Below are 288,358 nucleotides of genomic sequence, written 5' to 3' on the forward strand. Positions count from 1 at the left end.
TCCATACATGTATTTTGTATGTGTGAAATGTTAAATTATGATTTTTTTTTGTGTATAATAATTGCAGATTTTATCAACTTATTGTATTGTAACCAGTCATCTTAAATTACAGATGTACATTGAAAGTATTTATACGTGTGACTTCAGAGAAAAATGTTACATTGATTTTTTTTTAAATAATATGGTGTTGGTTAAAGCCTTGTCATTTGTGCTGTCTGTTCTTTGAAGAAAATTGTGGGAAGTGTTTGGACAAACACCATGAAAAGAAGCAGTGCCTGGTTTGTTTTACCTGTGAAGAAAACCCTTTACAGCTTTAATTGTCAGCGTCCTGTGGCAAGACTGCTTGGATCTCTCTATTTAACATTAAAACGCAATAGCGTTACAAAACACCAAGGGAGAAGCACATTCGCAAAGGTTCAACAATTAACCTCTGACTAAACTTTGATTCATATCTTCCATTTGCATTGTTCCATGTGAGACTATGTTTTTTTTCTTAAATTTTAACCTTCACCTTGTGAGTTTGAATCAAAAGTGATGCATAAACGTTTGATCTTTGTGCTTTTGCGAATGACCATCTTCTGGAGGCAGTTGCTACAGTTTTGATGCAGGTCTCCTTCGTAGAGTGCCCGAAATATTACCTGAGGGGTTATCTACGGGCAGTAGAACCTAAAACAGATGAAAATATGACATTAGAATTTTAATTAGTTGATTGAATGTAAATGCCAGAGAGTTTCATGCACTGGAGAAGTTTTTTTTTAATAATATGAATTAACTACAATCAAATCTCAATATCTGTACCAGCTACACTTTGCAAAATAGTAAATATAATATATTGCAGTGGCTTTTTACATGTGACTATAAATCTTTTGAGGTGCTACTCATGGTATGTTAGATAATGCAGTGTCTTAAAATAGCTTACACCAGTGTTATACTAGATAGCAATTGATGCACTATCCTGTTGAAACTGTTTCATCTAGCCTGTCATTTCAATGCCAAAAAATTACCTTCAGGGGCAAGATACCCTGGTTGGTTATAGGGTAATTACTGTTGCTGAGTGGTTTGCTAGGTGCTTCAGAGCAGAAGAAACCAACCTGAAATATTTTTTGGTACTTTGAAGTCTCATAGACCTGCACCAACACTATATTCTTGTAAACATATCATGCCCAGCTTACCTCATTATTTTCATGTATTCCAAATTTTGTCAAATCAATTGTGAAGTAATGCTTATTTGGCATAATCATTTCAATCTCTTCCATCTAAAATACACAAATATAAAGATACACATGATAGACTGACAGTCCATCATCAAGATTCAATACACATGAAGGTATACCTTTTAATTACAGATCCATAGACATTTTGAAAAATTATTGCAATCTTGAGAGCATGTATACATTTTTTTTAAAACTATGCCTTGTTTGAAAACCTTTTTGGTTTTCAATACAAATGCACCAATAAATTCTTTTTATCACTTGCTGATAGCCTTTCCTAACTACATTTTGGTTTAGGATTCTGTGTTCATAACATCAACCAAAACTATTTGTGCATCATCAGTGGCATGGTGGACAGCACCCTGAGTAACAAGGTTGTTGGTTCATGTCCCACTCAAGGATGCAATGATCAGGGCTGACACTCCAGTCCCGTAGTGAGGGAGTGTTGCATTGTTGGAGGTGCCATCTTTCAGATTAGATGTTAAACTGAAGCCCCATCTGCCCTCTTGGGTGGAAATAAGAGACCCCTATGATCATGAGCCCAGGACATCACTGCAGGAGTTCCTCAGGGTAGTGTCTTCAGCCCAACCATCTTCAGCTGCTTCATCAATGACCTTCCTTCCATCATAAGGTCAGAAGTGGGGATGTTCGCTGATGATTGTACAATGTCAGCACCATTAGCGACGACTCAGATGCTGAAGCAGTCCATGTCCAAATGCAGCAAGACCTGGACAATAGGCTGACAAGCAGTAAGCAACATTCAGGCCACACAAGTGCCAAAAACTGACCATCTCCAACAAAAGAGAATCTAACCATCGCCCTGTGACATTCAATGGCATTGCCATCACTGAATCCTCCACTATCATTGAGCAGAAACTGAACTGAACTGAACAGTTATATAAATATGGTGGCTACAAGGGCAGGTCAGAGGCTAGGAATCCTGCAGCAAGTAGCTCATCACCTGACTCCCCAAAGCCTGTCCACCATCTACAAGGCACAAGTCAGGAGTGTGATGGAATACTCCCCACTTGCCTGGATGAGTGCAGCTCCCACAACACCCAAGAAGCTTGACACCATCCAGGACAAAGCAGCCCTGGATGGGTTCTTGAAACCCCAGCTAAGATCGACCTGAGCACTAGCTTCTGGTCAGCATGGTGTAGTGATACAGCAAGCAATTCGGCCATCAGCTAAGCTTATTTAGGGCTATGTGAAAGGTAGTTGTATCTGCAACTCCAGATCCCTTAAGATGCAAAGAGGGAGTTCAAAGTGAGCGTGTTGAGCCCTAAAAAGGACTTGCATTTAAAACGTGCCTTATACCACCTCAGGACTCTCCAGAGCAGTTCACGGTTGATAAGTACTTTTGAAGGGTGGTCACTGGTGTAATGTAGGGAAACATCGCAGTGTTCAATTCTCATCTTTGCATTTGCTTTGAGGAAGTTGTGCATTCATCTGTTCATTGGAACTCTGCAATTTTTCATGACTTTCTCATTTCTAAAGGGCTTCCTTCTGTCAGGGCTCAGAAAGTTCAACTCTTGATTCAGATTCAACACTGCTTATGTTGAGATTTTGACTTTGTTTCCTGCATATGTGTGCTGGGGAAAATCTGAACAATGCCATATATTTACCTGTTACCCAAGTAAGTTAACTTTTTCATCACGGAATCCTATTGTATTTTAAATGACCCTAATGTTTCTACCTGTGAGTTCCAAAGAAGTCATATTGGACTCGAAAGGTTAACTCTGTTTCTCTATCCGCAGCTGCTGCCAGTCCTGCTGAGTTTTTCCAGCATTTTCTGTTTTTATTTCCAATTTCCAGCATCTGCTGTAGTTTGCTTTTATTTTTTTCCTTTGTTACCTTGTTCGGTCAATTATTGTTTAATTGTAAACTTGATGTAAAACATAAAGGTAATTTGCTTGATATCTGTCCTGTCAAGTCATAAGCTTTTCAATACGGTTTCCTGCTTAAAAGACTTGTGGGAATTTGGCACTCCCACCAACGCCCCCCCCCCCCCCCCTCCGCCCAAAAAAAAAGTTGAGAGGCTGGGAGTCAATAGAAAATTTCAAAACTAAAATAGATAGACTTTGGTAAAGGTATTAACTAAGGTGGGTAGATGAAATAGAAGATACAGGTCAACCATGATCTAATTGAATGGTGGAACATTCTCAAGGGTCTGATGGGTCTCCTGTTGTTCTGATATTTCTCCTTCTTTTGGTCTCCTGTTGTTGGCCTTGTTCCCTGCAGTATAGAATCATCCAAGGTAGAGGATCATCCTGATGAAGGGGCTTCATGACACAAAGATAGGTAGGAAAGTAAGTTGTGAAGAGGATGTAAGGAGGCTGCAAACAGATACAGATAGATTAAGTAATTGGGCAAAGATCTGGCAGATGGAGTATAATGTGGGAAATTGTCCATTTTGGCAGGAAGAATAAAAGAGAAGCATATTAGAAGCTCTGAGGTGCAGAGGGATCTGGGTGTCCTAGTGCATGAATCACAAAATGCTAGCATGCAAATAATTAGGAAAGCCAATAAAAGGTTATCATTTATTGCGAGGGGAATTGATTACAAAAGTATGGAGGTTATGCTTCAGTTATACAGGACGCTGGTGAGACCACATCGGGAGTACTGTGTACAGTATTGGTCTCCTTATTTAAGGAAGATGTAAATGTGTTGGAAGCAGTTCAGAGAAGGTTTACCAGACTAATACCTGGAATGGACGGGTTGTCTTATGAGGAAAGGTTGGGCAGGCTCAGCTTGTATCCACTGGAATTTAGAAGAGTAAGAGGCGACTTAACTGAAACATATAAGATCCTGAGGAGCCTTGGCAAGTTAGATGTGGAGAAGATGTTGCCTCTTGCAGGAGAATCTAAAACTAGGGGTCATTGTTTAAAAATAAGGGATTGCCCTTTTAAGACAGAGATGAGGCGAAATTTTTTTCCTCAGAGAGTTGTGAGTCTTTGGAACTCTCATCCTGAAAAGGTGGTGGAAGCAGAGTCTTTGAATGTTTTTAAGGCAGAGGTGGATAGATTCTTGGTAAGCAAGGGGGTGATAGGTTATCGGGGGGCAGGTGGGATGCAGATTTCAGGTTATTATCAAATCAGCCGTGATCTTATTAAATGGCGGAGCAGGCTCAAGAGGCTGAATGGCCTACTCCTGATCCATGTTCGTATGCTTGTCTTTGGTTTCTGAACCCAATGACTGGGCAACCTGTGACTGTCGCCTGGGTCCATTCCGCTGTGAAGAGCAAGTGACTGGCTCCTGTTTGGCACCTCCCTGCATTAGCGTGGCAGTCAGTAGAAACTCAGTCCCTTGTAGTTCTGGCAACCTCAGCTCCTTCACCATCCGTATGGTTAGAGTGGGACCCGGCTGCTAAATTGTATTAAACTAACGAAAATAAACTCTAAGCTACGTTGTGCAATAATCACTTTCAGCCTCTGTTATAAGACTGAAGAATGTTGTGGGGTTAGATCAAGGCCATCGAGATTTGAGGCTTTGGCAATCTAAGGTCAGTCAAAGAGAGGGACATAGTGCAGGACATCAGTGATGAGGTTAATTTTTTATCCTTTATTCTTTCATGGGATGTGGGGGCTTCGCTGGCAAGACCAGGAAGACCCATCCCTAATTGTCCTTGAACTGAGTGGCTTGCTCGGCCATTTCAGAGAGCAGTTAAGAGTCAACCACATTGCTGTGGGTCTGGAGTCACATGTAGGCCCGACCGGGTAAGGGTGGCAGATTTCCTCCTCTAAAGAGTATTGTGAACCAGATGGGTTTTTACAACAATAGTTCTCATGGTCACCATTACTGAGACTAGCTTTATATTCCAGATTTATTAATTGAATTTTAATTCCCCAGCTGCCGTATTGGGATTTGAATCCATGACCTCAGAGCATTAGCCTGGGCCTCTGGATTTTTAGTCCAATAACAATACCTTGATGCCACAATCTTCCCCCAAATATTACAGCTTCCATTATGTAATGTCCTTACATTGAAGAACATCTCCCAGCATTAGGCAGAGGCAAGGTAAAGACTCCAATTACAGGAGGACACTGAAGACACAATCACAAGGATTGGCCTGCAAGATCATTTTAAGAGGAAGGAGTGAGGGGAGATGGTAACCCAAAGTGCAGGAAGATTAATAACTGGGAGACTGGTGTCTTATGGTGAAATGATGGGAGTACAGGATGAGTAGGAACTTAGAGCAGGAGAAATGAATGATGAAGCTGGGAATATGGGATGTAACTACTTAAAATAAGCACTGACCTCTGGAACTCTGCTCAAACTGAGGCACTGAGCATCATAGAGTGTGTTCTGGACGGAGGGGGAATATATTCCAGAGTCAAGGGGACCGGCAAATGTTTCAATGATAGAATCCTTCACGGTATTCCTAGGGGAAAAAGAGAAACTTGGTTAGACCTACTTTTCCACCAGTTTTCTCCTACAATCCCTCAGCCCTCTGAAGGTGTTAATTCCTAGTGTCAGGCTGCACTCAGTGCCAGGCAGCATTCCTCATGTTTGAGCCTACTAATAGGCATAGAATTTCCTCGATCCCATTTACACCAATCATACTGACGGGAACTTTGCCCACAAACTTCTTGTGGGCCCATCTGCTGATGCAGTTGCGTTGAAACTGGTGTGGAACAAACACAGTGGCTGCGTCAGCAATAGCGGTAACAGTGATTGGGCTGCTGTCCCCTGCTGATTGGAGGGTGTGAGGGATAGCGGGCAGGATCTGAAAAAATCTTCGCTTCATTGAGACCGACAGCACTTTGGTCAATTATCATGCACGTCTCTGTAAGAGCTCTATAACAGATAAAATGAGTATTAAACTAGCGATCTCAGCTGGACAAATATCAGATGGCTTTGGGACTGCACTACACCTAAGCTTTTTGTATGACGTACTACTCCGTAAAGGCAGGAAGGCCATGAGTTGGTTATTTGGCACAAGGAGGTGGAGAGGATCTATGTTATTCGGTGGCAGAGGGTCTCAGCAGACACATCTCACAACCGATCGAGAAGGTTGGAGCACACCCCAACACAAATCTGGCAACACAGCCAAATTCCTTCACCAAAAAAATGGAACAACTGAAGACCAGGCAACCCCAGACCTAAGGGTCAGTGTCTTTTCTTGCAGAAGGATTAGTACAGCAAAGCTTGGTGTCGCCCTCAGTGAGGCAACTGCTCACAAATACTTCCAGGATGTGGATAGATTATACAAACGTACGAGATCATAGCAGAAGTAAGCCGCTTGGCCCCTTGAGTCTGCTCTGCCATTCGATATCATGGCTGATCAGTTTGTGTTTCAAATTCCACATTCCCACCTACACCCGATAACCTTAGATTCTTGTTTGGCCAGGGAATCAATCTACCCCTACCTTAGAAATATTCAGTGACCCCCCACCCCCCCAACCCCCCCCCTCCCCACCCCCCATCTCGACCGCCTTCTGAGGCAAAGAGTTCCAAAGTCGCTCAAGCCTCAGAAAAAATTTCTCCTCATCTCCATCCTAAAAGACAGACCCTTAATTTTAAAACAGTGCCTGCTAGTTCTGGACTCACCCACATCCTTTCCCTGTCCGCCTAGTCAAGACCTTTCAGGATCTTATATACTCCAATCAAATCGCCCCTCACTCTTCTAAACAAGCCCAGTCTGTCCGACCTTTCCTCATAAGACAACCCCGCCCCCCCCCCATTCCAAATATCAATCTAGTGATCCTCCTTCTGCATCGTAACAATTTTGTGAAACCTCCTCTGCACCACCTCCAATGCATTTACAATCTTAAATAAGGAGTCTGAAACTGCACACAGTACTCAAGATATGGTCTCACCAATGCCCTGTGTATAACTGAAGCATAACATTACTTCTATATTCAATCCCTCCCGTAACAAAGGATATCATTCCATTGGCCCTCTTAATTACTTGCTGTACCTGCATACTAACGTTTTGTGACTCGTGCACAAGAACACCTGGATCCTTCAGCATCTTGAAATTCTGCAGTTGTTCTCCATTTAAGTAATACTCTGCTTTTGTATTCTTCCTGCCAAAGTGAACAACTTCACATTTTTCCAAATTATACTCCATCTGCCAGATCTTTGCCCGTTCACTCAACCGATCTATATCCGTCTGCAACCTCCTTTTGTTCTCTTCACAACATATTTTCCTTCCTAGCTTTGTGTCATCTGCAAATTTACCTATCATGCCTTCACTCCCCTCATCTAAGTCATTGATGCAAATTGTAAAAAGTTGAGGCCCCAGCACAGACCCCTTTGGGACTCCATTCGTCACATCCTGTCAATCAGAAAAAGACCCATTTATGCAAACTCTCTGCTTTCTGCCAGCCAGCCAATCTTCTACCATGCTAATATGTTACCCACTACACTGTGAGCTTTTATTTTTCACAATAATATTTGATGTGGTTCCTTATCAAATGCCTTCTGGAAATCCAAATACAGCACATCTACAGGCTCCCCTTTATCCACAGCATATGTTACTTCTTCAAAGAACTCTAATAAATTGTTTAAACATGATTTCCCTTTCACAAAACCATGCTGACTCTTCCCGAATACTTTGAGTTTTTCTAAGTGCCCAGAAATAATCTCTAATTATTGATTCTCACACCTTCCCTATGACAGACATCAATCTAAATGGCCTATAGTTTCCTGATTTCTGCCTCCTTCCCTTCTTGAATAGAGGGGTTATAGTTGCTACTTTCCAGTCTGATAGAAACTTTGGAAAATTAACATCAATGCATCTAACTACCTCATTAGCCACCTCTTAAGACCCTAGGATGGAGTCTATCTGGACCTGAAGACTTCTCAGCCATCAGTTGATCCATCAGTGTGCTCAGTACCACTTCCCTAGTGATTGTAATTTCACCAAGTTCCCCTCGGCTTTCCACCTACGGATTTACAGCTAATACTGGAATGATTTTTGTGTCCTCTATAGTGAAGACAGAAGCAAAATATTTGTTCATTTCATCTGCCATTTCCTTATTATCTACGATTAATTCCCCATTGGACCTCTAGAGAATGACAACACTCAATTTACTTACTCCTTTCTTTTTTAAATACCTGTAGAAACTTGTAGGATCCTAGATGCCAGTTTGTTGGATCTTGTTTGATGCTTGTTGTAAGGGGTGGGCCGAATTGGTACTAATGATAGAGTTGAGTAGCAGACACTTCATAGATAGAAACTCTTAGTTTATTTACAAAGGTATTCAGCAGCAACTAGACATGTGCTAACACTTCAAACTCTGTCACTACACTACTGCTGCTACTAACTACAGACTACTAAGTCCAGAGGTATCCCATGCTACTCTACTATTGGATACTAAGATCATGTGATCTTCCATTATAACATTCTTCTTAAAGGTATATCATACATCAGATTACCATAAACCTCTTGCTATCTGTTTTCACGTTTCTATCTAGCTTCCTCTCGTATTCTAATTTATTTCTTCTAATTAACCTTTTAATCATTCTCTTCCATTCTTTATATACTGACCAATCATCTGACTTGCCACTCACCTTTGTGCAGTTATATGCTTTTTCTTTAAGTTTGATGCTTTCACCAACTTCTTTAGTTAACCACAGATGGTGGGTCCTCCCCTTGGAAGTTTTCTTTATTCTGAGTGATTATTCTGAGTATTCTGAAATATCCCCTTAAACGTCTGCCACTGCTTCTCTATTGATTTATCCCCTAACCTAGTATCCCAGTTCACTTCAGCTAGCTCAGCTTTCATCCCCGCATAGATAAAAGCAAAAAACTGCAGATGCTGGAAATCCAAAACAAAAACAAAAACACCTGGAAAAACTCAGCAGGTCTGGCAGCATCTGCGGAGAGGAACACAGTTAACGTTTCGAGTCTGAGTGACTCTTCAACAGAACTAAGGCAAAATAGAAAAGTGGTGAAATATAAGCTGGTTTAAGGGGTGGGGGGGTGGACAGGTAGAGCTGGATAGAGGGCCAGTGATAGGTGGAGATAACCAAAAGATGTCACAGACAAAAGGACAAAGAGGTGTTGAAGCTGGTGATGTTATCTAAGGAATGTGATAATAAAGGTACAGATAGCCCTAGTGGGGGTGGGGTGGGGGGAAGGGATCGAAATAGGCTAAAAGGCAGAGATAAAAGAATGGATGGAAATAAATTTAAAAATAATGGAAATAGGTGGGAAAAGAAAAATCTATATAAATATTTGGAAAAAAGGGGGATCGGAAAGGGGGTGGGGATGGAGGAGAGAGTTCATGATCTAAAATTGTTGAACTCAATATTCAGTCCAGAAGGCTGTAAAGTGCCTAGTTGGAAGATGAGGTGCTGTTCCTGCAGTGAAGCTCAACGCAAGCGCCCCCATATTCCACAGCTGCAACATAACACCTGTCCTGCCATTATTACTTATATTATTTAGTTAAATTAAGTTAATTACTTCCTTAATTAACTTAGAATATTTCTTACGTATACCACACCTCTTTCCCTGTGCACCGAATTCCCTCGTGAACTTAATTCACTACTCACTCAGTCTCCATCTCACTCAGGCATGGTCTCCTGTCTCCTCATGCACACCTTACTGATCAGATGTACTGGTGAGTACAGGCCTGTCACTGCACCACAATGGGTTACAGTATTGGTTGAACGATACAACACAGAATGAGGCCATTTGGCCTATCATGCCCTTTGACAAAGCTATACAATTAGTCTCATTGCCCTGCTTTTCTCCATTACCATACTTTTTTCCCTTCAAATATTTATCCAATTCCGTTTTGCAGGTTATTATTTAATCTCAGGCAGCTCTTTCCAGATCACAACTCGATACATTAAAGAAATAGTTCTCCTCATCTCGAGCTCTTTTGCCTGTTATCATAAATCTGTTTCCTCTCATTGCCACTGGAAACAGTTCCTCCTTATTCTATAAAAGCCTTTCATAATTCTGAGCATCTCTGTTAAAATTCCCCTTAACCTCCTCTGCTCTGAAGGAGAACAATCCCAGCTTCATTATCCTCCCCACGTAATTGGAGTCCTCCATCCCTGGTACCATTCTGAGAAATCTCCCCTTCACCTTCTCTGTCCTAAGAGGGACAATCCCTACTGGTAACATCGATTCCCATGCTCATTGGCAAGTGGCAGGCTATAAGAGACACAAGGGGAGTTGGGAAAAGTAAATCGAGAAGGTTATCCTCAAATTGAGAATTGGATAATTGTATATATTACAATAACACACCGATGCATGAACCTACCAGGCAGCGTCAAAGTTGACATATCTGGGTGTTCTGTAACGCCACTTCGCATACACAATGGTAGAAAACACTCTGTCCCTCACTTCAGGCAATGTAGTGAATCGATCTTTTAGGAATCCCTCAAAGCCAGACTGCGTTGTTTTTAATATTCTCATGTCCTTTAATCCAGACTGAAGCCTGGGAGGTTCTGCAAAGCAACCAGGAGCGCACAGGTGAGAATATGTTTCCATAATAATTTGTAAGCTCCAGTCTCAGCTTAATGGTACAAGCCCCACTCCAGAGACTTGAGCAGGTCATCTGGGCTGACAATCCGAGTGTACTACTGAGGGAAAGCCGCATTACTGCATGTGCTGTTAGAACCAGGGACCTGTCAGGAGGACATAAAGGAATCCTATGCTGCAATTGCTTCCCCCCCAACGCACCCCCACCGAGTCCCTAAACAAAAGCAGATGGTACTAGTCAGTCAACAACAACTTGCATTTATTTAGCATCTTGAATGTAAAGCATGTCTATGGTATTTTACAGGACAAGCTTATGGAACATGAACATTGAGCCATGGAAGGAGTGGTAACCAAGGCTTGGCTGAAGAGACAGGTTTTGATGAGTTGTATATCACAGGAGAGGCAGAGGGGTTTAAGGAGGAATTTCCAAAAAGTAGAACTGAGCCAGTTAAAGCCCCTTCCACCAACGTGTAGGGAGGCTGAAATCAGAGGAACAGAGTATTTTTGGGCGGAGGTATATAAAACTGGAGATGCAGTGGGCATGGTCATGGAGAGGAATTAAATTGAGACATTGGAGGATGAGGGATCAATGTAGGTTAGGGGTGATGGACAAGCTGGACTTAATGTAAGTTTCAAAAGGGGAGATTGTGGCAGTGCCACTGGGCTAGTTATTCAGAGACCCGGGTTCGTGTTATTGGGACTGGGGCCCAAATCCCACCTTGGCAGCTGGTGGAATTTAAATCCAGTAAAATCTGGAATTGAAAGCTAGGTCGGGATTTTCCGGCCCCGTGAGCGTCATGGTGGGGGTGGGGGAATCGATTTGGTGAGAAGGCCAAAAATAGGCACCACTTTGCGATTGTCCGCACCAGCCTCCAGTAGTGGGCTACCTTTCCCATTGCCGCACATCGGAAGCTTTAATTAAATACTTTAGCATCTCATTATAAGCCCTATTCATCGGACTCATCCCCCCCCCACCCCCCCCCCCACCATTGGATCATCAGGACATGTCGGTGTGATTGCACACCCACGTGTTTCACAACTATACGTGAGTGAGGTGCATCTGGCAGGTTGCACTTTGCTCAGGACTTTGAGGTTTGTTTGCCTACCTTGCTTTGGGCAGTCATCAGTGCCAGGCTTCACAGACAGCACCACATCACTGTTTGGGGGAGCTCATAGGCAGGTCTCTACCTACCAGACCAGCCATAAGGGGTGGCTTTTTAATGGCTGCAGGGCTAGGGCTTGCTTGGCAAAGGGGGAGAAGTGGTCTTAGGCAAGGGAAGAGACAGCAGGGTGATGGCTGTATTGAGGAAGGGGGGTACTCCAAGGTATGTGTGGGGGCACATGTTGATCTGTGCAAATGGCCTCAAGATGGTGAGGGCTGAGGAGGCAGCCTCCAGAGGAGATGAGGCCAGATGGACATGTGAATGTGTATATGAGAGAGTGAGTGGTGATGCCCCTTGAGCTGGCAGTGAGTGAGATGCCAGTGAGTGTGTGATGGGCTTGTGAGTGTGCAAGTTTAGGGTGATAAGATGGTTGCCTTACCCTGGCATCACAGGTGAGATCGTTCATCCGTTTTCTGCACTGGATGGCCAACTTCTTGTGTGCAGCATTGGCACTGACCACCGCTGTCACTGCCTCCCAAGCTAGAGTGGCGAGAATGATGGGCCTCCTGCAGCGGGAGCGGAGGTAGACGACATCACGGTGGACCTCCTCGGTGTCCAGAAGACATCCCAGGGATGCGTCACTGAATCGGGCAGCCTCACTGTTCTTGGCTTTTGGGGCCATGTCTTCACTGGAGCAACCCTGGGCTGCGAGCATTGAGAAGAGTGCACACAGCGGCAGTTTAAATATGGCGCCCGGCGTGAGGAAGCAGTGAGGTAACGTCGTCATAGGCAAATCGGAGGCTGTCGGCTAGCAAGGCGGTGTGTTCCTTGTGGCTGCATAATTAATGAGGCGGGAATGGGGCGATAGAGTGTGAAAACCCACCACTGCGGCCGGCGGTAAAACTACTTTTTTCCCACCCGCTACTACACTTTGTGCAAATCTGAGACGATTCCACCCAAAATCTCAGTAACGGTGACCATGAAGCTTTCATTGATTGTCATATGTTAAAAACATCCCACCTGGTTCACTAATGTCCTTTAGAGAAGGAAATCTGCAGTCCTTACTCGATCTGGCCTACATGTGACTCCACGTCCACAGCAATGTGGTTGACTCTTAACTTCCCTCTGAAATGGTCTAGCAAGCCACTCTGTTGAAGGACAATTAGGGATGGGCAACAAACGCTAGGCTTCCCAGCGATGTCCACACCCCATAAAAGAATAAAGAGAAAAAGGATAGGTTCAGCAGAATTTTGGATAGTTTGGAGGTTATGGAAGGTAGCGAATAAAGGCAGCAGGATGGGGGTGGTAATGACATGGACGAGGATTTCAGCAGCAGAAGATTTTACATTTTGAGAAGAACAACATTACCTACGAAGCAACAGCTCCAACTGTGCTGCACTCCTCAGTAGCTGATGAAGTGTCAGTACAGATTCTGTGCTGAAGTCTCTGGAGTGAAACGAGGATTCATAACCTTCCAAGTCAGAGATTAGAGCACGATCTAATCAGCGAATATTGAATGATGAGGGAAAAATATTTAAATTTCTATTTAAACACCTCACCGCTAGTTTACAAATCCCAGCTTATAGACTCACTTATTCTTCAGTTAGGATCTAATCAGCTGTTGACTAACCAATGCAAAAATCCTGAAAGAAACATTTCTAGATCGTAATTGTTGTGTTCGTCTGTTTAGTACAAACGTACCAATCGTACAACAAGGTTTGCTAGAACAATAACGTGGGTTCTTTATTTGAATATAAGACTTTACAGCCATGGTAACTGGGAGACTAGGTAGAACACATCTGACCTGTAGGACTGCTGCTCTGTTGTGTCTACAGATTGCCGGGATTGTATATCACATCCTGTCTCACAGTGGGCAGCAATAGACACCAGTTTATGATATGCCCCTTAAAGGTACACCACAACTGGTAGTATACAAACATGATAACAGGGAAGGTGGAAAAAGACCAACTTTTCCATGAAATCTGCCCCATCCGGACATGAAGTTTCTTGAAACATCCACCACCATTCTGGTGGGCAGCTGCTATATTTCGAATACAATAAAAGGGCCATTACATTGTGGGAGCTTTTAATGGATACAGAGAAAAGTTAAGCTTACAATTACTATTTAACATTATTTCTCAGGCTAACATAGGCTAACTTCTGCAAATGAGTTAACAGAGAATCTTTATGCCGTGTTCATGGTTTTGTGCTAAAACCAGGAAGGTGACTTGTTATGGCCAGGCAACAATTGCTTTTTCCCCAGTTTGTGACCTTTTTGACTACAAATATCTCGTTGGAAAGGTGGATGAGATATCAGGTGAGAAACTGATGGATATGATAAATGCCACAAGGCTCTTCTCGTCTACATCTGGGCCTTTGGAACCTTCATCATTTGATTCCTTAAGGCAGTCAAGAAAGCACCAGGAGGCTGCATTATCTTCATGGCTTCTCATGGAGATGTTCAAAACTCATAAATATAAGACAGGAGGAGCTTCTTTACCCAGAGAATGGCTAGTTCATAGAACTTGCTAACACAGGGTAGAGTTGAGGTGAATAGCATTGATGCATTTAAGAGAAAGTTGGATAGCCACAGAAGGAGAAAGGAATAGAAAGTTATATGGTAGAGGGAGATGAAGGGACATGGGAAAAGTCTTGTGTGAAGTGTAAGCAATAGTATAGACCTGTTGCATCAAATGACCCGGTATTGTCCTGTAAATTCGATGTACTTTTCAGTTACCACAAAACCTAAGTTTTAATCACTCAAGATGTCCTCTTCTCTCAGGATTTTGTCCCAATCCCTTCTAAAGTACGTCAGTGGATCCATACTCACTGTTTATTCCTGTACTATGCTCCTGAGGGTGATTCTGTGAAAACAAATACTTTCTGACCTCTAGTTTTACTTATATTGTTCTCATGCCTCCAGTCCTCCCAGCTCATTCACCTCAAATACACTGCCTAAGTGGGCAATGACCTTTTAAAATGATGGAAGCTATAGCTGTGACCTTAAACAGAAGAGCTATGAGTGCAGTATTGCAAAGACTTGCACCTCATTATCTCTGAAGAGACATTAACAACCTGTGTGGACTGCAGAGACCAAACTCAAAGGGAATTATACAAAGGCCATCTCCATTTCATAAGACAAGCCTGACCAAGTCAGAGCTAGGTCCTCTGCTAGGACAAAGGACCTTCAACCTTCCTTTCAAATTCTTAATGGTTAAAACATTAACAATCTCAGGAACCCAGACCATGGAACCCAGACCCTTTGTCAAAGCCAAAGTGGACAGGTGGGAGTCATGTTACATGACCCCCCTAGCTGGGAGAACCAGTTATACTGCTTGGCTGTACTGCAAGTCAGGCTGCCATCTTCCATCTACTGAAGAACAGCAGCTCAGAAAAGGGGCTCTGTCTAGATTTGAATGTCTGCCCCCATCTATATTGTTTCTACTGAAATTTCTGAACTTGCTATGGCGTCACCTACAAAACTAATTCATCTCTATGTGCCTATCTGATCATGGAAATCATTTTTACTGGAAAAGTGAATTATCCAGCATCAGTTTGAGGCCTGCTGACCTCCGTGAAGGATTACATCATTAGGCTTCGAATCTGGACACTGGACTCATGTGGAAGAGTAATTCTTTATTTTGTGATCTTTGCCCAGTAAATCTTTCTTTCTCTATCCCTTGTTTATTGTATGTGAATGCACAGGGGCTACACAAGGACACCCCGCCTGATTTTTGAGCATGTGTAAATAAACTAGCCCTCTGAGTTCACCCTATCTCGAGTTTGCTGTGGGGTTATTAGTAGAAAATTGGACGACAGAAAAACTGAAAGGTTGGGAAATACACCACCACTTATAAAGGGGGAGAACAAAATCAAATTGAAATCACCTTCCTGTTTACAGACAGGAGGTCAGAGGGGAAATCAGGGCTGTTTACACTAAACTCCTTCACGTCCATAACACTAACCACCTGGATCCAGTTTATTCCCTTCATCATTTTAAAACTGCCAATCACATCTGTAAACCTGCGTTTTTCTAACAAAAATAGTCCCAAACCCTGGAGCCTATCTCAAGCTAAGTTCAAACAAATCAATATCATTTTGGTCATAGTCGTCTGCACCTTCTCCAGGGTCGTGACAAACCGTGTAACTAAATACTTTAATCTAATATATCCATATAGAAAGAAACATAGAAACAGAAAAAAATAGGAGTAGGTCATTTGGCCCTTTGAGCCTGCCCTGCCATTCAATATGATCACGGCTGATCCTCTATCTTAACACCATAATCCCGCTCTCTCCCCATACTCCTCGACACCTTTAGAGTCTAGAAATCCATTTCCTTCTTAAATATATTCAGTGATTTGGCCTCCACAGCCAGAACTCCACAGGTTCACCACCCTCTGAGTGAAGAGGCTTCTCCTCATCTCAGTCCTAAATGGCTACTGCGTATCCTGAGATTGTGACCCCTTGTTCAAGAGCCCCAGCCAGAGGAAACATCATCCTGGCATCCAACCTGTCCAGCCCTGTTACAATTTTATATGTTCCAATGAGATGCCCCTTCACTCTTCTAAATTCCAGTGAATACAGGCCTAGTTGGCCTAATCTCCTCATACGACAATCCGGCCATCCCAGGAATCAGTCTGGTGAACCTTTGCTGCACTCCCTCTATGGCAAGTATATTCTTAAGTAAGGAGACCAAAATTGCACACAATACTCCAGGTGTGGTCTCACCAAGGTCCTGTCCAACTGCAGTAAGAGTAAGACATCCTTGCTCCTGTACTCAAGTCCTCTCACAACGAAGACCAACATACCATTTGCCTTCTTAACTGCTTTACTGCACCTGCATGCTTACTTTCAGTGATTGGTGTACAAGGACACCCAGGTCCCTTTGTACATCAACATTTCCCAATCTATCACCATTTAAGTAATACTCTGCCATTCTGTTTTTCCTACCAAAGTGGATAACTTGGCACTTATCCACGTTATACTGCATCTGCCATGTATTTGCCCACTCAATCAACTTGTCTAAATCACCTAGAATCCTCTTAACATACTCCTCAGCACTCACTCATTAAACCATTACCTGAGCACTACAACCTGTTTGCAAAAGCTGTCCAGAAAACAGCCAGAAGGAAGATCCCGAGGTTGTAGAGCACACTACATCTCTGGTCTCACCAAGGAGAATACTGAACTCTACTGGGAGTATGTCTCAATGTTTGAATCTTAACCCTTCTCAGTGGAAACAATATCTACCGGTAAGAGGGTGATGCTAAGTATCTCTCAAGAGCGTCAAAACACCTGGGACACCTTGATAGAGACAACAGATCTTACAAAACACAGGAAGAAGACATGGTCTCTCATATGCAAACTTGGAGGCGATCCCAAGAAAGCTGCCCAACATCCAAATGTGTCTGCTAACCAAGTTGCACACCAGTTGCTCCTAAATGGAAAAATCAACAGAAACAACCAAGAGCACAACTAGATAGGAAGAAGTACAGCGATGACCCTGGCTTCATTGGACCATGCACCATGGAAGAGCTGGAAACTGGTATATCTAGTCTAAAACACAGGAAAGCAATTGTTCTTGACAACATAGCAATAGAGCAGATAAAGCATTTTGGACAGCAAGCAAAGTAATGGCTCCTACAATTGTTCAACCATTGTCTGGCAACACACAAGCTACCTAATATTTGGCAGAAGGCACATGTAATAGCACTATTAAAGCCCAGAAAAGATCCCTCAGATCCTAAGAGTTTTCGGCCAATTTCACTGCTCTGCCGCACCAATAAGCTGTTTGAACGCCTGATACTCAATAGGATAGCACCAACAGTAGATGAGAAGATCATTCCAGAGCAAGCAGGTTTCTGCCCTGGCAAATCAACAACAAACCAACTTCTCAACCTCACACAACATTTCGAAGATGGTTTTGAGCAAGGAATGACAACAGGTGCTGTTTTTGTAGACCTGTCAGCAGCATACGATACAGTGAACCATAGACGTCTCCTCTGCAAGATCCTAGAGATGACAAAAGATATTCACTTAACAGAGCTGTTAGAAAGCATGCTTTAGAATCACTGGTTCTATGTTGAACTAGGTGGGAAGCGCAGCAGGTGGTGTATTCAGAAGAATGGTCTTCCTCAGGGAAGTGTGCTACACAAATGACCAACCTATAGATGGTGTCACACGCTGTTTTATATATGCTGATGACTTATGTGTCACTGCCCAAAGCACTGATTTTAACACCATGGAGAAAAGGCTTTCTGATGCCTTGGAGGGACTAACATCCTACTATGAAGAAAAGCACCTTCACGCAAACCCATCAAAGACACAAGTTTGTGCATTCCACCACAGAAACCATGAAGCCAAACGCTGGCTTAAAGTAACCTGGTGTGGAGCAGCACTGACGCATTGCGAGCACCCTATCTACTTAGGAGTCACCCTTGACTGATGCCTCACCTTCAAGAACCACATCGAAAAGACAAAGGCAAAAGTGAGCACACGAAACAACATCCTGAATAAGCTCACTAACACAAAATGGGGAGCAAGCTCGAAAACATTGCAAACCAGTGCACTTGCTCTTTGCTATTCCACTGCCGAATACGCCTGCCCTGCATGGGAAAGATCTACTCATGCTAAGAAGATGGATGCCGTTCTGAATGCAAGCTGCCGACTTATCACAGGTTGTTTAAAACCAATAAACACCAAAAGCCTATATATCCTGGCGGGTATCACTCCCCCTGATATAAGAAGAACGGTAGCCAGCAAGAAAGAGTGACTCCGTCAAACATCAGATGAGAGGCACCCTCTACATGGTCATACACCTACACCCAGCTGCCTAAAGTCAAGGAAGAGCTTCATGAACAGTGTTGTTCCATTACAATCAACCCCATCTGAAGCCTGCATCGCCTTGTGGAAAGACCAGCTTGCCAGTCTCGAACAACCCCTGGCAATGGAAATTCTACCGGATGAAAGCATTCCCCCAGGAGTTAATTGCAACTGGGCAACCTGGAAGTGCCTTAACAGACTTAGGACTGGTGAAGGTTGTTCAAAGGTGTCACTGAGCAAATGGGGATATACAACCTGCCCGACAACTTGTGAATGTGAAACTGAGCCACAGACTATGCAACATCTCCTGCAATGCCTATCGCTAGAGGAACCCTGCACTGTTGCAGATCTTGCTGAATTCAACAACAAGGCACAAAAATGTGTCCAGTTCTGGCTGGGCCATGTATAGACTGTCCGTGGACACGATAAGAATAAGAAGCACTCACTTTCCCATATAGTTTTGTGTTGTCAGCAAATTTGGGAATATTACATTTGGCCCCCTCTTCCAAATCATTGATGTATATTGTGAATAGCTGGGGCCCAAGCACAGATCCCTGTGTTACCACCTGCCATTCTAAAAAAGACTAATTTATTCCTACTGTCTGTTTCCTGTCTGCTAACCAATTCTCAATCCAAGCCAATCCCATGTGCTTTAATTTTGCACACTAACCTCTTATGTGGAACTTTATCAAAAGCTTTCTGAAAATCCAAATACACCACACCCACTGGTTCTCCCTTATCTACTCTGCTAGTTGCATCCTCAAAAAACTCCAGTAGGTCTATCAAACAGGATTTTCATTTCATAAATCCATGTTGACTTTGTCTAATCCCATTGATATTTTTGAAGTGTGCTGATATCAGATCCTTTATAATATACTCTAGTATTTTCCCTACCACTGACGCTAGGCTAATTGTTTATTCTCCTCCCTCCTTTTTTAAATAGTTGGGTTACATTTGCCACCCTCCAATCTGCTGGGACTGTTCCAGAATCTACAGAAATTTGGAAGATGACAACCAACACATCCACTATTTCCATGGCCACCGCCTTTAGTACCCTGGGATGTAGATTATTAGGCCCTGGGGATTTATTGGCTTTTAGTCCCATTAATTTCTCCAGCATTGTTTTTTTTAGTAATACTAATTTCCTTCAATTCCTCCTTCTCACTGGACCTTTGGTTCCCTACTATTTCAGGGAAGTTATTTGTGTCTTCCTTCGTCAAGACAGAACTAAAGTAGTTGTTTAATTGCCCTGCCATATTCTTGTTCTCTATTATAAATTCTCCCGTTTCAGATTGTAGAGGACCTACATTTATCTTCACTAATCTTTTTCTTCTTATAAACTTATAGAAGCTTATACTTAGTCCACTTTTATGTTCCTTGCAAGTTTACTCTCATACTCTATTTTTCCCTTCTTAATCAATCTCTTGGTCCTCCTCTGCTGAATTCTAAAGTGCTCCCAATCCTCAGGCCTGCTACCTTTTCTAGCAATTTTATATGGCTCCTCTTTGGATCTAATACTATCCTTAATTTCTTTTATTGGTCATAGTTGGGCCACTTTTCCTCTTGTGCTTCTGTGCCAGAAAGGGATATGTAACTTGCAATGCATACATTTGTTTCTTAAATATTAGCCATTGTCTATCCACTGTCATGCCTTTTAATGAAGTTCCCCAATCTATCTTATCCGACTCACACCTCATACCTTCCTAGTTTCCTTTGTTTAGATTTAGGACCCCAGTTTCAGATTAGACTACTTCACTTTTCAACCTAAGGAAGAATTCTATCATGTTATAAGCAAAAAGCAAAAGACTGCAGATGCTGGATGCTGAGTTTTTCCAGCATTTTCTGTTTTTGTCTTCTACGTGTTATGGTCACTGTTCCCTAAAGGACTCCACACAACAAGATTATTAATTAACCCCTTCTCATTCACAAAACCAAATCTGGAATAGCCTGTTTCCTAGTTGGTTCCACAATGTACAGGTCTAAAAAAACATTTCGTACACACTCCAGGAATTCATCCATCACAGTATTATTGATAATTTGGTTTGCCCAGTCTATATGTAGATTAAAGTCACCCATGATTACTGTAGCACCCTTGTTATGTGCATTACTAATTTCCTGTTTCTTTCCATCTCCTACCTTACCACCACAGATTGGAGGTCTATAGACAGATCCCACTAATGTTTTCCATTCCTGTTGCTTCTTAGCTCCACCAGGACTGATTCTACATCTAGATTTTCTGAGCACAATATCCTCTGTCACTATCACACTGATTTCATCCTTAACTAACAACGCTACCTCACCTCCTTTTCCTTTTTGCCTGTCCTTCCTAAATATCAAATACCCTTGGATATTTAATTCCCAGCTTTGGTCATTCAGCAGCTGCGTCTCTGTAATCGCAAGCATTTCATACCCATTTACATCTATTTGCATTGTTAATTTGTCTACCTTATTGCAAATGCTTCATGCATTCAGATACAGTGCCTTTAGACTTGTCTCTTTATACAATTTTTTTTTTGTACTATGGCCCTATTTGCTGCTAGCCCTGTTTCTTCTGCTTTCTACTTTTTGTTTCAGATTTCCAGCTTCTGCAGTATTTTGCTTTTATCTTAGTGTTTAATTTGCTGCCACTTCTCTCTCAGGAATTCCTAACTTTGAAGAAGTACTGCTCTTCTCTCTGACATGATTTCTGTTTGTGCTTCTCTGTATCTCTGAAGTGGAGTCATATGGACTCAAAACATCAATTCTGTTTCTCTCTCCACAGATGCTGTCAGAACTGTTGAGTTTTTCTAGCATTTTCTGTTTATGTAAGTGACAGCCATTCACTGACTCCTTCCTCAGGGCAATACCTTGACCAATCAGGGTCAAGCTACCTGGTTTAAAATCCAAAATACTTGCCAGTTAACTATCAGTCACCATTGCTGGTGCATTCTCCATGGCAACACCTCTGCCAATCAGAGTTCACTTGCCAACCAATCAGTGCTCCCTTATACAGTGTAAATTGTTGTTTTTCCTTGATACAGGTGTTCTTGAAGTGTCCTGATGAGTGCAAGATGATAAACTTCAACAGGTCTCTTTTTTCACCAGTACTCAAGTTCTGTACTACCAAACGTCTAAAAAGAAAAAAATTCTTGACAGCACTGGGTAAGCATTGCGTAAGTATTTATCATGCATTCACAGAAGCTGAGGGCATTGATCCACATCATGGGAACTGAAATTGCAGGCTCATCAGACCAAGTGAGACTGATAGATTCCCTTCCTTGAAGATTCTTAGTGAACCAGTTTGTTAAGTAGCTCCTGGGATAATTGGATCAATTTCGCAACAGAAACAACAAGAGTTGGAACCAATGACTTACCATGTTGCATTTGCTCAACTTCACAAAAGCGTGTTGCTTCAAGGTTATGAATGAAGGCATGTATATGCCCTATACCATCCTGTAATGGAAATAAATTCAGATAGATTCCTTATTTTTCTCGATCAGTAGGTTTCCTGCAAGAGCAGTTAAGTACAGTACAATCAGTTAAAGGTAATTAAAAAATAACGATCTGGAATACACTGCCTGAAATGGCGATAGAGTCAGATTCAATAGTGGGCAGAATCATTCCAGACTTGCACTAAGTGCGATAGTGGGTGAGTAAAACTATGTTTTACCTGCCGGCCACAATGGCAGCTCCTCACATCGTATTGTACCAAACCCGCAGCATTAATTATGCATTCCCGGGAAACACACCATTTCAATGGTGAGCTGGTCCATGAGATCATTCATTCTCCATCTGCAACCATCTCATCACTCTAAACTCACACACTCAAACCCATCACACATTCACTGGCATCTCACTCACTGCCAGATCAAGGGACATCTTCACCCATTCTCACATACACATGCTCACATCTCCATCTGGCCTCATCTCCTCAGCCCTCACCATCTTGAAGGCTACTTGCACAGATCAACGTGTGGCCCTACGCACAAACCCTGGGATACCCCCTTCCCCAGCACAGCCCCTCACCCTGCCTGAGGCCTCTTCTCCCCCTTCCCCAAGTAAGCCCTAGCCCTGCAGCCGTACAAAGTCACCCCTGCCTTATGGCTTGGTCTGGTAGGTAGACACCTGCCCGTGAGCCCCCCATAAAAGTGACGTGGTGCCGTTTGCGATGCCTGGCGCTGATGACTGAGAGTGCTGCCCGAAGCAAGGTCGGTAAACAAACTCAAATCCCAAGCGAAGTGCAGCTCACCAGGGGCACGTCACTTAAGTGCAGTTGTGAAACACGTCAGCATGCAACCATGCTGACGTGGGTGGAGGATCCAGCTTGAGAGGGTGTCGGGGGTGGGGGGAGGGGTAGGGGATGAGTCCGTCGGGCTAGTCTCATGATAGAATGCAGATGTACTACAATGACGTCCAATGGCGGGAAATGTGGCCTGTCAGTGATGGGCTGGGCAGGCGATCACAAACTGGTTTCGTCACACCGTCAAACCGATCTTTGACCTTCTCGCCGTATTGTCTGCTCAGGTCCCCTGAGCACGCCAGCAAGCATGGAAAATTCCACCCAGTAACTTTCAACAGTTAGATTAGGTATATACTTAAGGAATGAAAAAAGGAGGACCAAGAGGAAAGAACAGGAGACTCAGGTTTATTGGGTAAGTTTCAAAGAATTTCACAAGCACGGTGTGCTCGGTGACCTGCCCCTGTGCTGTATCACTCTATTGGTCCACTCATGTAGCCAGGCTGCCTGACACTTGCTTACCGAAGCAAATCTTCCATGGAGCACTTGAGTCTGGGGTGTGCTCTCCAGGCAGTCAAGAGAGCCGCTACAAGGACTCTTTAATGGCATCACTTTGGAGTTTTGATCTTGACTTCAAACTCTGGGAGAAACTGGCCCAGGATCGCTGCACCTGGTGCAGCCAAATAAGACATGGTGCAGCCTCCTTCGAAAGCAGGTGGATATCAAAGGGAGAGAGAAAACACAAGCGGGGGAAATCCCACGTGAGCAACCCATGCAAAATTCTGCAGTATCCTGCCCTGCTTGCAGCAGAAACTTCCAGGTACAGATCAACCTGAACAGTCACCTACACATCCCCTGTACCCTACCAAATACCCGAGGTAATGAACATGATCATCTTGGACTTGAAGGGCATAAGAACATAGGATGTAGAAGCAGGAAGAGGCCATTTCAGCCCTTTGAGTCTGTTCCATCATCCAATAAAATCATGGCTGATTTGGTCGTGGTCTCAACTCTACTTTCTTGTCTGCCCTCCTCCCCCACCCCATACACTTGACTCCCTTGTCAATCAAAAATCTGTCTAACTCAGCCTTGAATAAATTGAATGACCCAGGATCCATTGTCCTCTGGAGGAAAAAGAATTCCACAGACTAATGGCCCTCAGAGAGGAAATGGTTTCTCATCTCTCATTCTTAAACAGCACCCCCTAGAAACATCCTCCCTATCAAGTGCCCTCAGGATCTTATACATTTCAATAAGATCACACCTCGTTCTTTTTTTTTATATTTGATCATGGGATGTGGGCATTAGCAGCTAGGCCAACATTTACTGCCCAGCCCTAATTTATTTTTGTTTTAAGAATCAACCACATTGCTGTAGCTCTGGAGTACAGCATGAAGGACAGCAGATTTCCTTCCCTAAAGGGCATTAGTGAACCAGATGGGTTTTTACAGCAATCATTTCATGGTCACCATTAGACTTTTAATTCCAGATTTTTATTGAATTCAAATTCCACCATTTGCCGTGTTGAGATTCGAACCCAGGTCCCCAGAGCATTACCCTGGGTTTCTGGATTACTAGTCCAGCGACAGTACCACCAGCGGCTCCTCCTTCTAAAGGTGAAAAAGTTGATCACTCTATGATTCCATGGTGATGGACTGGCGGATAGAAATGATTTTCTTTGCGTCATATGTATTTTGGAACAATAAGCGTATTTATAAATAAACAGGTGGTTATCCACTTGGAAAGGAACACTTGCACCAATGCTCTGAATCCTGATAACATCCACAGTTACCAATCTTCCTTAGATGAACATCTCTGGTCTGTGGTTAGTTGGAGTGCTGGGGTGTACAGTTTTTGCCATCGCATGAGTTGAGATTAGCAAAAACTGATCAAGCTCCCACAGAGATACAAATTGGTTGTGGTATAGTCTTGGCTTAGATCCACACCAGCAACCTGCTTTCAGCTGGAAGCGAGATGGGAAAGGGCTATGTTGAAAAAAAAAATCGAGATCGTGAAAATATTGAATCAAGTTTTGCTCGAGCACAGCACTTCACAGTGTCTCCCGTTAGTTAGACTTGACCCTGCGCCCTTCAACTCTAAACCTTTCCTGGCCCAAAATTGCTAAAAGTGTGATCAGGGATCCAAGGAAACAGGACATCAAACTGCACACCTTCATTACCAAAGGGATTTAAGGGTTGGGGAATAAACAGCAGGAACACCGGGATGAGAATCAATTAAGTGGGGTGAATTCAACATCAAGGCAGGTATGGGACAAGAGATAAAATTGAGCAAAGAAGATTTAAGAAGGAGAAAAAGAAAAACCAAAAATATACAAAAGTAAGAAAAAAAATTAAAATGTAAAATTTGCTGTCTTACCCACACTAATGGCTAATTCTCAGTGCCAGAGAGTTGATTTAGAATAATTAACAATTAGTGCGTTGTTTAAAGGATACTGATGCAACTAATTCCCAGCACTAAACATATGCTATAGGTTTAGTTTGTATCTGTCATGCAAATGTAGCAATTTCATGGCATTCAGAACATTTTAATGGCGAGAGGTGGTGGGTTATAGTTCACTCAAGGAGTCCAAGTTGCTGTGGCAACATGCAAGTTTACATGCACATTGTAGCCTGGAGCTATGGAGAATGATGGTAGAGGATCCAATTCTCCTTCCATCATTTGGCTGACATGAATCTCTCTCACACTTACCACCTGGTATTGGAGTGTACTGGAAGGACTTGCAGATTGATATGCTACCCGTTTGGCCACATTATAAACACACCTTCCGTGGCCATTAAGGCCTGGGGTGGGGCTCAAACTTGGTGCGTGAGGCACGGGCGCTACCCATTGCACTACAAGACCTTCCTTAAAGGTGAGGCTGACATTTAAATGCTGTTTTCACTGAGCTAACAGCAGAAGGGTACAACTCAGACAATAACCATCAAGGACAAAGCAGCAACTTGATCAGTACCCCAGCCACCACCTTAAACATTCACTCCCTCCACCACTGGTACACTTTATGTACATCTACAAGATGATGAACTACAGCAACTCACCAAGGCTCCTTCAACAGCACCTTCCAAACCGGGGGCCACTACCATTTAGAAGGACAAGGGCAGCAGATAGATGGGAACACCACCACCAGGAAGTTCCCCTCCAAGTCATTCATCATCCTGACTTGGAAATATATCGCTGTTCCTTCACTGTCGCTAAGTGAAAATCTTGGAACTCCCAACAGCACCGCAGGTGTTCTTTCACCACATGGACTGCATCAGTTCAAGGTGGTGGCTCACCACCACCTTCTCAAGGGCAATTAGGATGGGTAATAAATGCTACTCTAGCCAGCGACATCCACATCCCATGAAAGAATAAAAAATGTTACTGAAGCTTTTTGTCTTGCACTCATCAGGACAAATGCAAGAGTGCCAAATTTCAAAAAAATCACAACAATTCATACCACAGAAGAAAAGGGCGTTGATTGGTTGGCAAGTCGACTGTGATTGGCCGAGGCATTGTCATGGAGAAAGCAATGGGAACGATAGGCTCTCTAAGCTCCCAGGTAACTCAAAAAAGATGTAAGGCTTGAATATATTCCTTTTTTTTGCAGACAGCGGGTCCCTGTTTATGAATGTATGTTTCTTCTGGCAAGTGTAAATGAGCCATACTAAGAGCTTGACTAATTATCTTAAATTAGTTGTTAGTGTAGCTATTAGCACACTTAGGATTGTTCAGTGAGTGCTGTAAAAGCTTCACCAACATGTCCCTCTTTTCAGCAATATTCACGTTCTGTTCTACCAAGCGGTCGGTTGATAATTAGGAATCGTAGATAACTGGCTCTCTCAGCAGCTTGGCTGGATAAGGCAGTGAGTAGTTGAACTCCGCAGCCAAGGCAAGTTGAAGTTCTCAACCAAGGTGATGACAAAGGCACAACAATTGTCCTCTGCACCTAAAGCTCCTGCCAAGATTGTCTCTTATAATCACTGTTCAGCACCTCCTACTGGAGAATGCATTCACGTGAATGGCAGATGGACTGGTCCTGGCTCAGCTGTAATGCTGTAAAGAACTGACTACTATAGCAACAACAGCTTGCATTAATGTAGCACCTTTAATATAATAAAATATCCCAAGGTGCTTCACAGGAGCCAATATCAAGTGAAATTTGATCCCGAGTCACACGAGGAGATATCACGGCCAAAAACTTGAACTGAGATAGATTTTACGAAGCTTCTTAAAGGAGGAGCAGAGAAGTAGAAAAGTGGTGAAATTTAAAGGACCGAATTCTGGAGCTTAGGACTTTGACAGCTGAAGAAGCTTCTGTCAATGGTGGAGTGGTTAAAGTAGGGAATGTACTAGACTTCAGAATTGGAGGGGCGTAGATATCATGGAGGGTTGTAGACTGGGGAGTAGGTTACAGAGATATGGAGGGGTGATGCCAGCAAGGGTTTTGTAAACAAGGATGAGAATAGCTTAGCGTATGAGAAGCAGTAATTCAGATGGGGTAAGAATGGGCAACAAGTGCCCATGCAATTAAAACCCAGTAAGACATCAATACTTCTCAATAACATTTGTTTAAATTTCTTACTTTCTCTAAACGTTTCCAGGGTGCCTCTTGCACGTAGACCATGGCCCGTCTAACATGTTGAAAGGAAGTCAAAAAGTGGTCACAAATATCCAGTGCAAATTCTTCAATAGTTCGAATCTGACAAGATATAATGTTTCAATGTATGCAGAGGTCATCACTCATTTTCTTTACATTCCATTCACCTATTCTTGGTTAGCTGTACAGACCTTGAATATTACTGAAAAGAGAGACAACTCTTTTCAACAACATTCTTGATTAAGAGTTGGTGTGAATAAAATTGTACATTCCTTCACAGTTCCAATAAAAGCCTCACCTCTGAAGCTGATGATCAGAGCCTGAACAGAAAGTTCAAGGGTAGCGTTGGCAATAGAAGGGGATCTGTTGGTGTAGTGGTACTGTCACTACACTAATAATCTAGAGACCCAAGCTAAGGCTCTGGGGGACACGGGTTTAATCCGAGCATGGCAGCTGGTGGAATTTAAATTCAATTAATAAAATCTTGCTTTGAAAGATAGTTATTGATTGTCACAGAAATTCTCTTACTGAGAATTAAATTCCACTAGTTGCCATGGTGGGATTTTAACCTGTGCCCCCAGACAGAATTAGTCTATATCACTGGATTACCAGTCCAGTGACATTAACACTTCACCACCATGTCCCCCTTAACAGTGGGATTGGCAACCTTCCAGGAATGACCTGATGATTCCAGGAATTGAAGGACACAAACAACCCTGGAGAAAAATCACAGGAGCTTCAAAAAGATATGGCATTTGCCAATACCGCTGAAAACTTCTGGTTAAGAGTTACAAAAATACTGGAGATGGGAAAGAAGGTGACTGGTTGACTGAAAGTCATTGAATTGGCTGATAAAGAAGCTTTGCAAATTCCAATTGGTGGGGGAAGGTGGAGCACTGCGAGGATGGACATGTTGGCTGGCCAAGGCAGGAGCGTGGGGGTGGAGCAGCTGGGAGTAGGAGGTCACATGATGAGACTGTAATGTTCAATTGTTCGGTTATGAGTCCGGTAATTGATCTGTGCTCGATTGGTTAAGCCTGGGTGTGGCTCTGGATAACAGGAAGCTATAAGAAGCTGTGAGCTGAAGCATGGTGTAGGCATTTAAAGCATTGTATAAGACTCTGTGAATAAAGATCCTGCACACTTAGACACTCGTGTCATCTCTGCATTGCCCTGAGGAAACTCAAATATCTAATATATACAACAGAACCCTCCAGCAACGCATTCAGCCGGAGTTGAAAACCCTAATCTATGTGTGTAGAAGGAGGAATGGGTTACAGTAACAATATCTGAACTAAACATACTCCTTTGAGCTTTGCCAAGGCGTGAATGGTATTTTTCATAGTGTCAGTCGGAATAATATCAGAACTGTCTCCATGCAGGTAATCCTTTACTGTCTTCAGTGTAAGTTGGACATTTGCTTCAATCTCTTTGATGTAATGATGCTTTCCCTCTCTCCTGATGGTTAGGACCTTCACCGCATCTTTCCCATATCCTGTATGGACAAATTCCACATCTCCCTGTGTTGCAAAGGGAACACAATCAGATCAAACCCAACAGACAAAAAAATGCTGGGACAACACAGTTAAGCCAGTTATCATCTGTGAAGAGAGAAAGGCAAGGTTACCAAATCAGCTCTTATGCTCCTTTCATAGGAGCTTTGTCAGGGTTCTGACGATAGATACCGTCCTATAAAACTAGCCTTATGGCTCTCTCTCCACAGATGCTGCCTGACCAGAGTACTTCTGGAATATTCCCCTTTTTTGTCCAGATATCCAACACTGACAATATTTTGCTGTTTTATGCATTAATTATAACATTGTTTCGTAAAATCGTCGATAAAAATATAATTTAAAAAGGAAAAGCATTGCGGCGAAAAGCTACGAACTATACGTAAAGATAAATGCTCAACTTTAGAACACCCTATTGTAGTTTCACCTGCTGGGAACACACACTGAGAATTTAGGAATGAAACACAACCCCGTAGATAAATAATGGATGGAGAACTGTGGAACCCACTAACGTGATGCACATCCAGGTTAAGAACATTAAATCTTAAGAAATAGTGGATATAGACCCTTCGGCCCATAGAACCTGCTCCGCCATTCAATATGACCATGGGCTTCAACTCCACTTCCCCGCCCATTTCCCCAGATCCCTTGGTTCCCTGAGAGACCAAAAATCTGTCTATCCCAGCCTTTGAATACACTCAATAACAGAGCATCCAGAACTCTGTGGGGTGGAGGATTCCAAAGACTCACAACTCTTTGAGTGAAGAAATTTCTCCTCACCGCAGGATCGACCCCTTATCCTGAGACTGTGCTAAATTCACCCTCAAAAATGTCTATCCTGTCAAGCCCCTTCAGAATCTTGTATGTTTCAATGAGATTTCTTCTCATTCTGCTAAACTCCAGAGAGTATAAGCCCAATTTATGCAGCCTCTCATCATAGGACATCTCAGTACACAATACATGTTCCAGCATGCAAAGCTCTACGCCAAGAGCTCTGTAAACTACAATTTAACCTCTAGATTCATGAAAATGTGCCTCTTTGGAAGGAAACAATACAGTCCATCCACAAAACCTTGAGGTTTGAAGGTAAGGGACAGGAGGTTTCGAGGGGATGTGAGGAAGAATTTTTTTCACCCAGAGGGTGGTGGGAATCTGGAACTCACTGCCTGAAAGGGTGGTAGAGGCAGAAACCCTCGTAACATTTAAGAAGTATTTGGATGTGCACTTGTGATGCCATGGCGTACAAGGCCATGGGCCTAGTCCTGGAAAATGGGATTAGAATAGTTGGGTACTTGTTTGACCAGCACAGGCTCGATGGGCCGAAGGGCCTTTTTCTGTGCTGTAGACCTCTATGACTCTATAATCATCCATTAGTCTAGCTCATACCCTTTCTCTGCAAAATATTTCTGCATTTCCTCACTCACTTTGCCTCTGCTTCTCCCTCAATGGTCTGTTCTATACATTCACCAGCCTGTAAGTAGTTAAATTTGAGCTTCTTTGTTGACGTTTGCTCATCAGCCTCGAGTCCATTCACCCCCATTTACTATTAAGCCACATGGAGCCACAGCTCAGACTTCAAAGGCCAAACTCTACAGTTTGTTTCTGGCCCTCAAGGTTACTCGAAAGAACATGGCAGAATATAAGTTCAAGCTGTGATGGCCAGAAATCTTCTGTAACAGAGCTCTGACATTTTAAACATTGAACTTTTAATTCAGAATTGTGGCTGTTTTCTTGTATCTTGTTGTCAGATGTTACATTGCATAATGGTTAATGATCAACCAGACACTGCTAGAAAGTGATTTGTTTTGTCCAGCCATTTGGTTTTCGTAAGGCTGTGTTTCCTTATCATAATGGGTCATCTACCTGAATTGGTGATCACATCTGACCTACATGGGGCAAAGAGGATAGCTACAATTGAACAGTGACAACACAAACACAGAACGGGGAAGGTCATTCAGCTCTTCGAACCTGCTCTGCCATTCAATACAATCATGGCTGATCCTCTATCCCAACGCCGTACTCCTGCTCCCCCCAAACCCATTGATTCTTTTAGTGTCTAGGGATCTATTTTTTTCTTAAATATACTCAGTGACTTGACCTCCACAGCCTTCAGTGGCAGAGAATTCCACAGGTTCACCATCATCTGAGTGAAGAAATTTCACCTCCTCTCAGTCCCAATTGGCCTACCCTGTACCTGAGACTGTGACGCAATGTTCTAGATACCCCAGCCAGAGGAAACATCATCCCTGAATCCAGTCTGTCCATCCCTGTCAAAATTTTGTTTCAATGAGATCCCCTCTCATTCTTCAAAACTCCAGTGTCATGAAAATAATATGTTTTTCATTATATTATTGTGATTTGTTGTAAAATAGGTTTATAGAAGTGAGTGTGGATGAATCTGTCTGTGTGTAATTTAATTGAATTGGAGTCAGCTAGATTGCAAGCTTGAAATTATCAAAAGGAGTTGGGTTGAAATGCTAAAGAGTAAACATGGATGAGATCTTAGCATATAAAGTGTGAAGGAAATTTGCATTTTTAGATAAGTAAAGGAGTTGTTTGGATTTCAAAGGGATGGTAGGATATTTACAACTGGCAAGATAAGCAAGGCCAAGCAGTGTGTTTATTTTTCCCAAAAGGAAAGAGGTCATATTGGCAACATGAAAGATTTTTATATTATGGGAAAAGGAAATTTGCAAAGATATATGGAACAATGGAATTTATAGATTAAAGAGAGAGAAACGTATATAAAGGAATGAAAGGCTATGTTGGGGGGCCATGTAAGATCTAACGGAAGTGAGAAACAGCCTTGAAGAAATTTCCAGCCAATTTTGTAAATGTCTGCTGTGTCCAGTAACTGAAGTTGGAGAAAAGCTTTTGGAATTCCACTGTTGAGTGGATGCTGTAGTAAGCTACTGGCTTGCTTTTAAATTTGAAACTTATTTTAGGCTGTTGCCTTAGAGGGTGTGTGTAGTTGGGAGTTAGGTTAATTAAGAATTTTAGGATTTATTATAATATTAAATAACTGTAATCTTATGTATGTGCTTGAACTCATTTTTGTTAATGTTTTAATTTTAATTTTTAAAATCTCTAAAGGGACTTGTTTCTTCTGGATTCAGTGCACAAATCTTCTCGTAATAAATACAAATTGCAAAACCGTTGTGAGAGCGTGGCCAAGCTTCCCTTGTGGATTTGGTCTACCTGGCACACATCACCTGCCATATCATAACACTAGTGAATGGAGACCCGGTCAAACCAATATCTCCCCTTTGACAATCCTGCCATCCGAGGAATCAGTATGGTCGACCAGCGCTGCAATCCTTCTATAGCAAGTATATCCTTTCTTAGGTAAGGGGACCAAAACTGCACAGGTGTGATCTCACTGTACAGCTACAGTAAGACATCCTTGCTCCTGTACTCAAGTCCTCTTGCAATAAAGGCCAACATACCATTTGCCTTCCTAATTGCTTGCTGCACCTGCCTGTTTACTTTCACTGACTGGTGTACAAGGACACCCAGATCCCTTTGTACATCCACATTTCTCAATATATCACCATTTAATTAATACTCTGCCTTTCTGTTTTTCACACCGAAGCGTATAACTTCACCTTTATCCACGTTATACTGCGTCTGCCATGTGTTTGCCCACACACATAACTTGTCTAAATTGCCCTGAAGCTTCTTGCATCCTGCTCACAAACCCACCCAGTTTTGTGTCATCAACAAACTTGGAATTATTGCATTTGGTTTCCTCATCCAAGTCATTTATATGTATGGTGAATAGCTGGGGCACAAGCGCTGATCCCTGCGGTACACCACTAGTCACCGCCTGCCATCCAGAAAAAGACCCATTTATTCCCACTCTCTGTTTCCCGTCCGTCAACCAATTCTCAATCCATGCCAGTATATTATATTATTTCAAATGTAATTCATTAGCTGTAAAGTGCTTTGAGGTGTTCTAAGGTCATGAAAGGTGTTATATAAATATAAGGTTTTCAAGTCATTTAGCAGAAACCACTAGCTGATAAGTGGAGGGAAAGATCAGACCTAATTATCACAGTCAGTAACTCCAACTCTTTAATGTCTGTATTGACTCAATGCTGCCATATTGTAGTTTTACTTGGCAATCTCCAGGCAGCTATACAACTCTAGTCCCTCGACACATGACATCATTGAACAAAGATAAACTAGTCCATCCTTGAGGCTGTTGCTACAGGAACAGTGACTCACAAGTCCCTAACAAGAATGTTGACCAGCGCAGCACCACACAGGTTATGAGTATACATATGGTGGGAGCACACGTTGCTGAGAAGGGTTCAAATGCAGCAATTTGAAGGTTTATCATGTCACATCTCTTGCCTGCAGCACTCACTCACATGCAGAGTCATCACCAGTGGCTCTTCCTCCAGCTTATACATTCTGCTCCATTCCATCTCCCTGTCCTCATCAACCCACTTTGATTCCCATTCAACCAAGTCCATCAATGGTAGTGGCCCACCCTACCCCTGTAATCCCTTGAATTTGACTCTGTCCTTCAATCTTATGAATTCGGACTCGGCGAGAGGACATCTCAGTCCAACTCTCTGCAGCTGCTTCCTAAACCCCTTTTAAGAACATAAGAAATAGGATCAGTTGTCGACCATTCATCCCCTCGAGCCTGCTCCGCCATTCAATAAGATCATGGCTGATTTTCTTGTGCTTTGATTTCCACATACCCATCTAACCCCGATAACCTTTGCTTCCCTTGCCTAACAAGAATCGATCTACCTCTGCCTTAAAAATATTCAATGACCCGGCTTCTATCACTTTCTGAGACAGAGTGTTCCAAAGTCACACAACCCTCTGAGAGAAAAAAATTCTCCTCATCTCTGTCCTAAAAGGGCGACCCCTAATCTTAAACTGCCCCCTAGTTCTGGACTCGCCATAGAGGAAACATCCTTTCAGCATCCACCTTGTCAAGGCCGTTCAGTATCTTGTATACTTCAATCAAATCACCCCTCACTCTTCTAAACTCCTGTGGAAACCAGTCCAGTCTGTCCAACCTTTCCTCATAAGACAACCCACTCATTCCAGCTATAAATCTAGTAAACTTCCTTTGGACAGCCTCCAATGCATTTACATCCTTTCTTAAAGAAAATCCTTCCTTAAATAAGGAGACCAAAACTGCACACAGTATTAGAGGTGCAGTCTCACCAATGCCCTGTATAACTGAAGCATAACATCCTCACTTTAATAACAAAAACAAAAACAGAATTACCTGGAAAAACTCAGCAGAACTTGAGTTCTGTCGAAGGGTCATGAGGACTCGAAACGTCAACTCTTTTCTTCTCCGCCGATGCTGCCAGACCTGCTGAGTTTTTCCAGGTAATTCTGTTTTTGTTTTTGTTTTGGATTTCCAGCATCCGCAGTTTTTTTGTTTTTATCCTCACATTAATGTTCAATCCTTCCCATAACAAAAGATAGAATTCCATTAGCCTTCTTAATTACCTGCTGTACCTGCACACTAACGTTTTGTGACTCATGTACTAAAACACCTAGATCCCTCTGCACCTCAGAATTCTGCAGTCATTCTCCATTTAAGTTATACTCTGCTTTTTTGTTCTTCCTGCCAAAGTGCCTTGTTCAAGGCCTTGTCAAGTACCTTTTGCTTTGTTAAATCTCCTAATCTCTAAAAGCCTCAATCAAAACTTATCATTTCAACCATATTTCTGGTCATCTCTCCCAACTCCACTTCTGCCCAGTGTCCATTTCTCCTCTGAAAGTTCCTTTTGACATTGTGGATGGTGACATGGAACTGAAGGCTACTGGGTTAATCACCCTACACAGGTTTGTTGGTTACTGGCTGCTCTCATGGTTATGATTCTGGGGCTAACTCAAATTGCAAAATTACTTTGCTATAGAGGAAAAAGAAAAAAAGGACTTGAGCATGGCTGAAGAAAGGGACATGTCGAAGCTTTTCGTCTTGTACTCATCAGGATATCTCACAAGAATACCAATACAAAGGAGAAAATAACAATTTATACTGTATGTGAAGAGAGTGCTGATTGGTTGGCAAGTGGACTCTGAATGGTAGAGGTGTTGCCGTGGAGAATGCACCAGTTGATGGTGACTGACAGTTAACTGCTAGCATGTAACCAATCAAAATAGTGCCATGGGATCTTTTACATCCATCCAAGCAGGCAGAGGATCAGGGCTTCAGCTTAATGTCTCATCCAAAAGGCAGCACCTCCGACAGTGCAACACTCCTGCAGAACTGCTCTGGAGTGCCAGCCATGAATTTTTTTGTGCTCAAGTCCTGGAGTGGGATTTGAACCCACAGCCTTTTGACTTAGAAGTGCTCCTATTTGAGCTATGAGCAAGATTGGGACCCCTAAGCTCAGAGTAACAAGACCAGCCTCATAACTGCAGGGTTATTGTAGTCAGAACTGTTGTACAGGACACTGCAAAGGCTTCTTCTTGCATTTTTGAATTGTACCATAAAGCAGATTTAACATGTCTTTCAAAGAATAGCACCTCCAGCAATGCAACAGATCTTCCTGATGTGCCAACTTAGATTATATGCCCAAAGCCTGCAGTGGAGCTTAAATCACAATCATTTTACATTGTGTACAGATACACGTGTACACCAAGAGACAGATACTGGAAACTGAATCAAACCTTTTTATTTACTTGTTCAGGAGATGTGGGCACTGCTGGAAAGGCCAGCATTTATTGCCCATCCCTAATTGCCCTTCAGAAGGTGGTCATTGATGAAGCAGCTGAAGATGGTTGAGCCTGGGACACTGCCTTGAGGAACTTCTGTAGTGATGCCCTTTGACTGAGATAATTGACCTCCAATAACCGCAACCACCTCTCTTCGTGCCAGGTATGACTCCAGCCAGTGGAGAGTTTTCCCCCGATTCCAATTGCCTCCAGTTTTGCTAGGGCTCCTTGATGCCACACTCAGTCAAATGTGGCCTTGATGTCAAAGGGCAGTCACTCTCACCTCACCTCTGGAGTTCAGCTCTTTTGTCCATGTTTGGACCAAGGCTGTAATGAGGTACAGACACACATACAATACAGACTAGAAGTTTTAGAAAGATACAGTGACAGATACCATTCACCCAGCAAATAGTTTTGAGATCTTAAATGCATCAATTATTTTAACCGCTTATCTTCTAAATCATATACAAAATTAAGATCACAGCTGCATTCATTTGGCAAGAAATGTTGACAAATAAATAATACTGTACATGTTCCATAACTTACCTTGTTATAACCCGTATAGTATGAGCTGGACATTTTCCTTAAATCCGGAGGGATTTTTCTCTCCGATGAGATAGGGATTCCTGATAACTGTTGGCTTGTGTGTGTTTTACAGTCACCCTGTCCCTGTAGTTAATAATTAAAAGTTGCGGCAGTTTTCATTTTGACATAAGAAATGAATCTCAGGTTGGAATTCTTTGTGTCTCACGCTGGTATTATTCAAGATAGAAACATGGAAAAATAAAAAAACAAATTAATGGCACGGAAGGAGTCCACTTGGCCCATTGTGTTTGTGCCGGCCGGAAAAGAGTTATCCAGCCTTATCCCACCTTCCAGCCCTTGGTCCGGAGGTTACGACACCTCAAATGCATATCCAAGTGTCTTATAAAGGCAGTGAGGGCTTCTGTGCTACCAACGTTTCAAACAATAGCCTCGATTTCCATCTCCAAGGCAGGCAGGGGAAGTCGGGAAAATTCCTGGCTCAGCCCACCTGCCTCAGGAGAAAGAGCTCACAAAGGTGGGATATCTTCGTTGCTGTGGGGGTGGGGGGGTGGGTGGCGGGTGAGGTGGGGGGGGGGGTGAGGGTGCGAGTTGGAGTCAGGCCAGCTGACCTGGGAAGAAGTGCAGAGGCAGCCACAGGGCTGTTCAAAAGGCCTGCCTCGGTTGCCATGGGACATTGTCCCAGTGAAATGAAAATGTAAAGACCCTCCAGTCCTCACCCCCTCACACACCCTTCACCCTCCAAACACCCCCCCCATGTCCCATCCGTGCCACCTCACGGCTGCCCTCCCCACCACTCCCTCTGGCCCCTGGGCCATAAATCCGTCAGAATAACAGAACCGCTACTCCCCAGAGGAAACATTGTTTGATTGACAGCTCAGGCTCTCTGGTCTCTGCAGTAAATTTCACAATGTTTGTTGACACAAGTTAAGCCGTTTCAAGGGTTTGTGGTTTTATGAAGCTTCAAAGGACCTGGATGATTGACACTTTTATTAGCTTGCAGCCCAGACATTTTTTTTCAAGCAAAAGAGAAAGTGATTAAAGGATCACATTTTTCAAAGCTGTTTTTTTACACATGCCATTAAACGCTATGATGTTCATTGGTTTTAGAAAGTGCACAGTGGGTCAATAGCATGGACGTGACAGAGCTTCACATAGGGGACATGAAGGGACATAGTAGGAATGAGAGGGACCTTTTGAACTTACCTTTTTAAAGGACCCCTCCTGCACACTGGGTTCATGACTCCTCTAAAGAGCCATGAATCAGGACTCTTTAAAAACTTGCCTGATTCCATGAAAATGATGGAGCAGTAGAACGTGCCTTTCTCCGTAATGGAGCCAGCCTAGTTGGGAGCGCTGCTTGGGGGTTTCTGACAGGATGCAGCCGCACCCCTTAAAGGCGGTCCTGAAAACCGCATAGCTCGGGAATGGGATCAGGAATCCTGGAATCCCTACCCACCTGCCAGTTTTAAAGGGCTCCCCAGTCAACCTAACTCAGTGAAAATCCAGGCCAATGAGTTCTAAACCCCCACCTACCTGCGGGTAAAAGAAAATCTTCAAACCTCCTCTAAGTTTTCTACCAATTATATTAAACCTATGCCGCCTGGTTATTGACCTCTCTACTGAAGGAAATAGAACCTTCCAATGCACTGTACCTGGAATCATAGAATTGTTATAGCACAGGAGGCCATTCACCTGTTGTGTTCATGCTGGCTCGCTATAAGAATTACACAACTATTCGGCTCACTGCCCTACCTTTTCACTGTAGCCCTGCAGAGTTTTTCTCTTTGGATAATTACCAATTCCACTTTGAAAGCTATGATTAAATCTGCCTTGACTCCACTCTTAGGCAGTGCCAGATCCTAACCACTTGCTGCGTAAAGTGTGATTTTCCCCCATGTGCCTGTGATTCTTTTGCCAATCACCTTAAATAGGTGTTTTCTGGCTTTTCACACTTTAGCAGGCGACAGGTGGTGATGGAACAACCCACTCGATCTCGTCCTCACCAATCTACCTATTGCAGATGTATCCGTCAATGACAGTATCGGTAGGAGTGACCACCGCACAGTCCTTACCGAGACAAAGTCCCACCTTCACCCTGAGGATACCCTCCATTGTGTTCTTGGCACCAACACTGTACTAAATGGGTTTAAGACCATAAGACCATAAGGCAGAGGAGCAGAAATTAGGCCATTCAGCCCATCGAGTTTGCTCCGCCATTCAATCATGGTTTGATACAGAACAGATTTAGTAGCTCAAAATTGGGCATCTATGCGGCGCTGTGGGCCATCAGCTGCAGCAGAATTGTATTATACCACAATCTGTAACCTCATGGCATGGCATATCCCCCACTCTACCAACACAGGGCTACTTGTGTGCCAAACAGCAGAAGCTGCATGCCATAGATAGAGCTAAGCAATCCCAGAACCAACAGATCCGACCAAAGCTCTGCAGTCCTGCAACATCCAGTTGTGAATGGTGGTGGACAATTGAAAGACTAACTGGAGGAGGAGGTTCCACAAATATCCCCATCCTCAATAATGGGGGAGTCCAGCACATCAGTGCAAAAGACAAAACATTTACAACCATCTTCAACCAAAAGTGCCAAGTGGATGGTCCAACTCGACCTCCTTCTGAGATCCCCTACCTCAGTATTTAGCTAATGCAATTCACTCGCTGTGGTATTAAGAAATGGCTGCACCTATTGACACTGCAACAACAGGAAAATCATCTTCTGCACATGCTATTATTTCCCCATCATCTTGCAAATAAACACTGTCCTGTGGACAAAAAGACCCTGTGGCATGATTTCAAAGAAGAGTAGGAGTGTTATCCTGGGGTTCTGGTATTTAATACTTAATAAACAACACAAATGTAGATTTACAACAGTGACCATACTTCAAAAAAGTACTGCATTGGCTGTAAAGCACTTTCAGACGTACGGTGGTTGTGAAAGGTGTATATAAACGCAATTTAATTCCCAAAAAAACTCCAGTCTAGAAAGATAGGTACACAAGTTGTGCACGAGTCTCACCAAAGACCTTAGAGGGATGGTTGTGGAAATCTGTAACTAGTGCTGAAATTGCATGTACTGCAGGTCGTACTTAGCTAAAGCTCATTGAGTCCAGGACAATCGCCAGAAATACGAGCTAAAATGTCAAGGATTGAAGCATAAAAACAAAAAAACTGCGGATGCTGGAAATCCAAAACAAAAACAGAATTACCTGGAAAAACTCAGCAGGTCTGGCAGCATCGGCGGAGAAGAAAAGTGTTGACGTTTCGAGTCCTCATGACCCTTCAACAGAACAGAAGGATTGAAGCATACCTGGGTCAGGTAGTCAAACACGTAAACCTGGGAGCATGTGCAAATCTAAATAGTGCGAGGACACTTAAAAAAGTCATGACATTTGACTACACCCAAACCCACGAATAGCAATGGGACATTTCTTTAGCATGACTTACAGACTATTACCAAATCATAATCCATGTTTAATATGCTTATGGCAACAAGCAGTTATTTAGAACCATAGGAATATTACGGTGCAGAAAGAGGCCATTCAACTCATCGTGCCTGCAGTGGCCAAAAAAATAGAGAAACTAGGTGTTCATTTTTAATTCACCTTCCAGCACCTGGTCCATAGCTTTGCAGATTACAGCAATTCAGGTCCAGATCCAGGTACCTTTTAAATGAGTTGAGAATTTCAGCCTCAGCCACCAATTTAGACAGTGAATTCCAGATGCCCACCACCCTCTGGGTGAAAAGGTTTTTCCGTCTAATCCTTCTACCAATCACTTAAATCTATGCCCCCTGGTAATTGACCCCTCAGCTAGGGGAAACAAGTCTTTCCTGTCTACCCTATCTAGGCCCCTCATAATTTTGTACATCTCAATTAGGTCACCCCTCAGCCTCCTCTGTTGTAAGGAAAACAACGCTAGTCTATCCAATCTCTCCACATTACTGTCATTTTCAAACCCTGGCAACATTCTTGTAAATCTCTTTTGCACTCTCTCCAGAGCAATTATGTCCTTCCTGTAATGTAGTGACCAGGACTGTACACGAAATTCCAGCTGTGGCCTAACCAGTGTTTTATACAGTTCCAGCATTACATCTCTGCTTTTGTATTCAATACCTTGTCCAATAAAGGAAAGCATTCTATATGCTTTCATGACCACCTTGTCCACCTGTCCTGCCATCTCCAAGGACCTGTGGACATGCACTCCAATGTCTCTCACTTCCTCACAATAACTTTCCGTTTATTGAGTATTCCCTTGCTTTATTTGCCCTCCTCAAATGCATTACCTTTATTTGCCCTCCTCAATTCCATTTGCCACTTCTCCACCCACTCAACCAGACTATTCATATCATTCTGTAGTTGACAGCTATCCTGTTGACTATCAACTACATGGCCAGTTTTCATGTTATCTGCAAATTTCCCAATCATGCCTCCCACACTTAAGTCTAAATTATTAATATATACAACAAACAGCAAGGGCCCCAACACGGAGCCCTGTGGAACACCACTGGAAACCCTTTCCCAATCGCAAAAACATCCATCGACCATTACTCTTTGTTCCCTGTCACTGAACCAATTTTGGATCCAACCTGCTACCTTCCCCTGTATCCCATGAGATCTCACTTTCCTGATTAGTCTGTCATGTGGGACCTTGTCAAATGCCTTATTGAAATCCATGTAGACAACATCCACTGCACTACCCTCATAAATCCTCTTTGTTACTTCTTCAATGAATTCTATTAAGCTTGTAAGGCACGGTCTTCCCTTAACTAAACCATGTTGACTGTCCCTGATTAGTCCATGCCTTTCCGAATGACAGCTTATCCTGTCCCTCAGAATTGTTTCCAATAATTTTCCCACCACCGAAGTCAGACTGACCGGTCTATAATTTTCTGGCCTAACCCTTGTGCCCTTTTCAAATAATGGTACAACGTTCACAGACCTCCAATCCTCTGGGACCTCGCCTGTATTTAGTGAGGATTGGAAAATGATCCTCAGAGCATCTGTCATTTCTTCCCTGGTTTCCTTCAACAGCCTGGGATACAATCCATCCGGCCATGGTGACTTATCCACCTTCAACTTCTTCTCTCAATATGTTTATTGTATCTAATATTTCACACTCCTCCTCTTTAACTAGAATGTCTGCATCATCCCTCTTCTTAGTGAAGACAGAGACAAAGTACTCATTGAGAGCCCTGTCCAAATCTTCAGCATCAACCCACAGTTACCATGTACATCTCTGATAGGCCCTACCATTTCCTTAGTTATTCTCTTGCCCTTCATGTACTGGTAAAACATCTTAGGATTCTCTTTGATTTTACCTGCCAATATTTTTCATATCTGCTATTTGCTTTCCTAATTTCCATTTTTACTTCACTCTTGTTCTGTCTATACTCCTCTAGGCTTTCTATAGTATTAAATCTTTTGTGACTATCATAAGCTTTCTTTTTCTGCTTTATCTTGGCCTGTATGCTTCTGGATAACCAGGGGGCTCTAGATTTGGCAGTGCCACCCCTTTTCTTTGTGGGGACATGTCTACACTGTGCCTGCAGAATCTCGCCTTTGAATGTCTCCCACTGATTTGACACCATTTTTCCTTCTAACAGCTTTTTATCCAGTCCACTCTCACCAGCTCCCCTCTCAGCTTCGTAAAATTTGTCTTCCCCTAATTTAGAACTTTTACTCTTGTTCTATCTTTGTCCTTTTCCATAATGATGTTAAATCTAACTATATTATGGTCACTATCTCCAAAATGGTTCCCCACTGCTCCTTCATCCACTTGCCCAGCTTCATTTCCTAAGACTACATCTAGAATTGCGCCTCCTCTCATTGGGATTGTTATTTGCTGGCTAAAAAAGTTCTCTTGAATGCAGTTTGAGAATTTTGCACCCTCTGTGCCCTTCACAGTGTTAGTATCCCAATTGATATTAGGGTAGTTGAGTCCCCAGTGATTACTGCCCTATTGTTTTTGCACCCAGAAATTTGTCTACATATTTGCTCTTCTAACTCCCTTCCATTATTTGGGGGTCTATAGTACACTCCTAGCAATGTGGCTGCCCCTTTTATTTCTAAGCTCAACCCATATAGCCTCATTTGATGCTTCATTTAGTATATCATCCCTCCTCACAGCTGTAATTGATTCTTTAACCAATAATGCTACACCCCCACCCTTTTTTATCCTACTCCCTATCCTGCCTGAAAACTCTATATCCAGGGATGTTGAGCTACCATTTTTGCCCCTCTTTAAGCCAGGTTTCTATTATAATGAAGATATCATGTATCTATCAGTGCCCTCAGCTCAATAGCTTTATTTACTATGCTCCTTGTATTTACATATATCCCTTTAACATTGCCAAACTCCTGTGCTGTACAATTTTTAAACCTGTGCTGCTTCTGTCTTTCAGAGTCACTCACTAATTCACCATGTCCTGTTTACTGCTCTGAATTTGTCCTCAGGTTCCCATTCTCCTGCCAATCTAGTTTAAACTGCACCTCCCCCGCCCACTCCCACTATCACATCCCACAACAGCACTAGAAAATCTCCCTGTGAGGATATTTATCCCAGTCCTGTTCAGGTGTAGATTGTTCAGCTTGTACAGGTCTCACCTTCCCCAGAACCGGTCCCAATGCCTCAGAAAAATGATGCCCTCCCTCCTAAACCAGCTTTCCAGCCACGTATTTAATCGCTCAATTCTCTTATTTCTATACTCACTTGCATGTGGGACTGGGAGTAACCCTGAGATTACTGCTTTAGACGTCCTGCTTTTCAATCTCCTTCCTAGCTCCCTAAAGTCTGCTTTCAGGACCTCAACCCTTTACTGACCCAAGTCATGGGTACCAATGTGGACCACCACCTCTGACTGATCAACCTTCCCCAGAAGAATGCCCTGAAGCTGTTCCGTGACATCCTTGACCCTGGCACCAGGGAGGCAATATACCATCCTGGAGTCATGTCTATAGTCGGTTCCCCTAACTAACGAACCCCCTATTACTACTGCTCTTCCCCTCTTCTTTCTCCCCTCCAGTACAGCAGAGCTGCCTGTGGTGCCACAAATTTGGTTCTGACTGCACTCCTCTGAGGAACCAACGCCCTCACTGGTATCCAAACCTGAAAACCGATTGGTGAGTAGGATCCCAGGGGACTCCTGCACTTCCTGCCTAATTTTCTTGGCAGCCTGGTGGTCACCCATTCCCTTTCGGTCTCCAGGCTCCTAAGCTGTGGTGTGACCACCTCTCTGAACGTGCTATCCACATAGCTCTCAGCCTTGTGGATGCACCACAGTGACTCCAGCCACTGCCCAAGGTCCAAAACCCAAAGCTCAAGGTTCTGCAGCTGGTGACACGTCCTGCACATGTAGTCATCTAGGACACTAGTAGCATCCATGACATCCATGGCTTCCCACATATTACAAAACACGCATTCCACATAACCAAGCTGTCCTGCCATGGCTTCAATTTACATCCCTTGCATTAATTTTATTTTACTTTGATTTAATTATGCAACTTTATTTTACCTGGCCTCGACTTAACTTTATTTCCCTATTGCTTGTGTTTCTTACTTAAATGTAAGTAGCCCCTTCTTTTAAAAGGAGTGTGCTTTTATAATTCTCAGCTACTTGATGACACCCTGTCATGAAGATATTAATGTATATAATTTTATAGGAAATTATTTTAAATTGGACTTGTAGTAGGGTCTGTGTCTGTGGGTATTGAGTGTGTGTGTCTTAATTGGATTAAAGCCAGCTAGTCTGGGTGTTTTGATGTAAAGTAGCTTTAAGATGTTAAACAGTAAGGTAAAGGGTACATTTGCATTTTGTTGAATAAATCATTCAAAGACTAGGGGTGAAATCGTACACCTAGCTAGGAGACACCAAGCAATATGTTTTTATTGCTAATAAAATTGTTACTATGAAAGGGGTTTTATTGATAGAAGAGGTGGAGTTCAAAGGGCCTGGTAATACAATGAGAATTTACATTCAAAGGGAAGGCTGGGTATAAACAGAGAAGAGTTTTGTTTGTGTAGGTCAGAGGCATGTAAGATCTAATCAGCCTGGAAGCCCTGCAATTGACTGCAAAGGGAACAAATTGCAAGAGACCTCATTTTGAATTTGTAATAAAATGTGCTTTGCCTGGTGTCTGTTTAAGTCTTCGGGTTATTGTTGCCTTGGTGAAGATTTACCTGGGAGTGATTAATTTGGGGATTTGTTTCTAAGTTATTATGGCAGTAATTTGTAGATATGTATATGTGTTTAAATTTGTTGTTAAATTAATAAATGTTTAATTTAATTTATGTATAAAAACCTCTGGAGGCTTGATGGTTTTATTCCTGAATTCAGAGCTGCATCTCAAACATGCCAATTGAAAATATAGGTTATGACAGTTGTTTAAAGTTTCCCTCTGGGATTTTAAATAACTCAGCATTTACCAACTGCTGTGTCATAACAACTCCCTAACAGCAGTTTCCTCATCTGCCAAAGAACCTATGTTTCTCAAATCATGTTAGGTGCTACTAACTGCCTAGCTCAGGGTCCTCCTTTCACTCTTATATAGGTGCTACCAACTGCTTGTCCCAGGGTCCTCTCACACTCTCCACTTGGTAGTCCAGAAATTGATTATTGCTGAAAAGTGAGACATGTTGCTGAAGGTTTTTGTCTTGCACTCATCAGGACAAATGCACGAATGCCAAGTTTCACACCATCATCATCACAATTTTGCAAGTCAACTCTGATTGGCCAAGGTGTTGTCATGGAGAAAGCAACAGGGAATTATAGGTTTTCCAAGCTCCTGGATAATTCAAAGAAGGCACAAGGCTTAAGCATATCCCTTTTGTTTGGAGAGAATGGGTTCCTGTAAATGGATGTACGCTGCTTCTAGAAAGTGTAAATAAGCCATGTTACAAGCTTGACTGATTATCCTAAATTGTTAGTGTAGCTATTACAATGTAGCTGTTAGGAAATAGAGACAGGTTAAGCAAGTTATATTTGTATTTTTGAGTGCTAGGAATGAGTTTTAGCTTTAAAGTTTAAGTTTGATTTATATTTTTGTATCTGTGTGTTAAGAAGAGGTCAAATTGAGTTTTAATTTCACTTTAAAAAGGTGCCAGCATTTCTAATGAGGTCTTTTATGACTGTTGCAGCTAGGTTAAGCAAACCAGCGTAGAAGAATTGGGTTGTTGCCTAGCAACAGTGATCCAGAGAGGCAGCTCCTTCCCACAGAAATGAACACAGAAAAGCTAGAAACAGCAGTTTGTTTAAGAAGCTGTTGGCGTTCAGTTGGTTTGAAGACTGCTGCCAAACAGAAGTCACCTAGAAGGGACAGATAGCCAGTTCCAAGCTAAAATTGGGTGAAAGTAGCTGCCAAGAGAGACTGAAGCAAAGGGATCAGATAGCCAGTCCCAAGCTAAAGAAAATACCCCAAAATTCAGAAATTCAGTGGAGTGGAACAGGAGAAAGTCCCAAGCAGACTTTCTAATCAAAAGAAGGACAGGAACCTTAAGTGAAGTTAAGAGTGAGGGCCAGGGAAAGGTTCCAAGATTCAAGTTTAAAGCTTCAAGCTAAAGAAAGTAGATTTAAAATAAGAACAGCTTGCAAGAGGCAAGAAGGTCCAAAGAGATGGCTGAAGGTTTGTAACTCTTTGCTATGGGCATGTGAAGCAGTGGTACTGTTGACGGCTGTGTTGATGAGAGAGAGTGTGTGGAAGACAGCTTGAATGTACGTGGTGACCCAGGGGAAAGGAACATTGTAAGGAGAGTTCGAAACCTTGGAGGTGAAGCCTTGCGGAAGCGTCTGAGAGAAAGCGTCGGTTTGGGAGAACATTCCAAGGTGAGGTCTTGAAGAGTGGAGATCGGAAATCCTAGTGTGAAAGACAGACTGCAGTGAGACTGGTTGGTTCATGGTGTGACAAGCGTCTGGGGGAAGTTGAGGAGAGATCCATAACATCTGGTTGAGGTGGCATATGTCACTTGGTTTCGGGGTGTGATGTGTCTGACCACAGGGTGACTATTGGTACATGGACTGTGTACTTACTGTGGACATTAGAGTAAAAGATAGCTTTCGTAACTTGTGCTGTCCTTACAAACCTGTTTATATCTGTAAAGGTATTGTTATGGGTGAAGGATTATTGTTATATAGTTCATCTTTTCTTGTTTAATAAATGTTTTATTCTTCTGTTAAAAGTTCATCGGCTGACTTCTGTCACTCTGTTCAGAAGCTACTCTCCACATATCTACACAAACAAATAAAAGTTAGGATCTATCAAGCTGGATCAGGCTTGTCCGGGGTAAACTTAGCTGGGATCATAACAAGCACACTCAGGATTGTTCAGCTGGTGCTACCCAATTGTGGAATCACATCCAAAAGTGCATGTTTTGGGTTTCACAAGCACCGGCTGGTTGAGTACAGTCTACAGTCTGTCTATTCCAAATAACCGAAGGAACATGCTGTTTGATTTGATCAGCCAATCATTGGGAAGCATGGCCCACGTACCTTCTCTGCACTGGCTCTGAAATTCATACATGATATTGCTCAACTGTGTGGTAAGAAGAACATCTTTTTGGACTGACGCCAGCATCCTGTTAGTGGAAAATGTCACTCGTGTAGCCACTGCATAACAGCAACATGAAACGACTTGTTTAATCTGTTTATCAAATTTTTGAGTTACTTTGCCTTTCCAGGGTAATTTGAGATAGACCAGGCACATTTCAGGTCTGAACGTGGTGGCCTTTGGCCCATTTATGAGTTTACATGGTACACAGTGAATAATGGTCTGATCAGGATAGCCATTGTCCCACAGGATAGCTTTGATATGCCCTATACCAGAATGACAGCTGGATTCCAAGGGTTAATTTACCAGGAAAGATCTCACAAACTAGGGATGTACTTCCTGAAATTTAGAAGATTAAGGAGTGTTTCATCAAAGTTTTCAAGATATTAAGAGGAACTGAGTGGATAGGGAGAAACTGTTTCTGATGGTTGGGTAGCCTGGGACTAAGGGACATAGTCTAAAAATCAGAGCCAGAACTTGCGAGAGTGAAATTAAGAAACACTAATTTATAAAAAGTGTAGTTGAAGTTTGGAACTCTCTTCCATAAATGGTAATTGATGTCAGTTGAATTTGTAAAATGGAGATTGATAGATTTTTGCATCAAAGGTATTAAAGGATAAGGGACAAAGGCTGGTATATGGAGTTAGGTTGCAGATCAGCCATGATCTAATTACATGGTGGAACAGGCTCAGGGAGCTAAATGGTGTCCACCTGTTTGTGCCTAGATTCCTGAGTGTCTGAATTAGATAACTCCTGATTTTGGGCTTGACAATTGCGATGCACAATTACCCTGTGCCTGATCCAAGTGATGTTGGCAGTGGGCAAACTGCTGCATGCTCAGTTCCAAGAGGATGGCAGGCAGCCCTGTGCTGAATATGCTGCTGTGTCGCTAGATGTCTCAGCAGGGGGCCCAGATCTGTGCAAGTCTAGCAAAAGCTAAAGCTAGCCTGTACTATGAAAATCCGGACTGCACCTCTTGGGTTAAGGGGTGACATTGTGGTATTTCCACTGGAGTGGTATTCCAGAAACCTGGAGGTAATAGTCTGGGGACTTGGATTTGAATCTCACCACAACAGTTAGTAAAATTTGAATTAAAAGTCTGATGATAACTGAAGACTGTCTGATTCCACAACGACCACGTGAGACTCAGGCTACATTTAAATGGTTTACTTGAGCATATGCAAAGGAGCTGCTACCATTCTGTAAAATGGTCACCCAGCTCCCCGATCGATTACATTCCATTATTTTTGTGCTATTTTCTTATCATAATACATTTGAGTACATTTGAATACATCCAATCGGTAACCTACACACCGGTTCCATACCATCTCTATCCTATTGAGTACATAAACGTGATTTTGCTACCCAATTATTCTAAAGCATATATACATAATTATACTATCCAATTAGAATTAAGGCATGTATACATGGACCTTGATTCTTGCAACTCAAGACTACTTGTGCTTCATCAAAGCCGCCTTTTTGTCCATTGTTCATCTTCCCATATCTAAGCCAAAACCATTTGCCCCTTCCCTATCTGTCGAAGAGCACACTTAATCTATTCTTGATGTCTTGCTTTTTGTCTCCAGACTGACTCTCAAGGCTGTGCAAGGTTCATCTGGCAATCTTCAACTGCTAATATGCTTAGAAGCCATGTCTGCCTGGAGATTTTAAGTATTCCCAATGAGTTATTACTATATTCTCCTTTAAATAAATTTAAGGTATGAATAAAAGCAATGCTTCAGGAGGCTTTGGGGGGTGATACTGCTCTTTGATGATAAATCCTTAAATAAATCCCCCTAACAATAACTGCAAAACCATTGCCGATTGTTCCAAATGTCCCCTTAGGGAAGGAAATCTGCTGTTCTCACCCGGCCTGGCCTACATGTGACTCCAGACCCACAGCAATGTGGTTGACTCTTAAATGTTCTCTGAACAAAGGCAATTAGGGATGGGCAATAAATGCTGGCCTAGCCAGGGACACCCACATCCCATGAATGAATATATTTTTAAAAAGTCAAGGTGCAGCCTGAGCTGAAACTGCTTGGACACCATTCCTTCAACAAGGAAGCAGACTGGTCAAGCAGGCCAGGGAACACTGCCCCCAGGTGTTCCGGTATTGCTGGTTCAGGAAGTGGATAAGATAGGAGGAGAGAGCTTCTCTTCCCTCAGGAGGCCCAGGTTCTTCAGACCAGTCCTTAAAAGGCATTGGGAGCCATGGAGGTCAATGTCACCCACCAGATGCTGAAAACTTGGTTGCAGTGACGCAAGAATTTTAATGATCTTGCACGAGTGGTCAAGGCCAGTGAATGTATCAGGAGCCAGCCAGTGAGCTCCAAGCTGGCCAGTTAGGCAGCCACATACGGGAATATTTCTGAGCCCATCTCATTGCCGTCAAGTGCGAGCTCAGGACCCCCATTTGGTCCTGATGTCGAGGCCCCAAAGCCCATGGTAAAATCCAGCCCCAACGCCAGCAAAGGAGGGACTATTATGTGTTGGCATTATGGAGGACCTGAGTGTTCTTATACACGAACCATAGAAAGTTAACATGCAGGTACAGCCAGCAATTAGGAAGGCAAACAGCATGTTTGTCTTTATTGCAATGGAGTTGAAGTACAAGAGTGAGGAAGACTTGCTGCAATTGTACAGGGCTTTAATGAGAACACACCTTAAGTACTGTGCACAGTTTTGGTCTCTGTACTCTAAGGATACTTGCCTTAGAGGGAATACAATGAAAGCTCACTGGATTGATTCCTAATATGAGACAATTATCCTATGAGGAGAGATTGAATATTTGTTGATATTGTTGGATATTGTTGATATTTGCTGATATTTGTTGGAGTTCAGAAGATTGAGAGTTCATCTGATCAAAACATGTAAGATTCTGAGATGGCTTGACAGAATAGACGTTGAGAGGTTGTTTCCCTTGGCCGGGGAATCTAGAACACGGGGTCACAGTCTCAGGATAAAGGGTCAGCCATTTATGCCTGAGATGAGGAGAAATTCCACCATTCAGAAGTTTCCAAATCTTTGGAGGGAGTTCTTTACCCCGTGAATTGTCAATTCTCAGTCATTGAGAATATTCAAGACTGAGATTCATAGATTTTTGGACTCTTAAGGGAATCAAGAGGTATGGGGATTGGTGGGAAAGTAGAGTTGAGGTTTAGGATAACCCATGATATTAAATGGAAAGATTGATAAGCCAAAAAGCCCATTGCTACTATGTCTCTTCATGGGATGTGGGTATCTGGCTAGGCCAACATTTACTGCCCTTGTTCAAAGGGCATTTTAAGAGTCAACCACATTGCTGCAGGTCTGGAGTCCATGTAGGCCAGGCTGATTCAGGATGACAAAGTTCCTTCTTTAAAGGGCTTCGTGAACCAGATAGGGTTTTTATGACAATCGTTTCATGGCCATTTAATTCCAGATTTTTATTGAATTCAAATTTCATCTGCAGTGGTGAGATTCAAACCCAGTTCCCTGGAGCATTACCCTGGGTCTTTGGAATACCAGGCCAGTGCCAATACCACTATGCCACTGCCTCCCCTTATGTAACTACCATGGAGACATGAAGGAAACCCCCAAAGCTTGCCTTTTATGTTTTGATGAACGGTAGATGACCAACAACCCACTAGATTTATCTAGGCCATCACCCGTGACTGTGGTGCAAATATTAACAATTATAAACTTGGAGTGCAAGTATAAATAGAAGACCTAGTTATGTAAATGATCGTAACTCAACTTTAATCTGCCTTTTCCCAGGACGATTGATACTTTGGCTTTCTTGTGCCAACATAAGGCACCCTGAGGTAACATCACTGAGCGCATGGAGATTTTCAGAGACACAACACAGATTGGAAAAATATTGAAAAGGACAAACCTTGTTTTAACTCCAGGAGTGAAGCCAGGATTATATATTATGTACAAAACAAAAACAAAAAATACCTGGAAAAACTCAGCAGGTCTGACAACATCTACGGAGAGGAACACAGTTAACGTTTCGAGTCCGTATGACTCTTCAACAGAACTAAGGAAAAATAGAAAAGAGGCGAAATATAAGCTGGTTTTGGGGTGGGGTGGTGGTTAGGATGGGCCTGGTAGATCTGGATAGAGGGCCTGTGATAGGTGGAGATAACCAAATGATGTCACAGACAAAAGGACAAAGAGGTGTTGACGATGGTGATATTATCTAAGGAATGTGCTAATGGTGACATTAAGGGTAGAAAGCAGGACGAGCAAAGTACAGATAGCCCTAGTGGGGGTGGGGTGGGGGGAAGGGATCGAAATAGACTAAAAGGTAGAGATAAAACAATGGATGTAAATACATTTAAAAATAATGGAAATAGGTGGGAAAAGAAAAATCTATATAACTTATTGGAAAAAAGGGGGATCGGAAAGGGGGTGGGGATGGAGGAAAGAGTTCATGATCTAAAATTGTTGAACTCAATATTCAGTCCAGAAGGCTGTAAAGTGCCTAGTTGGAGGATGAGGTGCTGTTCCTCCAGTTTGCGTTGAGCTTCACTGGAACAATGCAGCAGGCCAAGGATGGACATGTGGGCATGAGAGCAGGGTGGAGTGTTGAAATAGCAAGAGACAAGGAGGTCTGGGTCATGCTGACGGACAGACCAAAGTTGTTCCGCAAAGTGGTCACCCAGTCTGCGTTTGGTCTCTCCAATGTAGAGGAAACTGCATTGGGAGCAGTGAATGCAATAGACTAAATTGAGGGAAGTGCAAGTGAAATGCTGCTTCACTTGGACGGTGAGGAGAGGGGAAGTAAAGGGGCAGGTGTTGCACCTTCTGCGGTTGCATGGGAAGGTGTCGTGGGAGGGGGTTGAAGTGTACGGGGTGATGGAGGAGTGGACCAGGGTGTCCCGGAGGGAACGATCCCTGCGGAATGCCGCCGGGGGGCGGGGTGAAGGGAAGATGTGTTTGGTGGTGGTATCATGCTGGAGCTGGCAGAAATGGCAGAGGATGATCCTTTGAATGCGGAGGCTGGTGAGGTGATAAGTGAGGACAAGGGGGCCCTATCATGGTTCTGGGAGGGAGCGAAGGTGTGAGGGCGGATGCGTGGGAGATGGGCCGGACACGATTGAGGGCCCGGTCAACTACCGTGGGTGGAAAACCTCGGTTAAGGAAGAAGGAGGACATGTCAGAGGAACTGTTTTTGAAGGTAGCATCATCAGAACAGGAGGCGAAGGAATTGAGAGAATGGGATGGAGTCCTTACAGGAAGCGGGGTGTGAGGACCTGTAGTTGAGGTAGCTGTGGGAGTCGGTAGGTTTGTAATGGATATTGGTGGACAGTATATCACCAGAAATTGAGAGAGAGATGTCAAGGAAGGGAAGGGAAGTGTCAGAGATGGACCATGTGAAAATGATGGAGGGGTGGAAATTGGAAGCAAAATTAATGAATTTTTCCAGGTTTTGCTATTATATATTATATATTTACCCAATTCTTGCTGAAAGGGGACAACTCTGGATTACACATTTTCTCCTCTGCTAGCTTCAGAACCAGGGGGGTAAGTTGAGGCATTCAAAACCCCAAGTGTGCCCAGCTGATTGGCACCCCATCCACAAACCTAAACATATACTCCCTCCACCACTGACCACGGTGGGTACTATGTACAAGATGCACTGCAGCAACTTGCTAGATTTCTTTGACAGCACCCTTCAAACCCTTGACAACTACCATCTAGAAGGACAAGGGCAGCAGATGCAGGGGAACACAACCTGCAAGTTCCCCGCTAAACCACTCACTATCTTGAACTACCTTGGAAATATATCATAGTTCCTTCATTTTCGCTGGATCAAAATCCTGGAACTCCCTTTCTAACAGTACTGTGGGTGTATCTAAACCAAATGACTTCAGAGGCTCAAGAAGGCACCTCACCACCACCTCCTCAAGAGTAATTAAGGCCTAGCCAGTGACACCCACATCCCCTGAAAGAATAAAACAATTCCTTTCAGTCCCTAGTCCCAAACTTCCCACACCAGCAGCAACTTTATCCTGATCTGGTATTTCATTGGGAATCAAATACTAGGTGATTCAGATAGTTTTTAGCTCTGTTAATGGTTCTACAACCTTTACCTGCCATCCCATGCCTCCCAACCCCCTCATCCTGGAAAAAATAAGCCTATTCCCTCAAACTTAATGCTAGCCTACCATCTCAACTAAAAGAGCTTTCTAAGTCCTAAAGGATAATAGTCTTGGACTGGGTCCTCAAATAGCAGTTCTCTCTTCCAGGAGTGTCAAAGCCAAAAAGTTATCTTAGGATTGGGCATACACTGAAGTATGTCTTTGTACATCAGGTTTTTTTGGTTTAGGGCTGGTATTGGTAAACTTTCAGAGTCTGAATCAGACCCCTAGAGTTGTGTGAATATGTGGATTCTCCAGAAAACATACATAAATTTGAGAGTACACCTCTTGTATGCTTCAAAAATACATGTCTTTTATTGAAGCCAATTATAGATAATGGCTTATACCTGAAGTTATAGATAGCAACTAAAGCTAATCATAGCATGTCAATAATGTAGTAAAGATAGATGCAATTTTGATTCCACCTTACCAGCAAAGCTTGAATAACTAAACAAATATATGAAATAAAATGATGCTCGCAAGTCCAATTTGGTTAGATTAGTATTTCTGTCTTTAGCCCAGGGAGACATCTAGAAGGAAATCAATCCCTTATGTGTCTCAAAGATGGCTGACTGCTATCTCAGCTAATAGTGTGTATTTTTAAAGTCAGTTTAGAATCATAGAGTCAGAGTTTTACAGAATTGAAGAGGCCCTTTGGCCCATCATGTCCGTGCTGGTCATCAAGCCCCAATCTACTCTAATCCCATTTTCCAGCACTTGGCCCGAAGCCCTGTATGCTACGGAGTTTCAAGAGTTCATCTAAATAATTCTTAGATATTGTGAGGGATCCCACTTCTACCACCCTTTCAGGCCGTGAGTTCCAGATACCCCCAACTCTCTGGGTAAAAACATTTTTCCTCAGCTCCTCTCTAAACCTCCTTCCCCTTATCTTAAATCTATGTTTCCTGGTTATTGACCCCTCCACAAGGGGAAAATTTCTTCCAATCTATCCTCATAATTTAGTATGCCTCAATCAGGTCTCCCCGCAGCCTTCTCTGCTCTAAGGAAAACAACCCCAGCCTGTCTAGTCTCTCTTCATAGCTGAAACGCTCCAGTCCAGGCAACATCCTGGTGAATCCCCTCTGCACCCTCCTCAGGGCAATCACATCCTTCTTATAGTGTGGTGACCAGAACTGCACACAGAACTCCAGACATGGCCTAACTAACGCTTTATATAGCTCCATCATAACCTCCCTGCTCTTGTATTCAATGTATCGGCTAATAAAGGCAAGTATCCCATATGCCTTCTTAATCATTTTATCTACTTGTCCTGCTGCCCTCAAGGATCTATGGATGTGCACACCAAGTTCCCTCTGATCTTCTGCACTTCCTAGGATCCTACCATTCATCATGCACTCCCCTGCCTTGTTAATCCTCCCAAAATGCATCACCTCACTTTTCAGGATTAAATTCCATTTGCCACTGTTCTGCCCATCATCCAGTAATCTAAGGCTTTCCTCCTCACTATTTACCACCACACTACCAACGTTCATATCATCTGCAAACTTACTGGTCATACCTGCTACATTTATGTCTAGATCATTAATGTGCACTACAAACAGCAAGGGACCTAGCACTAAACCCTGCAGTATGCCACAGGCTTCTGGTCACAAAAGCAACCTTCGACTGTCACCCTCTGCCTCTTGCCACTAAGCCAATTTTGGATTTAATTTGCCAAATTGCCCTTGACCCATAGGCTCTTAACTTTTTGACCAGTCTCCCATGTGGGACTTTGTCAAAAGCCTTACTGAAGTCCATGTAGACTACATCAACTGCACTACCCTCACCTGCACACCTAGTCACCTCCTTGGAAAATTCAATCAAATTTGTTAGACATGATCTATCCCTGACAAAGCCATGCTGACTGTCCTTGATTAATCCTTACCTCTCCAAGCGGAGATTAATGCTGTCCCTCAGAATTTTTTCCAAAATCTTCCCTGCAACTGATATTAGACTCACTGACCCATTTATCCCTACCACCCCCCTTGAATAATGGTACCACATTAGCATCCTCCAATCCCCTGGCACCTCTCCTGTGGCCAGAGAGGATTTGAAAATTAATGTCGCAGCCCCTGCTATCTCCTCCCTTGCCTCCCACAGTAGCCTGGGGTACCTCTCATCTGGGCCTGGGGATTTAAAGCTGAGATAAAAAGATGCCTGCTGACTTTGTCTAACATAGGCAGTCTTGACAAGTGTGATGCACAGAAGTCAGGACTTACCGTTAGGGCCTTGCTCACTGTGCGGTCATCTGAGGACCAGAGGAAGCTGGAGCCCGACAGCTACCGGACGCTGGAGGAACATGTGCACTGCATGCTGGCTGGCTTCTCATGGACTTGGCTCTGCTGCAAAGCAGCTCTCGGAAGGTGGAAGGTCTCCTTTGATGCTTTGTTTCTGCTTCGGGGCATCATGTTCTTGCCCATGGTCTGCTATGGATGATCGGTGAGGGGTGGGGAGAGGGAGAATAAGGTGCACAGCTGGGGTGAGGTTGGGTGGGAGCGAGTGAGCACGGGGAGGGGTGAAGGAGGGTGTAACAGGGGAGAATGGCAGCAACTGGGGAGGTATGTGTGAAGGGGGAGGAAGGTGTAAGGGAAGGAGTTCCGAGGGGCAGGATGGAGTTCAGAGCGGGGAAGAAGTTTGGAGAGGACCAGGACTTTGGGTGGAGGAAGGAGCTCGGAGTGGGGGAAGGAGTCCAGGCGGAGGAAGACATTCAGAGCGGGGAATGATTTCGGAGAGGGACAGGCCTCTTGGTGGGGGGGTGGGGAGGACGTCAGAGTGCGGGACGAAGGAGTTCGGAGGGCAGGTCTTCAGGGGGAGGATGGAGTCTGGGGGAGGGGTGAGTTTGACGGTCAGAAGGGGTCCAGGGGGAGGAAGGAGTCTGGGGCAAGGAAGGAATAAGAGTAGAAGGGGGAGTAAAGGTGGAGGAGGGGGTAAGGCAGGACGATGTCCCGGTGAAAATGCAAGGGAGGAGTTTGTGGAGTTGATGGCTGTCTCCTGAGAATGGTAGGAGGGAATGGTGAGTATGAGAGGGGGCAGAGTAAGCTGGAAGGGTGGGAGGGTGAGGGTTCGATGGTAGTAGTAGAAGGAATGGCCAGGGTAGTTGGTGGGGACTCGGAAGCAGGCACGGACCGTGGGGATGGGAAGGAGGAGGTCGGGGAGGTCAATGTGGATTGAGGTGGGATTCTCAGGATGATAGGGAACGTGCAAGTTCACCTGGACATCTGGGAAAGAAGAGGGTTCTGGTTGGTAGCTAATGGTGGGGAGGTAGAGGGTGATGCCGGGTGGTGGGGGGGGTGGTGCGGTGGGGCAACAGTGATGGGGGAAAGGATGTGGGTGACTGGGAGAGGGGAAAGGACTTGGGAGCTGGAAAGAAACCTTAGCACAAGCATGCTTTGGAATTTGAAAGTGGGCGGAGCCTCGTGTTGGACGGGCACAGGTGCTTCATGGGAGTGAGGTCAGTGGGTGAGCGGAGATGCGGGTCGGCTCAGATGGACAACTGGATGAGAACCCCAGCAGACAGCATTGGAAATACTTGGGACAATTACCTTCAGTGTAATACACGACCACAGCCATTTTGGAAATTGTTTGTCAAGGATATGCCGGCTTTCACATCATAAGATGGTGGCAAAATGTTGGCAGAACATGGCAGAGCAAGGTTGCTGCTGATCGGGAGCAGAAACATTTTTGACCTGAATCTGTTTGGCCTTTTTTAAACCCTTCGTTAAACTTCTTGAAAGTCCCACAAGGGACTGAAAGCGCAGCACAAAAATGATCGGATCTCGGCGATATCGGCGCGGGACAAAAGCTGGGTCAACTGATTCGGCTTACTGGCTCTCTAATCTTCACCAAAGCCTACCAATTATTTGAGTGATTCCAACATTTTCAGATTTTATTTCTTTCTCCTGGCACAGCCTGAGGTTGAGGTTTGGGCTGCAGCTTAATTGAAAGCTGTTATTTTGCTGCTGATTTTAATTCACCACAGTCACATGGCAGAGAAACAAACCCCAAGGCACCGAGGGGAATGTAAAGAGGGCCGGCGAAGGTTTGATGACTAATTTATCACAGTGCAACTTCTGCTTTCTCAATAACAGAACAGCAGATAAGTCCAATGAGAGTGGTTTCTTCATCAGCAGCTGGGGAGAACACACTAGGTGAATTAGTTTGCAACAGAGCCGCTCATGATATGGAAGCACCGTCTATCCTTGCTCCGTTCTTCCTGTTGATCGCTCACATCAGTTCCAGTGTCGCTGAAATCTCCTGCAGAGATGAAGCTGGTCAACCAGTGGATTGGTGAGTACAACGTGCCACACAACCAGTGGATTGGTGAGTACAACGTGCCACACAACCAGTGGATTGGTGAGTACAACGTGCCACACAACCAGTGGATTGGTGAGTACAACGTGCCACACACCCAGTGGATTGGTGAGTACAACGTGCCACACAACCAGTGGATTGGTGAGTACAACGTGCCACACAACCAGTGGATTGGTGGGTACAACGTGCAGCACAGCCAGTGGATTGGTGAGTACAATGTGCCACACAACCAGTGGATTGGTGGGTACAATGTGTCACACAACCAGTGGATTGGTGAGTACAATGTGCCACACAACCAGTGGATTGGTGGGTACAATGTGTCACACAACCAGTGGATTGGTGGGTACAACATGCAGCACAGCCAGTGGATTGATGGGTACAATGTGTCGCACAACTAGTGGATTGATGGGTACAATGTGCTGCACAACCAGTGGATTGGTGGGTACAATGTGTCACACAACCAGTGGATTGATGGGTACAATGTGCCACACAACCAGTGGATTGGTGAGTAGAGTGTGCCACACAATCAGTGGAAGGAGCTTGAGGCTGCGTGAGTCTAGATCCAAGTGGACCCACAGCTAAAAAGAGTCCCCCATTTCTTGGTAATTCAGAAAGAAAGCATTTGCATTTATGTAGCACCTTTCACAAACCCAGGATATCCCTAAGTGCTGTACAGCCAATGAAGTGCTTGTCACTGTTATAATGTAGGAATCCTGACAGCCAATTTGTACACAGAAAGGCTTCACAAACAGCAATGGGGTAGATGATCAGGTATTCTGTCTTAGCAATGTTAGTTGAGGGATAAATACTGGCCAGGAATCTGAGAAGGGCTCCCCTGCTCTTTTTTGCAATAATGCTGTAGGATCTTTTACATCCGTCTTATAAGGTTGAATACCTTATCCGGAAGATGGCACCTCGGACAGTGCAGCACTCCCTCAGTACTGCCCTGAAGTATCAACCTAGATGTTGGTTGAAGGATAGATATCGGCCAGGTCACCAGGTAGAACTCCCATACTCTTCTTCAAAATGGTGTGGTGGGGTCTTTTACATCAGCCTGCAAGGCAGATAGGGCTTCAGTTTAACATCTCATCTGAATGACGACACCTCCTACTGTGCAGCACTCCCTCAGTATGGCGCTGGAACGTCAGCCGGATTGTGCGCTCAAGGCCGGGATTTTGCGACCCCCGTCATGGGTGGGACCCACCACCCCGGGCGAGGTGGTGCCCCAGCCAGAAGCCCGTTGACTTGCGGCGGGGCTGGGAGATTGTGGCTGTGGAAAATCCTGCTGCAGGTCTCTGGAGCAGGACTGTGGATCCTCTGACTCAAGGCAGGAGCTCCAACTGAGCCACGGGTGATACCAGTATTCACAGAGTACACGGACTGGCTGGTGTGGGAATTGAAAGAAATTTCACGCTAAATCATAGGCTAAACATAGGCAAAGTAGCAGGTGCTCTCTCTGCACCTATTCATATAGTTGTTCGCCTGTGACAGCTCAGCGTTAAAACTGAATGGATGAATTGGAATGTATTCTAATCTTCACTGACGTTCTTCGCTGTAATGCATTCAAAAAGCTTCACACCCAGCTCAAATATGTTCATACTATTATGGCATGACTCATAGAGGTCTGCAGCACAGAAAAAGGCCCTTCAGCCCATCGAGTCTGCGCCTGTCAATCAAGTACCTAACTATTCTAATCCCATTTTCCTGCCCATACCCTTGTACGCCATGGCATCGCAAGTGCGCATCCAAATACTTATTAAGTGTTATGAGGGTTTCTGCCTCTACCATCCTTTCAGGCAGTGAGTTCCAGATTCCCACCACCCTCTGGGTGAAAAAATTCTTCCTCACATCCCCTCTAAACCTCCTGCTCCTTACCTTAAATCTACGCCCCCTGGTTATTGATCCCTCCACCAAGGGGAAAAGTTCCTTCCTGTCTACCCTATCCATGCCCCTCATAATTTTATACACCTCAATCATGTCCCCCCTCAATCTCCTCTGCTCCAGGGAAAGTAACCCCAGTCTATCCAATCTCTCCTCATAACTAAAACTCTCCAGCCCAGGCAAATCCTGGTAAATCTCCTCTGCACTCTCTCTAGTGCAATCACATCCTTCCTATAACGTGGATTCTAGAACTGCACGCATATTGAATGGATAGTTTTTGTGAATGAGAGTGTTGGGTCCATCTTCATTCGGTAACTTCACGAGGTTTCATTTATATACAAGGTCAGAGCACTGAGTGTTACATTAGTACTGACTAGATAGTTTCACCCACAAGTCTATTTACTGTGCTATCATATACAGGTGCAAAAAATCAGGCGAAGCCTTCAGGTAAAGTAGGATTAGAGGCAGTGGCGATCCAGACCAAGAGGCGTCTTGGCAGTGAGGACAATGGTGGGGGTGGTGATGGCTGTAGTGGCAGTGGCAGCGTTGATGGTGGTGGGGGCAGTGGTGACGATGGTGATGGCAGTAATGGTGATGACAGCGGTGGTGGCTGTCATCGTGATGGTGGTTATGAAGGTGAAGGTGGTGATGGAGGTGGTGGCGGTGGTGATGGCAGTGGTGGTGGGTGGGTGTGGTGGTGGTGACAGTGGTGGAGGTGGTGGTGGCAATGGTGTTGATGGCAGTGATGGTGATGGCAGTGGTGGTGGCAGTCATGGTGATGGTGATGGTGGTGGTGGTGATGGCGGAGGTGGTGATGGCGGAGGTGGCTGTGGTAGTGATCGTGATGATGGTGGTGGTAGTGCTGTTGATGATGGTGATGGCAGTGGTGGCGGTGGTGCCAGTCGTGTTGCTGGTGGTGGTGATGGTTGTGATGACGGTGGTGGCAGTGGTGGTGGTGGTGATGGTGGAGAACAAAAACAGCGGAAGGTAAGGGGAGACCTTTAACAAAGTTACCCCGGTAGAAGAATTACCCCAGATTTGTTAAGGTAAGGCCGTGTTTTACAAATTTGATCGCATTTTTTGAGGTTGTAACCAGGAGTGTTGATGAGGGTAATGCATTTGATGTGGTCTACATGGACTTTAGCAAGGCTTTTGATGAGGTCCCTCATGGCAAACGGTTCAAGGAACTAAGAGTCCATGGTATCCAAGGCAAAGTGGCACATTGGATTCAAGATTGGCTGAGAGGCAGGAAGCAGAGGGTGATGGTAGAGGGATGTTTCTGTGACTGGAAGTCTGTTTCCAGTGGGATTTTGCAGGGCTCGGTGCCGGAGCCCTTGCTGTTTGTGGTGTAAATGAATGATTTTGACTTAAATGTAGTTTTCACCCAGAGGGTGGTGGGAATCTGGAACTCATTGCCTAAAAGGGTGGTAGAGGCAGAAACCCTCATAACATTTAAGAAGTATTTGGATGTGCGCTTGCGATGCCATGACATACAAGGCTATGGGCCTAGTGCTGGAAAATGGGATTAGAGTAGTTAGGTACTTGTTTGACCGGAGCAGACTCTGTGCTGTAGACCTCTCTGTCTCTATGATCCTAGGAAATATGATCAAGCGGTTCGTGGATGACACAGAAGTTGGTAGAGTTGTAAATAGTGATGACAATAGCTGTAAACGGCAGGAAGATATCAATGGACTGGTCAGGTGGGCAGAGCAGTGGCAAATGGAATTCAACCCAGAAAAGTGTGAGGTAATGCATTGGGAGGGCTAACAAGGCAAGAGATTACACTATGAATGGTAGGACCCTAGAAAGTACTGAAGATCAGAGGGACCTTAGTGTGCATATCCACAGAACCCTGAAGGTAGCACGGTAGGTAGATAAGGTGATTAAGAAGGCATATGGGATACTTGCCTTTATTAGCCGAGGCATAGGTTACAAGAGCAGGGAGGTTATACTGCAACTGTGTAAAACGCTGGTTAGGCCACAACTGGAGTACTGTGTGCAGTTCTGGTCACCACATTATAGGAAGGATGTGATTGCACTGGAGGGGGTGCAGAGGAGATTCACCAGGATGCTGTCTGGGCTGGAGGGTCTGAGCTATGAGGAAAGATTGGATAGGCTGGGGTTGTTTTCCTTGGAGCAGTGAAAGTTGAGAGGGGACCTGATAGAGATGTATAAGATTATGAGGGGCATTGATAGGGTAGATTAGTAGAGGGATCAATAACCAGGGGGCATAGATTTAAGATAAGAGGTAGAAGGCTAAGAGGGGAGCTGAGGAGAAATTTTTTCACCCCAGAGGGTGGTGAGAGCCTGGAACTCACTGCCTGAAAGGGCGGTTGAGTCAGAAACTCTTATAACCTTTAAGAAGTATTTAGATATTCACTTGTATTGCTATAGCCTCCAGGGCTATGGGCCAAGCGCTGGAAAATGAGATTAGTGTAGTCAGATCCTAGCTGACCAGGGCAGACACAATGGGCCGAATGGCCTCCTTCTGTGCTGTAAAGATCTATGAGTCTATAAGATATAATAGGGATTATATCTGTTAATTATATCCCTTAGAGATCATTTCTGTGAGGATTGGGATGAGATTAATAGGAAGGATGTGAATAGCATTGGAAGAATGGGTGGTATGGGATGGGTGGTATGGGAGGGGTGGATGAAACGACGGAATTGCTTAAGTGTGGCTAAATGACGGGGGCAATTACTTGATACAACTTATTCAAAAGATATTCTTTGTGGTAAAAATAAATATTCACTAGATTTGAATCAAAACATTTTAGAAAAGCCGTCTAATAAATTAAAAGAATACATCAGCAATGACCCTATAGATGAAGAAGATGCTAACTGTGCGTATGTTCCAGAGTTTCTACACAGTCTAACTCCAATACGCAGGCCAACACACAAACTTAGACCCAAGGAAGGAGCAGTTATAATGTTGCTACAAAACTTTAGAAGGACTTTGCCATGGAACAAGATGGTAATGAGGAAGTTGTTTTCTTCGATGATAGATGCTGGAATTATATCAGCAGATTTCAAGGAAATTTGAGTGTTTATTCATAAGAACCTAAGACGTAGAAGCAGGAGTAGGCCATTCGGTCCACTGAACCTACTCCCCCATTCACTGAGATCATGGTTGACCTGATGTGGCCTTAACTCCACATACCTGTCTGTCCCCCATAACCCTTGATTCCCTTGCCCATCCAGAATCTGCCTTGAATAAATTCAGTGACCCAGCCTCCACTGCTCTCCGGGGGACTGAATTCCAAACACTCACGATCCTTGGAGAGAAGAAATTCCTCCTCATCTCCGTCATGAATATGAGACCTTTTAATTTGAAGCTGTGCTCCCTAGTTCTAGATTCCCCCCACGAGGGGAAACATGCTCTCAGCATCCACCCTGTCAAGCCCCCTCAGAATCTTGTATGTTTCAGTAAGACCACCTCTCATCCTTCTAAACTCCAATGAGTATAGGCCCGACCTGCTCAACTTTTCCTCAACTTCCCCATCCCAGGGGATCAGGCTAGTGAATTTTCTCTGAACTGCCTCCAATACAAACATGTCCCACCTAAATTAAGGTGGCCAAAACTGCATACAGTACTCTAGGTGTGGTCTCACCAATGCCCAAACAATATTGAGCCCTTCAGATGTAAACCTGCCTTTTCAACTCTGGAGAAAACAGTTCCCAATTAGACTTTCGTCATTACAACTATAAACAAGTCGCAAGGTCAGATTCTTGACAATATTTGCATTTATATTCCTAGGTCTGTTTTTACACATAGACGGCTTTGTGTATCTTGTTCCAGAATGAAAAGTTTTGATTCTGTTTAAGTCTTTGATGAAAGAATTAACAGAAATCCAGTATTTTAAAAAGTACTATTGCAATAAAAGTACTATTGTGGTTTCTGCAAGCAGATTATTATTTTACATATAAACAAAAATTCAAATTTATATAGGGCAGAGTTGACATTTTACCCGCTGGCTCGGATGGAGGGTTTTCATGCCATATCGTCCCAAGCTTGTGCATTCCTGGGAAACAGGCCATTTCCATGGTGGGCGGACTCTCAATCGCCCGCGATGACATCACCTCACTGCTTCATCACGCCAGGCGCCATGTTTAAAGTTCAGCCGCGCTCACACATCTCAGTGCTTCCAGCCCACCACTACTGCAGGGAAGACATCCATGGAAAGCAAAAAGATTAAAGCCCCCAGGTTTAATGACGCACCACTGAAATGCCATTTGAATGCCGTGGAGGCCCACCTGTACCCCCGCTCTGCCCGCAGGACGGGCAACGGGTGTCACCAATCCAGCATGCCAAGCAGCAGCAGTGGTGGTCAGTGCCAACGCTGCACTGAAGAGGTTGCCCATCCAATGCAGATGGAGGACGAATGATCTTATCTATGCAGCCAGGGTATGGCAACCATCTCAGCACTCTGAACTCACACACTCAAGCCCATCACATATTCACTGGCATCTCACTCACTGCCAGCTCAAGGGGCATCGCCATCCATTCTCACACACATACCCTCACATCTCCATCTGGCCTCATCTCCTCCAGAGACTGCCTCCTCAGCCCTCACCATCTTGAGGCTGCTTGTACAGATCGATATGTGCCCCCCAACACACACCCTGGGATACAGCCCCTTCCCCAGTACAGCTCTCGCCCTGCAGCCTCTTCCCTTGCCTGAGGCCACTTCTCCCCCTTTCCCCAAGCAAGACCTTGCCCTGCATCCCATTGAAAAGCCACCCACGTATGGCTGACCTGGAAGGCAGAGACCTGTCTGTGAGGCCCCTCTAAAGTGATGTGTTGCTGTCTGTGAAGCCTGGCGCTGATGACTGCCCGAAGCAAGGTAGGCAAACAAGCCTTGAAGCCCCAAGCAAAGTGCAGTCTGCCAGGTGCACGTCGCTTATGTGCTGTTGTGAAACACATCGGTGTGTTTTCCCGCCAAAGTGGGCGGATGATCCAGAGGGGCAGGGGGGAGGGGGGAGGGGGGAATGAGTCCGGTGGGCTGGCCTTATAATGAAATGCTGCTGTATTACAATGAGGTTCCCGGCATCCGATGACAGGAAACACGGCCCACCATCGGCCGGCTGAGTGGATAATCGCAAACTGGTTTCACACCGTCTGTTCACACCATCGAACATAGGCAGACACAGGAAATCCCAGCCATAGAGTCCATATTGTAATAAAATATCCCAAAACGCTTCACAGAAGCATTATAAAACAAAATTGGACACCGAGCCACATAAGGGGATGTTAGGGCAGATGTCCAAATGTTTGATTAAAGAGGTAGCTTCTAAAATGTTTTGTAAAGAGGGAAAGCAAGATAGAGAGGTGAAGAAGTTTTGGGAGAGAATCCCAGAGCTTAAGCCCTCAGCAGCTGAAGACATGGCCAGCGATAGTGGAGCAATTAAAATCGAGGCGCACAAGAGGCCAAAATTATCTCAGAGGATTGTCAGGCTAGAGGAGGTTCTAGAGATAGGTAGGGGTGGTCATGGGGGGATTTGGAAACAAGGATGAGAATTCTAAAATCAAGGCATTGCTTGACTGGGAACCAAAGTAAGTCAGCAAACACAGGGGTGGTGGGTGAGTGGGACTTGGCGCGAATAAGGACATTTGCAACAGGACTTTGGATGATCAGATTCTCACAGAGGCCAGAGTGTGGGAGGCCAGTCAGGATGGTGTTGGAATAGTCAAGCATAGAGGTAACCAATGCATGGATGAGTGTTTCAGCAGCAGATAAGCTGAGACATAGCTTTATACATAAACATGGACATCTTGGACTAAACTGGCACTCTAGTGCAGCAATGAGAGACTATATTGTTGAAGGTGCAATGTTAAATTTTTACAGTTCTTAACAGATTAACATCCCAAATACTTCTAAGCGTTAGATGTTTTGGTATTTTATTCTGCCATTTTTCTACTCTTTTGCTCTTTGTTATTTCCTTACCTCACAGGTTTGCCATCTACAAGCTGCCCAAACATCAAGTTCATCAAACTGTCGGGATGGGATTAACATATATGTACTTGGATCCTTCAACTGTAGATTGGCAGCAGAGCAAATACCTTGTCAATATGACGGAGAGTGCCCTAGGGAGAACTCTGCATCAGCTTTACTCCACCTATAAATCAAAGGCAAGTGTAAATGCACAGTGTGACCAATCCACATGCACAGTAAAGCAATAGGGTCCCGGTGAGAATTCCCTGATCATTTCTTCCAGAATGTCACAAAGTGCTCCTTGAGTGAAGAAGTTGCAGTTCTGGGGATGAAATGCTTTGCACCATCAAATCCGGCACTGATACAATTGTCTGTTTAACTGCATGACTCATAGATCTACCCTCTACTCTACCAATGTCAGGGGCGTTCAATGTAAGAGTGTGTTCTCTTACAGCATTGTCATAGCTTTCCATTTCGCAAAACCTGTCATGAGTGTGAGATTACCAGTCAGTGCTGAGTTAGGGCAAATTTTGGAACAGCTTACCCCATTTCACTTGGGACCCTTGCAAAGCAAAACATTTGACCTATCATAAAAACAAAAATATCGCAGATGCTGGAAATCTGAAATAAAAACAGAAAATGCTGAAAAAACTCAGCAGGTCTGGCAGCATCTGCGGAGAGAGAAACAGACTTTTGTGCCCATATTATTCTTCTACACCTATCGTCCCAGTCTGGATTTAAGATGGCATCCCATAAATCAGGGCTTTGTGACGCATTAACTGTTGCAGAATGTACGCAGGTTAATGTGAGGAGGCAGAATTCTACCATAGCTGTGGTTGAGCGAGTCCTTCAGTGGTTGAGCAAGTCCTTCATGCTTCCATTCTATTTATGCGATTATAAATGCCCAACCTGGGACAAGAGTTGGGAAGATTGTGATTGCTTCTTTACCCTTACCCCTTGACATCCCAGGAGCAGTTTGGATCCTTTCCCAGGAATTTCACCTGGCTCTTCGCCCAAAAATTCCCATGCTCACTGAGAGGGAATAGGCTCCAGTGTGGATCTCTTGAGTGAGCTAACAATGAAGAGCGCAAAACTAACCCATCCCAGAAGTTCAATTGTTTTCATGATGTAGGTTCAAAATTCCTTCCTGTACTTAAAAACAGAAAACGCTGGAAAAACTCAGCAGGTCTGACAGCATCTGCGGAGGGAGAAACAGAGTTTTGAGTCTGTATGACTTTTCTTCTTCTTTGGGATGAAGTCATAGGGAGTCAAAGTCACCAGCAAAATCCCACCTCACCAAATTACACCGCCTGAAATTAAACAACATAGGAATTACAGTGTCAAAATTGGTCACTTGGGTCAACTGGTCTGTACCGGTGTTTAGGCTTCACAGGATTCTCCTCCCAATACTATTTCATCTCACCTTATCTGCAGATCATTTTCTTTTCACCCTCATCTGCCTATCTGCTTCCTCATAAATATATCTGTACTATTCATCTCAACCACAGCTTGCTGTTACTGAGATTCACATTTTCACCACTCTTGAAGTTTCTCCTGAATTCCTTGTTGGGTTTATAAGTGATTATCTTAAGTTTATGTCCTTCAGCTGTGCTCTCGATCTCCCACAGGTGGAAACACCTTTTCTGTGTCCAGTTTAACAAGGTCCTCCACCCCACCCATCCTTCTCTTTTCTAGAAAAAAGGGCCTCGCCTTTTCAATCTTTCCAGATAGTTACAATCTCTTTGTTCTGGTATCATCCTTGTTAATCAATTTGCAATTTTCTCCAATGTCCCTACGCTTTTTGAAATGTGGGGACCAGAACTGTGCAAAGAAATCTAAATATTGCCTAACCAAACTTCTTTATATGTTTAACCTCTTTGTTTCTCAATTCTATTCCTCTAGAAATGAGGTCTCATGCTTGGTTTGCTTTTTTTGTTGCCTTGTTATCCTGTGTTGCTACTTTTAGTGATTTGTGAATCTGTCTCCCTGGATCCCTTTGTTCCTCTGCTTCAATTAGACTCTCATTTCCCAAAGAGTATGAGACATAAGAAGAACATGAAAAGAAATGGGAGCAGGAGTAGGCTACTGGAGCCCTCAGGCCTACTCTGCCATTCAATAAGATCATGGCTGATCTGATTGTGGCCTTAACTCCACTCGGCTGTCTGCCCCTCATAACGCTTCACTCCCTCATCGATGAAAAATCTGTCCAACTCACCCTTGAATATATTCAATGACCCAGCTTCCACTGCTCGCTGGGGAAGAGAATTCCAATTCACTAACCATCCTCTGAGAGAAGAAATCCCTCATTTCTGACTTAAATTTGAGACTTCTTATTTCGATACCACCTTCTGCCACCCACCAAAATGCACCACCTCACACTTGTTTTTAGTGAGATCCATTTGCCATTGACTCACCCACCCTTCAAGTTTTGTAACCTCTCCTGTTTACCTTGTGTGACTTTATGGAATTTATATGTTTGGACTGGGAGCTATCATTGTTGTTCCCCTGGAAACAGGTCAAAGAAAGAGCATATTTTATCTACAATGATGCTGCACCATTAATGCCTTATGACGTGAAGCATGGACACACAAAAGGTAACTAAATGTTAAAAAAACAAAAAACTGCGGATGCTGGAAATCCAAAACAAAAACAGAATTACCTGGAAAAACTCAGCAGGTCTGGCAGCATCGGCGGAGAAGAAAAGAGTTGACGTTTCGAGTCCTCATGACCCTTCAACAGAACTGAAGGGTCCGTTCTGTGGAAGGGTCATGAGGACTCGAAACGTCAACTCTTTTCCTCTCCGCCGATGCTGCCAGACCTGCTGAGTTTTTCCAGGTAATTCTGTTTTTGAACTAAATGTTATATACTGTTGGCACAGAGTGTTGAATACATTGGGTGGTTAATCCGGATTGGATTTGAACTCAAGTATGTGGAGCCCAAAAATCCTGGAGTTGAACTCAGTCTGTTTATATTTATGAATTTGGAACTCTTTAGTAAATTTATGGGAACAAAATGTCTTAAAGTGGCTGCTGTATTATGGTTTTATTTTCCCTTCCCCTCACATTTGGGATTAATGGAGTCTCTCGATACCTGTGACAATGATATTGAGGGCGAAAGTGAAATGTCAAGGATTATCAATTTTCAGAGCAATATCGAAATAAGCTAGGTCACTTGTCAACATTGGATAGGTATTACATGACAGGACAAGCAGCTGGTTGCAGTTCACCATTGGTTAATAATTAGCCAATATATAATGGGCTCACCATTGGTCAATTCTTTGGGGAGGTAAAGGATAATGACCTTGGCAACAGTTAACCATGATTTTATACCTCAGTTCTGATTACCAACCCAATATCATCCACCACTTCTTCCCTTCCTATAGCAGGAGGGGAAATTGTCCTTTTCACATCAACATTTCACGCGTTTTGTGTCCAATTTTCTTTCCTCCTTTCATGTTGGTCTTCACTCATGGTTTTTGAGGACCAGACACACCATCAGGCTTCACATTCATGGTGAGCTTCACTAGTCCATAAGCGTTGGGCTTTGACAGGATTTTCTACCAGAGGGACTTTGAACCAAATTTGATCCACAGTTGACTTGTCCTCATCTCCATAATCAAGACAGGAAAAGGAAAAAAATGAGACTTGCATTTATATAATGCCTTTCGGTGATATCAGGATTTTCCAAAGCACTTTACAGCCAATGAAATACTGAAATACTTCTGCAAACACTAACCGTGGTAATGCAGGAAACATGCAGCCAATTTGTGTACAGCAAGCTCCCACAAGCTGCAAGGTGACAATGAGCAGATAATCTATCTTAGGCATTTGTTGAGGGATTGGCCAGGGCTCTACTACAAAGTAGTACTAAGGGATCTTCAATGTTCACCTGGCTGAGCAGATGGCACCTCAGCTTATTGCCTTTTCTGAAAGATGGCACCTGTGACACTGCTGCACTCCGCCCTGCACTAGAATGTCAAGCCTGTATTTCGCACTCAAATCCCTGCAGTGGGACCATGAACCCGCAACCCTTGTGACTCAGAGGCCCGAGTGTTACCAACTGAGCCACAGCCTTAAATAAACGCAGAAAATGCTGTGAATGTTCAGTCTGGCAGCATCTGTGGAGGGAGAAATGGGGTTAACTTTTCAGGTCGATGACCTTTTGTCTGAATGCCTAAGGAACTAATTCCTCCATGGCTGAGGTGAAGCAATTTGAACCAAGTGTTCCATCAGTCCCACAGAAAGAATATGGAGTGCGTCGGTACCTGTAAAGTGTCAATATTCCATCATGCAGAACTGGCAGATAAAGCTCTCAGCCAGCAGTGCCAATTTGAATAACTATCTATGAACCATTTGTAATGCTATCCTGCTTTACTTCACCCTTAAACCACTCTCCTCACCTTAACCCAGAAGCACGTTCTTGCCCACCTCACTAGAATATTTGATTTACTCACGTTGCAGCTTGCTTGAAGGTAGTTTGTTATTACAGAGTCAAAAACGTGAGTGAAATTCACACGTTAACAGCTCTAACAGATGCTTCATGGACCACAACTGAGAGTTACAGCTATTTTTAAATGAATTTTCATTTTGCATTCTTAAAGCAATGGTAGCCTAAATTAATTAATGAAGGTTATCAGCAATTTGTTCTTTTGTTGAGAGATTTATTTTGGCTTTTAAGAAGTCATTGTGAGTTGCACAGGGTTACACAGAAATGCACAAGGATTTTAGCAGCATCCAGTTGAGAGGGCCTTAATTTAACATCCCACTCCAAAGACGGCACCTCCAACACTGCAGCACTCCCTCATTACCTCATTGAAGTGTCAGCAGAACGGAGACTTGATGTTTTATCACCCAGGGTGGAGCATGAACTCACGGCCTTCTGACTCAGGTAAAAAGACAGACCTCACATTTCCATAGCATCTCTCGCGACCTCAGGATGTCCAGCTTTACAGCGATTGAAGTACGTTTTTAAAAGTGTAGTCACTTTGCAATGTAGGAAATGTGGTAGCCAATTTGTACACAGCAAGATCCCACAAGCAGTAAGACCAGATAATCTGTTTAAGTGGTGTTGTATGAAGGATAAAAATTAGCCAGGGCACCGAAGAGAGCGCCCCTGCTCTTCAGAGCCAGAGGCCTGTGATTTATTTACCAGCCACAATAGTGAGAGTCGGCAGACAACTTTCCCATATGAGAGCATCAGAGCCCAGCCCAGCCCTGTCTTTGTCCAGGGTTTTCACACACATGCCCACAAGAGCACACACACATGCACACAAAACACACACATAGAAAACACATACACATGCACAAAACACGCACGCCTACCAAACACACAGAAAACATACTCAAACATACAAAGCTTCCACACACGCCCACCCACACACGCCCACACAAAAGACAAACACACAGTCGTATGCATACACACGCACAAAAACACACACAAAGCACATGCACACATACATGCACACGCACACATAAATGACACAATAGACACACACAAAACACACGCACAAACACACGCTAGCCGCAGCAGCAGCAGGAGTTACTGGACGGTGGCCAGGAGCACGGGGCACTGACTAATTTTGTTTTCCTCCCCCTCATGTTGTTAGCACCATTTTTGGATAAACTCTGCTGAGATGGAGTAACTGACTCAGCACGAACTCAATCTGAGGCATTTCTGTCCTGGATCTGCTGAGACAGCTTTGCGATTTTCCCTTTTTAAATAAGTGAGTTTCAGTTTCTCAACTTTGAAATCATTAGGCATACGGGGATCAGCAAGTATCAGAAATCTGAACAAACGGATCAGCAAATATCAGGAGGTTGAGCAGAGAGGTCAGCACACTTGGGAATCTGTGAAGGAGTCTAAGTGTAGAGCGAGGGTATAGTATAATTATTCATTTTCTTTGATCAGCTGTTTATTAATTACAAAAAAAATTGGAGATGAGGAATAAGACTCTTCGGCTGATAGTTAAACATCATCCAATTGTGGAACGAGCAAACTTTCTGCTTTCCAATTAGCTTGGGAACACAGCATGTCGGTGTGTTGGGAAGTCATCAGTGAGAGCCAGGGTTGTCAATCATCTAGCTTCACCATCTTGCAGCACAAATCTGGAATTCAGGTTCAGAGCTGAGCAGGCCTCGCAAGAGTTTCTTGTTTTCCACGGTCCCACCAATCACCATACCTGCATTCCCAGTATTCATTCTTGCTGATAAATACCTGCACTGCTATCACAAACGTCTAAATTATATCCTATAGTGTCCTTCATGATGCTCATTAGTCATGTGTTTTGACGGTGTGTTACTCATTGTTATCTAATTCTAGGTGTGTTGCTGTTCGACAAAGCCCAAGGGTTCTGGCTGAGTCACAGCACCCCAAACTTCCCTCCCTTCCCTGAGAAGGGTTATTCATGGCCTTCCTCTGGAAGGAAATTTGGACAGACTCTCTTCTGTTTTACATATAATTACAGCCAGATGATGGAAATCGGTAAGGAATTCTTATTGTATGTTATGTATGTAAGGGGTGGGTGATGTTGTTGGGCACATGTCGGTGAGTTAACTTCTCAGGCATAAATAAAGGAATGAGCTTTGCAGCCCTCTGGAGATAGGCTGAAAGGAGGCAGGGGTGGTAAACTGATGGGGGAAGGTGTTGCGAGGTGAGCCCAACACCCTCCCAATGCCAAGGCTTGCAATCAACAGTGGGCACCTCAGTGGCAGGGCCGCCTGCTGGTGGCCAATTTTGCCAGTTGAGTGCATCCCCGATTTTAATTGGCCCCACCATTGGTAGCGGCACCTTCAGTTTCTTAGGCCCCAAGATCTGAAATACCTTCTCTACTCCACTCTGCCTCTCTACTTTGTTTTCATCCTCTAAGACACTCCTTAAAAGCTACACTTTGGCCAACTTTTTGGTCATGTGACCTAATAGCGCCTAATGTGACTCAGTATCATATTTTGTTTTATGTTGTTCCTCTGAAGCCTTGTGGAATGTCTTATTATGTTAAAGATGCTATATAAATACATATTGCTTTTGTTGCCACTACTACAATCCAGAGCATGCTGATCGCCTGCACAAAAAAATCAATGCGAGGAATGGTTTGCCTCGTGTGCTGAGAATAGTTGAGTTTTTGAAGCACAATAGATTTTAAGTTACAGTTTTTTTGTTTGGTACTGGGGGATAAAACCTTACGAAATTGTCACTGACAAACTAATAGCACAAAAATCTTTTTTTACAGGAAGGCAGCTTTTATATTATAACCCGCATGTCTACAATTGGTCTCTTCCTCAAATCTTCCTGCCTGAGCTTTCAGATCTCCGATTTGTTGCCCACGGTATCAGTGTTTCCAAGTCGCCATGGATACGTCACACCAAGCTTACATCCACAGGGGGAGTTCGGTTTCAGAGCTTTGCAAAATACAAGCATTTTGATGATGGTAAGAGCCCAAGCAGCTATGTAAAACAAGCCATTAGAAATGTCGCCCCCATTAAGGAATGGAGGTGACATTAAGGAATGGAAGGCCATTCAGTGAATGATACAGCACAGAAGGAGGCCATTCCGCCCATCGTGCCTGTGCCAGCTCTTTGAAAGAGCTATCCAATTGGTCCCATTCCCTCTGCCCTTCTCCCATGGCCCTGCAAATCATTCTTCTTCAAGTGTTTATCCTTTAGAAAGTTATTATTGAATCTGCTTCCATTGCCCTTTCAGGCAGCGCATTCCAGATCACAACGACCCGCTGTGTTAAAAAAATTTTCCTCATCTCCCCTCCTGTTCTTTTGCCAATTACCTTAAATCTGTACCTCTCCAGTTGCTGACCCTCCCATTTGCAGCTACTTCCTGTCTAATTTTCTCACTTTAAGCTCCTATGTCCACACGTTTAATAGAACCCGACAATAAACACCTGCCACTTTACGGTCTCCTCACTTCCCATGAAGGCCCTGAGAGGGGATAGAAGGACAACTTTGCACAGTCTCCCATTCTAAATGCTGCTGCTGCTTCCTCTGCTTGTCTCCTACCAGGAGATCTGCTGTCACGGTATGTCACAGCTCGTCAGTCTTACTCGATCTTCACACCGCTCTGTGACATCCATCACTCAACTACCCCTAGGCCGAATCCTCTTCCTGCTGCTCTTCACCTTGCCCTCTAGACAAGGACTCTGTAGCTCTGCAGCCAAAATTTATGGACAAAGTACGGCATTTTCTTTTTTGGTTGTCACTCTTTTAAGAGTTCTTTTTGCTCTTTGCAATTTCAGGCACCTCTCCGTCGGTCTTATGTGCATATATGGAAATTTTAACTGTGGGCCGGGATTTTAAGGCCCTGCCTTGGCGTGATCCATCCCTGGTGGATGCTGTGAGCCATTTAAATCGCCATGTGGTTTGGCGGGACCGTAACATCCCGCCGGGAGGGAGGGGCCATAAAACCCTGGCCCATGTGTCTTGCCATCAGCATTTCAAAGACCTCTATTTTCCGCCACAGATCTTTACTGATTGTCCTCTGTAAATGGGGACACAGGGATTTACAATGGCACTGGAGAGGGCGAATGGCCTAATTTTGTTCTTATGTTTCTATGTTCCTAAAAATACGATAAAAGTGCGACAAAAACATAACAACAGGAAGTAAGTTTTTGTGGTCAGGAAATAGATGCAGGTGTAAGATTTTTAATATACTCTTGTATATGTAGCATCTTAGTGCTCACAGATATTTTTAACCATCAGCCACATTCGTCGCTGTTTTTCAGACATTTATGCGGGTTGGGTTGCCCAAGCCTTGAAGACAGATTTGCTGGCGAAAACTTGGAATAGCAGCAAATACGAGCTCCCTTCGAACTGCTCCCTTCCGTATCACGTCTACAACGTGGCAAGGGTCAAACTGCCGGCGCCTGCCCTCTTTGACTCGCACAACGACCACTCCAAGTGGTGCGCTTCTCTGCATTACTACGAACAGTGGATCTGCATTGGGGACCTGAATCGGACATTCGGCCAGATGCAGAGAAGCGGGGGGCTTCTCTGTACACGGCACCCAAATATTTACAAAGCTTTCCGAAGGTCCGTATCCTGGTACAAGAACTGTACGGACACCCAGTAGTGGATCCAGGAGGGACATTGATCTCAAGGTTTAACTCGTTGCTGTAACGTAATAGCCCTTGGATAATAGTTCTTTGACTGGCCTTTGCCCCTACATGCTTGTGTGCTGCCCTGTTAATATGCAAATAGCAGATGAGCCAGGCAACAGAGATTGTCAGCACAGTTCCCTGCTCAGCTTGATCATGCCCGTCACTTGGAAGCTCGTCTAATTTAGAAAACTCAACCAGTTCCTTTTTTTCAAAAAATTTAAATTCTTTTGCCATTTGTGGTTTTGTGATTTTTTTCCCCCCTTTACCTACCCCTGACAAACTGAACTGGTGCTATTAAAGTTTACCTAATATCTTGTCTAAGAATATGTATTACATAGCCCCCTTTAAGTCTATCCAAGATATACAACCTCAATATAATTGGTATTGTTTTCGGCTTTCTGTGAAAAATGCAAGGATTTTGCTCTGTTAGATTTGTACATCTGCTTAAGAGTTGTAGTCATCCACATCTGAGGTGAATGCCACAATCTAAAATGGCTGCTGAGTGAGGGCATTATTTTTATTGAGCTGTGATAGATCAGGCATACCTCAGCAACTGTCATAACTCTTCGACTGAGGCATTAAGGTGTTAAGCCAGTTAGAATTCGAGACAATTGTTTTATCAGCTTATTTGCAGTCCATTGGGTGTCCTTCATGATATTTTGGTTTGGAAGAAGTACTGAAGAGGGTTGCGTGTTGGTCATGGGTCAAGATAGTATTACTTGGCCTCACTTTCAAAGTGGATACCGTATGTTTCCGTTCTGGGAATCCATTTTGAGCTTCTAAAAGGCTGTTCAGACAAACAAAACTGAACAAAGAAATTAGTTCTGATGAAAGGTCATGGACATGAAACATTTTTACGAGGGTGCAATATCTGGCTACACTTGCAATGTAGAAGCTGGTCATTGGTTGACACTCAGACCTGCTTATTGGTTGACACTCACTCTCTCGGAGTAAATCATTGATCAACATCCATTACTGTAAGAGTTGGCTTTTGGTTAGCATTCACACTTTATGAGCTGATTATTGGTGAAAATTCAGACTTGACATTGGCTGACACTCACTCTCTCGGAAGTGACTCTTGGTTGATACTCACTCCTTCGGAACAGATCATTGGTCACAGAATCACAGAATGATTACAATGCAGAGGGAGGCCATTCGGCCCTTCATGCCTGTACTAACTCTCCGAAAAAGCAATTCGTTATTGCCATTCCCCCATCTTCTCCCTGTAACCCTGAAAGTTCTCACTTTTCAGAAAGCAGTCTAATTCCATTGGAATGCCCCGATTGGTCAACAATCATAACCATTGGTTGGCAGTCAATCTCATTGATCTGGTCATTGGTAGTCATGGTCTCTGGAGCTGGTCATTGGCCAACACTCAGTCTCTGGGAGCTAGTCATTGGCCAACACTTAGTTTCTGGGAGCTGGTCATTGGCCAACACTCAGGCCAGAATTTTCTGCTCTTGTTGATGTTGGGCATCATGGTGGGCAGGGGGGAATGGAACAACATGACGAGAAGTCCAAGAAGCGGTTTCATGTGATGTGAAATCACAGCGGGATCATCCCACGGTGTCTGCCACGGCGGAACGCCAATCCCGCTGGAGGCCGGCGTGAACCCGCTTTGTATCCTGATAATGGGATGCAAAGTAAGGCCCGACGGGATTCGTGCCCCCACACCAGATTTACTGGCAGGAAAACAAGGTCATGTCTGGACAAGTGTGACATGCAGGAGTCAGGACTTATCATTAGAGCCTTGGTCAGATCGCAGACATCCAAGGAGCAGAAGATGCTGGAACCCTACAGCTACCAGATGCTGGAGGAACACATGCATCACCTACTGGGTGGATCCTCATGGACACGGCTCCACCACGAAGCAGTTTGTGAAAGGTGGGAGTTTTCCGTTGAAGTCTGTGGTCTGCTTCGGGACATCAAGGTCTTGGCCATGAGTTGCTATGGGTGATCGGCAAGGGGGGTGGGGAGAAATGAAGGTCCAGCTGCGAGTGGAGAGGAAGGTGTACCAGAGAGGCAGGGGCGGCATGTGGAAGAGGAAGGTCTAGGGTTGACTGGGAGAGGAAGGTGTACTGGGAGGAAGCGGTGAGGTTAGGATAGGGGAGGAGTGAAGGTGTCGGCGGGGGTGAGGTTGAGAGGGGGAAGGAGGGAGTACGAGAGAGGTGGGTGTAACAGGGGAGAATACAGCAGCTGGGGAGGTAGGTGTAGGGGGAAATGGTGTAAGGAAATGAGTTTGGAGTGGGGAAGGAGTTCAGAGGGGTAAAGAGCCTATGGGGAGGAAGGAGTTCAGAGGGGGGAGGGAGTAAGGGTGAAGGAGGGAGTAAGTGAGGGGGAATGTCCAGGTGAATGTGCAAGGGAGGGATGTGTGGAGTCAATGACTGCTTCCTGGGGAGCAAACTGAGAGTGGGTGTGGTCGGAGGGAGCAGTGAGTATGAGAGGAGGCAGAGTGAGCAGAAAGGGTGGGAGGGTGAGGGTACAATGGTAGCGGTAGAAGGGATGGCGAGGGTGTTTGGTGGGGACTTGGAGGCAGACACGAATCCTGGGGGGCGGGGAGTTCAATGTGGATTCGAAGGATGGGGACGTGCACATTCACCTGGACATCCCGGAAAAGAAAGGGTCCTAGTTGGTAGGTGACGGTGGGGAGATGGAAGGTGATACTAGGAGGGGGGGAGGAGGTCAACAATGATTGGGCAAAGGACATGGGTGACTGGAGAAAGGGAAAGGATGGGGGAGCTGAGCAGAAACTTGACTATGACTGTGTTTTTCAAATCCGTGTGCGTGGGAGAATGTTTGCACAAGGCTCTGAAAGACCCTGCCACACACTGCCCCCTCCAGAATCACTCATGGGCGCTACATGCAGCTGAACTGCTGGTGGCAGGGTGGGTGGGGGGAGTTGGTAGGATGCCTTGTGAAGCCTGTAAATGAAGGTGAAAGGCACCATCACACATTATTCAGTGAAAATGAATATATTTTAAAATTATAAAGTGACAAAATGAGTTCATCCGTGCAACCACTTTTCTCGGCGCTTCTTCTAGGTGCTACCCTGACATCCACAGAAGGGGTGGAGACAGCCTGTGCAATGATTGGCCCTGTTGCCTCTGATGACTTTGGTGTGTGTGTGTGTCCTTTGGAGAGCTGAGGCCCTTAGGGCCCTGGCTTACTTTGGCTGTTCTCCTGTGGGCCAGCTGCTCCCTCTGCGGTGACAGTGGACTAGGCTGAGGGGTAACAGGCAAAGGGGATTCAGAGGGAGAGGATAGTCTCTGAGATTCATGAGTGGGTGACCCAGGGGAGTCAGCTACCGCCCCTCCTCCCTTCTGGTGCCCGAGGACCCCGGCCTGACTCCTTGAAGGAAAGGAGCACCTGGAGGGATGTCAAGGTGCCCCATTTCCCTCTCCCATTGCCAGTGCAGGAACTCACCCATTGCTACTGCTATGGAGTGCAAGTCTGCATGCATCTCCATGTTCTGCTAGCCTAGGGTCTCTATTGCGCCCACCATCTTTCCCGTGGAGACCACCATACATGTGGGCACCACTTCATCAGAGAGCAGGCAGATGCACTCCTCTGTCTCGTGTGCCACTCTGTTGAGGGCTTCCAAAAGCTCTGCATGATGTTCCCCCAACTTCTGCTGACTCCATGATGAGTTGGAAGGCTGAATCCAGAGGATTGTCATCTGACTCGGACCTCACAGATGCCCCTCCCCCAGCAGCCCTCCAAGTGCCAGGGAGCACGGCTGAACCTGCCTCCTCCTGCTGTGGACGCATGTCCATGCGGTGACCACCAGATTGTGAACCTGAGCCTGCTCTACATCTAGGTCCCACTGAGGTGTGTGTCTCTGCGCTGGTGGAGGGTGTGGGTAAGCGCTGTGACGGGTCTTCCAGGCTGCTTATTTCCAGCTCTTCAATGAGGTGTCCACTTGGCTGGAGGTGAGGATGTGGATGGAGCTGAGGGACTGGCTGGCTGAGGGTGACGGTTGCTTTGCAGAGCTCCCTGTGAACCGAAGTAGAGATAATTAGTGCATTGCAGCAGAGTCAAAAACAGGAGAGAGGCACTCACAGTTGCATTGAGAGAGGGATGATGTGGTGCAAGATCCTCATGTGTTTGTTTGCCACTAACCTCACCGTCATCACATGTACGGTCCATGTCCCCATCAGTCAGCACGATGGCACACTCCTCAAAGTGAGTGAAGGGCCTAATGTGACCCACTCCACCCCCGGTCTGGGATCTCTCCCTGCTGATGTGTGCCAGCTTCTCCTGCATGAAAACGGATAGAAGGGTTTGAGCGGGACAAATGGCACTGCGTGGAATGTTTGTGTGCTGAGCGGAGCCATGGGTGGGATGAGGACACAAGCTCCAGAGGGTATGAGGCTTATGGAGGTACGAGAGTTAATGATGTTGTCCCTTTAAGTGCGAGATCCCTGTGGATGTGTGATGGGTTTGGGAGTATGTGAGCTGAGAGTGATGAGGTGGTTGACTTACCCTGGCAGAACAGAGGAGAGTATTCATCCTCTTGCTGCACTGGATGGTTGACCTCCTCTGTGCTCCAGTGGCACTGACTGCTGCTGCCATCACCTCCCAAAAGGGGACAGAGGCAGAAAACAGGAAACTATAGGCCAGTTAGCTTGATATCTGACGAGGGGAAGTTGTTAGAATCGATCATTAAGGAGGTTATAGCTGAACACTTAGAAGAGCTCAAGGCAATCGGCAAGAGTCAGCATGGTTTTGTGAAAGGACAATCATGGTTAACCAATTTATTAAAGTTTTTTGAAGAAGTAACATGTGCAGTGAATAAAGGGGAGCCTGTAGATGTTCTGTACTTGAATTTCCAGAAGACATTTGATAAGGTGTTGCATCAAAGGTTATTATGGAAAATAAAAGCGCATGGTGTAGGGGGTAACATATTAGCATGGGTAGATGATTGGCTGGCTGTCAGAAAGCAGAGAGTATGAATAAATGGGCCTTTTTCTGATTGGCAGGATGTGATGAGTGGAATCCCACAGGGGTCTGTACTGGGGCCTCAACTTTTTACAATTTACATCAATGACTTAGATGAAGGAAGTGAAGACATGGTAGCTGAATTTGCAGATGACACAAAGATAGGTAGGAAAGTATGTTGTGAAGAGGACATGAGGAGCGTACAGATGGATATAGATAGGTTGAGTGAGTAGGCAAAGATCTGGCAAATGTCCACAGTTTTTTGTTTTTATCTTTGGATTTCCAGCATCCACAGTTTTTTGTTTTTAGCTCTGGCAAATGGAGTTTAACGTGGGAAAATTTGAAGTTGTTCACTTTGGCAGGAAGAGCAAAAAAGCAGAGTATTACTTAAATGGAGAATGGCTGCATAATTCTGAGGTGCAGAGGGATCTAGGTGTTCTAGTACGTGAGTCAAAAAAAGTTAGTATACAGGTACAGCAAGTAATTAAGAAGGCTAATGGAATGCTATCATTTATTACGAGAAGGAGTGAACATAAAAGTAAGGATGTTATGCTTCAGTTATACAGGACATTGGTGAGACCACACCTCGAATACTGTGTGCAGGTTTGGTCTCCTTATTTAAGGAAAGATGTAAATGCGTTGGGGGTGGTTCAGAGGAGGTTTACTAGATTGATACCTGGAATGAGTGGGTTGTCTTATGAGGAAAGGTTGGACAGACTGGGCTTGTTTCCACTGGAGTTTAGAAGAGTGAGGGGTGATTTGATTGATGTATGTAAGATCCTGAACGGCCTTGACAAGGTGGATGTGGAAAGGATGTTTGCATTGTGGGTGAGTCCAGAACTAGGGGTCACTGATTTAAAATTAGGGATCACCCTTTTAGGACAGAGATGAGAAGAAATTTTATTCTCTCAGACGGTTGTGTGACTTTGGAATTCTTTGCCTCAGAAGGTGGTGGAGATGGGGTCATGGGATATTTTTAAGGCCATAAGACCATAAGACATAGGAGCAGAAATTAGGCCATTTGGCCCATCAAGTCTGCTCTGCCATGGCTGATAAGTTTCTCAACCCCATTCTCCCGCCTTCTCCCTGTAACCTTTGATCCCCTTACCAATCAAGAATCTATCTATCTCGGTCTTAAATACACTCAATGACCTGGCCTCCACAGCCTTCAGTGGTAATGAATTCCATAGATTCACCACTCTCTGGCAGAGGTAGATAGATTCTTCTTAGGCAAGGGAATCAAAGGTTATCGGAGTTAGATGGGAATGTGGAAATTGAAACACAAGAAGATCAGCCATGATCTTACTGAATGGTGGAGCAGGCTCGAGGGGCTGAATGGTCTACTCCTGTTCCGATTTCTAATGTTCTTATTGGTGACTCTGGTGGACCGCCTACAGCCAGAGCAGGGGTAGAGGGAGATTGTGGTAGCCTTCTACTGCGTCCAACAGGTGCCCCAGAGAGGCATCGCTAAATTTGGGAGCAGCCGTCTTCTTTGCTGTCAGGGCCCTCTGTCGGCTGGAGCAGCCCTGGTCGGAAGACATAAGTAGGCATGCGCTCTGATGGACTTTAAATGTGGCGCTGGAGCGAGGAAGTGTCAAGATCATGGCATGGCCGGCAAATGCGAGCCCCCCTGCCAGGGATCTGGCGTGTTCCCCTTGAGCGTATAATGAACAATGCAGGACGTGCTGGTAATGGGACGATCTGGTGCAAAAACCCACCATCGTGACTGGCGGGTGAAAAGTCATCTTTTCCAGTTCGCTGCCGCACTTTGTGTGAATCTGGGACTATTCCGCCTCAGTCTCTGGGAGCTGATTATTAGGCTGTAGCATTGACCCTAGGTTATGTGGCAATCTTTTCAGGAAAGAAAAGAAAGACGTGCAGCACCGTTCATGACCACTGGGTGTCCCAATGTGGTTGTCAGCCAGTAAAGCAATGCTAAATAGTCGTTTGGTGGTACAGAACTTGAGAGTATTGCGGAAAAAAGAGACATGTCAAAGCTTTTCGTATCGCACTCATCAGGACTTCGCAAGACTATCAAATTAAGGGGAAAACAACAATTTATACTGTATGTTTATATTTCAAACAATGCTTGCCAGTTAACTGTCAGTCACCATCACTGGTGCAATCTCCATGGCAACATCTCCACCAATCAGATTCCACTGGCCAACAAATCATCACTCTCTTCACATACAGTATAAATTTCCTTATGTTGGTATTCCCCTTATATTGGTATTCCTGCAAAGTGTCCTGATGAGTGCAAGATGAAAATATTCGACATGTCTATTTTTTCAGCAATACTCAAAGCAATTTTAAATTGTAGTCACAGTTGTAATGTAGTCATTGGCTCCTCTCTCACTGGGGAAGGATATCCGGGAATATCCTCCCGTCCTAAGTAACTTCGACGGAAAGATCTGTGTAAACCCTGGAAGGAACAGTGAAGTTATGGTGGACAAGCTGGAAAAGTTCTTTGGAAATTCCCCACTAATGAATCTCTATGTTGGGTAACATTGGATAAGCACTTGAAAGGGAATAAAATCACAGGGCCATGGGGTATAGGCCAGGAGAGTGGGATTGGCCAAATTGCTCGCTCAGAGAGCTGGCAGGGACTCTGCCATTCAGACGGAATGGCCTCCTTTTGTGCTGTAACAGTTTTATGACTCAATGTTCTTCTCTCTCTAGTTTTCTTCAGTTTTTCATTTTGTTCATGGGATGTTAGGGCCGCTGGCTAGGTCAGCATTTATTACCTGTCCTTAACTGCCCCTTGAGAAGGTGGTGGTGAGCTGCCTTCTTGAACCGCTGCAGCCCATGTGGTGTAGGTACATGAACAGTGCTGTTAGGAAGGGAATTCCAGGATTTTGACACAGCGACAGTGAAGGAACGGTGATATATTTCCAGGAAGGTGAGTGGCTTGGAGGGCAAATTGAAGCTAGTGGCGTTGCATGCACCTGCTACCATTGTCCTTCTAGAGGGCAGTGGTGGTGGGTTTGGACACTAATAACATACCAGAAATGTTGGGGAACACAGGGTTTAGTGAGAGGGAGGAACTGCAAGAAATCAGTATTAGTAGGGAAATGGTGTTGGGGGAATTGATAGGATTGAAGGCTGATAAATCCCCAGGGCCTGATAATCTACATCCCAGAGTATTTAAGGAAGTGGATGCATTGGTGGTCATCTTCCGAGATTCTATAGACTCTGGAACGGTTTCTACAGATTGGAGGGTAGCTAGTGTAACCCCGCTATTTAAAAAGAGAGGTAGAGAGAAAACAGGGAATTATAGACCAGTGAGCCTGACGTCGGTAGTGGGGAAAATTCTAGAGTCCATTATAAAAGATTTAATAGCTGAGCTCTTGGAAAATAGTGGCAGAATTGGACAGTCAGCATGGATTTACAAAAGGGAAATCATGCTTGACAAATCTACTGGAATTTTTCGAGGATGTAACGAGTAGAGTTGATGAGGGGGTGTCAGTGGATGTGGTTTATTTGGACTTTCAGAAGGCTTTCGACAAAGTCCCACATAAGAGATTGGTGCGTAAAATTAAAGCGCATGGGATCAGGGGTAGAGTATTGAGAAGGATAGAAAACTGGTTGGCAGACAGGAAATAAAGAGTAGGAATAAACGGGTCATTTTCTGAATGGCAGACAGTGACTAGTGGGGTACCACAGGGATCGGTGCTGGGACCCCAGTTATTCACAATGTATATTAATGATTTAGTTGAGGGAATTAAATGTAATATCTCCAAATTTGCAGATGACACAAAGCTGGGTGGGAGGGTGAGCTGTGAGGAGGATGCAGAGATGCTTCAATGTGATTTGGACAAGCTGAGTGAGTGGGCAAATGCATAGCAGATGCAGTATAATGTGGATAAATGTGAGGTTATCCACTTTGGCAGCAAAAACAGGAAGGCAGATTATTATCTGAATGGTTATAAATTGAGAGAGGGGAATGTGCAACAAGACCTGGGTGTCCTTGTACACCAGTCACTGAAGGTAAGCATGCAGAAGCAGCAGGCGGTAAAGAAGGCAAATGGTATGTTGGCCTTCATAGCCAGAGGATTCGAGTACAGGAACAGGGATGTCTTGCTGTAATTGTACAGGGCCTTGGTGACACCACACCTGGAATATTGTGTGCAGTTTTGGTATCCTTATCTGGGGAAAGATGTTCTTGCTATAGAGGGAGTGCAGTGAAGGTTTACCAGACTGATTCCTGAGGTGATGGGACTGACATATGAGGAGAGATTGGGTCGATTAGGATTATATTCGCTGGAGTTCAGAAGAAAGGGGGGGATCTCATAGAAACCTATAAAATTCTAACAGCACTAGACAGGGTAGATGCAGGAAGGATGTTCCCTATAGTGGGGGGGTCCAGAACCAGGGGTCACAGTCTGAGGATATGGGATAGACCATTTAGGCCTGAGATGAGGAGAAATTTCTTCACCCAGAGATTGATGAGCCTGTGGAATTCGCTTCCACTGTAAGTAGTTGAGACCAAAACATTGTAAGCTTTCAAGAAGGAGTTAGATATAGCTCTTGGGGTGAAAGGGATCAAAGGATATGGGGAGAAAGCAGGAGCAGGCTATTGAGTTGGATGATCAGCCATGATCATAATGAATGGTGGAGCAGGCTCGAAGGGCCGAATGACCTACTCCTGCTCCTAGTTTCTATGTTTATAAGTTTCTATGGAAGGTGCTATCAAAGAAACCCTGGTGAGTTCCTGTGCTGCATCTTGTAGATGGTACAGATGGTACTGTGCATCAGTGGTGGAGGGAGTTAATGTTTAAGGTGGTGGATGGGGTGCTAATCAAGTGGGCTGCTTTGTCCTGGATGGTGTCAAGCTTCTTGAGTGTTGTTGGAGCTGCACTCATCCAGGCAGGTGGAGAGTATTTCATTACATCCTGACTTGTGCCTTGTAGATGGTGGACAGGCTTTGGGGAGTCAGGAGGTGAGTTACTCGCCACAGGACTCCTAGCCTCTGACCCGCTCTTGTGGCCACAGTATTTACATGGCTGGTCCAGTTCAGTTTCTGGCCAATGGTAACACCCAGGGTGTTGATAATGGGGGATTCAGCGATAATAAAAGTGGTATTGTCACTGGACTAGTAAACCAGAAACCCAGGGGACCTGGGTTCGAACCAGATGGTGAAATTTGAATTCAGTAAAAATCTGGAATTAAAAGTCTGATGATGACCACAAAACCATTGCCGATTGTCGTAAAAACCCATCTGGTTCACTAATGTCCTAACCTGGCCTGGCCTATATGTGTCTCCAAATCCACAGCAATGTGGTTGACTCTTAAATGCCCTCTGAACAAGAGCAATTAGGGATGGGCAATAAATGCTGGCCTAGCCAGCGACACCCACATCCCATGAACAAATATAAAACAAAAAATGCCATTGAATGTCAGGGGGAGATGGTTAGATTCTCTTTTGGTGGAAACAGTCATGAACTGGCACCTGTGTTGCCCAAATGTTATCTGCCACTTGGCAGCCAAAGCCTGGATATTGTCCAAGTCTTGCTGCATTTGGACATGGACTGTTTCAGTATCTGAGGAGTTGTGAATGGTGCTGAACATTGTGCAGTCATCAGCGAACATCCCCACTTCTGATCTTATGATGGAAGGAAGGTCATTGATGAAGCAGCTAAAGATGGTTGGGCCTAGGACACTACCCTGAGGAACTCCTGCAGTGATGTCCTGGAGCTGAGATGACTGACCACAACCACGTTCCTTTGTGCTAGGTATGACTCCAACCAGTGGAGAGTTTACCCCCAATTCCCATTGACTCCAGTTTTGTTAGGACTCCTTGATGCCACATTCTGTCAAATGTTGTCTTGATGTCAGGGGCACTCACTCTCACCATACCTTGGGAGTTCAACTCTTTTGTTCATGTTTGGATCAAGGTTGTAATGAAGTCAGGAGCTGAGTGACCCTGGCAGAACCCAAACTGGGCGTCAGTGAGCAGGTTAATGCTCTCTTGGCCGTCTCTCATTCCCACCCTGCTTAATCTTAGTCTCATTCAAATTCTGCTTCCCATATCCTAACTTGCATCAATCCCTCTATCAGCCCTGTGCTCGCTGAACTACACTGACTTCCACTCAGGCAGAGCATAAATTTACTTTTCAAATTGCTCTATGGCCTCTCCCCTCCCTATCTCTGTAATCTCTCCCAGCCGCACACCCTCTGAGATATCTGCATTCTTCTAATTCTGGCCTCTTGAGCATCCCCTGTTTTAATTGTTAATGGCTCCACCATTAGCGGCCGTGCCTTCAGTCCCCTTAGCCCAAAACTCAAGGATTCAGTCCCCACGCCTCTCCACCTCGCTACCTCACTTTCCTCCTTTAAGACATTCCTTGAAATCTACCTATTTGACCTAATATCTCCTTATGTGGCTCGGTATTGAATTTTGTTTGATAATCCTCCTGTGGAACGTCTTGGGATGTTTGGGTTATAGGTAATATAAAAATGCAAGGTTTTGTTGTTGTATTGGGTGATCTAAGCCCCGACTTAATTTTCCCTCCTGGAAATCATTCTTTTGATACCTGATAAAAATCCCACCTAACAAAATGTTTAATTGAACTGCGGGAACAAATTGCATTTGTTCCCTTTGTTAGATTATAACTATTATGATAAATTTAATTCCAAAACGGTTGTGAAAGTTGTAAGGTTGCTTCCACCTAGTGGCAGTTGTGTACATTGATTCCCCCATTGAGTAATCGGGGAGAAGATTTTTCCTATAGTTGCTCCTGTTAATGATGAAGATTCTCAATAAAGAATTCCTTCACGTGTCTTTTTTAAAACCTTTGATGAGGCTATAAGCCTGGTCAGTTCCCCGCGGTGTCCTGGGCCAATGTTTATCTCTCAGACAACAGCAAAATAAAAATAAAAACAGAACATGCTGGAAAAGATCAGCCGGCCTGGCATCATTTGCGGAGAGAGAAACCGAGTTAACGTTTCGAGTGATTATGGTCTCGAAGCATTAACTCTGTTTGTCTCTCCGCAGATGCTGTCAGACCTGCTGACTTTTTCCGGCATTTTTTTGTTTTTATTTCAGATTTCAAGCATCCGCAATATTTTGCTTTTACTCCAAAAAAAAAATTATTCAATCGTGATCATCTTGCTGTTTGTGGGATCTTGTTGACTGCAAATTGTCTTCCGCATTTTCCTACATTGTAACAGTGGCTTCACGTCAAGAAATTTTTTTCATTGGATGTAAAGAGCTTTGGAAGTCCTGACATTGTACAAGGCGCCACAGAGACCATAAGACCATAAGACATAGGAGCAGAAATTAGGCCATTCGGCCCATTGAGTCTGCTCCGCCATTCAATCATGGCTGGTAAGTTTCTCAACATCATTCTCCCGCCTTCTCCCCGTAACCTTTGATCCCTTTACCAATCAAGAACCTATCCGTCTCGGTCTTAAATACACTCAATGACCTGGCCTCCACAGCCTTCTTTGGCAATGAATTCCATAGATTCACCACTCTCTGGCTAAAGAAGTTTCTCCTCATCTCTGTTCTAAAAGGTCTTCCCTTTACTCTGAGACGTAGATTCTTTCTTTTCTTTCTTTGTCTTCCTCTGAAATCCCGGGATAGATTTGCCCTCTGCCCCTGACAGCTCTGCTGCCGGTGTGGGCCAAGCCTAATTGTACTGACAAGCGGTGGCCAAAAATGATAAGAGCACAAAAATTAGGAGCAGGAGTAGGCCATTCAGCCCATCAAGCCTGCTCCACCATTCAACAAGACTGTGGCTGATCTGCTTGTGGCCTCAGCTCCACTTTCCTGTCCCGTCCCCCATGAGCCATGACTCCCTCGTCGATAAAAGAAAATCTGTCCAGCTCAGCCTTAAATGTGTTCAATAACCAACCCCTCCCTGCGGAAGAGAATTTGAAACATTAATGACCCATGAGAGGCAAAATTTCTCCTCGTCCCCATTTTAAATGAGAGACCCTTTATTATTGAAATTGTGCCGCTAGTCCTAGGTTCACAAGTTGAGTTCCCTTCGGGCTGCTGGTGTGGCCCCCATATAAACCTCGGGGCTGGAAGAGGGTGGGGTCCTGGGGGCAGATGTTGGTGGTTGCCTAATCTCTGAACAGGACACACAGCAGTATTCCTGCTCCTCCCAGCCCCTAATAAAATGCTCTACCTAACTCAGTCCAAAAGTTAGCATTGGACACCCCTCCCATCATAACAGCCCCTCCCCCCCACCCGATTTGTGCAACTCAGTCAACTGGGGGGGGTCCTTTTCAGGGGTCCACCGGAGCTTGTGCGCTGGTGAAGTGACAGAAACTGTCCATTTTTTATTCCAATCTTCCACATTGAGAGTTTTTTCTGTTGTTAAGAAGAGTGAACAAGCTTGGACAATGTCAATGGCCCAGGTATGTTTCTTGAACAAAATATTCATTAATCACCAATTTGCAGGGCATTGTTTTGGTGCATTGACATTCCGGTGGAGAGACTTCATTGCTCAATTTCTCCTTGTTTCTTTGTTGGCAATGACAGGAAACAGCACCATAGTGGCTATGTTATGGAACTAGTAATCCAGAGGCCTCAATTAATGATCCAGGGTCGTGAGTTCAAATCCCACCTTAGCAGCTGGGAAATGTAAATAATTAATAAATCTGGATTAATTAGTACTATTAATGATGACCTGGATTCTTATGAAGAGCCACCTGGTTCACTCATGCCCTTAATGGAAGGAAAGCTGCCATCAGAAAGCTGCCATCCTTACCTTGTCTGGACTATATGTGACTTCAGTCACACACCTATGTGGTTAACTCATAGCTGCTGCCTGATAATGGTTGGACATGCCCCTCAGTTAGGGGCATCTAGGATGGGCAATAAGGCCATAAGACATAGGAGCATAAATAGGCCATTCAGCCCATTGAGCCTGCTCCGCCATTCAATGAGATCATGACTGATCTGATAATACTCAATTCCACTTTCTTGCCTTTTCCCCATAACCCTTGGTTCCCTTACTGATTAAAAACAAACTACTACCCTCTGAGAGAAGAAATTCCTCATTTCTATCTTAAATGGGCGACCCCTTACTCAGATTATGCCCTCTGGTCCTAGACTCTCCTACAAGGGAAAACAACCTCTCAGCATCTACCCTGTCAAGCACCCTAAGAATCTTATATGTTTCAATAAGGTCATCTCTCATTCTTCTAAACTCCAATGATTACAGGCCCAACCTGCTCAACCTCTCCTCATAAGAAAATCCCTCCATACCCGGGGTCAACCTAATGAACCTTCTCTGGACTGTCTCCAATGCCAATATATCTTTCCTTAGATAAGGGGACCAAAACTGTTCATAGTATTCTAGGTGTGGTCTGGCTAGTGCCTTGTATAGTTTTAGCAAGACTTCCCTATTTGATACTCCATTCCCTTTGAAATAAAGGCCAACATTCCATTTGCCTCCTCTACATTGGAGAGACCAAACGTAAACTGGGCGACCGCTTTACAGAACACCTGCGGTCTGTCAGCAAGAATGACCCAAACCTCCCTGTCGCTTGCCATTTTAACACTCCACCCTGCTCTCTTGCCCACATGTCTGTCCTTGGCTTGCTGCATTGTTCCAGTGAAGCCCAACGCAAACTGGAGGAACAACACCTCATCTTCCGACTAGGCACTTTACAGCCTTCCGGACTGAATATTGAATTCAACAACTTTAGGTCGTGAGCTCCCTCCCCCATCCCCACCCCCTTTCTGTTTCCCCCTTCCTTTTTTTTCCAATAAATTATAAAGATTTTCCTTTTCCCACCTATTTCCATTATATAAAAAAAAACACCCCCACTAGAGCTATACCTTGAGTGCCCTACCATCCATTCTTAATTAGCACATTCGTTTAGATAATATCACCAACTTTAACTTTAACACCTATGTGTTCTATTGTACTATTGCCGTTGACATCTTTTGATGATCTGCTTCTATCACTGCTTGTTTGTCCCTACAACCACACCCCCCCCACCACCTCTCTCTCTCTCTATCTCTCCGCCCCCCACACACACACCTTAAACCAGCTTATATTTCAACTCTTTCTTGGACTCGAACTCAAGTTCTGTCGAAGGGTCATGAGGACTCGAAACGTCAACTCTTTTCTTCTCCGCCGATGCTGCCAGACCTGCTGAGTTTTTCCAGGTAATTCTGTTTTTGTTTTGGATTTCCAGCATCCGCAGTTTTTTTGTTTTTATCTCTGTGTTCCATTTGCCTTCCCTATTACCTGCTGAACCTGTATGTTAGCTTTTTGTGATTCATGCAAGAGTGCCCCCAAATCCCTCTGTGCTACAGCTTTCTTCAGTCCTTCTACGTAAGAACATGAGAACTAGGAGCTGGAGTAGGCAATTCAGCCCCTCGAGCCTGCCCCGCCATTCAATATGATCATGGCTGATCACATTTTGGCCTCAACTCCAATTTCCAACCCTCTCCCCATTTCAACCCATTACTAATTAAAAATCTGTCTATCTCCTCCTTAAATTTATTCAGTGTCCCGGCATCCACTGCACTCTGAGGTAATGAATTCCACAGATTCATGACCCTTTGAGAAAAGTAATTCCTCCTCATCTCTGATTTAAATCTAGCACTCCTTAGCCTAAAACTATGGCCTCTCATTCTAGAATGTCCCACAAGGGGAAACATCTGCTCCACATATGCTTTGTCTATCCCCTTTAGCATCTTATATAGCTCAATTAGATCTCCTCTCATCCTTCTAAACTCTAGTGAGTAAAGGTCTAAATTGCTCAATCTCTCCTCATAAGACAAGCCCTGCATCTCTGGAATCAATCTAGTGAACCTCCTCTGAACTGCCTCCAATGCAATTACATCCTTCCTCAAGTAAGGGGACCAAAACTCTGCACAGTACTTCAGATGGGGTCTCACCAATGCCTTGTGCAGTTGCAACAACACTTCACTATTTTGATATTCTATTCCTTTAGCAATAAATGCCAAAATTCCATTTGCCTTCCTTATTACCTGCTGTATCTGCATACTAGCTTTCAGCGATTCACACACAAGGACACCCAGATCCCTCTGCGCTGAAGCATTCTGAAGTTTCTCTCCATTTAAATAATAAGTCGTCTTTTTATTCTTCCGACCAAAATGGATAACCTCAGACTTATCCACGTTAAACTCCATCTGCCAAATTTTGGCCCATTCATCTAACCTGTCCATATCCATTTGTAAATTTCTTATTTCTTCATTGCAACTTACTTTCCCACCTATTTTAGTGTCATCTGAAAATTTAGCTATAGTACCTTCTATCCCTGAATCCAAGTCATTAACATAGATTGTAAATAGTGGGGGCCCAAGGACTGAACCCTGTGGCACCACTAGTTACAGCTTGCCATCCAGAAAAAGACCCACTTATCCCAACTCTCTGTTTTCTGTTGGTTAGCCAATCCTCTATCCAAGCTAATATATTACCCCTAACTCTGTGTGATCTTATCTTGTGTATTAATCTTTTGTGTGGCACCTTATCAAAGGCCTTCTGGAAGTCCAGACATACTACATCTACAGGATCCCCATTATCCACTTTGCTTGTCACATCTTCAAAGAACTCTAGAAAATTAGTCAAACATGATTTACTCTTCATAAAACCATGCTGACTCTGATGGATTGCATTTTGACTTTCCAGATGCCCCATTACTACTTCCTTAATAATGGATTCCAATAATTTCCCAATGACAGACGTTAAACTAACTGGTCTATAGTTTCCTACTTCCTGCCTTCCCCCTTTTTGAATAAGGGTGTTATATTAGCATTTTTCCAATCCACCGGAACATTTCCAGAATCCAGGGAATTTTGGAATATTATGGCCAATGCATCCACTATCTCCACTGCCACTTCCTTTAAGACCCTGGGATGTAGGTCATCAGGTCCTGGGGACTTGTCACTCTTTAATCCTAATATTTTGCTCAGTACTTTTTCTCTAGTGATGGTGATTGTTCTAAGTTCCTCCTTCTCTATATCCTCTGCACTACCTGTTACTATTGGGCAGGTACTAGTGTCCTCCACTGTGAAATATTGATTAAGCGTCTCTGCCATTTCTGCATTCCCCCTATTAACTCCCCAGTCTCATCCTCCAAGGGACCAACATTCACTTTCGCTACTCTCTTTCCTTTTATATATTTGTAGAAGCTTTTGCTATCAGTTTTTACATTTCACACTAGTTTTCTTTCATAATTTACCTTTGCTCTCTATTTAAATAATATTCAGCTCCTCTATTCTTCCTGCCAAAGTGTATAACCTTTCATTTTCCCACATTATATTCCATCTGCCAAGTTTTTGCCTGGTCACTTAACCTGTCTATACCCTCTGTAGACTCTTTGTGTCATGCTCACCACTTGCCTTCCCACCTATTTTTGTGTCATCCACAAACTTGGCAATAGTACATTCACTTCCCTCATCTAAGTCATTAATATATATTGTAAATAATTGTGGCCCCAGCACTAATTCCTGTGGCTCCACTAGTTACAGGATGCCATCCCAAAAATGCCCCTTTTATCCCAACTCTCCGTCTTCTATTAGTTAGCCAATCCTCTATCCATGCTAATATACTACCCCCAATGCCATGACTCTTACCTTATTAAGTAGCCTTATGTGTGGTACCTTATCAAACGCCTTTTGGAAATACAAATATATTACATCTACTGATTCCCCTTCATCTATCCTGCTTGTTGCCTCGTCAAAGAATTCTAATAAATTTGTCCCTTCATGAAGCCATGCTGACTCTACCTGATTATATTATGCTCTAATATTACATCCTTTATAATAGTCTCTAACATTTTCCCAATGACAGATGTTAAGTTAACTGGCCTATAGTTACCAGTTTTTTGTCTCCCTCCCTTTTTGAATAATGGTGTTATATTGGCAGTTTTCCAACCCTCTGGGACTTTACCAGGATCTAAGGATTCTTGGAAGATTACCACCAGTGCATCCACTATCTGTGTAGCTACTTCCTTTCATATCCTAATAAACTCTGCCCTTGCCAGTGATGCCCACATCCCATATATTAATAAGAATGTGTTGGGGGTCTAGAGAAGTGAGTGGTCCACTACTCTGGAAGTCACTTTATTTAAACTTTGGAAAACCAGGATTTAAGAAATGCCACAGTTTCTTCGTCACTCTCTGACTGTGGCTCCAACAACCCCAGCATTCACAATACTGCTCTCAGAATTGCATTATGAGCAGGGAACATATCAAGAGGAAGGAAGGACAATCATGAGCCCAACACAATTTATGTGCATTGATCATTCACTTCATCCAGTTAGGGGGAGGTGGAGGTGTAGTAGTAATGTCACTGGGCTAGTAATCTAGAATCACAGGCACATACCTCAGGGTATGGGTTCAAATAGCAGCTGGTGGAATTTAACTTCAGTTAATAAAATCTGCAATATAAAGCATGTCTCAGTAATGAAACTATCATCAATTGTCATTTTAAAAAAGAGACTATCTGTTCATTCAGGGAAGGAAATCTACTATCCTTACTCAGTCTGGACAGCATGTGACTCCAGACCCATAGAATATTTTGTTGACTCTAAACTGCCCTCAAGAGTGATTAGGGATGGCCAACAAATACAGGCCTTGCCAGGGATACCCACATCCTGTGAATGAATAAAAAAAATTCTGGCTAAATTTCCAAACTGCCACTTATGTTATTATCAAGCATTGGTCTGGGCAAGGAACCCATTTCATTTTTGAATTATTATAAATGATGTGTTCAGTTTATATGGGCAAGGTCATTCTGATGCTGCCCTCTTGGCTGGAACAAATCCAGATGTTGTGAAGTGTAGTATGTGATGTGTCAATGGAAATGTGGCCTTGTCTCCTCAGCCTTTGGGTTCGGTGATTTGTTCCAACCAGCTGCGGCTATTTATGCTCATTCACAGTGGGGCATTAGCTGTGGTTCTGAGTCTGAGTCAGGAGGTCATAGGTTCACAGTGGCACTCTAGGGTCTAGAGCCCATTATCCAGGCTGACAGTCCCAGTGCAGAACATCTGGAGCGCTGCACTCTTAAAGGTGCCATTAAACTGTGGCTTTGTCTGCTCTCTCAGCCGAGGAGAGACAGTAACTAAACAGTGCAGTTCTAACGTGGGTGCAGAGAGACCTGGGGGGTTCTGCATACAAATTGCTGAAGGCATCAGGGCATTTTGAGAAAGCAGTTAATCAGGCATTTAAGAACCTGGGCTTTATATATAGAGGCATAGAGGACAAAAGCAAGGAAGTTGTGATAAATCTTTACGAAACACTGGTTCAGCCTCAACTGGAGTATTGTGTTCATTTCTGAGCACCACATTTTAGGAAGGATGTGAAGGTATTAGAGAGAGTGCAGAAAAGATTCATGAGAATGATTCCAGGGATGGGGAACTTCAGTTACGAAAATAGATCGGAGAAGCTGGGGCTGTTCTAATTCGATAAAGTTGAGAGGAGATTTGATAAAGATGTCCCAAAATCATGTGGGGTGGGGAGAGTGAAGATAGAGGGAATCTAATACCGTCAGCAGAAGGACTGAGAACCAAAAGACATCGATTTAAGGTGAATGGCAAAAGAAACAGCAGAGACATGAAGAAAGATTTTTTATGCAGTGAGTGCTTTGGATTGAAATGCACTGTCTGAGAGCATGGTGGAGACAGATTGTGGCTTTCAAAAGAAAATTGGATAAGCAGCCAAAGAGAACAAAACCATAGGGCTACAGGGAAAGGGCAGAGGAACGGGACTAGTTGAGTTGTTATTGCACAAGAGCTGCCATAGACAAAATGGGCAGAATTACCTCCTACTATGTTGTAATAATTTTAAGGCTCTATTCGATGGTTGCTCATCCTCTTTATAATTTACAGGATCTTACTGTGCATGCATTGGTTGTTGAGCTTGGCTAATAATAACTTAAGTTTATGGAGTTCGGAGGAAGTCGTTTGGTAGTAGAGGACTTCAGTATTGCTGAAAAAGAGACATGTCTAAGCTTTTCGTCTTGCACTCATCAGGACACCTCACAAGAATACCAAAATGAGGGGAAAACAACAATTTATACTGTATGTGAAGAGAGTGCTGATTGGTTGGCAAGTGGTGTTGCCATGGAGAATGCACCAGTTCTGGTGACTAACAGTTAACTGCCAAGCATTGTTTGAAATTTAAACAAGGTAGCTTGACCCTGATTGGTCAAGGCACAGGCCTGAGAAATGGGTCAAAGGCTGTCACTTATTTTGTTTAGCTGAAACAGGCAAAATGTGTGCACATGTTCTTTCTGTCTACAAAGAACAGGGCCTTGTTTATTAATATATGTAGCTTCCAGTCCATGCAAATGCGCCACACTGAGCCCGACTGACAATCTTAAATTGGTTGTCAGTGTAATTCTTAGCACACTGAGGATTATTTAGTAAATGTTGTCCAATCGCGGAATCACATCTAATGTTGGACACTGTGTTTTGAGTTTTGCAAACACGGGCTGGTTGGGTATGGTCTGTACCCTGCCCATTGCGAACAGCAGCTGGGACATGCTGTTTGATACAACCTGCCAGTCTTTGGCAGCCTACATACCTAACATCACATTGGCACTGAAATTCATACACCACATTACTCGTTTGTATGATAGGCAGATGTCGTTTCAGCTTGATGGCAGCATCCTTATTCTTGCATATTTCCAAGATGTGGATGATATGTTTGCTTATTTAAATTCGCGGCTGCATATAACAATTTCCTTACATGTCTTAATGGGCTCCATCCTGTGCTCAAATTCACCTTTGAAATGGAACAATCAAATGAACTCCCCTTCCTTGGCGATTCCACCCTCAGTGCCAGTGTGATTCTAGGTGTGTAGGCTGTCCATCCCAAAGACAGGCCCAGCCTGCTCAGCCTTTCCTCATAAGGTAAAGCCCTTCATCCCAGGAATCAGCCAAGTGAGCCTTCTCTGAACTGCTTCCAATGCATGTACATCCCTCCTTCCTCCTCTTCCTCCTCCTCCTTCTGGTACCAGGCCCTGAGAGGGTGTCGATGACCGTTGACATCCACTGGATTGGCAATGCTTGGCTTGATTGATTATGCTTGGCAAAGGAGTGCATCGGTTTGCGTTGCCTTCTGCAGAATGGAAACCCTTCTGCTCTCGCCATCTGCCACCAGGCGTGTTGGAAGGATTTGCAGGCTGATAGTCAAGCTCTTTGGTCATGTTTTGCACACACTTTCCCTGGCCATCGAGTCCTGAAGTGGGGCTTGAACGTGGAGTTCCGGTCCAGAAAGCAGGGACGCTATCGCTGCAGCACAAGAGCTCCTTAAGTCCCTCCTTAAGGGGAATGAAGTACTGGAGGTATGGTTGCACCAGAGTGAGTAACGCCTGGTGAAAATTGAAGGGACATTTTGGCATCGACGCAAACTTGTAACAGTGGGTGCTGGCTGGGGGTGGGGGGGCAGGGGGGGGGGTGGTTGTGGGGATGGTGGGGGGGGGGTGTGATGGGCGGAATGCTACCATAACTGTGACAAAACTCCAACATCATCAATGCAGCAAAGAAGCTGATTTACCGGATAATGCAATAAAGTTTGGGGTGGTATGTCACCCTGGTGGAACCAAGGCACCCTACAGCTGCAGCAAGACTGCTCTACTTTTATATTCCATTCCCCTTGCAATAGGTTGAGCCTCTGATGGTGCAAAACAACAATTGGAAAAAAATGCACTTTCTCCCTTTCCTGAAACACTCAAGGTTGGCCCCAAGGGGTTTGAGTGGCAGCTGGCGCTGCGCATGCGCGCCGGGCTCAGCGGCCGTTCCCTTGCGCCAGCAGGTGGCGCGACGGGCGGGTGCTGACGTCACCCCGGAAGCGGAAGTGAGGTGCGGGCTGGGTGAAAGGTCGCGGGAGGGAGAACGCGCGCGCGCGTGCGCGTGCGAGTGACAGTGACGGGAAGATGGAGCTCGAGGGGAAGCGGAAGAAACGGCGAGAGCCGGGCGGAGAGGCCGAGGCCGAGGCCGGGGCCGGGGCCGGGGCCGGGGCCGGGGCCGAGTCCCAGGCCCAGTTCCCGCCCGTGTTCAGTGTGTCCGAGATTAAAAACAAACAGCGGCGGCAGTTCATGTTCCAGCGGTGGAAGCGGGCCCGGCGGCAGGTGAGGGGATGGGAGAGAGGGGGAGGGGAGGGGAGGGGAGTGGGGGGAGGGGGGATGGAGAGGCAAGGGGGGAGGGGGGAGGGGGGATGGAGAGGCAAGGGGGGAGGGGGGGGAGGGGGGATGGAGAGGCAAGGGGGGAGGGGGGGAGGGGGGATGGAGAGGCAAGGGAGGAGGGGGGATGGAGAGGCAAGGGGGGAGGGGGGGGAGGGGCGGGGGGGATGGAGAGGCAAGGGGGGAGGGGGGGAGGGGCAGGGGGGAGGGGGGGGGGAGACAGGGGGAGGGGAGGGGAGGGGAGTGGGGGGAGGGGGGATGGAGAGGGAAAGGGGGGAGGGGATGGAGATGGAAGGGGGGAGGGGGAGATGGAGGGTAGGAGGGGGAGCGGGGATGGGGGTGATGGTGAGAGGGGGTGATGCGATGGTGAAGAGAGGGGCAGAGGAGCCAGGGAGAGAGGGGTAAATGAGCGTGGGGGCAGGGGGGAGGTGAAGAGCGGGGGGGTGGCGAAGGGTGTGCGATGAGCTGGGGGGAGAGGTAGGAGAGTGGAGGGGAGAGGGTGAAGAGAGGGGTAGAAGAGCCAGGGGGAGGGGGTTGATGAGCGGGGGAGAGTGAAAAGTGTGGGCGTTGAGGGGAGAGTGTAGAGGGGTTGAGGGGGAGAGTGGATGGGGGGAGGGGGAGTGAAGAGTGGAGGTGAGGCGGGGCGAGTGGGGAGTGGAGGGGCGAGTGAAGAGTGGGTGAGTGGAGGGGCGAGTGAAGTGTGGAGGGCGAGGTGAAGAGGGCTGGGGATGGGAGAACGCGGAGGGGGAGGGACGTGGTCAAGAGTACGGAGGGAACGAGTGAAAAGTGGATGAGGGAGCAGATCAAGTGCAGAGTAGAGGGAGAGGGCGAGTGCAGAGTGAGGGGAGGGCGCGGGTGAAGATTGGAGCAGGCGAGTGAAGATTGGGAGGAAGAGGGCGAGTGAAGAGTGGGGGAGGAGGGCGAGTGAAGAGTGGGGGAGGGAGCAGGTGAAGATTGGAGCAGGCGAGTGAAGAGTGGGGTGGAGGGGGCAGGGGGAGAGTGGCGGGGGGACGGTAGTGTGTGCAGAGGGGGCAGGGCCGGGAGTGAAGATGAGGGAGAGTGACGACTGTGGCGGTCGGGGGGAAAGTGAAGATTGGGGGGGTCAAGGGGAGAGTGAAGAGTGGGGGGTGGAGGGGAGAGTGAAGAGTGGGGGGTGGAGGGGAGAGTGAAGAGTGGGGGGTGGAGGGGAGAGTGAAGAGTGGGGGGTGGAGGGGAGAGTGAAGAGTGGGGGGTGGAGGGGAGAGTGAAGAGTGGGGGGTGGAGGGGAGAGTGAAGAGTGGGGGGTGGAGGGGAGAGTGAAGAGTGGGGGGTGGAGGGGAGAGTGAAGAGTGGGGGGTGGAGGGGAGAGTGAAGAGTGGGGGGTGGAGGGGAGAGTGAAGAGTGGGGGGTGGAGGGGAGAGTGAAGAGTGGGGGGTGGAGGGGAGAGTGAAGAGTGGGGAGTGGAGGGCAGCGTGAAGAGTGGGGGGTGGAGGGGAGCGTGAAGAGTGGGGGGTGGAGGGGAGCGTGAAGAGTGGGGGGTGAAGGGGAGAGTGGGGGGGGAGAGTGAAGAGTGGTGGGTGGGGGGGGAGAGTGAAGAGTGGTGGGGGGGGGGAGAGTGAAGAGTGGTGGGGGGGGAGAGTGAAGAGTGGTGGGGGGGGAGAGTGAGGAGTGGTGGGGGGGAGAGGGGAGAGTGGTGGGGGGTGGAGCGGAGAGTGAAGAGTGGTGGGGGGAGGAGGGGAGAGTGGGGGTTGGAGGGGAGAGGGGAGAGTGGGGCGTCGAGGGGGGTGAGTGGAGGGGGAGCGGGGAGTGAAGAGTGGGAGGAAGGAGGGTGGGTGAAGAGTGGAAGGCGAGGGAAGGGGGGCGGGTGAAGAGGCCGGGGGTGGGAGAGTGTGGAGAGGGACGTGGTCAAGAGTGCGGAGGGAGGAGAGCGAGTGAAGAGTGGAGGGAAGTTGGCGAGTGAAGAGTGGGGGAGGAGGACATTTCTGTAGTGTCTTTCCTGGTTTCAGGGCATTCTCAAGCACTTTTTATTTGATCATGGGATGTGTAGGTCTCTGGCTAGCCCAGTGTTTATTGCCCTTTCCTAATTGCCCTTAAGAAGGTGGTGAGGAGCTGCCGCCTTGAACTGCTGCAGTCCATGTTGTGTAGGTACACCCACAGTGCTGTTAGGGAGGGAGTTCCAGGATTTTGACACAGCAACAGTAAAGGAACCGAGATGTATTTCCAAGTCAGGATGGTGAGTGGCTTGGAGGTGGACAATGAGTGGTGGTGTTCCTATGCATCTCCTGTCCTTGCCCTTCTAACTGGTAGAGGTTGCATGTTTTGAAAGTGCTTTCGAAGGAGCCTTGGCAAGTCATTGCAGTGCATCTTGTAAATGACACACATTCCGCTGCTGTGCATCGGTGGTGGAAGAAGTGAATGTTTAAGGTGATGGATGGGGTGTCGAACTTATCCTGGATGGTGTCAAACTTCTAGTGTTGTGGGAGCTGCACTCATCCAGGCAAGTGGGAAGTATTCCATCAAGTTCCTGGCTTGTACCTTGGACAGGGTTTGGGGAATCAGGAGGTGAGTTAGCTCTCCACGGAATTCCCAGCCTCTGACCTGTTCTTGTGGCCACAGTATTTATATGGCTGGTCGATGGTAAACCCCAGGATGTTGATGATGTTGGGTTCAGAAATGCTAATGTTGTTCAGTGTCAAGGGTGGGGTGGTTAGAATCAAAGTAATGAAGTACTTTTGAAGTGTAGTTACTTCTGAAATATGAGGGAAATGTGAGAGGCTAGGGAAGAGTGAGTGGGATCAAGCAGGGGCTGTTAATGTGGGTGTTGGTCGTGGGAGAGGCAAGTCTGAATTAGGCTGAGATGTTTCTTTGTCTCTTACCTGTTGTTATCGCTGTGGTGAGTCTACCATCTGGTTCCCATCTGTCATTTTCCCGTCTTCTGCTAATTTTCCTTATTTTCTCCTCTGTCTTGGAAATCGTGCAAGTTTTTCCTAACCTATAATTTTGCTTTGGCAAGACTATATATATATATATATATATATATATAAAATTGTAGTTAAGCAGCTAAAAACCAAGCCTTTTATTTGATTTCTCCTTTTGTCTGATGCTGCTAGTTGCTCATTGTAAACCAAGTGGTTTGAGGGATAAAATTAGAGACAAATGAAATCTGTCTCTTGTTCGCAAGCCTTAGCACAATGTGTAATCAGTTTGCTTTAGGGTTCTTGTCTACGTGGATCCAAGATAGCATATTACATAAAACGTCATAGTCTACAGCACCAAGAGGCCACTCTACCTAAATGAGTCCATGCTGGTATTTATGCTCCACATACACCATTTCCAACTGTACTTTCTCTCACCCTATCAGTATGTCCTTCTATCCCTTTCTCCCATGTGTGAGCACAAGAAATAGGAGCAGGGGTAGACAGTATGGTCCATCGAGCCTACTCTGCCATATAATACAATCAAGACTGACCTTGGCCTGCAACTTCATTTTCCTGCCCACTCACCATATCCCTTAATTCCCAGAGAGATCAAAAATCTGCCTATCTCAGCCTTAAATATGTTCAACGATGGTGTATCCACAACCCTCTAGGGCGGAGAATTCCAAAGATTCACAACCATTTGAGTGAAGTAATTTCCCCTCACCTCAGTCCTAAATGACAGCCCCTTACCCTGAGACTGTGCCTCCCTGTTTTAGATTCCCCAACCAGCGGAAACAATGTCTCAGCATCTACCCTATCAAACCCCTTCAGAACCTGTATGTTTCAATGAGATCACTTCTCATTGTTCTAAACTCCAGAGAATATAGTCCCAGTTTACTCAGCCTCTCATCATAGGACAACCCCCTCATCCTTGAGACCAATCTAGTGAACATACACTAAAGGGGAAGCAGTACAGTGAACCTATTCTAGTTGACTGAACTATTCCCTATGGTAGTGAATTCCATATTCCTTGTGAATCATCTTTTCCCACATTTCCCAGTTCCTCTATATCTTTTCTACAATATAAAATCCAGAACTGTAAATGGAAGAGGTTTGTGATGGTGAATAGGAGCATTTTGTTTTTGTGCAGTGTATAGTGAGGCTGAGGAACACATTAGTGGAACTAACATTTGTAACAAAAATCATGTCAACATTTTATGAATTGATTAGAACGAGAACAGGGAACAAAGGGATATAGGATTTTTGGGATTCACCTAGTTCTGTTGAAGGGTCATGAGGACTCGAAACGTCAACTCTTCTCCGCCGATGCTGCCAGACCTGAGTTTTTCCAGGTAATTCTGTTTTTGAAAGGGATATAGGAACTAGGCGTGCACAATAGATTAAGATTGCAGCTTGTATAGAGGAAAAGCGCAAAGTTGGTTGAACAGTTCTATTTTCTTTCTTACAGGCGCAAGTTAGAAAGGAAAATGGTTCACAGTGTTACATTTTCATGATTTTACGCATTTATTTATTTGAGTTATTTTTGGTAGCTGGTTCTGGTTATTCTCAATGCTTTATGTTGATAAGGGTTGTAAAAGCATTGCTGTTTCATCTGTCAGGACAGGTTTGAAGTTACTTCACAGTGATGGTGAACTCTTTAATCAGTATTGAGGGGCAGAAAAATAGTTTTCATTTCCAGGAAGAGAAGGATTCCTGTCAAAATTCCCTCTCATAAAATAAAGATTCATTAGTAGACTTGGCCACCTGACTTCTGTTCAAGTCACATTGAGTTGTTTTGGTTGGAATCTAAAACTGGGAACCTTATCTACAGGCAGTGAGACTTACCTTGCAAATATTCTGCAGGATTTAAATGCTTCACAGTCTGATAGATATATGTATGCAAACGTTCTCCCGGCTTATTGAGATACATTGCCGCATTTCTGTAAGGCAGTATCGATATGTGGTTCCAATTTCTGTTAAACTGGTTTAGTCAGTCATCTGATACACATACACATTTGATTATTGGGAGGACAGTTATGCTATAACAGGTTTGCTGACATTTTCCAGTGAGCTATGGTGGCGGTTGAGTGAAATTTTGATCCCGTGTCAACTTGAGCTATGAATAAATATCCAGCAGTACAATAGTTTTTTCCTGTGCCTCCAAAGTGTGACTGGGGAGAATATTTTGAGCTGCATGGCTTTAGATAAAGTTCGAGGGCGAGCAGTTCTGTCATGGATAGTGGGAGCAATTTAAAAGTGATGAATTAAAACTGCCATAAGAAGCCTGTCTACCATCCAGAGGACTATAAGTGTTGGAATTCTCATCGCTTTCTTAAATTGTTCTGATCATGAAAATAGTCTAGAAGCTCGACACATCCAGGACAGGGTACTTGCTTTATTGCTGCTGCCTACTTTTGTGCACTCCAGGAACTTGTCTAGATTACTTCAGTAGCACTTTGTAACCTCCGCTATCTGTCAGGGCAAACAGTAATGCAGTGCGAATGCCATTAGTTCCCAAGTGACACACCACCCTGACTTGGATGCACAATGCCCATTCCTTCTAGTATTGCTGAATTTTCGAACTCCCGTCATTGTGGGAGCAAGAGCTGCAGCAACTGAAGAAGGGTGAACATCGTTACCAACTCAAGGCAGCTAGAGGTGGGCATCAGTTGTGACCTTGCCAGCGCTGCCCAAATCCTGGATTAGTGTGCAGATTTGACAGCTGCAGCGATGACCCTCTGTAAAAATTGTCATTGACATCCTTCTCCAGAACACGAGTATGTAATCCAGGCTGAAGTAGCATTGACGAAGTGCTGCATTGTTGGAGGTGTCCCAGGTGAGATGGTAACGTGGTTCTATCTGTCTGTTGGGCTGCTGCAAAAATAAAAATCCCCTTGCGCTATTTGAAGAAGGCAAGAGAGTTCTCCTGGCATCCCACCCAATCTCTCTGTCAACACCACCAGATATTTTTAATTATTCCTTATTTCCGATTCATGCAACCTTGCTATGTGTAAATTGGCTGCCTTTTTTATCCATGCCTCAAAAAAAAAGATTTAATTGAAGAGGAGATGAGGCACTTTTTAAAATGCAGATTTTTTTTTGCCAATATGGTAAGCAATCATTGTGACAGTATGGTAAAAACAAGCAAGGCCTAACTTATTTTCTTCAAAATTGCCATTGCTGTGGTAATGATACAAGGAAGCTGACAATGTTTATGTGGATAAGTCGTTCATAGTCCTTTATTGTGGGAAGAAATACTTGAAAAGGAGCTAGACAGATATTAGTGGTTTAGCGTTACTGTGCAGGATTGACTTTAGATCATTCCTTTTTTGCTCCCTAGGGTGGTATTTTCTTGATTTTTAAAAATCTTGCCGCTGTACAATACAGTACATTAATTACAGAATGCCTTCAGAGAAAGCTTGTATGTCTGTCTAACCGCAATAACAATGGGACCTTTCTAATATCATGAAATTGCTTTGAAAGGAAAATTATTCTCATTATTTGCTGAATTTCCCACATTTATGCTGTGGGTATGTTCATAAACAGCAGGAAAAGCTGTTTATGTAAAATTTTCATTTGGGTCAGACATTCCTCTGTACAGCTGAGCTGATAGTCGAGCCCTTTGCCGACCTCTTGTCCTGGTTACCTTTGGCCTCAGGGGCAATCACAAATAGGAGGGATTCAGTGCTTCTGCTGCTGAGTTATTTATATCCAGGCTGGCACTCCAGGGCACTGAGGGAACACGGCACTGTCAAGAGATACTACTTCCTGAATGAGGCGTTAAACCAAATGGACGTAAAAGATTCTGCAGCACAGTCTCGAAGAAGAGCGGGGAAGTTCTCCCTGATGCCCTGGCCAATATTTATCCTTTAACCAACATCGCTAAGTCCGGTTATCTGACCATTCTTAGTGTTTGTGGAAACATGGCAAATTGGTTGCCACGTTTCCTGTATTACAACAGTGACTACACTTAACCCTTACAGCCAGTGAAATAACTTTTTGGGATGTTCTGGATTATGAAAGATACTACATATTTGCAAGTCTTTTCTTTCTAAGGGCATGTTTGCTGGCATGGAAGACCCTATGTGGTGAAGTCAAGCCTGAATTCCATTGAACTTTTATTTTATGGCACAGCAGATGGTAAATGCTGAGCTGCTCAAATCCGAGAGAGAAACTTGAAACAGCTGCCACAAGTGCTTTGCAATTTGTATTTTATTTAGAGACATGTGCCTTGAATTCAGTAGTAATAAGTCCACCGAATCTTAGAGGTTTTTTACAAAACTAAATTGAACATCTTATTAATAGAAGAAGAGATTTTAAGTACATAGGCCTACAAATTGCTACTATAATAACTCCTAAATCCCCTCATTAATCTGACTCCCGGTTACACATTCGTTAAGGTAATGGTAAAAAGAAATACATTTCAACAGACCCAAGCAAAGCACACAATACCCTGGACCATGATATTCACAGTGAGTTTTCTTAACTTCGCTTCCTGTAGACAGCAACTTGATGCATAGAAGCTGGAGGCTTTTCACACTTGTGTTAGATCTTAGAATGCCTTCCCTCTTACACACAACGTCATCTCCTTTATAGATGTTTCTCCCTTTTTAATGTAAATTCCATTGTTCCAATTTGTTTTTGCAACTTTACTTTTCTCATAATATGAGTACTATGAAAAATTTATATTATCAGTAATCTTTGGGGAAAATAAACACTGTTTGGCTTAGCTTCTTATGTCTAGGTGTAGCATCTTACCATCTCTTTGAAATTCAAACTAACCTAATTTATCTAAAAATGCAAATATTCCTCACATATCACATTTTAAAACTTCAGCTATGTTTATGTATTTAGCATTTCAAGCCTAGCTTCCCGTTTGATAACTCAAAAACTCCAGACCAGCTTCCTCCAATTCAATTACATCCCCCCCCCCGCAATGCACACATCCACACAGAGAAACTAATCCAAACCCCACTATTAACCACCCTTTACAAAAGTCACGATATTATGAAAATTATAATATTTTCATGACATTTTCTACTCTTAATTTTCACATTGGCTTTCAAGTTAATGCCAAACCGCGAACTTTAGTGCTGACCATAACTACAGCCTCAGCAAGCTTCTCCCGCCATTGTTCTTCTATTCTTCTACATTATTCTTGAGAAGGACTGAAGTAATTGCAGATCAACGGATAATATTTGTACTTGTGGTTCAGCCTAAGTTTTGAGATGTGACGGGTTTTCTGATGGAGACCAGATTTTATGTACCTTCTGATTCTGAATGATACAAATTCATTTTACCCATTGTTGTTATTCAGGAGCAATTGGCAGCCAAAAAGAAACGGCAGAAAGAGAGGGATGCACTTGGAGACAAGGTAACCTGTTTAATGTACAAGTTCAAAATGTTTTTATTCTTTGAGATGTGGGGGTCGCTGGCAATTTGGCCATTCGGCTATCATTGTTCCTCCAGTCTTGAAGATGCTAAAACCCTGCTGTAATATGGTTTCACAGTCTAGCACAATCTTATATTTAAGTCTTCCAGAACAAGGGGGAATAATCTTAAAATTAGAGCTAAGCCGTTCAGAGCTGATGCCAGAAAACACTTCTCAGAAAGGAGCGTGTAAATCTGGAACACTCCTCTCAAGAAGCTACAGAGGCGGTGGGGGGTTAGTTGACAGTTTCAAACTGTGGTTGATAGATGTTTATTAGGCCAAGAGCATTGAGGGTTACTGAAGCAAGGGGCACAGAGGGAGCTGATTTTCCCCCTCTGCAGTCTGAGAACAGTAGGGCCAGTTGTAGCACCTCATAACTAATGCCCCAAGTCAACCTGGTATTGTTTTAGTCTGGTTGGCTTTTGTGCACATTATAGTACAGTTTTGGGGGATGAGAGTGGAATTTATCCTTTTCCAGGAAGGCAGTGCTATAGCGTAGATAATTGGTTTCCATATTTAAGTAGAATAATCTGCAGATATACATTGTGTTTTAAGTCATTCCCCATGTAATGTAGGGGAGCTTGCTTTTTGATTTTGACAAGATGAGTGGCTGCTCGCTTCTGAAAGATTGGTGCTGACGTTGCCAACTTGGCAAAAATGGACTTGGGATTTGTGGGTTCATGTCAAAAAGCTAAATGAAAAAGTCACTTGCCTTTAAGTGAATGTAACTTTGCTCTCCCTAATTACACTTTTCTGTCTCCAAGGCACCACCAAAACCAGTTCCGAAGACGATTGAAAACCAGCGCGTATATGATGAAACAACTGTGGACCCGAATGACGAAGAGGTAATTTTGCAGGTTTTGTCAAACTCCTTGTCAATCACTGTAAATGGCCCCTTCTGATTTGTTGTCCATGCTGCATTTTATTTGGATGACCGCTAATGTTAATTCATATTATGTGGAGTTAAATACCAGTAATTTTCAACTTTGGATCTTAGGTGAAAGGATTTAATTTTTATTTGGCAGAGTGTGGGGCTTTCTTTATGATGAGATGAGAGAGCAGTGGCAATGTTTTGGTGCTCTTGCCTCCATATTGAGTTAGCTACATGGGAAATTCTTGTACATAAAAAAATATCCTTTCAAAGTGCTTTAAATTGGAGCTAGGTGGGATTGAAGCCAGGCAGACGTAATCCTCACTTGAGTAACTATGTAAACTTTTAGTCAAGAGAATGTACACATCAATTGTTTATTTAAAACTGAAATCAATCTCCCACAGGTGGCTTTCGATGAAGCAACAGATGAGTTTTCTTCCTACTTCAACCGAGAAACGAGTCCGAAGATCCTCATTACCACATCTGACAGGCCTCGAGGGGTGTGTGAAAGTAAATACTAATGGGGCAGGAGATGTGTGTAATTGTAATGGGGAGGTTTGTGCTGGTTTTTCTCACCTGAAGGTGCTCACTCCTGCTTGGAGTATAATTCCATGGGTGCACGGTCCTGACACTCCACATCACTGGTCACTCTTCGTGTGTAAGACTAGATCCTGGTTTTTTATATATCTCTCCTCTCTTTACCCACATTGAGTGTTAGAGACTTGGTTCCACTCTGGAACTCTGTTCCTAAACCCTTCTCCCTTTCCAATCCCTTCTCCTTTTAAAATCTTCCTAAAATCCATAATTTCCGATTCAGCCTCCTCTATGTTTCCACTTCTGCGACTTGGTGCCTTTTCCTCTCTGTCTCGATTCAGAAGCACCAAGGAATGTTTTATCCATTGTAAAAGTGCTATGGACATGTATTTTATTTGATCTTGAGGTGTGCACGTCACTGGCTAGGCCAGTATTTATTGCCCATCCCTAGTTACCCTTGAGAAGGTGGTGGTGAGCTGCCGCCTTGAGCCGCTGCAGTCCATGTGGAGTAGGTACACCCACAGTGCTGTTAGGGAGGGAATTCCAGGATTTTGACCCAGCGACAGTGAAGGAACGGCGATGTATTTCCAAGTCAGGATGGTGTGTGGCTTGGATGGGTACTTGTTGTTGGCGGTGTTCCCATGCACCTGCTGCTCTTCTCCTTCTAGGTGGTAGAGGTCGCTGGTTTAGAAGGTGCTGTCAAAGGAGCCTTGGTGAGCCTTGTACATGGTCCACACTGCTACCATTGTGCGTCGGTGGTGGAGGGAGTGAATGTTTAAGGTGGTAGAAGGGGTGCGAATCAAGCCGGCTGCTTTGTCCTGGATGGTCTCAAGCTTCTTGAGCGTTGTTGGTGCTGCAATCACCGAGGCAAGTGGAGAGTATTCCATCACACTCCTGACTTGTGCCTTATAGATGGTAGACACGCTTTGCAGAGTTATGAGGTGAGTTTCTCACCGCAGAATTCCCAGCCTCTGACCTGCTCTTGTTAGCCACAGTATGGCTGTGTTTTTGTTTGGTTTGTTGTAGTCTGTTATTTGACCTCTGTAGTAATCAGCCTAGCCCAGATGGAATTTCCAGTGGCAAATAATCAGGTGCAGGTTTTTACCTCTTCCCCTAAGCCCAGGATTCCAGCATCCAATCACGGTGCCTTAATCACTGCCCCTTAGCTGCTGCGTAGTTTTAAATCTCTAATGGGTGGTTTTGTTTTTCAGAGAACAGTAAGGCTATGTGAGCAGCTGGCAAAGATAGTCCCAAACTCGCACGTCTACTACAGGAGAGGATTGGCTCTGAAAAAGATCATACCCCAGTGTGTTGCTAGAGATTTTACAGACTTGCTCGTCATCAATGAAGATCGGAAAGTCCCAAGTATCCTTTACATTTGTAAGCTTGTTTGAAAATGTAGTTGATTTTCTTCGGTGTTTTCATTTAAACTTGGACTTGTCACAGTGTTTTGTGTTACTCTAATCCTCTACACATTTCAGATATTGCCAGTGCTATATTTATTTGGTTCCTTTTTGAATGTTACTTTTGTAGCAAGACGCTTTGGGGGCATCCTGAGTTTGTGAATAGCATTGTAAAAATGCAGCTCCTTTCTTTCTTTCTGTAGTGCATTTCAGCAGTGTTGTTTTAATAAAATGTAATCGGGAGTATTTGGCAGTCTTCTAAACTTGCATTAACTAGCTGTGATGCCTACTAATTGTGTTATTGTAGGAGGAACTTGGGTCCCCTGAGTTTTGAAGATAGCAGGTAAGAGGGGACCTTGGAGAAGTGGAGATATGTGGTATTGAACAGCATGGAGGTGGTAAATCCACAGCACTGCTTCACTGTAAATAAAGGACCCGGCAGCCTTGTGGTTCAAGTACCACTCTGGAAGGATGTAAAATTGAATTCAATATTTTCATGGCCATGAAAACTGTCCAGTTGTTTTAAAAGCAACTAGGTCACTAATTTCCTTGTGTGAGCCCCTCCCTTGCCTGACACATATGTGACTCCGTTCGCAGACTCCACATCTGACATTTAGTGCCCTTTGCAGCAACTAAAACTGGGCAGGTTAAATGCTAGCTTTTTTTATAGTTGACTGAGCCAGAGTGAGCTAAACTAGCATCCTTATCAGTACTTGTGATCAAGAATTGTACATTGCTGATAACTAAACATTTGCACCATCTAATTATCTTCTGTAAAATGTTATATTGAACGACGGTTTTAGTTTTGCTACAGCTATTCACAGAACATTTAGCAAACTTGGAAACTGGGTGAGACTTTCATGATAACTATGTTAAAAAGAATTCAGAAGCAGGAAGACCAAAACCTAGTGGGTGTTTGCACTGATATAGATCAGGTAAGAATAGCTGAATACTATATATTATGCACAGTACATTAGTGCTTGAGTGCACATGGCATTGCTTGTGCAGCATTTCTAAACCTCAACCTCACTGATTTCCCACAGTATATCTATATCTCATTTTCTTAAAACATTCTCTTTATATGCCACAGCTTATTCAGCAGCCTGTTATGATTTTGTTCAATGTTTAACACTGAAACTGTCTTAAGTAAACATTTAGAATAGGCGTGTGATTGTGTCACTGGGGTTAGTAATCCAGAGGCTCAGGCTAATGCTCCAGGGACACGGGTTCAAATCCCACCATAGCAGCAGGTAGAATTTAAATTCAATTAATAAACCTGGAATTGAAGATTGGTCTCAGTAATGGTGACCATGATAATGGTGATCGATTGTCGTAAAAACCCATCTGGTTCACTAATGTCTTTGAGGGGAGGAAATCTGCTGTCCGTACCCCATGTGGCATATATGTGACTCCAGACCCACAGCAATGTGGCTGACTCTTAAGTGCCCTCTGAAATGGCTGCTCGGTTTTAAGAAGGTAGCTCAGCACCACCTTCAAGGATAATTAGGGATAGACAAACGCCCACGTCTCATCCTATATGGTAACCACAGTTGTGGGTAACAATGTAGGGCAGCGGGTAACACAATAGGGAGTTCAAGTCTCCCAACTCCATCACCATCTCTCATTTAAATAGAAACTTGTCTTCCAGCTGATCATTTTGTGAAGTTTCATGGAAACACAACTTCTTTTACCTTAACCAAAACTACAGATGGATTAATTGTTAGTCATCTCCCCAATGGACCAACAGCACATTTCAAGATGTCTAGTGTGCGTTTAGCAAAAGAACTTAAGGTGAAATGTTAAGGAACTTTGTTTAGTGTGTACTGGAAAACATAGAAAGTTATAGAATGGCTTTGCTATGTATGTTTTAGTTCCTTAAATGAAGTAATGTCCCATATTGAATCTTGATGGATTTTTTAAAAGTTGACATCACTGGCTGGTTTAATAAATACGAATAATTCCTAGTGAATTATATAATTCACTGCTTGCTAGGTAATGCAGAACTTGAATATTGCTTGAACAAAGAGACATGCTGCTGAAGCTTTTCGTCTTGCACCAATCAGGACAAATGCAAGATTGCCAAATTTCAAAGGATCACAACAATTTATCCTACAGGGGAAAAGAGTGCTGACTGGTTTGCAAGTCGAGTCTTATTGACCAAGAGAAATGTGCCCCTGCATGAATGTATGTTGCTTTTAGCAATCGTTAATGAGCATGTTACAAGCTCAACTGATCATCTTAAATTGGTTGTTAGTGTAGGTATTAGCACACCCTAGATTGTTCAGCAAGTGCTGCCCAAGTGTCAAATCACACCTAATAGATGTTTTGTTTTGGGATTTGCAAGTACAGTCCATACTCAAATGTAATAAGAGTGCAAACAAAAGGAATTTGTTCAAGCCTTGTCTTTTTTGAATTACCAGGAGCTTGGGGAGCCTATAGTTCCCTGCTACTTTCTCCATGGCAATGCCAATCAGAGTTGACTTGCCAACCAATCAGCACCCTTTTCTCCTGTAGTATAAATTGTTGTGACTGTTTGAAACTTTGCATTCTTGCGTTTGGCCTGATGAGTGCAAGGCAAAAAGCTTTGGCAATATATCTGTCTTTTCAGTAATATTTTATTTGGTTTCTATTCCATTTAAACTTCAAATAATACCACAAAAAAATGGACAATGTGGAGCATTGTGCTAGATGAAAGATTGCTGTCTGTTTATAGACCATTTCTAAAGTAAAAAAGCTTGTAAAAGAACTAGGCATAAAGTTACCTTACACATGACAGTAGAGATCTTACCCCAAAACCCCACTGACCTTGTCCAGACAGTGATGTTTGCAATGACTTTTTTGTCTGTTCAGATGCTTTAATGTATTGAGCAATGATAATGTAAACCAGTGACTGAAATTTGTTTATGTTGCTAGATAGATTTTTCTTGTCATTGAAACCTTTCTCGGGAATGAATGATGCATGATATATTGCTGCAGATCTTGGTCAAGAGCACTTTAGGGAAAAAATACTATATAACACAGATCTGTGAACTTTTCTTGCAGAGGAGAGGGAAGGATCCAACAAAGCACGCACCAGAAGTGATTCTTAATAATTTCTCTACCCGGCTGGGACACACCATTGGGAGAATGTTTGCTTCTCTCTTCCCTTACAGTCCACAATTTGTGGGACGCCAAGTGGCAACTTTTCATAACCAGCGTGATTATATATTTTTCAGATTTCACAGGTGCACTTTTAAAATTGTATTTTAAACTATATTGATATTTCTACAAGTCCTTGTTGGAATATATATTTTTTCGATTTGGTGACTTTATTAGATGCAAGGCAAGGTCTGCTTATGTAAGAATTGGATAAATGTAACAGTATAGAGGTCTATAGCACAGAAAAAGGCCCTTCGGTCCATCGAGTCTGCACCGGTCAAACAAGTGCCTAACTATTCTAATCCCATTTTCCAGCACTAGGCCCATAGCCTTGTACGCCATGGCATCGCAAGTGCAGTTCAGTGTGAGTTCTGTGGCATTCTCAAATCCTTGACCCAGGGGCAAAAAAAGCTTTAAATTTAACAAACAGGAAGCAGAAGTTTTTCACTTTGCACACAAACAGGAGACGTGCAATCAAATTTAGTGAAACTACTATCTATACCTTTTCAAATAATGATATAGTATGTTGGTGAGGTCCGAGCTCTCTCATCATTTGTGTGCAGCAATCTATTCAATAATCCCAAGGGGCTAAAGAACCAGGGTGGACATGGGGGAGAAAGAAAATTATACAGCAAGTTGTTAGAACCTGGGAGGCACTGCTGAAAAGCTTTTATTTGTGCATGGGATGTGAGCATCACTGGCAAGGCCAGTAGTTATTGCCTATCCCAAATTTCCCTTGAGATGGTAAACCGGCTCTTGTAGCCTGAGTATTTATGCGGCCGGTCCATTTCCGTTTCTGGTCAGTGGTGACCCACAGAATGTTGATAGTGGGGAATTCAACATTGATGCCATTCACTGTCAAGTGGAGGAGATGGTTGGATTCTCTGTTGTTGGAGATGATCGTTGTCTGGCACTGGAGTGGCGTGAATGTCACTTGCCACTTATGATTACCTGATTGTCCATTGTCCACGCCTTGCTATGTAAGGGCACTGACTGCTTCAGTATCAGAGGAGTTGCAAATGGTGCTGAACATTATGCAATCAACATTTGTGACTTTATGATGGAGAGAAAGTCATTGATGAAGCAGCTGAAGATGGTTGGGCCTAGGAGAATGGGCTTGGCCTAAGTCCCTTGGAGTTTAGAAGAATCAGAGGTAATTTAATTGAAACACAAAATTCGTAAGGAGCTTGACAGAGTAGAAGTTGATAAAACATCTCCCTGGCTGATGAATTGGGAACACGGTTAGGGTATCAGGATAAGGGGTTGACCATTTATGGCTGAGATGAGAAGAAATTTCAAAGTGAATCTTTAAATTCCACATTCAAATTTGAATGTGGATAATCAGTCGTTGAGAATATTCAAGACAGAAGTTGGTAGATTATATGGTGCTAAGGGAATTAACGGATATCCGTACAGTGTGGGAAGGTGGAGTTGAGGTGGAAGGCCAGCTGTGATCTGTTTAAAGGGTGGAGTGGTCCCAAAGGGCCAAATAGCCCACTTTTCTTATGTATAAAAATTCACATGAGCTTAATTAGGCACTACAATAACAGTTAACAAAATCTACCAGACCTGTTTTCATGCAAGCTAACAGCTGCCGACTGCATACTAATGTTGGAACACTCAGCTGGGTTCAGATGCTTTGCTTCTCCAAATTTTGAGTTTATCCCCCATTTTTTAATTTCCAGTTCAGTGGTTATGTTTGTGACTTTGAAAATTCACTTCATAGAATGGTACAGCACAGAAAGAGGACCTTCAGTCCATTGTGTCTGTGACCACACTTTGGAAGAATGATCCAATTAGTCACACACCCCCAATCTTTCCGTATAGCCTTGGTTTTCCCCTTCATGTATTTGTCCAAATTCCCTTCTGAAATCTGCTAAAGCTCCTTCGACAGCAGCTTCCAAACCCATGACCTCCACCTAGAAGGACAAGGGCAGCAAATGCAAAGGAACGCCACCACCTGTAAGTTCCCCTCCACCTATACCGTCGTTCCTTCACTGTCACTGGGTCAAAATCCTGGAACTCCCTCCCTAACAGCACTGTGGATGTACCTACACCACATGGACTGTAACAGTTCAAGGTGGTGTCACATCACCATCTTGTCCAGGGCAATTAGGGGTGGGCAATAAATGCTGGCCTAGCCAGTGACATCCACATCCCATGAACGAATATATATATTAAAAAAACACACCCCTCAAACGACAATTCCCTCCTCCCAGGAACCAGTCTAGTGAATTCATGTTAATTCAAAGGAATATGTTAAACTGATGTCTCCACTGAATTAGAACCAGATGCTCACAGAGCTTGTGTTTTAAAGGTACATATTTAGAAATGAAAAGAAAGTCGGCCTTCAGGAACTTGGGCCACGTTTCACCCTGAAACTGAGATCACTGCAGAAAGGGTCATTTGATTCGAAGTATGGAGAATATGAATGGATCCACAAGGTCAGTTTTTGGGATGTGTTTTGTTATCTTGGGGCTACATATAACATGCCCTAGTCTATTGAAAGACATCAACAGAGGTGATTTAGATTTAATTTTTGTAACTGTAATCAAATTAATCTTTTTTGCGATTCTGGCTACCATGTCAAATCAGAATGTCAGTAATATGCTGTAATTGTAACTTAAAATTAAACAAAATAAATATGTTGACTGAGTGAGAATATGTATGTCAGGGTTATAGTATGTTCTATCATGTAAATCATTATGTTGCTTTTATCTAATTGCAGGGAGGGTTATGGGTAAGGGATATGCAAGTGTTGTTACTAGCAACACAATTTTGTAGATTCTCCTGAATTATGGTCATGTATAGAGCATAGAATAATTTGTTGGTCATTTGAAATATCTAATGCATGGCATTAAAGATAGAATTAAGGCCTTTGACAAAATTTTAAATTTTAGCATTGTCTTAGTGCCACCTCAGTTTCCCCTAAGTTGGCACGTGGCCCATATGATTGAGAACAGATAAAGAAAATTTGCTTCAACTGTTCCTAAATGTGGCTCAAGTCCCCTGACCGTTGGATGCAGTGCAAAAATGTAGAGTGTATAAATTTGCTCAGCAGAGGTGTTTAATACCTTTCTAATAGAGGAATGAATCCCTGCCATGAACTGGGGTTAGGAGATTAACCTGTCACATACTGAGTGTATGTAGGGTATCTTATTGTATTTCCTTACTGATCTGCATTGCTTTCTTTTCCTTCAGCGTCATGAAATGGATACAAGCCGAAGGAAGTTCCACTTGTAAAGTCGATCTTTCACTGGGACTGGTCGAAGCCATGACGCAGGCTCCTTGGCAGCACTGCCTTTACACATTGATGTATTTTGGATATCCTGAAGGCAATCTAAACAGTCCTCGATTTTTATCCAAAACTGACGTCAACTGGAATCTTTGAACATAAATTCTGGAAGAGCAGATGCCTGGTTGCTGAATTCTACAGCGATGTTTCTGTTAAGAAGTATTATACCCTCAAATTTGGAAGTTCTGCACCAGAACCAACTCAAAGGACTCCTTGTAAATGTACTTTGTAACAGGATTACATTTTGGATCAATTAAATTATTCGTTTCCATTTATCCGACCAGGATTCATTCTTTTGAATTTTCAAGTTGGGTAAATACGAATTTGTTTAATATCACTCATTTTAACCCTGTAAATGTAAAGGTACAACCACATTTAGAATATCATTTAATTCTAAGGACCCCATCTTTTAAAGAGAAATTTCAGCAGTATCTTATAATTTTGAGGATGTTAAACTAGGCATTGACTTGCAGTATTGAATTATTCTTTTGAAAAAAAGTGAGATTAGGATATTTGAAGTGATATTGCGTGGGTGATTTGGAAGTACATAAGACCATGACTGACGTATCACCTAGCAAATGGCAGAGTAGGCTCAAGGGGCCAAATAGCCTACTCCTTCTTCCAACTTGTATGTTCATATCGTCATTGAATATTTTTAAGGCTGAGTTAGATTCTTGATTGACAAGGGAGCCAAAGGGTAGAAAGGAAAGTAAAGTTGAGGCCACAGTCAAATCAGCCCATGATCTTATCAAATGGCAGAGCAGGCTCAAGGGGCCAAATGACCTACTCCAGCTCCTAATTCATATGTTCGCATTTAAGTAGACGTGCATTTGGAGGGCAAGATTAAGATTTCAGTGTAAATTGGTGAATATGAAATTGACTCCCAAAAAGGTTATATGTAATCCCATTTTTAACCAGATGTTTATGTACATCTGACATTGATACTGATGCTTACATGCTACACACAGCTTGAATTATACTAGAATCAGCAACCAGTTTGGTTTAGGTGGTGGTGATTTGGTCTATTGAGCCTGCGCTGACTCCTTTTTTGCAGAGCAATCCATTGGTTCCATTCAACTGCTCTTTGCCTCACAAATCTCCAAACAACCCATCTACTCAACCCTTTAAGCACCACCTGCCCCACACATGTGGCAGAGTCTGCAGATCATACATTGGAGTTGTCAACCATCTCAACCCATCGAACTGGAGTGGAAGCAAGCCATCCTCGATCCTGAGGGACTGCTTAAGAGAGAAGACAATTCTTATATAGTGTCATTCATGACCTCAGTCAAAGGTCTGTGGATTTTAAAACCTTCAGATCATGATGCTAACAGACCTTATCCACCCTTCAGGAACATTTACACTTCCTCCATAAATAGGTGACTCCCATAATGCAGGTTAAGGCCCTTGAAACAGCGAAAATGGAATCTGTTTGAACTCCGCACTAATTGCAAATGGCCCTGCCGAGTTCAGGTTTCCTGACTGCTGACTGAGAGATTCATGCCCTGCCCGCTCCTGGCAAAACTCAGATCCATGGTAAATGGTGAGGGTGGGCTTCTGCATCAGGGTACCACCTGCCATCTTAAAATGTCTCCAGAGTTGGCCCAACTCTGATAATCTAGCCCTTTGGATGCTTGTTTCTGATTAACTGATAATATTGTGGAGTTAGGCACTTCTGAGGCATTAATATTGAGGAAATTTGTGCATATAGAATTGGGTAAGTAGCTCAAGTACATGAAAGCAAAACTGCGTATGCTGGAAATCTGAAATTAAAAACAAAATGCTGAAAGTTAACATTCAAGTCTGTATGACTCTTCAGTGTAGTTTAAAATATCATAAAAACTGACGCTACCGTCTATCTTAATAGTGACCAAGTGGGTATCTTTGACAGACTTTGGGACCTAGGCTCAAATTCAACCCAGATGGATTAAAAGTGCCTTCTGCTTCCTCCAAGGGTCCTACATGAAATGAGTAGAGATGATCGCGACCTAATTCCACTTGAACACGGAACTGGCACAAATTGTGCTATTCAGTTAATATTCTCACTCCATAGTCTAGCCAGTGTGGGATGTGGATGTGAATAAACGTCAACACTGTTGAATCAAGGAGCGCTTTTCGGAGGCAGAATAGTGGGAACTTTTATTTCTGATGTGGGAGTGCTTGATCTTTACATAAGTTAACCAAACTAAAAGACAGACATTTCCTCACAGTGAGCACAGAAATTAACAAACAATGAATACTCCTGAGATACAGTTTGGCTTGGATTGAGAATTAAATATATCTAATGCAATCCACGGCACATGAAACTGCTCTACAGTAGATGAATTAGCTTTGGTCCCTTTACCACCATTTTGGCTGAACATGGGAATTGCAGTATCATTAACTTACAAGAGAGTGACTCGATCTGGATTTTTAAGTGTATTAAAAGATTTTGATCCACAAAGAAATAGCCTATTCTGGAACATTACCTAACAGTCTAAAGGAAGCGGAGACAAGCTATGACCATATTGAATTGATTAGGTACTGTACATACTAATGTTTAACAGTAGAAATACATGTTTGTGTTGGTGCCAAAAGTCGAGGTAGGGACCTAATTTAAATACAGGTCAGATCTTCATTCACGTTGTCCTATTGCTGGAGAGATATTTCCATAATTACTGGATCCAGCTGTTGCTGAGGTCATGCTGCAATACTTAAAGTAGCAATGTTCCCCCTCGACTTCAGTCTGAGCCTCTGCTGCTGACTTAAAAGATCAGAGGCCAGGCAGGAGAGATACAGGTAGAGACTATTTATATGTCAGCAGTAGCTGGCAAGGACTGGATGTTGGGATGAACATTTTGACTATCCAGACATGAAAAGGAGTCAGGGCTCATTCTTTCTTTTCTCTCTGATGCTACTCTGTCCTCAATAGCCTCTAACACTGTTCCTTTCAGAAGGTAAAGGAAGCCTGTGTCTGACTGCAGCAAAAGCTGCAGAAAATTCTATAAGCCAACCAGCCTTCTGGAAATCTAATCATGATGCTGACGTTTTGCATTTTATAGACATGACCCATCACATTTCAGTTCAATACCTAATCTAAAACTTCTGATAACAATGCAAAAACCCTCAAGCATATTCAGTAACGGTTTGTCATTTGGAAAATTCAAATTCTCCAAGCCTATCCTCCTTTCAGGGCCAACCCTACATATAATTTTTGCCCACTTTTTGTGACCTCTTTGGAATCTTGTAGATAGATGTGGTAACAGAAATATTTTCAAGTAAGAATTTACCAAAGGCTCATATATTCAGGAGTGTCAGGAATCTGCCAGGGCCACTCAGCTCTTGACCTCATTACAGCTTTGGTCCAAACATGGGCAAAAGAGCTGAAATTAAGAGGTGAGGTGAGAGTGACTGCCCTTGACATCAAGGCAGCATTTGACCGAGTGTGGCATCAAGGAGCCCTAGCAAAATGAGTCAATGGGAATCAGGGAAAACTCTCTGCCGGTTGGAGTTATACCTAGCACAAAGGAAGATGGTTGCGGTTGTTGCAGGTTAAATCATCTCGGTTCCAGGGCTGCAGGAGTTTGCTAGGGTGGTGTCCTCAGCCCAACCATCTTCAGCAGCTTCATCTATGACCTTTCCATCCTAAGGTCAGAAGTGGGGATGTTCGCTAATGATTGCTTCAGTATAATGCAATCGAAGCCCATATGCAGCAAGACCTGGACAACATTCAGCTTTGGCTGATAAGTGGCAAGTAACATTTTCACCACACAAAAATGATGGAAAATGACCATCTCCAACAAGAGAGAATCTGTCTCGTTTGCATTCAATGGCATTACCATTGCTGAATCCCCCACTATCAACATTATGGGGGGGCGGTGGTTACCACTGACCAGAAATTGAACCAGACCAGCCATATAAATTCTGTGGATACCTGCGCAAGTCAGAGGCTGGGAATTCTCCAGTGAGTAGCTCACCACCTGACTCCCCAAAGCCTGTCCACCATCTACAAGGCACAAGTCAGGAGCTTTTGGAATACTCTCTCATTTGGCTGAATGAGTGCAGATCCAACATTTAAAAGCTTTCCCCATCCAGGACAAAGCAGCCTGCTTGATCCACCACATTAAATAATTACTTCCTCCTCCACCAACGCACAGCAGCAGTATTATTTCATTTACAAGATGCACTGCAGCAACTGGCCGCTGGTCCCTTGACAGCACCTTACAAACCCGTGACCTCTACCGCCTAGAAGGACAAGGGCAGCAGACACATGGGAACACCACCGCCTGCAAGTTCCCCTCCAAGCCACTCACCATCCTGACTTGGAAATATGTCGCCGTTCCTTCACAGTTGCTGAGCCAAAGTCCTGGAACTCCCTCCCTAACAGCACTGTGGGTGCACCTACACCACATGGACTGCAGTAGTTCAATGCAGCAGCTTACCACTAGCTGCTCAAGGGCAATTAGGGATGGGCAATAAATGCTGGCCTAGCCAGCAATGCCCTCATCCCATGAATAGGTAAATGAAAAAAAGTATCCTAAGCTCAGTCCTTTTTGTTTTCCCCATAACCATCTAATGACTGACTGGTCCCTTTCCTGTTGTTCTACTTTTAGTGGGGTCCCAGACTGGAAATATATATTACTTTTTAAGTGAACCTGCTCAATGTACAAAACTTTTCCCACAGTGAATTACAGTCAGCATTTATTAGCTTGCAACCTCCTGCCATCATACTTTCATATATGCAACTTAATGCTACTTATCAGCTTTGAGAACATAATGAACAATAGAGGACCAAAGGCAGGACCCTAGGGAACTTGACTTGTTACCAAGCTCTAATTTAAACCGATCCCATTAATAATTGCTCCCTCTTTATACACCATTTTAACCAGCCTACTATTTCCTCCAAGTGGACATAAAAGCTGCTTTTATTTAAGATTTCTAGCATCCACAGTATTTTGTTTTTGTTTCCTCCAATAATAGTGATATTTAATATTTTATTAGGTATCTAGTGGACCTTTGCAAAAATCTAAGTCTCTTATTGACAACACACAGCAAGCCGTCTTCATCCACTTTTCAGAAGGTCATACAGTTAGCCCCGAGAACTACGATACCCCCCAAAGTATCTCAAACAGGATTGTATAAGCTACCCTCAGCCTAGTTTGCCATTCCGAGATCACAGCTGCTAAAAGTATCAATTAGCACGTGACCAATGACATCCCAGAATGACTTGAGAGACTTGCATTTATATAGTGCTTTTCCCAACCACCGGATGACTCAAAGTGCTTCACAGCCAAGAAATATTTTCGAAGCGTAGTCACTGTTGTAATGTAGGAAACGGGGCAGCCCATTTCCACACAGCAAGCTCCAACAAACAGCAATGTGATAATGACAAGATAATCTGTTTCCTGATGTTAACTGAAGGTTAAATACTGGCCAGGAGATGTGGGATAACTCCCCTATTCCCCTTCAAAATAGGGGGGGGTCTTTCACATCCACCCAGTAGGGAAGATAGGGCCTTGGCTTAACGACTCATGCAGAAGACAGAACCTCCAACAGTGCAGCACTCCTTCAGTACTGCACTGGAGTGTACCATCTGAACAGAGAAAGGTCAAAACAAAGGTACAACTTCAGATGGCTAGAAGCACTGAATTACTGAGACTCATTTTGAAAGTCATAAATATTCTGGGAGTGAGGGGTTTGTGGTATACCAAGTGTTCAACCGTTCACATTAGTATATACAGTATACTTTCATGATGCATTTAACTATATAAAATACATAAATCACTTAGGATCTTTATTGAATTTTTTCTCTACCAGTGTACAAATCTTTCTAGAAACAGGATTGTGCACAAGCAGCAACTAAAGTTGTACATATGGCAGATAGGCACCCCATTGCTTCAATGAGGTAAGTGTAAATCAGTATCAAAGAACCCGACAATTTACAAAGTGACAGTAAGGAAAGTTGGCACAGATTTTAAGAGGCTTTCAAAAACAGATCCGACATGGCTTGTCCATTGGTCTGAAGGCAACTGAGAATCAGGATTAGTGTAAACATCTTCATTGTTTTCAGAACATGCACCAAGGGTGAATTTCCCACAAGACCCAGAAACCTGTAGGGAGGACAAAAGTTCAAGGGACAAAGATTAATTTACAGTAATTAGCAAGCCACATTATTGCCCAAAATCAGGGCAATCTAAGTGCCTATGGTCCATATAGGACGGGTAAAATTCATCCAAGGCAAGGGGATGAAAGATGATGGGAGGCTTACTCACCAAGTTACATTTTACCTCGAAAGTCTCTTCCCCCTGATCACCAACCCCCACCAAACAAAAGACAATTCCTGAAAATATTTATTTTATGGAGAGTGTAACGTAAATTATATTTATGCTTGACTGCAGGACAAATAAATTCTCTTCCCTGCCCTCCACCAACCTCATCTCACTGTTAATGGTGACACACAAAACAGAAACAGAATTACCTGGAAAAACTCAGCAGGTCTGGCAGCATCGGCAGAGAAGAAAAGAGTTGACGTTTCAAGTCCTCATGACCCTTCAATAGTTTGGTCTATAATCCATTTTCACCTGCCCTGACCCAACTTTAAAGAGTTTTTAATCACTCTCCAATTCAGCCCCATCCCTCACTCGTTTATTGCAAGTCTTCCCCAACGATACAGTCCTTCAGTCAGAAAGGACATGATAACCATTATCATTCCATCAGGAGTCACAGTGTGTGAGGAGTAAAGACTCTTATTTGATCAGTGAGCAGGCTGCTGTTACACCAAAATGAGCCATGGACCAATATGACAACTCTTTTTCAGTGCAGCGCTGAGGGAGTTTTTCAATGTCTGAAGCCTCTTTCTTGGATGGGATGTTCCAAGGATATAACCTGACTCCACAGGCGTGAGTTCAAATCCCACCACGACAATTGGAGAATTGAAATTCAGTCAATGACATGGCTCTGGAATAAAAAGCTAGTACCATGACTCTACTGGACTCTCGTAATAATGTGGTTCATTAATGTCCAATCGAGAAGGAAATCTACCTTCCTTACCTGGTCTCGTCTATATCTGGCTCCTCACAGGAATCTGGTTGACTATTAACTGGCCTCCGAATTGGTCTAACAAGCCACTTGGGTTGTATTCAAAGAAATCACTCACCACCACCTTCTCAAGGGCAATTATGGTGGGCAATAAATAAATCTCTGGCCTAGCCAGAGATTCCCAAATCTTGTGAATGAATTTTTTAAAAAATCCATCTTGCTGCTTGGGTAGGCACAAAGTAGCATGGCACTGAGCCAAAAAGAAAAACAGGGAGTTCTCCTAGTGTTCTCAGGAGCCTTTCTCCCACTACCACTTTTAGTCATTCCTCTGTTTGTATCTCAATCCTTTAATCTCATTGATCGCATTGTTCACCAAGGCCCAGGGTGCCCCATTGTCCTCACTGCTCCTTTACCAGTTTACATGTGCAGCAACTCTCTGTGATCAAAAGTTTTTAGGTGCTAAACATGCATGAACAAGTCTAATTAAGGATGTCAGTACCTTGGATATCTGTATCTTGTTTGTCCTGCTTTCTACCCTTAATTAGCACATTCCTTTAGATAATATCACCACCATCAACATCTCTGTCCTTTTGTCTGGGACATCTTTTGGTTATCTCCACCTATCACTGACCCTTTACTTAGCTCTTCTTGTCCCAACACCGCCCGCCCCCCCCCCCCTCCATTAAACCAGCTTATATTTCACCCCTTTCCTATTTTTACTTAGTTTTGTTGAAGGGTCATGAGGAGCCGAAACGTCAACTGTGCTCTTCTCCGCCGATGCTGCCAGACCTGCTGAGTTTTTCCAGGTATTTTTGTTTTTGTCTAACTAAGGACGTCCCTCTCCAGTATACTCTGCCCTACGGCACATAACATCAGCTAATCCAGGGCCCTCCACCTTGAATCAAACACCAGCGTCTAAAAGCACTTTTATTTGAAATACCAAACACAATCGAAAACTATTGTTCTTGGAAAACCACACATTGACTTACCATAAGAAAGTAGAATCACATTTCCGCTACAATAGCAAACAAGGTTTAGCCGGCCTGAAAGGATTAGTATTTGGGTGTATTCCCGTCAGCAATGGATCCTGTTGTGCATTCTGCAGACAGAACTGCTTCAAATCTGCAGCTGCTTGAGACACCTTTATTTGGGGGGTGGGGGTGACAGGGCAAAGAGAAGGGACAAGAGTTAAATTTATAGCTGTTATCACTTCATGGTGTATTCAACTGTGCTGACTGTATACAACGTCTTTACTAATGTGCTAGTCAGACTGGACATTGAACCCTGTGAACCTCAGTACCATTATTTGTGGTGCATTAAAGAGCTGATCATTAGGAGCAGGACGCTGTTCACAATCTTTCTAGAAACCACCATTCAATGAAGGAAATTTAGGGGCAAAAAATATACAATCGTATTTTCATCTCAGGTTGCAATTTGTACAAATATGTTATGCAACGTTGTATAAAACTTTTGATGACTTTAAAGAAAAGTCACATTGAGGTTTTATCATTTCGGCATCTAGGACTTTTAAAATGTTGAGGAATTGCATTCTGTAATTCTGCTCACTTCCCTGAGTAAGCCAGCTGCACTAACTTCTGGGGATTCCTGGGAAAGGAACACTACAGAGAGAGCGAGAGAGAGAGAGAGAACATCACAATGGAGCCACAATACTTCAATATTCTGAAAACATGCTTCTTGTGTAAAACTTGCAATTCATTAATTGCCAGCTCCCTTCCCCTCCAATGTTTCATGACACTCCCTGGATAACTGAAGTTTTGAAACATGAAGTTTGGTAAAAATGCATCATTATAAACAAAATTTGTAGCTGTTCACCATGACACGTCACTGTAATCACGCTGAAGAGAAACAGTGCAACTGCCCTGTATGAAAAATTCACTGCTTTACTAAAGTACTTTGAAAACCATTTGTCATAAGCAGCGAGCTCACTACATAACATGTACAGCACAGAGACAGGCCATCAGTTCAACTGGTCCACGCCAGCTTTTATGCTCTACACAAGCCTCGCCGAAGGCTTCAGAGTTAACTAATTTTTTTAAGTATATATTTTTTTCCCACCTATTTCCATTATTTTTAAATTTATTTCCATCCATTGTTTTCTCTCCACCTTTTAGCCTATTTCAATCCCTTCCCCCCACCCCACCCCCACTAGGGCTATCTGTCACTTGTTCGTCCTGTTTTCTACCCTTAATGTCACCATTAGCACATTCCTTAGCTAATATCACCACCATCAACACCTCTTTGTCCTCTTGTCTATGACATCTTTGGTAATCTCTTCTTTGCCTCCACTCATCACTGGCCCTCTAACCAGCTCTACCTGGCCTACCACCCCCTCAGCCAGTTTATATTCCACCTCATTTCTATACTTCTTTAGTTCTGATGAAGAGTCATACGGACTCGAAATGTTAACTGTACTCTTCTCCGCAGATGCTGTCAGACCTGTTAAGTTTTTCCAGCTATTTTTGTTTTTGTAACTAATCCTATTCTTTGGCAACAATATATGTTTGCCCAAGGTAGTCTGGGTTACCATCCAAGAGATTGGCAACTGGACTTGTAGAAACTACTCATTGAGATCCAGTACAAGGACAAACAAATAATTTTATATCTGCAAACGGAGATGTTAGCAGCAGCCAGCAACCCTCTCTGGACCAGATATTTTGGTTCTATTTGAGGTGTTAGCAGGACAGGAATGTGAGGAAAGATTTGAATGGATTAGAGGGAAGAAATCAGGTCCCAATGGTGGGGTGGGCAGATGGCAGATTCTCACCCAGGTTTTACAGACTATTAATTTGAGAGTTGGCCTCAACAACTTCCTCATTATAGAATCATATAGCACACAGATTACCCTTTCAGCCAATCTGCCTGTGCTGGCTCTTTGAAAGGGCTGTACAATTTAGTCCCACACTCCAGCTTTTTCTCCCATAATCCTGAAAATTAGTCCTCTTGAAGGTCATGACCCACTGCGTTTTGAACTTTCCAATGAAATTTGCTTCTGCCACCCTTTCAGGTTATACATTCCAGACCTTAACAATTCTTTCCGTTATCTCATCAACAACTCAAATCAGGTTAGTTAGATACGATTAACTTTGAACAAATCTGTGCTGCCTGTACATTACATGTCAAGCACTTGAAAGCCTCAGGGACAATTGCATTTCGGATTTCAGATCATTTTGGTTTTCGGATACTGCATATAAATTTACATTACAATAGCCTAAGCCTGGGCTAGCTAAAGTCTAAAGTAAATAAAATGGCTAGAAAAGTAAGATGCATCACTGAATAATAAATAGAATACTTATAATAAGTTTCTTTTTGACATGTTCACCACACAAATCGCAAGGTAAACAGGGCAGACAAAGAACTGGACTTCCCAAGCTAATGGGCAATGAGGCTCAAAAGAAGTGCAGTTTTTGGATGTATTTGGTTTTCCGATTTACAGATAAAGGATACTTGATCCGTGTTAGCTCATGCTTCTCAAAATGGGAATTAATTTGGACTGTGATAATGTTCTAAAATAGTTTTTCCACCGCTAACATTAGACTGCGTAGCCCAGTATCAGGTTCATCTCTCTCTCTCCCCTCTTTTGTGAACAGCAGTGCCAAGTTTGCAAACCTCCAATCCTCTTGCTCCAATCCCATATCCAAGCAGGATTGAAAGATTACGGTCAGAACTTCTGTTATCTCCACCCTCGCTTCCCTCAGCAACCTGGGATTCATTCTACCTGGAACTGAGGACGCCTCAACTTTAAATGCTGCCAACCCATTTAGCTCCCCTCAGTTTTTATTCTATCCAATATCTCCACTTCCTCCCCCTCTATCCTGATCTCCACCCTCTTCTTTTGCAAAGTGCTCATTCAGTTCCTCTGCCTCTCCGGACGACGTCCTAATTTGTCCCTAATCAGCCCCACCATTCCCTAACTTTTTATGTGTTCGTAACATATTATGTTGTTGCTTTTAGGTTACCCACTATTTTCATACTCCCTCTTTGCCCTTATTTTTAAAATCATTTTTCAAATTCCCGCTGTACTCTGTAATATGCTGTTTTTCTACATATTCTGTTCCTTCACATGTCACAAAACTCCTTGTCCTGTTTTATTTTAACCTCCGTTTCCTTTGTCATCCAGAGAGCTCTGGTTTGAGATACCTCAATCATTCCTCCTTATGGGAATACCCTGGGCTGATACCTCATTTACTGTTTCCTTGGTCAATCTTTGTTTCCAGTCCACCTCTGCTAGATCCTGTCTCAAGAGCAATTAGGGATGGATAACAAATGCTGCCAGCGACACTCTCACCCATGAATGAACAAAAGAAAAATCACTGAAATTGGCTGTTGATCTTTCTTCACCCCTTTTTCTAACTAATTGGACATATTTATTTGATGTCAGTTTCAGGAAATTGTAGTTGTTACCAGTGCTTTGTACATAGTTTACATGACAGACACCCCCTCTGCATTTAGAGCAACTGACCAGTAGGTGATGAACAACATTTGGCAATAACCATCATCCTGAAGATAAGTCTGAGCATTTCTGCATCCTTTCATCAATTAATTCAAAATTAAAACTAGCAGCTAGCACCATAAGCTAGTGACTAATAAACCCAATAAGGAATTCAGGTGAAACATCTTTACCAAGAGAGTGGTGGTAATGTGCAGCTCATTATCACAGGGAATGATTGAAGTGAATAGCGCACAAGAACAGAAGAAATAAGAGTAGTAGTAAACCATTCGGCCCATCGAGCCTGTTCTGTTTTTCAATTACAATCATGGCTGATCTTGGGCTTCAACTCCATTTTCCCACGCACTTCCCATGTCATACGAATTAGGAGCAGGAATAGGCCATTCAGCCCCTCGAGCCTGCTCCGCCATTTAATAAGATCATGGCTGATCTGATAGTAACCTGAAATCTGCATCCCACCTGCCCCCGATAACCTATCACCCCCACTTGCTTACCAAGAATCTATCCGCCTCTGCCTTAAAAATATTCAAAGGGTCTGCTTCCCCTTTTCAGGAAGAGAGTTCCAAAGATTCACAGCCCTCAGAGAAAAAATTTCACCTCTTATCTGTTTTAAATGGGCCACTCCTTATTTTCAAACAGTGACCCCTAGTTCTAGACGCCCTAATTCCCACAGAGACCAAAAGTTCACCACCCTTTGCGTGAAGTAATTTCTCCTCAGCTCAGTCCCAAATGATTGGCCCCTTATCCTGAGACTGTGCCCCCGGTTTTAGATTCTCTGAATGGATACAACCTCTCAGTATCTACCCTATCAAGCCCCTTCAGAATCTTGTATATTTCAATGAGATCACCTCTCATTCTTCTAAACTCCAGGAAATTTAGGCCAAATTTGCTCAGCATCTCACCATCGGACAACCCCCTCATCCAAGAGACCAATCTAGTGAACTTCCAATGCAATTATATCCTTCCTTAAATATAGATGCATTTAAAGGAAAGCTAGGTTAAAACATGATGGAAAAATGAATATGTAATATTGATAGGATGAGATGGAGAGGTGGGAGGAGACTCATGTAGAGCATGAACATCAGTGCTGTTGGTTCAATGGCCTGTTGCTGTTTTGTACAGTAAAATTCTGCCTAATTCCAACAAAAGTTAGGGTACTATAATTTCAATTAAATAGTGTGTGATTGGAAGAACCGTTTACAGACGATTCACAGTTACATTAACTGCTCCATTTCCTTGTCTCTGAGAATGTTAGAATTCACAAGCAGAGGTTTGTTTAATAACAGGTTTTGCTACAGTTCAGAGTGAATGTTATTGAGGAAACAAGGTGAAGTGACCAGGTAAATAAGTAGGCACCACCACCTTTGAAGGGGTGAGGCAAATGAGGAAGTAGCAATTAGCTGGTGCGAGAGGGTTTTAAAGGCTTGTTCTTTGTAAGAAGACAGGGAGAATAAAGGAGGATGAGGTTTTCCAAACTTAAAATTCTGGAACAGGTAAGTTAAACTGTAAAGCTGTTAGGGCAGATAGTGGGGTGGTGGTAATGCCACTGGATGAGTAATCCATAGGCCCGGGCTAATAGGCTTCAAATCCCACCATGGCAACATTTAAATTTAATTTATAAATCTGAAACCGAAAGAAAGCAATCTCAGTGATGGTGACCATGAAACCATTGTCGGCTAGCCCATCAAAACCCCACCTGGTTCACTAATGCCCTTTAGGGAAGGAAATCTGCCATCCTTACTCTGTCTGGTTTACATGTGACCCCAGACCCACCGCAACGTGGTTGATTCTTAATTTCCCTCTGAAATGGCCTGGCAAGCCACTCTGTTGTATCAACCCCACTACGAAGCCTAAAAGGAATGAAATCGGATGGATCACCCAGCATCGATCTAGGCACCAGAAATGACAAAAGCAAATTCAGTCCTGTTGGCCCTGCAAAGTCCTCCTTATTAACATCCGGGGGCTAGTGCCAAAATTGGGAGAGCTGTCTCAGACTAGTCAAGCAACCGCCTGACATAGTCATTCTCACGGAATCATACCTTACGGATAATGTCCCAGACACCTCCATCATCATCCCTGAGTATGTCCTGTCCCACCGGCAGGACAGACCAAGCAGAGGTGGTGGCACAGTGGTATACAGTTGGGAGGGAGTTGCCCTGGGAGTCCTTGACATCAACTCCAGACCCTCTGAAGTCTCATGGCATCAGGTCAATCATCATCAAGCCAACATCCTGCAGATTACCACTTATTGTGCCCTCTCAGCTGATGAATCAGTACTAACCCATGTTGTACAGTACAATATATTGAGTGCAGAATGTACTCTGGGTGGGGGATTTCAATATCCATCATCAAGAGTAGCTTAGTAGCATCAATACAGTTCTAGCTGGCAGAGTCCTAAAGGACATAGCTGCTAGACTGCGTCTGTGATAGGTGGTGAGGGAACCAACAAGAGGGAAAAACATACTTGACCTCAACCCCACCAACCTGCCTGTCACAGACGCATCTGTCCATGACAGTATTGGTAGCAATGACAACCACACAGTCCTTGTGGAGACAAAGTCCTGCCTTCACATTGAGGACACCCTCCATCGTGTTGTGTGGCACTACCAGCATGCTAGATGGGATAGATTTTGATCTAGCAACTCAAAACTGGGCATCCATGAGGCGCTGTGGGCCATCAGCAGCAGCAGAATTGTACTCAAACACAATCTGTAACCTCATGGCCTGGTATATCCCCCACTCTACCATTACCATCAAGCCAGGGGATCAACCCTGGTTCAATGAAGAGTGTAGGAGGGCATGCCAGGAGCAGCACCAGGCATACCTAAAAATGAGGTGCCAACCTGATGAAGCTACAACTCAGGACTACTTGCGTGTCAAACAGCAGAAGCAGCATGCGATATACAGAGCTAATCGATCCCACAACTAACAGATCAGATCTAAGCTCTGCAGTCCTGACATATCCAGTCGTGAATGGTGGTGGACAATTAAACAACTCACTGGAGGAGGAGGCTCCACAAATATCCCCATCCTCAATGATGGAGGAGCCCAGCACATCAATGCAAAAGACAAGACTGAAGCATTTGCTACCACCTTGAGCCACAAAGGCCAGGTGCCAGGTGGATGATCCATCTCGGCCTCCTCCGGAGGTCCCCAGCATCACAGCCAATTCGATTCACTCCACACGATATCAAGATACGGCTGATGGCGCTGGATACTGCAAAGGCTACAGGGCCTGAGGACATTCCGGCAATAATACTGAAGACTTGTGCTGCAGAACTTGCCTCGCCCCTAGCCAAGCTGTTCCAGTACAGTTACAACACTGGCATCTACCGGCTATGTGGAAAATTGTCCAGGTATGTCCTATCCACCAAAAGGACCAACCAATCCGGCCAATTACTGCCCCATCAGTCTTCTCTTGATCATCAGTAAAGTGAAGGAAGGGGTCGTTGACAGTGCCATCGAAAGGCACTTGCTTTGCAATAACCTGCTCATTGATGCCCAGTTTGGGTTCTGCCAGGGCCACTCAGCTCCTGACCTCATGACAGCCTTGGTTCAAACATGGACAAAAGAGCTGAACTCCAGAGGTGAGGTGAGAGTGACTGCCCTGGACATCAAGGCAGCATTTGACTGAGTGTGGCATCAAGGAGCTCTGGCAAAACTGGCGTGAATGGGAATCAAGGAGAAAACTTTCCACTGGTTGGACTTTTCACTAGAAGGAAGGAAGATGGTTGTGGTTGTTGGAGGTCAATTATCTCAGTCCCAGGATATCACTGTAGGGGTTCCTCAGGGGAGTGTCCTCAGCCCAACCATCTTCAGCTGCTTCATCAATGACCTTCTTTCCATCATAAGGTCAGAAGTGGGGATGTTCTCTGATGATTGTACAATGTTCAGCACCATTCACAACTCCTCAAATACTGACGGAGTCCACGTCCAAATGCAGCAAGACCCGGACAATAATCAGGCTTGAGCTGTTAAGTAGCAAGTAACATTTACATCACACAAGTGCCAGGCAATCACCATTTCCAGTAAGAGAGAATCTAACCATCTCCCCTTGCCATTCAATGGCATTACCATCACTATATCCCCCACTATCAACATCCTGGGGGCTTACCATTGACCAGAAACTGAACTGGACTAGCCATATAAATACTGTGGCTACAAGAGTAGGTCAGATGCTGGGAATTGTGCGGCAAGTAGCTCACCCCCTAACTCCCAAAACCTGTCCACCATCTACAAGGCACAAGTCAGGAGTGTGATGGAATACACCCCACTTGCCTGGATGAATGCAGCTCCAACAACACACAGGAAGCTTGACACCATCCAGGACAAAGCAGCCTGCTTGATTGGCACCCCATCCATTACCTTCAACATTCACTCCCTCCACCATCAACACAGAATGGCAGCAGTGTGTACTATCTACTGCAGCAGCTCACCAAGGCTCCTTTGACAGCACCTTCCAAACCTGTGACCTCTAGCCCTAGAAGTGCAAAGGCAACAGATTCATGGGAGCACCACCATCTGCAAGCTCCCCTCCAAGTCACTCACCATCCTGACTAGGAAATATATTGCCGTTCCTTCACTGTCGCTGGGTCAAAATCCTGGAACTCCCTCCCTAACAGCACTGTGGGTGTACACAGACCACATCGACTACAGCGGTTCAGGAAGGCAGCTCACCACCACTTTCTCAAGGGCAATTGAGGATGGGCAATAAATGCTGGCCCAGCCAGCAATGTCCACATCCTGTGAACAAATAAAAAAAAAATACAGATTTCAATGCCGGGAAGAAGGGTGTATAGAATGACATTGTTGTAGTTCAATAAAAATAGGACCAGGACATTCAGAAAAGCACTGACCATTAGCAATATATAAAAGAAAGCATGGTAAGGGAAGGCTATTCAACCGATCAAAGATCCCGCTGGTACATTCATTCTTCCATCATAATGCCTAGCTGTATTTGAAATTTCCCCAATGTTTCTGTTTTTATAACTAATTAGCACAATTTAAGCACAAAAATGTATCTCTATAGAGGTAAACTCAAATGTCAGTGACAGAGAGCTTGATTGCTTAGAAGTGCTTAGGAATTTTTATAACACCTTTCATGACCTCTGAATGTCCCAAAGCGTTATACAGCCATTGAAGTACTTATGAAGGGATATCAAGTGTAGAAAAATGCGATAGCCAATTTGTGCACAGCAAGATCCCACAAATGGTCACATCATCTGTTTTGAGTGTTAGTCGAGGGATAAATATTGGCTGGGACATTGGTTAAAACTCCCCTCAATTTCTTCAAAATAGTGTCCTGAGATCTCTTATGTCCACCTCAGAGGATGTTATAGAGGCCCCAAGTTAACATCTCATCCAAAGGATGTCACCACTAACAGTGCAATGCTCCCTAGGTATTGCCTGGATTATGTGTTCAAGCCTGGGCCTTGAACCCACAACCTCTGATTCAGAGGTGAGTGCGCTACGGCAGACATTCTAAATCCACTTTGAAGCTAAGTGTTTAATGTCAGGTACATTAATTACAGTGAGGTATAATGAAGTCATACCTAGCTACAGGACCAAAGCAGACAAGTACTGAACAGTAGAGCTTTGGTGATGATAATCCTGTTCTTGCATAGCTGTACTGAATCAGCTATAGATTTACAGTAGAAATATTGACACCAGTACTCTCATTGCCTGATGTGGGCTGCATACTTCAACACAATTTAAAAAAGAATCAAAGGGTAGTAAAACTAGTGATAAATTGTTCTGCTAATCAATGGACAGTGGAGTTAATTAGTTCCCAGACTCAAAGGTAAATAGCCAGACCCAAAGGACACTACAAAGCTGGAAAACAGCATAGAAAATAATTTTTAAAAAATCATTTATGGGATGTGGGTGTCGCCGGCTAGGACAGCATTTATTGCCCATCCCTAATTGCCCTTCAGAAGGTGGTGGTGAGCTGCCTTCTTTATTCGCTGCAGTCCATGTGATGTAGGTACAACCACAGTGCTGTTAGGGAGGGAGTTCCAGGATTTTGACCCAGCGACAGTGAAGGAACGGTGATATATTTCCAAGTCAGGATGGTGAGTGACTTGGAGGGGAAATTCCAGGTGGTGGTGTTCCCCTCCAATTGCGAATTGCATTAGGGATCAAACGCATGAAGATCACTTGAGGAAGGAGACAGGTGCTCAGGAACTCCTGAGGTGAGACAGTGGTTAATGGTAATGTCACTGGAGTAGAAATCCAGAGGCCCAGTAGTAATCCAGAGGCCGCCAGGCTCTGGTGACATGGACACAAATCCCACCACAGCAGCTTGTGGAATTTAAATTCAATTAATAAAATCTGGAATATAAAGCTAGTCTCAGTAATGGTGACCATCACAACTATCATTGATTGTCATAAAAACCCATCTGGATCCTATCCTTTAGGGTAGGAAATGTGCTGCCCTTACCTGATCTGGTCTACATGTGACTCCAGACCCACAGCAACGTGGTTGACTTTTAACTGCCCTCTGAAATGACCTAGCAAGTCTCTCAGTTCAAAGTGGGCAATAAATGCTGGCCTTGCCAGCGGCGCCCACATCTCATGAAAGAACAAATAACATGAAAAGAGTTATGGAGCAAGAAACTGTTTGATAAATTCTACACCAAACACAATGAGGATATCGGGAGGGAAATGAGAATGCAGGAGATATCTGAAGCCAAGAAACAACAAAAGGTAAAGTTTAACATAATTTAAATCCTCTTAAATGAGACTTGATGGTAAAGAAGGTTAGACATCTTTGAGAAAACTCTTCTAAATCCTAAAGTTTGAAGAGAGTGTGAAACAGAAGACATCAGTTTGTTCCCAGTACACAGGACAAAACCATGAGCTGCTTTTTTGAACATTATTTCAATTATTGATTTATGGAACAAAGTGAGAGTTTCTACTATAGCCATAACTTATGTTGTCCCAAAAATTATCTGCATGGGACACATGTACCTAGTTTACATTAGAACCAGATGTAATTGGTAAAAATCCTAAGACAGTATAGAGTCAGAAAGCAACAAGGATGCATTTGTTGGCTCGTGCATCAGAGATGGAAGTCTACATGTGGTGACCAACCGAGGACCATGTTTATATCACGATAGTATTGTTATCGGATCATTTTAAAACCACACCAGTTACTGCTCCTATTAGAGTCAGTTAGTGCTGTCAAGTTTACTCTGCATTGCAACAACTGGGTGGGTCTGCTCTCACCTGATTCCATTCTTACCTTTCTAATCATAGTCAAAGAATCATGTGCAATGGCTTCTCTTCCCACGCTGTAACCTCTGGTGTTTCCCTAAGGATCTATCCTTGGCCCCTTCCTATTTCTCATCTACATACTGCCCCTCAGCGATATCATCCAAAAACACAACATCAGTTTTCACATGTACACCAATGACAGCCAATTCTACCTCACCAGCACCTCTCTCAGCTCCTGCACTGTCTGTAAATTATCAGGTTGTTTATTGGACATTCAGCATTAGATGAGCAGAAACATTTTCTAATGAAATATTGTGGAGACTGAAGCCATTATCTTCAGCAGGTGCCGCACACTGTTCTCCAGCTACCAATTCTATTTCTCTCTCTGGGAACTGGCCGAGGCTAAACCAGCCTTCATGGCCTATCAATGCCATCACCAAGACTGCCTATTGCCACCTCCATAACATCATCCGACTCTGTCCCTTACTCAGCCCAACTGCTACCTTTGTTGCCTTTAGCCTCGACTATTCCAATGCACTTATGGCTGGGCTCCCACATTCTGCCCTCCATTATCCAAAACTCTGCTGCATTAACTCCCATTCCTCTAACACGCTTGTGCTCAATGACCTATACTGGCTCCCAGTCAAGCGACGCCTCGATTTTAAAATTCTCATTTTTGTTTTCAAATCCCTACATAGCCTTACCTCTTTCTGTAATCTCCTCCTGCCTCACAACCCTTTAAGATCTCTGCGCTCCTCCAATTCTGGCCTTTCGAGCATCCCTGATTTTAATTGCTCCACCACTGATGGCTACACCTTCAGCTGCCAAGGTCCTATGCCCCTTAAACCTCTCCATCTTGCTCCTTAAGATGCTCCTTTAAACCAAGCTTTTAGAAATCTGCCCTAGAATCTCTTACTGTGACTTGTTGTCACATTTAGTTTTATTATGCTCCTGTGAAGCGCCTTGGGCTGTTTAATTTTGTTAAAAGCCTGGTATAATTTGAAGTTGTTGCACAAGCTTTCAGTTTCCTGGATAGAAACTGGCACTCGGCAGCGAGAGGACTAATACTTGATGACAGGCTCAATCCGATGAATCACCAAATAGAGAAATTTTTGGTACATTAGCAATCAAAAACAGCACGAAATACAAAAGAGGAAAGCCATTCCATCTCGAATGACTTTAACAGTCACAGCAGCCAAATGTTTATTAAATTATTTTATATTCTTTCATGGGATGTGGGCTTCACTGGCTGGGCCAGCATTTATTGCCCATCCCTAGTTGCCCTCGAGAAGGTGGTGGTGAGCTGCCTTCTTGAACGGCTGCAGTCCATGTGGTGTAGGTACACCCACAGTGCTGTTAGGGAGAGGGTTCCTAATAGAGTTCCACAGGTTCTTAAATGAATCCCTCCACAGATTTGCCCATTCATTCCCCCTCCAATCTTACATTCCCCCCCTATTCTGGCTTTCTGTGCATCTGATCTTCTTTAAGCCAATCACTGATAGGGGAGCCTTCAGCCATCTTGACCCTCACTCTCTGGAGTTCCTTCCCTAAACCATTCCTCCTCCACCTTTAAAAATCTTCTCAAAACTCACCACTGGTAACTAGTGCCACAGCCTGTTGTCTGGTTCTAGCCTCCTTTTATCTGTATTTCTCCTCGATCCCTCCAAAATGTTTTTCTACATTTAAGTTCTTGTTTTCTTCCCTCCATTACCCTATCCAAAATCCAATCCATGTCTTCATAATATTTTTGACCACTATCATGAATTTGATCATAAAGGGGTAAGTTTCACAAAAGACAAGGACTATCAATAAACTGAACAAACGGGGAGCTCAAAGAGAATATGCACCTCTAATGTAACCAAAAGGATAATCTTAGTGCAAAAATCAAATTACATATTAAATTTATATTCCAAATTAAGAAGAAACACTTCTCAGACCAAGGTGACACAAGATTCACAATGATGGGGTTCTGAGTAATGAAAGGACGCAGAAAGTGAGCTCTGATGCCAAAGACCCCAAGCCATATTTGCAGAATAAGTGTTGCAATTTGGACTCTCTCCCTAACCCTCTGTTATTGCAGCAAATTTCAGTTTCCTCTCCCAACTTGTGAAATTTACAACTTAGTATGTATCACATTTGTAATGATATCTTATACTGGTGGCTGATCCTGATGTGCAAAGAGTACCGTGATGTCACATCGTACTTTTTAAAACTATAGCTAAAATGGGAATTATCAGAATTTTAGAATTACACAGACATTCACAAATACTTAAAATAACAACAGGTACAATCATTCCACATGCACTTCTGCAGAACTTATGCTTTACACAATTCAACAGTCAATAAGATTCCTACAGACCTGTGTCAGCTTCCTGGTAATGCTGATGGTATGTGAGGCAATATTCTTGTCCTGGCCTTAGGAGTGATTGTGTCAATTACAGAAACTGAAACACTGGATGGATATAATGGCGATTAAAAATCCTACTGAACCTGACAGGGATAAGGAACTTTAGAACAGTCAGTCAAGCTCACTTAACTCTTAGCAAGCAAGTGTTCGCTCCTTGTGATGAGGTCTAATTCAATATTTGGTCTGATGTGAAAGTAAGTGTCATAATGTTATTTACAAGAAGCTAAAGCTCTGCTTCCTCATAAGAATGACACGGAAGTTTACAATGCCCTGAGCATTTGCTCAGTTCAAGGAAGTGTTTATTTTATTACAAGCTTCTTTCTTTCTTTAGAGAAAGGGGCAGAGAAAGAGAGAATTGTTTTGCTCACAGGGTTTTTCAACATTTTACTTGTAAATTAAGACATGACTGGATGGAAGGAAAAGTATAGCCCCAAAGATGCGCCTGTTGTGAAATCTTTAAACTTGGAACCACCTGAATCCCTTTCAAAAATTGTGCCAATCTTCAAAAAAAACCCCACAGAAAACATGCAGAGCCGTTGACAGGGAGATGAAGGGAGGTAATTGATGGCCATAGGGTTGGAGACATCTCAGCTACTCATTTGAACACATTAAGGCGCATGTGTGAGCTGTTTTTAACTAAGATGTGACAATTAAAGCAGGTCATTTTAAACAGAACCAAAGATTCATTCCCAGTGGGAGTCGAAGGGACTGGGTTTTAAATGTACTTAAGTGAGGGCTAGGATGAAACTCATTAAAAGGAAGGGTCTTACGAAATGATTAGCTAGCTCCAGACTAGAGATAACAATCTTGGGGTGAATGGGAAATAAAGTTCGCCTCCATACATACACACATACATACACAAGGGCCAGCGATGAACTCACCCTTGCCATTTTGGATATGCTGGCAATTCGCTGTTTGAAAGCAGGTCTGAAATAGCAACTTTCTAAAGGAAATTGGGTAAATATTTGAAAGGGGAAAGGGGGGGGGAAAGGGGGGGGAAAGGGGGAAAGGGGGGAAAAGGAGGGGAAAGGGGGGAAAAGGAGGGGAAAAGGAGGGGAAAGGGGGGGAAAAGGAGGGGAAAAGGAGGGAAAGGAGGGGAAAGGAGGGGAAAGGGGAGGGGGAGGGAGGTGCGTGAATTGCAGGTCTTATGGGGAAGTGGGACTATAGTAGGAAAGCTCTTTGAAAGAGCCAGCGCAGGCACGATGGGCCGAACGGCCCCCTTGCGTACGATTCAATCAATGATGGGGAGCGGGGGAGGTGCTGGGGGTCACTCTGCTGCTCAGTTACTGCTCTTCCCCACGCGTTGCCGATCTGCGTGTTACAGGAATGGCGTTTGGAGAGAGCTCCAGCCCGGTTGTCTCCCCCCCACGCCCTACCCTTGCTCCAGTTTAAACTCCGCGATCAGTGACTCTTCTCAGCCGCTGCCACTCGCTCACCTTCAGCCTCTTGATTCCGAGCTCAGAGCGGAGCTGCTGCACCATCTTCCTGGTGGTGCTGAGGTTGGCGGTGACCGACATCTCTACCCCTGGCTCTGGCTCTGGCTCTGGCTCCGGCTCCGGCTCCGGAGGGCTGAAGAAGGGCTACGTTCTCTCCTCGCCCTGTTTGCGGGGGAGTCTCGGAGATCGCTCAGCTTGGCTGAGGCTTTTTCCGGTTTCGCTCTTTTCTTTCCCTTTCACAGATGTTGCTGCTGCGCCCCGCACCGTTCACATCGGGAGGAGCAGCAGCAACAGGACAGCTCACTGACCACTCACAGGGTGGACACAGACTACAGCTCACTGACCACTCACAGGGGGGCACACAGACTACAGCTCACTGACCACTCACAGGGGGGCACACAAACTACAGCTCACTGACCACTCACAGGGTGGACACAGACTACAGCTCACTGACCACTCACAGGGTGGACACAGACTACAGCTCACTGACCACTCACAGGGTGGACACAGACTACAGCTCACTGACCACTCACAGGGGGAATACAATCTACAGCTCACTGACCACTCACAAGGGCAACACAAACTACAGCTCACTGACCACTCACAGGGGGGCACACAGACTACAGCTCACTGACCACTCACAGGGGGGCACACAAACTACAGCTCACTGACCACTCACAGGGTGGACACAGACTACAGCTCACTGACCACTCACAGGGTGGACACAGACTACAGCTCACTGACCACTCACAGGGGGGACACAAACTACAGCTCACTGACCACTCACAGGGGGAATACAATCTACAGCTCACTGACCACTCACAGGGGGGCACACAAACTACAGCTCACTGACCACTCACAGGGTGGACACAGACTACAGCTCACTGACCACTCACAGGGGGGCACACAGACTACAGCTCACTGACCACTCACAGGGGGCACACAAACTACAGCTCACTGACCACTCACAGGGTGGACACAGACTACAGCTCACTGACCACTCACAGGGGGGCACACAGACTACAGCTCACTGACCACTCACAGGGGGGCACACAGACTACAGCTCACTGACCACTCACAGGGGGGCACACAGACTACAGCTCACTGACCACTCACAGGGGGGCACACAAACTACAGCTCACTGACCACTCACAGGGGGGCACACAGACTACAGCTCACTGACCACTCACAGGGTGGACACAGACTACAGCTCACTGACCACTCACAGGGGGCAACACAAACTACAGCTCACTGACCACTCACAGGGTGGACACAGACTACAGCTCACTGACCACTCACAGGGGGGCACACAGACTACAGCTCACTGACCACTCACAGGGTGGACACAGACTACAGCTCACTGACCACTCACAGGGTGGACACAGACTACAGCTCACTGACCACTCACAGGGTGGACACAGACTACAGCTCACTGACCACTCACAGGGGGGCACACAGACTACAGCTCACTGACCACTCACAGGGGGGACACAAACTACAGCTCACTGACCACTCACAGGGGGAATACAATCTACAGCTCACTGACCACTCACAGGGGGGACACAAACTACAGCTCACTGACCACTCACAGGGTGGACACAGACTACAGCTCACTGACCACTCACAGGGTGGACACAGACTACAGCTCACTGACCACTCACAGGGTGGACACAGACTACAGCTCACTGACCACTCACAGGGGGAATACAATCTACAGCTCACTGACCACTCACAAGGGCAACACAAACTACAGCTCACTGACCACTCACAGGGGGCAACACAAACTACAGCTCACTGTCCACTCACAGGGGGGACACAAACTACAGCTCACTGACCACTCACAGGGGGGACACAAACTACAGCTCACTGACCACTCACAGGGGCGACACAAACTACAGCTCACTGACTACTCACAGGGGAACACAAACTACAGCTCACTGACCACTCACAGGGGGGCACACAAACTACAGCTCACTGACCACTCACAGGGGGGCACACAAACTACAGCTCACTGACCATTCACAGGGGGCAACATCAACTACAGCTCACTGACCACTCACAGGGCGCAACACAAACTACAGCTCACTGACCACTCACAGGGGGGCACACAAACTACAGCTCACTGACCATTCACAGGGGGCAACATCAACTACAGCTCACTGACCACTCACAGGGTGCAACACAAACTACAGCTCACTGACCACTCACAGGGGGTCACACAAACTACAGCTCACTGACCATTCACAGGGGAACACAAACTACAGCTCACTGACCACTCACAGGGGGAATACAATCTACAGCTCACTGACCACTCACAGGGGGCAACACAAACTACAGCTCACTGACCACTCACAGGGGAACACAAACTACAGCTCACTGACCACTCACAGGGGAACACAAACTACAGCTCACTGACCACTCACAGGGGGTCACACAAACTACAGCTCACTGACCACTCACAGGGGGCAACACAAACTACAGCTCACTGACCACTCACAGGGGGCAACACAAACTACAGCTCACTGACCACTCACAGGGGGGCACACACTACAGCTCACTGACCACTCACAGGGGGAATACAAACTACAGCTCACTGACCATTCATTTGAAAATACTCCAGACACATTCTGGGTGTTTATGCTCGTCAGATCTCCAAAGAAAGATGCACATGCCAAATGCAAATGTGGGGCACTGACACCAATACTGGGACAGGAGGGATGAGTTCCTCCTGAAAAGGAGTGGGACCAGTGTCCTAGTGGAAAAGATAAATTGGGAGGTTGCAAAAGGATGGGAGGACATAAATGGCCAGGGAATAAATAGAGTTACAGAACAGGAGTGTCAAATAATTTTTAAAAATAAAGTCAGAGAACCTGCTATAATGACTTAAAGTGTCTGTACAGCAATGCTTACAGTGTCCATAATAAAACAGGAAAACTGGAGGCAATATACATTGTGAGGAACCAGGAATCGGTGGGATTACTGAGACATGGCAACAGAAAATCAAGCCCGGGAATTAAACATTGCAGGTATAACCTATCTCAATATGATAGAGAGGAACAATGGAAAGTTATAGTAACTGTATTTACTGGAGATAACATAACAACAGTAGAAAAAATAACACAATAAGACAGAAAGTATTCATGTAGATAGAGAGAAAAGCTAATAAAGTATCAATCACAACTAGTAGGGTTGTAGACTACAGAGCGCCTAATAAGGAAAGGAGGAGGAGGGAGAAACATGCAGACAAATTGGGGAAATGAGTAAAACGATAGAATAATAATCAAGAGAGGTTCAACTACCTTGATGTTAATTGCCAGAAAAGACAGGTAAAGAGGATAAGGGAGTGGATGTCCTCCAATTTGTACAGGACTCTTTTCTAACCCAATATGTAAGATGCCCAAACAAGGAAGGATTTGTTACTGGATCTGGTCATGGGGAATGAAACAGAGTGGATAAGAGAAGTAAAAGTAGGGCACATCTATCCATTGGGGAGATGGTGACGAGGTGATATTGTTATTGGACTAGTAATTCAGAGATCCAGGCTAGAGTTCTGGGGATATGGGTTCAAATTCCGCCATGGAAGCTGGAAAAATAAAAAAAAATCTGGAATATCCACTCGTCTCAGTAATGGTGACCATGAAACTATTACCGATTGTTGTAAAAACCCATCTGGTTCACTAATGTCCTTTAGGGAATGAAATCTGCTGTCCTTACCTGGCCTGGCCAACATGTGACTCCAGACCCCACAGCAATGTGCTTGATCACATTAGCAAGCTACTTGGTTCTAGAGCAATTAAGGATGGGCAACAAATGCAAGCCTTGCCAACAAGGCCCACTTCCCATGAAAGAATTAAACAAATTGCACAACATGATTTCAAACCTTAAGGCTTATACTAAAAGCAACATTGTCTAAACATTAAGATAAAATCAAAATATTGCGGATGTTGGAAATCTGAAACAAAATTAGAAAATGCTGGAAAAACTCAGCAGGTCTGACAGCATCTGTGGATAGAAAAACAGAGTCTGTATGACTCTTCTTCAGAGACTTGGAACGTTAACTCTGTTTTTCGCTCACAGATGCTATTAGACCTACTGAGATTTTCCAGCATTTTCTGTTTTTGTTATTGACTAAACATTATTTTGTAGGCAATTACTCTAAACCAGAAAAGATATCCCTCCTTTAACTTTTTGCATGACCACAAACTGAATACAGTTTGTACTTCACTGCCCACTCTCCGCAGTTTCTTCAGAACTAGCCCAACATCACCCCCAGCTTCCAGAGGGTTTGCTTCTTCCCATTTCGCCGAGTCATAATGTTGAGTGACCATCGAAAGGCACTTCTCTCAGTTTCTTAAGAAGTAGCGAACAGACTACCAACAGTCAGGCCCGCTGGCAATTCCTTCCACCAGCCACACTAAGAGGAATGCTCCAGAGTCTTTAAGTTGCCGGCAGATGCGTCTCTTCAACCAGAGAGCATGTTTCTCCTGCATTCTGCCTGGTAGCCCACAGAAAGGCAGCACACTCCTCTTTGCTTATTACACTAGCTCGGTTTTTATCTTGCTGAGAGACCTCTCTCTCTCTCTTTCTGTCCAAAAAACTCAGAGACCAGAAGTCTGTCCACAGTCAGCCTAGCTGCTCTTGCCTTCATTTACATGCAGGAGATACTGCATGTACGTTCCAATATCTCCTGTCCTGGACCCCCTGTCCCCATGGCAACCAAGCCACACAGACAGTATTAGCAAAATGGCAGAAATAGTGAATAATTATTTTGATTCAGTATTTACCAGGAAGACATTTCAAGCGGGAGTGACATTGAAAAGTGAAATTATAAATGATTATAACTACATTTACAAGAAAGAGGAGAAATATTAATTAAACTAATCCAAACTAAAAAAAAAAGTCTATGTGATCCAGGGGAACGTAACAAGCTGGATACAAAATTGGTTCAGTGGCAGGAAAAAAAAGTGTAAAGGTTGATGGGTGTTTTTGTGACTGGAAGGCTGATTCCAGTGGGGCTCCACAGGGCTCAGTACTAGTTCCCCTGCTGTTTGTGGTATATGTTAATGAATTGGATGCAAATGTAGGGGACATGATCAAGAAGTTTGTGGACCACACAAAATTTGGCCGTGCGGTAGGTAGTGAGGAGAATTGCTGTAGACTGCAGGAAGTTATCAATGGACTGGTCAGGTAGGCAGAAAAGTGGCAAATGGAATTCAACCCAGAGAAGTGTGAGATGATGCAGGTGGGGAGGTCAAGCATGGCAAAGGATTACACAATAAATGGGAGGGTACTGAGAGGTGTAGAGGGAGTGAGGGACCTTGGAGTGAATGCCCACAGATTATAACAGGCTAAGAAAGAATCCTTTCATTTATTAGCTGACCATAGAATATAAGAGCAGGAAGGTTATACTGGAACTATATAAAACATAGTTAGGTCGCAACATGAGTTGTGTGTGTAGTTCTGGCCACCTCATTACAGAAAAGATGTAATTGCGCTAGAGAGAATACAGAGGAGATTTGTGAGAATGTAGCCAGGACTGGAAAATTGCAGCGATGAGGAAAGTCTGGATGGGCTGGGGTTGTTCTCCTTGGAACAGAGGAGACTGTGCGGAGATTTAATTGAGATGTACAAAATTGTAAGGGACCTGGATAGAGTGGATGGGAAGGGTCCATTTACTTTAGCAGACAGGTCAGTGACTAGGGAGTATAGAAACATAGAAACTAGGAGCAGGAGTAGGCCATTCGGCCCTCTGAGCCTGCTCCGCCATTCATTATGATCATAGTTGATCACCCAACTCAACAGCCTGCTCCTGCTTTCTCCCCATACCCTTTGATCCCTTTCGCCCCAAGAGTTTTATCTAACTCCTTCTTGAAAACGTACAATGTTTTGGTCTCAACTACTTTCTGTGGTGGCGAATTCCACAGGCTCACCACTCTCTGGGTGAAGAAATTTCTCCTCACCTCAGTCCTGATTTAAAGCCATTGGTAGACAGATTAGAGGGAGATGAGGAAGCATTTTTCACCCAGAGGGTGGTGGGGCCTAGAACTCACTGCCTGAAAGGGTAGTAGAGGCAGAAACCCTCAACTCATTTAAAAGTTGCCCTGATATTCACCTGAAGTGCTGTTACCTGCAGGGCTACAGACCGAATGCTGGGAAGTGGGATTAGGCTGCCTGGCTCACTTTTCAGCCAGTACAGAGGCATGATGAGCAAAGTGGCCTCTTTCTATTCCATAAACTTTCTATGCTAGTCAAACTCAACTGGGACGAACCCCCTGGTCCAGATGCCTTGCATCTTAAGAGAACCAGAAGAGAGATAGCAGACGCACTATTAAACATATTTACTAATCTGTTAGAGACAGGTGTATTACTGGATGGCTAGTAGATAGCTAATGTTACACCTACATTGAATAAGGGAGATAAATACATACCCAGGGAAGTACAGACCTGTCAACCCAACATTGGTCATCAGGAAAATAGTGGAATCACTACTGAAGGAACAAACCAAAAGTATAATAATGAACGGTTAATATAGATTTCAAGAGGAAAAATCTTGCTTGACCAATCAAATTTAATGCAGTGAAGAGGTAACAGAGAGAGTAGACATAGGTATACATAGAATTACATAGGATATACAGCACCAAAACTGGCCATTCGGCCCAAACACTCCATGCTAGTGTTTATGCTCCACTCGAGCCCCTCCCATTTTTCCTCATCTAAATCTACCATCGTAACCCTCGAATCTCTTCTCCCTCCTATGTTCCCTAGCTTCTGTACTATTCACTTCAACTACTCCATGTGATCCATTGAGCTCCAAGTTCTCACCACTCCCTGGGTAAAGAAGTTTCTTCTGAATTCCCTATTGGTGACTATGTTATAATCACATAATCCAGGTTGACTAGAAACAGCTGTCAATCACTGCCAAGGGAACACTCTAACTGGGTAAGACTTCAGTCAATCACTACCAATCTGGTATTATGACTGGATGTATTTCCTGTCAAATCATTGTCAATGGCCCACCTTAACCGGGTAAGACGTCAGTCAAGTAGCCCTGTGAATGGTCACAGTTGTTTGTCAATCATACCAACGTTACACTCTAACTGGGCAAGACTCCTGTCCAAAACTAACGAGTGTCAGCTCTTGGGTGAGACCTGGTGGTTTGAGCTATAAAGATTCGAGTGCAATTCACCTACGGAATAGGGGGAGAGCCAGTGAGACCGAAGCATCTGCTATTTCTGACTGTTCTGTCGGAGTAACCCCCTACTTCAGGGATATTTGGAATAATGAGGTCGGCTGGGCGCCACAGAATTCCGAGTGCTGGGGTGAGTCTGTGCATCTCGAGTTTTATAAAAAAAATTACAACGACACACACACACACAAAAAAGTCTCTGGTTGGCAGCACAGCTGTCATGGTTTGTGGGGAATAAACGGTGCTGCCGAGCACTTTCAGTAACAGTTGTTAGGAGTTAAGAACATTTCTGGAATAGGCAACAAGACCATTAACACCCTGAAAGGACAGATCGAACCGTGAACTAGATGAAGGCAGATTTTTCACAGAACTGGTCCAGAGAGAGTGGGGTGTTTTTTTTTGGGGGGGGGTGGGTGCTGTTGTGGTTGGTGTAGGATGGGGTTATTGGGAAAGGTGGGTTAAATAAATACTTTAAATTTCCTAAATTGCAACAGTGAAAAGACTTCGAAAGCACTCGATTGGTTATTTAGTGCCACACGAAGCTCTATTTTCATCTCGTTACTCAACCCCCACAGCGATGAGGTCCAGTGCCTGTTGTACAGACACACACGCCACAGTCATCCTGCACCAACATTTAACATACAACAGCTAATAACTGTGTTCCTTTCCGCAGATGCTGTCAGACCTGCTGAAGTTTTCCAGCTATTTTTGTTTTTGTTTCAGATTTCCAGCACCCGCAGTATTTTGCTTTTATTATAATATTTTAGTCACATTGGTCCATTTGAAGTTAAGAGAAATCCGCATTACATTTTTTTTAAAAAGTTGCATTTGTGTAGTGCCTTTCTCCACCGTGGGAGATTCACAGCTAATGAAGCATTTAGCCATGGTTGTAATGGAGGGAACGCAGCAGCCAATTTGCAAGCGGCGAACTCCCACAAGCAGCCATGTGATAATGACCAGATTATCGGTTTTTGTGATGATTTGAGGCATAAATGTTGGCCATGACACCAGGGAAAACTCTCCTGGTCTACTTTGGAATTGTGCCATGGGATCTTTTACATCCATCCAGGCAGATGGGGCCACAGTATAACATTATCATGTAAAAGACAGCACAGCACCCCCCTCAGTACTTCAGTGAAATATCAACCTTGGTTTTTGTGACCAAGTCCCTGGAGTGGGACTTGAACCCAGACCCTTGTGATTTAGAGGTCAGAGTGCTACGGAGTGAGCCACTAACTGATACCCAAGAATATAGCTCAGCTACATGGAGAGTATGGCGAAGAAACAGACCATTTGTGCAGTACATGACCCTGTTATCATCTCTCTTCGTCTAACTCTATCTCTTTATTTAGTTTCCACTCGTACTATGCAATTTGCCTCAACAATTTCCTATGGTAGATGTTGCACCTTCTTGCCACTCATTAGGTATTTTTCTGGATTTCCTGTTGGTGACTCTCTTTTTTTTATACTTATGACCTCTGGTTTTAGACTGGCTCATGAGTGGGAATATTGGGCGGAATCGTCCCAGATTCTCACTGTGCGATAGCGAGTGGGGAAAAAGGACAATTTACCTGCAGGCTGCAATGGCAGCTTTAAATGCTGTACCACCCTAATCCCACCTCAGTAATCCTGCGTTCCCGGGAAACAGGTACTGCTTGTCCTCTCTGCCCGCCATCGCTACAGGCTTTCAGTAAACCAGGTGCTGCGTTGAAAACCTGTCCCTGCACAGAGCGAGCTCTCTTCAAGGGGTAGGAAGCTGCTACGAACTGATGGCTGTCAAAGGGAGGAAACATGCTACCCCCACATTTAGTGAGGCCTCCATCGGGCGCCTACTGGGCACAGTGGAGGCCGTGATGTCCTCTACCCCCCCCCCCCCCCCGCTCTGGGCAAAGACCAGCAAACAAGGCCGCCAATCCAGCATGGGAGGCGGTGACAGTGGTGGTCAGCGCCAACACCCTGCAAAAGAGGACAGCCACCCAGTGCAGGAAGAGGATGAATGATCTCCTCCGTTCCGCCAGGGTAAGTCACTCTTCTCATCACTCTCAACTTTCACACTCTCAAACCCATCACACACCCACAGGGATCATCTCACACCTCAAGGGACAACACCACTAACTCTCACACACACCCTCACATCTCCAATAGGCTCATATCTTCTGGAGCTCATGTCCTCATCCTGTCCATGGCTCCGCTCACCTCACAAACATTCTGTGCAGTGTCATGTGGCCTCCTCACACTCTCTCCACCTGTTTTCATGCAGGAGAAGCTGGCTCACATCAGCAGGGAGAGGTCTTAGACTGGGAATGGATTGAACCACTTTAGGCCCTTCACTGAGGAGCGTGCCATTGCGCTGACTGGTGAGAATGTGGACCCTGCCTGTGGCGACAGTGAGGTCAGAGGTGAACACCCACCTGAGGATCCTGCACCACATCATCCCTCTCTCAACGCAACTGTGAGGGCCTCTCTCCTGCTTTTGACTCTGCTGCCATGCACTAATCATCTCTACTTCAGTTCACAGGGAGCTCTGCCAAGCGACCAACACCCTCAGCCAGCCAGTCCTTCAGCTCCATCCATGTCCTCACCTCCAGCCAAGAGGACACCTCCTCCAGTGAAGAGCTGGAAATAACCAGCCTGGAAGACCCATCACAGCGCTTACCCACACCCTCCACCAACGCAGAGACACACACCTCAGTGGGACATAGATCTAGAGCAGGCTCGGGTTCACAATCTGGTAGTCGCTGCATGGGCACGCAGCAGGAGGAGCAGGTATGTCCGAGCACCCGGGCACTCAGAGGACAGCTGGGGAAGAGGTACCTGTGAAGTCTGAGTCAGATGAGGAGCCTCTGGATTCGGCCTTCCAGCTCATCCTGGAGAGTCAGCAGAAGGTGGAGGAACATCATATAGAGCTGTTGGAAACCCTCAACAGAGTGGCTCACGGATCAGAGGAGTGGCTCACGGATCAGAGGAGTGGCTCACGGATCAGAGGAGTGGCTCACGGATCAGAGGAGTGGCTCACGGATCAGAGGAGTGGCTCACGGATCAGAGGAGTGGCTCACGGATCAGAGGAGTGGCTCACGGATCAGAGGAGTGGCTCACGGATCAGAGGAGTGGCTCACGGATCAGAGGAGTGGCTCACGGATCAGAGGAGTGGCTCACGGATCAGAGGAGTGGCTCACGGATCAGAGGAGTGGCTCACGGATCAGAGGAGTGGCTCACGGATCAGAGGAGTGGCTCACGGATCAGAGGAGTGGCTCACGGATCAGAGGAGTGGCTCACGGATCAGAGGAGTGGCTCACGGATCAGAGGAGTGGCTCACGGATCAGAGGAGTGGCTCACGGATCAGAGGAGTGGCTCACGGATCAGAGGAGTGGCTCACGGATCAGAGGAGTGGCTCACGGATCAGAGGAGTGGCTCACGGATCAGAGGAGTGGCTCACGGATCAGAGGAGTGGCTCACGGATCAGAGGAGTGGCTCACGGATCAGAGGAGTGGCTCACGGATCAGAGGAGTGGCTCACGGATCAGAGGAGTGGCTCACGGATCAGAGGAGTGGCTCACGGATCAGAGGAGTGGCTCACGGATCAGAGGAGTGGCTCACGGATCAGAGGAGTGGCTCACGGATCAGAGGAGTGGCTCACGGATCAGAGGAGTGGCTCACGGATCAGAGGAGTGGCTCACGGATCAGAGGAGTGGCTCACGGATCAGAGGAGTGGCTCACGGATCAGAGGAGTGGCTCACGGATCAGAGGAGTGGCTCACGGATCAGAGGAGTGGCTCACGGATCAGAGGAGTGTGTCGGTCTGCACTCTGATGAAGTGGTGCCCAGATGTGCACGTATGGAGGTCTCCATGGGAAGGGTAGTGGATGCCATGGAGACCCTGGTCCAGCTGAATGTGGAGATAAGTGCACAGAGCTGCGCTCCATCACGGTAGCAATGGGTGAGTTCCTGCAGTGGCAATGTGAGAGGGAAACGGGGCACCTCGGCATCCCTCTGGATGCTCCTTCTCCTCAAGGAGTCAGACTGGGGCCCTCAGGCACCTGAAAGGTGGAGGAGGGGCAGCTGGGCACCGCTGGGCCATCCACACAGGAATGTCAGAGGCCGTCCTCTCCCTCCTAACCCCCTTTGCCTGTGACCCCCTCAACCTCGTCTTCTGTCACCTCAGAGGGAGCAGCTGGCCTGCAGGAGGACAAAGCAAGTCAGGACCCTAAAGGCCTCAGCTTTCTAGAGGGCGCCCAGCAAAGTCATCTGGCAGCGGGGCCAACCATTGGACAGGCTGTCTCCACCCCTGCTGCGGATGTCAGGGCAGCACCTAGAAGAAGTGGTAGGGTTAGAAAAGTTAAGAAATTCTGATCACAAGTGGTTGCACAGGTGAACACATTTTGTCACTTTATAAACTGAAAATATATTCCCTTTCACTGACTAATGTGTAATGGTGTCTTTCAGCTTCATTGCCAGATTCTGCAAATCCTCCCACTGCCTCCCCCCCCCGCCAACCCCCACGAGCTGTTCAGCTGCAGCAGCCGCACCCCGAGTGATTCCGGAGGGTGAAGTGTGTGTGAGGCAGGGCCTTTCAGAGCCTCGTGTGAGCCTCTCCCACACACACGAGCCTTCCTCCATCACACTCATCTCACTGTCCCGAGCATCTTCGATGCTGTCGGCCGGGGTTCTCTTTCCGTTGTCCATCTGAGCTGATCTGCATCTCTGCCCACCCACTGACCTCACTCCCATGCAGCACCTGTTCCCATCCAACACGAGGCTCCGCCCACTTTCGGTTTTAGAAGCACGTTACTGATAAAGTTTGTCTTCAGCTCCCATGTCCTTTCCCCTATCACTGTTGACACCCCTGGCATCACCTTCCACCTCCCCACCGTCATCTACCTGCCAGAACCCTTCCCTTTCAGGAATGTCCAGGTGAACGTGCACGTTCCCTACCTTCCCGAAAATCCCAGCCCCGACCTCCTGCTTCCCACCCCCAAGGTTCGCGTTTGGCTCTGAGTCCCCACCAACCACCCGTTTACCGCTACCAACGCATCCTCACCCTACTGACTCACTCTGCCCTCTCTCATTCTGGTGTTCCCTCCTACCACACCCATTCTCATTTCAGCTCCCCTCCCTCCCAAACAGGGGGCAGTCATCAACACCCCAGACCCCTCCCTTTGCACGTTCACCTGGACATCTTCTCCCCTGTTACACCCTCCTCCCAACCTCGTTTCCTCCCCCTCCCCCCCACCCAGTACTCCCTCATTCCTTCCCAACCTCACTCCCCCGTTACAACCTCCCAACCTCACCACCCCCCCATCCGTGACATGATTGTTACCCTACCCCCCCCACCCCACCAAGCACCCGACACCATCATTTTCCCCTCCCGCACTCCTAACCTCACACCCCCAGTACACCGTCCTCTTCTAGTCAAACCTACACCTCCCTCTCCAGCCCCTCGATGATCACCCATAGCAGACCATGGCCAAGGCACTGATGTCCTGAAGCAGACTCTCAACGTTGCCCTTCCCCCTTCTGTGAGCTGCTCGCAGTGGAGCCGTGTCCATATGAGTCCACCCAGCATGGGATACACATGTCCTTCCAGGGGCCTGGTAGCTATAGGATACCAGTATCTTCTGCTCCTCTGATGTCCATGATGTGAGCAAGGCCCTGACTCCTGAACGTCACACTTGTCAAGACATATTCTGCACCGGCAGTGTTTTCCAGCCGACATGGGCGGTACATTTGACGTGAGGGATGTTTCTGGCGAGCAGGGCTTATAACGGTGGGGAACGCAGGCCGCCATTGATGGGCGGAGCAGGTGATTGCAAGCTGACTTCACAACGGCGTGAAACCGATTCTTGGCCTTCCCACCACATTGTTCGCTCACGCCTGCCGTGATGCTTGAACCAATGGGCATGGAAAACTCTGTCCATTATCTCTATGTTTGCTCTTTATTTTAAGAGCTTTAACAGGCCGACCCCTCAGCCTTCACTTTGGAGATACAAACCCCAGCCTGTTCAGCCTCTCCTGATAAGTATATACCCTCAGTTCTGGTATTATCTTTGTGAATCTTATTTTTACACCATTTCTAATGTCTCTATAATACTTTTTTTTATAATATTGAGACCAGACAGTGAAGAGTGCAAATATAATGCGATTTTAATTTCCACTTGAATAGGCAGACAGGGTGACGTTGCTTTAATATTTCACTTGGAGAACAGTTCAGGCAGTGCAATGCTCCCTTGATACCAAAGTAAATATTGGGTGTGCCAGTTTAGACAAATTCTAGTGTAAACTTTGAAGCCATTGCCTTTGACCCCAGAGGCAACATTGCTACCTAGACCTGTTGCCAAGCTGGCATTAGAAAGAGGTAGTTATTTTTCTTTTAATAAAGGAACTGGAAAGGATGACATACAAAGGTCAAGCAGGCTGGGTAAAGTTCTTAGAAAGAGAAAAGGGAAATAGATCAGCTCCAAGATTGAAAGGTATAAAGTAAAAGCTGTCTGGGAGTGTGAAGGAGGCAGGTTTAATCAAGGCTTTTAAGAGGCAGTTGGATTATTATCTGTAAAGGATGAATGTGCAGGGTTAGGTAGTGACGGGCTTTGGTGAATCAGGAGGTGAGTTACTCGCCACAGGGTTTGTAGCCTCTGACCTCCAGTAGCCACAGTATTTATATGGCTAGCCCAGTTCAGTTTCTGGTCAATGGTAACCCTCAGGATGTTGATAGTGGGGGTTTCAGCAATTGTAATGCCATTGAATATCAAGAGGCATTGGATTCTCTCTTGCTGGAGATGATCATTGCCTGACACTTATGTGGCGTGAATGTTACTTATCAGTCCAGGCCTGGATATTGTCCAGGTCTTGCTGCATTTGGACATGGGCTGCTTCAGTATCTGAGGAGTTGTAAATGGTGTTGAACATTGTGCAATCATCAGCGAACATCCCCACTTCTGACCTTATGATGGAAGGAAGCTTATTGAAGAAGCAGCTGAAGATGGTTAGGCCAAAGACACTATCCTGAGGAACTCCTGCAGTGGTGTCCTGGAGCTTGAGATGGTTTCCCTCCAACAACCATTACCATCTTCCTATGTGCTCAGTATGACCCCAACCAGCGAAGAGTTTCCCCCTCCAGTTTTGCTAGGGCTCCTTGATGCCACACTCTGTCAAATGCTGCCTTGATGCCAAGGGCAGTCACTCTCGCTTCACCTCAGGAGTTCAGCCCTTTTGTCCATGTTTGAACTAAGGCTCTAATGAGGTCAGGAGCTGAGTGGCCCTGGTGGAACCCAAACTGAGCGTCAGTGGGCAGGTTATTGCTAAGCAAGTGCCACTTGATAGCACTGTTGATGACCCCTTCCAACAGTTTACTGATGATCAAGTGTAGACTGATGGTGCGGTAATTGGCCAGGTTGGATTTGTCTTGCTTCTTATGTATAGGGCATCCCTGGGCAATTTTCCACATAGCCGAGCAGATGCCAGTGTTGTAGCGGTACTGGAACAGCTTGGCTAGGGGTGCGGCAAGTTCTGGAACACAAGTCTTTAGTGCTATTGCCAGATCGTTGTCAGGGCCCATAGTGCAAATGCTAATTAGTGCCTTCAGCCATTTCTTGATATCCCATGGAGTGAATTGAATTGGCTGAAGACTGGCATCTGCGATGCTGGGGTCTTTTGGTTGAAGAATGTTGTGAATGCTTCAGCTTTATCTTTTTCACTGATCTGCTGAGCTTCTCCATCATTGAAGATGGGGATATTTGTGGAGCTTGCTCCTCTGATGAGTTGTTTAATTGTCCATCACCAATCACGACTGGATTTGGCAGGACTGCAGAGCTTAGATTTGATCTGTTGGTTGTGTGATCGCTTAGCTCCCGTCTATCGCTTGCTGCTGATGCTGTTTGGCACACAAGTAATCCTGTGTTGTAGCTTCATCAGGTTGGCACCTCATTTTTAGGTATGCCTGGTGCTGCTCCTGACATGCCCTCCTGCACTCTTCATTGAACCAGGGCTGAAACACTGGCTTGATGGTAATGAGAGTGGGGGATACCCTGGCCATGAGGCTACAGATTGTGGTTGAGTACATTTTGCTGCTGCTGATGAATGCTCATGATACCCAGTCTTGAGTTGCTAGATCTGTTCGAATTCTATCCCATTTGGCACGGTGGTAGTGCCGCACAACATGATAGAGGGTATCCTCAGTGTGCAGGCGGGACATCATCTCCACAATGACTGTGCGGTGGTCACTCCTACCGATACTGTCATGGACAGATGCATCTGCAACAGGCAGGTAGGTGAGGGTGAGGTAAAGTATGGTTTTCCCTCTTGATTCCCTCACCATCTGCTGCAGAGCCAGTCTAGCAGCTATGTCCTTTAGGGCGCGATCAGCAGTGATGCTACTGAGCCACTCTTGGTGATGGACATTGAAATCTGCCACCCAGAGTACATTCTGCGCCCTTGCCACACTCAGCGCTTCCTCCAAATGATGTTCAACGTGGAGGAGCACTGATTCATCAGCTGAGGGAGGGCACGGTATGTGGTAATCAGCAGAATGTTTCCGTTCCCATGTTTGACCTGATGCCATGAGACTTTATGGGGTCCAGAGTCAATGTTGAGGACTCCCAGGGCAACTCCCTCCTGACTGTATACCACTGTGCCGCCACCTCTGCTGGGTCTGTCCTGCTGGTGGGACAGGACATACCCAGGGATGGTGATGGTGGTGTCTGGGACATAGTCATGCCAGTGGAATCACACCTTACCGACTATGACAGGCTGTTGCTTGACTAGTCTGTGAGACCGCTCTCCCAATTTTGGCACAAGCCCCCAGATGTTCGTAAGGGGGACTTTGCAGGGTTGACAGGGCTGAGTTTGCCGTTGTCATTTCTGGTGCCTTGGTCGATACCAGGTGATCGGTCCAGTTTCATTTCTTTTTATTAACTTTTTAGCAGTTTGGTTCAACCAAGTGGCTTGCTAGACCATTTCAGAAGGCATTTAAGAGTCGACCACATTGCTGTGGGTCTGGAGTCACAGTTAGGTGAGACCAGGTGAGGATGGCAGATTTCCTTCCCTAAAGGGCATTAGCGAACCAGATGGGTTTTTATGACAATTGGCACTAGTTTCATGCTTAACATCAGACTTTTAATTCCAGATTTTTAAATTGAATTCAAATTCCACCATCGGCTGTGGTGGGATTCGAACCTGCGGCCCCAGAGCATTACCCTGGGTCTCTGGATAACTTTGCCACCCTCTCGAGTTCTTAGATTATGAAGAATAATAACAATGCAAATGCTAATTTTGTGAATGGAGCTACCGGATAAGCCTTTTGTGCTAGCTAGCCTGGCCTTTAAAAGATGCAACAGGCACCTTCCGATAGCTGTCGGGACACAGCTCACTCTCTATTGGTAGTGAGAGATCTGTGAGGTCAGGCGTTTGGTCTACTGAGTGATCAGTAAGGATCACTACCCTGATTGAACCGTCTCCCCTTTGTCATGGGAACATAAGGCTCTTAAATGTCTGCCTTGGCTGAACACCTTGCGGTACAAATGTAATGAGCCAGCATCTAACCATTTCAGAGTCACAAATTTCAGCACAGCTAGGTGAAACTTTTGAGATTGCAAATAACAATTTTCCTTGTTTCCCAATTCATTGGGGCCTGTGACCTCTACCACCTAGAAGGGCGAGGGCAGCAGATGCGTGGGCACACTGCCACCTGCAAGTTCCCCTCCAAGGCACACGCCATCTTGACTTGGAAACATATCGCCGTTCCTTCACTGTCACTGGGTCAAAATCCTTCCTATCAGCACTGTGGGTGTACCTACATCATTTGGACGGCAGTAGTTCAAGATGGCGGCTCACCCCACCACCTTTTCAAGGGCAGCTAGACACGGGCAATAAATGATGGCCTAGCCAGCGATGCCCACATCCTGTGAATGAATTTTTTTTTTTTAAAAATTCCTACTTACCATATGGTAACCAACCTGGGAGTTAGTGCTGTTGGCTTGTTGAGGTAAAATGCTGAATTTGACCTCAAATAAATGCTATTATAAGAGAAGGGAATCCAGTTTCAGCTACCCAGTTAACAGCTAAAGTGTTCGGGTGCTTTACCAATGCAAGTTGCATTTGAAAAACAGCTGGAAATGTACAAAAACAGCCAATCGGTAAAACCTACCAAAGAGGAAAAACTTGTATTTATATAGCACTTTTCACATCCTCGGGACATCCCAACTAATGCCACGTAGTCACTGTTACCAGTAAGCTGAATAGAAAGGGAAACATTTTATAAACCCTGGTTGGGGAACCTGAAACCTGGTGGGGGCACAGTCTCAGGATAAGGGGCTGATCATTTTGGGACTGGGATGAGGGGAAATTTCTTCACTCAAAGGGCGGTGAATCTCTGGAATTCTCTATCCCAGGGGTGTTGTGGATGCTCCATCGTTGAATATATTTAAGGGTGTGGGATAGACAGATTTTTGGTGTCTTGGGGAATTGAAGGATATGGGGAAACAGGCAGGAAAATGGAGTTGAAGCCTAAGATCAGCCACGATCACATTGAATAGTGGAGCAGGCTTAAAGGACCTTGTGGTCTACACCTGCTCCTATTTATTATGTGTTTTTTTTTGTGTGTGATCATCTTGATGTGTGATTAAGATGAAAAGCTTAGTACCAGGAATAAGGCTCGCACATAATGAGGATAAAAATGCTAAATCAGCAAGAAAGTAATTGAGTCAGAAACATTTCAAACAAACAAAAGATGTTACTAACAACATTGTGCCTTTTCACAAAACGTAGGGCTTAAGTTTGAGGTTTTGTGGAGCTGTCTCATTCAGCCGAATAGATTGAATAAGGTAACTGATAACAATGCCTAGAATGCTGTGTGATTGTCAGCGTGTCTCGTCATTCAGTTATCATCGTCTGCTGTCCTTTTGAGTCCTGGTCATTCAACCTCTGTTGCCCTTCAATGGAAAATTACCCAGAAATTGCAGCACCCTGGGGAAAGTGGTATTGGAAGAAATGAAGGTATTTAGAATTTTTCTCTTTGGGAGGAAGGGGGATATCAAAGCCACTTGACAAGTGAAGTTTGGAATGTTATTTGAGATAACAGTTGTAGGAAATGAAAGTTGCCGCGCTGAAGAAGTCATTTATTTTACATGTTAAATACAGGTTACATGTGACAAATTAATCACAACCTTGCATAGAATTTGTAGCACATTGCCTCGCTCACCCGCTTTGCTCTACTATTGCTGACGGTGCCATTTAGAAATACCTTACTAAACCTATTGCCTTGCTACGTATTTCCCCATATCTGCCTCTTTGATAACACCCGTGGCCAACCTGGAGCCCCTTCTATCCCATCAATCTACCCTTCTCAGATGAGTGTGCAGGATCGCAGAATTGTTATGGCACTGAAGGAGGCCATTTGGCCCATCATGTCTGCACTGGCTCTCCGAATGAGCAATTCACTTAGTGCGCTTCTCCTCATAACTCTGAGCATTCTTCCTTTTCAGATAACAGCCTAATTCCCTTTTGAATGCTTCAATTGAACATGCCTGCACTGCACTCTCAGGCAGTGCGTTCCTGACCTTAACCACTCGCTGCATAAATTAGTTTCTCCTCATTTTGCTTTTTGCATCTTGTATGAATTACTTAAAATCTGTACCCTCTCATTCTTGATCCTTTCATGAGTGGGGACAGTTTTCCCCTGTCTCCTCTGTCCAGACCCCTCATGGTTTTCACATGATGGTATTTGGCAGATCTGCAAAGGGGGTTGCCCCTGGTGTCTTTGGCAATTCTTTTTAAAGCCCTCTGCCAACTTCATAAGAAACATGAAATGAAAGCAGAAAATGCTGGAAATACTCAGACCTGGCAGCGTCTATATAGAGAGAGAAAAACAGAGTTAACGTTTCAAGTCATCACCTTTCATCGGAATTGACTGGCTATTGTTAGTCCATTGTTATTTGTGAGCTAAATTGGCTGCTGCGTTTTCTTAAATAACACGAATGACTATGCTACAGAAGCACTTTATTGGTGGTACAGCACTTTGGGATATCCTGAGCTCATGAAGGGCGCTATATAAATGCAAGCTCTTTTTATGTACATCACTTAAAAGTGACTTCAGTTTGATTATACACTCAGCTATTTCAGCCGTATGATCATAAATCTCCTTTCTAACATTTTCTCATTTGATTTCTATGCTGACCATCTGAACTATTGCCCCTCAATATTTCTGATTTATGAGGAGCTCTCTGCCTGGGGCTTTGAGCGTCTCCACTCAAACACCCATGGGGTTGTCCCGCTTTCCGAAGCTGAGGCTGTGAGGTTGCTGGGTTGGTGGGAACATGGGAACAGGGGCAGGCTGTTCAGCCCCTCGGGCCTGTTCCACTATTCATTTAGGGGTAGTTGCCACATGCCTTTCCTGCAGCCCTTACCACGTCACCCTGTTACCAGATTATGGTTGGGGTCGTGAGTTCCTCGCCCTCTGAGGCAGCAATGATGGTTACTAGGCCCCGTGAGACAAGCACGCAAATACACACGCACTTTTCTTGCTGTGTTTCGGAGGGGGTGTCCTTAGGAAATGCGCTCAGGATCCCTATCGCTGCCTCTGTCAGAGACTGCAAAACGATTGTGGGGGAAAAGCCATTGGTTCCCACCCCCTCCCCCCTCAACCACCACTATCACAACTCTTTCCCTGGCATGCCCCATGCTCATATCTCCCCCTCCCTCGCTCAGATCTCACCCTCCCTTCCATGCTCTCACAACTCCGCCTGAGCCCCCCCTCCCCCACCCCTACATCTTTACACATCGATGGGGAGATGGTGGCATAGCGCTAATGTCACTGAACTAGTAATCCGGAGACCGAGGCTAACGCCCTGGGGGCATGAGTTCACATCCCATCATGGCGTCAGGTGGAATTTGAATTCCATTAGTAAATCTGGAATATAAAGCTAGTCTCAGTAATGGTGACCATGAAACTATCATCAATTGTCATCAAAGATCCATCTGGTTCACTAATGCCCTTTCTGGAAGGAAATCTGCCCTCCTTACCTGGTCTGGCCTACGTGTGACTCCAGACCCACAACAATTTGGTTGACTCTTAACTGATCTCCGAAACAGCCGATCAAGTCACTTAGCTCGAGGGAAGTTAAGGCCTTGCCAATGATGCCCACATCCCATGAAAGAATTTTTTAAAAATACAGCTATCATGTGGCCCGATCAAAATTCTTCAATGTCTCAATTGGTCTTTGCTATTTTCCTAGTGAATACTGCTAATGTAAATCATGTCTGATCTATATTTTAACTCCATCTACCCATCTTGGTTCTGTGACTCTTCATACCTTTACTCACAAAAACCTGTTGATCTCCGGTTTTGAAATTTAAAGTTGAATCTACGACCTCAGTTTTTTGGGGAGGGAGAGTTTCCAGTTTCCACTGACCCTTGTGTGAGGAAATGCCTCCTCGTCTCATCAGCAAAGACTTACAATGTGAAAGGCACTATGTAAATGTGATATGTTCCAAAGCACTTCACAGGAGTTAGCAAATAAAATTTGACACTGAACCCCGTAGGAGGTATTAGGTCCGATGTCCAAAAGCTTGGTTGGAGAGGTAGGTTTTAAGAAATGTCTTAATGGTGGGGAGGGCGTTAGTGAGGCTGGAAGGCTCTGGAGGCTGGGACCTTGGCAGCTGAAGGCAGGGCTGCTAATGGGTGTACACAAGAGGCCAGAATTGGAGGAGTGAGGAGATCTTGGATGGTTGTAGGGCTGGAGGAGTTTAGTGATAGAGAGGGGTGAGACAGTGGATGGTTGTGAAAACAAGGACGAGACTTTTTAATTTGAATTAATTGGGATCAATTGTGGGTCAGTCAGCACGAGGGTGACAAGTGAACGGGGCTTGGTGTGTGTTGGGATATGACAGCAAAGATTTGGATGATATCAAGTTTATCAAGATTGGAAAATGGGGAGTTGGCCAAGAAAGTTTTGGACTAACCAAGTCTAGAGGTAATAAGGGTATGGATGAGGGTTTCATCAACAGTTGAGCAGAGGTAGGGGTGGAGTTGGGTGCAGATGGGCACCCCTGGGTGTCATAGCTCGAATTTTAAGGATATGTCCCTTGATCTGGACTCTTGCACCAGAAGGACTAGTTTCTCTCTCCAGCTACCATACCAAATCCTTGAATTATCTTAAACACCTCAATTAGATCATCCCTTCTCTACTCAACAAAATGCAGCCCTGGTCTACGCAACCTGCCCTCCATCTAATATCACTATAGCTTGCATTTTTTTGGCAAGCAAGCAACATAAAATATATCATCGAGTTTACTTAAGAACATAATGATCAACATCTTTTTCCAGAGAAACGGATTTGTATTGAAAACAAAACAGCCAGAATGTGGGGAATGTGTAAACAGATACAGTAGTTAGGCATGTGCCAGTTCTGTTAGCTTTTATCTGAATTTATAACTGAATTGTTTGGGAAATGATTGCAAAGTCTTTAGTGGCAGTTCTTCATGGGTGACTATATTTTGTTTAGTTTGTAAAAGCGGACAACATCTTTCAAAATAGAAAAGCAATGTTTAATATCAGACACTTATTTGTCAAACATTGTGGGAAAGTGTTTGCAAACTTGACAGGCTATATAGTAAGCAGTAACTAAAAGATCCATGTAGCTCTGTTTGTATGACTTCATGTTGTAACATGCACTGTTAACAGTTTATGTTAATGTTTATGTTTATGTTAAACATGAGCTAGTATTTACTCAATGTTTTGTTAAATGTTCCAATGCGATATCACGGTTCCTATTCTTATAACCATGGGCGGGAAGGCTACAAGATGAGTGCTGTCACTAGGATTCCAGTAGAATCCAATGTTGGCCTTGTGAAAATTTTCATATTGTGCCCTCTGGAACTGAAGGAAAATCAGCCAATTGAGAATTTTGCCCTTCCAAACGTGGACTGTTGTTGGAGAGAATATTTTGTGTTTCTTGCATAATTCTGCTTTTAGAATTGGTCTTTTGAGATTTGCTTGGATCTTGAGGGACCAAATTCATCCGATGGACTTCCTTGTCACTAAGATCAAGACAATCTGATCAATTGCCTCTGCCACATCCAATCCTTCCAATAGCCCACCTGCAAACTCCTTTAATGATACCTCAACAACCCTGCCATAGTCCTTAGTTAGCTTGCATCTTCCTTTAGTTTCCCTTCTACATCCCCATAAGCTGTCTGTGAGCTAATCATGTCCATGACAACCTCCTTATGTTCCCTCAATCCTATTCCTACTAAACTGCTGATCACTCAACTTCTCCTCCTGGCCCCCATGTTAGCCAACATTATTAAGTTCTCTCGCTTCAGGTGTTGTCCCTCTCCCCTTTAAAGCTGCTGTCACCATCCCTCTCCACAAAAGACAAACCTTCGTACAACCATCTTCACAAACTACTGTCCCTGCCTCCCTTTCCTCTCAAGTCCTTGAACATGTTGTCGCCTGTCAAATCCATTCCCATTTTTCCTGGAACTTTATGCTTGAATTCTTCCAATTACGTTTCTGCCCCTGCAACTCATAACTGACATCCTACGTAACTGTAATAAAGATTAACTCGCCCTTCTCAGCCTGTCTTCAATCATTGACATGGTTGACCACACCATTCTCCTGCAATACCTCTCCATGGTTGTCCAGCTTATTGGGACTGTTCTCACCTGCTCACCTGATTCCATTATCTATTTATTTGTAATTGAGAAATGGTTTCTCTCTCTGCACTTGCACCTTTAACTCTACTGCACCCCCTCCCCCCACCCAAGGATTGATCTTTGGCTCTCTCCTATTTCTGATCTACATGCCCTCTCTCGGCAGCATCACCCATGTACCCCAGACCATTAGGCTGGGCCTCTGGATTACTAGCCCAGTGGTATTACCATCTCACGTGTGCGCTAATGACACTCAGCTCTACCTCACCAATGCCTCTCTCGACTCCTCCACTGTTACTAAATTATCACACTTCTCATCTGATATCCAGCAATTGATGAGATATTCCCTTCAACTAAATATTGGGACGACTGAAGCCATTGTTTTAGTCCCGGTTCCAACCTCCATTCCCGAGCTTCTGACTCCATCCCCCTTTCCGGAAACAATCTGAGATTATGCCAGTCTGTGCACATCCTTCGTGTCACATTTCATCCTGAGGTGACCTTCTGACCTCATCGGAAGGACCCGGAAGAGGTGGGTTGGGGGGGTGCACAAGGTGCAAAACCTGGGGTCCGCGCCATAGGAGGGCCCAGGCTCAAATAAACCCTCCTTTTCTAGATTAAAAAGTCAATGCCGTGGATTATTCATGGTTCCGCTGATAAACTAACCCTTCTTTCCTTCCGCCTCTGGCTTATTTCCCCTGCTGGGCCTGAGGGGGCGGAGTAACGCAGAGAGGGTGAGGGAGCTGTGCTCGATTGACGTGAGGTTTCAGCTTTCCGTTGGTTGGTGATGCTGTCCGTCAGTCGAATACCTGCACAGGGTTGGCCGGGCTGGCATGGGTGGGCACAGATATGCACGCAGTGGGCGGAGGTGTGAAACCGCTGGATACACCAGGCAAGGTAAAGCTCAGTAAGGCAGAGGCAACCGGTCAACCTGCAGAGGTCCATGTATCTTATTATTTTTTAAGGAAACGTTGACATCATGAGTTTCTGATCGTATTTGGCGCAGTGTGTGCAGGAGAGTGCAAAAAATAAAATGCATGACAACTGTAGAATATGCGCTTACCCTGAATTGGGTTGCGCGCAGAGAAGGAGGGCAAGGTTTGGCAGAGGAGGCATCAGCTGAGGATGGCACAGGGCCTGTGGCTGTGGCAAGTGGGCGATTTCCTGCTTCTTCTGGCCCAGAAACATAACCTTCCCACTAACTTTCTTGCCCACCACCTTTTATCGAGTACACTGGAGTGACGGGGAGTGAGATGGTAATACCACCGGGCTAGTAATCCAGAGGCCCAGGCTGGATGGTCTGGGGGACATGGGTTCAAATTCCACCAGGGCAGTTGGTGGACTTTAAAGTCAATTAATAAACTTGGAATATAAAGCTTGTCTCAGTAATGATGACCGCGAAACTGTCATCGACTGCTGTGAAAACCCATCTGGTGCACTAACGCTCTTTAGAGGAAGAAATCTGCCCTCCTTACCTGGCCTGCACTATACGTGACTCCAGGCCCACAGCAATGTGGTTGGTTCTTAACTGCCCTCTGAAATGGCCTAGCGAGCCACTCAGCTAAGGGCAATTAGGAAAGAATAAATGAAACTCTGCACAGTGGACCACAAAATACATCTCGGGGTGGGGACCGATGTATTTCGCAGGAATCCGACGTACTTGTATTCAAGAATCTTCTGCCGTAGTCAAGTAAGCATAGTTCAGCCGTAAAAGCACAAGGCACGTTCCATGGGCAGAATTTTCTGCCTGTCAGGTGGGCGGGCCCAACCCAATCTCCGGCGGGCGGGGAGCCAATCCCTGCCGGAGAAGCGGGCCGCACCGCCATTTTAAGTGGACGGGCCAATTAAGGCCCGTCCAGCGTGACGCCCGGCAGGAAGTGCTATGCGCTTCCTGTGCGGGGGGGGGGGAAGGATTCCCCAAATGCGAGAGTGCGCACATCTCCCTGAGGCTAAGTGCAGCCTCAGGGAGATCGCTGACAGCTGTACAAACATTAAAAATAGAAAAATAATAAAATCCTTAACATGTCCCCCTCATGTGACAATGTAACATGAGATGGGACATGTTAATAAATTTCACTGAAACTTTAATAAACTTTTTTAAACCCGACATGAAACCTTATCCCGCCGGTGGCTGAGGTTTCATGTTTTCTCTATTTGCCACCTGGGCTCCTGGCCTGTCCGCCAATATTAAGGTTGGACGGGCAGGTCCTTTAATTGTTTTAATTATCCTGTCAACGGCCTCAATTGGCCATTGACAGGTCGGCGGGTGGACAGCTGATCTCGCTGTGTCCCCGCCTTCCTGAATATTTAAATGGGGTGGGATGACGTTGGGGGTTCCCCTGACATCATCCTGAGTCATTTTGCCGTTAGTGAGCAGGCCCTGCCCCCTCCTCGCCGATGGCAAAATCCAGCCCCTTGTTTCCATTAGAGATTCCTCTGTGGCTTTGCTTTGACGAGGGAAAAGCTGAGAACGGTGAGGTGACCAGGACAGAAGGGAGAGGAGTTACACATGTTAATGAGGTCCAGCATTTATAAATGCAGGACCTTCAGTTCCCCACCTTTCTGGGTTTGTCAGAGGTTCTCGGCCTCCCCTACATTATCCTCTTCCCCCACCCCTATGATTATTGGGGCTGACGTGTACTTTCTTGTCTCTCCTGCCTACAATTCTGTCTCTTTTTAAAAAAATTATTCATTCATGTGGGCATCGCTGGCTAGGCCGGTATTTATTGCCCATCCCTAAGTGCCCTTGTTCAGAGGGCATTTTAAGAGTTAACCACGTTGCTGTGGGTCTGGAGTCACATGTGGGCCAGACCAGGTAAGGAGGGCAGATTTCCTTCCCTAAAGGGGTATTAGTGAACCAGGTGGGTTTTTATGACAATCGGCAATGGTTTCAAGTTTGTCATCAGACTCTTAATTCCAGATTTTTATTGGATTCAAATTTTGCTGTGGAGGAATGTGAACCCTGGTCCCCAGAGCATTACCCCTAGTCTCTGGATTAGTAGCCCAGCGACAATACCACAATGATATTGCCTCCCCGCATAACTTATATCTTTTTAAAATTAATTCATGGGGTGTGGGCTTCCCTGGCTGGGCCAGCATTTATTGCCCATCCCTAATTGCCCTTGAGAAGGTGGTGGTGAGCTGCCTTCTTGAACCGCTGCAGCCCATGTGGTGTAGGTACACCCACAGAGCTGTTAGGGAGGGAGTTCCAGGATTTTGACCCAGTGACAGTGAAGGAACGGTGATATATTTCCAAATCAGGATGGTGAGTGACTTGGAGGGGAACTTTCAGGTGGTGGTGTTCCCATGTATCTGCTGCCCTTGTTCTTCTAGATAGTAGTGGCCATTGGTTTGGAAGATGATCAGCAGCATTCGGCTAAGTACCTTGTTGACTGGATACTGCATGCAAACGAGCTACTGGAATGGGTCAGAGGAGATTACGCTTTTGAACCTAATTCTATGTTCACTTTCTTGGGATAGCAGCCTAGTGCTAGGAGCCTGAGAAAATAGGTGACCTCTGATTGGGTGGGTCAGAAGTCACAGATGTAGAGGAACTTGGAGCTGAACATTCCCAATGCAACCCCTGCTCCCGATTTTTGTCATGACTTTTGTTTTTAAGTGTCCATGATAATACTGCCCATCTGTGCAGTATTAACATTTCATATTCAATTGTAATAGCATTGGTACTGTGTACACAAAACAAATTGAATTTCCAGAACCAACAGAATTGTTGAACTTATTTAAATTAAATAATTTAAATCTGTTATGTAATGTGATCAGTGGGCCACATTGTAATATGCCTTTAAGGGATAACAGCGTGACATCACTAGAAGGGAAGTGTGTCCTGTGATCCAGTCTTAGTTTCACTTTTGCTTTTCAGCAGAGCGCGCACAAACCCATAAGCAGCGCTGCTGCTGATGTCTTCAAGCATTATACCCATGTAAATTTGTTCTCATGTGCTGAGTCTCAATAAATTAACCCACAACATGTTTACCCAATCCCTTATGAATGATTGGTGCCTTTTATATCAGTATAACTACACACCTGGCCCGAAAACAAGAGAAGCTCCAGGGCCTCTGATTTTTCTTCTGGGCCTTGCATATTTACACCACCATTAAGTCTCTGTAACTTCGCACCTGTCTCAGCTTATCTGCTGCTGAAACCCTCATTTAAGCCTTCCTTGCATCTAGATCCAACAACTCATATGCATTCCTGGCTGGTCTCCCTTTTGTGACCTCCCACAATGCTGTTAGGGAGGGAGTTCCATGATTTTGACCCGGTGACAGTGAAGACCTAAATCAGGATGGTGAGTGGCTTGTAGGGGGACCTCCAGGTGTTGGTGTTCTCATGTATCAGCTGCCCTTGTCCTCCTAGATGGTACTGGTTGTGGGTTTGGAAGGTGCTAAAGAGGCTTGGTGAGTTCTTGCATCTTGTAGCTTTTTTTTTGAAAGATATACTTTATTCACAAAATATCTGGAAGAACATTACAAAACATCTCTAAATCACCATCACAAAAAGTACAATCAGATTCAACTTTTACACATGGATCACGAGGTGCTTCAGTACAATCAATGAATATTACAATCATTTCAATATGGTCAATGCAGACAATCAGACAGTGCAATGGTATTAGAGTTATCAACATACATCATGTTGCACTCTGAGGTGCTTCAATACAATTATAATACAATTAGTATCCACTGCATACATTCATTGTGAGCTGTACAGCCCGAGGGGTCTGTACAATTCCCAACCCCTTGGTGCACTATGGCAGAAATGTCTTAGACAGTGACCCTTCCCCATTTGTGGTGGCTGCCCCAAGCTTTAGTGCGTCCCTCAGCACGTAGTCCTGGACCTTGGAATGTGCCAGTCTGCAACACTTGGTCGGGGACGACTCTTTGCACTGGAAGATAAACAAGTTTCAGGCAGACCAAAGAGCGTCTTTCACCAAGTTGATGATCCTCCAGCTGCAGCTGATGTTTGTCTCGGTGTGTGTGTCCCTGGGAACAGCCCGTAGAGCACAGAGTCCTGTGTCACAGAACTGCTCGGGATGAACCTTGACAGAAACCACTTCATCTCTCTCTAGATCTTCTTCGCAAAGGCACAATCCACAAGGAGGTGAACAACGGTCTCGTCCCCACCACAGCCACCTCGAGGGCAATGTGCGGAGGGGGTGAGACTCCTGGTATGTTGGAAGGATCAGCGATGGTAATGCTGTTGAATGTCAAGGGGCGATGCACATGGGAAGTCAACATCAAGGGTTGTCTACAGGTGAGGAGGGATAATTTGAGCACCATTAAATTTAGTCTATTCCAACAGCTTAGCAAATTCAACATTTTGTCCTTAAATAATGTAAAAGCAAAGCATTTTATAATTAAATACCAGAACCTGGTTGCAGGTTATAATTACAGCATGACAAGTTAATGGTAATTTGCATAATGCACGTGGACTGGAATTCATGCTGGAGAAAGGGGACATAAATGGGACAAGTTTGTGAGACCTGAAGTAAGTCTTTTTTAGTCAGGTAATACATGCATGTCAATATCATCACCCTTTGTGATTTCTTTTTTGCCATTTGCAGCAAAAGGATTTGGAAATGAGCGTTACATTTAAGGATTTTATTTAAAAGCAAAATTTAAAACGAAAGCTGGTTAAAATGCTCGTAAGCCAGTCTTTGAACTTGTTTCCCAAAGGCTGCACTAATCAATGTATTAGTTGTCAATCTCTGTAATCAGTAAGCACCTCACACCCATTGCGTTGGGAAGTCTCTGGTCCTGGCTGCTTGGCAGTGGGTGTATGACCTTGGTCCTCTCCTTAAGTTTTAACTTGAGCAGTTGAAAGTAACAAAACAACTAGTCAACCAAACCTTTTCAAGCTGGGAGGACAATCAGGTCAGCCGACAGTCAGCAAAGGCTGTAGAGTGCAGGAGATTAGTCAGAAGTCATTGTTTAGGTGAAGCAAGAAAACCCTCTGATATTGTGAAGTGTGATTTATTTATTATTATGCAAGGATTACTGAGATAGCCTTTTTTTTTACTCTTTCATGGGATGTGGGCTTTGCTGGCTGGGCCAGCATTTATTGCCCATCCCTAATTGCCCTTGAGAAGGTGGTGGTGAGCTGCCTTCCAGAACTGCTGCAGTCCATGTGGTGTAGGTACACCCACAGTGCTGTTAGGGAGGGAGTTCCAGGATTTTGACCCAGCGACAGTGAAGGAACGGCAATATATTTCCAAGTCAGGACGGTGAGTGATTTGGAGGGAAACTTCCAGGTGGTGCTGTTCCCATGTAGCTGCTGCCCTTATCCTTCTAGAGGGCAGTGGTTGTTGATTTGGAAGTTACTGCCTAAGGAGGTTGGGTGAGTTCCTGCAGTGCATCTTGTAGATGGTACACACAGCTACCACTTTGCTATGGTGTTGGATGGGGTGCCAATCAAGTGGGCTGCTTTGTCCTGGATGATGTTGAGCTTCTTGAGTGAAGTTGGAGCTGCACTCATCCAGGGATATAGTTGTTGGGAAACAAGTTCAAAGACTAGCTTATTAGCATTTTAACCAGCTTTTGCCTCAGTGCCTTTGTCTTAGACTTTGCTTTAATAAAACCCTTAAATGTAATAATCTAATTTAAATGGCAAAAAAAAATCATGGAGAGATAATATCTATAATTATATTTTAAAGTTACGTGTTCAATTGCTATGTTTTGGTGGTTGAATTAATTAAATGAGTCTGATTATAACTTGTATGAATGTATGAATTAGGAGCAGGAGTAGGCCATTCGGCCCCTCCGATCCTGCTCTGCCATTCAGTAAGATCACAGCTGATCTGACTATGGCCTCGATGCTATTTTCCTTCCTGACCCCGAAGAATATCTAACTCAGCCTTAAAAATATCTAATGATCCTGCCTCTACCACTGTCTGGAGGAGATAGTTCCACAGACTCATGACTGTCAGGAAAATATAATAATTTTCATAATGCTATTAGAATTTATTATAAAGTGGAGTAATAGTGGGATCTGTGTCTAAGTCTACGTGTGTGTGTGACTTAATTGAATTAAAGGCAGCTGGTCTGAAGGCTTTGATGTATCAGAAAATAAGCTAGGTTTGAAATGTTAAGTAGGTAAACATGGGGGATGTTTTAGAATGCAAGGTTTAAAGGGAACTTTTGCATTTTTAAATAAACCAGACTGGCTTGAATTCAAAGGGGGGGGGGGGGTGGGTGGGGTGGTGGGTGAAATATTTCACCTAGCTAGGAGAAATTAAGAAACAGTGTGTTTATTTTTCCCAAAGATTACTGGTAAAAGTGTATGCTATGATAGATTTTTTTATTATTAGAGAGGTAAAGCCCAAAGACATAGTGAAACAATGGGAATTTACATTCAAAGGGGAAAATATGTATAAAGGAGAGAAGGCTGTGTATAAGGGCAGGCATTCTAAGATTTAACAAGTGTGAAAAGCCTCCAGCATCCAAGCCTCAAACTGCTGTCTACAAGGAACTGAAGCTGAGAAAACTCACTTTGAATTCAACTATCCAGAATGTGTGTTTAAATCTAAGTTGGTTCTAAATTGGTTTTAAATCTAAACTGGCTCTGTTTAAATTTAGGTGTTTCACTGTTGCCTTAATGAAGATCTAACTGGGGTTAGATTCATTAGGGGATTTAGAAGTTATCATAATAGTAATTTGTAGATCTCTATGTGCTTAAAACAATTTCTTCTATTAATAAAGTTTAATTTAGTTTTGTAAGAAGCTATGAGACTTGGTGGCTGCCTTTTTATTGAATTCAAAACCCGCATCTTGCAATAAATGCAAATTGTAAAATGGTCGTGGCAGCTGCTTCAAGTTTCCCTCTGGGATTTGGGCAGCTTGGTATTTACCACCCGTCTGCCATAACATGACCCTCATACATTCTCTTGTTGACTGTGAAATAAAGCAGATTAATTATTCATTCATGGCCTCGTCTAACCAAATGTCACCTTGGAATGTTTTTGGAAAGTTAGGATTAGTGGGTGTAGTACCATTTGCAAAAGATACAATATCCAGTTTTAATTCAAGAGTGACACATTATCATGTCCCCTAGGTTATGCAAATATATAAGTAGGAATTGGGCACAGGCTGCACCGATGTGAACTGCTCACAATTGCATCTGGGCATATTGCAGAGCCTGTGCAATGCTCATTCAGTCTTTAATTTCTAGAAGGATATCAATATGAACTTCTGTTGCCAATTGGTGTATTGTGATTGTGAGTACTTTAAAAATTTTGCGCCGCCTCTTCGATCTGTGTAAACTGTTTGATTAGAGATTCTGCCGGAGAAGTTTGGCACTGTGGTGAAATTGTACAGCATTGTTATTAACGTCAATACTCATACTGCAGTCCATTAATAGCATTGCAGTTAACTAGACCTGCTGATACAGCAGTGTAATCCCAGCAGTGATTTAAAACCATTATAGCTGTTTATTTTTGCAACTGTGATTGCCTTGTCTGCCTCCGCTGAGTACAATCAGCTTCCTTTGTTGTGGCAGTTACTCGGGTTATTGATCATGTTAAGATATAATTACATTGTTGGGCTATTGTGTATTCATGGCTTTCACATTATGAACTGTTTCAGGTCTTAGAGCTTCACGTCCTCTGTGTCCCAGCTGAATTGTGGAACAGTAAATTAAACACGGTTTCTAACCACACCATTAGCAAGTTCATCTCAGCCGGGTTTGTCAGGTGAGGATTAAAATTGAATCAATTTTTCTGAATGTAATCCAATATCATGCTCACTTGCAGCCTGGATGACTCTGTGTTTTGTATTTTTCTTTGCTGTGCGCAGCTTCAGCTCCCCTTTCGCGATTTGAAGGGGATGCTCCTCAAGCTCTTGGCTCTACTTCAACCCCCAATGGGGCTGATTGTTGGGCACTGAAGGAAGGAGGGCAAGGAGGGGGAGGGGGTTGGTGGGGATGGTGGTGTGTGATGGTCGGAGGATCTCCTGGTGGGTCTGCTCCAGAGACTGGCCAAGGTGACCATCCAGAGACCTCTGGGAGTGGGTGCTCCAACCGGTCAAGTATCAGTTACAAATTTCATTATAATCATTCATTCATTGCTCTGTAGGCTACCTTCCTTCAAGTGTTTTGTCCACTCCTCCCAATTTCTCTGAATGCACTTTAGTTTGTGGATTGTTCATTACGGACAAAACCTATTGTTCATTCAATTTCACCCTTTCACTACACAACTAACTACAGCACAGAAAGAGGCCATTCTGCTCAGTGCTGTTTATCCCTCACATGTGCAGTTGTCTGGATCACTTGTTTCAATATCCACTATCCTTTTTTTCCTACAACCGCTTCCTGACCAATTTCCTAAGCATGAGCATGTTCTTTGGTATGATCGTTAGCCTCAGTAGCATAATCCTAGTCTAAAAATGCAGCATAAAAACAAAAATATCCCCCTGCTCTTTTTAATTTTTGTTCAGCAGAATATGAAATTAATTGAAAACACTTTATTATTAAATTAACTTTGTAGTTTACAGTTATTTAAAGTTGTATGTTTACGTGATGCTCACCATTCTTATCAATATAACCTTTCCACAATTTCTCCATTTTAAAAAATTAACTCTGTATCAGTCATTGTGTCCTTCCCAATCACATTGATCTCGTGCTCTTTAAACACTCTTTGTACCCATCAGTGTAACCTTTTAGATCTATGCTGAAGCAAGTAGTTTAATTGGTTAATGCAGTATGTGAGAACGACATTCCCGATGTCAAGTACTCATTGTGAAGAGGCCAAATGTTACGAGACAAACAGTCCTGCACATCCTTCGGTTCCAAGTGGATTGTAGCTGCAATGATATCCTTCTAGAGATTGAACCGCTTCAAGGCAGATTCAGAAGTCCGATCCTGTATTATACAGTGCTTGTGCTGTATTAAAGAATGATTATTATAAAACTTGCCGCTGATACTTGACGGATTGTGATGCTGGTGAGGGACTAATTGTAACACTGTGGCTGGACAAGGGGTGATGCTGTGTAGCAAAGCTACAGGACTGCCCAGCATTGTGTAAAGAGCGGGGAGCCGCGAGTATTCCAGGATTGCTTTCTCCAGATGAGGTATGTGGAGCCATTGTGATTAGTGGAAGTCTGACATAAAATGTTGGAAATACAGTTCGTCTCTGGGGGAAAGATGGACAGCTTAATGTCTTTATCAACCCAACTGATTTGTCAGTCTGGTCGTCTTGTGTGTGTGTGTGTGTGTGTGTGTGTGGGTGGGCTTGCTGTTTGTTTGCAGCTGCCTGCCTTCTCTGGTTACCTGATTTGTGATCTTGCTATGCTTGTATAAAAAGCACTGTGTACTTGGGACAATAAACTCTATTGTTCCTGAGCTGCCAAGGTTACAAGAAGTTTTCTCAGGTTGCTTACATACTGAGACAAAATTACAAATGTGTTGTTGCTCACTCACATTCCTTGTATACCGATCTATACTGAGTTGCTGATTGCCAGCAGGTTCTAGTAATACAGGGTTTAATATCTCAGCTTATTTTTTATAATTAAAAAAAAAACTCACCATAAAATATTTGGGAAAACTGACCTCTTAAATATGTGTGTCCATGGCATCCAACTCTCCACCTTCTATCAGGGGTGAAGCATTATAGCAACCTATCGCGCAGTCAAAGGAGGGAGATAACTCAATTAGTTTTCCAGTTTTGTACCAGATCCCATTCACCCATCACCCCTGTGCTCGCTGATCTACATTAGCTCCTGGTTAAGTGAAGCCTTGATTTTAAAAATTCTGATCCTTGTTTTTAAATCCCTCCATCGCCTCACTCCTCCCGATCTCTGTAATGACCTCCAGCCACACAACACTCCAAGATATCTGCACTCATCTAACTCTGGCCTCTTCGGCACTGTTGATTTTGATTGCTCCCCGATTACTGGTTGTGTCTTCATTGCCTAAGCCCCAAGCGCTAGAATACCCTCCCTCTACCTCACCTTCTTCCTTTTATGACACCCCTTTGCAACCTACCTCTGACCAAATGTTTGGTCACCATTGGTTTACCAAGCAGTAGTAATGCCTGTCACTGCCCACGCCCCCTCACCTAACCCCCCACCCCTCCCGGCCCACTATACGCTTCGGAGATTTGGAAGACCTCCAGCAGACACCTGAAAGCACTGGGGAAGTACCACCAGTGGAGCCTTCGCAAGATCCTCCAAACCCGGTGTCAAGAGCGGATAGTCCAACAGCAGCATCCTCCCCCAAGCCAACTTGCCCAGCATCACTCAAAACCAGTCCCACTGGGTGGGACACCTCGTTCGTATGCCTGATGTTGGACTCCTGAAGCAACTGCTCCACTTGGAACTCGGTTGCCTCACGAGACACCCAGGAGAAGGGTGGAAACGTTTTAGGGATGTCCTCAAAACATCCCTGAAGAGATCACACATTCCCACTGAGTCGTGGGAGACTCAGGTCTGTGACCGACCGCAATGGAGAAGGTTCATCCGGGAAGGCACTGAACACATCGAGAGATTCCTGATTGGATTGTGCAGAGGTGAAGTCAAGGGGTCGGAGGGAGCGTATAAACCTCCAGACAACCCATCTACCCAACCCTTTGGAGCACCACCTGCTCCAGGCGTGATTGGGTTTGCAGATTGTGTGTTGGACTTATCCGCCATTCCAGAACCCATCGACCCGGAGTGGAAGCAAGTCACCCTCGATCCCGAGAGGGACTGCCAAAGAGAGAAGGAAGAGGTCATCTACCCTCATACCTTGTGTGGCTCGCTATCGGGTTTTGGATGCTCTATTATATTAAGGACTCTGTATAAATAAAGGTTGTTGTTTTTTCTTTGACACATAATTTTCTGAGCATCAGTGAGAATAATTGACTTATATTTGGGGAGTTGGAATTCTGTAAACAGGTAGAATGTTTATTTAATCTATATTTCATCTTGCAGGGTTTTACCTGACCTGAGTCTGAAAGCGCTGAGGCAACAGATTGGAGATCTGCTCGGAGCCCATCCTGTAGATGCCACATTTGCTTTTTTAAAATGTGTCGGAAGGAGTTTAGCCGTGGTGAGTCATTCGTTGCTGTGACTACACAGTGGAAAAATCATAAGAACTAACTTGGATGTGCGGGTGGTGTGGTGGTTATGTTATTGGACTCGTAATCCAGAGAATGTGAGTTCCAAATCAACATTGACAATTCAGTTTAAAATAAATGAATTTGGAAATTTAAAAGTTGGTAATTTGTATAAGTCATTGTGGAGCTTTCAGTTGTAAAAACCCCAAGTGGCTCACTAATGTCTGTTAGAGACAGAAACCTGTTGCCATAACCCCTTCTAACCTATATAGGACTCCAGTCCCACGGCCCCATTCTGAACTTGCGTAGCGTCAACATGGGTGATTGAACGGCCTGGAAAGCCATTCAGCTGAACCTCGGTAGTTATTGGATACAAAAAGGCCCAACAACAATGTCTCGGGGCCTGTAGGGATGGGCAATAAATGGTGGCCTGACTAGCGACATCTTCACCCTGTGAGTGATTATCTTTGAAGGTTTAGACGCTGTCTATTGTGTAACAGAATGGGCTATTAACAACTTAATGAGACAAGAAAAGCTTGCATTTGCAAAGCATCTTACCACGTCACTCAGAAATGTCGTGTAAATGGGATTACTGTGATGGTTGTTAAGGAGGAAACAATATAAATAGCACCAGCGATCCTTTGCTGCTGCATGGGTGGTTCTACTGACTGCACAGAATTTGGTTCCTTCATTTGTCACCCTCCCTCTGGAAAGATCATTCAGTTTCTCCTCTTCCTTTCTTGTGTCCAAGACAGTTCAGACCTTAATTTCACCCCCCCCCCCCCGCCCCTCCCCGTCTCCACACTTGCCTACAGGAACTATCTGCACACAGCCACTTTGGAAGAGTCCTGCCCTATGGCCTCCCAAAGATTGTATCTCTACCCGAAGGGGAGAAGGCGGGAGAACGGGGTTGAGAAACTTACCAGCCATGATTGAATGGCGGAGCAGACTCGATGGGCCGAATGGCCTAATTTCTGCTCCTATGTCTTATGGTCTTATGAAGCTGCTGTAACGTTTCCTTCTGTTTGTTGAATCATGTAATGATGCAGCACTGAAAAGGGCCATTCTGCCCATTGGGGCCTGTGCCGGCTCTTTTGAAAGAGCTACTTAGTTAATCCTAATCGCTTGCTCGTTCTATGTTGTCCGGCAAGTTTTCCCCTTCAATATTTAGCCAATTCCCTTTTGAAAGTTGATATTGAACCTGTTTCCACCACCTTTTTCAGCTGATGCGTTGCAGATCACAACAACATGTTTGTATTTTTAAAAAAAATTCCCCCCATTTAAATTTTTGTTGCACTATCGCCCTCCAGATGAGACACGCAAAGCCTGTCTGAGTCCTGGTGGTTCATGTGCACGTTGATGTCCCTTATCTTCTGGCCAATGGTGCTCCCCAAACCGGCACCACCAAAAACACTCATTCGTCATGATCTTTCTGGGATCTTGCTGTGCGGAAAGGCTGCTGCATTTTCCAATCACAACCATTGCAGAATAATTCATTGCGGTGTGAAAGTGCTTTGTGAGCTCAGCTCATTAAAATTGTGACAATGCAAATCTTTCTGTTGGGCACCGAGGTTGGAGAGTCTCCTCACTGTGCCTTAAAGCAATGCTGTTTTCCGATGCACTAACCTGTATTGCGTTTTAATCGGTTATATATGACTAACTCCAGAGGACTTCAACTCTTTAAGAAGTGGTCTTTGTGTAATCTTGCGCAATCAATAGTTTTATCAGTAGAGAGTTACAATGTGAATTCCAGGGCATGCTAAGGCATGTACATGATTTGAAGTTCTTTGTCCTCAGTGGTTTACTTTTGCTGTAGCGCTGTGGTTAATATCACAGTGTGTAAACTCAGTGCACTGCTCAGCTGTCCCTGCTTTTATGGGGTCACACAGTGAGTCACTTGCTGATTAAGTGTGCAGTCACAGTGACGTGTGAGCTGCAGTTTCTTTCAATCCCCCCCCGCCCCCCGCCTCCCCCCCCCAACTCCACCTGAAGATGTGGACTTCACCGAATCAGAGGAAGCTTACAGTGCAGAAGGAGGCCATTCAGCCCGTCATGCAAGATCCACTCAGCTAGTCCCACTGCCCTGCCCTTTCCCCATAACCCTGAAAATTATTTTCTCTTCGGGTAGTCACCTGATTCTCTTTGGAAAGCATCCGATTGACAGGGTCTCCAGCACAGTCCCGACCCTACACTCGCTGTGTGGAAGATCTTTCCCTCCTGTCGCCATTGCTGCTTTTACCAATTATCTTAAACCTTTTCCCCTCTGGTTCTCGATCCTTTCACCAATGGGAACAGGTTCTCTCTCCAGACCTCCTCTTAACCTCCTTTTCTTCTCTGAGGAAAACATTCCCAGCTTCTCCAGTCCATCCACGTAAACTCCAGCTCCTCACCCCTGGAACCATTCTTGTGAATCTTATTTGCAGCCTTTCTGATGTGGCCACATCCTCCCTGAAGTGTGGTGCCCGGAATGGAGGGTTAGAGTGCGGAGGGGTGGGGGGGGGTGGTGGTGCGGGGGGGTGGTGCCTCAGGTTCTCCTTGCCCAAGTGGCTGAGCCTCATTAATGATCCGAACCAGCCAATCACGTGCAAGCTTTCCGCCATTTGGGCGGGGCCGGCAGAGAAGCACCAAAACCTCTGGCCGATCCGGCCAAAACCCGTTGACCCTTCTAGAAGGGATCACGGGATGGCAGGTGAGAAGCAGGGAGCCTTTGCGTGCTCGTCCCCGAGCAATAGGACAAGGCCATTCGGCCCCTCGAGCCTGCTCCACCATTCAGTAACATCATGGCTGATCTGATCTGACCTTGGCCTCAACTCCACTTTCTTGCAACCCCCCCCCCACCGCCATAACCCTTGACTCCTTTGTTGATGAAATATCTGTCTAACTCGGCCTTGAATATATTCGATGGCCCAGCCTCCACTGCTCTCTGGGGAAGAGAATTCCAAAGATTAATGACCCTCTGAGAGAGGAAATTCCTCCTCATCTCTGTCTTAAATGGGGGTCCCTTTATATTTAAACAGTGTCCCTAAATTCTAGATTCCCCCGGACGAGGAAACACTCGTTTAGCGTCCACCCTGTCAAGCCCCCCCACCCACTGCAGAATTGAATATGTTTCAAGATCTCCTAAACTACAATGAGTATAGGCCCAACCTGCTCAACCTTTCCTCATAAGATAAGCCTCCATCCCATGAATCAGCCTAGCGAACCTTCACTGAACTGCCCCCAGTGCAAATACATCCCTGTGGCCACAAGAGCAGGTCAGAGGCTGGGAATCCTGCAGCGAGTAACTTACCTCCTGACTCCCCAAAGCCTGTCCACCATCTACAAGGCACAAGTCAGGCGTGCGATGGAATATTCCCCACTTGCCTGGATGAGTGCAGCTCCCACAACACTCAAGAAGCTTGACACCATCCAGGACAAAGCAGCCCCGCTCGATTGGCATCACATTCACTCCCTCCGGAGCTGGTAGCACACCCGCCAGTAATTAAAGGGCCTATTAAGGCCACTAAAGTAATAATTGAGGTTTCCAATAGCAAATAAAAATAAAATAAACATTATAACATTTCATTAATAACATGTCCCTGCCCATGTGACCGAGTCACATGAGGGGACGTGTTTTATAACATTTTAAAGTTCTTTATTTTTAATTTTTAACACCTTCATGTCCCGAGTCAGCTCTGTGCCTCCAGGGAGCTTTACCGGTGCAGAGCTCCCTGCTCCCCCTCCCCTCCTCCCCTCTACCCCCACAGGCAACGCTCAGCCCCACAGCACGTCTTCCGCGCCGGGTGAGCCTTAATTAGCCCGCCAGTGTGAAATGGCGGACGGGCCCCGATCGCGGGTGGTGGCTGACCTCTCGTCTCTGCCCACCCCCGCAGAGACCGCCCGAGGAGGGTAAAATCCCGGCCAAAACCCACCGCAGGAGCTCACCAAGCCTCCTCCGACAGGACCTTCCAAACCCATGATCGCTCCCATCTACAAGGACAAGGGCAGCAGAAAGATGGGAACACCACCACCGGGGTTCTTCTTCCCCTTTGGTCTGTCCCCTTTAAGCTGCTGCAGCCCTTTAAATCCTGCAGCAACACCACCACTGGGAAGTTCCCCTCCAAAACACTCACCATCCTGACTTGGAAATATATCGACTGTTCCTTCACTGTCACTGGATCAAAATCCTGGAACTCCCTCCCTAACAGCACTGTGGGTGTACCTACACCACATGGACTGCAGCAGCTCAAGAAGGCAGCTCACCACCACCTTCTCAAGAGCAATAAATGCTGGCCCAGCCAGCGAAGCCCCTACTAGATAAATGAATGAAAAACACAAGTAAAGGGAGAAAATATGTGTCTAGGGGAGGTGCAAATAGCAGCTTAACTGCCATCCAAATGTGAAGTGAAGGAAACAAGAGAAATCAGAGGGGGAATAAAAACAGCAGCAAAGAAACGCAAAACAAAACGGAAGCAGAGGTTCTGATCTAACATAGTCAAACTCAGTGAGTCCACCAGAAGGCTATAGACATTGAGAGATGAGGTGCCTTCCTCGAGCTGGTGTTGAGTGTTATTAGAACACTGTAGCAGGCCAAGGACAGAAAGGTGCGAGTGAATGTAAGGCAGAAAAGTAAAATGACAAGCAACAGGAAGCTCCAGGCCATGATTAAGTGAATACAGATCACCCAGTCTGCACTTGGCCTCCCCAGTGTAGAGCAGACCACATTGTGAGCAGCCAATACAGTATAGTAAACTGAAAGCACAAGTAAGTCATTGTTTCACTTGCAAAGCGTGTTCAGCCAGGTGGAGGAAGGTGACGGTGGATGGGCACTAGGGCTTCTGTTTGGGAAAGAAGCGGAGAGCCCTTGGACTGTCCTGGTGGGGTAGGCGGATTGGACATCCCTGGAGCTGATTCAGGCCGGGAAACTGGAAACTGTTAAAGCAGATTAATCTGATGCTTCTTGTTTACCAGACCCAGTTATATAGGCTGCAAATCCGGTCTCTACCCCTGTGCAGTTCAGAGTGAGGGACCCCCCCCCCACCACTGGGGACCCTGTTTAAAGGGAACGAGCAAGTTTCAGTCTCAGGTTTAACTTGAGTTCTTTACAGCTGCAGTTCCCAGGAAAGCCACTGGATGGCAGCATCATTCCAGGTTCGATCATGGATATCCAGCACCAACTTTACTTTCTCTAAGAGACTCCTTCGCAACTTCTCGTGGGCCTTGACTCAGTCACCTTCTTAACTCTCTGAGATACAAACATTGTCTGTGCAACTGGTCTTCATAATTTACACCTTTCAGCACCCACCGCCCCCCCTCTCGGCTGTCACTCCTGTGAATGCAGGTTGGGCAAGGCCCATCCCACTTGTCAGCAAAGCACCTGGAAAATCAGGACAACTGTAGTAACTTATGGTTTTATTTAGTATGAAATGTACCTTTAAGAATAATACGTCTTAGGCAAGATCACATGATCTGTAGTAACCAATAGGAGAGTAGCGCGGGGCTACCTCAGCAGTGAGTGTAGAGTTAGAGTTGGAGTTGAAAGCACACGTGTAGTTGCTGCTGAGCATATTGTAAATAAACTTAATGTTTCCACTCAAGAAGTGTCTGCAGATCAGCTCCCTCATTAATAGTACAACTCAGCTACCCTACAGCCCAATTTCTACCCCATTGTCCAAGTTTGTCCAGCACAAGGTGAATTGCAAGGACATCTGATAATCATGACTTTGAGACTCTCTGCTGGCTGATCAAACAGCCATCAGAACCTAAAGTGACTGTCAGACCCCAGTGCAGGCATCTTAAAATATACACTTTTTAAAAAAAAATTCATTCCTGGGATGAGGGTGTCGCTGGCTAGGCCAGCATTTATTGCCCATCCCTAATTGCCCTTGTTCAAAGAACATTTAAGAGTCAACCACATGGCCGTGGGTCTGGAGTCACATGTAGGCCAGACCAGGTAAGGATTGGCAGATTTCCTCCTCTAAGGGGACATTAGAGAACCAGATGAGTTTTGAGAACAATCGATGATAGTTTCATGCTCACCATTACTGAGGTTAGCTTTATATTCCAGATTTTATTAATTGAATTTAAATCCCAATCGGGATTTGAACCCATGTCCCCAGAGCATTAACCTGGGTCTCTGGATTACTAGCCTAATGACGTTACCTCACCATCTCTCGATCATTATTGTACCCAGTGTATTCTGGAAGGTGTCATTTTTTTTAAGAACAAAAAAACTGCGGATGCTGGAAACCCAAAACAAAAACAGAATTACCTGGAAAAACTCAGCAGGTCTGGCAGCATCGGCGGAGAAGAAAAGAGTTGACGTTTCGAGTCCTCATGACCCTTCGACAGAACTTGCGTTCGAGTCCAAGAAAGAGTTGAAATATAAGCTGGTTTAAGGTGTGTGTGTGGGGGGCGGAGAGATAGAGAGACAAAGAGGTGGAGGGGGGGCGCGGTGTGGTTGTAGGGACAAACAAGCAGTGATAGAAGCAGATCATCAAAAGATGTCAACGACAATAGTACAATAGAACACATAGGTGTTAAAATTAAAGTTGGTGATATTATCTAAACGAATGTGCTAATTAAGAATGGATGGTAGGGCACTCAAGGTATAGCTCTAGTGGGTTTTTTTTTTATATAATGGAAATAGGTGGGAAAAGGAAAATCTTTATAACTTATTGGAAAAAAAAGGGAAGGGGGAAACAGAAAGGGGGTGGGGATGGGGGAGGGAGCTTACGACCTAAAGTTGTTGAATTCAATATTCAGTCCGGAAGGCTGTAAAGTCCCTAGTCGGAAGATGAGGTGTTGTTCCTCCAGTTTGCGTTGGGCTTCACTGGAACAATGCAGCAAGCCAAGGACAGACATGTGGGCAAGAGAGCAGGGTGGAGTGTTGAAATGGCAAGCGACAGGGAGGTTTGGGTCATTCTTGCGGACAGACCGCAGGTGTTCTGCAAAGCGGTCGCCCAGTTTACGTTTGGTCTCTCCAATGTAGAGGAGACCACATTGGGAGCAACGAATGCAGTAGACTAAGTTGGGGGAAATGCAAGTGAAATGCTGCTTCACTTGAAAGGAGTGTTTGGGTCCTTGGACGGTGAGGAGAGAGGAAGTGAAGGGGCAGGTGTTGCATCTTTTGCGTGGGCATGGGGTGGTGCCATAGGAGGGGGTTGAGGAGTAGGGGGTGATGGAGGAGTGGACCAGGGTGTCCCGGAGGGAGCAATCCCTACGGAATGCCGATAAGGGGGGTGAAGGGTAGATGTGTTTGGTGGTGGCATCATGCTGGAGTTGGCGGAAATGGCGGAGGATGATCCTTTGAATGCGGAGGCTGGTGGGGTGATAAGTGAGGACAAGGGGGACCCTATCATGTTTCTGGGAGGGAGGAGAAGGCGTGAGGGCGGATGCGCGGGAGATGGGCCGGACACGGTTGAGGGCCCTGTCAACGACCGTGGGTGGAAAACCTCGGTTAAGGAAGAAGGAGGACATGCCAGAGGAACTGTTTTTGAAGGTAGCATCATCGGAACAGATGCGACGGAGGCAAAGGAACTGAGAGAATGGGATGGAGTCCTTACAGGAAGCGGGGTGTGAGGAGCTGTAGTCGAGATAGCTGTGGGAGTCGGTGGGTTTGTAATGGATATTGGTGGACAGTCTATCACCAGAGATTGAGACAGAGAGGTCAAGGAAGGGAAGGGAAGTGTCAGAGATGGACCATGTGAAAATGATGGAGGGGTGGAGATTGGAAGCAAAATTAATAAATTTTTCCAAGTCCTGACGAGAGCATGAAGCGGCACCGAAGTAATCATCGATGTACCGGAGAAAGAGTTGTGGAAGGGGGCCGGAGTAGGACTGCAACAAGGAATGTTCCACATACCCCATAAAGAGACAGGCATAGCTGGGGCCCATGCGGGTACCCATAGCCACACCTTTTATTTGGAGGAAGTGAGAGGAGTTGAAGGAGAAATTGTTCAGTGTGAGAACAAGTTCAGCCAGACGGAGGAGAGTAGTGGTGGATGGGGATTGTTCGGGCCTCTGTTCGAGGAAGAAGCTAAGGGCCCTCAGACCATCCTGGTGGGGGATGGAGGTGTAGAGGGATTGGACGTCCATGGTGAAGAGGAAGCGGTTGGGGCCAGGGAACTGGAAATTGTTGATGTGACGTAAGGTGTCAGAGGAATCACGGATGTAGGTGGGAAGGGACTGGACAAGGGGAGAGAGAAGGGAGTCAAGATAACGAGAAATGAGTTCTGTGGGGCAGGAACAAGCTGAGACGATCGGTCTACCGGGGCAGTTCTGTTTGTGGATTTTGGGTAGGAGATAGAAGCGGGCCGTCCGAGGTTGGGAGACTATCAGGTTGGAAGCTGTGGGAGGGAGATCCCCAGAGGAGATGAGGTCAGTGACAGTCCTGGAAACAATGGCTTGATGTTCAGTGGTGGGGTCATGGTCCAGGGAGAGGTAGGAGGAAGTGTCTGCGAGTTGACGCTCAGCCTCCGCGAGGTAGAGGTCAGTGCGCCAGACAACAACAGCACCACCCTTGTCAGCGGGTTTGATGACAATGTCAGGGTTGGACCTGAGAGAATAGAGTGCAGTAAGTTCAGAGAGAGACAGGTTAGAATGGGTGAGAGGAGCAGAGAAATTGAGACGACTAATGTCGCGCCGACAGTTCTCAATGAAAAGATCAAGAGAAGGTAAGAATCCAGAGGGAGGGGTCCAGGTGGAGGGAGAATATTGGAGATGGGTAAAAGGATCCGTTGAACTGGGAGAGGACTCCTGCCCAAAGAAGTGAGCCCGGAGACGAAGACGGCGGAAGAAGAGTTCAGCATCATGCCGAGCCCGAAATTCATTGAGGTGAGGGCGTAAGGGTATGAAACTAAGTCCTTTGCTGAGCACTGAACGTTCAGCATCAGAGAGGGTAAGGTCAGGGGGTATAGTGAATGCACGGCTGGGGCTGGGATTGGAAGATGGGGTGGGGACGGAGGAACAGGCAGGGGTGGAGGGTCCTAGATGGGTGTTGGTGTCAATGAGTTGTTGCAGCTTGCGTTCATTAGCACTTGAGAGAAAGAGAAAAAGTTTCTTGTTGAGGCGTCGGATGAGCCGAAGGATAAAATGAAACTGGGGGCACGCGCAGCTTTGAAAAAGGGTACGGCGGTGCTGCTGGAGGGAGAGGTCGAGTGTGTTCATATGGCGGCGCATGGCACTAAGTGTGGATTTCAGAATGTGACGGGAACAGCAGTCCGAGAAACGTTTTATGTCCCGGAGATACCTGTAATCCTGGGTGGGTTCGAAACATGAGGGGTGGAATTTCAGTTGAAATCCACGTGGGGTAAGTCGGAGACGGAGACAGTCACTGAGAAAGGAGATATGGCTGTGAAAGCGGGTTTTAGTAAACACCTTGTCAAACACCAGGAGGGAAATGGAAAGCAAGGAAGGTGAGCAAGACAACAGAGAGATACGGAAATCTTGTCGCAGAGAGGAACAGAACTTCTTCAAGGAGGTAGGCATTTCTTGAAGAGCAGTGGCAGTCAATTAAACACAGAGATAAAAACAAAAAAACTGCGGATGCTGGAAATCCAAAACAAAAACAGAATTACCTGGAAAAACTCAGCAGGTCTGGCAGCATCGGCGGAGAAGAAAAGAGTTGACGTTTCGAGTCCTCATGACCCTTCGACAGAACTTGCGTTCGAGTCCAAGAAAGAGTTGAAATATAAGCTGGTTTAAGGTGTGTGTGTGGGGGGCGGAGAGATAGAGAGACAAAGAGGTGGAGGGGGGGCGCGGTGTGGTTGTAGGGACAAACAAGCAGTGATAGAAGCAGATCATCAAAAGATGTCAACGACAATAGTACAATAGAACACATAGGTGTTAAAATTAAAGTTGGTGATATTATCTAAACGAATGTGCTAATTAAGAATGGATGGTAGGGCACTCAAGGTATAGCTCTAGTGGGTTTTTTTTTATATAATGGAAATAGGTGGGAAAAGGAAAATCTTTATAACTTATTGGAAAAAAAAGGGAAGGGGGAAACAGAAAGGGGGTGGGGATGGGGGAGGGAGCTTACGACCTAAAGTTGTTGAATTCAATATTCAGTCCGGAAGGCTGTAAAGTCCCTAGTCACTTCCTCTCTCCTCACCGTCCAAGGACCCAAACACTCCTTTCAAGTGAAGCAGCATTTCACTTGCATTTCCCCCAACTTAGTCTACTGCATTCGTTGCTCCCAATGTGGTCTCCTCTACATTGGAGAGACCAAACGTAAACTGGGCGACCGCTTTGCAGAACACCTGCGGTCTGTCCGCAAGAATGACCCAAACCTCCCTGTCGCTTGCCATTTCAACACTCCACCCTGCTCTCTTGCCCACATGTCTGTCCTTGGCTTGCTGCATTGTTCCAGTGAAGCCCAACGCAAACTGGAGGAACAACACCTCATCTTCCGACTAGGGACTTTACAGCCTTCCGGACTGAATATTGAATTCAACAACTTTAGGTCGTAAGCTCCCTCCCCCATCCCCACCCCCTTTCTGTTTCCCCCTTCCCTTTTTTTTCCAATAAGTTATAAAGATTTTCCTTTTCCCACCTATTTCCATTATATAAAAAAAAAACCCACTAGAGCTATACCTTGAGTGCCCTACCATCCATTCTTAATTAGCACATTCGTTTAGATAATATCACCAACTTTAATTTTAACACCTATGTGTTCTATTGTACTATTGTCGTTGACATCTTTTGATGATCTGCTTCTATCACTGCTTGTTTGTCCCTACAACCACACCGCGCCCCCCCTCCACCTCTTTGTCTCTCTATCTCTCCGCCCCCCCCCCCACACACACACCTTAAACCAGCTTATATTTCAACTCTTTCTTGGACTCGAACGCAAGTTCTGTCGAAGGGTCATGAGGTCTCGAAACGTCAACTCTTTTCTTCTCCGCCGATGCTGCCAGACCTGCTGAGTTTTTCCAGGTAATTCTGTTTTTGTCTTTTTTTTAAGGTTGGCTGATCTGCTAGGATCCCTAAATGCTTTGCAGTACACAGTTGCCTGTGTGGGGATAGTAACTTTTAGACTGACTGTCCTGGGCACCTCCTTCCATTGCTGCTGCTCTGTTGTTCACTGCTGGAGCCTGTGCCACGTGCATTGAAATCATTGCACCCCCCACACTGTCTAATTTTTGAGAGGAGGCACTTCATCACTGGCGAACCTGCCCACTCTTTCAGTCGACCTGATAAACAGCTCTTGTGAGCCAAATTGCACTAGGGGTTCTTCTTCCCCTTTGGTCTGTCCCCTTTAAGCTGCTGCAGCCCTTTAAATCCTGCAGCAACGCATAAGTCCTTGCTCTGAAAAAAATAATTGTGGCGTCAAGGAGCCCCAGCAAAATTGGGATCAGTGGGAACTCGGGGGAAAACTTTCCACTGTTTGGAGTCATACCTAGCACAAAGGAAGATGGTTGTGGTTGCTGGAGGTCTGTCATCTCAGTTCCAGGACTTCACTGCAGGAGCTCCTCAGGGTAGTGTCCTAGGCCCAACCATCTTCAGCTGTTTCATCAATGACCTTCCTTCTATCATAAGGTCAGAAGTGGGGATGTTCCCTGATGATTGCACAATGTTCAGCACCATTCACGACTCCTCAGATACTGAAGCAGTCCATGTCCAAATGCAGGAAGATCTAGATGACATTCAGGCTGGGGGTGGTGAGTGACAAGTAACATGTCCCTGTTTGGCTGATGGAGAGACTTCACATATCGTCGTCTGGTAACTTGGTGAATAGTAAAGGAACAGAGCAACGCTTTGATTAATATTTTAAATTATTAAAGGATGGTAATGGTCAAATTCAAATGCGAGGGGAATATGTTTTTTGTGGAACAACATTCAGCCGGAATAAATTTTGGGTGAAGTTTCAGAAAACATGCTGCTTCTTATGTTGTATGTTTCTGTTACAGGGCTAATGATCCCGAGACATGAGTTCAAATCCCGCCAGGGCAGCCTGGGAATTGGAATAAAATATAGAATTCAAAAGCGAATCTCAGTAATGGTGACCATGTTGCCTGAATTCCTGTGGACTTGGCCTCAGGACGGACACCAGTGATTGTTTCAACACAAAAACAGATTTACCTGGAAAAACTCAGCAGGTCTGGCAGCATCGGTGGAGAAGAAAAGAGTTGACGTTTTGAGTCCTCATGACCCTGCGACAGAACTGAGTGAATATTAGGAGAGGGTGAAATATAAGCTGGTTTAAGGTGGGGGGGGTGGGGGGAGAAAAGTGGGGTGGTGGGGGCGGGGGGGTAGGTGGGTGTGGTTGTTGGGACAAGCAAGCAGTGATAGGAGCAGATAATCAAAATATGTCACAGACAGAAGAGAGGTGTTGAAGGTGGTGATATTATCTAAACGAATGTGCTAATTAAGAACGGATGGCAGGGCACTCAAGGTACAGCTCTAGTGGGGGTGGGGTGGAATAAGACTAACAGGGCATAAAAGATATAGATTTAAAATTAATGGAAATAGGTGGGAAAAGAAAAATCTATATAAATTTTTGGAAAAAACAAAAGGAAGGGGGAAGAAATGGAAAGGGGGTGGGGATGGAGGAGGGAGTTCAAGATCTAAAGTTGTTGAATTCAATATTCAGTCCGGAAGGCTGTAAAGTGCCTAGTCGGAAGATGAGGTGTTGTTCCTCCAGTTTGCGTTGGGCTTCACTGGAACAATGCAGCAGGCCAAGGACAGACATGTGGGCAAGACAGCAGGGTGGAGTGTTAAAATGGCAAGCGACAGGGAGGTTTGGGTCTTTCTTGCGGACAGACCACAGGTGTTTTGCAAAGCGGTCGCCCAGTTTACGCTTGGTCTCTCCAATGTAGAGGAGACCGCATTGGGAGCAACGAATGCAGTAGACTAAGTTAGGGGAAATGCAAGTGAAATGCTCCTTCACTTGAAAGGAGTGTTTGGACCCTTGGACTGTGAGGAGAGAGGAATTGAAGGGGCAGGTGTTGTATCTTTTGCGTGGTGCATGGGGAGGTGCCATAGGTGGGGGCTGAGGAGTAGGGGGTGATGGAGGAGTGGACCAGGGTGTCCCGGAGGGAACGATCCCTACGGAATGCCGATAGGGGGGGGTGAAGGGAAGATGTGTTTGGTGGTGGCATAATGCTGGAGTTGGCGGGAATGGCGGAGGATGATCCTTTGAATGCGGAGGCTGGTGGGGTGATAAGTGAGGACAAGGGGGACCCTATCATGTCTCAGGGAGGGAGGAGAAGGCGTGAGGGCGGATGCACAGGAGATGGGCCGGACACGGTTGAGGGCTCTGTCAATGACCGTGGGTGGAAAACCTCGGCTAAGGAAGGAGGAGGACAGGTCAGAGGAACTGTTTTTGAAGGTAGCATCATCAGAACAGAAGTCCCCCTTGTCCTCACTTAACACCCCACCAGCCTCCGCATTCAAAGGATCATCCTCCGCCATTTCCGCCAACTCCAGCATGATGCCACCACCAAGCACATCTTCCCTTCACCCCCCCCTATCGGCATTCCGTAGGGATCGTTCCCTCTGGGACACCCTGGTCCACTCCTCCATCACCCCCTACTCCTCAACCCCCACCTATGGCACCACCACATGCCCACGCAAAGGATGCAACACCTGCCCCTTCACTTCCTCTCTCCTCACCGTCCAAGGGTCCAAACAATCCTTTCAAGTGAAGCAACATTTCACTTGCATTTCCCCTAACTTAGTCTACTGCATTCGTTGCTCCCAATGCGGTCTCCTCTACATTGGAGAGACCAAACGTAAACTGGGCGACCGCTTTGCAGAACACCTGTGGTCTGTCCGCAAGAAAGACCCAAACCTCCCTGTCGCTTGCCATTTTAACACTCCACCCTGCTCTCTTGCCCACATGTCTGTCCTTGGCCTGCTGCATTGTTCCAGTGAAGCCCAACGCAAACTGGAGGAACAACAGCTCATCTTCCGACTAGGCACTTTACAGCCTTCCGGACTGAATATTGAATTCAACAACTTTAGATCTTGAACTCCCTCCTCCATCCCCAACCCCTTTCCGTTTCTTCCCCCTTCCTTTTGTTTTTTCCAATAATTTATATAGATTTTTCTTTTCCCACCTATTTCCATTATTTTTAAATCTTGTATGCCGGGCTAGTCTTTCCACCCCACCCCCACTAGAGCTGTATCTTGCCATCCATTCTTAATTAGCACATTCATTTAGATAATATCACCACCTTCAACACCTCTTTGTTCCTTTGTCTGTGACATCTTTTGATTATCTACTCCTATCACTGCTTGCTTGTCCCTACAACCACCCCTCCCCCACTTCTTTCCCCGCCCCCCCCACCACCTTTAAACCAGCTTATATTTCACCCCTCTCCTAATATTCACTCAGTTCTGTTGAAGGGTCATGAGGACTCGAAACGTCAACTCTTCTTCTCCGCCGATGCTGCCAGACCTGCCGAGTTTTTCTAGGTAATTCTGTTTTTGTTTTGGATTTCCAGCATCCACAGTTTTTTGTTTTTGTACCAGTGATTGTTTGACAGTCCTCCTGTAGGATCGAGAGACCCTGAAGTGTTTCCACATTCACTTTTTATCTGGAAAGGTAATTCTGGGCCTACAGGCTTCTGGAGAAACGCCATAACTTAGAGGTGACAGTGCAATGAACTGAACCACACTACCCAGGACTGAACACATTGATCTCCAATAGCAGAACCCCACCTGAATTGGCCACTGGGATTTAACTTTTATTCTTCCAAGGGATGTGGGTGTCACAGGCAATACCAGCATTTGTTGCCCATCCCTAATTGCCCTCAAACTGAGTGACATGCTGGGCCATTTCAGAGGGCAGCTAAGAGTCAACCACATTGCTGTGGGTCTGGAGTCACATGTAGGCCAGACCAGGTAAGGACAGCAGGTTTCCTTCCCTAAAGGGCATTAGTGAACCAGATGGGTTTTTGCAGCAACCGCTGGTAGTTGTTATGCAACAAGCTTTTTATTCCAGATTTATTAACTAAATTTAAAACTCAGCAGCTTCTATATTGGGATTTGAACCCATGTCTCCAGGGCATTATTCTAGGTCACTTGCCCAGCAACTTTACCGCTACACCATATCCCCAATGGTTCGTTCTGAGTTTCATCTATAATGCTGCTCATCCCCTTCACAAAAAACACGCTGGTGTTGTCTCGGAGTTTGGCACCAATGAATATAAAGACACTTTTTATCTTGGTGTTTAGGTCCCCAGGAGAGCAGGATTGGAAAGGAGGTGACACGCTTCACTCAATGGTCTCCCCACATTATTTAGAAACATAGAAACTAGAAGTAGGCCATTCGGCCCTTCGAGCCTGCTCTGCCATTCATTATGATCATGGCTGATCATCCAACTCAATAGTCTGCTCCCGCTTTCTCCCCATACCCTTTGATCCCTTTCATCCCAAGAGCTATATCTAACTCCTTCTTGAAAACATACAATGTTTTGGTCTCAACTACTTTCTGTGGTAACGAATTCCGCAGGCTCACCACTCTCTGGGTGAAGAAATTTCTCCTCATCTCAGTCCTAAATGGTCTACCTCATATCCTCAGACTGTGACCCCTGGTTCTGGACCCTCCCACCATCGGGAACATCGTTCCTGCATCTACCCTGTCTAGTCCTGTTAGAATTTTATTTTAGTAACCTTTGGGCTCCATGTTAAGCTGCAGGATGGTTCTGAATCAGGAGTGCCTGATGAAGCAATTGTGCTGAACAATGTATAATTTATGTTGAATTTGTAAACATCTTTTTGTGTTAAGGAAGGTAGAGGGGTTTCAGTCATATAGCTGTTTTATGAACCTTGGTGCCTGGAAGTCTGGATGGATCTGTGGCTGAAAGGACACTCTTTTGGGTTTGTTTATGTATGTATACATTTTTAATGAGATTTTACAACTCTTGAAGTGAAAGAGATGGGTTAAAAAGGAGTTAGAAGTTTAGTGATTTTTGGGATTCGAAGCGAAGTTGGAAAGCCTTACTCTTGCCTCGTAACAATTCTCAAGTGACACGGAGAAAGGCAGGGGACAGTTCAGTCAGTGTGTGTCAGTGAGTGAAAACAGGGATTTTCAGCTCTCTGAGATAAGAAATACTACAAGGCTACTGGGAGACTGAGGTTAGGGAACTCTGGTTTGCTCTGCAATAGTGAGTTTAGAGTGCGGTTTTGGGTATTTCAGGGAGACGTACGAGTCAGTGAGAAGCATCAAGTGAATGCTTAGGAATTCACCAGAAGAAAGCCATTTGTATGTGTGCTAGTCCCAAGCAAGGAGCCTTTGTGTCAAGCTTGTGGTAACCCTTCACTCGTTTGTGTGTCTATAAAAATACTGCTGGATAAAGTTATACTGGGAAAGTGAACCATCTTCCTGTGTTTGTATTGAGATCTTTCCATCCTTTTTCTCTGGTGTAATATGGTTCATTTTTCTTGTCAAATAAATGTCTTATTCTTTGTGTTAAAAGTTCACCAGCAGACTCCTGTGAATTTGTTCAGTAACTTGCCCCCACTTTTTCTTAAAAAACGTTAGGATCTATCAAACTCAGCAGGTCTGGCAGCATCTGCAGAGAGGAACACAGTTAACGTTTCAAGTCCGTATGACTCTTCAGCAGAACTGTCAGATGCTGTCAGATCTGCTGAGTTTTTCCAGCTATTTTTGTTTTTGTTTCAGATTTCCGGCATCCGCAGTATTTTGCTTTTATCTTAGGATCCATCAAGCCAGGTTTCACCCTGGGATCTGACTTGTCCAGTATTAATATCAGTTGGGATCGTAACAGTGTTATACAGCAGAGAAAACAAGATATAAGATGCCAGCAGAGCTTAGTCATAAATATTTCAGGACACTGACCTTCACTGGAAATAACTGAGATCTCTGAACTCACCTGATTCTGGCCCTTTGAGCACCCTCCATTTTAATTGCCCCACCATTGCTGGCTGTGTGTTCAGCTGCATAGGCCCTAAGCCCTGGAATGCCCCCGCCAAATCTCTTTCTGATGCTTAAACTCTCAACCATACCTTGGCTACATTCAGACTTGATGATTCCAATGTGCTCCTGATCGGCCTCACACCTTGTAAACTTGAGCTCATCCAAACATTTGCCGCCCTTGCCTCACATGCTCATATCTCCCTCATTCTGTAACTTCCTTCAAAGCTAAAGCTTCCTGAGTCCTTGGTGGTACAGAACTTGAATATTGCCGAAAAGAGAGCCATATTGCCACAGTTTTCTGCCTCGCTCTCATCAGGACAAATGCAAGAATTCCAAATTTCAAACGATCACAACAATTTGCACCACAGGAGATAAGGGTGCTGATTGGTTGAGATATACATGCATTCATATGCAGGGATCTGTTTCTCTGAAACAAAAGGATGATGCTCAAGCCTTGTGTGTTTTTTGAATTACCCAGGAGCTTGGGGAGCCTGTTGCTTTCTTGATGGCAACATCTCAGCCAATCAGAGTTGACTTGCCAACCAATCAGCACCCTTTTCTCCTGTAGTACAAGTTGTTGTGATCGTTTGAAACTTGGCATTCTTGTGTTTGACCTGAGATGAGCGCAAGATGAAAAGCTTCGCCAACATGTCCCTCTTTTCGACAATATCCCTGAGATCTCTGCGCTCCTCCAATTGTGGCCTCTTGCACATTCTCGATTTTCTCTGCTCCACCATTAGCCCCTGTGTCAGGGCTCTTAGGCCTGCAATGTCCTTGTTAAATCTCTGTCTCTAATCCTTTAAAATCCACTTTTTTTGACCAAGATTTTCATCACCTGTCCTGATGTTTCCTTATGTGCTTTGGTATCCATGTTTTGTTTGACAATGCTCTTGTGAAGTACTTTAAGATGTTTTACAATGTAAAGAGTGTGTGTGTGTATATATAATATGGAACATATATAAGGTATTGCCCGCTTATTTTGCCTCCCTTACAGGACATCCCATTGATTCATGTCTATATGTTTAAAAAAAAACACACGGAACCTCACTTTTATAATAAGTTCTGAACCTTGTTCGCAGGTCAGTGCAAAGCAAGAACGGGAACTCAAAGTGAAATCGTTTGCCCCTCCCTATGTAAGTAGATCTGTTATCAGCTGTGGAATTATGACTTCATGATATCCTTTGTTTGAATTTTTTCTGGATCTAATTGGAATCCACGATCATTTCTTAGGCTCCCCAGCCAGAGCTCTACTTGTTACCCGGCATTGGCAGGAGACAGCCCCATGACATGTCTTTGCTCGATGGACAACAGGAAGATTCAGAAATGTACACGCAGCATCCAGGACCAAGAGACAGGAGCCTGAAAGAGAATGAGTCTTCAGGAGAATTGAAACCTCCCGGTTGCTCCTACCAAGCGCATGTGACAAAGAGTCCGGAAATACACAACGCCTACATGTCACATGACCACCCACAGAATACAAGCCGCGAGGGAAAGGCGATGCCGGGGGATGATAACACTGACGATTTTCCACACCAAGTTCACCGCACCAGGAGCCCCTACGTTAGCGGCGACTGCTCTCCGCTTCACCGGGGAACCCCTAGCACAAATCCAGGAGGGATCGCTGAGTGGAGGGAGTTTAAAGCCAGTCCCTCGCAGGAGGGCCGGAGCACACGGAGTCTGGATTTAAGGAACAGCTGGGATCAGGAGGCACAAGGGAAGCCCCTTCAAAACGCAAGGCAGCCTGATCCGAAAACACTCGGGAGTCGACAGCAAGAGCATCAAGTGCAGCAGAGAAAGAAAGGTTCTCGGACTGGGGATTATTTGCAACCTTAGGCCATTTGGCACATCAAACCTGAGCCAGTATTCCTTTTGCAAATGGATCTGACCACTTGGTTTTGCTGTTTTAAATATAACATTTTTTCAATGGCTTTCTTGAAATGTTTATTAGAGAAAGGATATAGATATAGATGTAAAGGTGAAAGCTGCAGCATTGTTACAGGCTAACCGTGATAAATTTCCTGAATGATTCAGCTTTAGCAGCTACTTATGGGAACACATTCCATATTTCAATGACGCTTTTTGTGAACAGACTTTAACGTCTTTATATTTCCATTTATAGTATTGACTTCTTGCCAACTAGCGCAAATAGTGTCCTGTTTACCATCTCAAATCCCTTTATAATTTTGGATGCTGCATTAGATTCACAGTTAACCATCTCTGACATCAGTGAATTCAATCTTTAGTTTACCAAGTCTGCCATCCTAATCCGTTCTAATGAATCTATACCACTCCTTCTCCATGGCTCCAGTATCTCTTTTATCATAGGGACATATAAGGTTAGTTTGCAGGTACAGCAGGTAATTAGGAAAGCTAATAGAATGTTATTGTTTATTGTGAGGGGAGTTGATTACAAAAGTAGACAGGTTATGCTTCAGTTGTACAGGGCGTTGGTGAGACCACATCTGGAGTATTGTGTACAGTACTGGTCTCCTTATTTAAGGAAGGATATAAATGCATTAGAAGCAGTTCAGAGAAGGTTTACTAGACTAATACCATGAATGGGTGGGTTGTCTTATGAGGAAAGGTTGAACAGGTTAGGCTTGTATCCACTGGAGTTTAAAAGAGTAAGAGGCAACTTAATTGAAACCTTTAAGATCCTGAGGGGTCTTGACAGGGTGGATGTGGAGAGAATGTTTCCTCTTGTGGGAAAATCTAGAATTAGGGGGTCACTATTTAAAAATAAGAGATCGCTCATTTAAGACAGAGATGAGGAGGAATTTTTTGTCTCAGAGGGTTGTGAGTCTTTGGAACTCTCATCTTCAAAAGGCGATGGAAGCAGAATCTTTGAATACTTTTAAGGCAGATAGATAGATTCCTGATTAACAAAGAGGTGAAAGGTTACTGGGGGTAGGCAGGAATGTGGGGTTGAGATTACTATCAAATCAGCCATGATCTTATTGAATGGCGGAGCAGGCTCGAGGGGCCGAGTGGTCTCCTCCTGCTCCTAGTTCATATGTTACATACGAACATACATATGAAAAATGAATTAGGGGTAGGAGTAGGCCACTCGGCCCCTTGAGCCTGCTCCGCCATTCAGTAAGATCATGGCTCATCCAATTTCATGGAAAACTGCACACTGTTCCTTGTGGGAGTTATCTGCCAAGTTCTTGCCCACTCACTTAGCCTGTCTAAATCCCCTTGAAGCCACCTTACCTCCTCCTCCCAACTCACATTCCCACCTGGTTTTGTGTCATCAGTAAACTTGGAAATATTACATTTGGTCCCCACATCCAAACCATTGACATCGATTGTGAACTGGGCTGGGGCCCAAGCACTGATCCTTGCGATACCCCACTAGTCATAACCTGCCAACCTGAGAATGACCCATTTATTGTTACTGTGCTTTCTGCCTATTAACCAATCCTCATTCCATGGCCCCTATCCCATGGAGGTAACCCCACTGTTATACATGCAAACAAAGAAGACAATTTACACAACAAGATCTCAGTGAATTGGTTTTCTGTAAGGGGTTGGTGTTCAACAGGATGCTAGGGGATCTCCTCTTCTCCTCTTTGAGTTGTGATCGTTTACATTCCACTCCTGGCCTCAGCTTATCTTTCGTCTGAAAGATGGTGGGCATAAAGTTCGACTGTGGCTAGGAAACAAACAGGGTTGCTAACTCAGGTCAGACATAGTCCAGGAGGTATCATCACATGACCTCTTGCCTCCAACTGCCCCGCCCCCATACATGCCCTCACTGTTGATGCTGGACACCTCCATTCTCGCCAAGTCTCGTCTTCTGACACCAGTGGGAAAGTGAATCCATTCCTCGTTGCCCGATTGGATGATCCTCGAGTGTCAGTCACGTTTTCCTTTTCCCCCGGGCTTAATGAAACTTTGAGGATGCACATTTTTAATGCACTATGATTCTCCTCCTGGTGTTGCTCAGCAGTGTCCTAGAGCTTAGTCTTTAATCTCTGGAGAATCTAGGACAATCCTGAAGGGTTGGCAACTCTAGGCACAGAATGTGTGGCAACAGATGATTCTTTAGATGTGAGCGTTGCTGGCTATGCCTGCATTTGTTGCTCATCCCAAATTACCATGGGGAATCTGTTAGCGAGCTGCCTTCTTGAACCGCCGCTGTCCATGTAGCGTAGGTACACCCACAGTGCTGTTAGTGAGGGAGCTCCAAGATATTGACCCACTGGAACTTACAGGTGGTGGTGTTGTCATGCGACAACTGCCCTTGTCCTTCTAGGTAGTAGAGGTTGCAGGTTTGGAAGTGCTGTCGAAGGAGCTTCGGTGAGTTGTTGCAGTGCATCTTGCAGCCATGTTGAGCCAGTGGTGGACGAGTAAATGTTTAAGGTGGTAGATGGAGTGCCAGTCAAGTGGCCTGTTTGGCCCTGGATGGTGCCAAGCTTCTTGAGTGTTGTGGGAGCTGCACTCATCCAAGCAAGCAGAGAGTAATCCACCACACTCCTAACTTGTGCCTTGTAGATGGTGGACAGGCTTTGGGGAGTCAGGAAGTGAGTTACTCACCGCAGAATTCCCAGCCTCTGACCTGCTCTTGCTGTCATCATATTTATATGGCTGGTCCAGTTCAGTTTCCGGTCAATTGTAGTCCCCAGGATGTTGATAGTGGGGGATTCAGCGATGATAATGCCATTGAATGTCAATGGGAGATGATTAGATTCTGTCTTGTTGGAGATGGCCATTGCCTGACACTTGGGTGGCATGCATGTCACTTGCCACTGATCAGCCCAAGCCTGGATATTGTCCAAGTTTTGCTGCATTTGGACATGGACTGCTTCAGTATCTGAGGAGTTGCGAATGGCGCTGAACATTGTGCAATCATCAGCGAACATCCCCACTTCTGACCTTACGATGGAAGGAAGGTCATTGATGTAGCAGCTGAAGATGGTTGGGCCGAGGGCACCACCTATTACTCACCTTGCCTGATTTTCTTTGTTTTCGGGGCCCCATTAGAGTTGAATTTTACTCCTGAAACTACAGTAGTCCCTCTCAGTGCTCCAGTGAAGAGGGAGCTTGGTTCTGGTGCTGAGGACCTAGGGTTGCCTTGAACCTATTACCTTCTGACTCCGAGATGAGCATGCTACCAGCGCAGCATTCACCACTACTGACCAATTGAAAAAGAGGAAGTTAAATAATTGTACAAACGCATTTTCCCAATTCTGTTATTATAAGTGGACTTTTTTTTTGTAGAAACTGTCACCATGGGAGCTGCGCAGATGGACATTAGTTTAACTTCAAAGGAAAGCAGGATTCAGAGTAATAGCACAAGGGATTCAGGGGTACCAGAATCACTGGATGAGAGGGATTTGGAATATTACGAAAATCAAAGAAAGAAGAGGTAAGAATCTTTGACTAGAAACTCACCTTTGATCGATTTCCCCCCCTGCCATTGATCGATTTCCCCCCCTGCCATTGATCGATTTCCCCCCCGCCATTGATCGATTTCCCCCCCTGCCATTGATCGATTTCCCCCCCTGCCATTGATCGATTTCCCCCCCTGCCATTGATCGATTTCCCCCCCTGCCATTGATCGATTTCCCCCCCTGCCATTGATCGATTTCCCCCCCCTGCCATTGATCGATTTCCCCCCCTGCCATTGATCGATTTCCCCCCCTGCCATTGATCGATTTCCCCCTCTGCCATTGATCGATTTCCCCCTCTGCCATTGATCGATTTCCCCCTCTGCCATTGATCGATTTCCCCCTCTGCCATTGATCGATTTCCCCCTCTGCCATTGATCGATTTCCCCCTCCGCCATTGATCGATTTATTTCCACAATTGTGTCAATGCTCTAGTTCCAAACTGTGTTTAAAAAAGAGATAGACTGATTCAATAACCATTCCGATTCTGTTCTGCAGGCAGCAAGGAAACCAGGGTTTTGAATCTAACAATGCCGGCCAAGGGACCTATCAGGTATTGAGTATGCTTCTGGTAATTGTGATGAACAATGCATAATTTTTAAGCTGAATTTTTATATATACATTTTTGTGTTAAGAAAGGTAGAGATTTTTCAGTTTCATGTAGGTTTGGTTTATGAGCCTTGGCGCTTGGAAGTCTGCTTGGACCCATGGCTGAGGTTCAAGAGATGGGTTGAGAGTTCAGGGATTCAAATGCATAGCAGAAAAAACCACATTGTTGCCTTTTTTATTTGTTCATGGGATGTGGGCATCACTGGCTAGGCCAGCAGTTATTGCCCTTGTTTGGAGAGCATTTCAAGAGCGATCCACATTGCTGAGGGTCTGGAGTCACATGTTGGCCAGACCAGGAAAGGACAGAAGATTTCCTTCAGTAAAGGACATGAGTGAATGAGAGGGGTTTTTATGACAATGGTTTTGTGGTGACCATTAGACTTTTAACTCCAGCTGTGGTGGCATTCGAACCCGGGTCCCCAGAGTGTTACCCTGGGTCTCTGGAATACTAACCCAGTGTCAATACCACCGCCGCCCCCCCCCCCCCCACCCACCCCCATCAGTGGTCAAATGACACAGACACAGAGAAAGGCAGTAGCTGAGAGGCAGTTCAGTCAGCGTGTGTCCGAGAGAGAAGACAGGGTTTCTCCGCTCTCCGAGAAGAAACATTACAAAGCTAGTGGGATAGTAGTTAACTGAATGGTCAGTTATAGGACTCAGCAACATGATCAGTTTAGCGGTGTTGCTACTGAAACAGTGAGATTGAAATGTGGTTAATTTTGGGTGTCTCGGGGAGAGATATGAGTTGGGTGAGAAGCATCAGGACAATACCAGAAGAAAACCATTGGTACATGTGCCAGTTCCAAGCAAGAAGTCTTTGTGTCAAGCTAGTGGTAACTCTTCACTGGTTTATGTATCTGTAAAGATATTGTTGGGTAAAGGAATACTTGGAAATTGAATTATCTTCTTGTGTTTGTATTGAGATCTTTCCAACCTTTTTCTCTGGTGTAATATAGTTCATTTTTCTTGTTTAATAAATATTTTATCCTTTGTGTTAAAAGTTCATCAGCAGACCCTTGTGAATTTGTTCAGTAACTTTTTCCCACAGTTCCTATCAGGCCAGGTTTCACTCTGAGAATTGACTTGTCCAGTATTAACATCAGTTGGGATCATAACATAATGTACAAAATTGGATTGTCCTCTTCCGATTGTTTAATTCCCTCACCATTTTACAGAAGCTTGACACCATTCAGGAGAAAGCAGCCCACTTGATCAGCACTCCTCCACCACCTTAAATATTCACTCCCTCCACCACCGACGCACAGTAGCAGCAGTTGTGCCATGTACAAGATGCACTGCAGCAATCACTAAGGCTCCTTAGACAGCTTCTTCCAAACCCGCGACCTCTACCACCTAGAAGGACAATGGGAACACCACCATCACCTGGAAGTTCCCCTTCAAGTCATTAACCATCCTGACTTGGAAATATATCGCCGTTCCTTCACTGTCACTGGGTCAAAATCCTGGAACTCCCTTCCCTAACAGCACTGTGGGTGTACCTACACCACATGGACTGCAGCGGTCCAAGAAGGCAGCTCACCACCACCTTCTCAAGGTCAATAAGGAATGAGCAGCAAATTTTGGCCAAATCAGCATTGCTCACGTCCCATGAAAGAAGAATAAAAAGAATTTTGCACTCACACTTGTAAATTTTTATCTGTTTTGCTTTTTGCTATTTAGATGCAGAACGATGGCTATTCACCAGTTACAAAGCACTATTCCCTGCCTCCCCCACCACCTCTACTAACTCTCAATCTAACGCCCCAACTTGAATCAATTCCAACAGACAGTAAGTACCTGGTGCAACTCCAGATTTATACTTCTGGCAAGACCGACTATGGTAGATCTTTTTGTTAGGGAAAGACAGCAAGGGATAGGGAGCTGATCCGGGAAAATGACGTTGGGTTGGAGATCAGACATGATCTGGCAAAATGGCAGAACAGCCCCGAGGAATTAAGACCCAAGAACTGCTTGAAAAAGCAGGGCCTCTATTCTCTCAAGGAAGTAGTTGTGAAAAGCCAAGAACTGGTTGGGAATATCCATCCTATTCTTGCATTGCTTGCTGCTCCTCGTTCTCCCCCGTTGATGTGCCAAATCTTTAATCAATGCTCCTGTTTATGAGATGGGAAAAGGGCGGAGAAAGAGATAAAGCTGCAAAACTTTGTCCGAAGCTAGTTCTGCATTGGAACGTGGTGAAGCTGCTCAGTTGTGCCCGCTTAATTTACATAGGGTAAATGAAGGGATCTCGGGAAGCAAGTGGACAGATTTCCATTGAGAAATTAGAGTTGTTGTCCTTGAACTGAACTAGACCACTTCAGAGGACAGGTAATAATCAACCACATTGCTGTGCATCTAGAGTCATATGTAGGCCAGTCCAGGCAAGGATAGCAGATTTCCTTGCCTAAAAGACATTTGTGAACCAAATGGGTTTTTACAATCAATAGTTTCATGGTCACCATTACTGAGACTAGCTTTCAATTCCAGATTTTATTAATTGAAGTTAAATTCCAGCAGCTGCTGTGGTGGGATTTGAACCCAAGTCCCAAGAGCATCAGCCTAGGCCCCTGGATTACTAGCTCAGTGACATTACCACTACACCACCATCTCTCCGCAAGTTTCAGGGATATGGGTGAGAAGGCAAAATGACTAACTTGTTGGGCCAATTGGACTTTTCCTCTTCAGGGAGATTCTTAGGTTTGAACCTAACAACAGGCCCAACTGCACTGTCATATACTTTGAAGCATTTCAACGACATAAGGCTCGACATAGATCCAAATATTTTCCGTTTTCTTATTTTCAAAGTGCGTGACGATATTCTGAGCATTAAGTTACACTTTTTATTTTGAAGAGGAGCAGCTTATTGCACAATTAAATGCGACAAAACAAGAGAGAAAATGCCTTGAAAAGACCAGGGAAGAACTTGTGAAAAAAGCAAAAGGGTTGTTAGCACAGAACCGATTAAGACAAAACCAAGGTAAGGAGCTGTTAATCAAATAGCTGTGCCTATATAAGGATATAAAAATAAATTTACTAAATCTCTAAGCAGCTTACTTTGAAGTGCTTTTAGATTGTAGCCCCTGTTGAAGGAAATGCAGCCAGCATCAATTTGCACACAGCAAGCTCCCACAAACAGCAACTGGATAGCAGCCAGATAATCTTTTACTTAGAGATGTTGGTTGAGGAATGAACATTCGCCCTGACACTGGGCAGAATGCCCCCTGCTGTTCTTCAAAGGTGACATGGGATCTTTTATTTCCACTGGGCAGGCCGATGGGGGACATGGTTTAACTCCTCATCGAAAGGACGGAACCTCCTTCAGTGTAGTACCTGCTCTGTGTCAGTCTAAATTTAGTGCTCACGTATCTGCCCACACCCTTCTGATTCAGGGGCGAGAGTGCTAAGCTACAAATCACTTGGGTGTAAGGGCAAGAGATAATTACCTACACTCTCTTACATCAATAAGTTGGATGCTTAGTTCACCAAAGGTGTCATTTCTGTCCTTTGATGTGGGATTTTGAGACTCTTGCAGTGTTTGCCTAGCTAACACCTAACCTGCACTGTGTGAATGGAGCAAAATGAGGCTGGAACCTTCAGTTGTTAGAAGGAGCCATCTTCTTCGACTAGCCAGAAGTTTCTGAGGTTGGAGATTGGAATATAACTACTCTCCCCTAAAACAGTTTAGGGGTGGCATGGTGATAGTTACTCGGCTAGTAATCCAGAGGCTCAGGCCAAAACTCTGGGGACACGTTTGGAAATATCTGATCATGCTACGTGATGTATACAGATAACTCTGAATCAAAAGGTTCAAGTTGAGAGAATGGGACTTGGCAGGGGAAATGAGTTTTGGCCATCCAGATACAATGGCCAGTCCATTGAAGTTGATTTTGTAGGAATTTTGTCTGAATGCTTGTGCATCTGGCTTCAAGAAGGACACTAGCATTTGTTCGATGGTCCCTACCATTTAAACCCAGAGGGTGTGGCAGAGGCATCAAGTGAGCAAGGCTCCAGGAGAGGATAAAGAAAACACTTCAAGGACACTCTGAAAGTCTCCTTGACGGCACAGCACCATTGACATTAATGACTGGAAGGGGCTTGCAACCAATTGTTCAGAATGGTGACAACTTGTCCATCAAGCTGCATCACCCTTTGAGTCCCAGGGTTTTAATGATGAGGCTGAGAAGGAAAGAAAAGGAAGTGAATCCTGCACTCTGGACCCCACTACATCATGGGAAGGCCTGCCCCATGTGCCCAAAGAGTTTTTTAAAAATTCATTCATGGGATGTGGGCATCGCTGGCTGGGCCAGCATTTATTGCCCATCCTATTTGCCCTTGAGAAGTTGGTGGTGTTGAGCTTCCTTCTTGCCTTCTTGAACAGCTCCAGTTCGTGTGGTGTAGGTACACCTGCAGTGCTGTTTGGGAGGGAGTTCGTGAATTTTCACCCAGCGACAGTGAAGGAACGGTGATATATTTCCAAGTCAGGATCTGTGGGTGAAGATCGGCCTATTCATTCACATGAAGAGCCATGGCATAAAGTCACCAACCTGAGTAGACGTCATCCTTGAATTGAGGGACCGCCACTACTGACATTCAAACCTCACTGCAGATAATTGAGCATAAAATCTATGAAAAAAATCCAATTATTATCCATCAATCAAATCACAGAAGCAAATATTCTCGACATAATCCCATTTCTGTTTGTGGGAGTTTGCTGTGTGCAAATTGGCTGCATGCGTTTTCTGATTGTAATGGCAACTACATTTCAAAAGCTTTTCATTGGCTCTCCTACGTTCTTTCTATATAAATGAATGCCCTTATTCTTTTGCCCAACAGTTCGTGACGGTTGGAAAAAGAGATACTTTGAATCGAAGAAGGTGACCACTCCATTGGAAGAAACAGCGAGCAAGTTACGGCAAGAGCTGGAGACGTATTACCTGAAACTGCTACAGCAGCTAGAGGCAAGACACACAAGGAAGCAGTCCAGAAAATCAACAAGCAATTCTAAAGTAAATGCACTTCATTCAGATCTATTCATTCCATGTGGTCAGGGGAATTATATTGAACTTGGAAAGAAAATAAAGTTAGTCACTTACGATCTTTGCATTGTTAGAACAATCACAGAACAAGATTTTGATCTGAAGATGTTGGTCTACCTGGTGAACAAGCTGTGGCCTCAGGTGCGCAGGAACAGGAGGAAGACTGTTCAGCCCCTTTGGCCTGTTCTGCCGTTCAGTTAGGTGATGGCTGATCTGTCCTTCCTCCAGCTTCAAGAACAAACATTTATATTTAATTAGCGCCTTTAACATAGCACCTTCTTGAGGACAGTTCAGAATGGGCAATAAATGCTGGCCTTTCTAAGAATGCCCACATCCCAAGCAGAAATTTAAAAAATAAACACCCCAGGATACTTTGTAACATCATTATAAAACAAAGTATGACACTGAGCCACATGAGGAGATATTAGGATAGATGACCAAAAACTTGGCCAAAGGTGTTAAGGAGTGTCTTAAAGGGGAAAGGTGGGGTGGAGGGGTAGCACTGTTAATCCAACAAGGCATTGGTACAATAGTTAGAGGTGACCTTGGTTCAGGAAATCAGGATGTAGAAACGGTTTGGGTGGAGATTAGGAATAGTAGGGAAAGGAGTCATTAGTGGGAGTTGTCTACAGGCTCCCTAACAGCCACAGTGTAGGACAAAGTATTCAAGAGAAAATATTGTGTGCTTGTGATAAAGGGACGACAATTATCATGGGTGATTTTAATCTACACACAAACTGGAAAAATCAGATTGGCAGCAGTAGCCTGGATAAGGAGTTCTTAGAATGCTTTTGAGATAGTTTCTTAGAGCAGCATGTTCTGGAGCCAGAGAGCAGTTATATTAGACTTGGTATTGTGTAATGTGACAGGATTAATCAATGACCTAAGAGTAAAGGCACCCTTCGGAAGGAGCAACCACAATATGATTGAAAATTACATCAGTTTGAAAGGGAGAAGAGTGGGCCTAAGACTAGTATCTTAAACTTAAATAAGGACAACTATGTGGGGATGAAAGCTGAGCTAGCTGAAGTGAACTAGGAAACTAGGCTAGAGGATAGGTCAATAGAGAAGCAGTGGCAAACATTTAAGGGAATATTTCAGAGTATTCAGAATAAGCACATTCCTATTATAAAGAAAAATTCTAAGGGGAGGACCCACTATCTGTGGTTAACTAAAGAAGTTAAGGAAAGCATCAAATTTAAGGAAAAAGCATATAACTCCACAAAAAAGAGTGGCAGGACAGATGATTGGTCAGAATACAAAGAACGACAGAGAATAGCTAAAATGTTAACCAGGAGAAAATAAAGCTAGAAATGTAAAAACTGATAGCAAGAGTTTCTACAGGAATTTAAAAAGGAGAGTGACAGCGGGGAGTTAATAGTAGATAATGAGGAAATGGTGGAAGAAATGAACAAATATTTTGCTTCTGTGTTCACTATAGAGGATACAGAAATCATTCCAGTAATAGCTGCAAATCAGGAGATGAAAGGGAGAGAGGAACTTGGTGAAATTGAAATTGTTAGGGAAACAGCTCAGAGCAAATTAATGGAGCTGTAGTTTGGCAAGTCTCCATGTCTCGATAGACCACATCCTAGGGTCTTAAAAGAGGTGGCGAATGAGGCAGTTAATGCACTGGTGTTAATTTTCCAAAATTCTCCAGATTCTGGAAAGGTTCCATCAGATGGGAAAGTAGCAAATATAACCCTCCTATTCAAGAGGGAGGCAGAAAACAGGAAACCTTGGGTCAGTTAGCTTGACGCCTGTTGTGGGGAAGTTGTTAGAATCGATCATTAAGGAGGTTATAGCTCTGGGCACTTAGAAGAGGGAAGAGTCAGCATGGCTTTGTGAAAGGAAAATCATGTTTAGCAATTTATTGGAGTTTTTTGAAGGAGTAACATGCGTGGTTAATAAAGGGGAATTCCAGGAGGCATTTGATAAGGTGCCACTTCAAAGGTTATTACGGAAAATAAAAGTTAGCATGGGTAGATGATTGGCTGGCAGAAAGCAGAGAGTTTGCATAAATGGGCCTTTTTCGGATTTGCAGGATGTGACGAGTGGAATCCCAAAGGGGCCTGTGCTGGGACTTCAACTTCTTACAATTTACATCAATGACTTAGATGAGGGGAGTGAAGACATGGTAGCTGAATTTGCAGATGACACAAAGATAGGTAGGAAAGTATGTTGTGAAGAGGACATGAGGAGGTTGTAGATGGATATAGATAAGTTGAGTGAGTAGGCAAAAATCTGGCAAATGGAGTTTAATGTGGGAAAATGTGAAGTTGTTCACTTTGGCAGGAAGAACAAAAAAGCAGAGTATTACTTAAATGGAGAATGGCTGCATAATTCTGAGGTGCAGAGGGATCTAGGTGTTCCAGTACATGAGCCACAAAAATTAAATGTGCAGGTACAGCAAGTAACTAAGAAGGCTAATGGAATGCTATACTTCATTACGAGGGGGATTGAATGTTCAAATAAGGATTTTATGCTTCAGTTATACAGGGCATTGTTGAGACCGCACCCCAAATAGTGTGTGCAGTTTTGGTCTCCTTATTTAAGCAGGGATGTAAATGCATTGGAGGCGGTTCAGAGGAGGTTCACTAGATTGATACCTGGAATGAGTGGGTTGTCTTATGAGGAAAGGTTGACAGACTGGGCTTGTTTCCACTGGAGTTTAGAAGAGTGAGGGGTGATTTCATTGAAGTATATAAGACCCTGAACGGCCTTGACAAGGTGGATGCCGAAAGGATGTTTCCTCTTGTGGGTGGGTCCAGAACTAGGGGGCACTGTTACAAAATTAGGGGTTGCCCTTTTAGGACAGGGATGAGGAGAAATTTTTTCTCTCAGAGGGTTGTGCGACTTCTGAACTCTCGGGCTCAGAAGGTGGTGGAGGCAGGGTCATTGAATATTTTTAAGGCAGAGGCAGATAGATTCCTGTTAGGCAAGGGAATCAAAGGTTATCGGGGTTAGATAGGAATGTGGAAATCGAAACACAAGATCATCCGCCGTGACCTTATTGAATGGCGGAGCAGGCTCGAGGGGCCGAATGGTCTACTCCTGTTCCTATTTCTAATGTTCCTAAAAGAGAGGTGGACAGGTTTAGGGAGGGAATTGTAGATCTTGGGGCTTAGGCATTGAACGCATGGTCACCAATGGCGGAGAGATTGAAATCATGGATTAAAACCATGGGGATATTCAAGAGGCCAGAATTAGAGGAATACAGCAGTCTCGGAGGGTTGTGAGATTGAAAGAGATTACAGAGATAGGGAGGGGATGAGACGCAAGAGGAATTTGAAAACAAGGTCGAGAATTTTAAAATCGAGGCATTGTTTGATGGGGAGCTAATGAAAGACAGCAAGCCCAGGGGTGATAGGTGAACATGTCTTCTGTGAGCTAAGATATGTGTAGCTGAGATTTGGATACAGTTCCATTCTGGTGGTTGTGATAGGTGAAGGAAGTTGGATTACCAATGCCACAGTGGCTAGTGATCTGAAGAAGGTTCCTTCATTTGGCTTGTCAGTTGCCTTGTGTTCTCTTGAGCTTTGCTACCTCACCTGCTGAGCATCTGCAGCATCTTCTGCAGTGTTTCAGACAATGGATTATCCTTAATTTGTTGGTAGAATTACGTGAACTTACTTAAAATGTAGAGCATAGAAACAGGCCATTTGACCTAAAGGTGCATGTTGGTATTGATTCTCCCACCCTACTTCATCTGACCCTATCAGCATTTCCTTTCTTCCTTTCTCATGTGTTAATGAAGCTTCCTCTTAATGCATCTACAACATTCTCCTCAAACATTCCAGGTAAAAGTGAGTTCTGCATTCTCACACTCAGGATAATGAGGTTTCTCCTGAATTCCCTATTGGATCTATGAGCGACTGTCATATTTATGGCCCCTTGTTCTGTTCTTCTTCACAAGTGGAAAAATCTTCTCTGCACTTACTCTATGAAAACCCATTCAAAACTTTAAAGACCTACTGGAGGTAGGTCTTTAAAATGGGTTCACCCCATGAACCTTCTCTCCTCAGAGAAAGAAACCTCTGATTAATCAATCTTTCCTGATTGTTATAAATTCTCAGTTCGGATATCTTCCATGCAAAATCTTTTCCTGTACCTTTTCCTTTGTGTTACGACCCGGTGAGGAGGACAATGCTGGCTCCCCTTCTATTCAGTCCTTCAGTTGGTCACAACAAAGGGTTTAAAATTTCTTTCCCCGGTAAATGTCTTTTCCAATACAAATGTATCAATTTTTTAATAAGGAGCCAATCAAATCAGATTTTGGTGAGTTGAGGAAAGAGTTAAGTTTATTAGTTACCAAACCCAAGAAAAAATAATAAAGATGCAATGAGACACACACAGACTTCAGAAGTAAGAAAGTTAGAGTCCAATAAAAAGTTATAAGAATATACGATTAAGTCCTTTGTTTGTCATTGGGGCATAGATTGTTAAACATTGCGGCTGTTTGAAGTTAGTTTCCTGTAGAATTCTGAAGTTGGCTTCGTTCAGGTTGAAGGCACTGTTTTAACTTTAGAGAGAGAGAGAAAGAGAGAACCTTTGCTGCTCTCTTCCAGCAGTGTTTTCAGGTGACTGTGATGTTTCTCCTCTCCCTTACTCTGCTTGGCAGAACCAATTTTTAAAACTCCAGTCTGTATATCCCCAGGAAGGAATTTGGTTAGCATGTCTTGCAGTCATTGTTGTAGACCAAGTAATCCCATTGTTTGATCGTTTCATCTCCGAAACCTTTGACATGTTTCAAGATAGAAAGCAACAGGAGCTGGGGTCATTTCATCCTCCAAGCAGGTTTCGAATGTCTAATGAGTATCTGGCTGGTTAGCAGTTCCTAAAGTCTTGATCGAGCTGAAGCTGATCAAAGTCCAGCACTTTACATTTTTAATACCTTGCTTTCAAGAAAGTCGCTATGAAGTGGATCTTGACATTACCCCATGCCCCATTCTCCCCACCAGGCAACAGGTCTGTAGTGCAATTCTTATAGAAATTTTCTAGAAAAGTGGTCAGCTTACACTACCAGAAATCTGGTGACTCGTGGCAGTTATTTTTTGATCAGTGTTTTTTCTTGTATTTTTTTTTAAACAGGTCTCCTTTAAACAGTTCAATATGTCTGTGGTTGGTTGTTGAAGTTGTAGGTAGATCTCACTCAGTTCACAATTTCCTGCCGTTGTGACAAACGTTTCTATATACAATTTATATTTCGGTGACCAGAACGATACATATTTAACTATTGCATAATTGTGATATGGCTATGCCAAAGTTTCTTTGATATAAGGCCACTTGATGTAGATCGATTTGCAATCACATGTTGAGGACTGATAGTTGAAAAATTGATTCTTAGGCCTGGAGCGGCAATTATCGCTGCTCCGCTCCGTGCAAACTTTCCTCGGTTTGACACGGCTCCGATTTTCCTGCCAGGTCTTCTGAGCCCGGCTTTACCGAAAATGCGGAGTGCAGTGTCCCTCGGAGAACTCCCACCGGATCGCAGTAGAGTTGGGGGAAGATAGGACACACTCTTCTTAATGGCATTGTGTGCCATATGGTAAATTGGTCAATGTTAGTGAATGGGTAGGTTGGGTGAGGTGGGTGGGGTGGCAAATGAAGAGGTGGTAGGATGGGTGAGGAATTAGGTGGGTAGGTTGGGTCAGATGGGTGAGGCGGTAGAGGGGGCAGGTGGATGAGGGGGCAGGTGGATAGGGTGGTAGGGGGTAGGGTGGAAGGTGGGTGAGGTGGTGGGTGGGTAGGATGGTAGAAGGGTGAGGTAGAGGTGGGTGAGATGGCAAGTGGGTAGGCTGACAGGTGAGTGAGGTGCTAGGCAGATGAGGTAGGTAGGATGGTTGGGGATAATCGGTTTGGGTCGGGGGAGGTAGTTGAGGGGACAGGGGTGTAGTTGGGTTGTTGGGAGGGGTGGTTGGGGTGTTTAGGAGGTCAGGACAGTAGTCACGTCAGGTCGGAGGTAGTAGGGTAGTCAGGTGGTGATAGTTGGGTTGGGTTGGTGGGTCTCTTTGGGGGTCGGGGGTCAAGGGAGGTAGTTGGGGGGGAGGTGAGTCAAGGGGGTTGTGGGGGTCCAGTGTGAGTGATAGGGGAGGTAGATTTTGTAGTTACCCAGGAGTTACACTAGGTTTTAATCTGTCTAACATTTCCTGGGTAACTCTTCAGGCAAGTACATCGAAACTGTCCAAAGTCTCCGACTCTGAGAGTTCAAGACTTTCAAGGAAGTTCTTGGGGATCATGGGAATTGCCATGGGAAGTTGAATCCTGGAAAATTCCCCTGGAGATCAGCGCATCAGGACATCCACAGGGTCCCGACGTGCATCTCCAGTTGTATGAAAGGACTCTGACAATCCGGAGATCAGAAGACCTGGACCTTTGTCTTTGATGCGATGGTTGGGGAGATGTATAAATTTAAACACTAATGATGTTCTCTTGCAGAATGAGTTAATTATTCAGATTACAGCGCTGAAACATGAGATTGATCAGCTGTACAGAAATATGGAAAACGCCAGAACCAAGCTAATTACAGAGATAAAGGTATCGTAATCCAGTGATCTCCAAACAGGGGCGTGAGAAACTTTAAAATTATCACCGAGATCATTTTCATGAAAAAATGACAGACTTAGGCCAACATAAATAAGTTCTTTAAAAGGGTTGGCATATATTCTTTTTACATACCTACAGGTATTTCAATCTATCAAACAATTAAATACATCAGTGCACAACTCAATCCATTGAATAAACAAATTAAACTTGTAATTTTCTTGTTTGATTCATTCGGATCATAGAAGACCATTCCACCCATCATGCATGTGCTGGCTTTTTGGATGAGTTATCCAATTGGTCCCAATCTGCTGCCCTTTCCCCAGAGCCCTGCAAATTTTTGCCTTTCACTTACTTACCCAATCCCCTTTTAAAATTGCATTTTACAGTTTCTATTCCGTGTTTAGCAATGATAGAAAAGGAATCATTTTTGTCTTTCTGTACTTTTACCTTGGTAATGTTTCCGATACGATGTTTATAGATGTTGCCTTGGCTAATTTCTCTTAACAAGTGCAGTTATTTAACTTGCTTTATTTGTGAAACTTTCAGGGTCAATGTTGAGGGTAGGAATACTTCCTAGCTCAGGCACTTAATGTGTCAACGTTAAACGCTCCTGGCGTCAAATATAGGAATGATTTGTTGCAGGGTGCATTTATATAGCGTCTTTAACGTAGTCAAAAAGGTGGTTCACAGGAGTGTTGTCTGTCAAAATTTGACATACATATTGGGACAATTGAAACCTCGTATTTATTGGATGGGAAACGCCCAGGTTCAGGCCTGTTTTACACTTTGCCAAATATTAACGCACCATTGGCTTTATTGGAGAGTAACATTGGGCTGGGTGTGAAACCAGAATTCTACCTATCCCATGGTTTACCTGAGTGGTGCAGGGAGCTGATAGAAGAGATTTTCATCTGGACTTGAACTCCGACGGAAGATCTGAATCTCTGGGCAGAATTTTGCCCTTGATGGGCGGACGGGCCCCACCAGCTCGGCGGCCAGCGGGCAGTCACTCGCCGCCACGGAAACGGGGCCCGCCGCCATTTTAAGTGGGCGCGCCAATTAAGGCCCACCCAGCGGGCCGCCCCACGGGAAGCGCTTTCTGTGCGGGGGGGGTGGGAGGGATTCCCCAACTGCCTGGGTTCGCACATCTCCCTGAGACTAAGTGCTGTTTGAGGGAGATCGCTGGCAGCGTTTTAAATAGAAAAAAAATAGAAAAATCTAAAAATTATTAATATGTCCCCCTCGTGTGACAATATCACACGAGTTGGGACGTGTTAATAATTATGACTAAAACTTTATTAAACTTTTTTAAACCCTGCATGAAATCTCATCCCGCTGGTGGATGAGGTTTCATGTTATTTCTCCTTCCCGCTGGGGTTCCTGGTCTGTCCGCCAGCCTTAAGGTTTGACAGGCAGGGCCTTTAAGTGGCTTAACTACCCTGTCAATGGCCTCGATTGGCCATTGACAGGTCGGCGGGCGGACAGCTGATCGCGCTGCGCCCCCGCCTTCCTGAATATTTAAATGGGGCGGGGTGATGTCGGGGGTTCCTCCCAATGTCATCATGTGTCATTTTCCCGTCAGTGAGTGGGCCCCGCCCCCAAATCGCCAACCGGGAAATTCAGGCCTGTGACACTGCATTACCAACTCTAAATATATACTGCTCGTCAAGTACTGGAACTGTTAGTTTGGAATTATATGCACAAAAGGATGTGCCAGTTATTTGCATGGCCTGTATAAAACTAGTGTTTTTGAATGAGTTGAGTTAGTGCTTTGGACTTTACATATGTGGCTAAGTAAAAAAAAAAACTCTGGTCTCTGTTTAATGTTTGGCTGAATTAGGTAATTAAAGTTGTCATTCAGTTAAGTAGACATTTGAGAAATAGCTCAATAACCTCTGTTACCTTTTACAGCTGAGAAAACAAACATCAACAGACCTTCGAGTGCTCCGCGCTGAACTGTCACAGAAGAAAACCCAGTCATCCCTAAATCGCCTGCATGGTGGTCCCGTACCTCACAGTTTGAACATTTTAGCATCTTAGCCCACGTCAGGTTGTCCAGCCATTGATCTCGTCGCTGCCTGTGTGGGAACTCCCTTGAAGTGGTTTCCATGTTTGCTGACGACCAGAGTGAATACGCTTCAAAACGCACCTCACTGCCTGTGAAGCACTTTGGGGTATCTTACTGACATTTTATGAGCAGTGAGGGCTGTATGGGGGTGCAATAGACTGGCTGACCCTAAAAGACAAAATATCTTGCTTTTCATTTGTTTCCAAGCATCCATAAGCTGAGCAGGTCTTGTGGCTCAGTAAAGTAGCCTCTGAGCCCAGGGGAGCTGGGTTCTAGCCTCACTGTAGATCTTGTGATACCATTCAAACAAGTTGATGAATTAGCCTGATAATCCCTCCAATATTTCCCAAAGGAGAGAAGCCTGAGTGACGATATGATGCAAGCCAGTCAGCTCTAACGTGTAAACAAATTTCTTTTCTTGACTGACATAAATGTAGAGCAGCGATTATAATTTTATCAGTTGACAGTCAAAACACATTGCAACGGCACAAAATGGTCAACTTTTGTCATGTGACACCTTGGAGGGGAAAGGGGTCAATTTGCTCCTATCTCACTCGCTTTCCTATTTGATCCAGGCACCAGTCATTACCTTACACCACAGCAAGGTAAGGGAAAAAAAAAACCTGGAAAAGTAGATAGAACCAAATCCCTGCTGTGCCCTTTATTGTTCCCAGTCCAATGGAGCATTGGGAAAGTTATACAGGTGTGACCTGCTGCACCTTCAAATAACACAGACATGGCCTTGTGCATAGCGGCATCAATAAATATAACAGACGTGGTCGGTGGGGGAATGTTTAACCTTTGTTCAAGTGGTTTCTTCTGAGTTAAGTCAAAGGCTATGCAAAGATGATCCTTCCGGCACTTACCAGTAAGAATTTTGAGGAAATGGACCGCGATATCCTCATTAGCCTAGATCCCTGTTTGTCAGTCACTAACGATTTTTTTGAGTTAAAGAAATTGTATATTTTCTAATCAGTAACTGAATTAACCCTTGAGGGTGGTGATTGACAAAAAGAACCTAGAGGTGGCCTGACGATAACTTTTTATGCAGCGAGATGTTGAGTTGGAACGCTCCGCCTGGCAGGGCAGTGAACAAGAACAAACAAAGAACAAAGAAAAGTAGAGGACAGGAACAGGCCCTTCGGCCCTCCAAGCCTGCGCCAATCATATTGCCTGTCAAACTAAAACATATTGCATTTCCGGGGTCCGTATCCCTCTATATCCATCCTATTCGTGTATTTGTCAAGCTGCCTCTTAAACACCTCTAGCGTACCTGCTTCCACCACCTCCTCTGGCAGCGAATTCCAGACACTCACTACCCTCTGTGTAAAAAACTTGCCTCGCACATCTCCTTTATAGTTTTCTCCTCTCACCTTAAATCTATGTCCCCTAGTAATTGACTCTTCCACCCTGGGAAAAAGCTTCTGACTATCTGTCCACGCCGCTCATAATTTTGTAAACTTCTATCGAATCAAAAGAACAAAGTAAGGATACAGGTTCAACTTGAAAAGGAGCATCCAAGAGGAAATATTGCAGGTCCATGGAGAACGAGCAGGGGCATCAGGACTACAATTAGCTCTTTCATAGACCAAGCACAGACACAGTGGGCTGAGTGGCCTCCTGTGCTGTATCATTCTACAATTCTGCAAAGTTTCAAGTGATGATCACTACCCTTTTTATTTATTCTTTCATGGGATGTGGCTAGACCAGCAGTTATTGCCCACCCCTAATTGCCCTTGAGAAGGTGGTGGTGAGCTGCCTTCTTGAACCGCTGCAGTCCATGTGGTGTAGGTACACCCATAGTGCTGTTAGGGAGGGAGTTCCGAGATTTTGACCCAGCGACAGTGAAGGAATGGTGATATATTTCCAAGTCAGGATGGTGTGTGATTTGGAGGGGAACTTATGCTATGAAATGTCAGAAAGTAACTGATTACCAAACAGTGCAATGCAGGCATTGAGGCAAGGAAAACTAATACAGTTCGTATCAAATGCTAATTATTATATCCTGGCTTGTATATTGCAAAAGTAACTTAAAAAGTTGACAGCTGCAGAATGAGAGTAGCTCATCCAGTTCCATTCAGCACAATTTAGGAAGGATGTGAGGGTCCAGGAAGAAGGGATTTTAACAACAAGGGTAGTTTGGAGAAGCTGGGGTTGTTCTCCTTGAAGCAAAGGAGATTGAGGAGAGATTTGATAGAGGGCTACAAGATTATGACAGGTTTGGGTAAGGTAGATGAGAAAAATTCTCTTCCCTTTAACTGATGGCACAAGGACTAGGGGGCTCAGATTTAAGGTTTTGGGCAAGAAACGCAGGGGGAATGTGTGGAAAATCTTTTTAAACAGCGAAAGTTAATGGCCTGGAACTCGCTGCCCAAAAGGATGTTGGAAGTAGAGTCGACGAACAATTGCTAAAGCAAATTAGACAGGCACTTTTGAGAAGTAACCTCGCAGGCTTAGGAGGATACAGCAAGAAAGTAGGACTGACTGGATTGCTCCATGGGGAACCAGTACTGACTTGGTGGGCCAAATGACATTTTTTTGCCATAAATGACCCTGTGGATAACTGCACGTTAATGGAGTGATTGACCTTGCAGTTCCTACACATCTCCCTGTTGGCATGGGAGGTCACAGAACCACACTGACGGACCCCTGTGCCTCTGGGAGTCCTAGGGCAGAATTTAACCCTTGTTGGGCAGGAGCTGACTGTCGCCCGTGATCAGGGCCGGACCGTGGTTCCTCGCTGGTGGGCCGATTAGAGGAGGACGAGCGTGACCTTCTCGCATGCGCGCGAGTCTGCGCTTGCAGATCTCCCCGAGGCACAGGGACCTGTTATTAATTAAATTTAAAAACTTTTATTTTTATTTGATTTGCTGCTGGGAACCTTATCCTGCCCGTGGATGAGGTTTCCTCAGAAGTGCAAAGGCCGCTTGGCCTTTTCGCCTGCAGTGAACATTGTAAGTTAATCGAGATTTTAATGGCCTTAACAGGCTTTTTAGTTGTCGGTGGGTGCGCTGCCGATTCCCGCTGATGGAAATATCGTGCGACTGCCCGTTGATGTCGGGACTCTGGCCCGGGGTCAATGCGCGTCATTTTACGTTCGAGCAGGTCGGTTGCGCGCTTGCCTGCCGAGGTAAAAAATTTTGCCCCTCCTTGTCAAGCCACACGCCTCTGATCCTGCTGAGGGGGGAGATGGCCTCCATCTCCTCCCATTTGTATCGATGGATGTACTGGGAGATAATAGGATGTGTCGCCTGCTCTTATTTGGATTGACCCAGATGCATAGAGGGTCAATGCCATGGTGACCTTTACAGCCACTGTCGGCACCGGCCTTACTCTGGTGTGGGCCAAACTGTTCCTCTTGGACTGCTAAATCCCACCCCAGTTCTTCCCTATCGATGCCTCATTTCACTCACTGTGCCACAAACGAGCCCAAACTTTCAGCAACATGCCAAGCGATAAGAGTTAAAATACCCAAATATGCAAGAATGAGGCTGTGTAACTTTAGCAGCCCCCCTACAGTAAAATTTAGCCTGTGGTAAGATCTGGACTCAGTGGCTGCTTCAGCCATAGTGCGTTGTGAAGGTTACTGGAGCAGCTAGTTAATTTTGGAAGTGAACAGTGCCCTATCCATGATGCTCGAAGAAGGAAAAGGGACATTAGGCAGTATTACCTTATCTACCCTCAGCAGATCATTGACCTTGCAGCACCAGTCTACAGTTCAGAGGCTGAGAGGAGCCTGTACCTATTGTCACTCTCACCTAGGGTTATAGAACACTACAGCACCGTAGGGGATCATTTGGCCCATCTGGGTTCTTTGATTGAGCTAACCAATGAAGTCCACTCATCTGTCTTTTCCTCAGATCTGTAATTGTTTCCTCTGAAGTATTTATACAATTCCCTTTTGAAAGTTGCCGGTTGAAATCTGCATCCGCCAATCCTTCAGGCAGTGAGTTCTGGGTCACAACTCAGCACAAATTTCTTTTTCCTCATGTCACCTCTCATTCTTTCCCTGAGAGAGCTGACCCTTCTGCACCTGCAAACATTTGCTTTTTATTCTTCATTCTTTCATGGGCTGCGGACATCGCTGGCAAGGCCAGCACTTGTTACCCATCCCTAATTGGCCTTGAATTGAATGGCTTGCCAGGCTACTTCAGACAGCAGTTCAGAGTCAACCACATTCCTGTGGGTCTGGAGTCACATGTAGTCCAGACCAGGTAAGGACGGCAGATTTCCTTCCCTTAAGGGCATTAGTGAACCAAATGGGTTTTTACAACAACCGACTATAGTTTCATGGTCACCATCACTGAGAATAGCTTTCACTCCAGATTTATTAATTGTATTTAAATTCTATCAGCTGCCGTGGTGGGATTTCAACCCACGCATTAGCCTGGGTCTCTGGATTACTACACAGAGATAAAAACAAAAAAACTGCGGATGCTGGAAATCCAAAACAAAAACAGAATTACCTGGAAAAACTCAGCAGGTCGAAGGGTCATGAGGACTCGAAACGTCAACTCTTTTCTTCTCCACCGATGCTGCCAGACCTGCTGAGTTTTTCCAGGTAATTCTGTTTTTGTTCTGGATTACTAGTCCAACAACATTACCACTATGCCATTGTTAAGATGCACAGGTGAAGGGCATTGTTTAATTAAATACTTTGAACACATAAATAGGGAACAACTGGGTGAGAGGAGAGCTATGAGGCAGAACAAAGTTAATAAACTCTCGCAGGAAAGAAATACTCCGTCTCTTGGTTTTGATTTTTGATTTCAACCAGCTTGAATTCTGTTAACAACTTTGAGTTCTATAACTGCTGTGTTCATCACTCTCTCCTTTTTTGAACAAGTACTTAAAATTTCCAATCCAATGTTGCTGTTTGCATTGTTTATGGTTTGCTAAGGACAAAGAAAGGTAACTTTTCTGATCACTGAAAGAGATCACTTTCCTCCTCCCTTTTGCCTTTTGATCTGGATTTTGCTTGCGTCCTGATATTTCCCTGCCAGTGTTGTACTCTTATCTAGGAGATGGTTAAATCATAACCTCACATACATAGTTACTCAGACTACCTTGGTACAGATGAAAGCTGTATCAGGAATAAAAGCAGTTATGATTCTTCATCGTGTAGAGTTAGATACACAGAGAAAATGGGAGACTTACCTATCACCACCCACCTATACCCACTTGTGAATTTTACCCACTGACAAAGGGGAAGAGAAGGCGATTACAGGACTACCACATATATGTCAAGATTAGATCTATGGGAATTTTTTTTAAATGGGTCAACAATTGTTTTATATTTACACAAATTCCCCTTTCCACAAACAAGATTAAAACATTTACTTTGAAAACAGCAGTTTATTTTGTTAAATACACATGCGTGGAAAAATTCAAACTGCCTTTCAAGAATTGACAATTGGAAATCTTTCATGAGGATTAAAATGCCAAATATTTACATTTATTGTTTTTGATTATTACATTTAAAAAAGCAAGCAGTGAAAAGAGGAGACTATTTCCTGGTCCATTCACACCCCATAATGGAGGAAACTGAAAATTAAAGGGTTATCTAAGTTCAAAATGATAACTTATGTCAAAATAAAATCTAAAAGAATCAGAACTGGGAACTAAGATGCATATAAAACAGAGGGCACAAATGTGTCTGTCAAAATTTGATTATTACTCAACTGGAAACCTGAATTGTAAGAATTTAATTCTGCAATAGACTGCACTGTCATTAAATGCTATGATAATTAATACAGATTTGGTGTACTGTGTAAACAACTTAAATAGATGCCTAAAGTAGCCAGATCTTGTCGGGCAAATCACATTGCTTTCAGTACAATAGAAATTGATTGATTACATAAAATGTTAATCTGTTCCCTAGATCTATGTTAGCTTCATTTTTGATGTTGGATGCTAACTCACCTTTTTCTGTGTTTACCAGCAAAACTAAATAATCGCCTAATATGAAGATTAAATGGTTCAAGTTCTCCATTTTACACAGAGCATTCCACATCTCTTCGGTTTGCATTACTGCTGTTGGATTTGCACTGTAGTTTAAGCTATTTCCAAACAATGCACCTATGCCATGGAGTTTTAATTTCTTCATGATAGATGATTTTAGTGAAAGGCTCTCTGGGTCATCATAACAGATTTCGTGGTACAAGTTTTCAACCTGCCAAAAGAGCCATTGAGAGTTCCAGAGAAAGGAATGAATTTAAGACAAAAGTACAATTCTGGACACAATGCTGAATACCTGCAACATCACTATTTCAAATACATTCAACTTGTACCTGTGTTAAAAGGACAAGTTTAGGTAAACTGAGGAAAAGAAACATACAGGAGTTAGATTGTTTTAAACCCTAGTTGCAACAGATTATGAAAACCACTGCAATCTTTCCCGTACTGTAGTAATCTGCAAACTGCTTCATTACATTGACACGTGACACGAGATGAGGACAAATTAAAAGATATTTTAAAAATGCCTCACCACTGATCCTTCATCAAGATCACAGGATCCCGATGTGAATAAATGTCAACTTTTAATTCTTTAAATAACTAAAATTGGCAGAATGAATGAAAGTAGTCACCTGGCGAGTAGAACGGGAATAGAGTTGAAATAATTCAACAGGTTAATGATGCCCTTGAAATAGCGTAAGACTGTTCACCTGAGTGAATTTGTCATTCATGTTCAAACACACAGCCTAATTTGAAGCCAAATGCATAACTATTACTGAACCTCAAAGAAACCTTTTGTATGAAACACTTGGGATGTTTTAAATAGACACAGTCAAACACGACCATTATTTAACTTCTTGGAAGAGTAGCTCCGAGGAATTTCCGGTCTATCTTTTCTAACACTTAAACCAATGAACTTACCTGGATGCAGTGAAACATATGAGCACCACATGTTTATAGGGCAAATTTGTCACTACGAGTTGTGGCTGTTTGCCCTGATCTTCTTTAAAAACTTGCATTTATATAGCAAAACCTCAAAACATTCCAAAGCACTGTACAGCCAATAAAGTGCTTTAGTTATAATGTAGGAAATGCAGCAGGAAATTAGCACACAAGTAAGCTCTCACAAGCAGCATGTAGTATTGATCAGATATTCTGTCAATGTTGTTGATTGAGGGTTAAGTATTTCTCAGGAAAACAGGGAGGACACCTCTACTCTTCTTTGTAATGGTGCTGCGGGAACTTTTATGTTCACTGCCAAGGGTAGGTAGGACTTTATTTTAACTTCCTATCTGAGAAACAATGCACCTGGTCTGCAAGTGGTTATGCAAAATATTTTAATGAAATGAACTGGTTTTGATGCTTTGCTTATCAACGTCCATTTTCTTGTCAATTCTCCAACTGTGTACATCTTCTACTGTACTCTGAGCCCCGTACGCAGAGAATACTGAATCATGAAACACTGCAATGTTAACATTCTGCAAAGAATGTTATAATTCACAGGTCTCCACTGTACTTTGACTGATAGTCTTACCTTGTAAACATAAAATGGGGATTGGTAATTATCATCCCAATATCTGCCGGTAATTGACTTGGGCAGCTCCTGCATGACCTCTTTGTATTGAACCATTTTTCCAACTGGAGGATTGCAAGCAGCTCCTTTGAAAGGAATCTTTAGCAATTCACATCTGCCAGGCTGTAAAATATAAGAAGACCAAGAATATAGCGTTTGTGAATATAGTTACTCTGTTAACAAAAAAAACAGTAGAAATAAACTGAATAATCTCCAAGTTTACAGGCTATGGTGGAAATTTAAAATCCAAACGTCAGTTGAGAATTTCAACACCAAGCAATGACATTAAGCATTTATGGAGCCAAGGAAACTATATGCGAGTTCAGATCCAGATTAGTAAAATCAAATGCAATAATGGAACAGGCTCCAGGGATTGAATGGTCTACTCCAGTTCTGATGCTTCTTTGATTCCGTAATGAGTTTTGAGAAAAGATTTGAGAAACTTACAATTTACAATCAAGAAGAATGCAGTTCAGCAAGTCCCCCCATGAAATAAGACTGGAAATGGCATGGATACAAAATTATGAGGGGAATAGATAAAGTGGACAGGATACAATTGTTTCCCTTGGTGGAGACTTCTAGAACCAGGGGGCATAGATTCAAGATAAGTGGCAGAAGGTGTAGGGGAGACATGAGGAAGAACTTTTTTTACGCAGAGGGTAGTGGGTGTCTGGAATTCGCTGCCAAAGTTGGTGGTAGAGGCAGAAACTTTAAACTCTTTTAAAAAGTACCTGGATCTGCACCTAAAGTGCTGTAAACTGCAGGGCTATGGGCCGGGTGCAGGAAGGTGGGATTAGAAAGGGCACCTGGGTGTCCTCAGGCTGGCATAGACAAGATGGGCCAAATGGCCTCCTTCTGTGCTGTAACTTTTCTATGGTTCTATGGATAAAGAATGCAGAGAGAGCAAGTTTTGATGAATATCTCACTCGTGGTACATGTTAACATTTTAGAGGCAATTGTTTTAGTTTTGGGAAGATTAAAGTTGAACTGTAGAAAATGGGATAAATGCAACTAAAGCAGTTTGGAGTCTATTACACTTAAAAGGCTTGGGCCATGTTGACTTAAGAGGTTAACAGCTAGAAAGGTAAGATCATAAAACAGCAGGGTGGGCTTACTGAGCTGGAGACTTGATGTCTACACTGCTTGCAAATAAGAGCAAGTTGTTTTGCGAGTTAGCGTGAAATTAGTTTAAATGTTTTCAGTGAAGCCTGAAAAGGCTATGTCAGCATGGAGAATTTTTTTGTTTATTCTTTCACAGGATGTGGGTTTCATTGGCGAGGCCAGAATTTGTTGCTCATCCCTAATTGCCCTTTAACTGAATGATTTGCTGGGATATTTCAGAGGGCAGTTAAGAGTCATCCACATTGTAGTGGGTCTGGAGTCACATGTAGGTCAGACCAGGTAAGGATGGCAGATTTCCTTTCTTAGTGAGAAATGTGTTTTGATGATAATCAATAATAGTTTTATGATCATCTTTACTGAGACTAGCTTTATATTCCAGATTTGTTAATTGAATTTAATTTCCACCAGCTGCCGTGGTGAGATTTATGCCCATTTCCCTAGAGTATTAGCCTAGTTCTCTTCGTTCCTATTCCAGTGATATCACCACTGCACCACCATCTCCCATGAGTTGGGTGAAGCTTAAGGTCGTTATCTGGTTCAATTTATCTGTGTGTTCTGTGCCAGGCAGTTAGGGTCCAGATAAGACCCAGGAGCCATTTATAGCCTCGTTGCAGCCAGAATACTGGAATTTTGTGGAACCCAAGGGCAGTGTCAGCTTAGTGAAGCTAGTGGTCTGCAAAAGATTTGGCCATGTGCTGGTCATTAAAGGCAGCTTTGTGAATCCCATGGAACACAGTCTCAGGAGAAGAGATTGAACCATCAGGAGGTGAGCAGTCTTGTGGCATTCTGAGTCAGGGTGCCTTTCAATGGAATTCAAAGGCTACATCTTCAAAAGTGAAGAACCAAAATCCCTCGTGACAGAAGCAGAGATTTAACACAATATTGTGACTCAACGGGGTCACTGACATCTGGGTTTGTTGCTGAGAAATCCGTGGGATGTGTTTCAGCCACACCTGCACTTAATGTGCAATGTGCTGTGTTTGACAACAATTTTCCTGTTAATTCATATTTACCTCTTGCTAATTCTGCATGTTAGAATATAAGATAAATATTACAGTATCACAGTATCTTTACAGTGTGGAAGGAGGCCATTCAGCCTATTGAGTCTGCACTGGCTCTCTGAGAGAGCATTCCAGCTAGTCCTACTCCTCTGCCTTATTCCCGTAACCTTGCACATTCTCTCTTTTCAGAAAGCAATCTAATTCCCTTTTGAACATTTTGATTGAACCTGCCTCCACCACCGTTTCAGGAAGTTTGTTCCAGACTCCAACCACCCCCTGTGTGAAAAAACTTTTCCTCACATCATATTTACTCCTTTTGACAATTATTTTGAACCTATGCCCTCTAGTTCTTGATGTTCTCTTGAGTGGGAACAATTTCTCACTATTTACCCTGTCCATAACCCTCAGGATCTTGAATATTGCTATCAAGTCTCCTCAGCCTTCTTTTCTCCAAGGAAAACAGTCCGAAACCTCTCCAACCTATTGTCATAGTTACAGTTCTTCATACTGGGAATCATTCTTGTGAATCTCCTTTGTACTCTCTCCAATGCCTTCACATCCTTCCTCAAGTATGGAGCCCAGAACTGGACACACTACTCCAGATGAGGCCTAACTAGTGTCTTATACAAGTTCAACATGACCTCCTTACTCTTGTACTCAATGCCCCTATTAATAAAGCCTAAAGTACTATATGCTTTATTAACTGCTCTCTCAACATGCCCTGTCATCTTCAATGACTTATGTACATATACACTGAAGTCCCCCCATTCCTGCACCTTCTTTTGAGCCTCTCCCTTTGTTTTATACTATCTTACCATATCTTTCCTGCCAAAATGAATCACCTCACACTTCTCTGCATTGAACTTCATCTGCCACTTGTCTGCCCAATTCACCAACATGTCTATGTCCTTTTGAAGTTCAAGTCTATCCCCATTACAGTTGACAACATTTCCAATCTTTAAGATAATTAATTTTACTTCCCCTGACCATTATTACCATCTTAGATTCAAAGTAACGTAAATGTAAAAGGAATTTTGGATGGGGGCAGATGAAGGCTGGGGAGAAATAATATTCAGTAAGAATCATCCTCAAGATGGATACAGGTGAAGGGAGAGCTGGAGGATCTTTTAAGTCCATGCACAATCTATTCGTTTACTTGTACGTACTTATATGTCAAGAGCCTGGAAATTAGCAGCACCCCTGCAAAAGAATAAGGCCGGGATTTCACGAACCCATCGTGGCAGTTCCCTCCGTGAGGGATGTGGTGGGCCAGCCAAATGCCCATTGTCTTGGCGGGACCGAACAACCCCGCAGGTGGGCGGGTCTGGAAAATCCCGCCCTAAGGATATTTCCCTCTCAAAGTAGGGTAAGATCTGCAGGTGGGACTGCCAAATCAAGTAATCAGATAATTCTAGTGGCTTCAGTATGTTACCTACATATGTAATCAACAGGGTAACAGATTGTATTTTAAAGATAACCATGTTATCTAAAAATTAGTTGTGAGGAGCCGATAAGGATATTTCCTTCTCCAAGTGGGAAACTGTAAGAAATTAGGGTCTTTAATAGGTGGGTGTTTTCTGCATTTTTTGGGATTAGCTAAACAGCCTTGATTCTCTGGAAAGAGGATTTCTAAACGCTTTGACCTCTAAACAGTCTTAGTTCAGGCTGCCAAATTGACATTCCTAAGCTGGTAGAATGGCGTCTTGTGCATTCCCTTTTTTATGTAAGTGTTTAGAAAGGGCCAGAATATGACCCACAGCAAGATGTAAACTAAAAAGCTGACTTCGAGCAGGGTGACTCACAAGTAGGGTGCTGAACACCCTCATGTTTTGAGTGCCTGTCCTGTATCCATTGGTCAGAATAGTTAGATAGATGACTGACACTGGATAAGCTACCAGCCCCCAGGAAAAGGGCATATTAACAAGTGCTTGTGACAGGGGCCATGTCCTGGATGGACCATCCACAGCTGAGGTGGCAGTGCTCATTGGCAGCTGCCTTCTTCAGATGGAAGATGGACCAAAGGAGGAGGAGGAAGATCGAGAGATTGAGGAAAAAGTCTTCTAACACTTCCACTAGAGAGCGGAATGTTGTTATCACAAGCTTAAATGGGTCATTTGCTTTTACTGTCTAATTAGTTAATGTATCATCTCAAATTGTTTCTTAATAAACTTAATAAACCATCTTACAATTACCCATGACTAGTTGACTGCCTATTTAGATATCTGTGGCCGTCAAACCCTGAAATCCTACATGTGTATGAATGTATGTCGCTTCTTATTAAGTGTAAATGTGCTATGTTACAAGCTCAACTGATTTTGTTATATTGGTTGCTGGTGCAGCTATTAGCACACTCAGGGTTGCTAAGTGAGTGCTGCCCAATCAGAGAATTACATCTAACTGTTGTTTTGGGTTTTGCAAGCGTGCGCTGGTTCATATAGCTCCAGGCGCTATAACATTGGCCTTATCAGCAATCTTGTAAATATTGTCTTGGCCATTTGCCCACTTTGCAAGCTTGACACATAAATAAAGTGCATCAAAGCGATCCTGATCAAATCATTGTTCACTGTGTACCATGCAAACGCACAAATGGTCCAATGACGGCCACTTTCGAACCTGAAACGTGCCCAGTTTACATAAGATTACCTAAGAAAGGCCAAGTATCTTAAAAACTTGCAACAGGTTAAGCAATTTCATGCTGCTCCTATGCAAGTGGCATTTGCCACTAACCAGATGTTGCCATCGGTCCAAAAAGACATTCTGCCTACCACATAATTAATCAACGTTGTGTATGAATTTCATTCCCAGTGTAGTGTCAGATACATAGGCTGTATACCCTGACATTTGGTTGATTGAATCAAACAGCATGTTCTTTCATTGTGTTAGAATCATATCTCTCAAGGCTGAAGTTTTATTTTACAAAGTGGCAAGATCTGGACAAATGGATGCTAATTTGGGATTTTTTTTTTAGAAGGTCAGAGTTTTCAACAAGCAGGCCTCTTCCAAGAAACCACCTGACCTACATGGTACTTGAGAAGGAGTTGTTTGTTTGTGTTGAACTGCAAAGAATTTTAATTAATGAAAAGCTGGAAGGCAAAAGGCAATCACATGGAAGAGAGGGAAAAAAAACTTACATTGTGAACCTGCTTGTTTTGAGGGCAGTCTTGTTGCAGAGCAAGCTGAGAAAAGAAAGGGACCTTGACTGGCTCCCTCTCTCTACCTTGCCTAAAATTGTGTGTGGCTAGCAACCTGCAGCCAGAGATCCCTCATCCTAGTGTAACCAGTCTGCATTTGGACCTGCAAAGCTGAGGGTAGTGCTGTGAACTTCCAGGCGTCAACAGGGACCAGTGGCCTATCTGCATGTGAGAGAACTCCAGATTGACAGTGTCGAGACCCTGTGGACTTTATCCTTTATTTTATAAAGCCCATCCTCCAAAGCTCATCTCTGCAGAGAGACTCTATCTGTTTGACCTTTGTTTGTCTGTTTATGTGCTGGGGGAATTCTTTAGGAAGCAATGATAGTTATGCTTCCTGATTACAATTGTGTGCAACTTGTTCAAAGAAGTTTTGCTTTAAATTAATCATTCTAAGATTTTGAAAGAAGCCTGGTCAGAGTCTCTTCTTTTATTCATGGGATGCAGGCATCACTGGCTAGGCCAGCATTTATTGCCCATCCCAAATTGCCCTTATTCAGAGGGCATTTAAGAGTCAACCACATTGCTGTAGGTCTGGAGTTACATGGAGGCCAGCTGACTTCCTTCCCTAAAGGACATTAGTGAACCAGATGGGATTTTACAACAATCAACAATGGTTTCAAGGTCATCATTAGACTTTTAATTCCAGATTTTCATTGAACTCAAATTCCACCATCTACCATAGCAGAACCTGAACACAGGTTCCCCGGAGTGTTACCCTGGGTCTCTGGATTGCTAGTCCAGCAACAATACCACTATGCCATTGCCTCCCCTTCTTCTGGGTGATAGAGGTACAGGTACACAATTGGCCATTTTAATGAGAAAATTATACCTTTAAATTAATGGTACAGCCTGCGGAATAGTGGGGCTTGATAATTCACGCAATCCTCCCATCATAGGCGTAACATAAACTGGGGGCTTTTGCGGGAGTTGAAATGCAGACAGCGGATGTTATGACTCAAGGATTGTAGTTGGTAAGGGATTAAAGGATGGAGACCAGGTTTTTTATATTTTGGTAAACTGAAATGATGTTGGAAGTTACTAAGGCTTTTTTACAGATGGAAAATGTGACCATGACTGGTTTACAGAAATTAACCAAGTGTAAGCTAATGGAATTGATGAATAAGTTGGAGTTAGAATTACCTGCAGGGGCGAGGGAAGCAGACGTAGTTGAGGTAATAGCACAGCATTTGAAACTGGAAGGGATAACAGGGAGACCACGTTCTCCAGGGGGTGAGTCAACTGAATTGGCTAAGATTCAGTTGCAAATGAAAAAACTTGAACTAGAAGCAAAAGAGAAAGAAAGAGAAAGAGAAGAAGAAAAGGGCAGGAAAAGAAAAAGAAAGAGAATTTGAATTAAAAAGGCTAGAGGCACAAGAAAAAGAAAAGGAAAAAGAGAGAACATTTCTAAGAGAAATGGAAATGAGAAAACTCAACCTCCAGAGCAAGTAGTTAGCAACGAAGGAAAGAGAGAAGGAACGAGAAAGGGAATCATGGCTTAAAAGGCTGGATGTTACAGAAGAGGCCCCAGATGATGAAGAAGATTCTAATGATCAAAAAACCTTCAACCCGAAGCCCAGTGAGATGTTTAAATTTGTACAAGCCCTCCCAGAGTTTGAGGAAAGGGAGAGGCGTTCTCCATTTCATTTGAAAAGGTAGCTAAGCAAATGAAGTGGCCAAACGAAATCTGGACATTGCTCCTACAGGGGTGAAGTTAGTGGATAGAGCTTATACGGTTTATGTTTCACTGTCGGAAAAGGTTTCTGTGGTGTATGATGCGGTAAAAAAGGCTATTTTTAGTGTTTATGAGTTAGTCCTTGAGGCAGAAATTTCTGAATATAAGGAAACAGCCTGCGCAGACCTATATTGAGATTGAGGGAGTAAAGCAAAGTACTTTTGACCATTGGATACGGGCATTAAAGGTAGAGACAATGTATGAAGCTCTTAGAGGAAACATTCTCTTGGAAGAATTGAAAGATTCACTTTCTCCAGTAGTTAGAGCACATGTTGAAGACCAGAGAGTGGCAACGGCTATTCAGACAACAGAGATGGCTAACAATCCTTAGCTAGTCCATAAGTCTAAACGCTTTTTCCATCATCCCCACAAACCTGAAAAGGACAGAAGGTGAAGGGAAGAGAAAGAACAGCTGGGAATACCATGGACACTCTTCCTCAGGCCAGAAAGGAAGGTGCTGAAGATGGAAGTGACTTCCGAAGTCCTAAGTGTTTCCATTGTAACAAGCTGGGACATGTTTATGCTGATTGTTGGAAGTTGTGCAGGAAATCCATGGGACTTATTGGGGTACATAAGGGTGATTCAGGAAAAGGAGCTCTGACTGAAAATACAACAGATCAAGTTGTACCATTAACTGCAGCTGTGAAGTCGAGTGTGGACACTGCTGTGAATTCAGGAGAGGTGAATGAGATACATGACCATTATAAAGAATTTTTGTTGAGGGGAAAAGTAACCCCTTATCCCTCAAATGAAACCGCTAAACCTATAATCCTCCTTAGAAATACAGAAGCCACTCAAACACTTTTGCTGGGGAAAGGCATAACTTTTCCAAGCTAAAGTTTTAATCAATGGTATTGGTGGGGAGTATATATCCATAACTTTTGTCAAGAAAATAAGAAATTGCAATATTTTTCTTGTGGTAATAACCCTGGCATATTTTCTTATGTACTGGAAATCATGCTGTAACTGGATTAAGAGTTAGAGTGTTGGCAAGAGTCTAAGGTCAACAGTAAAAAGTGGTTTTGATATGTTAAGTAAAGAGGCCAAGAGGAACTTCAATCAGGGTTTTACATAAAACAATAACAGGAATAGTTTGAATTGAGTTGTTTTAGTTTGAAGGGGGATATATACAGGTTGTAAAAAGGTGTAAGGAAGTGAGGTAAGATAGGGTAAGTTTGTTAATACAAGTCTAACAGCTAAAGTAAAGAATAGTCTAATCAATTCTGGGAAGAAAGCATTTCTGAAGAGACTGGTTGAGATAATAGAGAGAGTAAAGGGAAGGAGTGTATTTAAGGAAATATTGAAGCCTATGTGAGGGGGTAGCTGCTTAGACCACCCTGAAGACAGCAGTGTAGCTGGTCAGAACTCCCAGAAGACAGTGTGATCAAGGCCAGACTGAAAATACCTGTTGCTGCCAGCCTCAGAGGACGCCCCAAGGAAAAAGCACTGTGTGGTGTAAATTACTAGGCTTCTATAGATTCTAAAATCTATAAGGATAGTTGCTGAACAGAAAAGGGGAAGGTTAGCTCTGAGGGTAATTAGGTTAAGATTTGTGGAACTGTTTTAATGTATTGTTTAATGTGTGAAGGCATTCGTGTGTTTAAGTGTAATTGTGTTTTATTTGTTTTCTCTTTATTCTTTTGATAAATGTTTAATTTACTATAAAATCATCACAAGTAGTCAGGGACATCATTTCCTGATTTCAGAACCACTCCTCATGCTATACAAATTGCAAAAACTGTTCTGGCAGCCGTTTCAAGTTTCCATCTGGGGTTTTGAGTAGCTCAGCATTTACCATCCACCATGCCATAACACTTTGTACTGGGTGCATTTGGAATGTGACCTATTGTCTGGGACATTGTAGAGGTTATTCAGCTGTTACCTGTACCTGGAGTTGATTTTCTCCTGGGAAATTATTTAATTGGAGTGAAGGTAGTAGCTTCTCTCATAATTACAGAAAGCCCAAGTGAGATTAAAGAGATGGAGCAGTTACAGATGGAAAAGTTCCATGAATTTTCCCTTTGTGTGTGATGACCTGAGCAATGGCTAAGCAAAGTCCATCAAAAAAGGTCAAAATGATAACACAGACAGTTGTTTGGCTGGCTGAAACTTTCTTTAAGGATGAGGCAGGCGTGCTTGGGAGGCCCTCTTGGCTGGCAGATTTGTGGAAGATGATGACAACATGCAGTGAGGTGACCCCATAAATCCTCACATCGCATCTGTGAATGTTTGACTTCAGGCTGGCTTATAGTAGCATCAATGCCCTCTGAGAGAACGCTCCTGTCATGGAGAAGCGGTGGAGGCCCTAATAGTCACTCGATTGCAGGAGGGCAATGACAACATGCAGTGAGGGCACTCCATAGATCTTTACATAGCCTCTGAGAATGTCTGACTCCTGTCTGGCCGAGGGCAGATTGCTTGTGCTCTGTGATCAGGGTCTTATCATAGAGATGTAGCCATGAAACTTTAGAAGCATCTGATCCTTTGTACACCTGCAGCATCTGAGCCTTCAGGAGCACAATGTCACTGGTCAAGGACTTCTTCAGAGCTAAGGAGAAGTAAAAATGTCATAAAATTTATACTGTTTAAGGGAGTGGAGCAGGTGAAGCTGGATAGAGGGCCAGTGATAGGTGGAGGCAAAGGAGTGATTGCCAGAGATGTCGTGGACAAAAGGTCAAAAGGGTGTTAATGATAGTGGTACTGGCTAAAGGAGGTGCTGATCGTGGCATTAAGGTCAGAAAGCAGAATGTGATAATAGCAGGACAAGGGTAAGCACTCTGGAAAGAACAACATGAACAAGTGACAGATGGTCCCTGTTGGGGGTGGGGTGGGGGAAGGGGACTGTGGTGGGAAAAAAGATCGAAAATAGGATAAAAGGTGGGGATAAAACAATGAATAAAAATGAAAATAAATAAAATGAAAATAAGTGGATAAAAAATGAAAATGAAAAAACTGAAATTAAGAAATGAGAATGAATATTGAAAAAAGGGGATAAAAAGGGGGTGGGAATGGAAGAGAGAGTTCATGGTCTGAAGTTGTTGAACTCAATGTTAAGTCCAGGAGGCTGTAAAGTACCTATTCGGAAGATGAGATGCTGTTCCTCCAGTTTGTGTTGGGATTTACTGGAACATTGCAGCAGGCCAAGGACGGACATGTGGGCAAGAGAGCAGGGTGGATTGTTGAAACGGCAAGCGACAGGGAGGTCTGGGTCATGCTTGCAGACAGACCAAAGGTGTTCCGCAAAGCAGTCACCCAGTCTGTGTTTGGTCTCTCCAATGTAGAGGAGCCTGCAATGGGAGCAGTGAATGCAGTAGACTAAATTGAGGGAGGTGCAAGTGAAGCGCTGCTTCATCTGAAAGGAGTGTTTGGGCCCTTGGACGGTGAGAAGGGAAGAGGTAAAGGGACAGCCCCAACCTCACCTCCCTCCCATGGCACCTTCCCATGCAATCGCAGAAGTTGAAAAACCTGTCCTCCTCCGCTATTTCCGCCAACTCTAGCATGATGCCACCACCAAACACATCTTCCCTTCACCCCCTCTGTCGGCATTCCATAGGAGCTGTTCTTCCTGGGACACCCTGGTCCACTCCTCCATCACCTCCAGCACCTCATCTCCCTCCCACAGCACCTTCCCATGCAATCACAGAAGATGCAACACCTGTCCCTTTACCTCCTCGCCCTTACCTGGGAGTGTCAGGAGCCTATGTTGCTTTCTTCATGGCTACAACTCACCAATCAGAGTCAACTTGTCAACCAATCAGCACCCTTTTCTCCGGTAGTATAAATTGTTCTTATCGTTAGAAATTTGGCATTCTTGTGTTTGGTGAGCGCAAGGTGAAAAGTTTCAGTGATATTCACGTTCTGTACTATCAAGCAGCTGTAAAGTTGATATATTTTTTGTTAAGCAAGGACATTAAATGTTACAGAGCCAAGGTTGGTATATGGGAGTACAGATATAGATCACCAAAAATCTATTTGAATGGTGGAACAGCCTTGAGGGATTGAATGGCCTCCTCTGTTTCCTATTCTTCTTTGATTCTGAGCAAAGAGAATGAGACTTGAGAAAAGACTCGCGAAACTTAAGATTTACAGTCTAAGAGAATGCAATTAAGGAAATGTCTCAGTGGAATAAAAGATTAAATAGAATGGAGAAGATAAGCCCAGAGCACAAGTCAATAGGTTCAAATGGAAGTTAGTGAAACATAAATGTAGAACAAGTATTAAAATCCTAATGTAAAATAGTGCAATATTGATATAACTTTCTATTAGCAAGCTGACGAATACAAAAACATTGGGCTGTATCACAATAAAATTTGATGCCCTGATTGGACAAATAATGCATCAACATTAGATGAATTGATTACACTTCAGTATATAGTGCAATGCAAACTACACATTTCTCCTTACCTCAAAAAGTGCTTGCATTCATAGTTGTTACCAAACCATGGAACTCCCAGTATGAGCTTTCTGGGATCAACACCTAGACTGATATATCCCGAGAGGCCTAAATGGACAAAATATTTCAATTAATACTCATAGAGAGCAGGCAGACTCTTATCCAGAAAGTCACCTTGCACATACCTGATAAAACTTTCTGATAGGGAGCACTTGATTTTGCAAAACATTCACCCCATCCTTGACGCCACATATCAAAGGACATGACAAGGAGAAAATCACAGGCTTCTGCAACCTCTGCATAATTATAGCAACGGCCACTCTCGCAACTAGGAGACCAAGGTACGCCCAATGAGACCTAAGGAACAAAGAGTATCAAGAAGTTGATTTTAACTCACACTTTATGTTGTATAAAGCTAGTGGTTATACGTTTTTATAACAAGCCCTCACCTGTGCACAGTTCATGGCAGCTGTGACTTTAACAAGGGGGAGGTTCTACAGTGGTATGGATATATAGAACAGAGCACAATAAAGTTGGGGAAAAATAGTGAGTTTTAACTTATAACATCCTGTGGTCTATCGTAAATAATTCAAATGAATATTCTACTGAAATTGACACTTTGGCCGGGATTTTCCGTGTCCAGTGGCATGAGTGAACAATGTGGCGCGATCGCTTTCATAATGGCGTGAAACCAGTTCACGAACGTCCGCTCAGCCTGCTGACGGCAGGCTGAGTTCCCTGCCATTGGGCATCGGGTTCCCCATTGTAATACATCAGCATATCATTATCGGACCAGCCCACCCGAAAACACGCCAACATGTCTCACAACAGCACATAAGCGATGCATACCTGGCGAGCAGCACTTCGCTCGGGACTTCGAGGTTTGTTTGCCTACCTTGCTTCGGGAAGCACTCACAGTCATCAGTGCCAGGCTTCACAGACAGGGTAGGTCTCTACTTACCAGGTCAGCTTTTCAATGGCTGCAGAGCTAGGACTTGCTTGGTGAAGAGGGAGAAGCAGCCTCAGGTGAACGAAGAGGCTGCAGGACAAGGGCTGTACTGGGGAAGGAGGGTAACCCAGGGTGTGTGTGGGGATATATGTTGATCTCTGAAAGTAGCCTCAAGATTGTGATTCGTGTGGAGGCAGACTCCAGAGGAGATGAGGACAGATGGAGATATGAGGGTGTGTGTGAGAGAGTTGGTGGTAATGACCCTTGAGCTGGCAGTGAGTGAGATGCTAGTGAGTGTGTGATTGGCTTGAGTGTGTAAGTTTAGAGCAATGAGATGGCTGCCTTATCCTGGCTAGATGGATGAGATCATTCATCCTCCATCTGTATTGGATGGCCAACCTCTTTTGTGCAGCAGTGGCACTGACCACCACTGCCATCGCCTACCAAGCCAAAGTGGTAATGTAGCTGCCCCTCCTGCGGCTAGAGCGGGGGTAGAGGACACCACAGTGGCCTCCATGCATCCAAAGCGTGTTCGAGGGCTGTAGTCTTCTTGCCTTTCGAGGCCATGTCTACTTTGCTGCAGTTCGGGACTAGAAACACTGAGCGGGGCTGAACATTAAATATGGCACCTGGCGCAATGAAGGGGTGAGGTGGTGACATGGCAGGCGAATCAGCGCCTGTTTACCATGGAAATGGCGTGTTTCCTGGGAATGCATAAATAATGTGGCGGGTTTAGGATAAGATGGCGTGAAAAGCCACCATCGCGACTGGCAGGTAAACACAATTCCGCCTGTTGTTGCACACTTTAGTTACACTTCCCCAACAAAGACAGCAGCAAAGAGAATGGTATCACAATATGATCAGCTCTTACAATATACTACATTCACTCCCCGCTTAAAAAAGAAAACAGAAATAACCACTGCAATATATGAGTTAATGTAACTTCAACTTGTCATTTTCAGAAGAAACAATGATTATTTCAAACTTTAATTTCTGTATCTTGTGTTTTGAGTACCATTTTCAAACATAAACTATTTAACTACACTTCTTCAAGTATTTCAAATACACCATTTAGTTTAATGGCCTTTTTTCAACAAACCAAAATAATAAAAATAACTTAGCCTCTCTTGGAATGGGAAGTAAGCTTATACTTCCAATTTTCCAATTCCTCTTTAACTTCTTGCTTATTCCTTTCTGTATATATTGAATTGGCCTATATGATTTCCTTCTCTTTCTGTCTGGGTATCTTCTTCCATTTCCATTTCCATAAGCTTGACTCTGCTCTTTCTACGCCTCTGACTATGTCAACCCTGAACTTTGACTACCAAGCCACTTTTGGTTAGGACGCTGGCATAGAATGATTAATCTTGATTCCTGGCTTCCTTCACTCCAGCAGTGGATTCTGTGATATCAGGAAACTTTTAGTTTCTTTGTGACTTGCACTTTCTTTCTAACTTTCCCTTTGGACTGTAGGAGAAGTTTGGCTATAGGTCGGTTATCAAGCTCTCCTCTCATTGGATTTCCTCTTTTAAGCAAATAACCCACACGACACTGAAGGAGTCTCTCTCCAAACTTCACTGGATATGTGAATGTGCCTAGTCTCTTTACAGCAACAGCAAACATATACTTACATCTCCTTACATCTCTCAGCATGAGCTGATCCATGCTGAGCTCTTTAAGTTTCACGTCTCATAGAATCGTCTAAAGTTTATAGCACAGAAGGAGGTCTGCAGCATCGTATCTGCAGCAGTCAAAAGATGAGCCATCCAGCCCAACCCCAGCATTTGGACCTGCAAGTGATGCCGCTTCAGGTGCACATGTGGGCACCTTTTCAATGAGATGAGGTTTCCTGCCTCCACCACCCTATCAGGCAATGAGTTCCAGACCCTTACCAACCTCTTCTTCACTTTGTCTTGCTTTTCTCATATTTCGCTACTGATGTCAGGTTTAAGTAAGCTAATCCTTGTCCTAGGAGTGTGTTTAAACACTAACTCAGAAGGTGAACAACCTCTCGTAGGGCTGAATTTTCCCAGAATTGCACTAAGTGCTGTAGCAGGTGGGTAAAATGGAGTCCTAGCTGCCGATGAAAATGGCGGGTTTTTACGCCATATCTTCCCGAGCCGGCCTCATTATATATTCACTCCCGTGAAACATGGCGTTTCCACACCAGGCGGGCTCTCATTCGCCTGCTCGCCATCACCCCATCTTTAAAAGGCAACCCCCAGCAAAGCTCTCATCGCCACCAGCTCACCACGGCTGCCTGGGAGACACGGCCAGCAAAAGAATAAAGACTGCAGACCCCCACTTCAATAATGGGTTCCTTGAGCGACTGCTGGATGCCGTGGGGGGTCCGCCGGGATGTGCTCGACCCCCACTCTGGACGCCGGATGGGTAGCAATGTCACCAACCCGGCTTGGGAGGCGGTGGCAGCGGTGGTCAGTGGCAAAGCCCTTCAGAAGAGGACAGCCAACCAGTGCCGCACAAGCATGAATGAGCCCCTCTGTTCTCCCAACTCACACACTGACAAACCCATCACACACCCACAGGGCCTTCACTCACTGCCAGTGCAAGGGACATCACCATTCACTCTCTCTCACACACATTGTCATTGTCCTCCCATCCATGGGACCACTCACCACCCACACAGGCCAGCTCGCAGACAGGTGGAGGGACGCCGGAAATCAAAGTTCTGACAGACTTTGAAAACAGAGCCATCCAGCTGGCCAGCGATGACCAGGACCGGTCCTGTACTGACAGTGAGCTCGGCGCTGCTCTACCAGGTGAGGATCCAACAGTGCAACATCCATCAGATAAACATGCTGTAAGTGATGTGTCCCCTTTCACAGGACACTGCCATGTACTAATTATCTCCCCTTGCTTTTGCAGGCACATCTGGGAAGCAGCAGACCGAGTCCATGACCCAGGGCCTCCAACCAAGCTCTAAAGAAACCTCTGAGGAAGAATCTGAAGGCACCCTCCCTGAAGTCCCGTCACAGCGCTCACCCACACCCTCCACCCAGTGCAGAGACACACACCTCGGTGGGACCTAGCTTTAGAATAGCCTCGGGATCACGATCTGGTGAACACATTGCACTTTCTGATCCACAGCAGGCAGAGGAAGGGACTTCCCAGGTCCCTGGCACTTAGAGGATTGTTGGAAGCTAGAACGTTGCTGAGTCCGTGTTAGATGACTTGGTCATGCCACAGTTGCTGGAGCTGCAAAGGCAAGCTAGGGAATATCAGGAAGTCCGCTGCACTCCTCAGATTGCAAGGCATGATGGAGGAGCCTGTGGCTCCTTGTTCTGATGAGCAGCGTTCTTGTCACTCAGATGTGAAACCTTTCTGCACAAGATAAAGGCAGGTGTCTCAGTCCAGGACCTCTTCCCTGTGTCTGTGCAACCTTCAGACCAAAGTGATGGTCCAGCCTCACACTCCCTGGAAACATTACTGCTGCCTGCACCTTGGTGGTGCTGGTCCTTGCTGCCAGAATGTAGCGGGCAGGTGCCACAGAATTCTCTCATTCTCACTGTGTGCTTTCAGCACCTTTAAAGTGGGGCTGGCCCCCATCACACCAGCATCTGTGACCAGTGATGCTGCGCTCCAGCTCCTGAAGGGCTGAGGTGCTGAAGGCAGACACAGCATCAGATGCGTCTAAAGTTTCATGGCTGCATCTCTGAGATGGCCCTGATCAGAGTGCAAGTGAGCTGCCCTTGGCCAGACAGGAGTCAGATATTCTCAGGAGCCATGTGAAGATCTATGGAGTGTCCTCAATGCATGTTGTCATCATCCTCCTGCAATCGAGCGACTATTAGGGCCCCCACTGCATCTCCATGACAGAAGCATTATCACAGCAGGTACTGACGCTGCCATAAGCTAGGCTGGAGTCAAACATTCACAACTGCGATGTGAGGATCTATGAAGACACCTCACTGCATTTCGTCATCTTCCTCCATAAATCTGGCAGCTATGAGGGCCTCCCGAGTGTGCCTGCCTTGTTTAGCCACTGCAAAAGCCTCATCCCCATCATCATCCCCTTCACATTGCCCCTTCACCCTCATCCCTGTGGGCATCCTCATCGGAGGAGACGTGCAGCTCCTCCATCTCCTCCTCAGCCAGCTCGTCCCTCCGTTGGAGTTCCCAGTTGTGGAGCAGTGGACACAGTGGGCACAGAAAATTCAGCCCAAGGTGTTGCTCCTTTAAGGCAGAGATGCAGAGAAATTTTTCTGATGTCAAATATTATCATTCAGTTCTCCTCTTAGCACTGCCTCAATGGTAGATGCAATCTTATTGATCGCTGCTGTCCGAAACTGAAACTGAAATTGGCCATGTTGTTACGTGCTTTATGTACACCTCCCGAACAGAGAGGGCAGTATCACAATGCAATGTCATAAACACAATGTTTGTAAGATTGTTATGCTTTGGGACTGTCTCTTTAACTTAAAGTAAGATGGAGGAATGAAGGGACATCATGTGACCCACTCTGAATTCTGCCTGACCACAAGACTGAGTGTCTTGGTTGCTAAAGGGGAGAAGAGTTGGATTTTTTGGGAGGAAGGTGTTCACACCTGTAGACAATAGTAAGAACAGTGGAACATTTCCACAGGACTTACAGGCTGCTGCAGATGTTTGCCCCTTTATGGACACCACGACTTGGAAATATATCACCATTCCTTCACTGTCACTGGGTCAAAATCCTTGAACTCCCTCCCCAACAGCACTGTGGCTGTACCTACGCCGCATGGACTGCAGCGGTTCAAGAGCGCAGCTCAATACCACCTTCTCGAGGGCAATTAGGGATGGGCAACAAATACTGGCCTAGCCAGCGACGCCCACATCCCATGAATGAATAATAAAATAACCAGAGACACAGACTTAAGAGAATTGTCGAAACAACAAGAAATAAGATGAGAAGAGTTTTTTCTTAATTGAATCTGGGTGTCCTTGTACACCAGTCAATAGGCAGGTGCAGCAAGCAATTAGAAAGGCAAATGGTATGTTGGCCTTCATTGCAAGAGGATTTGAGTTCAGAAGTAGGGATGACTTATTGCAGCTATACAAGGCCTTGTTGAGACTACACCTGGAGTATTGTGTACAGTTTTGGTCTCCCTACCCAATAAAGGATATACTTGCCATAGAGGGAGTGCAGTAAAGGTTCACTAGGCTGATACCGGGGATGGCAGGACTGTCATATGAGGAGAGATTGGTTCAACTGGGCCTGTATTCACTAGAGTTTAGAAGAATGAGAGGGGATCTGATTGAAACATGTAAAATTCTAACAGGGCTAGACAGACTGGATGCAGGGAGGATGTTTCCCCTGGTTGGAGAGTCTAGAACCAGAATCACAGAATCACACAGTGCAGAAGATGCCCTTCGGTCCATCGAGTCTGCACTGACACGTGAGAAACACCTGACCTACCTGCCTAATCCCATTTACCAGCACTTGGCCCATAGCCTTGAATGTTATGACATGCCAAGTGCTCATCCAGGTACTTTTTAAAGGATGTGAGGCAACCCTCCTCCACCACCCTCCCAGGCAGTGCATTCCAGACCGTCACCACCCTCTGGGTAAAAAAGTTTTTCCTCACATCCCCCCTAAACCTCCTGCCCCTCACCTTGAACTTATGCCCCCTTGTGACTGACCCTTCAACTAAGGGGTACAGCTGCTCCCTATCCACCCTGTCCATGCCCCTCATTAACCTTGTACACCTCCATCAGGTCACCCCTCAGTCTTCTCTGCTCCAACCCAAGTCTATCCAAACTTTCTTCATAATTTAAATGCTTCATCCCAGGCAACATCCTGGTAAATCTCCTCTGCACTCCCTCCAGTGCAATCACATCCTTCCTATAATGTGGCCAGGGCCCCATAGTCTCAGGACACGGCGCAGGCCATTTAGGACTGAGATGAGGAAAAAGTTCTTCACTCAGGGTGGTCAACCTGTGGAATTCTCTACCACAGAAGGCTGTGGAGGCTGGGTCACTGAGTATATTCAAGAAAGAAATTGTTAATTTTTAGATATTACTGACATCAAAGTGTATGGAGACAAAGTGGGAATATGGCATTGAGATAGAGGATCAGCCATGATCATATTGAATGACGGACTAGACTTGAAGGGCCGAATGGCCTACTCCTGCTCCTAGTTTCTATGGTGATCTGAAATGCACTGCGTGAACGATTGTTCGAAGCAGATTCAATAGCAACTTTCTCAAGGCTCATTGGGAGTTGGATAAACACATAGAACAAATGAGATTTTTTGGCTCTGGGGAAAGAGCTGGGGAATGAAGCTAATTGGGTAATTCTTTCAAAGACCAGGCACAGACAGGATGGGTTGAAATCCTTCTGTGCTGTATCATTCTTAAACTTATTGAAAGTTACAGTTTGAACCATTGCCATCCCTGGAAGCTGGGTTTCAATTCACTTTCTAATTCTGGACTACAAGTGCTGCATCACCAATTCTGCTGCATATTCACTTTAAGCTGATTCAGACTAGAATGTCGAGGCTTAGCTGTGCTACAAGCAGCCTTGTAACAAGGTGATGCACCATCAAAAAGCAGCAAGAAATCATTTCAATTTACTTATCCAGAAAATATCCATTATTTTATAATTAAGTAGAAATTAAATTGAATGTTTGTAATTCTTTTAACAAATTGTTCTTTTACCTGGGATCCAGGTATTTCACGGTGAAAGACTTGTGCAATTTCTATGAGTAGCTGAGGTAGGTTCTTCAAAGTTTCAAGTTTATCATTAAACGTTTTCTGAAATTCCAAATTGATTCCATCCAGAAAATTGTCTTTTGCTCTGTTCACCAGCCCCTTCAATCAGGTTTGTCTCTGAGCGCTGGCTACAGCATCATGTTTACCTATGTTTTCTGTTAAATGTTGAACAACAACTTAGATTCTCCAGCATTATTTGCTCGACATAGGGTCCCAAAACACTTGACAGAACAAAACTGTCAACATTATGTAGCAAAGAAAAGGGAGCTTTATCTGGAGCCTGGAAACTTGGTACAGAGAGCACGAGGGAGAGAGCAGTAAAGCAACATACAGAGCATGAGAGGGAGAGAGCAGTGAGGTTTCACAAAGAGGCCATAGAGGGAGAGAGCAGTGAGGCTTCACAGAGAGGCACGAGAGAGAAAGAGCAGCGAGACTTCATAAAGAACATGAGAGGGACAGAGCAGTGAGACTTCATAACGAACACGAGAGGGAGAGCAGCGAGACTTCATAAATAACATGAGAGGGAGAGAGCAGCGAGACTGTATAAAGAGGCGCGAGAGGGAGAAAGCAGTGAGGCTTCATAAAGAAAATAAGAGGGAGAGAGCAGCGAGACATCATAATGAACACGAGAAGGAGAGAGCAGTGAGACTTTAGGTAGAGGCGAGAGGCAAGAGGGAGAGAGCAGTGAGACTTCATGTAGAGGCGAGAGGGAGAAAACAGTGAGACTTCATAAAGAAAATAAGAGGGAGAGAGCAGCGAGACATCATAATGAACATGAGAGGGAGAGAACAGCGAGACTTCAAACCGAACACGAGCGGGAGAGGGCAGTGAGACTTCATGCAGAGGCGAGAGGGAGTAAACAGTGAGACTTCATAAAGAAAATAAGAGGGAGAGAGCAGCGAGACATCATAATGAACATGAGAGGGAGAGAGCAGCGAGACTTCAAACCGAACATGAGCGGGAGAGAGCAGCGAGACTTCAAAACGAACATGAGAGGGAGAGAGCACCGAGACTTCATAGAGAGGTGAGAGAGAGAAAGCAGTGAGACTTCATAAAGAGCATGAGAGGGAGAGAGCAGCGAGACTTCATATAGAGCGTGAGAGGAAGAGAGCAGCGAGACTTCATAAAGTGCATGCGGGAGAGAGCAGTGAGACTTCATAAAGAGGCGAGAGGAAGAGAACAGCGAGACTTCATAAAGAGCGTGAGAGGGAGAGAGCAGCAAGACTTCATAAGAAATGAGAGAGGGAGAGAGCAGTGAGACTTTATAGAGAATGAAGCTGGGCAAATAATAATGGGGAACCAGGAAATGGCAGAGGATTTCCATAAATACTGTGCATCAGTCTTCATGGTAGAAGACACTAAAAGCATCACCAAAATACTAAATAATCAAGGTGTATAAGCAGGGAGGAAATAAATACAATAAGTATCACTAGAGAAAAAGTACTGGGGAAACTAATGGGGCTAAAGGCCGATAAGTCCCCTGGACCTGATGGTTTGTAAGCTAGGATATTAAAGGAAGTAGCTACAGGTTTTATTAATAGGGGCATTGAGTACGAGAATAAGGAGAGTTTGTATAAGACACTAGTTAGGCCTCATCTGGCGTACTGTGTCCAGTTCCAGGCACCATACTTGAAGAAGGATGTGAAGGCATTGGAGAAACTGTAGAGGAGATTCACAAGAATGATTCCAAGGATAAACAACTGTAACTATGAGGATAGATTGGAGAGGTTGGGACTGTTTTCCTTGGAGAAAAGAAGGCTGAGAGGAGACTGGATAGAGGTATTCAAGATCCTGAGAGGTATGGACAAGGTAAATAGTGAGAAACTGTTCCCTCTCAAGAGTACAACAAGAACTAAAGGGCACAGATTCAAAAGAACGGGCAAAAGGAGCAGAAGTGATGTGAGGAAAAATCTTTTCATCCAGAGGGTAGTCGGAGCCTGGAAAGAATTTCCTGAGAGGGTGGTGGAGGCATGTTCAATTGAGGCATTCAAAAGGGAATTCAGTTGCTACTTGAAATGAGGGAATGTGCAAGGTTACTAGGATAAGGCAGGGGACTGGGACTAGATGGAATGCTCTTACAGAATGCTCTTTTAGACTTGATGGGCTGAATGGCCTCCTGCACTGTAAAGACTCTCTGATTTACACAGTATCTGTCACATCCTCAGGATGTTCTCAAGTGCTTCCTATCCAATAAATTATTTTTGAAGTGTAATCACTGTAATTTTCTAAGCTGATGCGATGGTTAATTTGCCCCCAGCGAGGTCCCATAAATAGGAAATTAATAAGTGACCTGTTGCTATTTTAATGGTTTTGGCTGCAGGATGAATATTGCCCAGGAGACCATGAGAACTCCTGTTCTTCTTCAGATTGTGCCAGTGTGGCCTTCTATATCCACCTGAACTGGCCAGTGGAACCATTGTTCAATGTCTCATCAGAGTCACACCACCTCTGGCAGTGCAGCACTCCCTCAATATAGCCCCTACATGTCAATTGCTGGAGTAAGTCCGAAACCTTCAGAACCAGAGAAGAAGATAGGTGGGTGGATGGAGGCACGGATGGATGGAGGGATGGACGGAAGGATGGACAGATGGAGAGACGGACGGGTATGGCTCCCACTAAGCCAAGCAGAAATGAGAGAAGTGACCACTTGACCAAATGTAGGGTCAAGGTGCCCCAGCAAAATTAATGCCAATGTGAATCAGATGGAAAAATCTCCATTGGTTGAATTATACAGAGCTCAGTAGATAATGGTTCCGATTGTGGAGGCCAATTATCTCAGCTCCAAGAGTTCCTCAGTGTAGTATCCTAGGTCCAACCACCTTCAGCTGCTTCATCAATGTGTTTTCCTCCCACCCCCACCACATCCAACATACCGCCCACCTAACCCTCGCTCTGCCCCACCTCCCAATAAGGTCAGAAGTGGGAATGTTCACTGATGTTTCACAATGATCAGTATCATTCACTCAGACACTGAAGCAGTCCTTGCCCACGTGCAGCAAGTCCCAAACAATGGAGTAATCAAACAACCAAATATATTGAGGGAGTTATATTGCTATATTGAGGAAGTGCTGCTTTACCAGAGGTGGTGTGACTCTGATGAGACATTAAACAATGGTTCCACTGGCCAGTTCAGGTGGATATAGAAGGCCACACTGGCACAATTTGAAGAAGAGCAGTTCTCATGTTCTCCTGGGCAAAGTTCACCATATATACACACCATTAAAATAGCAACTAGTCATTTATTAATCTTCTAATTATGAGACCTTATTGGGAAACCAAAACAACCAAACAACTAACCAAGCAACATTCAGGCTCAGGCTGATAAATGACAAGTAACATCCGCACCACATAAATACCAGGCAATAACCATTTGCAGCAAGACAGAGTCTATCCATCCCCTCCCGACATTCAAGGGCCTTATGATCTCTGAATCTCCCACCATCAGCATCCTGAGGGTTACCACCAACCAGAACCTTAACTGGAAGAGAGTAAGTCAGAAGCTGGGAATTCTATGGTAAGTAACTCATCTCCTGACTCCGTAAAGCTTGTTGACCATTCACAAGGCACAAGTCAGGAGTATGATGAAATGCTCTCCACTTGCCTAGATGAGTGCAGCTCCAACAACACTCAAGAAGCTCAACACCATCCAGGGCAAAGCAGCCGCTTGATTAGCACCCACCTAGCACCTTAAACATTCACTCCCTCCACCACTGATGCACAGTGGCTGCAATGTATACCATCTACAAGATGAACTGCAGCCATTCACCAAACATCTTTCAGCAGCACCTTCCATTTCAAAGAACAAGGGAAACAGATGTATAGGAAGACAAACATCTTTAAAATGCCTCCCCCCTCGGCCCCCCAAACCACCTACCATCCTGACATGGAACTATATCACCACTGTAGCTGGGTCAAAATTCTGGATCTTCCTACTGTAACACCACAGTGGGTGTACCTACACCACATGGACAGCAGCTTTTCAAGAAAGTGACTCACCATCATCTGTTCAAGGGCCTTGTCAGTGATGCTCACATCTTAAGAACTGCCCTGTTAATCCTTCAATAGGACTCTGTGCTTAATGTGGCCGATGACTGCGATTTCTACACTCCTATCATCAAATGGAAGGTGCAGCTGACTTGTTAATTGTTTTCTTCAACTATTTCCCAGTGCCACTACTTCCCCCTCAGTAACAGCAAGCTTTGATTTATAAAGCAAGTGTTTCTAAAATAAAATGCAGCCTCTCAACAAGACATCATTGACTGTTCTTCACCCCACTCCCCTAATACTGCCAAATCCTAGCAACCTCAGCCATCTCCAGAATCCTCCTGAATTTTACATTCTCCCATCCCATAATTATTCTCCCTGCCACTCACGGCTCCTGTGGCACCATCTCAGTGCTCGCAAGCCTAGCAAAGGCCTTCAGGATTTAGAGGTGAAACATAGGAAAGGCAATGTCACTTGTCAAACTCCCAGCAAATGGACAAGTGTCCTCCTGAGGTAAAGTATGGATATAATTTGTGGGAAAGGGCGTTCAGATGTAATTCAGTCCTCCTTGTGAAATAGTGCAAATCGTCATTTTTTTACATAATTGATACTTTGAACTAATATTAATTTATGGTTAAATCACAATTTAAACTGGGAGATGCAAACTCGAGATGTTCCAGTGGCCCCACTGATGGGCAAATCCTCATTACTGTGCAGCAAGTTTCAGAGGCAGTTCCCATTATAAATGTGGACAACGACGGACACAATGATTTATATTTATATAACCCAACAAATTCCCCCAAGACCCTACAAAGCAGCATCAGAGGAAATTAGAAATGGAAAAAGTTGCCATCAAAGTGTGAAAAACTTGACCAACAGGAAGTAGGGTTTGAAGACAAGAGGTGTGTTTAGATGAAGTTATTTCTAAAGACATTACAAAAGGAATGTAGAATTATTAGCAATGGTTGTAATGGAGCTGCAGAGGAATAGCAACACGGTGATGTCAACAATAGAAATATCGTAAAATTACATAAAAGATACAGCACACAGACAGGCCATTCAGCCCAACCAGTCCTTGCCAGCAACTATGCACTGTTCGAGTCTCAAGACTGTTCCAAATAATGGAACAAGCATGTTCCATTATTTCTCAATAATACATCTTGTGTTAGAGGTTGAAACACATTTGTCTGATCTGTTATAAAATTACTTATCTTTTGTGACAACTGGAATACCGTTTTGATGGGTAAAGCAAAATAAGCCTGGGCCAACCGGTCTATTGACCACAACTGTCGTCATCTTAGATCAGTCATACTGTTTCCAATCCAATCCTCCACGATCAAAGACAAGGACCTAGTACACAAGTAAAACTGTCAGCTGCAGTAATAACGGACATAAACTGACATTTAAAAATCCATATTTCCTATCAATATAATTGTCCCCAGGTTACGTCATCAGGAAAGAATAATGAAGACATCTAGCCTGCAGGTTATATAGCTGGAGATCTTGTTGCTGCCACACTGCCCACTTAGCAACATTACTCTGAAGGACATACTAACCTCACCAACTACACAACAGTTACAGTCATTTCATATCTACGTTTGTTGAAAGATCTGCTAAGTTGTATCCAGTTTAATCATGAGCATGATCCCAGTTATACAATCACTGAGGACAAATTACAATTTTATTACATATGATCCCAGGAATTTTAACTGGGGTTTTGGGGGACCAATATTCTGTGAAAAGTGCAAACCTTAACCATGGTATTAGGCTGTCAGAGTGAGATCACACATCAGTTAAGATTCTGCACATCAGACAAACATTTGAAAAGAAACATTTTATCGCTGCTGCACTTGTCCAAATATCTTTGCACTGCTCAATATTACAGCTGTCCTATTTTCCACAGGCTGTAACTATACCAAGATTAACACTTTAGCATCTCAATAATAATCTGAGCTGCTCCTTGTGCCTCTGCACTCGCTTCACTTGTTCCCCCCCCGACCCGGGTTCACCCCCTCAGCCTGTCCCTGATACTGGGCTAGAGGCACGGAGCCCTCTCCAGCCTGGATCTCCCCGGGAGCGCAGGCTGGAGCCTGGCCACTGAACTCTCTTCCCCAACCCCAACCCAGCCCAATCCCGGGGCTAAAAAGAACATGGTAAAGAGGACAATCTCTCCGAACTTGGACAACAGTGCGGCTGACAGGAGCTGAACCACATGAGGAAAGACACGAGCTCACATCCCAATTCCCCATTCCAAGTGTTGCTGCTCAATACAATTCAAAAGATAACTTCAAACAAACCAACTCTTTTCCCGAGGGGATTGAATGGTCTGGGACACCCACCTCCACTTGGAACTGATGGTCTGCGGGTAAGGGCGCGCAAAGACTCGGATTTCTACACCAGCCTGCGGGTTTGTGCCCGGAGCCTCCGCCGATCCACAGCGCCAGCCCCGCCAGAACCTGCGCCAATGCCAAACTCCAGCGCATCGTCTCCGCCGGAGATGAAGATCTATCAGACACAGCGAGATCGTTTCTTTATATTGACCCTCCTGTGAGAGATGACGCCACCTCCTGGGTCCCTCTATCTTGGTTTGTGTGATCACAGGGAAATGTTGATGCAAACTTCATCCTTGGAAATGTAACTTTGTAGAGAATTCTCTTTCTCCCGTCACTCCTTGTTCTAGGGAAAATTATCCGTTAACCTCTGCAGCATTTCCTCCCAATCCTGACCAACTTTCATTGCCGAATGTCTCTCTCGTTGCCTCTTTGTGTGGAACCTTGGTGAGGCTGCACTTGGAGTATTGTGTAGAGTTTTGGTAGGCCATTTATGACTGAGATGAGGAGGAATTTCTTCACTCAGGGGGTGGTGAACCTGTGGAGGCCCAGGCATTGAGTATGTTCAAGACAGAGATCGATAGATTTCTAGATAGTAAAGACATCATTGGATATGGGGATAGTGTGGGCAATGGCACTGAGTCAGAATGATCAAGTTGGATGGCAGAGCAGGCTCAAGGTGCTGAATGGCATACACCTGCTTCTATTTCCTATGTTCGTCATTGAAATCTCCACCTCTCTTTAACTCCATGTTATGTACATAATTCATCCCTAAGCCTTTCTCCTCCTTTCTCCCTGCATTGGCCAATATTTACCCTTGAAACTCTCTTCCACTTTCTTCTTGTTTTGGCATCATTCATTCCTGACCCTTTATCCAGCTTCCTCCTCCCATTTTGGTCAATATTTAACTCTGATCCTCTCTACGTGTCTCACTCAATGTCCTTCTCAACATTTCCTAATATAAATCCATGACCGCAATTCAGAAAGGCACTCCAATGTCTGTAAATCACTTTGGGGTGTCCTGGGGTCATGATAGGTGCTATATAAATGCAGATCTTTCTTTTTTTCTCTTCAGGCATTTAAAGCTCTTTTTCCATTCCTCCATCTCAAAGAACAAAGAACAAAGAACAAAGAAAAGTACAGCACAGGAACAGGCCCTTCGGCCCTCCAAGCCTGTGCCGATCATATTGCCCGTCAACTAAAATATTTTGCACTTCCGGGGTCCGTATCCCTCTATTCCCATCCTATTCATGTATTTGTCAAGCTGCCTCTTAAACACCTCTATCGTACCTGCTTCCACCACCTCCTCTGGCAGCGAATTCCAGACACTCACTACCCTCTATGTAAAAAACTTGCCCCGCACATCTCCTCTATAGTTTTCTCCTCTCACCTTAAATCTATGTCCCCTGGTAATTGACTCTTCCACCCTGGGGAAAAGCTTCATGGATGACTTTTACCCCAGTGCATATCTCCCACTTCCTTGTAACATGTCAACATTCTTCACTTAACCTTTCTTCTCTCCTTCCTCTTTGGCTCAATAAACTTTCATTCTTGAACCTCTGTGCTCTTTCCTTCCTGTCCTGCCTAACATTCATCCGGGAATCTCCACTGCACCACACCACCTCCCACACACACCCACCGCATCCTTCATGTCTTGTCCAACATTCATCCTGAACCCCTCTCTCTCTCCTCTTCCTTCATCTCAGGGGCAAATTTCATCCTCAAACAACCAACCCTGCGCTTTTCTGCATTTTAATCAATATTTGCCCCTGAACTCTGTCCTTTTCCTCACTACCTTGTCCAACATTCATGCTGAACCTGTGTTCCCTCCTTCCTTAGTGTCCTTGTTAATATCCCTCCCTGAATCTCTCATCCTTGCTCTTGGTCTTGCCCAGTTTATATCCCTTTATGTCTTGTTATCCTTCCTTCATGTCCTGTGCACAGACCTGAAACCTTAACTCTGTTTCTCTCTCTACAAATGCTGCCAGACTGGCTGAGTTTTTCCCCAGAATTTTCTCTTTTTGTGAAATAAATTCAAGTTCTTGGATGTTTTTGGCTCGATTTAAACAGAGGCATGAACCGGTTTAAAGTGGGCTAATACCATAGCTGAACTTCCTGACATCAGGTCTAAATTGACCTTTTGTTTTACCTGTCATTAACAAGGCTGCAGCTAGGCTGCAGCTACCGGTCTCTCCGGAGTGAGGTGCAGAGTCGGCACACCAGCATTATATTGAGCGCTCCCCACAAAGGAACGCTGGGCATGTCTGGATGGGGTTGCTGTAGAGCTCGACTTTTTGCAGGATAAAGATTAATAACAGGGAGGGTCTGAATGGGACAGTCTGACTTCCAACCTTAAAACTGTTTCACAGCAAGTTTGAAAGTTCTCCGGAATTTTAAAATTTAAAATTTTGCATCAGGCGGGAATTGTAATGAAGCCGGTACAAACTCCAGCTGGTGCGGGACAACCTCCTGCACTATGGGCTGAGAGACAGGCTAATGGATGGGGCCTCATATTACTTCCCCTCAGTACAATTTCTACCCAGGTTGCTGGTCTAATATCTGGGTTATTTGGCTCCTGGTATGGAACTGGCTGCCACAAGAAGCAGTTGTGGTGAGTAGCATGGATTCATTTAAGGGAAAGCCAGATAACGGAGTGTGGGAGGAAGAATAAAAGGATTTTTGCTGATAATGTGAGGCTGAAGTGAGTGAAGATGAAATGAGGTGTGAGGAGGTTCATATGGGTGTAAACAATGGCATTGACCTGATGGGCCGAATGATCTGTTCTGTGCTGTACACGCTACACATTTATGTATAAAAGCAAAATACTGCGGATGCTGGAAATCTGAAACAAAAACAAAAATAGCTAGAAAAACTCAGCAGGTCTGACAGCATCTGCGGAGAGGAACACAGTTAACATTTCGAGTCTGTATGACTCTCCATCAGAACTAAGGAAAAGTATACCTTGTTGATATGAATCTGTAAGTGTTTTGTGGTGTTTAAAACGCCATTAGATACTGAATGGAAAGTTTATTGGTTTATTTTGTATCCAACAAACTGAATGAAATGTTTGTGAAAAGCTTCAGTGACGGCAGCAGGTAAGAACAGGAATTACTCAGATCTTGAACAAGATGGGTAAATTCTTCACTTTCCCCTCCCCTTCACTCCCTTAGTGACGTTATCAACCATCCCAGCAATAAAGAACAGAGCTCTATGGGCACTGAGGGAACAGATCAGTAATAAACTTACCAGTTATAGTCCAGAAGGAGAACACACACACATGCAAATTTTGAGAGACTTTACTCTGAACAAGGGAATGTTCAGGAGAGGAAAATACCAATTTCCATCAGGCCATTTCTAAATTTCAAAAGCGAATGCCCAGTTCCCTTCATTCAGTTTCTCAATAAGAGCCTCTTTAATGTCCCCTTAAAATTGCTGTGTTAGCTACCTCAACAGTGTCCCTGTGCTGCCAAGCTGCTGCCATCCTTAGTGTGAAATATTTCTCTCTAATCCATCTATGCATTGCATCTTTTGAGTTTCATCAGTAAGGGAGAAAGAACAATGTATATTTATATTGTGCCTTCCACATCGTCAGGCACCTTCCAATTAAATAACTGCTTTTGTAACACACTCAGTATTGTGTTTATGGGAATAGAGCAGCCAATGCATTCTCAGCAAAATCCCACAACAGCAATAAGATAAATTACAGCTAACTTCTTTTGCAGGTAAGTCTGTAGGAGTGGTGTAGGTGCACCCACAGTGCTATTAGGAAGGAAGTCCTAGGATTCTGACCCAGTGACAGTGAAGGAACGACAATATAGTTCCAAGCCAGAATTGTTTGTGGCTTGGAGGGGAAGTTGAAGGTGGTGGTGTTCCCATGATTCTGCTGCCCTTGACCTTGAAGGTGGTACAGGTCACATATTTGGAAGCTGCTGTTGAAAGAACCATGGCGAGTTGCTGCAGTGTTACTTGTAGATGGTAATCACTGCTAACATGGGGTAGGGAATGACTGTTTAAGCAGATGGGTGGGGGCCAGTTAGGTGGGCTGCTTTGTACTGGATGGTATTGAACTTCTTAAGTTTTTTTTTGGAGCTGCATTCATCCAGGCAAGTGGGGAGTATTCCATCTCACTCCTGACTTGTGCCTTGTAGATGGTGTCAAGCTTCTTGAGTGTTGTGGGAGCTGCATTCATCCAGGCAAGTGGGGAGTATTCCATCTCACTCCTGACTTGTGCCTTGTAGATGGTGTCAAGCTTCTTGAGTGTGTGGGAGCTGCATTCATCCAGGCAAGTGGGGAGTATTCCATCTCACTCCTGACTTGTGCCTTGTAGATGGTGTCAAGCTTCTTGAGTGTTGTGGGAGCTGCATTCATCCAGGCAAGTGGGGAGTATTCCATCTCACTCCTGACTTGTGCCTTGTAGATGGTGGGTAAGCTTTCAGGATTTAAGTTGTGAGTTATTCACCACAGAATTCCCAGCCTCTGACCTGCTTTTGTAGCCACAGTATTTACATGGCTGCTCCATTTAAGTTTCTGGTCAATCCTTATCCCCAGTGTATTGATGCTGGGATTTCAGTGATGGTAACGCTGTTGAAGGTGAAGGGGAGATGGTTAAATTCTTTCTTGTTGGTGATGGTCATTGTTTAACATTTGCATGTCATGATTGTTACTTTCCAGTTATCAGCCCAAGCCTGAATGCTGTTGATCTTGTTGCTTGTGCCTCATTATTTGAGTGGTTATGAATTGAAATAAACAATTGACAATGGTCTCATGGTCATCATTAGACTTTTAATGCTAGACTTTTTTATTGAATGCAAAATTCTATCATCTGCAATGGTGGGATTCAAACCCATGTCCCCAGATGATTCCCCTGGTTCTCTGGATTACTAGTCCAGCGACAAGTGTCCTAGGCTTTATTAATAAGGGCATAGGGTACAAGAACAGGAAGGTTATGTTAAACCTGTGCAAAACACCAGTTTGGTCTCAGTTGGAGCACTGTGTCCAGTTCTGGGCCACACTTTAGGAAGGATGTGAAGGCATTAGAGAGAGTGCAGAAAAGATTCGCAAGCAAAGTTCTGAGGATAAGCAATTTCAGTTACGTAGAGAGATTGGAGAAGTTGGGACTATTTCCCTTGGAGGAGACTTGATGGAGGTATTCAAAATCATGGAGGGGTCTGGACAGAGTCGATAGGGGGAAATTGTTCCCATTGGTGGAAGATGGTGGAATGATGGAGAACGTGGGGGTACAGATTTAAGGTAATTTGCAAAAGAAGCAACAAAGACTTGAGGAGAAACCGTTTCATGTGACATTTAAGAGGGAATTGAATTATTATGTGAAAAGGAAGAATGTGCAGGGTGACAGGGAGAAGGCAAAGGAGTGGCATTTGATGCTTTGGTCATTTAAAGATCCAGGGCGAACACGACGGGCAGAATGGCCTCCTTCTGACCTGTAACAATTGTGATTAGCAAAGACTAGGTTGAAGGAAAGTGGTTTGACCATGGAAATTGGCCAAGTCAGGGGGAAGTGAGAGTCAGATTCAGGGGTGTCCGAGTTAAGTGTAAAGGGGGGAATACCCGAGAGAGGTTACGAGATTAACAAAGCACAAGTTGGGAAGGTGGGGGAGGCAGGTACAGGGGTGAATATAGCTCCAGAGATAGATGTAAAGGGAGAAATTCATGCAGCAATGATGCTTAAGGGTTGGTCGAAAAGGGAAAAGGTTTTGGATTTCCAGCGTCCGCAGTTTTTTGTTTTTGTTTTTATCTATATTTTTTATTCCTGGATAAATGTTGCCCCAAGTGAGGGAGTGAGAGGAAGAATAGAGAATTCCCTACAAAGTTACATTTCCGAGGATGAAGTTTGCGTCAACATTTCCCTGTGATCACACAAACCAAGATAGAGGGACCCAGGAGGTGGCATCATCACCCTCAGGAGGGTCAATATAAAGAAACGATCTCGTTGTGTCTGATAGATCTTCATCTCCGGCGGAGACGATGCGCTGGAGTTTGGCGTTGGCGCAGGTTCTGGCGGGGCTGGCGCTGTGGATCGGCGGAGGCTCCGGACAAAAACCCTGGCAAAGGTGTCCGTGTACAAGTACGAGTTTCTGCGCACCTTTACCCGCGGACCATCAGTTCCAAGTGGAGGTGGGTGTCCCAGACCGTTCAACCCCCTCGGGAAAAGAGTTGGTTTGTTTGAAGTTATCTTTTGAAATGCATTGAGCAGCGACACTTGGAATGGAGAATGGGGATGTGAGCTCGTGTCTTTCCTCATGTAGTTCAGCTCCTGTCAGCCGCACTGTTGTCCAAGTTCGGAGAGATTGTCCTCTTTACCATGTTCTTTTTAGCCCCGGGATTGGGCTGGGTTGGGGTTGGGGAAGAGAGTTCAGTGGCCAGGCTCCAGCCTGCGCTCCCGGGGAGATCCAGGCTGGAGAGGGTTCGGTGCCTCTAGCCCAGTATCAGGGACAGGCTGAGGGGGTGAACCCGGGTCGGGGGGGGGGGAACAAGTGAAGCGAGAGCAGAGGCACAAGGAGCAGCTCAGATTATTATTGAGATGCTAACGTGTTAATCTTGGTATAGTTACAGCCTGTGGAAAATAGGACAGCTGTAATATTGAGCAGTGCAAAGATATTTGAACAAGTGCAGCAGCGATAAAATGTTTATTTTCAAATGTTTGTCTGATGTGCAGAATCTTAACTGATGTGTGATCTCACTCTGACAGCCTAATACCATGGTTAAGGTTTGCACTTTTCACAGAACATTGGTCCCCCAAAACCCCAGTTAAAGTTCCTGGGATCACATGTAATAAAATTGTGATTTGACCTCAGTGATTGTATAACTGGGATCATGCTCATGATTAAACTGGATACAACTTAGCAGATCTTTCAACAAACGTAGATATGAAACGACCGTGTAGTTCTTAGGCAGTCCTTCGGAATGGGGGATGACTTGCTTGCACTCCGGCTCAATGGATTCTGAGTTGGTGGATAAATCCAACGTGCAATCTTCAGTCTCAGCTACATGTGGGGCAGGTCGTTCTGCAAGGATTGGGCAGATGAGCTGTTTGGAGGTTTGTGCACGCCCTCCGACGCCTTGACTTCACCTCCCCACATTCCCGACAAATTCCCACAATGCACTCGGTGCCCTCTCGGATGGGCCTTTTCCGCTTCGGTCATGCGCCCGGCTCTCCCATTAGTCAGCAGGTTTCGAGTTTCTCAATGTTGGGGTTGGGGTTGGAGTTGTCCACGAGAGTCCTGATGTTCCCTGTCCCGACCTTCATTTGGGCAAGTGGAAGATGCTTGTGTGTGAATTCTATTAACATGGGCCAGTCATTGCTTGGTATTTGGTGTAAAGTCTCAGCCAAGCCAGACATTGGTCCAATGGCAAGGACTTTGCAGAACATTTGGATCTCAGGCTCCGCTATGAGATACTAGCCTGTTCTCTGCATGATTATTATTTTTTATTCATTTATGGGACATGGGCTTTGCTGACTGGACGTGCATTTATTGCCCATCCCTAATTACTCTTAAGAAGGTGGGGGTGAGCTGCCTTCTTGAACCTCTGCAGTCCCTGTGGTGTAGGTACACCCACAGCGCTGTTAGGAAGGGAGTTCCAGGATTTTGACCCAGCGACAGTGAAGGAATGGCCGATATATTTCCAAGTCAGGATGGTGAGTGGCTTGGAGGGGAACTTCCAGGTGGTGGTGCTCCCATCTTCCTGCTGCCCTTGTCCTTCTAGATGGTAGTGCTTGTGGATTTGGGAGGTGCTGTCTAAGAAGCCTTGGTGAAGCCCTGCATCATCCAGTAGATGATACACACTGCTGCTACTGTGTGTCGGTGATGGAGGGAGTGAATGTTTGTGGATGTGGTGCCAATCAAGCAGCCTGCTGTATCCTGGATGGTGTCAAGCATCTTGAGTGTTGTGGGAGCTGCACATATCCAGGCAAGTGGAGAGTATTCCATCACACTCCTGACTTAGAATCAGATTCATAGAGCTTTACAGCACAAACAGGCCCTTCTGCCCATTGTGTCCTCATCGGCCATTTATTCTAAACCCATTTTCCAACACTTGGCCCATAGCTCTGTATGCTATGGCATTTCAAGTGCTCATCTAAATCTGTCTTAAATGTTGTGAGGGTTCCTGCCTCTACCACCCCCTCAGGCAGTGTGTTGCACTCATACTCCTCCCCACTTGTGCAGCTGAGCCACCCATAGTGCTGTGAACTTGGCCCTGGCTGCACCCTCCAGAGGAACCTTCACCCTCACTGTTTTCCAACACAGAGAAACGGTTCTTGAGTGAGATGCACTCTGGGGCTTTCCTGACTACCTGCCTGCCTCCCTTCTTCTGACTGGTGGTCACCTGTTCCCTCTCTGACTGCACTTCCTAAAGCTGCAGAGTGACCACATCTAAACACATGCTACCCTCTTAACCCTCAGCCTCGCGGATGCCCCGCTCTATCTCCAGCTGATGCTCAATCTCAGAAACCCATTGCTCAGGCTGGTTAAGCCGGTGGCACTTCCTGTACACGTGGTCATCCAGACAGCAAGGAGGGTCTAAGAATTCCCACCTGATGCAGGCGGTACAATACACGGGACTGAGCTCCCTTGCCGAACTTTGTTTTTAATTAAAAGACTATTTATTTAAACTTAAGCCAAATAGAAAACGATTTAGTTTTTCTTTAAAAAAACAAATGCTGAGACTCTGACCTTCTGTAATGTCACTTTAAAGTGGAAAAAAAACAACTTACCCACTACCTACTAATCATCTATCATTTTGTCGTGACGTCACTTCTTTCGAATTCCAGCGCCGCCGAGTGTCTGGGTGAGAACCGGCAGCATCTGCCTTGGGGAGTCAGGAGGTGAGTTACTCGCCACAGGATTCCCAGCCTCTGACCTGCTCTTGTAGCCACATGTATTTATATGGCTAGTCCAGTTCATTTCTGGTCAATGGTAACCCCCACAATGTTGATAGTGGGGGGTCCAGTGATGGTAATGCCATTGAATGTCAAGGGGCAGTGGTTAGATTCTTTCTTGTTGGAGATGGTCATTCCTGGCACATGTGGTGCACAAATGTTACTTGCCAGTTGTCAGTCCGAGCCTGGACATTGTCCAGGTTCTTGCTGCATTTGGGCATGGGCTGCTTCAGTATCTGAGGAGTCACGAATGGGGCTGAACTTCTGACCTGATGATGGAAGGAAGGTCATTGATGAAGCAGCTGAAGATGGTTGGACCTAGGACACCACCCGGAGGAACTCCTGCAGTGATGTCCTGGAATGGAGATGATTGACCTCCAACAACCACGACCACCTTCCTTTGTGCTAAGTAGATATTTATGTACGCAGGTACATACGTGACCTGTTGCTAAGTGGGCAGTATGGCAGCAACAAGATCTCCAGCTATATAACCTGCAGACTAGATGTGTTCATTATTCTTTCCTGATGCTGTACCCTGGGGACAATTATATTGATAGGAAAAGAAAATCAATATTTTTAAGGTCAGTTTAATGTCCTTCATTTCTTCAGCTGACAGTTTTATTTTTGCACCAGGTCCTTGTCTTTGATAGTGGAGGATCGGATTGGACACATTACGACTGGTCTAAGATCACGACTATCGTTGCCTTTGGAAAGTATGACCGTGAGCTTTTGTGTCATGCTCATGCAAATAACGTTCGAGTCGTCCTGAAAGGTAATTAATTTGATCACAGAGAAAGAAGCCCTCCTCTCTTCTATTGCATGCTGCGTTAATGAGAACCACTTAAAGGGACATACAGCGTACAGATGTGACTTTGCTATTCTGACCCATCTCCCCCTTACATTGCAGAAATTCCTCTCCGGCTCTGATACAACTGTTGCAAATTATTCTACATTCCATTTACAATATTAAAAATTTTACAGTAGCAAAACCACTCCGACCTTTAAAACCTTACTTCCTGTTGTCAAGTTTTCCCAAGTTTTTGTGGCTCCCTTTTCCATTTATAAATTCCTCAGCCAACATTTATAATGCTATCTGTCAACTTGTTTCACAGCAATGAGAGCCTCCTGACCATGCCGGTTACGTAGCCTCTCTTTTGCCACTTGCAGTTTAAAGTGTCATTTAACGATAAATAATATCAGATAAAAATCTTATTTAAAAGTAAATTTCACAATGGGAATTTATCTAAATGGACAAGGGCAGCAGATAGATGGGAACACCGCCACCTAGAAGTTCCCCTCCAAGTCACTCACCGTCCTGACTTGGAAATATATCGTCGTTCCTTCACTGTCACAGGGTCAAAATCCTGGAACTCCTTCCCTAACAGCGCTGTGGGTGTACCTACACCACATGGACTGCAGCGGTTCAAGAAGGCAGCTCACCACCACCTTCTCAAGGGCAATTAGGGATGGGCAAAAAATGCTGGCCCAGCCAGCAAAGCCCACATCCCTTGAATGAGTTAAAAAAAACTTGTCTGAATACGTTGGTTGAAATATCCCACACACTACTCCGCTTTATCTGACAACACTTACTCCCGGGACCTCTTTGCATATTGGCATGGGAGATCGGCCTCTGGTGTGTTTTTTCTTCCCCCCAACTTTCACCTCCAAAACTTGTTGGTCTTTGTTGGGTCTGAGAGCACTGCTGCATGTGGTCCACAAGTGGGGGCAAGGGGAATAATTATGGAAAAGGAGATTGGCATTTCAAAGAATTCTGGAGATGGTCAGGGGTTGCAAGGACTTAGCAGTATTGGGAGTGTGAGGGGAAGCAGCGTGTAACATTTCTTGTTGGGAGGGGCTGTGGAGGAGTTTAATGCAGTGCTACTCAAAATGTCTCTTTGGGGTCTTCAAGCCTTCAGCCATCACGTTGCTGCAAATTAAGTGCCCAAGCTGTCACTACTCTGTTGGTTGATCCCACATTCTGTTCCAGCCATGAGCCTTAAGCACAAATGCTTATTTAGCAAGCCATAGACATGCCAACATGGCTCTGGGGTTTATTTCTACAGGAATAGAATTCAAAAGCAGAGGGGTGATGTTAAAACTTTTCCAGATCCCTACAAAAGCAAAATACTGCAGATGCTGGAAATCCAAAATAAAAATACAAAACACTGTAAATACTCAGTGGGACAATCAGCAGCTGTGGAGAGAAACAGGGTTCACATTTTAGTTAAGATATATATTAAACAGAACCTTGGTTTGACCACGCTTCGATAACTATGCACAGTTGTATCTGCATATCACAAAAACGGATGTAGGCTCACTGGAAAAAAGTGCAAAAAATAAATATGGAATGGAGAGTGTATAACCATCAGGGAAGACTGAACAGGCTAAGGGTCTTTCTGCCCCAGAGAACTGAAGGCTGAGATGTGACCGACTTGACAAGGCAGATAATGTTTCTATTTGTGGGAAATTCTCAAATTAGTAGCCATAAAGATGAGATAGTAATAAATCCAGTAGGGAATTCGGGAAATACTTCCTTACCCAGAGAGCGGTTAATGCAAATAGCAAGGATGTATTCAAGGGGAAGCTGGATGAAGACAAAGGGAATAGAAAGATAATTCAATAGGAAGTTGAGATGAAGTAGTTACAGTGAGAGGCTCTTGTGAATCATAAACACTTGTTAATTCTATGTAAATATTCTGCCTTTTAAAAATAATGGAAAGAAAATAATTGGCTGTGGGTTATGCAGCTTCGATATTGCAAGCTGGGAAATTCTACAAACTGATTCAAAGCCTTCTCTTTACCGTTTACGGGGCAAAAAAAATATCCAATGTTAGTCCAGGGGTTGGAGATAGGCCGAGGCACTTGAAAAGTTACAGGAAGCCAGTGAGAAACCTTGGTGATAACAATGTGGAATATATAGACACAGGCCACGTTGTTTGCAAAATTCCATTAAAAAAAGAGAACAGGGTATGCAAGTACTCTGTCCCTCTCTTCTAGGTCAGAAGGTTGGGTTTACTCCAGGCGCCCGCACAAGGACAACACTGAGGGAATACAGCTTTGCCAAAGTTGCTGTGTTTCTAATGAGACATTAAACAGACAACTTGAGGAAGAACAGGGAGTTCTCAGTGTCCTGGGCAAACTCATCCTGTAATCAACACCACCAAAAAAAAAAACAACCCTAAACTAGTTATTTATCTAGTTTCCTATGGGGGTCCTTCCTAGAGACAAAATTAGCTGCCACATCCACTTAGAAAACAATGTGATTGCAATTCAAGGATAATTAATTGAACTGAAGTATTTAAGGGCATCTTGAGGATGTGAAAGGCACTGCCTAAATGCAAATTCTAGCTAAATCTGCCTCTCCTACTATCTACTTGACATCGGCAGTTCTTTTTGGCAAAGTGCCTTAGGGCTATTGGCCCGTGAATGATGCTGTATGAACATTTATTGTTCTCTCTTTGTGCTTCACCAGCAACTATAGCACAGCACAACTTACTAAACAGAAACAAGCGAGCAGTTTGGATCAAAAGAAAAATATTGTTGGCAAGAAAGCAATTTATGGATGGCATCAATATGGAAATATGGGAAACTGATACTCCTGGATCTGAACATTATCATGCAGTATCTCAGCTGGTTGAGGAAGCCACACAAATCTTCCACCGGGAAATACCAGGGTCTCAGGTAAAAGAGCTATTACTTTTAAAATGGAGACAAACAAATTTGTTCCTAATTGATTATAATAAAACATGGACATTTTTCTGGATAAGAAAATTGCAGTGACTTCTGGCTGTTGCTTATAAGCACATATCACCTTTCTGCAAAGCTGCTCAGCTTCAACATTTCAGTTTAAGCTTAAACTGGACATTCAGCTGACCTGGTGTTGCAGCCTTTGTAGCTTAGAATTGTACAAGTGAATTGAACCTCAGCTGCAAGTCGGTATGGTTTGAACTGTAATTTTCGCAAGTATAAAAATGAGATAGCACAAAATAGGCCATTCAACCCATCCTGCCTGTGCCCGCTCTTTTGAGAAACCTATCCATTTCATCCTGGTCCCCTTTTTCTCTATTGCTTTACAAAGTTTTTAATCCCTTCATATATTTATTCCCTATTCAAAGTTACTATTGAATTTGCTTGCACCATCCTTTCACACTGAGCATTCCAGATCAGAACAACTCACTGCATGGAAAAAAACAGACACGAACAAAAAAAAAAGGTTCTGTTAAAGTTATGTTGCCAGGACTGATGATGCACTTCAGGTCCTTCAGCACCCACCAATCAAGGAGAAGACAAAATATTTCCTCAGGTGATCCAGAGCAAGAGGGTAGGTAGGTAGAACCAGTCACAGTCCACATGGGACTGGAGACATCTCTCTCTAATAGAGAGAATTGGTTATATGGCATGTGGGGACACCACTCCACATCAAACATGGGGGAGGCAAAGAGGCAGGTCCCAAGTATACCTCAGCTGGAATGGGTATGGAACCCACACTGTTGGCATTATTCTGACCCACCTTGAACCTGTGTTCTCTGGTTACTTGCCCAACTACCACTGGCAACAGGTTCTTCTCATTGACTCTAACAAAACATTTTATGATCAGAACAGCAAACTTTCATCTATATAGCAATGTATAAAATCCTTCGTAAATGCCCCACATTCACTTTGAAATTAAGGGACCATTAAATAGACAAAAAAAATCACTACATTTTACTGGGTGATGAGTTTCACATCAAAAACCTCTAACTCAGTGCCTGATTTTTTTGAATGGAGGCTCATTTCTATCTTGGGGGTAATATTGAGAAAGTGTGGGCCAGATAAATGCTGGTCCATGCTAAGTTATCTGATCTCAGATAGGATGTTGAAGGATACAACAGCACTAAAAGTAAATTGGGTCAGTGAAGGTCAGTTAAACTATCTAATTACTATCTGGAAATCTGGTGAGTCTGCAGTGACTGTTGGGTATTAATTTGCTCTGCAGGCAGCTGATTAAGTAGGAAACCAGACACCGATCTTTTACTTAATACTAGATTTATTTTCAGGATGCAGCATTAGATGTTGGTTAGGGAGGAGGCAGACTATAATGTCTTCTCTTTTGATTAAACTAAAAATAAATTAATAAACTAATTAGTAGCCCCTTAAAGAGACACCAACAAAACCAAAAACTCTAACAGAAACATATTGAATTAAATTAAAATTACATTCCAGGGCTGGTGATGCACTCTAGCCCCTGTGGTGTTCAGTGGTTGCAGAAGGGCTCTAGTGTACTGGCGGACACCACATGCTCCCTCTTCAGGGTGCATCTGGCTGTGAACATAGCTGCAGATGGGAAGACAGTGGGGCTTAACAAATCCCTCGGCTGCCCACTGCCTGGACTGGATAATGGACACCTTTAATGGCCTGCTCCAGGAACGGGCTAATAAGGAGGCCCTCCACCCTGCACACCACCCCCCCCCACCTCCACACCACCAGGTGGCCAAAAGTCAGGTGTACAGGGCTAAAGTGCAACCAAAATTTGAGGGTCAGCCCTTCGAGTAACCAAAAATGGGCTGCAGCCTCTCACAAAGTGTATACACATGGTAGGTGGACTCCTCAAGGCTGCAGCTTGGGAGTCTGCGAACCATCTATAACCCTTTGTTGCACGGAACTGCGGCTTGTAACACCCTCCACGCCAAATCCCCGATGGTAAATGGGAGAGCTCCTGTGTAGCGAGCCCTCCGCTGGGAGCCCCCAACACCTCCGGATGGCAGGATAGAAGGCCGCAGCATGTAGGGTGGTTGGTGAGGAAGTGAGTGTGTGTGCAGCAGCAACCCGTCCAGCAAACTCCTCCACGCAGAAGGTAAAGGCACGGAGAGGGAGTTTGCGCGAGAATGGCTGAAGGTTCCCGAGGGATGTTTCGGGATCTGGGACCAATGTGAAATTCCGTTTGGACGGTGGGGGGTCAGTTCAGGCAGGAGTCCGTTGGATACTTGAGCTGCCGCCTCGACACCTTGAGTGCAGCCAGGGCCGAGCATAATGATCTTAAGGCCGTGGATGGCTTTAGCCGCGAGCTGGACGTCAATAGATGCACGCCGCATAATTGTTATGGCGTCATTCAGCTCAGATTCTCTTTGTACTCTTTTGAGTACCAATAAAAATAGACAAAGGGACGAACTAACTAATTGACAGCCTCTTAAAGGGGTCCTGTAACAAAAAAGATAAAACCTTTAAAGGTAGCTTTGTAAACCAAGTTAAAATGTCATTTTGGGGGCTGATGATGTACTCCAGCCCCTGTGGTGCCCACTGGTCGCAGAGCGCCTGAAGTGTGCCAGCAGACACTGCATGCTCCCTCCCCAGGGCCAGCGGCTGTGAACAGAGCTATGGGAAGAGGGGCAGACAGTCAGGTCTAAGGACCCCCTCCACAGACTGCTGCCTGGACCCATTAATAGCCACTCTGGCCAGGCCCAGGAGCTACAAGCCCATGAAGAGGTCCTCCAATCCGCCCATTCCCCACTTCCCTCCCGCCCTCAGCCTATCTCCCCACCAGACAGCCAAAGATGAGGAGGAGGGGGACAGAAGTGCAACCGAAATTTGAGGAACAGCCCCTTCGAGAAACCAAACAAGGAGCTGAAACTTCTAGCGTCCCATATACATGTGGACCACGGGGTCCTCAAGGCTGCGAGAAGTTCAGCTGGGCCTGGGAGTCCGTGCACCATCTTAGTCTACGATTGCCTGGAGCTGCCGTGCGCAACACTCTCCACACCAAATCCCTGATGGTAGAGGGGTGGGAGTGGGGGGGAGGGGACACTTCCAGATAGAGTGGCCTCCGCCGTGGGCCCCTGCCACGTCTGGACGGTTGACGTGGGCGTGGAAGCGATGGGCGCGCAGCAGCTCTGCGTGGAACGGAAAGGCGAGGAGGGAATTTCCGAGAGACGGCTCGAGTTGTGGTGACAAGGTGCCCAAGGGAGGTTTCGGGATGTGAAATTCCGTCCGAATGAGGGTCAGCCCGGGCGGGAGTCCACCGCCTGCTACAGACGCCTCGAGTGGAGTCAGGACCGAGCACCACGATTTTAAACAGTCTCCCTTTATAGATTCTTTTAAGAAAAGAGAAACATCAATAAAATGAACAAAAAAAAAATCAATAAATCAAAAAAATCAAGAAATCAGAGGTGGTGGGGTTGGGGGGTGGTGGTGACAGCCCCTGGCACTGTAAGTAAAACAAAACGTCAAAGGAAACTTACAAAATCAAATTAAAATATCATATCCGGGAATGATGATGCTCCCCGAGCCCCCGTGGTGCCCACTGATCGTGGGAGGCCTCAAGTGTACCCGTGGACACCGCTGCTCCCTCTCCAGGGCCATCTGGCTACGGACATAGCTCTGGAAGAGGGGCAGACAGTCGGGCCTGGATGACCCCCTTGACCACCCGCTGCCTGGACCTGTTGATGGCCACCTTGGCCAGGCCCAGGAGCAGGCTTATGAGGAGGTCCTCCTCCCTCCCTGTCCCTCTCTGCACTGGATGACCAATGATCAGGAGTGTGGGGCTGAAGTGCAACCAAACATTGAGGTGCAACCTCTCCAAACAACTAAAAGGAGGCTGCAGCCCTGGACAATCCTCATAAATGTGGAACACGGACTCCCCTCGGATGCAGAAAACTCATGCGCGCTGGGAGTCCATGAACCACCTTGACCCACGATTGCTTGGCACTGCTACATGCAGCACCCACCACACCAGGTCCCCCATGAACACATTTTTAAAAATGGGTGAGCTGTGGGGAATATTATTATTTTGATGACCTGGTGTCTTATTAATTCTAACTCTATATTTGCCCCAAACTTTTAATGTAATTTTTTTATACAGTCATGAACACTGTATTGCTCCAAACTTGTTAAATTCACAGCTGAATTGGACCACGTGCGAGTAAGGAATGCATTTAAAAATCATATAACTGCAAATGATATAACTACAAGGTCAGCATGGTACATGATGCGGAGGGGAACTTTAGGGCCAAGGTGTGCCTATGTACCTGCTGTCCTTGTCCTTCCAGGTGCTTCTGGTGGTGGGGTTGAGAGGTGCCATTGAAGAAGCCTTGGCAAGTGCTGCAATGAATTTTTTCGATGGGTTCTTTGGTGAAGGGGGTGAATGTTTAAGGTGACAGATGCGGGTGTCGATCAGTGGGCTGCTTTGTCCTGGATGATATTGCTCTTCTTGAGTATGTTGGAGCTGCAATTATCCAGGCAGGTGGAGAGTATTCCATCATACTCCTGACTTGTGCCTTGTATGTGGAGAAAGGCTTTGAGGAGGCAGGGGGTGAATCAGGCATCACAGAATGCCCAGCCTCTGACTTGCTTTTGTAGCCACAGCATTAATAGGACTGGTCCAGTTAAGTTCTTGGTCAATGGTAACCTTATAACCTGGTATATCCCTCATTGTACCATTTGGGGATGAACCCTGGTTCAATGAAGAATGTAGGAGAGTATGCCAAGAATATCAGGCATGCCAAAAAATGGGGTGTCAATCTGCTGAAGTTACAACACAGGACTTCAGCAGAAGCAGCAGGCTTTGGACCTATCTAAGAGGTCCCACAACCAACAGATCAGATCAAATTACTACAGTCCTGCAATATCCAGTTGTGAATTCTCCACTGGCTGAAGGTGGTTGAGGTTATTAAAGACAAGACATTGCTGAAAGGCCTCCTCAGAACAATGTCCTGGGCCCAACCATCTTCAGCTGCTTCAAAATTACCTTCCCTTCAACAGAGGGTGAAAAGTAGTGATGTTTATTGGTGATTTTTAACTCTTATAACACTGAAGCAGTCCATGCCCGCATGCAGCAAGACCTGGACAACATTCAGGCTTGAGCTAGTAAGTGGCAAGTAACTCTTTTTTTAAATTTGTTTGTAGAATATGGACCACACTGGCAACTCTTATTGTCCATCCCTAATTCCCTTGTGAAAATGATAATGAACACTCTTCTTGAATCACTGCTGTCTGTGTGGTGTAGGTGCATCCACAGTGTGCTGGCCAGTGAGTTACATAATTTTGACCCAGTGACAGTGAAGGATTGCTGATATATTTCCATGTCAGGATGGTAGGAAATTGAAAATATTGGTGTTTCATGAGCCTGCTGCCCATGTTGCTTTAAGTGGTAGAAGTCATAGGTTTGGAAGGTGCTGTTGAAGCCTTGGTGAGTTGTTGCAGTGCATCTTGTAGATGGTACACACAGTTGCTACTGTGCGTCAGTGATGGAGGGAGTGAATTTTAATGTAGTGGATGGGGTGCCAGTCAAACGGGCTGCTTTGCCCTGGATGATGTTGAGTTTCTTGAGTGTTGTTATAGCTGCACCTATCCAGGTGAGTGGAGAGTATTCCATCACACTCCTGACTTGAGTCTTGTAAATGGTGGACAGACTTTGCGGAGTCAAGAGTTAAGTTACTCATGACAGAATTCTCAGCTTCTGACCTACTTTTGGTGCCATGTTACATGCTTAACTTCTTAAAAGGTATCAGATGAAATCAACAACTTCTTCTCATTACTTTTACCTTAGGTCACATTTAATGTGCCTTGGACTCCAGATTGCACAATTGGCCGGTGCTATGATTATGCAGCAATTGCAAATTCTTGTGACTTTTTGTTTGTGATGTCATATGACATGCATCGTGGAATCTTGGACGATTGCATTGCAAAGCCAAATGCTCCCTATAACCAGACCTTATCAGGTATGTTCAATATGACCTTCTGGTTCAGGCTCTACCTGCCCTATGCAACTGTTAATCTAAGACTGTCATTAATTTTGGCATTTAGGTCTCTCTGCTTATATCAACCTGGGTATTGATTCCAGAAAACTCGTGATGGGAGTTCCATGGTATGGTTATGACTACACTTGCCAGCGCTTCTTTGAGGTAAGGAGAAATGTGTGTTTTACATTGTGCAAAAAATGGCATTGAAGTCAGTTTATCTGAAACTGTCCAATCAGGGCATCCAAGTATAACTTGGAATGGCCCAGTGTTTTTGCCTCTGTTATTTTTCCTTTGCACACGATTTCAATAATTTTGCTCTGTTACTTGTGTGGACACACACAAAAAATTCAGTCATGGTAAGAGGTAGAAGGCTAAGAGGAGAGTTGAGGAGAATTTTTTTGGTGGGGTCTGGAACTCATTGCCAGAAAGGGTGGTTGAGTCAGAAACTCTCATAACATTTAAGAAGTATTTAGATATTCACTTGCGTTGCCATAGCCCCCAGGGCTATGGGCCAAGCGCTGGAAAATGGGATTAGTGTAGTCAGGTCTTTGTTGACTAGCACAGACATGATGGGCCAAATGGCCTCGTTCTGTGCTGTAAAGGTCTATGAGTCTATAATTTTATTATCTTTTCCATGACAGAGAGAGGTAATAGCCAGACAGTCAAGAATGACGAGGATTGGCAGTATTGATGAAGAGAACTTTAAATTATTGGAGAGAGAGAGAGGGTGTTCTGGAGAGGTCAAGGAGTGAATCTATTCGGTTAGAGCTAAGAAATAATGGAGCTATCATTACACTGCTTGCTGCCTTGCACAGGTCACCAAACTAGTGGGAAAAATATAGAGAAGCAAATTTGCAAGAAAATTACAGAGAGATACGAGAATTATAGAGCAGTTATAACTTCCATTATCTTTAATATAGATTGGAATAGTGATAGTGTAAGAGTAGAGATGAGCAAGAGTTTCTAGAATGTGTCCAGGAAAATGGCATCTGTATATTTACACCACACAAGGAAGGAGACATCGCTGGATCTGGTTATGGGGAATGAGGTGGGTCAAGTGAATCAAGTGTCAGCAGGAGAACATTTAGGGAACAGTGATCATAATATCATAAGATTTAGGGTAGCTATTGAAAAGGACAAGCAGCAATCCAGAGTAAAGGTAATTAGTTGAGGGAGGGCCAACTTCAATAGGATGAGAATGGATCTGGTCCGGATAAATTGGAATCAAAGTGTAGCAGGCAAAACTGATACTGAACCATGGTCTACTTTTTAGGAAGAAATAGCTCGGTTACAAGTGTGGCATCAAGGAGCCTGAACAAAACTGGAGTCAATGGGAATCGGGGGAAAACTCACCACTGGTTGGCGTCATACCTAACACAAAGGAAAATGGTTGTGTTTGGAGGTCAATCATCTCAGATCCAGGACATCACTGCAGGAGTTCCTCAGAGTAGTGTCCTCGGCCCAACCATCTTCAGCTGCTTCATCAATGACCTTCCTTCCTTCATAAGGTCAGAAGTGGGGACATTTGCTGATGACTGCACAATGTTCAGCACCATTCGTGACTCCTTAGATACTGAAACAGTCCATGTCCAAATGCAGCAAAACCTGGACAATATCCAGCCTCTCCAACAAGAGAAAATCTAACCATTGACCCTTGGTATTCAATGACATTACCATCGCTGATTCCCCCACTGTCAACATCTTGGGGGTTACCGTTGACCAGAAACTGAACTGGACCAGCCATATAAATACTGTGGCTACAAGAGCAGGTCAGAGGCTAGGAATCCCGTGACGAGTAGCTTATCTCCTGACTCCCCAAAGCCTGTTCACCATCTACAAGACACAAGTCAGGAGTGTGATGGAATACTCTCCGCTTGCCTGGCTGAGCATAGCTTCAACATCACTCAAGAAGCTTGACACCATCCAGGACAAAGCAGCCTGCTTGATTGGCACCCCATCCACCACTGATGCACAGTAGCAGCAGTGTGTACCATCCACAAGATGCACTGCAGGAATTCACCAAGTTTCCTTAGACACTACCTTACAAACGCATGACCGCTACCATCTAGAAGGACAAGGGCAGCAGACACATGGGAACATCACCAACTGGAAGTTCCCCTCCAAGCCAATCACCACCCTGACTTGGAAATATATTGGCGTTCCTTCACTGTCGCTGGGTCAAAATCCTGGAACTCCCTCCCTAACAGCACTGTGGGTGTACCTACACCACATGGAATGCGGTGGTTCAAGAAGCCAGCTCATCACCACCTTCTCAAGGGCAGCTAGGGATCGGTTATAAATGCTGGGCCCACGTCCCATGAATAAATAAATTACCCAGTAACAATGCAAGTGATGTTCCTCACTGACAGGATGCTGTCGTCAAGTCAAAAAGACGTCCTGCCTATCACACGAGTAGTGTGGTATATGAATTTTAGTGCCGGTGTGATGTTAGGTATGTAGGCTGTATGCCCCAAAGACTGGTGGATCCTATCAAACAGCCTGTCCCTTTAGCTTATTGCAATAGGCAAGGTACTTGCAAAACTCAATACATAGTGTCCAGCATTAGATGAGATTCTGCGTTTGGACAACATTTACTAAACAACCCTGAGTGCGTGAAGAATTGCACTCAAAACCAATGTAAGATTATCAGTTGGGCTTGCAGTGTGGCTCACTTACACATGCTAGAAGATACATATATTAACATACAGGGCCCTGTCCTTTGCAGACAGAAAGAACATATTGCGCCTTTTTCAACTAAACAAAATAGACAACAGCCATTCTCTGGTTCATCCCCCAGGGCAATGCCTTGACCAATCAGTCAGCCTGCTTTTTTGAATTTAAACAAACCTTGGTAGTTAACTGTCTGTCATCAGTTCTCCATGGCAATACCATTACCAATCAGAGGCCACTTACCAACCAATCAACACTCTCTTTTCATTCAGTATAAATTGTTGTTCCCTTTACATTTAGTATTTTTGCGATGATTGGTGCACGATGAAAAGCTTCAACAACATGACTTTTTTCAACAATACTCAAGTTGCACCCTTATTCAAAAAAAGTGTAGAGATAAGCTCAGCAGCTACAGCCAGACAGTTTAACCTCAGTGGCGGGGACACTTCTAGAATGATGATACAGGAGAAAATTAATAGTCACTTGGGTAAATGTGGGTGTACGAAGGAAAGCCAGCAAGGATTTGATAACACTAGTCTAGTGATAATGATTCGGAACACTGGTCTAGTGACAATGATTTGATAACACTAGTCTAGTGATAATGATTCGGAACACTGGTCTAGTGACAATGATTCGGAACACTGGTCTAGTGACAATGCCACTCTGCCACCGCCTCCCTAACTGTCTCGAGTATTTTGATGAGATAACATGAGGGTAATGTGCCCGATGTGGTATACATGGATTTCCAAAAGGCATTTGTTAAAGTGCCACATAGCAAGCTTGCCAGCAAAGTTCGAGCTCTTGGATACAAAATTGTCTGAGTGACAAAGAAACAGATGAGTGTTTGATTTTTGGAGCAGAGGAAGGTAAATGTTGGGGGTTTGAGGGGTTGGTGTTAAGACCCCTCCTTTTCCTGACTTGTGTTGATGATTTAGATAAAAGCAAAATACTGGGGATGCTGGAAATCTGAAACAAAAACAGAAAATGCTGGAAAAACTCAGCAGGTCTAACAGCATCTGTGGAGAGAGAAACAGAGTTAATGTTTCGAGTCCATATGACTCAAAACGTTAACTCTGTGGAAGATCCATACGGACTCAAAATGTTAACTCTGTTTTTCTCTTCGTTAATGATTTAGACTTGGGTGTCGGGCACAATTTTCAAAATTTGCAGATGACACAGCACTTAGAAGTATTGTGGACTGTAAGGAGATTAGTGATGGACCTCAAGAGGACATAGACAGGCTGGTGAAATTGGCAGACAAGTGGAAGATGAAATTTAATGCAGAAAAGTGCTGACTCATTTTTAAAATTTGTTCATGGGCCGTGGACGTAGGAGGAACAGTTGGAAGAATAAGGAGAGACAACTTAAACTAAGGATACAATTCTAAAGGGGGTGCAAGACTAGAGGGTCCTAGGGGTATATGTGCAGGAATCATTGAAGGTGGCAAGACAGGTTGAGAAAGTGGTTAATGAAGCATATTGGATTCCGGGCTTTTTAATAGGGACAAAGTGTACAAAAGCAAAGAGTTAGGATATACCTGTATTAAGCCTTGGTTTGGCCTCAGCTACAGTATTGTGTCCAGTTCTGAGCACCACATTTAGGAAGGATGTGAAGGCATTAGAAAGAGTGCAGAAAAGATTGTTACATGGATAGATTTGGAGAAGCTGGCGATGTTCTCCTTGGAGAAGGGATGTTTGAGAGGGGATTTGATAGAAGTGTTTAGTCATGAGGGGTGGGGACTGAGTAGATAGAGAGGAAATGTTTCCATTGGCTGAAGGGTTGAGAACTAGAGGACACAGATTTAAGGTAAAAGAAGCAATGGCGACACATGGAGAAACCTTTTTACGCAGTGGATCTGGAATGCGCTGCCTGAGAGTGTGGTGGAGGCAGATTCAATTGAAACCTTCAAAGGAGAATTAGATAATTATCTCCAGAGAAGGAGATTGCAGGTCTTTGGGGAATAGGCATGATAATGGGACAAGGTGATTTGCTCTAGCAGAGAGCTGGCATGAACTCAATGGACCAAATGGCCTCTTTTTTTGTTGTTGTAACCATTCTATGGTTTCCATTCATATTTATTGACTTGCTTTCTGGGCTTATCTTATTGACACTATATAATATGTCCCTGAAGCATTCTGTCAGGTTGCACATCTTAAGCTTCTCACATCTATTCTCAATACTCATACCATTATATCTGGGATCAAAGGAACATACGAGCAGCAGTCAGCTATTCGAGCCCTTAAACTTGTTCTTTGGTAGGAATTAGATAATGAATAATCTTTATCTTAATCCCCATCTATCTACCTTGTACCGTAACCTTCAATAACTTTGCCTAACAAAAATCTATCAATCTCATTTTTGAAGTTATCGATTGACCGAGCCTCAGCAGCCTGCTGAGGGAAAGAGTTCCTGATTTTCTTTGCATGAAGAAGTGTTCCCTGAACATCACTGAACGGCCCAGCTCTAATTTTAAGGCCATGTCACCTTTTCCTTGACTTTACTCATAAGAGGCATTGCTTTCTCCCTATCCACTCTACTAGCTCCTTTGATCATCTTAAACACACCGATTGGATCAGCTCCTAGTCTTCTATATACAGTCTTGTTCCTGTCCCTTTGGAATTACAACTTTGTCCTCATCAATAAATGTGCCATTTAACTTATATATTTTAACGAGATACCGTCTTTTTCAAATTATAAAGCTTCAGCATTTTCAATTGTCTGTAACGATCTTTAAACTTGGAGATCATTATGCTGTTCCTGCTTTTTTGAAGTTACCAAAATAACGTCATCCACAAGTGCTATGTTTTCACCCTTTTTGTACTTCTCAGGCTGGTGGATGTGACTTGACGACATTTCATTTAAATAAATCCACTTGTAGCTTTCGAGCTAGCCGTTGGATCCCATACAAAGAGGTCATGAAGCGCCTGCCCAAATCAATTACTGGCAGATATTGGGATGACAGTCACAAAGCCCCATATTATATCTACATGGTAAGACTATCAATCAAAGCACAGTGGAGACCTGTGCATTATAACATTCCTCGTAGAATGCGAACATTGCAGTGTTTCGTGATTCAGTATTCTTTGCGTACAGGGTTCAGCAAAGTTTAGAATGTCCGTTTTGTAAGGTAGAAAATGTGTATAGTTACAGGATTGACAAGGAAATGTGAGTTGGTTAACACAGCACCAAAACCTGTTTTTAAAAATATTGTGTATAACCAGTTGCAGACATTGTCGGAGGTGCCATCTTTCAGATAAACAGTTAGACTGAGGCCTCTTCTCAGGTGGAGGCAAAAGTACACACGGCACTGTTTCGAGGGAGAACAGAAAAGTTCTCCCCAATTTCCTAGTGAATATTTATTCCTCAATCAGGATCATTTAAACGGACTACTGGTCATTATTGCTTGCTGTTTGTGGGGGCTTGCTGTGCACAAATTGTTTACTATGTTTCCTACTTTAATACAGTGGCTATACTCGTAAAGCTGGCAAATCCTTGATTTATAAACGCTTATAATTACTTTCAAAATCCCACCATGGCCTCGCCCGTCTCTATCTCTGTAACCTCCTCCAGCCCTACGTCCCTCTGTGTTTCATCAATTCAGGCACCCTGTGTATCCAGCATTATTGTTTGTGTCTTCAACTCCCTAGGCTTTAAGCTCTGGAATTCCTTTCTTAATTATCTCCACCTTTATTTTCTGTCTTTAAGACACTCATTAATACCTAACTCTTTGATCAAAATTTTGGTTACCTGGCCTAACATCTCCTTAGGTATCTGGGTGTCAAATTTTGTTCGATAATGCTCCTGAGAAGCACCTGGAGATGCTTTACTACATAAAGGCGTTATACCAGTGCAAGCTGTTCTTTTAAAACAAGCTAAAGAATGGCCTTCATATTGTATTGAACCACTTATACCATCCTAAAGTGTTCAACACAACAAGCTTCTTTGAACTGCAGTAACATAGTTATTTAATTGGCTTGGAATTAGACTGTGCATGTTAGCAGTCGAATGGCTGATTCAGTTAGATGGACAACCTCATGCTATTTTAATGTCATCATTACCCTATTAAATTATTTGCACTCTATTTCACGATCTAATCTCCAGGTGAATTTTGAATATCAGCTTCTGTTTTTATTTTGTACTCATGGGTGGTGTGTAAATGTATTAAAACACTTTGCAGATTATTACAGTACAAACAGGATAGCAGTGGCTTTCATAATCTGTGGCAACTGAGGGTTGGAAGAAAGTATCCTTGTACGTTTGCTTTCCCCAATTCATCCAACCTCATTCATTAATGCAAGTACAAGTTCAATGTATTTTAAACAATGGAGCTGAAGATGTTCAGCATTCAACCTGGTTCAGTGCAATGACCCAAACTTCGCCCCGACCTGTGTAACTCTCTTTGGCTTTTTTGGCAGGTTAATAATACACACCACGAGGTCTGGTATGATGATCCAGAGAGCATTTCAATAAAGTCATCTATCTTGAAGAAATTAAACCTGCGTGGCATAGGTGTGTGGATTGGAAATTTCCTGAACTATAGTACATATCCTGCAGCAACAATGCAGACCGAAGAAATGTGGTATGCTCTGCACTCTGCCTAAGGAAAATATTAAGATTGAGCTCGAACCATTTCATTTTCACATAATGCGATTTTTAAAATTTTACAAGAAAACACCCCAAAAAGTGAGCTAGCTTCCCTCATTAAAAAATAACATAGATCTGAGGAAAAGCTTTAACATTTTCACTTATCCATGAATTTCTAGTCAATGAAAGCAAATTTACAAATGTAATTTTCATTGCACGATTAAGCAACTTCAGGCAAACCTGTCGCAACTTTCATTGTGATTAGTGACAGTGTAGGTTAAAGCTTGATGCCAGGATATACTTATGATTCAGGGAAGGGTTCAGCTTTCCCAGTGGGTCATAACCCCTAAAGAAGGGTCATACGGACTCGAAAATTGTTTCTCTCTCCACAACTGCTGCTAGACCTGCTGAGTTTTTCCAGCATTTTCTGTTTTTGTTTCAGATTTCCAGCACCCCGCAATATTTTGCTTTTTACCTTAGGGTCATAATCCAATCCTGGCATGCACATGTGTGCTCTCTGTTTTATCCACATCTTAATTTTTTACTGTCTTTTTTATGATTTTGTTTTGCTGTAGGTTATCATTTTGAATTTGGACAACTTGTAATTTTTAGTTTCCCTCAATAAGGCATGTGAATGAGCGTATTTCTGAATTGTAATGATATAAAACATTGCAACTATTCAAATGTTGCTGAAAACAGATTTCTTCTGCTGGAGCTTTGTGCCTTGCATTCATCAGGACAATTTGCAAGAAAACCAATGTAAGGGAAACAACAATTTATACTGTATAAGAAGAGAATGCTGAATGGTTGGCAAGTGGACTCTGATTGGTAGAGACGTTGTCGTGGAGGATGAACCAGTTGATGATGACTGGCAGTTAACTGCCAAGTATAATTTGAAATTTAAACCAGGCAATTTGTCTCTGATTGGTCAAGGCATTGCCCCGAGGAGTGAACCAGTGAATGGCTGTCACTTATTTTGTTTAGCTGAAACAGGTGCAATGTGTGGGCATGTTCTTTCTGTCTACAAAGTACAGGGCCCTGTGTATTAATATATGTAGCTTCCAGTACACGCAAATGCGCCACACTGCAAACCCGACTGACAATCTTAACTTGGTTATGAGCATTATTCTAAGCACACTGAGGATCATTTAGCAAATGCTGTCCAATCATGGAATCACATCTAATGTTGGATACTGCGTTTTCAGTTTTGCAGGCACGTGTTGGTTGGATTTGGTCTGTACCTTGCCCATCGCGAACAATGGAAGGGACATGCTATTTGATATGATCTGCCAGTCTTTGGGACATATTGCCTACATACCTAGCATCACACTAACACTGAAATTCATATACCATATTACTCATTTGTGCAATAGGCAGAATGTCTTTTTGGCTTGATGGCAGCATCCTGTTAATGCCCTCTATACCTCTAAAAATCAGAGTCCACTTGCCTCCTGATCAGCACATTCTTCCCATAGAGTATAAATTTGTTATTTCCCTTACATTGGTATTCTTGCGAATTGTCCTGATGAGTGCAAGATGAAAAGCTTCAACAAAAAATATCTTTTTTTCTCAGCAATACTTAAGCTCTGTCTTACCAAACAACTATTCAAATTTTAAACACTAAGATTAAAGCAAAATACTGCAGTTGCTGGAAATCTAGAACAAAAACAAAAATACCTGGAAAAACTCAGCAGGTCTGACAGCATCTGCGGAGAGGGATACAGTTAACGTTTCGAGTCCGAATGACCCTTCATTGCCCCCTATTGAGCTTTCCTGTCTCACCCCCTTCTACCAGCTTATATTTCATCTCATTTCTATGTGTCTTAGTTCTGATGAAGGGTCATATGGACTCAAAACGACAACTGTATCCTTCTCCGCAGATGCTGTCAGACCTACTGAGTTTTTCCAGGTATTTTTGTTTTTATTCAGATTTTAAATCTTCCTAAGTGCTGTAGAATTGTCTATTCCTAAAAGGCAATTTGAATTTTTACATGAATATGTGTTTCACAAAATAAAATGTTGTTTTCAAACGAAGTGTTTTGGTTGTGTTGCTTGAGAAAAGTGAAAATGATGTAAACATAAAACAATAATGTGGTTCAGGTTTTAAAAACACCCATGGCTCTAAGGCTTGGCACATACATGTGGTAGTCCTTCGTTAATCACATTCCCTCCTCATTGTCACTGTAAAAAAAACTCAGCATTTCTGTTGGGTGGGTGGGAGAGGGTATATCTCCCATTTTTCCCCCTGTGTTTGTAGGTCTACACAACAAGAATTGTAACAGTTTCAAATCCTGATAAAAATATCTTCTGTAACAACGAGCTTTCAGTGGGTTTGTGCATGAGATTGTAGCCTGGCCATCTTCCAGGTAAGTATACAATTCTGGCTTGGAGATTACAAGAACACAGTGAAATCCAGGTCAATGTACAGGAGGGAAAAAAACAAATTACCTCGATTGGTGATGAGACAAAATCCCTTTCTTTCCTCTTGGAAAACTATCAATTCAAACTGAAACACTGGCCAGAATTTTCTGCCTGTTGGGTGGGTGGGCCCAAACCAATCTCCGGCGATCCGCACCGGAGAAGCGGGCCCAGCTGCCATTTTAAGTGGGCGGGCCAATAAAGGCCCGCCCAGTGTGACGCCCGGCAGGAAGTGCTATGCGCATCCTGTGCGGGCGAGGGGGATTCCCCAAATGCGAGAGTGCGCTCTGTCACGAGGCTAAGTGCTGCCTCAGGGAGATCGCTGAAAGTTGTTCAAACATTAAAAACAGAAAAATTAAAAAAACCTTAACATGTCCCCATCATGTGACAATGTCACACGAGATGGGGCATGTTAATAAATTTCACTAAAACTTTAATAAAGTTTTTTAAACCCTACATGACACCTCATCCCGCCAGCCTTAAGGTTGAATGGGCAGGTCCTTTAATTGTTTTAATTATCCTGTCAATGGCCAAAATTGGCCATTGACAGGTCGGCGGGCGCAGAGTTGATTTCTGAAGGTTTAAGTGGGGCATGGTGACATCGGGGTTCCCCCCGACATCATCCCACATCATTTTGCGTGTTGGTGAGTGGGTCCCACCCCCTGCTCGCCGACAGCAAAATTCAGCCCACTGTCTTTACAGCAAAATCCTGAAGGTGTGAGAATGTCTAAAGCCTTAAAGAGGCGTCTTGGGCATTCCTGATTCACATCCTTTTTTTTTATTTATTAATTCATGGGATGTGGGCTTCGCTGGCTGGGCCAGCATTTATTGCCCACCCCGAGTTCCCCTTGAGAAGGTGGTGATGAGCTGCCTTCTTGAACCGCTGCAGTCCATATGGTGTTGGCACATCCAGAGTACTGTTAGGGAAGGAGTTCCAAGATTTTGACCCAGCAACAGTGAAGGAACGATGATATATTTCCAAGTCAGTTTGGTGAGTTACTTGAAGGGGAACTTCCAGGTGGTGGTGTTCCCAACTATCTACTGTCCATGTTCTTCCAGATGGTAGTGGTCCGTGGGTTTGGAAGGTGCTGTCTAAGGAGCCTTGGTGAATTCCTGCAGTGCATCTTGTAGATGGTACACACTGCTGCTACTGTGCATCGGTGATGGAGGGAGTGAATGTTTGTGGATGTGGTACCTATCAAGCGGGCTGCTTTGTCCTGGATGGTGTCAAGCTTCTTGAGTGTTGTAGGAGCTGCATTCATCCAAGTGGGGAGCATTCCAACACACTCCTGACTTGTGCCTTGTCAACAGTGGACAGGCTTTGGGGAGTCAGGAGGTGAGTTACACGTCGCAGCATTCCTAGCCTCTGACCTGCTCTTGTAGCCACAGTACTTACATGGCTAGTCCAGTTCAGTTTCTGGTCAATGGTAACTCTCAGGATATTGATAGAGGGGGATTCAGCGATGGTGATGCTGTTGAACATCAACTGCACCATCTGCTCCTCTTAAATGTGGCCTTAATATCAAGGGCAGTCACTCTCATCTCACTTCAGGAGTTCAGCTCTTGTCCATGTTTGAACGAAGGCTGTAATGAGGTCAGGAGCTGAGTGGCCCTGGTGGAACCCAAACTGGGCGTCAGTGAGCAGGTTATTGCTAAGCAAGTGCTGCTTGTTAGCACTGTTGATGACCCTTTCCATCATTTTACTGATGATGGAGAGTAGACTGATGGGGTGGTAATTGGCCAGGTTGAATTTGTCCTGCTTTTTGTGTACAGGGCACACATGGGCAATTTTCCAATAGCCAGGTACATGCCAGTGTTGTACCTGTACTGGAACAGCATGGCTAGGGGTGCAGCAAGTTCTGCAGCATAAGTGTTTAGTACTATTACAGAAGGCCCATAGCCTTTGCAGTATCCAGTGCCTTCAGCAGTTTCCTAATATCACATGGAGTGAAACAAATTGGCAGAAGACTGGCATCCATGATGCTGGGGACCTCCGAATGAGGCCAAAATGGATCATCCACTCTGCAGTTCTGGCTGAAGATTGTTGCAAAATGCTTCAGCCTTATCTTCTGCACTGACGTGCTGGGCTCCTCCATCATTGAGGATGGGGATATTTGTGGATTCTCCACCTCCAGTGAGTTGTTTCATTGTCCACCAGTAGTCACAACTGGATGTGGCTGGAGTACAAAGCTCAGGTCCGATCTGTTGTTTGTGGGATCGCTTAGCTCTGTCTATCACTTGCTGCTTATGTTATTTAGCACACAAGTAGTCCTGTGTTATAACTTCACCAGGTTGACACCTCATTTTTAGGTATGCCTGGTGCTGCTCCTGGCATGCCCTCCTGCACTCTTCACTGAACCCTTGATCCCTTGATCCCCTGGCTTGATGGTAATGGTAGAGTGGGGGATATGCCGGGCCATGAGGTTGCAGATTGTGTTTGAGTACAACAGTGAGTTGTGATCTGGAATGTGAAGCCTAAAGGGATAGTGGAAGCAGATTCAATAGCAACTTTCAAAAATAGATTAGATAAATTGGATAAGTACTACAAGCTATGGGCCAAGTGCTGGTAAATGGGGATAGGTAGGAAGGTCAGGTGTTTCTCACGTGTCGGTGCAGAATCGATGGGCCGAAGGCCTCTGCTGCACTGCATGATTCTGTGATTCTGTCACCCTATTTTAATATTTGAAAATTAACATAACCCCAGACACCAAAAAAAGCATTAAAGCAGCACAGTAACATTTAGTATATAATTATCAAAGCTTGAATATAGTTCAACATATGATACATAATATAAATATGAAACCCTGTTTTTTTAAGTACTTTGTAACAATGTTATTATTTTATGTATTCATCAATCTATTACTTCATCTGAGCCATTCCAGCTCATAGACCTTGGCCAGGAAGCAGTGAAAGCAGAGGTTGAGTGTCTTGAGATGGCTGATGTTGGAGCCCAGGTCATACCATAACGCCACGCTGACAGATTTGGGCTCAGACAGGCCACAGTTCAGCAGAGGAGACATCGACACTGGGTTCATGGTCATGGCTAGTCTTTATGAGGGAAGTGGAGTGCTTCTGAGCAGGGATAGAACATTAAGTGTAACAGTTAACGATCACTGAGGTTTCAGTCAAGCTTTCCACATTGCCCAGTGACAGTAGACTCAGTAAAGCAGTGACAGGCAGCTGTCCATTGCCCAACGAGAGAGAGAGAGAGAGTCTGAAAGATGAGGAGGGCAAGGGCAGGGCCAAATGCTGTCTGGGCCTCAGTGCCAGAGTGGGTTGAGGTACAGGAGGAGGGGAAACTCACGACCCCATTTGATGGTTCTGCACCGCCAATTGAGGTCGCAATACACAGTTTGGGAACTGCTGAAAGAGGGAGAAACTTTTTAGAGGAGAAGGGTCAGTCACCAGGGATCAGGGATTTAGGATGATAGACAAAAGAATGAGATGGGCCATGATGAAAAAAGATGATGAAATGCACAGTGAGTTGTGACCTGGCATGTGAAGCCTAAAGGGATAGTGGAAGCAGATTCAATAGCAACTTTCAAATAGAAATTAGAAAAATTGGATATGTACTACAAGGTGGAAAAATGACTGGAGTATGATGAAAGAGAAGATGAGAGAGACTATTTGGAAAGCTCTTTCAAAGACCCCAGGTGGGCTGAATGCCCGTCTGTGCTGTATCGCTCTATGATTTTCATTGAAAGTACGAGAACAGGAGTAGGCCTCATTGAGTCTGCTCTGCCATTTGATAAATTCATGGCTGAACTGATTGTGGTCTCAATTCCACTTTCCTGTCTGCTCCCTATAACCTTTGACTCTCTCATCCATCAAAAATCTATCTAGCTTAAACTTGAATAGATTCAATGACCCAGCCTCCACTGCTCTCCGGGGAAGAGAATTCCACACAGTAACGACCCTCTGGGAAAAATAAATTCTCCTCTTCTCCGTCTTCAATGGTAAACCCCTAAATTTAAACTGTGTCCCATGGTTCTAGACTCTCCCACAAGTGCAAACATCCTTTCAGTATCCACTCTGTCAAGTCCCCTCAGGATCTTATATGTTTCAATAAGATCACCTCTCATTCTTCTAAACTCCAGTGGATACAGGCTCAACCCTGTGCAACCATTCCTCATAAAATAACCCCCACATCCCAGGAATCAGTCAAGTGAACCTTCTCTGAACTGCTTCTGATGCAATTATATCCTTTCTTAAGTAAGAAGACCAAAAGGGTACTCAGTAATCCAGATGTGGTCTCACGAAGTAACGCTGTGCGCAGGCTCCCCTTCCCCTCAAAGCCGCAGGCCAGTGCTGCAAGAACTTCCAAGACCTGATGAGAGTAAGCAAATGGTTTTTCTCCTTTGAGTGCTGTGAGCACCATGGTACCATTCACCTTCCAAAATTAACATGCAGCAACAAATAATCTCACACTGCATAGAGCCGCCTCACGGAGCTGAAGGATTTAAAAATGAAAAATAAACATTTTACAAATGATATAAACATGTCCCCACAAGGGACTCAGTCATATGAAGAGGGACATGTTAAAAATGATGTTCAAAATGGTTTATTGTTTTCGCATCTACTGTTGGAAATCTTATCCTGCCCCTGGATGAGGTTTCATAAAAGATGCAAAGGCCGCCTGGCCTATTCGCTTGCCCGCCAATCGTAAGTCTGGATGGGCAGTGAAAAATAGCTTTCAATTACTTGCCTTAAAGGGCCTTAAAGGGCCCCTCAATTGTCGGCAGGCACGCTGCCTCCTCTCACGTCTGCCCGCCAACTGAAATATCGCGCGATGATGTCGGGACGCTCGCCCGACGTCACTGCGCACTATGTTACTCCCGATCGGGTCAGCTGCTCGCCAGCCCACGGGACGAAAAATTCTGCCCCTGGAAATACTGAGCTGGTCTGGCAGCGTCTGTGCAGAGACTAACATTGGCCGGGATAGTCCAGTCCCGCCCGCCAAGGGAATCACAGCAAGTGGGACGGAAAATTTCATGGCAGGCAGGGCACACCCAGAGTTAACGTTTCGAATCCAATATGACTCTTCTTCTTCAATTCTGAAAAGCCGTCACATTGGACTCGAAACGTTAACTCTGTTTCTCTCTTCACAGATGCTGCCAGACCTGCTGAGTTTTCCAGCATTTCCTGTTTTTACTTCAGACCTCCAACATTGGCTTTGCTTTTGTTTTGCTGTAGCAGGGTGTGTAATGTTGTCTGCTTTTACTTAGCCTCATACTTGCACATTATCTTTTTCATGTGGCAAGTTGCTCGAAGGTCACTGCCTAATAAGGGAAATGGGGTCTCTGATATTTACAGGGAGTGAGTCCCCTGTCAAATTTAACAACAGGACCAGGTCACAATTTTTGGATTGGGAGTCCGGCTGGCTGTTTGGCAAGTAACCCCGCAGCATCAGACAGCAGTTCAGAGGCTGGAAGTGAGGGAGTGAGAGATTAGGGGAGGAGGGGGGCACTGATGGGTGTAGCAGTGGCAGGGAGATCATGGGAGGGAGGGGGAAGATTACAGGGTGTCCAGAGAGAGTAGGGGGTAGAGGGAATGATCATGGGGTTCCAATGGAGGAGAGTGCAGTGAGGACATGGTGGAGATTGCAGGCAGTGGAAGATGTCAGGAGGGCCTCAGGATGTGGATTAATTTTCTTACAACTAATCCTAACATTCATTTACCTAGTAATTGTCTTATTGCCTGTGCTAATCTGATAACCTTCACTATTTAAGCTACATTAGCTATTTTAAAACATAAGCCACTTACTTGTCAGGACATGGGACTATTAAAAACCCACCGTTTAGACAGGTTGGCGATTTTTAGGAAGTACCGATTGATGATTGATGATGGCCTAAACTTCCGAAAGACAGAAAGGAAAAAGTAGAAAAAGAATAAATCTGACATTTTTAAAATCTTCAACAACAAATAAAACCTGAAGAAATGAGGCTCCATGAAATGATTTCCGTCCAATACTCTGGGCCATGATGAAGCCCCAGCACTCCTCTGAAAGGAAGCGATGAATTGAATTGTTTGTGTTCAGTATTTTTACATTCCCAGACATGGGCTGAATATTTTGAATGAGTTATTTGATGAGATACTTTCAAAGTTTCTTTTTCATTGTTCACCATGGTCCCTTGAACTATCTAATGTGACCATTAAATGGAAGGCATTGGAGACAGTGCAGAAAAAAATCACGAGAATGGATCCAAGGATGAAGAACTTCAGTTATGTAGAAAGATTGGAGAAGTTGAGACTGTTTTCCTCAGAGAGAAGGCTGAGTGGAGATTTGATAGAGGTGTTCAAAATCATGAGGGATCTGGACAGAGTAGATAGGGAGAAATTGTTCCTGTTGGTGGAAGAATAGAGAACCAGAGGGCACAGATTTGAGGCAATTGGTAAAAGAAGCAATGGGGACATGAGGAGAAACTTCATGCAGCGAGTGGTTAGGGTCTGAAATGCACTGCCTGAAAGTGTGTTGGAGGCAGGTTCAGAAGCATTCAAGAGGAAATTGGATAATTATCTGTAAATAAAGAATGTGCAGGGCTATGGGGAGAAGTTGGGGGAGTGGCTGTTCATGAATTGCTCCTTTAGCGAGCCAGCACAGACACAACAGGTTGAATGGCCTCCTTCTGTGCTGTAACTATTCTGTCGTTCTGTGATTCTATGGATAGGTTGCTGCTGAATTCCCAGTATTATAGAATGAGGCGCAATAAGGTAAAGCAGATTAACTAGAGAATAGAAATTAAAATCTGACAGGCAAAGCTCATTACAGAGCAATTCACTGAAGTGTTCTTTGAAAATGATTTATGTACTTGTGTAAAACTCAAATTTTTTAGATGAATTATTTAGGCAAAAGGGGTCAACGTTTACATAGGTAATGTTTTTCAGGGCTTACTTTTCACTGAAATATACCCCCCCAGCACACAACATGGCTTGCTAAAGAATCTGCAAGGTAATGGGGGAAGCAGATCTTATTAAGGAACCTCCTCCATTCCCCATCTCCCAGGGAGGGGAAACAGCATTTTTAGCTGGGTCTATATGGCTTCAATGTTGCTTGTGGGCCAGGGTAAGGAAAGGGAAAAGGGCCCCGCCATTGGAAAATATCACACTGGCATCTCCCAGCCCTCGAGCTAGGTCTTGGTGCAGGGAGATTGCACTGAGCCAACATTGACAAGGGCCCAATTGGCGAGACTCGAGCCTCCTCTACCCAGGAAGGCTGAGGGCGATGTTCGAGGACAGAAGGGCCTCCATTTATTTAATGGTCACCCAGGAAGTAGGTTCCTGCAATCTATTTCCATGTCCGCTGTTTATTAATCTGCTCTGATCCATCAGTTTTTTCCTCCAAAAAATCAAAATCGATCCTCATTCTTCCTGCCCTAATTGGCAAGTAGCAAGTGGAGGAAACAAGTAGGTAGTGGAACTTCGTTAATGACAATTGAGATTTTTGATGTGATGGCAGAGATTATACTTTAGTTCCGAAATTTTTGGGCTTTGATCCCTGAAAAAGTGGAATCAGCTTCTACATCAAATATGTGAAAAACTGCAGTTCTGTGGGCCAAAAATCATGGAGTTGGCTTTTACATATGAACATGCAAATTGGGAGCAGGAAAAGGCCACTCGGCCCCTCGAGCCTGCTCCACCATTCAATAAGATCATGGCTGATTTGAAGGTAACCTCAACCCCACGTTCCTGCCTACCCCCAATAAACTTTCACCCCCTTGTTAACCAAGAATCTATCTAGCTCTGCCTTAAAAATATTCAAAGGCTTTGCTTCCACTGCCTTCTGAGGAAGAGAGTTCCAAAGACTCACAACCCTCTGAGGGAAAAAAATTCTCCTCATCTCTGTCTTAAATGAGCGACCCTTTATTTTTAAGCAGCGACCCCTAGTTCTGGATTCTCCCACAAGAGGCAACATTCTCCCCACATCGACCCTTTCAAGGCCGTTCAGGGTCTTAAAGGTTTCAATTAACTTACTCTCCTAAATTCCATTGAATACAATCCTAACTTGTCCAGCCTTTCCTCATAAGACAACCTGCCCATTCCTGGTATTAGTTTAGTAAACCTTCTCTGAACCGCTTCTAATGCATTTACACCTTTCTTTAAATAAGGAAACCAGTACTGTACACAGTACTCCAGGTGTGATCTTACCAACGCCCTGTACAGATGAAGCATAACCTGTCTACTTTTGTAATCAATTCCCCTCACAATAAATGATAACATGCTATTAACTTTCCTAATAAATGGACCAGGAGACCCAGATCCCTCTGTATCTCAGAGCTCTGCAATCCCTCACCATTTAGACAATAAGCTTATTTTTTATTCTTCCTGCCAAAATGAATGAATGATTTCGCATTTGCCCACATTATACTCCATTTGCCAGATCTATGCCCACTCACTTAACATGTCACTTTGTAGCTTCCTTACGTCCTCTTCACGTTACTTTCCTATCTATCTCTGTGTCGTCAGCAAATTTAGCAACCATTCCTTCAGTCCTTTCATCCAAGTCATTTATATAAATTGTAAAAGGTTGAGGCCCCAGCACTGATCCCTGTGGCACACCATTCATCATATCCTGCCAACCAGAAAAAGACCCATTTATGCCAACTCGCTGCTTCCTGTTAGCTAGCCAAACACTTTATCCATGCCAATATGTTACCCCCTACACCCTGAGGTTTTACTTTCTGCAATAACCTTCGATGTGGCACTTTATCGAATGCCTTCTGGAAATCTAAGTACATCCAGCCCCAGTTTCCCTTTATCCACAGCACATGTGACTCCTTCAAAGAACTCCAATAAATTAGTTAAACATGATTTCTCTTTTACAAAACCATGTTGACTCTGCCTGATTGCTTTGAATTTTTCTAAGTGCCCTGTTATAACATCTTAAATAATTGCTTCTAGCATTTTCCCTATGAAGATATTAGGCTATCTGGCCTATTGTTTCCTGCTTTCTGTCTCTCTCCCTTTTGAATAAAGGAATTATATTTGCTAATTTCCAATCTAATGGAACCTTCCCCGAATCTAGGGAATGCTGGAAAATTAAAACCAATGTATCAACTATCTCACTAGCCACTTCTTTCAAGACCTTAGGGTGAAGTCCATCTGGACCTGGGGATTTGTCAGCCCAAAGCCCAAACAGTTTGCTGAATACTGTGCCGCTGGTGGTTGTAACTTTCTCGAGTTCCTCCCTCCCTTCCATTCCCTGATTTACAGCTATTTCCAGGATGTTACTTGTGTCCTTTATAGTGAAGACCAAAGCAAAATACCTGTTTAATTCATCCACCATTTCCTTACTTTCCATGATCAATTCCCCAGACTATACAGGACCAACGCTCTCTTTGTTAACTCTTTTCATATTTAAATATCCATAGAAGCTCTTACTATCTGTCTTTATAATATTATATAGCTTTCTCTCATACTCTAATTTTTCCCTCCTTATTAATCTTTTTGTCATTCTTTGATGTTTTTTATATTCTTTCCAATATTCTGACTTGCCACTCATCTGCATAATTATATGTTTTTTCTCTAAGTTTGATGCTGTCTTTAACTTTTTTTAGTTAACCACGGATGGTGGGCCCTCCCCTTGGAATTTTTCTTTCTCATTGTAATGTATCCAGTCTGTATTCTGAAATATCCCTTTAAATATCTGCCATTGAACCTCTATCCTTAACCACAAATATCCTCATCCCCAATGATGGAGGAGTGCAAATGATAAGGCGGAAGCATTTGCTACAATCTTCAGCCAGAAGTGCCAAGTGGATGATACTTCTTGGCCTCCTCTGGAGGTCCCCAGCATCACAGATGCTTGTCTTCAGCCAATTCGATTCACTGCACATGATACTACAAAGTCTATGGACCCTGACAATTTTCCAGCAATAGTGCTGAAGACTTGTGCTCCAGAACTTGCTGTGTCCCTAGCCAAGCTGTTCCAGTACAGCTACAACACTGGCATCTACCTGGCTATGTGGAAAATTACCCAGGTATGTCCTGTACACAAAAATCAGGACAAATCCAGTGTGGCCAATTAGCGCCATAACAGTCTACTCTCCATCATCAGTAAAGTAATGGAAAGGGTCATCAGCAGTGCTATCTAGCAACACTTGCTTAGCAATAACCTGCTTGCTGACACTCAGTTTGGGTTCTGCCAGGGCCACTCAGCTCCTGACCTCATTACAGCCTTGGTTCAAACATGGACAAAAGAGCTGAGCTCCCGAGGTGAGGTGAGAGTGACCGCCCTTGACATCAAGGCCGCATCTGACAGAGTGTGGCATCAAGGAGCCCCAGCAAAACTGGAGTCAGTGGGAATCAGGGGGAAAACTCCCTGCTGGTTGGAGTCATACCTAGCAGAAAGGAAGATGATTGTGGTTGTCGAAGGTCAGTCGTCTCAGCTCCAAGACATCACCGTAGGAGTTCCTCAGGGTAGTTCCTTGGCCCAACCATCTTCAGCTGCTTCATCAATGACCTTCCTTCCATCATAAGGTCAGAAGTGGGAACGTTCGTTGATGATTGTACAATGTTCAGCATCATTCACGGCTCCTCAGATTTTGAAGCAGTCCATGTCCAAATGCAGCAAGACCTGGACAATATCCAGGCTTGGGCTGACAACTGGCGAGTAACATTCACACCACACAAGTGCCAGGCAATGACCATCTCCAACAAGAGAGAATCCAACCATCGCCCCTTGATGTTCAATGACATTACTATCACTGAATCTCCAACTATCAACATCCTGGGTTATTATTGATCAGAAACTGAACTGGGCTAGCCATATAAATACTGTGGCTACAAGAGCGGGTCAGAGACTAGAAATCGTGTGATGAGTAACTCACCTCCTGACTCCCCAAAGCCTGTCCACTATCTACAAGGCACAAGTTAGGAGTGTGATGGAATACTCCCCACTTGCCTGGATGAGTGCAGCTCCCACAACACCGAAGAAGCTCGACACCATCCAGGACAAAGCAGTCCGCTTGATTGGCACCACATCCACAAACATTCGCTCTCTCCCCAACCGACACACAGTAGCAGCAGTGTGTGCCATCTACAAGATACACTGCAGGAATTCACCAAGGCTCCTTTGACAGCATCTTTCAAACCCACGACCACTAACATCTCGAAGGACAAGGGCAGCAGACACATGGGAATGCCGCCACCTGGAAGTTCACCTCCAAGCCACTCACCATCCTGACTTGGAAATATATCGCCGTTCCTTCACTGTCGCTGTGTCAAAATCCTGGAACTTCCTTCCTAACAGCACTGTGGGTGCACCTACACCACATGGACTGCAGTGGTTCAAGAAGGCAGCTCACCACCACCTTCTCAAGGGCAACCAGGGATTGGCAATAAATGCTGGCCCAGCCAGCGAAATCCACATCCCATGAATGAATAAAAAAACCTCATTTGCCAATTCACCTTGGCTAGCTCTGCTTTCATGGCCTCATAACTGCCCTTATTTAAGCTTAAAATACTTAAAATAAAATGGACACGCTCGTTTCTCCCTCAAAATGAATGTAAAATTCAATCATATTATGATCGCTGCTACCTAGGGGTGCTTGCACAATGAGGTTATCTATTAATCCTATCTTATCGCTTACTACCAGGTTTAGTATAGCCTGCTCTCTGGTTGGCTCCAGAACATGATGTTCTAAGAAACTATCCCAAAAACATTCCATGAACTCCTCATCTATACTACCTTTGGTCATCTGATTTTTCCAGTCTATATGCAAATTAAAATCCTCCCTGTTTATTGCTGTACCTTTCTGGCCAGTTTCCTGGCTTTTACATGAGGTCAGATTTTAAACACGTATTTACGCCTGAGATTTAAAATTTGTAAAAGTGCGGCTGTGAAATACATCATATGGAAGATTCTGAGAGGCTATGTCCCTTGGCTGGAGGGTTTACGCCGGGAGGCAGAGCCTCAGGTTAAGGCGCCATTTGGGATGGAGATGGGGGAAAATTTCACCACTTAGCGGGCTGTTAAACTTTGGAACTCTCTACTCCAGAGAGCTGTGGATACTCAGTCATTGTGTATGGTCAAGGCTGAAATCAATAAATTTTGAACTCTAAGGGAATGGAGGGTTAAGGCGTTGATCGAGTGAGAAAATGTCATTGAGGTTGAGAATCAGTATAATTTTGTGAAACGGGACAGACTTGAGCAGTTGTGTGGTCTAGTCCTGCTAGTATTTCTTGTGTTTTTGAGCATTTGAGCCTCTCCCCTTACAACACATTCAAATCTATAACAAAATAAACAACACCGGGTTAAAATTAGCCAGCAGCACAAAAACGGGCTTGCAGGCAGCAGATTTTTGGACCTGGTGTTATTTTTTTGTATTTTCCATTGACTTGGATCAAGATTTCACGCCCCTGCAGCGGCGTGTCTCCCCCTGGTGGATGCGGCGAGCCATTTAAATCTCCATTCAGTTCAGCGGGACTGTAATATCCCACCAGGCGGGAGGGGCTGTAACATCCCGGCTCTGGAAGATACTTCCAAGAATTTTATTTTCAAAAATAAAGATAAAAATGAGCCCGCAGAAAAAAAAAAAATTGAACCATTGTTCTATGGGCTTTAAAAAAAATGTATTCCTTCATGGGATGTGGGAATTTGGCCAGAATTTGTTGCCCACCCCTAACTGCCCTTGAACTGAGGTGGCTTGCTTGGCCATTTCAGAGGGCATTTAAGAGTCAATCACATTGTTGCGGGTCTGGAGTCACACATAATCCAGATCAGGTAAAGATGGTAGATTTCCTTCCCTCATGGGCTGAAGGGTTCTTAATGACAACTAATGATAGTTTCACAGTCATCATTACTGAAACTAGCTTTTAATTTCCCATTTTATTACCTGAATGTATATCCCACTAGCTGTCCATGGCGGGCATTTGAACCTCTGTCTCCAGCCCACAAGCTGCTAGGTTAATGATGTAATGATATTACCACTGCACCACTATTTCCCCCAAGCTTCAGTTGATATAAGGTCAGGCTCGTTGAAAACTCAGGTGCTGAACTGATACAAGCCCATTTTACACTAGCACTAGGTTCATATCAGCCCTCAGCATGATTTGTGTGTTTAGCTGAGGCTCAGGTAAAAGCACTCTCAGCTCTGAGTCGGAAGGTTCCGCCTTCTGAATTGAACTGACAGTCTAGTGCAGTACTGAGGGAGTGCTGCACTATCTCTTGAATGAAGCGTTAAACTGAGACCCTGTCAGTCCTCTCAGGTGGATGTAGAATGTACATTGAAGCTGAGTAGGGGAGGTATTCCTGGTGTCTTGGCCAATATTTGTCCCTCAATCAACATCACAAAAATATATTATCTGGTCAATATCACATTGCTGTTTGTGGGAACTTGCTGTGTGCAAATTGACTGCCACATTACCTACGTCACATGTGCCTACGCAACAAAAGGCTTCCTTGGTTGCCAAGCACTTCGAGACGTTCGGCAGTTGTGACAGGCGCCATATAAATGTAAGTTTAATTTCTTTGACTGTGGAAATCTTTCTGAACAAACATTATATTTTTAAAACAAGCAGCATAATAGACAGCTATCATCTGCTGACTCACCATATCAATCACTGAACACTTTCTGCCACATGTTACTCAGATGAACCCGTTTGAGGACTCTGGGTCTCTACTCAATGGAGTTTAGAAGAATGAGGGGGGATCTGATTGAAACTTACAGAATACTGAAAGGCCTGGATAGAGTGGACATGGGAAGATGTTTCCATTAGTAGGAGAGACTAGGACTCGAGGGCACAGCCTTAGAGTAAAGGGAAGACCTTTTAGAACAGAGATGAGGAGAAACTTCTTTAGCCAGAGAGTAGTGAATCTATGGAATTCATTGCCACAGAAGGCTGTGGAGGCCAGGTCATTGAGTGTATTTAAGACCGAGATCGATAGGTTCTTGATTGGTAAGAGGATCAAGGTTATGGGGAGAAGGCGGGAGAATGGGGTTGAGGAACTTATCAGCCATGATTGAATAGTGGAGCAGACCTGATGGGCCGAATGGCCTAATTTCTGCTCTTATGTCTTATGGTCTTATGGTCTCTTACTCTGGGATGTATACTATCAGACCCCGGGGATTTATCGGCCTTCAATCCCATCAATTTCCCCAACACCATTTCCTTACTAATACTGATTTCTTTCAGTTCCTCCCTCTCACTAAACCCTGTGTTCCCCAACATTTCTGGTATGTTATTAGTGTCCTCTTTTGTGAAGACAGAACCAAAGTATGTATTTAGTTGGTCAGCCATTTCTTTGCTCCCCATTATAAATTCCCCTGTTTCTGAATATAAGAGACCTACATTTGTCTTCACCAGTCATTATCTCTTCAAAAACCTATAGAAACTTTTACAGTCAGTTTTTATGTTCCCTGCAAGCTTACTCTCGTACTCTATTTTCCCCTTCTTCATCAATCACTTGGTCCTCCTTTGCTGAATTCTAAACTGTTCCCAATACTCAGGTCTGTTGTTTTTTCTGGCCAATTTGTATGCCTCTTCCTTGGATCTAATACTATCTCTAATTTCCCTTGTAAGCCATGGTTTGGCCACCTTTCCTGTTTTATTTTTGCGCCAGACAGGAATAAACAATTGTTGCAGTTCACTCATGCACTCTTTGAATGTTTGCCATTACCTTTCCACCATCATTCTTTTAAGTTACATTTCCTAATCCATCATAGCCAACTCGTGCCCTGTACCATCGTAGTTTCCTTTATTAAGTTTCAAGACCCAAGTCTCAGAATCAACCACGTCACTCTCCATCTTGATGAAGAATTCTATCGTATTATGGTTGCTCACCCCCAAAGGATGCAAATTCACGGACTACCAGAAGTAGTTATTTCCGATAACAGCACGGTATTTTCAAATGCTGAGGTTCAACAGTTTATCAACCTCAACTGTATCACTTATCTGAAAACCGCACCATACTACCCTTCCTCAAACGGAGTGGCCAAAAGGGTGGTTCAAACGTTCAAAGCAGGCATGAAAAAGCTAACTGGCGAGTCCTTAACAACCAAGCTAGCATGCTTCCTTTTTCATTACAGGGCTACAGGTGTCACACCTGCAGAATTATTGTTGAAACACCCTCTCAGGACAGGATTGTGTTTAATAATGCTGAATTTAGAGGGGAAGGTGGAAAGGAGTCAGGGAGCCAGAAAACTAGACACGACTGGCATAGTCATGGGAGAGCTGGTATACATGAAAAATTTCGGGGAAGGACCAAAATGGTGTCTTGAAGAGATTAATGTCTATAATGTTCATGAAAATTATTTTTAAATTGGAATTGTAGTAAGGTCTGTGTCTCCATGTGTGTCTTAAATGGATTAAAGCCAGCTAGTCTGGGTGCTTTGATGTATAGTGGTTTGAGATATTAATTAGGTAAATATAAATTAAAAGGTAAAGTCAATTTGCATTTGTTGAATAAACCATTCAAAAGAATGGTCTTGCACCTAGCTAGGATACACCAAGCAATGTATTTATATTACTAATAAAATTGGTGGAATGAAAGGGTTATTGTTAGGAGAGGTAAATTTTTTTTAAAAAACTGGTAATACAATGAAAAAATTACATTCAAAGGGAAAGCTAGGTATAAACAGAAGGGAGTTTGTACTTATAGATCAGAAACATGTAAGATCTAACCAGCCTGTAAGCCCAGGACTGTCAGCAAAGGAACCTCATTTTGAATTTGTAAGGTCAAATGTGCTTTGCCTGGTGTCTGTTTAAAGTCTATGGGTTATTGTTGCCTTGAAGATTTTCCTGGGAGTGATTAATTTAAGGATTTGGTTAAAAATTATTATGGCAGTAATTTGCAGATGTGTATGTGTTGCTAAATTTAGAAATGGTTAATTTATTTTTATATAAAAAAACTCTTGGGCTAGGTGGCTTTACATCTGAATTCAGAGCTGCACCTCAAACATTCCAGTTGAAAATATAGGTTATGATAATTGTTCAAGTTTCCCTCTGGGACTTAAACAACTCAGTCTTTACCAACTGCTGTGTCATAACAGTGGTTGCCGGGTGAAATAAGTGCAGTGACTGGACCTCTATCTTACCACATGGAGGTGGAAGGCCAGATCATCCATAAACATGTGGACCATTTAAGGAAGAGAGAGAGACAAATCACCAAGATTTGGTTCCATCAGTGATCATGACTGCATTTCCTGTTGAGGATGCTCACCCCAGGTCAGACACGTTTGATATTCCTGTAAGATTTGAGGATACAGAACTGCAAGTGCCATCGAAGCACCTGATCTTCAGGCATCTCCGGAAAAGCAGGTTCCTGACAAATAATCTGAAGTTGTGGAGCTGCGATGTTCCACATGTACCAGGAAAGCACCTGAAAGACTGAATTTGTAAATTCCTTACCCAGTGTAAATATTATGTAGCCATGAAACATATGTACTTGTAAATATAATATATATAGCCCAGCTAAAGGGGGAGGAATATAGTAATTATGGTTTTAATTAGAGGGTAATGTACCTTTAAGAATAGTACATGTTAAGGAAGATCAAATGTTCTGTAGTAATCAATAGGAGAGTAGCACTGGCTACCTCAGCAGTGAATGTAGAGATAGAGTTGGAGTTGAAAGCACACCTATAGTTGCTGCTGAGTATATTGTAACAAAACTTAAATGTCTCCACCCAAGAAGTTTCTGCTGATCAACTCTATCGTTAATAGTTCAACATTACCACGTTACAACACTCCTGAACTCTCGCTGTTTAATCCCCTGAACTCTCATTGTTTTATCCCCTGAACTCTCACTGTTTTATCCCCTGAACTCTCATTGTTTTATCCCCTGAACTCTCACTGTTTTATCCCCTGAACTCTCATTGTTTTATCCCCTGAACTCCCGTTGTTTTATCCCCTGAACTCTCATTATTTTATCTCCTGAACTCTTGCTGTTTTATCTCCTAAACTCTTGCTCAGAAGGAGTGATGGGGGAGGGTGGAGAATCAGGGACTCAAGGATGAATGTTGACCAAGGCAGGGAGGGATGAGGGGGCAGGGGGCAGAGAGGGTCACAGATCACAAGATGATAAAGTCATAAGAAATAGGAGCAGGAGTAGATCATTCGCCCATTAACACTGCTCAAGCATTCAATAAGACCTCGGCTGATGTGGCATTAACACCATTTCTAGTATGTCACCTACAGACCCTGACTCTTTTGTAAAGGGAAAATTGATCTAACTCAGGCTTGAACAGATTCAATGACCCAGCCCACATTGCTCTGGAGAAGAGAAATCCGTAGACTAACGACCCTCCAAGATAAGTCCTCCGGGTCTTTAATGGAAGATTCCTTGCCTTTAAACCGCACCTCCATGTTCTTGAATCCCCCAGGAGAGATGGAAACAGCAGCTGGAATCAGCAGTTCAGCGATACAATAAACATCAGCAGGGAGGAAGGGAGAGAGAGAATCAGGGAAGAAGGCTGATCAAGCCAGGGTGGAAATGTTGCAAATGTTCAGAGGCCATTGTTACACAAGACAAGGAGTGACAGGGGGTTGGGGGGGGAGAGAATTCCCTACAAAGTTACATTTCCGAGGATGAAGTTTGCATCAACACTTCCCTGTGATCACACAAACCAAGATAGAGGGACCCAGGAGGTGGCATCATCTCTCACAGGAGGGTCAATATAAAGAAACGATCTCGCTGTGTCTGATAGATCTTCATCTCTGGCGGAGAATATGCGCTGGAGTTTGGCATTGGCACAGGTTCTGGCGGGGCTGGCACTGTGGATCGGTGGAGGCTCTGGGTACAAACCCTCAGGTTGGTGTCCGTGTACAAGTATGAGTTTTTGCGCGCCCTTACCCGCGGACCATCAGTTCCAAGTGGAGGTGGGTGTCCCAGACCATTCAATCCCCTCGGGAAAAGAGTTGGTTTGTTTGAAGTTATCTTTTGAAATGTATTGAGAAGCGACACTTGGAATGGAGAATGGGGATGTGAGCTCGTGTCTTTCCTCATGTGGTTCAGCTCCTGTCAGCCGCATTGTTGTCCAAGTTCGGAGAGATTGTCCTCTTTACCATGTTCTTTTTAGCCCCGGGATTGGGCTGGGTTGGGGTTGGGGAAGAGAGTTCAGTGGCCAGGCTCCAGCCTGCGCTCCAGGGGAGATCCAGGCTGGAGAGGGTTCGGTGCTTCTAGCCCAGTATCAGGGACAGGCTGAGGGGGTGAACCCGGGTGGGGGGAACAAGTGAAGCGAGTGCAGAGGCACAAGGAGCAGCTCAGATTATTATTGAGATGCAGTGAGAATCGCATTATATATAATATGTGTTAACGTGTTAATCTTGGTATAGTTACAGCCTGTGGAAAATAGGACAGCTGTAATATTGAGCAGTGCAAAGATATTTGAACAAGTGCAGCAACGATAAAATGTTTCTTTTCTAATGTTTGTCTGATGTGCAGAATCTTAACTGATGTGTGATCTCACTCTGACAGTCTAATACCATGGTTAAGGTTTGCACTTTTCACAGAATATTGGTCCCCCAAAACCCCAGTTAAAATTCCATATGTAATAAAATTGTGATTTGACCTCAGTGATTGTATAACTGGGATCATGCTCATGATTAAACTGAATACAACTTAGCAGATCTTTCAACAAACGTAGATATGAAATGACTGTAACTGTTGTGTAGTTGGTGAGGTTAGTATGTCCTTCAGAGTAATGTTGCTAAGTGGGCAGTGTGGCAGCAACAAGATCTCCAGCTATATAACCTGCAGGCTAGATGTCTTCATTATTCTTTCCTGATCCTCAAGGCAAATTAGGTCAAATCACAATTTTATTACATGTGATCTCAGGGATTTTAACCGGGGTTTTGGGGGACCAATATTCTGTGAAAAGTGCAAACCTTAACCATGGTATTAGACTGTCAGAGTGAGATCACACATCAGTTGAGATTCTACAATTCCATCGATAGAAAATTTAGACAACTTGATGCCGATTTTATGTAATTTATTACTGCAGCTGACAGCTTTATTTTTGTACCAGGTCTTTGTCTTTGATTTTGGAGGAACAGATTGGAAGCATTATGTCTGGTCTAAGATGACGACAGTTGTGGTCAATGGACCGGTTGGCCCAGGCTTATTTTGCTTTGCTCATCAAAACGGTGTTCGAGTTGTCATGGGAGGTTAAGTAATTTTATAACAGATCAGACAAATGCGTTTCAACCACTAACACAAGATGTATTGTTGAGAAATAATGGAACATGCAGTTTACAGTCTTGGAACTTGAACGGTGCATAGTTGCTGGCAAGGACTGGTTGGGCTGAATGGCCTGTCTGTGTGCTGTATCTTTGATGTAATTTTATGATATTTCTATTGCTGACATCACCGTGTTGATATTCCTCTGCAGCTCCATTACAACCATCGCTAATAATTCTACATTCCTTTTGTAATGTCTTTAGAAATAACTTCATCTAAACACACCTCCTGTCTTCAAACCCTACTTCCTGTTGGTCAAGTTTTTCACACTTTGATGACAATTTTTTCCATTTCTAACTTCCTCTGACGTTGCTTTGAAGGGTCCTGGGGCATTTTGTTGCG

At 44.4% G+C, this 288,358-nt stretch overlaps 7 protein-coding genes across 8 annotated transcripts; 4 read left to right on the forward strand and 3 right to left on the reverse strand.

Annotated features, from left to right (window-relative positions):
* Positions 1–406: 406 nt before the first annotated feature.
* On the reverse strand, positions 407–39,389 carry uox (urate oxidase). The gene is made up of 10 exons (XM_041208761.1): positions 39,369–39,389; positions 36,148–36,270; positions 35,683–35,685; positions 28,696–28,911; positions 27,377–27,493; positions 21,932–22,010; positions 10,433–10,619; positions 5,469–5,592; positions 1,173–1,256; positions 407–666 (listed from the first exon to the last, which is right to left on the reverse strand). Exons 2-10 carry the CDS (start codon positions 36,178–36,180, stop codon positions 592–594), a joined length of 918 nt encoding a protein of 305 aa, XP_041064695.1. The 5' UTR covers positions 36,181–36,270; positions 39,369–39,389; the 3' UTR covers positions 407–591.
* A 17,540-nt stretch (positions 39,390–56,929) lies between these two features.
* dnase2b (deoxyribonuclease II beta) lies at positions 56,930–74,411 on the forward strand. The gene is made up of 6 exons (XM_041208430.1): positions 56,930–57,121; positions 64,979–65,156; positions 67,475–67,553; positions 71,278–71,439; positions 72,185–72,382; positions 73,685–74,411. The coding sequence occupies exons 1-6, from the start codon at positions 56,940–56,942 to the stop codon at positions 74,029–74,031; spliced, it is 1,146 nt and encodes a 381-aa protein (XP_041064364.1). The 5' UTR covers positions 56,930–56,939; the 3' UTR covers positions 74,032–74,411.
* A 21,449-nt stretch (positions 74,412–95,860) lies between these two features.
* rpf1 (ribosome production factor 1 homolog) lies at positions 95,861–113,959 on the forward strand. The gene is made up of 10 exons (XM_041208968.1): positions 95,861–95,918; positions 95,949–96,066; positions 104,332–104,388; positions 105,210–105,290; positions 105,721–105,816; positions 107,062–107,215; positions 108,962–109,044; positions 110,296–110,477; positions 112,709–112,835; positions 113,593–113,959. The coding sequence occupies exons 1-10, from the start codon at positions 95,872–95,874 to the stop codon at positions 113,632–113,634; spliced, it is 987 nt and encodes a 328-aa protein (XP_041064902.1). The 5' UTR covers positions 95,861–95,871; the 3' UTR covers positions 113,635–113,959.
* A 5,479-nt stretch (positions 113,960–119,438) lies between these two features.
* LOC121288794 (guanine nucleotide-binding protein G(I)/G(S)/G(O) subunit gamma-5-like) lies at positions 119,439–136,460 on the reverse strand. Its single transcript, XM_041207525.1, has 3 exons — positions 136,230–136,460; positions 121,693–121,844; positions 119,439–119,775 (listed from the first exon to the last, which is right to left on the reverse strand). Exons 1-2 carry the CDS (start codon positions 136,308–136,310, stop codon positions 121,719–121,721), a joined length of 207 nt encoding a protein of 68 aa, XP_041063459.1. The 5' UTR covers positions 136,311–136,460; the 3' UTR covers positions 119,439–119,775; positions 121,693–121,718.
* A 6,833-nt stretch (positions 136,461–143,293) lies between these two features.
* On the forward strand, positions 143,294–208,540 carry spata1 (spermatogenesis associated 1). 2 transcript variants are annotated; one of them, XM_041208512.1, is made up of 12 exons: positions 143,294–143,548; positions 167,653–167,759; positions 170,974–171,091; positions 189,045–189,098; positions 189,196–189,766; positions 193,189–193,336; positions 193,857–193,911; positions 195,648–195,756; positions 196,816–196,941; positions 198,798–198,970; positions 205,439–205,537; positions 207,458–208,540. In XM_041208512.1, the coding sequence occupies exons 1-12, from the start codon at positions 143,510–143,512 to the stop codon at positions 207,584–207,586; spliced, it is 1,728 nt and encodes a 575-aa protein (XP_041064446.1). In that variant the 5' UTR covers positions 143,294–143,509; the 3' UTR covers positions 207,587–208,540. The 2 variants fall into 2 exon arrangements, with proteins under 2 accessions (XP_041064446.1, XP_041064445.1); XM_041208511.1 differs by lacking the exon at positions 143,294–143,548 and adding an exon at positions 164,182–164,326.
* Positions 208,541–212,551: 4,011 nt separating this feature from the next.
* Positions 212,552–240,711, reverse strand: LOC121288984 (di-N-acetylchitobiase-like). The gene is made up of 9 exons (XM_041207844.1): positions 240,568–240,711; positions 234,191–234,286; positions 226,770–226,941; positions 226,596–226,692; positions 226,448–226,509; positions 224,684–224,739; positions 215,104–215,265; positions 213,537–213,786; positions 212,552–212,631 (listed from the first exon to the last, which is right to left on the reverse strand). Exons 1-9 carry the CDS (start codon positions 240,709–240,711, stop codon positions 212,552–212,554), a joined length of 1,119 nt encoding a protein of 372 aa, XP_041063778.1.
* Positions 240,712–243,058: 2,347 nt separating this feature from the next.
* Positions 243,059–266,441, forward strand: LOC121288985 (di-N-acetylchitobiase-like). The gene is made up of 9 exons (XM_041207845.1): positions 243,059–243,169; positions 246,522–246,693; positions 249,042–249,124; positions 250,091–250,229; positions 252,930–253,138; positions 258,978–259,149; positions 259,235–259,332; positions 264,669–264,830; positions 266,256–266,441. Exons 1-9 carry the CDS (start codon positions 243,059–243,061, stop codon positions 266,439–266,441), a joined length of 1,332 nt encoding a protein of 443 aa, XP_041063779.1.
* Positions 266,442–288,358: the final 21,917 nt, after the last annotated feature.

This window comes from Carcharodon carcharias, chromosome 16 (assembly GCF_017639515.1).
Source record: "Carcharodon carcharias isolate sCarCar2 chromosome 16, sCarCar2.pri, whole genome shotgun sequence".
Classification (NCBI taxonomy): Eukaryota; Metazoa; Chordata; class Chondrichthyes; order Lamniformes; family Lamnidae; genus Carcharodon; species Carcharodon carcharias.

What these genes read in the sequence shown, in the direction of transcription:
- uox (XM_041208761.1), bottom strand. Translation starts at nt 36,180, where the DNA reads ATGTCCAGCTCATACTATACGGGTTATAACAAG. An exon ending in GTCAACTTTGACGCTGCCTG is followed by an intron (nt 5,593 to 10,432) that starts GTAGGTTCATGC and finishes TTTTTCCCCTAG; the next exon opens with GAATACCGTGAAGGATTCTA. An exon ending in GAATACATGAAAATAATGAG is followed by an intron (nt 667 to 1,172) that starts GTAAGCTGGGCA and finishes CATCTGTTTTAG; the next exon opens with GTTCTACTGCCCGTAGATAA.
- LOC121288984 (XM_041207844.1), bottom strand. Translation starts at nt 240,711, where the DNA reads ATGCGCTGGAGTTTGGCATTGGCGCAGGTTCTGGCGGGGCTGGCGCTG. An exon ending in GAATGCAAGCACTTTTTGAG is followed by an intron (nt 226,510 to 226,595) that starts GTAAGGAGAAAT and finishes TTGTCCAATCAG; the next exon opens with GGCATCAAATTTTATTGTGA. An exon ending in CGTCAGCTTGCTAATAGAAA is followed by an intron (nt 224,740 to 226,447) that starts GTTATATCAATA and finishes ACTTCTCCTTAG; the next exon opens with CTCTGAAGAAGTCCTTGACC.
- dnase2b (XM_041208430.1), top strand. Translation starts at nt 56,940, where the DNA reads ATGAGAGTGGTTTCTTCATCAGCAGCTGGGGAGAACACACTAGGTGAA. An exon ending in GCTGGTCAACCAGTGGATTG is followed by an intron (nt 57,122 to 64,978) that starts GTGAGTACAACG and finishes CTTACCTCACAG; the next exon opens with GTTTGCCATCTACAAGCTGC. An exon ending in GAAGCATGGACACACAAAAG is followed by an intron (nt 67,554 to 71,277) that starts GTAACTAAATGT and finishes ATCTAATTCTAG; the next exon opens with GTGTGTTGCTGTTCGACAAA.
- LOC121288794 (XM_041207525.1), bottom strand. Translation starts at nt 136,310, where the DNA reads ATGTCGGTCACCGCCAACCTCAGCACCACCAGGAAGATGGTGCAGCAG. An exon ending in TCGGAATCAAGAGGCTGAAG is followed by an intron (nt 121,845 to 136,229) that starts GTGAGCGAGTGG and finishes CCCCAAATAAAG; the next exon opens with GTGTCTCAAGCAGCTGCAGA.
- rpf1 (XM_041208968.1), top strand. Translation starts at nt 95,872, where the DNA reads ATGGAGCTCGAGGGGAAGCGGAAGAAACGGCGAGAGCCGGGCGGAGA. An exon ending in ATATTTTTCAGATTTCACAG is followed by an intron (nt 110,478 to 112,708) that starts GTGCACTTTTAA and finishes TGTGTTTTAAAG; the next exon opens with GTACATATTTAGAAATGAAA. An exon ending in AATATGAATGGATCCACAAG is followed by an intron (nt 112,836 to 113,592) that starts GTCAGTTTTTGG and finishes CTTTTCCTTCAG; the next exon opens with CGTCATGAAATGGATACAAG.
- spata1 (XM_041208511.1), top strand. Translation starts at nt 164,216, where the DNA reads ATGTGCGGAGGGGGTGAGACTCCTGGTATGTTGGAAGGATCAGCGATG. An exon ending in AATCGTTTGCCCCTCCCTAT is followed by an intron (nt 189,099 to 189,195) that starts GTAAGTAGATCT and finishes ATCATTTCTTAG; the next exon opens with GCTCCCCAGCCAGAGCTCTA. An exon ending in AATCAACAAGCAATTCTAAA is followed by an intron (nt 198,971 to 205,438) that starts GTAAATGCACTT and finishes GTTCTCTTGCAG; the next exon opens with AATGAGTTAATTATTCAGAT.
- LOC121288985 (XM_041207845.1), top strand. Translation starts at nt 243,059, where the DNA reads ATGGGGCCTCATATTACTTCCCCTCAGTACAATTTCTACCCAGGTTGC. An exon ending in GGGAAATACCAGGGTCTCAG is followed by an intron (nt 253,139 to 258,977) that starts GTAAAAGAGCTA and finishes CTTTTACCTTAG; the next exon opens with GTCACATTTAATGTGCCTTG. An exon ending in CTTGCCAGCGCTTCTTTGAG is followed by an intron (nt 259,333 to 264,668) that starts GTAAGGAGAAAT and finishes TGTACTTCTCAG; the next exon opens with GCTGGTGGATGTGACTTGAC.